At 40.0% G+C, this 287,550-nt stretch overlaps 13 protein-coding genes and 2 long non-coding RNA genes across 57 annotated transcripts; 4 read left to right on the top strand and 11 right to left on the bottom strand.

The window, feature by feature from the left end:
- Positions 1-3,844: 3,844 nt before the first annotated feature.
- TRIM33 (tripartite motif containing 33) lies at positions 3,845-35,526 on the bottom strand. 5 transcript variants are annotated; one of them, XM_084498296.1, is made up of 20 exons: positions 35,034-35,523; positions 25,347-25,465; positions 25,093-25,240; positions 22,801-22,933; positions 19,835-19,951; positions 19,464-19,578; positions 18,141-18,287; positions 17,514-17,631; positions 15,218-15,462; positions 14,826-14,990; positions 13,763-13,963; positions 11,810-11,942; positions 10,713-10,776; positions 10,264-10,423; positions 8,840-9,186; positions 8,194-8,317; positions 7,148-7,222; positions 6,425-6,577; positions 4,752-4,802; positions 3,845-4,669 (listed from the first exon to the last, which is right to left on the bottom strand). In XM_084498296.1, exons 1-20 carry the CDS (start codon positions 35,485-35,487, stop codon positions 4,457-4,459), a joined length of 3,282 nt encoding a protein of 1,093 aa, XP_084354422.1. In that variant the 5' UTR covers positions 35,488-35,523; the 3' UTR covers positions 3,845-4,456. The 5 variants fall into 5 exon arrangements, with proteins under 5 accessions (XP_084354422.1, XP_084354425.1, XP_084354423.1 ...); XM_084498299.1 differs by lacking the exon at positions 14,826-14,990 and having other exon boundaries at positions 35,034-35,526; XM_084498297.1 differs by lacking the exon at positions 4,752-4,802 and having other exon boundaries at positions 35,034-35,522.
- Positions 35,527-35,814: 288 nt separating this feature from the next.
- BCAS2 (BCAS2 pre-mRNA processing factor) lies at positions 35,815-39,485 on the bottom strand. Its single transcript, XM_084498152.1, has 7 exons — positions 39,378-39,485; positions 39,206-39,298; positions 39,059-39,129; positions 38,824-38,985; positions 37,723-37,773; positions 36,579-36,659; positions 35,815-36,016 (listed from the first exon to the last, which is right to left on the bottom strand). The coding sequence occupies exons 1-7, from the start codon at positions 39,468-39,470 to the stop codon at positions 35,890-35,892; spliced, it is 678 nt and encodes a 225-aa protein (XP_084354278.1). The 5' UTR covers positions 39,471-39,485; the 3' UTR covers positions 35,815-35,889.
- Positions 39,486-39,647: 162 nt separating this feature from the next.
- DENND2C (DENN domain containing 2C) lies at positions 39,648-56,120 on the bottom strand. Its single transcript, XM_084498138.1, has 18 exons — positions 55,300-56,120; positions 54,611-54,759; positions 53,930-54,042; positions 53,394-53,561; positions 50,631-50,724; positions 49,841-49,885; positions 48,343-48,530; positions 46,171-46,280; positions 45,663-45,732; positions 45,238-45,315; positions 44,416-44,556; positions 43,890-44,038; positions 43,317-43,494; positions 42,954-42,995; positions 41,868-41,973; positions 40,898-41,137; positions 40,280-40,366; positions 39,648-39,752 (listed from the first exon to the last, which is right to left on the bottom strand). The coding sequence occupies exons 1-18, from the start codon at positions 56,106-56,108 to the stop codon at positions 39,721-39,723; spliced, it is 2,799 nt and encodes a 932-aa protein (XP_084354264.1). The 5' UTR covers positions 56,109-56,120; the 3' UTR covers positions 39,648-39,720.
- Positions 56,121-56,122: 2 nt separating this feature from the next.
- On the bottom strand, positions 56,123-70,570 carry AMPD1 (adenosine monophosphate deaminase 1). Of its 2 annotated transcripts, XR_014685846.1 has the most exons (16): positions 66,130-70,570; positions 65,466-65,631; positions 64,180-64,342; positions 63,732-63,951; positions 63,087-63,216; positions 62,621-62,815; positions 62,255-62,386; positions 61,994-62,157; positions 61,739-61,865; positions 61,113-61,276; positions 60,646-60,766; positions 60,021-60,194; positions 59,738-59,848; positions 59,449-59,600; positions 56,974-57,069; positions 56,219-56,262 (listed from the first exon to the last, which is right to left on the bottom strand). XR_014685846.1 is itself a non-coding variant. In XM_084498142.1 (15 exons), exons 1-15 carry the CDS (start codon positions 66,381-66,383, stop codon positions 56,253-56,255), a joined length of 2,283 nt encoding a protein of 760 aa, XP_084354268.1. In that variant the 5' UTR covers positions 66,384-70,570; the 3' UTR covers positions 56,123-56,252. The 2 variants fall into 2 exon arrangements, 1 of the variants encoding a protein (XP_084354268.1); XM_084498142.1 differs by lacking the exon at positions 56,974-57,069 and having other exon boundaries at positions 56,123-56,262.
- A 3,013-nt stretch (positions 70,571-73,583) lies between these two features.
- NRAS (NRAS proto-oncogene, GTPase) lies at positions 73,584-81,481 on the bottom strand. 2 transcript variants are annotated; one of them, XM_084498143.1, is made up of 5 exons: positions 81,315-81,481; positions 80,268-80,446; positions 79,657-79,816; positions 77,985-78,108; positions 73,584-77,312 (listed from the first exon to the last, which is right to left on the bottom strand). In XM_084498143.1, the coding sequence occupies exons 1-4, from the start codon at positions 81,423-81,425 to the stop codon at positions 77,989-77,991; spliced, it is 570 nt and encodes a 189-aa protein (XP_084354269.1). In that variant the 5' UTR covers positions 81,426-81,481; the 3' UTR covers positions 73,584-77,312; positions 77,985-77,988. The 2 variants fall into 2 exon arrangements, with proteins under 2 accessions (XP_084354269.1, XP_084354270.1); XM_084498144.1 differs by lacking the exon at positions 81,315-81,481 and adding an exon at positions 80,650-81,244.
- Positions 81,482-81,679: 198 nt separating this feature from the next.
- CSDE1 (cold shock domain containing E1) lies at positions 81,680-101,791 on the bottom strand. 3 transcript variants are annotated; one of them, XM_084498141.1, is made up of 21 exons: positions 101,658-101,791; positions 97,542-97,937; positions 94,464-94,662; positions 93,707-93,816; positions 93,252-93,344; positions 92,612-92,709; positions 92,374-92,455; positions 91,907-92,035; positions 91,609-91,734; positions 90,379-90,591; positions 89,288-89,428; positions 89,041-89,199; positions 88,335-88,442; positions 87,298-87,473; positions 86,847-86,959; positions 86,212-86,331; positions 85,767-85,945; positions 84,530-84,693; positions 83,444-83,576; positions 82,903-82,971; positions 81,680-82,079 (listed from the first exon to the last, which is right to left on the bottom strand). In XM_084498141.1, the coding sequence occupies exons 3-20, from the start codon at positions 94,660-94,662 to the stop codon at positions 82,924-82,926; spliced, it is 2,391 nt and encodes a 796-aa protein (XP_084354267.1). In that variant the 5' UTR covers positions 97,542-97,937; positions 101,658-101,791; the 3' UTR covers positions 81,680-82,079; positions 82,903-82,923. The 3 variants fall into 3 exon arrangements, with proteins under 3 accessions (XP_084354267.1, XP_084354265.1, XP_084354266.1); XM_084498139.1 differs by having other exon boundaries at positions 81,680-82,971; XM_084498140.1 differs by lacking the exon at positions 101,658-101,791 and adding an exon at positions 100,239-100,318 and having other exon boundaries at positions 81,680-82,971.
- Positions 101,792-102,577: 786 nt separating this feature from the next.
- SIKE1 (suppressor of IKBKE 1) lies at positions 102,578-106,906 on the bottom strand. 2 transcript variants are annotated; one of them, XM_084497787.1, is made up of 4 exons: positions 106,488-106,903; positions 106,130-106,272; positions 104,385-104,498; positions 102,578-104,024 (listed from the first exon to the last, which is right to left on the bottom strand). In XM_084497787.1, exons 1-4 carry the CDS (start codon positions 106,795-106,797, stop codon positions 103,935-103,937), a joined length of 657 nt encoding a protein of 218 aa, XP_084353913.1. In that variant the 5' UTR covers positions 106,798-106,903; the 3' UTR covers positions 102,578-103,934. The 2 variants fall into 2 exon arrangements, with proteins under 2 accessions (XP_084353913.1, XP_084353914.1); XM_084497788.1 differs by having other exon boundaries at positions 103,907-104,044; positions 106,488-106,906.
- A 7,548-nt stretch (positions 106,907-114,454) lies between these two features.
- LOC311423727 (bile acid receptor-like) lies at positions 114,455-124,724 on the top strand. Its single transcript, XM_084498098.1, has 12 exons — positions 114,455-114,587; positions 117,464-117,566; positions 118,760-118,886; positions 119,226-119,585; positions 120,166-120,306; positions 121,162-121,301; positions 121,401-121,505; positions 121,603-121,702; positions 122,874-123,002; positions 123,545-123,661; positions 123,993-124,106; positions 124,250-124,724. Exons 3-12 carry the CDS (start codon positions 118,823-118,825, stop codon positions 124,486-124,488), a joined length of 1,509 nt encoding a protein of 502 aa, XP_084354224.1. The 5' UTR covers positions 114,455-114,587; positions 117,464-117,566; positions 118,760-118,822; the 3' UTR covers positions 124,489-124,724.
- LOC311423728 lies at positions 123,172-123,977 on the bottom strand. Its single transcript, XR_014685834.1, has 2 exons — positions 123,687-123,977; positions 123,172-123,591 (listed from the first exon to the last, which is right to left on the bottom strand). It is a non-coding gene; the product is annotated as an uncharacterized lncRNA (long non-coding RNA).
- A 26-nt stretch (positions 124,725-124,750) lies between the features above and the next one.
- Positions 124,751-151,883, top strand: SYCP1 (synaptonemal complex protein 1). Its single transcript, XM_084498097.1, has 30 exons — positions 124,751-124,878; positions 125,800-125,884; positions 126,066-126,112; positions 127,386-127,550; positions 128,380-128,447; positions 128,641-128,714; positions 129,984-130,042; positions 131,055-131,124; positions 132,141-132,214; positions 133,153-133,261; positions 134,658-134,752; positions 134,883-135,067; positions 136,153-136,220; positions 137,397-137,458; positions 138,445-138,549; positions 139,523-139,626; positions 140,222-140,339; positions 140,564-140,634; positions 141,327-141,417; positions 142,097-142,159; positions 142,502-142,564; positions 143,417-143,479; positions 144,690-144,806; positions 145,444-145,554; positions 146,304-146,396; positions 147,315-147,389; positions 149,601-149,774; positions 150,238-150,375; positions 150,733-150,819; positions 150,906-151,883. The coding sequence occupies exons 1-30, from the start codon at positions 124,771-124,773 to the stop codon at positions 151,047-151,049; spliced, it is 2,886 nt and encodes a 961-aa protein (XP_084354223.1). The 5' UTR covers positions 124,751-124,770; the 3' UTR covers positions 151,050-151,883.
- A 5,217-nt stretch (positions 151,884-157,100) lies between these two features.
- On the top strand, positions 157,101-158,277 carry TSHB (thyroid stimulating hormone subunit beta; the record flags this gene model as incomplete). The annotated part of the gene is made up of 2 exons (XM_084498307.1): positions 157,101-157,262; positions 158,034-158,277. The coding sequence occupies 2 exons, from the start codon at positions 157,101-157,103 to the stop codon at positions 158,274-158,276; spliced, it is 405 nt and encodes a 134-aa protein (XP_084354433.1). The 3' UTR covers position 158,277.
- A 2,419-nt stretch (positions 158,278-160,696) lies between these two features.
- Positions 160,697-287,071, top strand: LOC311423725 (uncharacterized protein). 30 transcript variants are annotated; one of them, XR_014685822.1, is made up of 9 exons: positions 161,234-161,633; positions 161,947-162,124; positions 168,562-168,659; positions 186,904-188,423; positions 190,799-190,849; positions 228,550-228,737; positions 283,170-284,069; positions 285,936-286,037; positions 286,156-287,071. XR_014685822.1 is itself a non-coding variant. In XM_084498096.1 (2 exons), the coding sequence occupies exons 1-2, from the start codon at positions 161,246-161,248 to the stop codon at positions 161,994-161,996; spliced, it is 438 nt and encodes a 145-aa protein (XP_084354222.1). In that variant the 5' UTR covers positions 161,234-161,245; the 3' UTR covers positions 161,997-164,411. The 30 variants fall into 30 exon arrangements, 1 of the variants encoding a protein (XP_084354222.1); XR_014685827.1 differs by lacking the exons at positions 186,904-188,423; positions 190,799-190,849 and adding exons at positions 168,382-168,444; positions 185,340-185,453; XR_014685805.1 differs by lacking the exons at positions 161,234-161,633; positions 190,799-190,849 and adding an exon at positions 160,700-160,795.
- Positions 161,800-186,905, bottom strand: TSPAN2 (tetraspanin 2). 2 transcript variants are annotated; one of them, XM_084498095.1, is made up of 8 exons: positions 186,202-186,898; positions 182,542-182,644; positions 171,047-171,144; positions 170,525-170,599; positions 169,879-169,977; positions 168,631-168,705; positions 167,793-167,876; positions 161,800-166,149 (listed from the first exon to the last, which is right to left on the bottom strand). In XM_084498095.1, exons 1-8 carry the CDS (start codon positions 186,268-186,270, stop codon positions 166,084-166,086), a joined length of 669 nt encoding a protein of 222 aa, XP_084354221.1. In that variant the 5' UTR covers positions 186,271-186,898; the 3' UTR covers positions 161,800-166,083. The 2 variants fall into 2 exon arrangements, with proteins under 2 accessions (XP_084354221.1, XP_084354220.1); XM_084498094.1 differs by lacking the exon at positions 161,800-166,149 and adding an exon at positions 167,429-167,715 and having other exon boundaries at positions 186,202-186,905.
- LOC311423775 lies at positions 207,197-209,001 on the bottom strand. The gene is made up of 2 exons (XR_014685853.1): positions 208,039-209,001; positions 207,197-207,924 (listed from the first exon to the last, which is right to left on the bottom strand). It is a non-coding gene; the product is annotated as an uncharacterized lncRNA (long non-coding RNA).
- On the bottom strand, positions 215,997-245,106 carry NGF (nerve growth factor). 4 transcript variants are annotated; one of them, XM_084498093.1, is made up of 4 exons: positions 244,859-245,106; positions 220,124-220,263; positions 217,431-217,619; positions 215,997-216,813 (listed from the first exon to the last, which is right to left on the bottom strand). In XM_084498093.1, exons 3-4 carry the CDS (start codon positions 217,443-217,445, stop codon positions 216,145-216,147), a joined length of 684 nt encoding a protein of 227 aa, XP_084354219.1. In that variant the 5' UTR covers positions 217,446-217,619; positions 220,124-220,263; positions 244,859-245,106; the 3' UTR covers positions 215,997-216,144. The 4 variants fall into 4 exon arrangements, with proteins under 4 accessions (XP_084354219.1, XP_084354216.1, XP_084354217.1 ...); XM_084498090.1 differs by having other exon boundaries at positions 215,997-216,876; positions 244,859-245,101; XM_084498091.1 differs by lacking the exon at positions 217,431-217,619 and having other exon boundaries at positions 215,997-216,876; positions 244,859-245,101.
- Positions 287,072-287,550: the final 479 nt, after the last annotated feature.

Below are 287,550 nucleotides of genomic sequence, written 5' to 3'. Positions count from 1 at the left end.
AGGCTTTCAGCTGCACAAATCTTCATAGATTTATATACATATATGGTGTTCCGAACTGAAGAAATTCCCCCATTTGCAGGCCATTAGCAGACATGCACTTTTTTATTTTTTAATGTTGCACTCACTCTAGAGTGAATGCTTCAACAGGTCAAACTTACAAAATTATTTTAGTACCTTCCCTTATACAAATTCAATAAATTCTAAAGAAAGCAGCCTTGAGCTGCTTAGATCACTCAATAGAAAAGGCCAAAACTGCATTTCAGACATTTAATAATTCACTTATAATAAAGATATCCAAATTAACTGCAATTTTTGAAAACTAATTCAATTCAATTATATTAGAAAGCGTATAAAGTTGAATCCCTGTAAACTAACACAGGAACTAGATGGAAGAGTTACTGTACATGTGTTTTGAGAAAATAAAAGAAATTGCCATATCTGAAGATACAATGCATATGTTCGATCTGAAATATGTCTATGTAAACTGTGGCATATACATTTTTTTATTATTTTTAAAAAAGTACCTTCATTATTTACTCAAACACCTACTTTTTAAAAAAATATGTAACTTTCCCCAATTTTTAAAATAAAATGCCACACTATATTGTCAATAACTCCTGCACACTTTGTTTTTAAAAGCTAGGCTTGGTGATATGCATACAAACTTTCCTATAAAATCACTATCCAAAGGAAAGGATTCCTGTCATGCTAATAGGCAACAGATAAAGCAGTTTTATTGCTTTTTCCAAGGAAGAGTAGGAAAAACAAGAAAAAGCCTACTTCAGTACATCATACACACAGCTTTAAAACACTGTTGCCATTACCTAAACTTACAGAAGTCAGCCAATAAACTAGGTTATATAATAGAATGATAAATTTAAGCTAATTTTAAAGACTTCTGTTCCAGTGGTTTGCAGAAATGTTTATAAAACATTTCACTGATCCAGTGTTGAGTATGCTGACACGGTCAAATGTCACAAGTAATAGCAATAGCGACATTCAAAAAAAAAAAAAAAAAAAAAAAAAAAAAAAAAAAAAAAGCTATGTACATATAACAGAGCATTTCCATTTTTGAAAGTTTGGGGAATATCCTTTTTTTGGATAGTAACTCAGCCTTGGTATACTATAGGCCACTTAAGACCTTAACCTATTTAGCTGGTTAAGATAGCACTAATCACTAGTAATTACATGGCAGGATACCTGCTGAGGTAATAGAGAAATCCACAAGTAGCATACTGTACACTTTTCATTCCTATTTCAAAAGCAAGTTGCCTTTTACTTCTTTGGATTAACTTAAACTTCAGGGTCATTTGCAACAAAAATTAAGACACAAATGGTCTTTTTGCAGAAATGCCTTAAATGAGAGCATACAGTTACATCATATGCCAGACTACCTTCTTGCTATCATGTTAAAACACTACAACCAAGCAGATAAAGCAGCTGGCAAGGACAGTGCACCCACCATATCTTTTATCTGCAATAAGTTATGGAAGTTACGCTAATTCCCAGAGTAACACTGTCACTTGCACGTATTGCACTCACATCATCTGGCATAAAAAAGATGCTCAGAGTAACACAGTGGCCTGTTAATACAAAACTCACTAATTTGCTCTTGAACAAGTTACATACAACGTGGCACCAAAACATTGCTTTGACTGAGCAAACCCTGATCAGTTATGTGATGACCATTTATAGACCATTTATAGGATCAGGAGATGTACTAGCAGAGCTTATTTATATTTTTGAGTATTTATGAGTGGAACGTAGCTAATTTCAAAACAACCTTGAATTACTGTGTTTGGGGTTCAGAATGTTGTTTTGTTCCTTCATATAAAAGAAATGCTTAAAGTTTCTTGCACACAGGTCAAAATTCCATGTAACATACCGAAGGCTAATGAGCAGAATGGAAGGACCAGTTCTGGAAGTTCACTGGGTTATGTGCAAGAGTATAGCATCAACTCTCATCAAAGTCAAAGCTTAATATCACATGTGGTTTTGCAGGACTTCTGCAAGATTACAAAGTTTGTTTCACCCCCAATGAGAAGGCAGAAGAATTACTGGAGAGGGTATCTTAAAAACATTTAAACAACTGGTCTGGGGTCTGGTACTTCGGGAAAAAAACATATGCTACCATCCTTGCAGCAGCCAAGGTGCACATGCTTCCCCTGAACAAGTTTTGTGCTGTGGACCTTCTCCCACTCTGTGACCGAGTCTAGGATGCCATCATGCTTGTCCTATGCTTCAGTTCAGGCAGTAGGTATCTGCAGTCCGTGACTGGTGCCTCACAAAGTGAACAGTTAAGAAGCTGATGCCTGAAGGTACAGAACCTGGAGTGCATAAACACCATAAAAATAGTAACCCCAACTGAAGAAAATTCACAAGTATCTTATTTTCATTTCAATTTTAATAATATTCTTTTCCAAAATGAAAATGAGAAACTAGAAATGCGTAAGTAGGCAATAGACAGCTATTAAATGATCCCTTGTTACGATTAGTATCCTATCCACACATCCTTTTCTATGGGCTGTATGTTCATATAATACATGTTTAAGTAGGATAACTTCCTTTTGCATCCAACTAGTAAAAACTAAAATTAAGCTGACACTATATTAATGTCTTAGAAATGAAAAAAAATAATAATAATAATAATTAGTTTGTCTCCACTGTATTGTTTATATTATTTAAAGAAGTGAGATTGAAGTTTCAAATACCTTCAGTCCCCTTATTTATTGTAAGGGAGGTATAGTCACAATGTACATCTACTTTGTTACTATAAAAAGAAATCAATCTCAAGAGGTTTGCATAAACATTGCTGAGAGCATATCTCAGTTTGATACATTGTGCTAAAAATACTGATCTTTACCATTATTATAGTAAAATACAGACAATGAACAGTCACAGGAATTGCCCATGCTTCATACAAAATCTTAATGGCAAATTCTGTTTTGTTTTGTTTTACTTTTAACAAGGTCTATATGAAGGCCAGAAATTACATTTTAGTTCTAGTATTGATTTCTGTCAGCAAAGAAGGAAATAACTGTTAAAAGCGTAATTACTTTGTAATGACCTAATTTCCAACCAGAAATGCTAGAATGAACACAGGACAGGGCGCAGTGGGAAGGCACAGCAGAGATGCCTGCCACAGGGTTTAGAGGAATAGGGAAACTGACCTGTTTTCAGTATTTGACCAGAAACCACTCAACATCAAATCCTGGCCTGTGCAAGTGCTTTGTTCCATAGAAAGATAAATTACCCAATCTCAACAGGTTTATTCCAATCTTTCTAGACATTTTGCTCACAAGTTGGTTCTGAAGAAAGTTCTGAGTAGTACTCTAATAAAAAGTAAGATAGAGCCTCAAAATTAATGCAATGTTAGAAACAGCATATATTACAAATCTTTTCTTATTAGGAACAATTAATAAGAATACATATTAGCTTAAAAACAGTTCAGCAAATGTTGCTGATCTGTAAGAAATCTCAGTTCACTATTTACAAATAAGACAAAGTGAATACAGGAAATTTTACACATTTGGTAGTTACTAGGTTATTGTTTGCCAAGTGGTCTATTAGAAACTGATATTTAGGAAGACTGGAAAAACACCCCAAACAGTTATTTATTACCTCTTCAGGTACAGAACATTCGGTAACAAATACTGAAGATAATAACATTCTGCCTTATTAGGGAGATCACGGACAGATGATATAACATGAGGACTTGTGCTACGAATGCTATTAAAATGTTCTGTGTACAGGATTTGTAATAAATACACCTAGGCCTACTGAAAATCAATTGTTGCAACAGCCAGTTTAGTCTTGCACCTGTCAAGAACTCACACTCCTGCACTTGCCAATTCAGAACAGTTTAATGATTTTTTTTCTTTTGCTATACATAAAATGTAGTAAAGAAAGTCAAATTTAGGTAACTGGATCAACACAGAAGATCAGTTATTCACAATACCGCTTAAATGAGATGATAAAAGCAATGACCCAACACACACTTAGGTTCACACAAAGAGGGGATTTCAGGAACGTTGCTTACAGTTTACACTGTAGTTCAGCATCAAGATAAGATACAGTAACTGTATTGGTCCAGTCCTGCAGAACATTTTACTAAGCAGTCTCATCTGTACATGGAAAATCTCTTTATCAAATCTGCTTCTCTTCAACATTCATTCACCTCTATCTGAGACCAGGACGAGCATGTCCCCTCCATCAGGGAAAAAAAAGGAAACAGAAAATAATCAAGGAAAAAAAAAAAAGACACCAAAAATTCACGATACAGTTTTTCCCCTTTTGATGCCTTTCTGTACAAGTGTGGTTTATTTTTTATTTTTTTTTGTAGTCTAATACTGTTTAAAAAGCTACCAGCTTCTTCAAGATGGCCACTGTAGGCATAGTAATATTCCAGGAACACTTAAGTAACAGTTTTTACAATAAATTTAAGGTCCACTTTAGATTACTTTATATGCACTGGTCTCTCATCTGATTTTAGGCGTTTTCTACGTGGTTGTATAAAATCTTCATCGGAGTCCTCAGTTATTTCACCATCATCCTCTTCCTGCTCAAATTCAGGCAAAGGCTGGAAGGTCCTGTCTGGGTAGATCTCTGTAAGTTTATCTTCAAAGTATAATGCAACTGCCTTCCCTGCCTGTGCTACTTCTGAATCAGCCTGTAAATAAAAGAAGACAGGAATATTCACCTGTTGGAAATGCACATCCCTTCACCAAGTGTGCATGGTCTGAAACGCTTACCTTCAAATTAATCTCTTGTGTTTCTGCATAAACTTGAACAACTTTCATCATCTAAAAAGGATACCAGAGTCAAAAAAAATGAAATTATAATCCTTTCTAAAGTTATGAGATTGCATAGGCTTGGATGACTAAAGTCAGCCATAACAAGAAAACAGTTTGTTATGGACTACACCTCTTTAGTTCTCAAACTTAGTTGAAGCAGGTATAAAACAGTCTTAAGAGGGCGACATGAGGTAAACAAACCTTTGACAAAACACATAACTTCCGTACAAATAAGTGGCTCCCAGTCATTTTAAAAATTGCACTCTACTCATGACTGTTTTCTCCATCACAAAGTTGCCCATACATTATTGTGGAAAAGCCTCACTTCAATTTTAACATTTAAGTGTTTCACGAGACTACCTTCCTGGGGGGCATACCACTTTGATTTCTGTTTTTTAAGTGAATATGGCTTAGAGGCACTAGACCCAATATTGTTATGAGAGGTCAAGGTGACTCATCTTTTGCCATTAGCCAGCATTTCAAACAGCAAGACAAGTCTGAAACACCTTTTTTAAACACATCCATCAGTCCTTGCTCCCTTGTTTTACTCTTGTCCCTAAGAGCTGCAGCATGTTTTCCTCTACAGTAGATGCTTCATTAATTCCCTTGATTGAGAAGTTCACATAATTGCAACTTCTTCCACAGTGCTCAATAACCTCCACCTAATACAGAGACATAAGGGAGTCGGGGTGTCAAAGTCCCAAACACTTGTGAACAATTACAGCGTACAGCATCACAGTTCTAAGTATGTAACCTCGATCTTTACTAGTGTACTCAGGAAGCAGTTGAGATTTTATATGTATACTTGCATACCTCAATTTACCACTTCACAGAGCCAGAAACATATTCCCAAACATTGTAAAACTCAGATAACATTTTACAGAAAAATACTGGCCATGCCATTCCTTAAAATGTCTTCTCTGCAGGGCTTTTTGTGGCCTTACTTTAAGGCATCTCAGAAATGCCTATCTTACCTCAGTGACTACTGTTTCAGCACACCACCATAAATGTTTCTGATATTCAGAGTATCTTTCCTTTGCTCCACCTAATAATAACACCTACATAGTGCACCTCTAAAATTCACATTCTACAGGTGAGGTCCAAATATTTCTGTATCAGATGAGTTCATTGCAAAATAAGTCAACTTTTCACATTCATCAGAAATATGACTCCATACAGAAGTTATCTACTGAAAACTAATTTTTATGAGAGCCCAACTACCCCTGAGCTAAAGCACTACGCTTAACACTAGGAATAATGAAAAAATGCTTTTCTGGATTCAGCCTACATGAGACATTAGAACCAGTAGAATATTTGTCAAAAAAGTTAGTTTTCCTCAGTAAGGGAAATTTCCTTAATAAATAAGATCTACTGTATTTCATGAGTTTAAGAACAATAACCTATATAGTTTGAGACAGTTTTAAGGATTCAATCTCTCCATCTAGCTGAAAAGGAGAGTTAGTTCTGTAACTATATTGTATTATATTTTTTAAGTGTCTGATTCAGCATCTGCTCTATAAGCAGAAATTTTCAACTGGAAGTACAGCTTCTACTTGGAGAAGCTGCAGAACTGCGCTGAAATAAATCTTAATCTAAAGAAAAAAATGTATACAGATTGGAAGTTAACGTACTTCATTAAACCTTTCACAGTTCTTGAAGATCAACCGGACATCTGCCACAAAATCCTCAGGAGTCTGGTAATGTTGGGAATGCTTCTTTTGTAGTTTCTTTTTAACTGTAGATAAATCCATTGGTTTCTTTATAATTTTATAGTAGTTTGGTATCTGTAAAAAATGAACAATGACTTGTCACTAAAATGACTGCATAGTTCAGAGAAGCAATTAATTTCTTTTCTTCTCAAAATATCAACCAGCTAGTATTTTCACACACAGTATGCACATTCAGTAAGTGGGAACAATTTCCTTTCCTCGTACTTTTTAAGAACTTCCTCCCAAATTTCACTGTCATAGCATAACAACGCTTTTCAGTACACTTATTTCTCTTACAGCTAAAAACAGAAGAGCCAAAAGTTTCTTACATCCTTTCATTTAAAAGACTGTAAAAAAAAAAAAAAAAAAAGTCCTCCAAAAGCCTCTTATGACATTTTAAATTTCATTGCTATCCTGACTCATCCTTTTTCAATTCAATAATTGCTAACTGAAAGTTTTCAATATATAGGCTTAAGACTGAGACTAGAACTTCTGTGTGATCAGCTTCTGCATATTTCAGCATCATGAAATTCTGAATGACCTGCTTCAATTAAAAGCAGCCAGTTCCTTCCCAAACTCTATTCTAGCATTTATAGAGATGTTATACAAAAAAAGAAATCACAAACTATTTTTCAGTGGACTCACCGAGGCTGGGACTGGCTCTTGAAATTCAATGCTCAGCTCATGACAATACAGGTAAAGCAGGAGACGTTCACATTTCTTACAAAGAAATAAACAGCTTCATGTTAACATCCTAAATTCATCTTCAGCCCATAGGTCTATATTTTCACATTATAAATGCTTTTGTACTTTGTACTAGAAAATTTCAACAGTCTTCAAAAGTTTATAAATAAATATGTGAAAGTCCTTAGGAGGGCATTGAGGGGTAGGGCACGAAGGAGTGGAACAACACCTTACTGTTCACATAGCAGAAATATACTCCCTTTTTGCTTTCTTCTTCCAGACAAACAAACAAAAGTCTTGGGCTAAAAAAAACATGTGGAGGCACACTAATAAACAGTCAATTTTATTTTATTTATTTAAAAAAAAAAAAAACAGAACAACCCACAATTGCATTTGTCCAAGCATAACTGGAAGTTACAAGAAGGGACTAAGTTGCAGAATTATTATTTTCCCCACAAGATAAAATTTAATAATTTGAAACCAACTACAGTGTTCCTATGAATTCCCTGTTCAAATGCTTGTCTTTCCGTTGCTTATAATTCCTTTGGATTAATTTGATTTGTTAATGCCCTTAACGCTTTATGCACAGGCTCGTTGATAAATCTAAAAATAATTCTGTCAAAGTCATTATACCTTCCACAAGAACGTACCTCTCACAGTATAAATTTAACATATCAAACTTACATAGCTATTTGTACGGAGGCTGTATCAATGTTAAATGCAAAGTCTACTTAAGAACATCATAGAGATTAATGCACGTTAAAGGATGCATTTAAATACAGAATGTATGTTTACATGCAAACTTTAGCAGTTCCAACGTAATGGAGCACTTCCACACAGTCACCAAGGCCTAATCACATGGCCACAGCAAGACACTCTCATTACTCTTTTTTTTTTTTTTTTTTTTCTCTCTAAACCCACAGCTCTAATTAATTTGCTGCAGCCAAAGCAAAAAACATCTTCAAGAAACAGTGGGGGACTGGTCGTGTCAGAATGCACTTACATACCCTTTGGTCCACAGGACTCAGGCCTTGTGCTGTTTTCCCTTTCTTGCTGTGTTGCGAATTGTCACAGTCATATTCTACTTCTGGTTTGCTTAGATCTCTGCAGAATGTACATATCCACTCTCCACTAAAAAGAAAAAAAAAGAAAAAAAACAACACACAAAACAGTATTACTCCAGGCATCCAGGGACAAGGTCTCATCAGTGCCAGCTACAAAGATTTTTTTCATTAGCTCTTACAAATTCACATTGTACAATATCAAAGACTTAGATATATTTAAAGATAAGGGTTAACCCATAGTGCTCAAGGTAAATCTAACAGTCAACGCCATTTTGCCTGCCCTCGTATTCCTCTCCCAAATATGCTCAGATACTTCACAATACCTTCCTCACCATAACTTTAAAAATCAACTTTACATAACAGAACACTTTGAGAGACTGTATGTTTATCAAACAAACATTAATCAGTCACTTGCAAAACGATCCAGGCATATCTTTAAAATGCAAGGTTTTTTTACTGACAAAAAGTCTCGCAGAATTAACAGATCTTGAGGAATACCAAAATATCAGTTGATGTTCTGATGTTGAAATCTACCATTTGAATGAGACCACAGAGGTGTTCTCAGGAACCAATACACTGTTTCTGGTACCTTGGAAAGCTGAGGAGTGTTGGTACATGACAAGTTAGATGAAACACTTTTGGGCACTTTTCACAACATAATAGATCCCCTCCATTTTGGCATACTGCACACCAGTCTTCATTTGGATCATCATCTTTATTATTGCCTTCTCCTCCAATTCTAGCTGATCGATGCATTAGACTCCGCACTGGGGATTTTCCATTTAGAAGGCTATGTCCAGACTGCTTGCAACTTTCACTTAAATCTCCTGGTTCAGTTTTTACATGGTTTTCGAAACTTCCTAATGCTTCCAATTCACTCTCCAGATGCAAGTTAGTGGATAGTGGTGGTGTCAAGCTGCTCTCAGGACTGCTAAGCTGAAATGAAAGTAGCACATGAAAATCTAAGAGTCAGTTTAACAAGGGAATCTTTCTTCTTATATTGCAAGCTAAACATCAGTCACCATTTAAAAAGTACTATATGCATTTCCCAAAATAAGTGGCAAATCATTCTGAAGAGCAGAGTTGCATACAGTATTGAAAACTAATTTTTCTTAAGTCCATCCTTTCAAGGACAAGACTTATTTCTACTAAAATATGGCATAATAGACTTTCAATCCTAACATACCAATAAATTGTTAAAAATATATATCTCCACTTTCATTAGGAAAAATCCTCAAATCCTTCACCCTGCTGCCACTACACAATCTTATTAAAAGGAAGCGTAGCTGGGAAACATTGAAATATTCATTTGTGGAAATGTTTTATTTATTTTGACATAAGAACTCTTGACTGATTGGAAGACTTCTCTATAATTACATACATATGAATGCCCAGGAACTTGTACTAACAATGGCTTACTTGCTGATTTTATTAAAGATTAAAAGCAGCAAACACCCTACACACTTGCTGGGGGTATTTCATTTCAATAGCTAAAGATAAATCTTATGTGGCACTCTATCCCATGTCTGGCAGTGCATGGTATCAGTGGATAAAAAAAAAAAACACATAAACAAACGCCAAACCTATTAAGTCCTAACTTTTCTACTGAAGTACTTTCAATGAGAACTACCTACCAAACTACATGAAACTTGGAAGGACTGCTTCTTTTGCATCCACATCACTAGGTCCAGTCCTGTCCAAATCATCTGCCATTATTTAATGTTTTTCTGTTCAACATAAGCCAGCAAGCAATTATGCAAGTCCTGATGCCAGCTTATTGGTACTTAAGTCAAAAATCCCTAATAAAGAGCCTTAGTAGTGCTACAAAAACAGCTCACCACTTAAGCTTGCCCACACTTAAAGTTCAGACATACTGCCAGAGAGCAAAATACCTCTCAGTCTTCTGGGCTGTTAACAGAATACGATGCTTAAGAGTAAAATTGCTTTATGATTTCAGAATTCTACATGTTTGTTAGGAATACCATAAAATACCATTTCAAAAACTAACTTTACCATGCAAGCACTCCTTCTGCCATCCTCTGTTTTCTCCTGTTTTACTGTTCCTGAGAAACTGCATATCTCTTCCTCTGTCCCTGGTTCTTGCTTGACTTTCACTTGGTCAGACTTGAAGTTAACACTAGTTTTCTCAGCTGTTCTGCCCGAGGAGCCACAGCTAGAAAGCACATAAATAAGAGGAAAATTCATTATAACAAAGACATTTAAGTTAACATTTCTTAAAAGATTTCAAAGGCAAAGCACATAGCAACTTTTACAAGAGTAAAAGCTCATGTTATGAGACAGCAGAGAATTGTATTAAAGGAAAAAAATAAAACACTCCTTCCTTTAAGCATTCTTCAATTACTGGATCACAAATCCCTATTTGACTTCTTGCCGATTTCTTTTTTTTTTTTTTTAATTCTTCATGTCTGATTTTTCAGCCTCACAGCACTGACATGACATACCTTCCTCTGCTACCTGTGCTGGAGGTACTAGGTGGCCTCACAGGAGTGTGGGAGTTGGATAAGCCTGAAAAGAAAAAATGTAGAACTTAACTTAGTACAAAATTACATTCTGCGATAAAAAAAAATAATTGGTATTCATTAATGCCAGAAGTGCTGCTGGAATATCCTAATAATTCAAACGACTCAGCTGCCCTCTCAGTCATTTGATCAAAACAAAGGTCTGTGCTTATATTTAATGCAGTGTGCTAGACAACACACTGTTAATGTTGTCCTAATTATTTCACCTATTCCAAGCAGTGCTATAGGCCACAGATGATTAAGTTCTCAAATTTTATCCATTGACACCCACCAATAATATCAAGAAATGCAGACAAAAAAAACAGAAAAACTCAAAAAACAGAGAGTTTTGCATGCAGGCGTTGAGAAATACAAGTTCCATTGCTGCAACCAATCATTCATAAAATCTTCCAATAATCTTGAAGAGGGAAGATTAATGGAAACATGCCTATCAAATGACTGAAAACTGCCTCTTAACTCATGGGAATGGACATTTGCAATGTTTCTGTAACTCAGCATTATGTATTGGTGACTTAACTTGTTCATGTGCATAACAAGAGTTCTATTCTCAACTGAGCTGTACTTACAATGACCTTGTTTAGATGACTGTTAAGTATAGGTACTTCTGTGACTAATAAAGCTATTTGCTGATATTCAGCAAACTTATTTAAATGGTCTGAGTAGTCATCACTTGGAGGCAATAACTGAACTACATCCATAATATCCATAACTGAACTACATGCACAAAAAATGGATTGCAGTAATGTAATACAAAAAATATAGCACAGATAGATCAGTCTGTACGCATACCTGGAATACTGCCTTCATATGCTGGCAGTTTGTTACTAGAAAGATATTTCTGAAGGAGCATAAAATTTAAGTTTCCAGGACTTATTTCTGAGCAAAATATTTTTTAAACTAACAAAATATCACTTTTTTTTTTGTGGCATGAAGTAGTAGGTTGTTTTCATATTTATTTTCTTAAATTCTGGAAATACCCATTGCTTTCTAGAATCACTAGAAATACCTATCGCATTTACCTGATGACCCTGGAGATAGAGCTGAAGGCCCTGGGGAGGGATTCATTGTACTTGTAGGTTGCGGGGGTAGGTGGCTGCCTGTGATATATCTACTTAAAAGGTTATCCAAACTACTTGAACCAGCATCTTCAAGCTAGAAAACAAAAACAAGAGTCTGAGTCAGAGAAGCCTAATTAAAGTTTGTTAATAGTTTCACATCTTTACACTGTGATCATTATCTTCAACAGAATTATTCAGTATTTCCTCAAGGACTCAGGGCATCAACACTTTTTTTTTTTTTTTTTAATCATTTCTATACAGAGATCAATCTTTCAAAAAATATAGAACCCCCCAGTCAGAAGCTTAACGTAAGATTTTGAAAAGCTTATGATTGTTTGAATTATTCCAGCATGGTCATAGGCTGCACTTACTTTGGGCTATTCCAGACTTGTTTGGTTCCCAGATGTTCAGTGCATTAGTCACACAAACTAACAGATTACTAATTTTGCAAGAGTTATTCCATAATTAAGATATTAAGGGAAACCATAAACTTGTTTTTCTTCCTTAGCATTATGTGTAATCTCTCCCCACCATTCCCTTTTTACATCAATTTTAGTATCTACTGGAAACAAGGAAACAGGTACCCTGTTACTTTGACTACGTAAAAACACCAGATAGATGACAGCATAATTCTGAATAATGTCTTCATATGAATTGGTCATAACCAGTCGTGTTATAACCATAACCAGTTATAGCTGTGTTTTATTCTAATGACTAAAGAGAGCTTCAGGACTATAGATCAATCACATTCAGAGATGTGATCCTTTCTGTTTGCTCTTCTTACGTTAGCAAATTACCTGCAGCTTCATCAAAAAAAGAATAACCCTTGAACACAACTCTTTTAGATTAAGTTACAAAATTGTTGTTGGTATTACAGAAGACCAGCTGCTTTGATAAAATTTTAGTTTTGTTTCTAAGGTGATTGTGCCCCGTAATGTGATCAAGCATCCTGTGTTTTATGTGGGCACGACAGTGTTGGAACTTGGAATTTCAATATAAACATCACATTCCCGAAATTAAGCCATCTTCCTCTCACCTGGCCTACAAAACACTCCTGCAGAAAACTTACTGCTTTTACTTTCTGACTCCACCTGTAGATAACATTATGCTTCTGACATCTTCAAATTAACTTGACTTAATCAACATCTACCTCACCTTGGGTGCAGTACTACCCAGTATCTCTCTGTGAAAAGAGCATGAGGCACACTGCACTTCCAAGTCAGTGAGTACCAATCTACTGTGCTGGTAAAGTGAAAACTACAGAGGCAGCAGCTGTCACACACTGAATTTCCAGGCAGACACTACAACCACAGTTCAGGATCAATCACTGAGGCCAGTCTAAGTGTCCCACTGCATCTTCTAGCATACAAAGTTAATGCCAATGCTGGCCTCTTAAAAATACAAGGAACTAATTACAGCCACCCTAGTGGGGTACAGGGGAAACATGAAGAGAGAGCAGAGGAGTAGGACACCTATTTGCAGTACTTCCTGCATTTGATTGTAACATTCAGGAACTCTCCACATCACAAATCAGTGACAGGCAACTTTAATACTGAGTAAATCACCATTCAGAGCATTCAACATACAAAACTGTTCAACTATTCTAGTGGTATCTTCCCATATGACAGACCTGTGGAAGAAAGGGAGCAAACACAGTACTTGGAATTCACTAATCTAAGTAACAATTTTACTGTAAAAGAGCCATTAAATACTACCCATCACAGGCCAAGCAGGTCAGCCCTACATAATTAAGATAGATGCATGCCCATGGCCAGGGCTGGAGATTTTAATTCTTCTACTCTAAATGATAACTAAACAATTCCACAAATACTGATAAACAAATAAAAAAGATACAGAAAGTAAGGCAGGTCATTGCTTCACCTACAGCCTAATTGCCTGGTCTTCTCCACTGACCTGGATGGGTGGGATATCTGGCAGGGAAGGTAAATTCTCCGGATTTGTTACAGAAGGAATGAGTTCAATTGCTGTAACAGACGGACTTGTTGGACCACGGTTTGCAGTTGCCATTGTTGCAGTAGTGGGACTAGTTGGATTAATAGTGTTGTTGTGCACAGAAACAACTGGAAATGGCCCCGCATGTCCAGGGTTAGAATGCTGTAGGAAAAGAGAAGAGACCACCACTGCATTAAAGACAAATTGTATAGCCATTCCGCAAGTAAAATTGCAACATGTACATTATATGATAGTCCTCAACAAAAATGGTGGGTAGGGGAGGGATATAAATCCACATTCTATCAACATAACCCGATAGCACTGAATGCAAAGCAACTGCTGTATATATTTACTTGGAAAGGAAAAAAAAACAAAAAACACACACACAAAACTTTATACGGCTAGATATTTAAATACACAGTACAGATTTTTCGTGATCTTATATCAAATTATTTTCATATACAGTTATATTTTCTTAAAGCAATGACTTCATCCAAAGACAACTTTAGAGTCCACATGTCTATGTACAAAAGAGTATATGCTCCAAGTTTGAAAAAGTCATTTTGGTTTTCCAGTCATGTTAACATTGGCAATAATTTTTGTTTTTAATGATATGCAGAGCTTGGCATCGTGCTTCAGGTTTGAATTTAAAAACACTTTAGATATTGGTTTCATTAAAAAACTCTAAATTACATCACATTCAATTTCACTATTGCTGACTATTCTTTAAGAAACCCAGAAACTGAATGCCACTGAAAAGCGAAAAATGGAAATGTTTTGTTTCCCTGAACTAAAATGCAATACATTTTAGTGACAGAACGAAAATTCATTTACTTTTTCACGTTTACGTTTTCTTACATTCAGCAGCAAAAACATCACAGTACAGTATGCAACATGGCAAAGCATATAAATGTGTGTAGCTGTGAGTTGTGTTACAGATAAACACATTTAAAGCTGGAGGTATCATCTATTGTAATGAAAGTTTGGCACAATGGCACAAATGAAGCGTGTACACAGGATATACTTGTCTTTGAAGGTGAGGTTGCATCATGGAGTATTGTGGTCCATTGTGGCGTGGTATTCCTGGTATACGAGCAGCATTCTGAGCCATTCTCATCTGATGTGCTTGGAAAGCCCCACAGTTCATGTTACCCCTCTGCATGGTCTGCATGCTGATCAACCTGGGAGGCTGCAAGGGTTTTTGTTTTTTAAAATTTTTGCTTTTAACATGGAAAAAAGAAGCCAATCTCTTTCCACAGAAGTAGGTTTACTAGATACATAACACCAAGAAAAGCCAATAGCTCTCATATTTAAAGCATGTCAAATTTCAAAAGATTTTCATGTTTACAAACTGATTTGTTTCGAAAGTCTTGGTATTATGGTCTAACGTGAAATAACAGCATACAAGAAACTTGCCTGCTGCTGTAAGATTTGAGGACCTGTCTGTCTGGGAACTGACCCAGATGGCTGTCCCATCCTCATCTGCTGCAGTTGCTGATGTTTTTGTGCGTACACCTGTTGCTGCATATGCTGAAGTCGAAGCTGTGCTAGGTTAATTTGTCCTGGAGTTTTGTTGACATGATTTGTTCCTGGAGGAGCTTGTCCAACCACTACATTGGGAGTGTAACTAGGAGTTGGTTTATTTTCAATAACAAGGTTACCTAAGGAATAAAACAAAATAGAAGTAGTGAACAGTCCGATCTCCATTATCATTCAAAGGTCAATAAACGCAGAATAGTCAGAAGTTTCTAAATGATTTTTGACAGCTGCAGTAACAAGGCAGTTTAAGTTTGAATTTTCTTATTAAGTCTCCATAACCATACACGAGAGAGAAGCAAAAAGAAAACCCAGAGAACAAGTTACAGAAGTAAAAATATGACATGTGAGGAAAGACTGAAAGAACTGTAAGTGCAAAGCTTCATAAACAGACATGACTGTTCTTCATGTTCACCACAATCACACAAGACAAGAGACATAATCTTAAAAAACAAAAAACAGCAACACATTCAGCATAAAGTTTCCGTAAGTATGGAAGCAAAGACTGGGAAACGATATCAAGGGAGAAGAGTGTCCCGTCACTGCATGACTCTAAGAAGAGGATATACTACCAGCATAACACAAAATACTGCTAAAACCGGGTACTGCCTTGATACAGTTGGATGGACCATATTGCCTCTACATATGTCTAATCCCATTTTTAAAAGGCAAGGGCGAAATTATGATTTTTGACTTTGAACATATACTCATTGGAATCAGCATGTAGCTTTTTAACAAGGTAGGTAGTTTCTATATTACTTCCTATATAAGCTTTTTTTTTCTGTCTGGTTTCTAGCCAAACATTTGATGCTCTGTTCTTGAAAGCACTGCTTTTTCCTTCTTGATTAATCCCTAAGACTAACAACACTCAAAAATTGCTTGAGCAACTGGCCACAAAGGAACAGCATCAATTTTAAAACATTATTGACATGATGAAAAGTTTATTGTGAACATAAACCTCCTCGACTAAGGACAGAAACAGCAAATCTGGCTAGTGGACTTAGAGCAAAAAGTGAATACACACAAAAGCATCAGTAAAGTATCAAAAAGGTGATATTTTAATCAAATTTTCTACTAGAATACTAGGAACAGAAAACAGATGCCAATAAATACTTCTGTCTCACTGTACTCTCCCCACTCTAGTTCACCTTTTCTTTCATTCAAAACCCGTTCTCTGAAAAGTATAAATAATAGTGGGATTCATATGAAAAAAACAAACTGATATTAAATTGCTGCAGGGTAAGTGAATAATAAAGAGGCTAACATATTAAGTACCTTACATTGTCACAAGAGCACATGTATTACTGCATCTAACAGCAGTCAGCTATGTGCAGTAATCATAACTGCATGTTCAGTGATCCCAGCTGTCACTAAGCGCTCGTGCAGAACAATCCCTCCAAGCTCCTCCCTCTCATCAAAAATATTACACATTCCCAAGGCAGCTAATGCTTTAGGGAAAAGAAGGAATAAACAGGTATACTGAGAAAAACTACCAAATATACAAAAAGTTACAGCTATGGTGCTGTAACTTACTGCTGTGGGAACTGCAAGAAACAGCACTGCATGCACACATGAACAGAAGCCATTTCTCATTTTAAAGCTTTCTTTTTTTCTTTACCTTTATAATTGTGTCAGAAATCTTAGAACACAAAACTAATTAAATATTGCTTCTGAATTCACTTACCTTTCCAGCAATAACATGGACTGGCTTGGTACTCAAGACCCTATCAACTGTCCTTCTAATTATGTTTGTTCACACAACTTCCAACACATTTGTACATAACCCACATGCAGATAAATATGAAGCTCACATTGGCAAAACTGATTCTATTTACTTCCAAAAATGCTCCTTTCAGAAACTGAAGCACTCATTTAGCACAAGCGTATTGCACTGTAACCATTAGAACAACCTTAAAAAGAGGATGGAAAAGGGCCATTTCTAGAACCATTCCTATTGGGAACCAAAAATGCTGTAGAAGCAGCTTTGGTAATAGGAGAGAGCAAGACAAGGAGGGTAATCAGGACTATATGGATAATGATACGGATAACATCAAGAGAGTTTTGCTCTTCTGCATTAAGAGATGCATTGCACTCCAACTCATTCATATTTTATGAGCACCTCTAGCTCAATATAGTTTTTCAAGTAACAGAGATTAAACAGTCAGAATTTTCTCACCTAAATTGACAACATTCTTTGCCCAGAATGTAGGGTCACAATGGAACCGTATTGCTCCATTGGCAGCTGGGACAGGATCGCAACGTGCCTTTAAAATATGACGTAACTGGAACGTTATCTAATGGAAAGCAAAAACAAGACTGTTGATTACAACAAAATAAAGATTGAGAATGTTAAGAGTGCCCTTGCCCAGCAAGTTTAGACTTCTCAGTCACCAACAAGGACCAGTCATGTGTTTTGTTAGTAGCCTAAAAAAGACACTCAGTTTACCACAAAAACCATAAACCATACAACTAATTTTTTTTTTTTTTTAACAGTATCCAAAGGATTATGAAAAGTACTTTTACATAGTTTCTGCAATGACTCAAGTGAAACACTGAGGTGCCTTTACAGAGCTTTACCTCACTCCTACAATAAAACTGTTATGTCCTTAATTTACACATGAAACATGTTGTACAATTGGGGAAATATATTCCATTGTTATGGGAGTGTTCTTTTTGTTTTTTTTTTTAAATGATGTTCAAACAAGTCATTTTCTCTTCCTTGGATATAATCTAGTGAAGCTACATGATACTTCTTTTGAGTAAGCATTCTCTGTACCGTACAAGTTGAAGGATGTTTCCTTACCAGTCGTTTACTGTACAGTAAAGCAGTACTGCTGCCACTTGCAATAGCCCAATTAGTAAAGTTCATCACGTGCTTCACTTGTCGCGAAAGACCGGTGATGTCATTCTGTTGTTGTATTAACTTCATCTGCCTCTCCTTTGTTACATTCTATGAAGAGATAAAAACTTTATTACGATGAAGACTCCAGATTAAGATAAACCACTATTACAGTCCTCCCAGCATAACAGAAAAATGTCACAAGCAAATAAGCTTATACTAAAGCTTATATTCAGAGTAGCTAAAACCATCAGGTAATAATTCTCTATTATTTCAATCTATCATTCTTCCTATATGTATCAAAGTGCAGGGAAAAGAGTGGGCTCAAGTAAGAACCTCTGCTTTATCCCAAGAAAGTTTCAACTAATAAAATGAGATCAGTTCCCTCTTCCTCATATCGCCAGGGTCATGGCAGCATGACAGGGGAGTGACCCAGACTAGGACCCAGCAAGTGCCAGCTCAGTACTGGGTGATGCCCTGGCATTCCTGCAGTTGCCACCACAAGAGCTGCAGAAAGAGACAGCAACAGAGGTGGCCAGGCACTCTGAACACCAGGCCCCTATCCCAACCAGAAGAATGCCATTTAATACCTCCTCAACACAGCAGATAAACTTAGCAGCCTCACTTCTGAGAAATACTCAACCTTTGATAATCTGCCAGCTGCAAATCTCATGGAAAAAGTCTGGGTGGCAGCACCAAATCTTCAGATTTAACAGTACATGATCAAGCAGCTATTACAACCTCACAAAAAATAAAGTTCCCAAAGGTATTTTTCTAGGCTGTAACAAATATTAGGAAAACAAGAAAAGCAAAAATTCTCACATAATTACTTGTATAAATTATTTACTTCACTCCTGATCAAATCCTCTTTTATTCCAGGAAAACTCAATTTCATTGCCAAATAACAGTTCCTTAACCAAAATAAATCTATTCTCATTAATTTGATCTTAGATTTTTTCAGTCACATCATGGCAGACAAGCATTATGCTATAAACTAAATACTTATGATGTACATCCTCTCTTCAAAATTCATAGAAATATAATCATAAGTTAAATTTTCACAGATTTGAATAGGTCAGATAATACCATTATCTATTCAAAATACGCTAGCTGGGAATTTCACTTCCGTTCAACTTCCATAAACTTCCAAGAACACATCATTCACAGGCAATATTAGTATTGTAAAACCTGCGCTCACACCAAACAGTTTTCAAATATGGAATGAGAGTTCTCAACAGGGGATTGGGAACAATGAATCAACACTATTACTTTTATTATTGACTGTACCTCAAGGTGCTGTAAGAGAGATTTTCCCTTTTTATTGATTTCATTGATGAGCGTGAATATGGCCACCTTGATTTCCTGTTCTACTCGTTTGTTAGTTTCATTTACTTCTTTTATCCTAAAAAAGAGAAATGCATTGTCAGGCACTTTATACTATGCCTCCTGCTACTAACCACCACAGCCATCTTCCCACAATGTTTCAAAGAAAACTAGCATCTCACCTGCACTTGGCTCAGCAGATAATCATAACCTTTATATAATCCAATCATATTCTGCAGAAATTCACTGAATTCTCAGTGAAACCAGAAAATCTTCGCCATAGGCAGAAAACATTACAATGTAATAGTTACAGTTAATCATTTTGGATTACTTACCTGTTCTGAACTTGGGCAGCTGCAAAATTTACATAATTCTTCTTCTCAAGAAGTTTGGCCAACAGGTTCTCGATTGCACCCTTCTGGTTCTGGAAAGCTTCTTCTAGAAACTGATACCTTTTCACATGCAAAAGAAGATCTCAGTTACCAAGGAGCAATGTGCTGAAGACAAGGATTCCTAATTTAGATGTAAAGCTATTAGCTCCCATGCAAATTTTGAAAAAAATATGACTGAAATTAGAAAAAAAGCAAATTGCATGTATCCAGATCAATTTGCAAAATGTTTCAGTACCGATAAAATATTCTGTTAATGTCCAGAAGACTGGATCTCTGTGGGTCACTTCTTAATTTCATCTACACATGGAGGCAACACACCGCATCATTTCCACAAGATATCAAGCTATGGAAGACCAGCTAAGAGAGGTATCAGAATCTTTAGAGTCTGACAAATGATTTTGGAAACAGTAGATGAGGAAAATGCAGTAATAGCTTTAAAGTTATATTCTTTCATTAAACAAAAACAGCCAAAAAATAAGCGTACATTTATACAAAAAAAAAATCCGATCCCAAGAAAGGTTTTTCACTTGAGATTATACTGCTCAAATTTGACTAAAGTAGTTTAATTTGAAAAAAATAATAAAATCCTATTAAAATCTTTTTTTTGTAAAAGGTACTTCCAAGTGAGGAACATTTTGTTCACTTCCATGCACAACCAAACAGCTACTGATTCCAGGGTGCTTCTTTAAGGTATTATTTTACCTTAAAACAGTGCAAGTAGCTACAATATGAGAAATTCATGAAAACATGTTTTCCTAACACACATCACAAGATGAATTAACAGTGCAACAGAAACAAAATGGCTAGGTTGAAAATGACAGGGGGGAATTAAGCAGCTCCAAGAGTTTCAATTCTTTCTTGTCAACTGTGTAACTATCAAGATTCCCCCCAGTAGCCAGGATTCCTACCAGTTATTTGCCAATTCTTGTCTGTACAGTAAACTTAATGTTCAAGTATAATTTAGTAACAGACAGATGTCTTCCCTTCTTCACTATAGTAAATCTCAACATTTAAATGGGCAGAAAACTCCTACAATAAAAGTGAAGCATCTCATACGTTGCGCAGAAGTAACCTGTGCTTTCTTTGCAACAACCATTGAAAGGAAAGTTGCAATTTTATTTTAAATCAAAATTTATTAAAAAGTAGTATCAAAATCTATAACATTACAATCTAATATAATGGGAAAAGACTGAATATATGATCAAATTTCTAGTAACACTGTTTCTCAGTTCCAAACAGCTCACAGTTATGATAACAGAGCCTTAAGCAGAGGAAACTTTAGAGAAGTCTTGTGACTTCTCTTTAGAGAAGACACAGCTGTGCTCCTGTTCATTTTGTTTGTAGCAGCAAGGGACAGGGTTGAACAATGAGTTTACATTCCTCAGTTTCAATGTTAGAAGCTTACATCTAAGCTTCCAAAGTATGCAAACTGAAAACTACCTACACTAGAGATGAATCCCACTCCATTAGGCTGCTGAAAGCTTGTCAGCTTTCTGCATCACCAGCAATTCTTTCGCTTGAAATTCTGATCACTGTGCCATGTTGCTACTGAAACAGTGATTCAACATCCTCATTTGTTGCAAACTAGTAGGATGTCAAATAAGAAGTAAATAGAAGATTAAAATCAATCATTGTTTCCACTTGGCATGGTTTTCCCTCAGTGATTTGGTGAACTTTATAAAAAGCAGTTTTACTTCAAGACAGAAGCAGCCACCCTAATTACCTGTAATTCAGATAAAAGTTTTTAAAATAATATTCTTCTACAACAAAGCATGTTAATAGCAAAGCATTATCTTCTCTTATTGAAAGAATTAATAAGTACAAAAAAATTAAAATCCATTTATGGATTATTAATCAGTTAGCATCAAGCACAAGGCAGGGTTGCAAAGAAACTAGAAAATGTTAGTTAACAAATCCTAGGAGACCGCACTTTCTAGACAGGAGTGCCTTCAGAATATTTATGATGAAGCCTACGAAAGAACATAGTAGGAATATTTGAATTTAATATTCTAAATGGTACTAATTTTAAAGGTGAAAATTCTCCATTAGGCTGCTCTAGCAGCCTACGAGATTAATCACTGCTCCAGTAAAAAAAAAAAATAAAAATGGTAAATTCTGTACTGCATCATAATGTCAAGCACCTTTAGAGAAGTGTTACTTGTAGAGCACCTATATAAAGCAGTGCTGCAAGTTGCTGATATGTACTTCCTCCCCTGGTTTTCTATTATATCACTGCCAAGTGCTTTTTCAAACATATGAGTTGCTAAAGAGAAGTAAATTGTAAAGCATCATAAGAGAGGTTCAAACTTTTTTCTAGCAGCAAGAAAAAAGCAAGCTCCTGAGACAAAACCCATACTTTCTTTTTTGTTGGAATGAGGCAACTTTAAACCAACTAAAGCCATTTTTCTTCCATTTTCCCCCCTCTGTATTAGAAAAATACATTAATCTATGCTGCAAAATGTATTCCTTCCCTTTACAAAACTCACCCTAAATTGAATGACTACCACATAATAAAATACAGCCTTTCAAAAAATTACCACATCTGTGACTCACTGTATCATTTTTGCTTTTTTATAGCACCAGGTGTTCAGGGCTCTAACACCTATTTAAGTGTTTTACTTGCGTCCTGAACATAGTGACTGGTGAATGGCAGGCTAGGTAACAGCTTAATCACACCAAATCACCTCAGAGGATGTTGTTTCGAGTCCAGTCCTAAGACACCTGACATAGCTCAGCTAATCGATCACTTAAAAGTTTTCAGCACTGCACACAGGTTCTCCTCTGCACGGGATCATTTCAATCTGACAGAGAGTACATACAACAGTATTTAGAGACACTGTTTGAAACCAATGTCATTTCTTCCTCTAAGAAAGCACACCACAGGAAACAAGACATGGTAATGTGAGTACCTGTGTTCTTTGTGTTCCAGTAACTGACAGTCTCTGCATGTCAGCCTGTCACATGTTTCACAGAAAAGTTTTAACTGCTCTTGTTTGTGGACAGGACAGAAAACAGGACGTTGACCAGATGCTCCCACAGCCTCTGTTTTTAGAAACAAACCATTTTTGCATTTTAAAACAAAACTTAAAACAATATGAAGTGCAAAACTACTAACTTCCAAGCTAAGTAAGTAACAACCAAGAATTCAAAGACAACGACAGACCTGTTCTAAAGTTCCTGTGAATGTTTTCACTAAAATATTTACAGTGCCAGTGTTTTATAGCTGTTCTCACTTCTGTTGTACTGAGATGGAAGAAGGAATTTCTTTCCCTACCAAAAATATTCAAAAAGACACTGCCACCTGTAAGCACACAAGGCCTGTTTGTACACAATCATTTGGCTTGCGTACACATTTAAAGATTAAATTGCATGCAATATCCACTTTGACACTCTAAAGGATGGACCAAACCTCTCAAACTTTTATACTATCAAACACCCATAGGTCTTCTATATTATCACTTCAAAATCTTTATAAAGCTCATTAAGTCATATGCAACTGAAGTGATAAATGCAAGGCGACATTATTAACCAGTCTTAGAGTTACTTAAACTCCAACTAAACTGAGTAACTTATCTACTTAATCACATAGAACTTATTGTCCAAAAAACAGTCATGAATTTACTAAAATACATGGTTTTCTATAGCTTTTTTGAGCTTGACCCAGATGAAAGCAGCTTTTGGAAGATAGATCAGGTAAGGTTTAAAACAAGTAAACACAAATGTCTTCCTTGTAGTCTCAAACATTTTTGAAGCTTGTTATATCACGCAAATTACTGTAAAGGAAGAAAGCTCATGAATCTAAAGCTGACGCTCCTTAACTGAATTTTGAAGTCCCCAAGGCATACCATACAGTCTGACAAGCAAGGGAAAAAGCTTTGCTGAGCAAGTAATGAATAGCCTTTCCCCACAACCAACAGTTTCTAGGGATGGCTGTATGCTAAAGGAAGGTTACATTTTTGCCACATTCCATCTCCATAAACATCAACACGAATTTCTAGTAGGAAGCTTACTACATTGGAACAGTTATTTTGGGGCACCTCCTCACTCAGGTTACAGAAGCATAAAAGGGGCTATATTATCACCTTGACAGTCACAATATGACAACCCTAATGAAAGAAGTCAGTAATCTTTTGTAGCGCCCTGTCATTTGATTTTATGTTAATTGGTTATTGCTTATTAGGGTTAATACATTTAAATGTAATATGAAACAATACCCAGCAAGACATACAGAGAAGCCTCTCCAAAAATTAAGTTTATTTGAGAGAGCGAGTGAAACAAGGTTGTCATCCACAGGAACTAAGCTCAGGAACTAAAAATTTCTAACTAATAATACAATTTTCCCAAAAGCAGTGACAGAAAGCAATGCAGTATTACTCCTTTGAAATGGCCCAATCATGAAGAACAATCATGAAGAACAATCATGAAGATCGTATTTATTTTAGCTGAAGAGAGAGAATAAATCTGAACCTATCCCCTTTACAAAAAGGGGGAGCAACCTTTCATCTGTTTTGAGAATGTTTTCCACAGTATTTCAGTTAGTTGCAAATTATATAGTCAAATGATAATTTAGGAATTAAAATCTCCTAATAAAGTTGCATGCTTAAACAAGCAGCCTACCCACTATGTCTGTTAATTTCTGCTAACCAAGAGATAAAACCTAAAAATGAATTAAAGTTCCACATTTACACAGCAATATCAATGTAACCGTACCATTATACTGAATACGAATGTAAGCTTATCTGTATATACTTTTCCGCTGGGTGAATTAAAATAGCTCCTTATAACAAAGTACAGCAAAATGGATAATTTCATTTCCTTGGCCAGTGGATATGACTAGCATGATGTCAGTGCTCTCCAGATTCCAACCACTCTGTTTAGTTATTTATTCTATTAAGTAAAAGGATCATTAAGACCTGATCAAAATCCTTTCTAAATATGACAGTCTTATTACATTTCTTCTGTGCTTAGCATAGTTTCTATAAAGAACATCAAACGGTACAAAGTATTAGCAAATAAGCCATTTCAGTTTAAAATTTATTTTTCCTTTACTTTTAGAACTACTAGTTTTGCACTGGCAGCTTTTTTTCCCGAGTCTTTCAGGAAAGCCAGGCAGCTGGTGGGTATCTAAATAATCCTCCCTCTCTTTCTTCACATGTGCCAAAGAAAAAATGTTTTTCCTACAGTGATACCAAAACACTCACCTGAAGATACATCCTCTTTTTTTCTGATCATATGATCTTTAGTAAATTTTACTCGCTGATGAGCTTCTATGCAGGTCTTGCACAACCATTCCCCACATTCCACACAAAATCCTACAGCACTAGCATTATCTTCACAGCTTGTGCACACCTACAAGGGGAATTAAAGTCAGTTACCATAATTTTCTTATAAAGCATTAACGTAACACAGGAACAAAAATAGCACGTGAATTCTGGCAAGCAGGAAAGTGTTATACCTGTTCTGATTTCTCATCAGAGCTGCTTGGTGTTTCTGATGTGTCTTTTACAAAGTAGTTATCCACCAGATCTATCTGTCTGCATTCTTGGCGGCATATCGGACATCTGATTACACCAACTGCAACACAGAAAATATTTCCTAGTTTTAAGAAAATGAATGGGAAAACCATCAAGCCCAAATTTAAAAGACGGCGAGAATGAACACAACACCCTCAGACTGCTTCTTTCACTTGGGTAAACACAGATTCCAAAATTGATTTTACCCTTAAAAAACATGTTGTTACTCATGTATAACAGATTTCACAAACAAATCAAAACAAAATGAAACATCTCAAAACTAAAACAAACAAGAAAACCCTAGCACCACACACACACCTGTTAAGAAGAAACTAAGTTTTGATAATTTATACATCATGCAACAGATTTTCCCAAACAAACAAGACCAAAAAAATAAAACCAAGAAAATCACCACACCTTGCTTCTGGGAAAACAATTTGTTTTTCCTAACCTTTTTTTTTTTTTCCTGTGATACTCAAGACATCCCTTTGTTACTTTTTGTAACCATCTATTGTCCAATTTGTCTCAAAATAAGCACTAAGAGAAGTGTGCCCACATCATGAGGTATGACTTCAGTGACATTCAAGAAAACATCTACAAAGTACTACAGTGTCACAATAGTCTCCCTGATACACCAGAGGATATTTTCTAACAGCCCATTTCCACCAGGCTGGGGAGGCAGATATGGCATTATGCCCTATATGAAAGTTTCAGGATTTTTTCAAGCAACATTCTGCAGGGAAGGCAGAAATAATAGCAAATAAACGTGTAAGTTTCTACCAAAAAGTTTTCTTGGGCCAACTGCACCTGCCTTTTGGCAACACCCAACCAATTTGCATATATCCATACAAATGTACACACACACACAGTTTGAACACTAGGTATCAAGACAACTAGTTCCTTTCTGGTACTCTTCAAAAGGTCTACTTTGTTTTCCTCCATACTTGTTAAATCACAGTTCTAAATCCTCAGCTGAACTTCAAAGAAGTTACTGCAGGAACCAAGTTAACATTTAGAGGTGTTCTAGGTACCACCTCCATTTAATGTTTGAACACTTACGTAGCACTAAGGTGGCAGTTATCTCTTCCTTCCCAGAAACGTCATCCAGTCTCAAACCAAGTTCCTACACGTTCATTGGGAATACCTTTTTCAAGGAGATGCTTTCAAAGTGTTTGAGGATTTTTGTACAATGGGACATGTGATGCTTTGAAAAGTAAGTGTAATTAAATGATGTAAAACTCCTTTGTGGATATGCAGTTATAACATTGGATCTTATTTCAGGAAGATTAATTATATTAGTAGTTAATTATTATTTTTCCAAGTGTTAAAATTAACAATGATCTCTTCAGAACACAAATGATTTCTTGCAGAGCAACAATCCAACTAAGAATTCCCTATCTCATCAAACCACACACTCTTCAAGAGCGAGATGTGAAAACCAGCATCAGTCCCTCCACGTACAAGAGCTTCCACATACACAATGAAGTTTCACCCACATGCAGAATCTTGAGATTTTCTTACTCCTGAAAGAAGATTATTTCAGTGAACACTGTATGAAAGCCACTTATCAGATTGTACGCAGATGTACTTACAGAACAAAACTTTCAAACATTTACCATTAAAACCATTCCATCTAAACCAGACCACAGCTAAAGCTGACTTTTAGTGTTCTTGTGGTTTAATCACGGGAAATACTGCAGAAAAAAAAATGAAGCCCAAGATCTCTAGTCTCTACGATGCATAAGTCAAGTTCTACAGATGCAAAGCACTTCCCTAAGGTGGGCTTTGTTTTCTTTTTTGAACTAGACAATCACTGCAGGCTTTCATTGCCAGAAGTGAGAGATCCATCTGACAACTCACTGGCTGGATTCTGACCATGGTACTTCCACCCTGTCCACTGCTTCTGTCCCAAAGGACAGGGGGAAGAGCTGTTTGCACACGCTGTACTCACAGCCACACCCCTGCTTTTTGCCCCCATACATTCAAACCCGTTGATTCAAGGTGCTGCCAGCGCTTTGCACCTGGCAGAGGGAGACAAAGAGGTTTGGAGGCAAATCCACAAGACCCCTGCTTGCTGAGGTTGGAGCACGCAGATCTGAGTCCTAAATAGAAGCCGCGTGCAAGGTTCTATTGAAATACGATTAGAGAAGTGTATTTCAAGAAGATGCTTGCTTTCCCACAGTGACATTTATTTTCACCTTAACTACAATAATCCCTAGACACAAGAGACTGCTTAGTAAATAGAATCCTATTTGGGTAAAGGCATACTTGCATGTGAGGAGCTCACGGCAGCCTTGCAGCAATAGGATGCCTGTAATGCACATCGTTCATTTGATGATTGTGTTCCTTATTCAGCATTAACCATCTCTCAAAGGAGATGAAAATCACAATCCTCCGAAAAGGCCTCACCATTCTCATTCAGCATATGACTTCATTTTCACATCTCAATTACTATTATGTCATTATATTAATTATTATATTGATAGCTTTCTAATATTACACTAGCTTTTGTACAACTCATACTCACTTGACGTATCCCAATCTTTTAATCTAATATAAACCAAATTAATGCATCATTAGTACTAGAAACCAAACTGCACCGCTGAAAAAATACAGACAACTCTAATTTTGAGGGAAGAAGGAAAAACAGGGAAAATAACGATGAAACAGCATTTACAGAAAAGAGAAATGGGGAGAAATTCTTATCTATGTCAAAACATAAGATAATTTGTGAGCTAACAAAGTTAATGATAAAAATGTTATGAGAATATATTTTGGGACAAGCTAAGGCTCAAATATTTATGTAAACAAGTAGATAGACCAGGCTACAACCCACGAAAATTCTTATGTTAAAAAAAAATAATAACAACATATCTTCCTAGTTATACTATAGGAGAACTTACTACTTGATTTTTCTGTGTCAATTTAAATTAGGAATTTAATATTGAAAAACATTTTTAGTCCTAATACACACATTTTCACAGAGATGGAGGTGAAAAGGCTTGATTCCCTGTGCTTCCTATCTCGTAGGAGCAAACTAGAAAAAACTTTTTCTAGTGAAAGGTTATGTCAAGCCTTTGGATGTTATGCCCACTCCAGCCTGATGATGTGGAATTCTTACTCTGAGCACTTCTAACACGCTGAAATCGGCTGATCCGTCCCCAGCACAGCTTTGCTAGGCCTGTTCTGCCCACTAACAGTACGTGCTCTACTGCTTTTGCACAAGAAGGAATAAAAGATGGAATTTTCTAAATCACGTTTGCTCCTAACCCCACACCTCCAGAAATTCCCTCCTGGGTGTTCCTTAGGTGCTTCAGAGACCACGTGCAGACAAGGCAAGGCTCTCTGAGCTGGCAGCATCAGCTCAGGACTCCTGGCCAGACCTGCGCCCTGCGCTCCCCTCGCCCGTTCCCCTTGCCCCCTCCCCAGGTCTCTTTACAAAGGCCGGAGGGACGCCAGCCGGCAGCCTCCAGCACCACGGGGCTGGCAGGCAGCAAAGGGGAAGCCGGGAGGGGGGACACAGCCACAGCTAGCCACGACCACTTGTCTGCTCTCTGAAAACCTGATCCTGGCTACAGCAACGGAGCTTACTGTTACCAGAGGCTTCCGAACTCAAGGATCCGTATGCACTGTGATCAACTTAAAGCGAACACACAACAGCTTAACCAAATGCCTTGTAAACCTTACAGAAAAGAAGCAACAATGGGAAGCAAAACCCCTCGAGTTGTAATTCCACGACAGCCTTCGGGCAACAGGACAAAGGGCACTGCTGGCGGCAAGGAGATCACCGCTCGCACCGTGCAGCGCAGGGCCACCAGGTTATTTTCAACAGAATGCCATTGTTTCTTTTAAGCATGTTCCTGAGGAGATTTCCCACCTTTTCTCCTCCAAACAGAAGAGGATGCAGCTTAGTCACTTTGTACATGAACACGTGAAGCCAAACAGCAGCAAATCACAACAGGTAAGACTGGAAGAACGCACGCAATACCAAGTAAATCATGTAAGAGTAATCCAACACCAAGCCATCAGACACCTACTTAGGCAGACATTTACAGGTCTCTTTTTCCTCGTTGATTAAGGGTACTTAATTGTCATTTTTTGAAAGATAAGTAAATGATAGCAGTTTTTACCCATCAGCGAAGGTGTGATAACCCCATGCACTCGTACCTGTGCCACCAGCACACGCTTCTGAACAGAGCACTGGCACGCAGGACGTCTCACCGAGTGTTTAAGACCGTCCGAAACAAGAAGGGGGACGGTTTCAGGAGCCAAGAACTTTGACCAAGGGAGCAGCTGATGAGCAAGAGACAAATATTAGAGCATAAGTCAGGAGTCTGAGACGCACTTCAGCAACAGCATGTGATGCAACTGCTTCCCCTCAGGTCAACCCAGGTATGGGTGAAACTGGGGGCTTTTATCACAAAAAGCAGCACTCACATGTGATCACCACAGTGACCCCATGGCACAGCCAACAAAGTGTATTCATTTAGGAATAACACTGATGCTGAAGAAACACAAATGGCATATTCACATAAAATGCCTCCTATCTTTGCTTTTAATGAGTCAGCATTTGTGAAGATACTCACAGAACAAATGCAACCAGACGTAACGTAACTCCCAAGTGAAAACATCCACAATCAAAGGATAAGGTGCTACAGAAGTACTTTGCACTTCAGTTGCACCATTCATTGCTGGATCCCTTCCATGGGTGTGCTAACCTGCAGAGTCTTTCCAGCAGTTCAAAATCAAATTCAAAGTATCTCTCTTCCTGATTATCCAGAAATTGAGCCTAAACACTTGCATTCCTAAACATCCCTACTTACATACTAAAATTCATATCTTTAATTAACATCCAGCTCCTTCCGCATAAGTTCTGGTCTGTAAGATGAAAATCTTTTTCAATCCTTTAGTACTTTCACAATATTCAAACAAATCCATAGCCTAAATATAAAAATTATGTTTGATTTTACTCTAATACACAAAAATATAATGTTTTAAGTACCTGTGGACAACAAGTTGACTGAAGTGAACAGCACGTCCTTGCAAGAAAAGAGGCCAAGAGCATCATGGGCTGCATCAGCCATACAGCCAACAGGCCCAGGCAGTGATCCTTTCCCCTGCTGAGCGCTTTGGGAGACCACAACTGGTACTGGGTCCAGTTTGTGACTTCCCAGTACAGCACACACACTCACAGACCAGGGTCAAGCCCAGCAGCGGCAGCCAAGGTGATCAAGGCTGGAACCCAGCACGTACAGGTTACGGCTGGAGCAAACGGCTTTGCTCACACCGTGCCAGGGACCTCGCCGCTGCCTGCAGCTTCCTGACTTCAGGGAGTGGGGCTCACAGGGGCAGAGCCAAGCTCCTCCCGGAGGCGTGCAGTGGAAGGAGTAACAGGTGCAAGTGAGGAAAGGGAGAACGTGTGTCACCTTAATGTTTGACGTATTTACAACAAGGATGGCCATAACGCATCAGAGAAGCCATAAAATCACCGTCCTCGTAGACGGTCACAGTTCACGTGGACAAGGCCCTAACCAACCCTCCTCTAACTGTGCCTGTGCTTGGCAAGAGGCTGAGCAAGACACCTGCAGATCCCTGACCACCTGCTCTGATTCCCTGTTCCTTCAAGAACGTCAATTTTAAAGAAACAAACAGATTAGGTTTCCTGTTGATAGTAACTGCATCGGTTAGAGCTAACCTAAGGCTTTATCAAAACATCCACAGACAGCCAAGTCACCAATCTTCCACAACCCTTATTATTATTTGAGAGAACAGCATCATTCCAGACACCTGCTTTTAAACACAGTTTTTATTTTGGTTGACAGGTATCAGGCTGGTTCCCAACACAAAAGCATTAAGTAACTATAAGTAACTCCCAAATCCTTTCAGATATTTACCTTGTTATAGCGATGTTAAAACTTCACAGTTCAGGAAATATTTGCAAGCACTTGTGCAATCTAACAACTCAAACTTCCGTTTTAAGCTCAAACTTGGCATGTGCGCGGTCCTCTGAGGAATGAATTGCTGCCAGGTTTCATTTATTGGCTGACAGCATCAATAGTGGTTACTGCACATGCAAAATACTCACTTCTGCCAGAAATTTAAATGTTCAAATACACGTTCTGGAATAGCCACACATCAAAGCCCCTGTTCTAGTTTCACAGATTTGACACACAAAATAACCGCACAGGTAAAGCGAAAGACACCATCAGACTGCCATTTGTCTGAATATAAAAAGTTTAACTGCTTTCAAGTTCCACTTCTAACTCCCTTTTTATTTTTTTTCTTAATGCAAACAATGCTTGCTTATATCATTACTACACATGCATGGAACTAACACATAATATTTAATAAGGAATATAAATTTATAAGAGTTGCAGACAACTATAATATTATAAAAACAAATCAAAACAAAAACCACCCTAGAATTTCCTCAAACAACAGATTTTATTTTAAAATACTTTACTAATTGAGATTGGAATTTAATTCATACCAAGATTTTCAGGACATGAATAGAAATTCTTTCAGGATTCAGCCTTCGCTGGGCTCCAGAACACACTGATGGCTCTCGCTCATAAGCACAGGAAAGCTGAAGAGCCCTGAGAGGTCAGGCGATGAGTACTGACAGTCCCTGAAGCCAAGATGACCCATGTTTGCATAGTTTAAGCAGTCTATTTCAGGTCCTGATTTTCAACTTTCCTTACTGAGAACAAGATTACTACCAAACTTAAGTGATATTCGTGTGGATGTAGCATCATTTTTATCTTCTCCTTCTAAAGGCAAAAAATAGTTATTTCATAATTTAAGGTGTCATTTAATACACTGTTTCTAAATACACAAACCCTGGGTACGGGAGTTGAATTCATCATCTCAGAACAATTTGTGCTATGTATTCCACAGCACAATTAAATGTATTGTTCCTCAAACTATACATACGTTCACATTACCCATTTTCTATGTTTTCCTAGGGTCTCTGAAAGCATCTTGTAGCTCCATTTCAGGTTTTCAGCCTAACACAGGCTTGCCAGATTGCGATATTCACAAGGAACTGGGAGAAACACACATTCCCTGTAGTGAGATAATCTTCTTAAGAAAGACTGTAAATACCTCAGTAAAAACTCTAAACAACCTATATTCCCACGAAAAGCAGCAGCTGCGGGTGCATAAACTGTTTTGCAGTACCTTTAACCCTCTGAAATCTTTATCTTAAAAATAAGCATATTTCAGAATACTGTAACACAAAGACAAGGCATTTTATTGTAGGCTTCTATTCAACCTGAAAGAAGAGTACAGTTGGACAGCTGAAACACCAGGCATTGAGAAATCATCTACTCACCAAACAAAATGCACGTTGACAACTTACAAAGTAACTGACTACAAGACACAATTTTGTGTGTTAAATACCTAACATAAAAATACATAAACACAAAGCCTTCTGATTTCTTTCAACATAAACAGCACAGATTCTCCTTTACCAGTGCAAGAGACACGAACCTACCAGTTACATCTTTATTAACGCAGCAAGGCACAACTCTGGATAGTTGTTTTTATGTTTGGTCAGCGTTTCTAAACTTTCAGGAACTAAGACCATTCTTCTGTATTCGCTAGCGAATAGGAGTGACTCAAAGGAGTGACAACAGGGTAGAGGAGGTGCCAATACAGACCACCAGCAACCACTGCCTCCAAGCACTCGTACGATTTTCTCTCAGAGCAGTGCCATGCTGTTGTCAGAGAACTACTCTGTGGGTACCCAACTTGCACTCAACTCCCAGTAAGCAGCTCCCTCAGTTACTAACCAATAATACACATATTTACTATTTGAAGCGCTTGACAATTCTTAGGGAGCAAAATCTGAAACTAAGAAAACCACGAGAAAAATATCAAAAGCAAAATGCAGTACTTTTCCATTGCATTTATAGCTCTCTTAACTAGGTGTAGACACGCTGAAAAAAAAAAGAGCAGGAAAGTGTAGATGCACGTACAGCATATAATCCAGCAGGGATAGCCTGCAGTTACATGCAACCTACTCCAGGTACAGCTACGGGCACTACCTTCCATTAATTCTTCCTCCATGAAAAAACATCTGCTCACAGTTAAGGAGACTACAGAAGTGGAAGTAACACCAGGATTCATGACTAACACAATCTATGCCAACAGGGAATGAACCTGCATGACTAAGCAGCACGGTACTTCTCCGTACGTTGAGAATACCTTTTTTTTTTTTTTAACCTGATTTACTGATGAGCATTTTGTGTGCCATTCAGTTGAGCCCATTTACAATATGTGGAGAGAGACGTTGACAGAACCGCACCTCAGCAGTTCTGGTTAATCAGCGTTTCGTTCTCTAGTGACCTGCTGCACTAATAGGTATGTCCATGCGCTCACGTACCACAACAGACGGCACATACACATCTCTGCTGGCACGGATCCTACGCACACCTCGCTCTCGTCATCTGTAAGTTTTTGACCAAGACATTAAGCCTTATTTCACCAAAGCATTGCAATCAAGCATTCTTAAAATACACAATGAGAACTGACATCCTACGTCATGCATACTTCATGTTCTTCCTGCACTTGTACCCTAACAGATGTACTCCAATCATCCTCCTAATTACTAGTATAATAAACCTAAATTGACAAGTTCTATACCTCTCGTTAATGCATGTCACACAGAATATAAACTCTGGAATTTAACAAGAAGGATCGCAAGACCAACTGAGTGCTTTAGTTACCGTATTTATAAACTACACTTAAAGCCTTATAAAAGAGAAAGCACAGGACCTTCTCAGACCCATATCCTAGATGAACTGCTTCTGAACAGGTTGGAGGAAAGAGTCACTAGAAAGCCAGGTTTATTACTTGAGAGCCTCCCGTGAACAGATCACTGCGCAACACAGGAAAGACTCCAGTCCTTGCTAAAAGCAGGAAGCTGTCACCAAACAAGGTCCTAGTGACCACAGGGCCCAGTTAAGAGCTGAAAAGCCATTCGCCAGAGCTCTGGCATGGTCTGTAGGCCACAGCACACAAGTCACTCCACTAAAAGCTCCAGAAGCTTTTCCATTGCATTCCTGAACATGTGAACTAGAACGATACAAGATTCAAGCTACGATTTCAACAAAAGCACCTGGAAGGTGCAATCCACACTTCTTCCACCGCGCCAAAGTTACTCACGGCTGGACAGCACACACACGGCGAGCCCACCGGCACAGGAAACCGGGCACGCAGGCAGGACAGCAGCACACGTAATACCGTGACAACGCCGAACTGGAGCTCACTCCGACGGATTTTTTCTAGCGCTGCAGCCCCGAACACTTGAGCACCTCCTCAAAGACGCGCCTCTGCGGCAGCAGCCCCGAAAGCCGCAGCCAGGCGCACGAACACGCGCCGCGATTCGCGTTACGCTGCCGGGGCGGGCAGGCCGGCTCCCAAGTCTCAGCCGCCACCCGCGACGAGCGCCGCGGGACGGCCCCCGGGCGTCACGGCCCCAGCCCCGCCGCCTCCCGGCACGGCCCCCGGGACGCCGCGGGCCCCAGCCCCCGGAGCCGCAGCCGCGGCGAAGGCGCCCTCCGCGCGGGGCCGGGGCCGCGAGCGGCTCCCCTGGGAGGGGGGCGGGGGGGAGGCCCCGCGCTCACCTTGCTGGATGTCGCCGTTGGCGCCGCCGGGCGCGGGCACGCTGAGCTGGCGCTCGGGCTCGGGCAGGCAGCGGCGGCAGAAGGAGTGCAGGCAGGGCAGCAGCTTGGGCTCGGCCTCGCGCCGGCTCTGCAGGCTCTGCGCGCACACGGCGCAGGTGTCCAGCAGCGAGAAGGGCCCGGGCGCCGCCGGCGTCAGCGGGGGCACGGGGCTGGGGCCGGGCCCCGGGACCGCACCGGGCCCCGCCGCCGCCTCGGCCTCGGCCTCCCCGAGAGCGCGCTCCGCCGCCGCCGCCGCCGCGCCCGGGCTGTCCCGCTCCTCGGGGGGCGCGGCGGCGGGCGCGGGCGGGGCGGCGCCGGAGGGGGACGCGGCCACGGGCTCCGGGCCGCCGCCGCCGCCCGGCCCGGCCTCGGCAGCCCCGTCGCCGCCGCCGCCGCCTCCTTTGTTTTCCGCCATGTTTCCTCCTTTGAACCCAGCTCCCCGCTCCGCGCACGCGCGGCGTCACCACGCGCCGTGCGCGCTCCCCGGCGGGGAGGCGGGGCCGAGGCTGGCGCAGGCGCGGCCGAGACGGCTCCGCGGGGGGGGGGGTGAGGGGGAGGCGGGCCGTGACGCGGGGCCGGCCGGGGCGGCGCGCGCACCTGTCATCGCGCCGCCGAGCGAGCCGCCATTGGCCCGCAGCGGCGGGAGCTCAGCCAATCGCCGGCAGGACGGGGCGGAGCCCGGCGGAGCCCAGCGGAGCCTCCCCCCCCCCCCCCCCGGGGCCGCAGGGAACGGAACGGAACGGAACAGAAGGAGGTTTATTGGGGGCAGAAGGGGAAATACAGAAAGAGGAAGCGGCCCCGGGAGCGGGCTGCGCCCTCAGAAGTCCTGCTGGATGTTCTCCTTGTTGGCTTCCCCCTGTTGCTGCTTGATCTGCGAGATCTCGTTTTCCAGCTGCACAATCGTCCGTTCGATCTCGTAGTTTTTGCTGACGAGAGACACCCACCTGGAAGGGAGCAGAGGAGAAAAAGGCTTTCAGTGCTACGTGGAGTGTAACGGTCCTGTCTGAAAACCAAAGGAACAGGACGGGAAGTGCTCGGGACGACACCAAATACCGCAGCGTTTTGCTCAGCACGTGAGAAATCAACGGCCATTGGAACAAACACAGTGACAAAAGGCGGGATTTCAACCCCATTGAGCCTTACTATAAAATATTTCATTTACTAGATTATAAGAAAAAAAGGCTCAAAACCAGATTTTCCATATTTAGATATGGAAAAGTTTAAGAAAAACGTTTTACACAATTTCAAGCAGCCAATAAGCTCTCCTTGCATCTGCCACAGTTTCACCCAGCCACAGTAACTGTAATCAGTAACTGAATTAGGCACCTTTTAAAACCCTGTGCAAAGCAACACCGTTCACATGATAGCTTCTTACGAAAAGCAACACTGTTCACATGATAGCTTCTTAGGACAGTACTGAAAGATAACTGATGCTCTGCATGAAGGAATTTCACACAGGAGATATAATCCATGGAAGATTTAACAGAAAAAAATCGAGATACTCACGTAGATTCCATTTCTCGTAGCTTAGCCCCAGCTGTGAGCTGCATGTTCTTTCGCTGCCAATTCAGATCTTGGATGTTTTTCCTGGAAGAAAAAATACATTTTTTTGTTTTGGTTAGTTGTTGGTTTTTTTTGCCTCATTTCTTTAAAATTTGTAATATCTGCTGCTTGAAATACAGTGCTCTAGAAGTACTACCAGAAAGCACTTGTGCAGTCAACGTCCTAACCACCATACAGTACCAGCATCCAGAACCCTGATGTAAGTTAAAAAACAACAAAAAAAAATACACAAAAGAAATCCATCCCACTACAACCAAAACTTCAAACATTCAAGTCTACCACTATTGGCACAATGCAGGGAACAGAAAATCAGTTTTGTTCTGAAAGAAGTCAGAAAAGCGGATCTGCTAACCATTAAAAAAATTTAGTTGTTCCGTGAATCGATGGGGAAGTACAGAAAGAATACTTGGAACTACCTAGAGACCAAGTTACTTTTGCTGTTAGCCTCCTTACACAACACCACGGTGCTCCTTTAACTTTCCCAACTTGAGCTCCTTTTCCATGATGATTCTAAGACACTAATCACAGATAACCCAAACACCAATAAAAAATAAGACTTGGCTATACAACCCCACCTTCTACCGGTATACAGCCCTATCTTCAGGTTGCAAATGATGGTAATTTACGCATATCTGAAAGCTTTACTTACTAAGTCCATCGCATCCTGTCCAGACAAAGTTATGAAGGTACATCACTTCAATATACAACCACCATCTTTGACTATTTCACCTCTGTAAACTTGTTAAAGCATTCACTTTAAAAATGACAGGACTAACTCAATATCAGCCAGCATGCCCTGAGACAACCACGCATTAAAAGCATATCAGCAACGAAAACACAACTGCATTTCTAAGAGGATCCTACCAGAATTCATTTTCTTCAGAGCACATGTTCAGACAGAATCAAATCAAACCATACCTACTTTGAGTGCAACAGGTATTATAAATGTCATAGTCTGGGGAAGGGGTGGATCTTTTTTCCCTTGACCATTGTAGCAGCTGATACACAAGTACACGAGGGGGGGGGGGGAATATCGTTCCACATTCCTTCCAACCTCAGTATGAGACTATGAAAACCAATGACTCACCTCAACTTCTGAAGCTCTTTCTGGGCTTGTTCTATCATATGAACCAGATGCCTAATAGCAGAATGCAAGCAAAGCATTAGCAAAACATGTAATTGTTAGATCAGCCCCATTTACCCAACCTGCCATTTAACTCTTTAAACAGGCAGCACGTCACTAAAGGCAAGTATAAGACTTGGCCTCACCAGTCTGTGCTCTTCACTCCTGAAGGGAACGATACAAAGACATTCATATCATAATACGTGCAGTTTTAAGATGTAAACCTTCACTAATCACTACTTTCAACCCTTGCCATCAGACAATATCATAAAACTACATCCATTAGTCAATCACTTTTTATTTTCATGTTTTTCACTGTTCGTTTGCACTATTATCGGCAGAATTGTATGGAAACATCTCGTTAACTTATTGTCTGTCTTTTAATTCTCATTGTAAACTTACCAGTAACCAGCTTTCCGCCCCCCCCATATCAAACTGTTAGAACAGAAGCAGTTCCTTTCTCTTCCTGATACGTAACTTAAAAGATTCTCTACCTAATGCCCTTCTCCTAAGGTAAACAACCCTTTGCCTTCTCACAAAAGGTAAGCTTCACATTCCTTTTGTCTATACCATTACTTAAAAGTGAAGCTAACCCTTCTTAAAAGCAGACATTTACGTTCTCTGCCTGAAACAGCTCTGGAGATTCCTGCAACCACACTTTCTAGAACTCTTCATAGCTTTTACAACTTTATTACTAAATGGCTGCAGGGTGAGGAAGATCAGCAGCACATCACTTTTATTTTCAGCTGCTGAATTACCATTTCATGGGGACTCGTTATTCCCATTAGTTATCCGTAGTTAAAGCCCATTACCAACTGTCTGCCACCAAAACTGTAACTTGAAAAAAATCAGGATTGAGATTTATGGAATCACAGGGTACTTCTTGGCCACAGAGAAAACTCCTTTTCTTTCAGATTAGCATTCCTTTCTTCCACACGCAGCTCTCTCAGAGGGACTCCGTTATTCCAGGATGCATCCTAAAGATTCCCACCGGCCTTGTACAGAAAACACGACAACTGAGAGCCAGCCCTTCGGCCAGGCTCAGCAGGTCGGGGAGTGCCTTACTCGTTGTACACCTTCCAAGCGTTGCAGCCGTGCTGAGACATCAACTCCAGGTTCTCGATGCGGACGGCCTGGTGCTCCAGCTGTGCCATGGAGTTGTTGACGCACTCCTGCCAGGCCGTGATGTCGTTCTTCTGGCCGGAGGACGGGGCCGGCAGCTCGTACCTGGAACACAGCGCCCGCCCGCTCAGCCCCGGCCGCCAGCCGCCCCCCGCGGCCCCCCCCCCCAGCCCCTCACCTCTTCATGCTGAGCAGCTCCAGGGGCTGCCGGGCCGCCAGGCGCTCGAACTCGTTCCTCATGATCTCGGTCTGCGGGGAGAGCGGCGGTGAGGGGCGCGGGGCGGCGCCGCGGGCCGGGGCCGGGGCCGGGGCCGGGGCCGCTCACCTCGAAGGCGCTGTAGTCCTGCGCCGGCAGGTAGCTGAGGTAGTTCTTGGTGGGCCGGTACCGCCGCGTCTCCTCCTCCACCAGCGCCGCAGCCTAGCGCACGCGGGGCGTCAGGCAGGAGCGCGGCCCCGGCCCCGGCCCCGGCCCCGTCCCCGTCCCGGCCCGCACTCACCGCCTCGCGGACGCCCGGCGCCTCGTAGCCCTGGTCGAAGTACGGCAGCGCGTCCACCACCACCTCGCCCGCCACCAGCCCCGGCCCCGCCATCGCCCGCCCGCCCGCCCGGCCCGGCCCGGCCCCGCCCCGCGCCTGCGCCAACCCCGCGCCTCCGCCCCGCGGCGCCTGCGCGCCGGGCCCGCCCCGCCCCGCCCCCGGACGGCGCCCGCCCCGCCCCTTCCCGCCCCTTCCCGCCCCTTCCCGCAGAGAGGCTCGGACACTGCGGGCTGGCGGCACGGCTGCTATTAGAGCCAAACGCGAGGAGTCCGGCCCCGCTCTGCTGTCCCGCAGCAGCGCGAGGTCATTTCTTCTGGAGAAACTTCATTTTGCTGCCTGCAGAGGGGACACAAAGAGAACGAAGCCGCTGTTAGGGCTGCAGGCGCGTCGGGGGCCGCCTGAGGCACGAACTCCGCGAGGCCGCCGCTGCCGGCAGGAACGCGCCCGCCTAAAGCACGCTCCGAGGGGAGCCCCAGGCAAGGCCAGGCTGCGCGGTCAGACAGCCCCGAGGGCTGAGGATGTCCGCACACCTCACCTAGGGCTGCCGAAGCTTAGAAATAAAAGCCTTACAACGGTGTTTTGTGGCCCCTGCAGAGGCAATTAAAGACAGGAGGAACGCAAGGACAGGAGGTAACCAACGCGTCCAGCCGACCTGCGTAGGGTTACAGCAGGTGACAGAACACGGCACGGGCTGCCCAGCGGGTGGGCACCTCCCAAACCCGCCTGGACGTGTTCTTGCTCCGGCAGGGGGACTGCACTAGATGATCTTCCAAGGTCCCTTCCAATCCCTAACGTTCTGTGACTTGTTCAATAGCTACACTTATTTAAAAGAACAAGGACAAAAAACAAAGCTATGTCTTTACCAAGACTGCGAAGGATTTTGTTCATTCCAGTTGGTTCAGTCTCCGTAACACTCTCCAAATACTCTAAGGCACGGACCTCAAAAAGGCCTGAAGAAAAATAGCGTGCAGCCAGTCAGTGTATTCCGTCTCTCAGCACGTGGCATCTCGTATCATCAATGACAATATTACAAAACGGAAATCATGCATGTAATGTAAGTTACAGGATCAAGACCACAGAAGAGAGGCAGAAAAAAATTCTTTGCTTAAGAAGATGAACTCTGAGTAATTAGAAGGGCATGGAGCTATTGGAATCATAATCATTAAGGTTGGAAAAGTCCTCCAAGGCTATCTGGTCCAACTGTCCCTCTACCACCACCATTAGCCACTAAATTGGCTTTTATTACATATGCCAATGGGAAAACCTGCCAGGACAAAAGGCTTTTTTAAGAGTAAAAGTTATAAAATCATAGAATGGCTTGGATTGGAAGGGACCTTAAAGCCCATCACATTCCAACCCCCCTGGCACAGGCAGGGGTGAATGCCACTTAACAGATTAGGTTGCCCAAGGCCTCGTCCTGTTACATGACGTTATACTTTGAAAGTGAGTTTGTAAAACAAGAAGTTAAAATCAAACCTCACCTTTGACCACATTCTTACTTAGTTCTCGATCCTGTATGAACCCTGCAAACATCTGCGTTTCCATGAAGAAGTGCAGGAAATGACGCACACTGCGTGACACGTGGGATTTACGGAACAGTTCCCGCTGGAACACCCGCTCCCCTTTTTCTGTGATGTTCATGTGCAGGGAGTAGTGACCAACAATCTCCACAAAGAACTGCACAAAAGCTTCAGAGACCAAGGAGTTAAGAGGCATGTCACCTGTGAATAGGACAAAAGAGTTCAGCAGAGGAGAAATTTCACTCTGCATTCACCACTTTGGACAATCCTCTTTAAAAGAAGGGCAGCAGTTGCTTTTTCGGCTGGCTGTCTCAGACTATGAAATTTCATATGAGTGTTCAATATCAGAGCAGCCCTTGGCTCAAATATTAAGATTTCTCTCCCATGTCAACTGTCTGCTGGCACAGGTTCCATTTTGAAACTTTATCAGTAGAGTGAAAGCATTCATAGTTTCTTTTCCCCTGTTAAGTATCTAGTATCTAATAAGCAGTAAACTCGTAACAATCTAATTATTTTACAAATTAGATAGATTTACAGATTTTACACATTAATTTATTTGAAGCATTATAAGAAAGATCAACTTTGAAAATAATGTCACATTATCCTCTAAAGTACAGAAACCTGCTACGAGTTCAAGAAACACTTGCTCTCTGCCACTTCAGGAAAATTACAGAAAACTTTGCGTGGGAAATGATGCACTTGGCCTAAGCAAAACAAGAGCTCTACATATACTGATCATAAAAAGAGGAACAATTAGGACAGCAGACTTCTTTCTAACACATACAAAATAAAGATGTTCTCAGCAAGGTCACAGGAAAATAGCTTTATAAAATGGGTTTCCTAATGATTATTTCCACTTGCACACTTTTATGGCAACAACATGGAAGCTGAAGAGAATTGAAGATGTGAAAACATTTTTCCATAAACCTACCTTGTATGCAGCTCTGCTCATGTGACAAGATTTCATTTTGTTCCTCCAGGATTTGTACAAGTGCAGCCTGCAGTTTATGAGGCAGGATCTCATCTTCATCTGATACCTAAACAGAAAAGTGGCCATTAAAGCTTTTCTGTTATATCTGTTCGACAGAAACCTCTCTTCATGAACTGGTAAGAAATACTCATAACATGCCTAAAACAATTAGAGGGAAGTTGCCCTATGATATATGCTATGATAGATCTCTGTGGAGACAATACATTTGTCTTGTTGTCAGAGACACGAAAAACATTTGCTCGGTGCCTTCTGACTATGTAGAATCAATACATAAATGACCAATACAGAACAATGTATACCATACCATCTACATGGAGTCATGCTCATTAGACCAGCGATAAAACAAACTGTGATAGAACAACAAAAGTTTGTTGAAAAATATGACAAGTTTCAACATTCTAGTGAGAAAACAATCCTTTAATACCTTTCTCCAGTTGCAGGCTGCAATGCAAAACAGAACAGTAAGGCAAAGGAAAGGAGATGCAAATATCCTCCTGAACTAGTAATACTCCAGTAAGTTTATAGTGACTTGTCTAGTGATGTAGAAGGCACCTCCAGCACATTAGGTAAAGTTTGGGGCCAGCAGAGAATCGCAAGTGAACTGTAATTATTTGTCTCAGACTATCACTCCTGGAGAACAAAGAAAACAAATACCCCAACTAGAGGAGAGAGGAGAAAGCCCTGTAGAGAACAAGTCCACAGAAAGACAGACAGAAAGCAGAAAAGAATCCTGGTGGTCCTCTTCACTTAATGAACCAACTAAGTATCTGTTTCTAAATCCAGCTCAGGTAAGCTGCACCTTTGGCTTCCATGCTCTCTCTGTATCTCATGAAACCTCAATCTTACAACAAAGATGTTGTAAGTTTGTTTCCTTCTCTAGTGATCAAAAGGGAACATGAGATTTCTTCAACCACTGGAGTCTACATATGAAAACCAGCTTTTGTTGATGTCTTGCTAACACCTCCTTTCGTTGGTGCCTTTTCTTGGCGCATAACCATTAGTGATTAGTGCGGTTATTTCACTCACCTCTTGCAAAAACCTGTCAGTGCAAAGATCAACAATCAGAACCTGGGAAAAGATGTACAAAACACATTAACTTTTTTAACTTCATATGCTGCCATTTCTTCCTTTATTTTTTGTCTCCAGTGGTAGGGGATGTCACACACAAACCACAAGTTTCACATAACTCCAGCCTGCCTATAAGAATAGTCAATATTTTTGTATCTTTAATAGCAATGGAACACCCTGACATGTATCTCACAAGTCACAAACTGTCTCAGAAAGGTTTAAGACTTATATATTAAAGACAGAATCCACAGAGATTCCTCCAGGGAGGTCAGCCTAATACCACTGAAATTGTCCCTCCACTGTGCTTCAACCAGTTCTCACCTCTTCTACAGGCAGGTCCTGGAGCTGTGGTAACGAGCAGGAGAGAATGCCGATTAAGAATGGGGTCGGAGAGCACACAATATCAATCATAGAAGTTGGTAGGACTGGTATGTACGTGTGTTGCCAAGTGAAGGGATAAAGTATTGCAACTGCAGCATGGCCACATTTAGACAGGGTGCTAAAAAAAAAAAAAGTAAGAGAAGCACAGAGTGTATTGTCAATGTGTCTTTCAGTGCTCAGCTACAGACATAGGTTAGAAATGCTCAGAAAAAATGTAATTTAGATATATTGTTTATGCATCAACAGAAACCCCATGCATCCACTTCTGAAATCAGTCGTGGGGAGCTAGGAATAGCATCAACCCAGACCTAAGAGGTAAAGGACACGTTCACTTATTTCCTCGTGCATTCTCTAAATTTTAAGCAAACATTTTGTGGAGACTCTACAAAAAAAAAAGCTTTAAAATGAAATTATTTACAGTAAGTCAGACAACCTTGCACATGAAACAGACCTAAACAGAAGAAAAAGCAGTATCTCTCAGGAAGAACTAGTTACTCAGTCTCATTATTTTACCTTAAATTGTCAGCAACAAAGATCACCCTCCTTTCCAGCAGGAGAGAGGCAAAGACCCGTATCACGTGAGAGACGCTTAGGCATTTAAACAGGCATTCAAAATCAACATGTTCAAGTCGAGAATCTGAAGGACGGCAGAGTTCCATAACCTGGGAGAACAGCAGAGATGCAGAGTGCTGGGTGTGAGAGCCACAGCACAGAGTTCAAATGCATGAGGGGGGACCTGACCAGAAAGTAGAAGTGATGGATTCTCACAGGTTGAACCCATGTCACCTCAACAGCCAAGTCAGAGTATTACAAAGGACTCTCAATCAGTTCTTCCTTTAAAAAAAAGCAGTGAATCACTTCTATTGCAGTGTGGTTCAACAGGAAGCTAGTTTCTGTGACAAGCTCCAGTCAGATTTTAGGAAATTATCATCAGAATGAAGATTTGCAGACAGCGTCACTCTACAGTGCAAACTGCAAAACTCCACAATGGCCCCAAGACACCAGACAACACATGAAAGGCAGTCCTGAATGCAGTTACCTCGTTTCCTGCTCCTGGCAGGAAGCTCTTTACAGCAATGGTGCGCCCGGGAGCAGGGAAAGGTGCCTCCATTACACTACGCATAAATGGGTGTACTAGAGCTGGGGACATCTCCCGCCTCTTCTCCACTTCATCTAAAATCTGCAATAAAATAAATCAGACAGTTTCAATGCCTGCTTGTGAACCAGCGGAGATACAGGCCTATGTTCAAGTATGCCAATCCACTGCTACACCTGAAGGGTTCAACACACTAACAGCCCTCTTTCCCCCTTGCGTATGATTCTCATGTAAGCTCCTCTCAAATGTTTGAACAATCAAATAGTAACAGATACCTCCAATCTCAATCTCAAGTGCTCCAATTATTAGAAATCAGCTTTCATCATCAACTTGCCCCTGTACACTCCTGCAATAGCTGCTCTTTACTTGCAAGAGCTTTCTCTAGGGTTTACCTCCTTTATCTACTCTCCTTTTTGTGCTATGAAAAACAAGCTGAGCTTTCCGCCCCACCCCCAAACTGATTTTACATTTCCAAGGCATGGAAGAGGATGAAGGGAGCACCATCAGTAATACCAGGTATTAGAAACCACTTCATGACAATAATTTGCTGAAGAAGTTGTTGTCAGTATATCAGCTGACAAGTCCCAGCCCCAGTATGATTTTATTTGCCCCGTCAAAGTACAAAAACGGCAAGGAAGCACCACACTGCTGGGATTTACTGCAATTACTGAACAATTCTAGACTGGACAGAAGCATCCAGTTACTTCTTGGTGCTTGCAGGTTGTCAGAGACTCTTGTCTGACATGAAGTAAGTCCCCATCTCACCTTGGAGAAGAGGTTGAAGCAGCCTAGGCGGCTGACAATGCAGTACACCTCAGGAAGGCGCTTCCCCTTCCCTTCTGGCTGAAAGGCAATAAGAATGGCTATGTTGATAACATGGATACAATAAAGAACCTAACACCTACAATCTATTTGATTCACAGTATTCTTTCTGCTATAATTCCCTCTACAATTCTGACTCGGAATTCCTGAGCAATTACTAGTTCTAGGAGCTTTCACACCCGGAACCCACTTCACTGTATTACCAGGCATCATCATGGTCCATCCCTTATGCAATTAAATGACTAGTAACCTCAGCAGCACAGGAGCCACAGAACCTACGTGGGAAATTACTGCCAATTCACAATCTGCCCTTGACTGTGCATTTATCAGTGCATTCTTTACACTACATCCAATACACAAATGCTTACCAGGAGCTTCTTGCAGTACCCAAACCAGCGGCTGCCATCCTCACCCGTCAACACAAAAGAAAACGTTTCACTGGGGAAATGAAGAACAGTCACAGTTAAATTGACTATGCAGTTCAGACAAAAGACGGACAAACAAACTCATATGTGCACCACACAAACTATATGCCATCCCTCCTTCTAGTCATGTCAAAGACCCCCCTGCTGCAGGTAGCCAAGCTACACCAGGCTCTCTTCAGCTGTAAAAGCACCTGCAGAGTGTGGACTCATCAAGCTAGGCCTTAAACAGATATTACAAACTTCCTTCTTATAATAAAAAGATGATGCTCAGGCAGACATGGCACTTCTGAGTCCACTTCTGTATCTCACTTTTCCCCTTCACTGGACTTAGGGACTCAGCCTTTCCCATTTTAGCTGGCTTTGTCTGCAGTTATTCTGGTCCTGGGAACTTGCAAATATCTGAGCTTTCAGCATTATCCACTTCAGACATCAGTATGCAACAAGTCTTTACCTTGTAAGTTGTGATGCAGGAAACCAGTCTTTAGGATCTGGAAAGCAGAATTTGGGAATGACCTTTAGCCTCTCTTCAGTATCCTTTGACTGTCTGAAGGGATGTTCAGGCTGGAGGGGTAACATACATTTAAAGTAACTGAAGTGCGGTACACAGCTGCAGCATTTAAAACAACGGGGGACAGCATCTTCCTGACACTTCCAAATGCTGAACCATCAGATAGCTAATCCACAAGTATAGGAGAACACATCCTGACTATAACACGTACCTACTTCCCTCTTGCAACTTAACTGCTAATTGGACTTTTTAAAAATTATCCAGCTGGATGTGGTAAGAACTGAGTAAGATTTAGAGCCATGACCAAGGTTACAGAAGACGTATCTGTAAATGAAAATACCTCCATAATCACTGCTGCATAACTATGGGATAACACGTCCTGCAAAATCCCAACACAATAAACTGTCCCAATGAAGTCACCTACCAAAATTTGAGCAGCAGATACATAAACCCTAATTTTTATCATTATTATTATTTTCAGTGAATATATAAAAGCCATTAAACAGCCACATAGTACAGTTGGGTCTGATTGTCTGCTAAGACAACAGGGAAAGAACAATGTAGTGCCCTTCCCAGAAGTGTTGAATAGTCTGAGAGGTTGCACCAGGGAAAAGCCAAATCTGGTTGCATTCCTTTCTTCCTTCTAACACCCTGAAGTTCGCACTTTCGGCAGATGTTTATGGGCATTCAGTTTTACCCATCAATTAAGACTGTGTACTCTCTTTCTGGCCATGGTCCCTTACTAATTTTGTGAATTTAAAACATTTTCACATCTGACACTCAAGTTATTTGCATACAAAACACTTATGCTGTTGGACAACATAACATGAATGAGGTTTGGATAACATTCAGATTTCTTAATAATCACTGGATTACTCCTGGCAGCACAGCTAGAATTACTAGTTCTGATCTCTTTTCAGTGGAAGGCCAGCAGATACAAGCCTAGATTCTGACAACTGAACATTCAGTTCCAGCTGGAACCACAGAAGAAAACATCAACATATCATCCTCTTCACTTCACGCTAATGTGTACACTGAGTCATAATTCAGAATCACACACGCCGACTTCGTCTCCCATTTGGTTAAGCCCAAATGACAGACAGAAGGAAACTTTGTTTCAAAAGTTCTAGTTCACAATAGTTTAATTTCCATAATTCACCTCCAGTTTTGGAGGTTACTAGACATGTCCTTGTAATGTTTGTTTGTTTTTGTTTTGTTTTATTTTGTTTTCCAAAACAGTGTAAGCAAGCATAAAAACCCTGGGCTTCTAGCCCTGCACATCATCAGTCCAACTGCTTTACTCGTTGTTTATAAATCACAAACTACCTGGATGAGGTCATGCCAGCTTTGGGAACAAAGCACAGCACTCCCTTTTCTCTCCTGCAGGCTGCCTTGGCAGTGTAGCACAATATAGTATGGCTTTATGGTATTTCCAGACAAAAACAGTATGAACCTTCCTAGTTCCAACAAAAGACAAACCTGTAACACCCAATGGGAATTAAGCATGCAGGTAAAAGCACACTGGCTAGCCGGAACAGATTTATTTTCATTAACTGCCTCAGAGGCAATTATTTTCAGTTTAAAAAGACCTCTCAACAGTCTTCCAGCTCTCGGGTTTTATATTCTCTCAGCTCTGAGCTCTTCAAACAGATTTGCCATATGCCCCAACTTCCAGACAGTTCTACCCACTATACTGTAGCTAATCATAGTATAGTGCCTAAAAGCTGATCTTTACATAGTCGGACAGTCAAGAAGCAGTTGTATCTGTATTAGTTGTCAAAGTTTGTTAAAGAGATATAAGGCACATCAAGGTCCCACAGACAAGGAAACAAAGCAATCTGCCACGATAGTGGTATCCATACCAGAATAAAGGCCAGTGTTTTTGTAAGCACCCCATCGATAGAGAATTGAGAAAGATACTCAAATGAATGTCCAGCAATAACCAATACATTTGCAACAAAGCAAGGTGCTTCATATCCCAAACCTGTACCCTGTACCCTAACCATCGGCCCAGCTTCACTGGTATAGAGTTTAGGAACGGACACACACTGGGAGGAAAGATAAACAGCTGCTGGGTGTGTGTGTTTCAAGAGGAGGTCTCCCCTCGGCTCTTACCTTGTTGGGAAACTGCTGTATGATTTGTGGTGTGTATTTTATCTCAGATGCCTTCTTGTGCAGTGACACCACTACAAACAGCTCAAACAGCTGCTGCTCCTGAAACTCTATCAAATCTCTCTCCAGTGTCTGGTAGTGTGGGTTCCTCTTGGAGGCTGATTGCACCAGTAGCTGGCCCCTGTGTCGACCTGAAGAAGGGAACAAATCCAAAACAATTCTGTGACCATTACTGCCAGACACCTACAGTTCACAGAATAGGAATCACCATCACCTTTAGAAAAAGGAAAATAAATGGGTGCATTCGCCTAATGTCACAGAACTGCTACACGCTATTGGCCTTGGACTCCTGTGTCAACTTGTCAAGTGCACAGCTGTTCCAGCTACAGGACCAATGGCATTGCAGCAACTCTGCAAATCTCTTCTGCCTGATAACAAACATTCTCCACCTGTCCTGTCTTTGGTTTTTTTTTTTTTTTTTTTTTTTGGCTATGCATCTCAGAACATCACACGGTAGTAACAACAAGAAAAGGCCATGAAAAGCTCAGCACCATCAATTCGGTAGTTGCCAAGCTTCAGGCAGCTAGCCCATAAAGCAGCACGGCCATTTGAGAGAGACAGACCAAGCTTCCAGGCTGAGATGTCTCGACTGACTCACATGCACAGGTAACACTCTGATGTAAGAAATTCCTGTGGCCCTGGCACCCTAGCACATTATGGACACTTAAAGCAATTCCTGTATCAGATAGTGACAGACACTGTATTTCTGCAGACAGTTTTCACTCTCTATTACTCTCCTCAACATAAAAAGGTGAAACTTCATTATCAGCTCCACATTAAGGCCTTTTCAATGCTTTCTGCTAAGTAAATGAAACACCCCAAACAATTACACTGGCCCTTTTCACTAGATGTGACAAAGTCCCTTATCATGGCTGCTGGCAAACCATTACCACTTCACATTCAAACCTTACAGGCAATAGAAACCAGTAACCAGAAAACCAGTTTGGTTCCTCACACACCAGTAGTTATTTCAAGTCTGCAGTTTAGGCCTATGATCAAACTTGGGAATAAGGTACCAGACAAACAACCAAGTGACTTCTTCCCACAGAAAAGTGCATTTCACAATACTTTAAATATAAAATAGAGCCAAGGGAAGGAAATAGTGGGAAAATAAACTCAAGTGTTATCAATAACGGTGATCTGTAGACAATTTACTGCAACAGATATTTTAATAAGTGTGATTCTACCAACCCCAAAAAATAAATCTACTGCTAGCCATTAGCAGATTAACGGCATTAAACCTGAAAGGCTCAGGAGAAGTGGAAGAAATAGAAGTTGATTTATCAAGGCAACAGCTCCCAGCCTTGGCCACACTACCTCTCAGATGTGCCCTTTCTCTGTCTTGGCAGAAGCCACGATAAGTCAGTGTGCCTATCTCATTAGAAGCTTAGCCAAATGTGTAGAGCTATGGGGACAGGACCAGCCCCTGTGATTCACTCACTTTTTGGCTGATTTTCCGTATCACTTTCATTCCCACTGGTTTCACCTGAAACACAAATAGTTTTCGCTTATTAGCCATGGAGAAGGAAGATGGGCAACACCCTAACCTGGGAAAGAGAAAACTTTAGACTCATCAGATCAACATCACTCAGGTCTGCTCATCTATCCTGCTCAAGGCATCAGCAAAGAACAACTGCTACTTACAAACATGCTAAAACAGTAAATTTCAGGAAGTAGAGTTGATTGAAGTCACTGTTTCCAGTAAGCTGTATGTAGATCAGCCAAACACCGGCAAAGAACAGAAACCAAGTGGTGATTTGATGCTGCTATAAAAGTTACCAGAGTTGCTGAACAGAACATACGATAAATAAAAATCATACCACTGCTAGTAATTCAGAAGGCAACAATAATACCAATTTAGAGGCACAAAAGAGAAGAGTGGAGCTCTCAGAGAGTTCTTGGGCCGAGCAGTTTTGCAGGGACTTTTTGTTTTCCCTGTTTCTTTGAAGAAGTACTTTTAACCACTACTCCAGCTCTTCAGGCACAGACTACATGAAAATCTTCCACTCCTAAGTGTTAAACTTATGTTAGTAAAGTGTTCCCAGTCCTAATGGTGCTGAAAGTCCAGGAATTTCAGTTGGAAGACACAGGGTCCAGCACTGTTGAGTCAGTCCAGCACGAGCTGCAGGAGGTGGTGATGCCGGGCCTGTTAAGAGTACCCCAGGACCTACAAGAATTGTGCCACTCAACAAGTTTGTAGCAAAGAGAATGGTGCTGGAGACCTCCCATACCTTTTGTTGGAGTCACTCTCCCAGCAGGACTGAGCAACTTCACCCTCTTCTTTCCACGCTTAGAATCAAAGATCTCCTGTATTCTTAGTACCAACTGAAATCCAAAGCAGAAGCAGAGGTTAATATCGGGGTCCAGAAAAGGGTCCAGGTGCCAACAGGACTGAAGACCAATAGAGCTATCATGAAGCGCCACAATACTTAGGAAAGGCTGCTGAAGTCCTGCCAGGAACCCTGGCTCAGAGATCATTTGCTAGAGTACTTTTAGCACAACTTACTGGATAATGAACAAGCACAGTTTCTGCTGCAAGAGAGAGATTACTGTTAGCGCGACTCAAAGTTGACACGGAACTGTACATCCAATCTGGAAATTGTCATATTTTGCTTACTAAACAGACATGAGAAGTGGCAAATTGTCTGGCATCAGACCTCAGTTTCTTTTGCAGAGGTACTTGCAAATGTATCTTAAAAAACCCCCATCATGAAGGACTCTGAACTTCACATGCTCTCAAGCACCCCAGTTCTTTCCAAGACCAGGGAAAAGCAAAGCTCTCCCAGTGCAGCTTTTTTAAATGTCTGTTTGTTTTGTTTATTTGCTGCTGTAGTTGTATGTTAGGGTAGGTTACTAAAATGAATGGATTATGTACTTTCATTTTGCACAGGTGAACAAAGACAGTAGGACTGAACAATGGGCCTATGCCACAAACCTAATCCACTGGAAGAAAAATTTGGGGAAACAAACACACTCCAAAAGAGACTAAGCTACAGAAACTGAGGAAGTGTCAGCATTTGTCACTCCAGGTCAGTGCTACTAACCCTCGTTTCATTAGTCACAAAGGCCTTAAAACCAAAGTCCTAATGTTTTCTGTAACATGGGTTCCTCTGGACTCCTATCCTCACCTGCTAGTTATGCAGTGCTGAATTTGGCTCATCAATTCTGAACGTCAAAGACTGCTATCACTTCATTGTGAAGGAATTACTTAAAATGTAGACTGCAAGTCAAGTTCATTCTTGTCCCAAATGAAGGATTCATTAAATGTTCCTACTGAACATAACAGGGTGTGGTACAGTCATTTGTCACCACAAATACTGCATAAAAAATGGAAGATGTTCAGCAAGGAACCTGTTTTTCAGCTCTAGCCTTTATCCCCAGTTCAGCAAGCTATACTTAGGTTCTTTCTTTCAGATCTATGTTCTAGTGCAGTGTTCTGCACTAGACAGACATGAGGCTGAAAGGAAGAAAACAGCACACAGCGGGAGGCAGTGCTTCTCTTCCAAAATCTGCCTCCTCTAAATTACACTGGGTGGTAAAGGGGGGTAAAGATTTTCAATTTCTCTTCTGATTTTTGTACAATTGAGTCATCAGAGAAAGATACTGGGTGTGTTTGAGGCACCTATACATTTCTTAAGCAATAAGAAAGTTCTTTTTAGACTCGAATCCTTTTCTCGATCTCTTGAGCAATCTTGGCTCAATTTCCTGACAGCAAAGTATGCTTCCTGCATGTAAATTGTTACCAGATTTTTGAAGTAGGTTTGCTTTAGCGAATGTTATATTTTCCCCCTCCAAAGGAAAGATACTGTTCATCACAGCATTTTTATAATCTTGCCAATGCCAACTCCTTCCTGACTTTCCAAGCCTACTGTTTGTTTACAAAACACATGCAAAAAAGTTCCTTGCTATTCTAAAACACTTAACATTTGACAAGTACTTTGCACCTGTCCAACTCTACCTCACAGTCTTGTGCAAATTGGGTGTATATGCTCAAGAAATAATGATTTGCAGAAGTTAAATGATTTTCCCATGACATAAGTAAGTTTTTGCCATTACCACAACTGGAATTTGAGTCCTGTGCACCAAGTGCCACACATATAGCACACAGCAGTAGCTGCAGCTGTCCTTCTATAGCACGTTCTACACGCTGGTAACTAATACCAGAATCTTGAAAGATTACCAGCATATCAAATAAGAATTACAACCAATCCTAATCCTCTAGTGCAAAAATGGATTACAGGCTTTTTTCACTCTGGCCTCAGAAGCATATCCATCTCTGGCACGCAGGCAGAAGGGAGCAACCAGAATCAGCAGAGGGGAGAACTGTTGGAAGGCTTTGTGAAATGGGCTTATCCCTAATAAGCTGCTCTTCACCTTTAGAATATGAAAAGGCTACAAAAGTATGTTCCCAGTGGAAATCAAGAACCACAAGCCAGTATGACAAATAACCAAGGACCCAGCCATCTCCCTACAGCAGCACCTCACTGCCAGCTGCCTAATAACTCAGTTCCTTCAGGGAGAACACTGGGGGTCAGTCTGCAAAGTCACGGGGAGCAAAGTACACTCAAACAGAATTGTACAGGGCTGGCCCTTTAGCTCAGTTTCCCTGCATTCCTGCACCACAAAACCAGCATCATCACACTTCATGGAAGCATTGGGAACAAGGCTTAAAGGACAAAGCACTACGGACAGCTGACATTCACATACAGCACCGATCTCGTTGACTCATTATCCCATTTGCAAATTATTGGCCAACAAAACTACCACTGGCCTAGCTAGAACCTCTGTTTTTTGATCTCCCAGTATCTGCCCTACTACTTGGATGGGAAATGGTTCAAGGGGGTCATTTGTGCACACATACAGCAGTACTAATCAACATTCACCTGACTGACACACAGCTCCATGACTGCTTACGAAGCATGTAGAGGTGCTAGACAAAGCAGCAAGAGTTTCAAATGCAATGCAAGAAGTAATGTTTCAAGTTTAAATCTTACCCAGGGCAAGTTCTTTCTCCTGCTAGCAGCCTCTGCTGCTCGGAACAGCTTCCACTCAGTCAATGTGACAGGCAATGTTGTGTCCTTCACCGTTTTTCCTTGCAAATTTGTTAGGGAGGGCTGCAGCTCAAGAGTTTTGCGACTCAAGAAGGAAGGTTTTGGGGGAAGCTAGAAAATAATATCGTAAGTGATGGTTAAGCATGGTATTAAGCTTTGGTCCAAGTTCAGAGTCAAATAAGAGATTACAAATTATAAATTTTCTGCAATGTCCTGCTCTACCAAGCTCTCCCTCCCACCCCCATCCTGTACACTGAAATATCTCCTAAACACCCTCTTGTTCCTATTCTTTTGCTCCTTAACAGCTTTATCAATTGTTACTGCCATGACTATTCATTACCATTTACATTAAAAACAAAAATAAATGGATAGGAAAAACAGTTACATATCACTGGGGAATTAGAGCAGGGGAGGAGCACAAAATGGGCCCCTTGTGAGGACGGCTCTCCAAACATGACAGTTTAATCCCCTCACCCTACCTTGGGAGCCCTCCTAGTGCTTCGGGAGGGTGGTAACTTCCAGACAGATGGGATCTTCCACAGGGGTAAAGGCATCACTCTGGTATCTTCGTAGGGGTTCTCTTTTGTAGGACCTGGGACAGAGGATTTATGGAGGAAGACAAAGTTCTGATTTCTTGCAAGGGAAATGATTAGGACAAGTCTGTGCAGTTGTCTGCCAAGTTTGAACAGGGTTTGAAGAGAGATGTGTTTTGAGATGGATTAGGTTTCTAACACACAAAGATCCTTCTAACCCATTACCATCAACTTGGCAAGCTGTACATAGACTCAACAAAATGGAACACTTCCAACACTGCAGAGAAAGTAGCTCTGTCGCAAAGAAGCTAATTTTGCCAGTGTTCACACAGATCTCTATGCAGCACTCAAGCAGGGGGTGTGAAGAGCTAATAAAGAAATCTGTTTAACACAGGCCATTTCTAGCAACCTTCCATGACATCTGAAACCAGACACAGACAGTTACTCTGCACAGTTATTCACAGGCAGATAGCTATTAACATCAACAAGGAATCCAGATGGGGAAGATTATAAAAGTCACAGAGCTAGACAGGTCCTCAATGCATTCTCCTCTTAATTCCTCCCTCCTCAGCTGCTTAGCTACCCCCAAATAAGGTGAGCGAATCCCCCAGAAGCACGGGCACATACAGATAATGTCCTCATAGATATTGTCTTCTGACTGTGTGTAGATGAGCCTGGATCCTGCAGTGCCATTTGTCTCTTCTCGAAGTTTGTGGGAGCTGGTGGCTGCCGTCCAGTTGCGGAAGCCGTGGATATCCTCAAACTCAAAGGATTTCCTAGAGGAAAACCAGCAAAACATCTTCTAAAGACAAATGCATGTACCCGTGAGTTGTAGTCTCCAGTCTGCACAGATTGATCCTCCTTGGGGACATCAAGCACATGGATGCTCCACTCTGGACTCAGCAATAAAAGGTAGGAAAGGGGAAGGAGTAGGAGGGGGGCTCTCGTAGTGGAAGCATCTGTCCTCAGGAACAACAATGACGCGTATTGAGGCCCTGCTTCCCAGGACGTGGCCGAACATTGCCCATTGATGGGAAGTAGAGAGTAACTGCTTTTTTTTTTTTCTTCTCTCTGTGCTTCCACACAGCCTTTGCTTTTTTTTTTTTTCCCTCTCCCTTTTCCCTTTAATTAAATCATCCTTATCTCAAACCTTGAGCTCTTTATGTTGTATTTTCTCCCCCTTCCTCTTTGAGGAGGGGGAGTGAGAGAAACCGGCCGTGATAGAACTCGGCTGCCCACCTGAGTAAAACCACCACACCCATCTAGAAACTGATTTAAGGAAACGTGTTTCATACAGAAGAGATGAATCAACGTACCTCTGGCTTCTTCCTCTGATACTCCTGCTGGCTGTTGTCTTCTCAAGATTGTTGGAAGATGACACTGAGTCTCCTCCATGCTTCTTTTGCAGTGAAGCTTCCTTGGTAGCACTAGCATTGCTGTAGCCACTTGCACTCTTTTCTGCAAGATAGCGGAAAGTCCTACGGGGCTTAGGTGGTGGGACAGCAGCTGGCTCCTCTTCTTGCCCCACAGCCGCTGAATAAATGTCCTTCATGCTCCTCTCTGCTCTACAGAACAAGTCCACTTCTTCAGCTCTAAGTTCTCTTCCTGTGGAGCCACAGCTCCCTTGCTTCCTCTCCAGGTCCAAGGGAACTGGTGGGGCTTTGCCAGGCAGAAAGGCATCTGTTCTCCTCCACAGCCCCTGCAAGGCGTAGAAGCTGCCTGGGGAAGGCACTGCCCCCGGGTCCAGGAAGCCTGCTTGCCACTCTCCATTCTCCTGGGCTTGGGAAGCTAGGCTGCATGCAGAGGACTTGAGGTCATCACGGTCATCAGTCTGCAAGCAGCTCCCCGCATTTTCCCTGAAGTCCAAGCCCAAGTTCTTTGGATCTTTAGACCCAGCCTTTCTGCCCTTCTCTGTATGTTCTGGCTTCACTTTGGATAGAACATCACAGCCTGGATCGTATTTTACTCCAAAGTCCTTCAGGTGCTCTTTCTCTTTGCTGGAGCACCCTCGTGTCCTCCCTTCCCACTGGGAGATCTTCTGTTTGATGTTGCGGCAGTGGCTCCGGGAGAGGGTCTGCACAGCAGAGCGGGAGAAGCTACCGTCAGCAGTCCCTGTCGGGTGCATGGTAAGTGCTGACCTGCTTACAAACACCCCATCTCCAGCCTTGCTCGGGTTCACCTGTGCCCTGCATGTACCAAGCTGGCATGAGACTCCAAAGCACCCAGTGGTCTCCAGGAACCCCGATATCAGAGCTGCAGGGACTGCCTGTTATAACAACCTGAGGACAAAAAGAAGAAAACCACCATCAGCTACGCTCCAGCCACACACATCACCAGAAGCTCTCAGCTGCACTCTGGCCAATTGCTGATAAACATTCCTCCCCAAAACACACGTTCAAGACAGACTTTCACAGCACACATCCCACAAAGCCTGCTTCTGTAGCACACATCAGGGAGGGCTAACAGAAGGAACTAGAGGTCTCAGTGGCTTAAAAATCAAACAGAACATTGCAACAGGAACAAAACACAGCTGGGGATGCCCAGGGACCAAACTCAAGGAAATTAAATGATTTCATGTCCCTTCGCCACGGACGAAGGGACATGAAATCATTTCTAAACAAAACACGCCAGAAGTATCACACATTTCTCCCCAAGAGTCCCTCTCAGATCCATGCTGTCTGAAGATAGCTTCCACCTCTTTATCCAAAGCGGAGGAATAAAGGCACATTCACACCACGTGATAGGCAGCCCTTACTCTTTTTCCAACTCAGAAAGCCAGAGAGGGTGCTACACATTTTCCACACAGTCTCAAGACAATCCAGTTTCCTGAAACCAAACGTTCAAGGAAAGAATGGTGCCAGCACTGTCCAAGAATAAATGCCAAAGTCAAGCCCACCAGCTGCTGGTGCTACTGGTTCCCTGCAAACCCCCTCGCTATAATTATGCTGGCAGGTAATTAGCTAAACAAAGACACTAACACACCACCTTACCTTATCCTGCTGTACAACAGGCGCGAGAACAAGCAAATCACTGATTTGGCAAGTTCTGAAGCAATCTTCTGCACCTTTTATGCAGTTCTAAACCACCTAAGAGACAACAGATCGCCTTGCCACTAAGTTTCTGGTGTTGGTAGCCAAGTACAAGACAGCTTCTGCTCTTCAAAAGGCTACAGCTGTCCTGGGGGGATGAGGGGGCAGTCAGCATGGCAGCAAGGATCCCTTCCAGAGTTCTCAGCTACTCTCATTCTGTTCAGCTCCAGAACAAACCCGAAGCGTTTCTGAACAAAACTGTCACGCTGATGCCTGAACGATGTGGGCAGTACCAAACAAGCCGATTTCATATCAAAATAAGTAATGCTTCAGGAATGTGGCATGCTTAGTCATTTCCACCTCCATTCAAAGCAACTTAAGTTATTAACTTATTTGAAGCTTCTGCATATCGTGCCATGGAATGGAGTCCCATCTTATCAAATACCTGGCAATGTACAGCACAGATGCCAAACACAGCAAGTGTGATGCTAATCTTAACTATGTGGCCAAAGGAGATTAAGTCTGACCACTGTCATGGGTCCTAAGACTTTTATATAGGCAAGAAAGACACGCCTGACTCTCAGTTTCCACTGTTTTTCTGAACAGACGAAATTCCAGTTCTTTAAAGTAAGTTTCTACCCATGCTAAAAAAAAAAAAAAAAAAAAAAAAAAAAAAAAAAAAGTTTAAACATATAAGCTGTGAAGGCTTCCGCAGCAGAGGAAGAGGACATACAGGCAACCCGCACTACTTTTTTAAAGGCTTGCTTTTTTTTTTTTAACCTGACTTATGGTAGCTAAACACTCAGGTTTGCAATACTGGAAACTGGAGTTGTCTGGGACACGACACCACAGACTGCCTATGTGCCCCAGAAACAGTGCAGCTTCATGTAAGAACTCAGAACCAAGGGGGGACAGAGAGAAAATTAAACCCAAACACGAGTGATCCTGCTGCAATGTCTCGGTGCAGCTCTCAGAAGTGAGATTCTGTCGGCAGAGTGACTCCCTCCGGCTCTCAGGTCCGAGTACCTATCTCCCCCCAGCTGATACCACCCTAAAGCCACAAACACCTTCGCCTTACAAAGGCCACCGCAGGTGAGCTGCCCGGGGCCGGGGCCGCCGCTCATCGCTTTGGGAACATCCCAGCGGCACGGCAGCAGCTGCGCTGCGACGCTCGGAGGGCGCGGGCTGAGGACAGCGCGGGGAAACCTCCCGGACACGCGGCCGGGCACCGCGTCCCCAGGGCACCAGAGCCACGGAGCCTCGGGAGCCGCGTCCGAGCGGGGACGGAGACCCGCGCACAGCACCAGGGCTCCGCGCTCCGGGGCAGCTCCTCCAGCCGCCCCAGGCAGCAGCGCTGTGTGAGGCGCAGCCCCGATCAATGCCCCCCAGCACACGCCCGGCTCCCCCGCACGTTCTCTGCGTTTACCCCCCCGTGACAAACCGGGACACGCAGCCAGGGACGTATTTTTTAGGACGGGCCGCCCAGGAGCCTTTTTGGGCCCCTTTCTTCTCTCACCACAGGATTATCGCTGCGGGAATTTTTATTTTCTAAAGGCTCAGACGGCGGGCAATTCCCCCGACGGGACGGCCGCTCGGCCGCTGCAGAGAAGCGCGGGGACGCGGCGGGGCTGCGGGCCCCGCGCCTCCATCGGCCCGGCCCCCCGGGGCCCTCCCTTCCCGGCCCCCCCCGAACACGGCCCCGGCTCGCCCGGCGGCTGCTCCCCGCCCCCCGCCTGTTCCGGGCAGGGCCCGGGCGCTCCGCGAGCTCCCCCCCGGGCGCTCCCCCCGGCGCAGCCGCGCTCACGGCGCCGGCTCGGGCGGCGCTCGGCCGGGGTGTGGGGGGGGGGGGGGGGGCGGCCCGGCAGCGGGCGGAGCCCGGCGCTGCGCGGACGGCGCGGCCGAGAGGGGCCCCGACGGCCGCTGGGGTCCCTCGGCGAGGCGGAGGAGCGGGGGCGCCGGCGCCGCCCGACCGCTTCGGGCCGCGGCCGAGCCCCGCAGGGACGCTCTGTGAGGGCCGGGGCAGGCCCGGCCGCCTCCCCGCCGGGCTCGGCTCCCGCTCGTTCGCTGCCCCCCCCCGCCCCCGCCCCGCGCAGCGCGGCGAGGCCCCGGCCGGGCACCACGGCCCCTGCCCGCCTCCGCGGCCGGGTCCCCGCGCGGTGCGGGGCGAGCCCCGTCCAGCCCCGCGCCGCCCGCCGGCCCCGCACGCACCCGCCCGTCCGGAGCCCGCAGCCCCGCGCTGAGGGGCGCGGCAGCCCCGGCCCGCCCCGCTCCCCGCCCCTCTCCCCGCCCCGCTCCCCTGAGGCCGTTGCAGCTCTGGCTGACGCCGTTTAATGCCCGGCGGCTGCCGCTGAGCCCCCCCCGCCCCAGGTCCCGCCGCAGTCCGCAGGGGCCCGGCCCCGAGGCCCCGCCGCCGCCGCCGCCCGTCCGTGCTCCTACTCGGCCTTGAGGCCCTCGGCGATGAGGTTGAGCTCGTAGCACCAGGTCTCGTAGCGGTAGGCCATGCGGATCTGAGCCACGTTTGTCTTCCGGATGTCGTTGCCTTGCGGCCCCTCCTCCTGGTAGCTCTCCCCCAGGAACTTGGCCTTCTCCTGCCGGGCACGACGCCGGGCACCGCTGGCGGCGGCCCCCGCTCGCAGACCCCGGGGGAAGCCCCGGCAGCCGCCGCGGGGCCCGGCCCCCAGCGCCCTGCGGCCCAGCCCGCCCCCCCCCCCCCGGGGGCACCCACCTGGTGGGACAGCCCGCACTGCAGGACGCTGTTCCTGGCGATCTCGCACATGTCGCAGGTGCTGAGCTTGAAGACCTGGGCAGCGATGGCGTACTCCTCCATCAAGGGCTCCTGCAGCCAGAGGCGGTGTTAGAGGCCAGCTGCCTCTGCCTGCGCGGCCCGGCCGGCCCAGAGAGCCCCTGAGGCCAGGCCCTCCGCAAACATCGCTGGCTCCACTGACAAGCTGGGCCCCTGCACTCCTGCCCCTGTTCAGACAGGGAGAGGTGCTGAGCTGACACAGTACCTTGGTAAAATGAAACTGCATGGGGTCATCTGTAGAAAGGGACACCATGAGGCCCTTCTGGTGGAAGTCAGGCAGTGGATTCTTAGCGTATTCCAGGAAGAGGCTGTTGTTGCTGAGCGGGGACATAGCAATGGGAATTTGGGCAAGGAAGTATAGATACTGCAACACTGGGCTCTGCAAAGGAGAGCAGAGTTGTCAGGTTATGGATAAAGCTGCTGTGACCTCCACCTCTTCAGGCTCACACCTCAGATCAACCCAGCTCCTCAGCCAAGGGTTGGATGCACGGTGCTTGAGTCGCGCAAAAGGACATGTAGGCAAGCTAGCAGCCCTCCAGGGCTCACAGGGAGCATGAGAGACCAATAGAGTTGAAATCTGGATGATTTTAGACCTCAACTGATTCCAAAGATACAGATTTATCCAATTATAGGTCTGTAATGCTGAATCCTTGGGAAATGTAAATACATTTCACAACCGCACCCCCAAACACGCCTGGGAAAACCCAGGGAATCGTGCAATATCTGCCTGGAGCCAGGCTGTCTTCTGTCAGTTGAAAGCAGAGGATCAGCTGTGAACACGTTCTCCTCTGCCACTCCTGGGCTGTTCTGTGGCAGCCTATTCCACTCACCTTCTTGAGGTTGAGACCATGGGAGATGTTGTCTGCTGTCATGAAGGCTGCAAGCAGATGTGTGATGGCCCCAGCTTCCCCACAGTGTGGACGGAAGAGGAACGTGTTCATACCACGCTGCCTAAGCACACGGAAGGAGGACTCAGAGCAGGTAAACAGGGTTAGGTGGCATGTGCTGCAATATCCCTTGACTTCAGGTCCAGCTCAGCCCCTGCCAGTGTGTCCCACAATAACCCAACTTGACCTAACAGCACATTACTTGTTCTTTCTTTGCTGTGCATGCAATGAACACATCTCTGCAATCCTAATGTTTTTACACCCTAGTCCATCACATTTGCTACTGAGGAGTGTTTGGAAATTGCTCTGAGACATGAAGCTCCAAACTACGCTGGTGGCAGAGCAAGGAGGGCCTCTGCCACCTTCTGCCAGTCCATCGGGTAGGTCTCTTAGCAGATCCTGGGCCTCACCTGCGTAGGTTGTTAAGCACCAGGATGTTGGCATACATATAGTATATATAGTAGGTATAGGATGGGTTCTTCTCAGAAGTCCACTGCTCTGGTTTTGGACTTTTAGTGGAGAACATATGTCCGCTGTGCTTGGATTCATCATCCACGCTGTCAAATCCAGTGATCTGCTTGGCAAAGTAACAAAAAAAAGCTGTATCTCAAAGCTCCCTACTTCATCATGCCCAGGTAGGCTGCCTCAACCTGCCCCACTGCAGTTTACCATAGCTTGGCTGTAACCCACACCCCTGCCCTACCCAGGAGCAGAACTGAGGAGTGAGGTTGCAGACCTTACTCCTCATAAACCCCTTAGCTCTATCAAGGGGTAGAAAGAAAGCTCACATTAAACCACTTCTCCAGGAGGTAAGTGGACAGCATTTCTTACAGTCCCCCAGCAGCCCAGCCCAGGGAGCCTGACCTCTTCCTTCCAGCACTTCTGGGCATACATCCTTTCCCAGAATGTGGCAGAAGAGCTGCAAACCCACTGATGACATGTTTCATGTCAGGCAAAGCCAATGCCCTATTTCTTGTGCACAAACAGGAACATCACAGCTCACCACACCCTGACAACATCATCAGGTAACACTCACATGGCGTAGAAAGACACTCAGCTCCTTGTGGGTTTGAGGATTGACAGTTGCCTCAAACACAGGAACAAAGATATTTTCCAACATCTTCCCAAAGTGTGGGAGGAATTTCTGAGATCTGAACACATCACTGTGGACAGAGACAGGGATTAACCACTAGCAGAGGAACATGGCCCGCTCTTCCCATAATCCCTTCAAGTAAAAGAGTAAGTTACAGCACACTATAAGGCACAGTGCTCTCAGAACCACAGCACATACTAAATCCTAGGTACTTGGATCATCCATTTCATATTGGGGGAATAGACCCGATGCCTGTTGAACCAGCTGGCTAGCTTGTGCCACTCCTCAGCGGATCGCCCATAGATTGAGAGGCGAGGCTCTGCATACTGGTACTTGGCATCCTCCAGGTCAGAGCCAACCTCCTGAGAACCAAGAGAAGAGACAGTGCATGGGGATCTTCCATCCCCTAGGCACAGCAGCCCTACAGATGAAGTGCTTTCTCCTCCCCTATATTCCTACCTTGATGATGGTAGCAAAGTACTCGCCATTGATAGCATTTTCCGTCTTCAGATAGAGATCACGCAGCTCGCTGGCACCCACAGGGTTGTACTTGGCATTGAACTTGTCAAAGCGCTGAAATGTCTGCCGCCCCTGAAGTAGAGGTGATTAGGGCTGCATCCTGCAAACACATGCTGGGTCCAAGCATACCAGCTGGGCAGGGACTGATCTAAAGAACCCAGAAAGCTAGGAGCTGCTAAACCCTACCACAAACACCAATGTGTGCAGTGTGCCATGGGAGTACACGTAGAGAGGGAAAAGCTATGCCTGTGGGGGTGGATGAGAATGATGTAAGAATAGTTCTACAATAAGTGCCCAACCACTTACTGCATGGACGTCCAGGGAATCCACTGTCAGGTCATACGGGTGCAGATTGAGCTGCTGGAAAAGCTGTTGCAGGGTGAGCTGTTTGCCCTTGGAATCATAAACTACGCGGTCAGCATCCACACGGTAAGATTTCTTGATAAAACGCAGAAGGTGTTTCTGGTTCATGCAGGCTGCAGCATGGATGTGCGTGTCCACCTGAGAAGGTAGAGGGACAGCTATCCAGCTTCAGGATGGGATTCTTGGGTACAACCACGGGGAGACTAACAAACCCCTTAAGTGAGACCAAATTGTGTGGCTCAGCCCAGCCATGGCACAGGCCAAAAGCAGCCGTGTCAGTCCCATCCCATTAGCAGGAGCAATGCAGGTGTCCCAAACCTTGACTCTAATATCTGCATGTCTCAGGGAGGGGCAGGTACGACGACAGCTCAGCTGCAGGGTCACTAGGGCTGTGAGCCTTGCCATTTACCTTCCGGCAGTTGTAGAAATCACGGTGGGGGTTGTTCTTCAGCTCTTTCATCTCCTCCATCTCATTTAGCATTTCGTGCACCTGGAACTTGGATGAGAGGAATTTCAGGCGCCGATGAGCATAGGTCTTCCTGGTAAAACCAAAGGGCAGAACAGTGACTGGGCACAGCCAGACAAACGCACTGGGACGGAGCTTTCGCCTGACGTGGATGAACTCATGTTGCTCTAGCCTGCCTCCCTGCGGTGCTTCTGGCCGTACCACAGAGCTCTGCAGGAAGGTCTTGCCAGGTATGAACACACCCGCAGTGGGTATCTCCAAGCCCTGAATACTGACTTTGCTCAAGACCCCAGCCAACATTGCTGACAAGGACCAAAGATGCTTTGGTAGCCAGCAGGCTGCGCATGTGGCCCGGTGGGATCCTGAGGCCGGCCATCCCTCAACTGCTCCCCTGGGGCCTCTGCCATAGAGGTCTAGGTCTGGCAGAAGTTTCCTGTTCAGGCTTCCAGCCACTGGGCTGGCATCAGTGGGTTCCTCCCTCCTTTCAGGGAGAGGAAGGGGCAACTCTAGCTTTTCCCTGGTTCTCCTTCTGTCTGATGGAGCAGTAGCTGTTTGGCTGCATGCAGCTGCACTAGGCTAGGCACTTACACAGGCCCCTGTGCGATCAGAGCCAAGAGGAAGTTCATGTCATCAACAAAGTGCTCCAGGCAGGGGTAGGGCAGGTCCTTTGGCTCCTTTCTTCCAACTGCCGCCTTGTCGCCATAGATGTAAACTACCCCATCCTTCATCTCGACATGGTATCCCAGGTCCTCACCGAGATTTCCAGTTTCAAAGGGATCTTGTCCATCCTTCACTGGCGGGGTGAACACTGGACCGAGGGGAGAATACCATAGGACGCAGGCTGCTGGCCAAAACCCCACAATCCTGCCACGCTCCTCCACCCCCAGCATGGGGCAGGAATAGCCCCAGTACTGTGACACAGAATCAGCAGCCTGGGTAAGCAATCTCCCCATGGAGCACTTCACAACCCTTTTCTGACATCCGTCTGTCCCAAGCTGAAGCAAGAGAGCAAAACCCTGCAGGTGCCTAAACGTACCTGGGCCCGTGTCAGTTGCCCTCCAGACATCACCTTCAATAGCACGCAGGTACTGAGATGGGGTCCTGGGGAATCTCTGCACAGACTTCTGCATGTATTTCTCCCGAATGCACAAGGCACGGTACAGGCCTTTGCAGACAACTTCAAAATCTTCAACTGTCACCTGCAAGAGAGCTTTTGTTGAATGCAACCACACAACAGGAACCCAGCTGCTTGTGAGAGACCCTGGAGCATCAAAATGCAATGAGCACAGCTACATTTACAGCAAGTTACAATCATCCCCTCCCCCCCACTGCTCTGCCTGTGCAGGACAAAGAAGGGATGATGGGCGAAGTTTTGGACATGGCAAAGAGAAGTTCCTCATGCCAGAACAAATGAGTTTCAGCTGTCATCTCCGCTTACATTCCTCAGCTCAAGCTCTAGCTGGCACTGAAACAGAAGCCAGGCCTGGGCAGAACGCTGGAAGCTATTCTTGGAGCCCCGGCTGAAAACTGAAGCATGACCAACAACTTACACTCAGCCAATATGCCAAGAATTTGTGATTTACTGCACAGACAAGTGTTCTGGACATTTAAGATTGGTCAGACTGGAGCAGCAAGACAGAATACCAAGCAGCAGTTGCAGCTAGGCACAGTCATGGCAGAAGGAATGTGCCTCTGCATGGATGGAGTTTCAGCTTCCCCTAATGGCTTCTGTGCCATCAACTCCAAGCTGAGCACCCTGCCCCAGCCCAAGAGGGGGCAATCTGCCATCAGCACCTCTTAAGCAGCACAAACACAATAGGAGGCTGTGGAAGAAAGGAGGAGGAGAAGGGGGAATTAGGCCAAGCTGTGCTAACAGTGCTGTCCAACAAGTTCCAGGTGACCCTGCTTGAGCAGGAGGGTTGGACAAGATGACCTCTGGAGATCCTTTGCAACTTCAACCGGTCTGTGATTCTGCCCTATGTGCACAGGTCTCAGAGAGGCGTAGCTGTGTGCAAGCTGGAGCAGGCTGCAGCAGAATGAGCATCTCCTACCCTTCTGTGCCCTCCCCCACTGTACAGAGGAACTCATGGGCAGCACGCAGCATCCCCAGAGACTCCTTAGGAAGTTCAGCTCAGGATCCTCCAGGGATGCAGCAGGACACCATTAGATGCTTATGAGACACAAATAGAGCTGGAAGACACAGACTGTCCCCACTGCACCTAGTGAAGGCTCCTGTGACAATTGGCACTCACGAGGGCCAGGCAAGGACTAGGTGAGGTGATAACCAGCATGGGGAAGTTGAATAGCCATGCAAGTACCTACCCCAGAGGCATAATCCCCTGTGATCTGTACCCTCTGGAAGTCAGGCACCGTCTGGTACAGGGGGGAGGTGGAGATGACCTCATCAATAGTGGACAGCCTGGTTATAGACTTCTGAGCAACAGGGAGTGCCAGTGCAATCGTCTTCAGGCGGAGCATGCGCTTCCTCCTGCCAGGGAAGAAAGCCTCAGGCAATCAGCCCTGACTGGTCACACACAGGTCAGGGGCACTTACCAGTCATGTTCCAGCTGTGCACATCAACCATCTCACTGGTGCTTTCTGAGCACCTTAGACAGACACTGCCAAGATTAGAAGCCACCGCACTCTAAGTGGCCACAGACTTTCAAAAGCACACGCGGTCTTTGGAGGTTGCGCCTTTCCGGAGAATGGTCTCCCAGCTCTCCAGCAGAGCTGTGGCCATTGCGGTGCTAGTGCTGAGGTAACAGGCCAAGGGTGTCTTTCTGTCCATCAGTGGGAACACTTGGAAAGGAAACCCTGAAGCACCTGACAGACGCTCTGGGATTACCGAGGAAGTAACCCATTTTGGGTGTGGTGAACTGTTTTCACAGACCTTGATTTATGATCCCCCTGCTTTCTTCCAGTTCTGGCTGGGGATGAGCAGACACTGCTCCTCTCCCTCTCCCATACTACCCTGGTTGTCTCTCACCGTTTTTCTGGCGCGGAGGAACTCTCCTGAAGCATCATGTGTGTTCTCATCTCCTGGCGCGAGATGGGGCAGATCTCTTCCACATCAAAAGGAGAGATCTCTTGCCTGATCGCCTCATCTTTCACCTCAGAGGCAAAGACCTTCTCTGCAAAGGAGCGCATTGCCTCATCCATCTCTGAAAGGAGAAAGCAGGACACAGGGTCACACGGGCACCTGGCTCCCAGCCACCCGAACAGGAGGGTGCTCCTTGCCATCAGCTTAGAGCTCGGTTCTCATCTCCCTAACACACCTCCACCCCACCTGGAAGACCCTGAGCACCCTCCAGACTTTTCAACAAGCTTACAGGGCCTGTCCCACACATTGTGGACCAGAGACACACCTAGACATCCGCAGCACACCGGAAAAGCTAAACACAACCCACAGTCTGAGAGTAGCACAAAAAGGCTGAGAAAGAAGCAAACCCTTGGGAAGGCCACTTAGGAGACTATGCACTGGGGGAAGAGGGAAGGGCTGGCAGAGCCCTTATAACTCCAGGAAGGCCTACTTGTTCCACAAGGCATCCAGGCAGGATGAAGACAGAGGTGGACATGGAGATGGACAAAGCTAGCAGCCAAAATAGTTTCTACCATCACAAGGCAGCTGAATAGCTCCTAGCTAGGGTACCAACGTGTGGCCTAGGCCCCTCTCAACCCATCACATTCAGCATCCTGCAAAGGTGCCAGATAACATGGCTCTATGAAAAGTCCCCATGGACACCAGGTTGGTTGGAGTTTTAGGGAGCTGAAGAGGGTTGTTAAAAGCCTTTCTACTGCCAGCAAAATACCGTAAAACAAGAACCCAAGGGCTCTTCTGGGAACATCTCAAAGCGCACACTTGCACAGCAGCATGTGGACACTGCTGAGCAGGTTTCACTGGCAGTTCAGCATGAAGCACAGTGAAGATCGATGCTGAAAGAAGGGCACACGGGACCACACCACTGACATGTCCAACAAGACATCATGGTCAGCAGGTGAGGACCAAAGCAGAAAGGGCTGACATGCACGACAGAAATACGCTACACCTGAAAGAGATTTTCAGCATTGAACCTATCCAACTTCTGCTCCCACAGGGTCTTGTGGGGGAACACAACAGCATACTCCTGAGTTTACAGGTCCAAAGTCCTAGCAGTAGGTTAGTTGGGAAATGTAACAGTGGCTTCCTTTCCTGCTACTATATGTTAAGGCAAAGGGGTTTGTGCTGAGCTGTAAACACGTGGGCAAATTTTGGCACTAGGTCCATTTCTCAGCAGTGCAACATCACAAAACCAAGATTTCAGTAATAAATGGTTGGTGTTGACACATATGGCCTTAGCAAACAAAGTAGGAAGACAAGGGTAGGGACATCATGCTCTGGGATTCATCCTGAGTAAAGGAGGTGAAACACTGAATCTGTTCCCTTATGGATCAAATCCACTAGGAGCAGGATGCATTCAAAAAAAGTTAATTTAGGCTGGATCTCTGTTTAGGAAAAAAAAAAAAAAAAAAGTGTGAATAGGCGCAAGGGAAGTCGCAGAGCGTTTCTCCTCCTGCCACAGAGGAAAGCAGTCCTCTAAACAGGAGCTTGGGGGTGCTAGGACAGTATTTACCAAAAAGCAGCTTCATGTACCAAGGGACCAGAAGTTCCAAACTATTCCATGAAACAGTGAAGGGCACAACAGGCACTGCTGAGAAATAGCATCTTCTTGAACTGCTAAAAGTTCACCATGATCATGTAACTTCTGTTTGTTTCCAGTGATCATGTCTAGACAGTAACACAGCAGTGCATTTACATGTAAAAAAGAAAACCAGCAATACTCACCTTTCTCTTCTGCTGTTTGAGACGAAACAAAAACAAAACAAAAACAGATGTGATCAGCCCTTAAAAATTTAAACCTTTTTGCCTAATCATCAAATCAGTGATTTAAAAGGGAATGGTGAAGTGCAAGTTTAGGCAAAGGCTTCCACTTACAAAAGAAAGAACAGTACTTGTCACTTTTTACACTACAAGGATGTAATTTCAGCATTCACTGTGCTGTGATAACAGCTTCAGCACTTTGTGCATAGATGAACCACACTGCGAATGCCATCCAGCTGAGGCTCCTTTACAGAGTTCAGATCTGGCTTCTGCCTTACAGGAAGCTCTGGGTTTCCCTGCAGCTGTCCAAGGGGAAGAATATTTTCTAGAACGTAAATCATCTCAGTCAACATTACAAGCAACTACCAGATATCTAGCCATCCAATAGGACCCAGCTGCCCTGGAAGGTCTACCCCACACCTCTGTTCAGGGACAGGGATGCAGAAGAGCATAGAAACAACTTAAGAGGGCAAAACAGCATTCTCCTACCTGAACAAAAGAGCAAATGTTTTAGTGACTCAGTGCCAGGGTTGCTTTGCTATCTACTTTTTTTTTTTGGCAGTGACCCACCACCCTTTATGAAGATCAGGATGGATAATGATTTCAAACATGTTTCTCTTTCATTCTGCTGTCACTTAGAGTCACACCTCCACTTATTCACCAACAGGATCAGACAGCTGAGACACTGCAGCTCCATAGATTTTTCACTCCTGGTCTTACAGGGTGGCATTGACATTTTGAGGGTGCTGCTCATGCCCTTTCCATATGACCCAGAAAATTCAGACCTGGGTTCTGGCATCACTGCCTCCAGCTGCTGACTTTCCAAAGTCCAGCCTGCATTTGCAGTTCAAATGCATCCAGTCCTGGTATTTGAACTCCATGTATTCGTTTGCAAAGTAAGTATCCCAGAAATGCCTAGTTTGACCTTTCATTTCTTTAGTGGATGAAAAATACACTCATGAAGGTCAACAAACTCCCACTGATGTTTCAGGGCACGGCTTTAATACCAGCTTCACTTACCAGGACATATCTGTCACACAACAGAGCACTGCAATTCTAAACATGCTCTTTCTTATCGGACGTACTAGATGCTTATGTTCTTCAGGGCTCTGTAATGGCAGTCACATGCCCTTGTGTGCTGCTCTGCAAGGCCTGACCAGCTGTACTCCTGATACCCAGGAGGTTTCCCACTCCCTGGAGACTGCAGCACCCCACATCTTCTGAGCTTAGCCAGGTTGACTGGAGACTCCTGAAACCCCTTTGACCCCTTCTACAATGATTTGATATCAGGCTGCTGCAGGGTGGACAATGTTATTCTTCAGTATGAGCAGGGCAAGATTTAAACAATACCACCGATATTTTGCTGCACTATCCGAAAATGCCTCCATGCAGGAAGAAAGTGCTCAATGACCCCATCTCCGTCCCCTGAACCAGAAAGACAACACACTACCAAAATCTCAGAGGCTGTAGGCTAACGAGCCTGCCCTGGTGCTCCCTGTCTCACTGCTTGCCTTCAGACCTACCTGGAATTTTCACCCGTGACATCTTTGCAGCAAGTTTGCAGAACCCCAAGTAACACCTTGCTGTAACACAGCACAAGCAGCTGACTGAGTGCACAGCAGCCTAACTTACTTTACTGCTTTCCCTTCCCTGTAATTAGACTCTCCTCCTTTAAAAGGAGAAGGGAGGTGAACTGCAGGACTATTTAAAGTGCAGCCACAAGCACTTCCACTGAAACAGGTGAAACCAGGGCTCAAATTTAAGTTAGGCTTTCATTTCACATCTAGTAGAGTTTTGCCTGTTTGGCCAGACTGCCACCTCCCATGAAAATATGAGAATATAGAAGTCAGTCTTTTAAGAGAGACTAAAACTGACATCTTCTATGCTAAACCAATGATTTAGAGAAAATCCCTAAGGCACAGGGCTGATATTTTCATCATAACAGGAGCTGTGGACCAAAAAGATAGGTACACATGATGCAGTCTAACCAACTACTGTCCCATTCATAGAAGATTTTCCCTGAGAGAAAGATCCACTCAAAAGTCTGGATTTTAGCTGCTGGAGTTGTACAAGTGTCCTCACATCTTCTCAGGTATATGAAACGTGAAGAAAGAAAGAAAAATGTAGGGAGCTATAAGGTATGATTTTGTTCCTGATTTTTTTCAGGAACTACATTTATATAACTTTGTATTATAGCGGGGTGGTTTTCAGTCAGCTGGCAAGCCTATGTGTCACCTATCTCTGTAAGTAATGAACCATAACCAAGGCTTACCTTGCAGTGACCACTACTTCGCACAATCCAAGGTGTACCAAAAAACTCCCCTAAACTACACAAGGTTGCTTGGATTTGAAAGAGCAGGGTATCAATTTGTGAAGTGCCTCCTAACAGCTAGCTTTAAGCAGATTCCTTCTAGCATACTGGCAGCCAGGACTGTACCCAGTCCTTTAGGAATGAAGTTGGAAAACAGCTCCTGCCTGAAGAAAATGGCCAGAATTTGTACTGCATATTGCCAAGGTAGCTCTGAGCTTCTGTCTCAGCCTCCTGGTGGGCAGCGGTAAGCCTAAACAGATCAGGTTTTGATTTGAAAAACCGTTGAATACAACGGTTTTGATTTGAAACAGGGCCTTTTCTTGTTTGTTTATACTTCAGTTCTTGATGGAGATGATAAACTGTATTAGGATCAGGACAAATCAAGCAAAGCATTCAGGCCATATGTTATCACAGTCCTGCTGATGGTTTAAAATATCACTTTGGTCCCAACAGAGAAGGGAACAAATAATCAGCACCCCTGGAAAAGACAATATTGTCTGGAATTGCATACATGTAAGTGCTTCCTGTGCTATATTTTGTAGTAATGGCTAAGAAAAGCTCTTGTCTCAGAATAAGGCTGGTATAAGTGAAAGAATTGCTTGTCTAAGATGTAGAGTAAGAAATAAAGCAGAAGTCATAGATTTTGTTCATGGGATGCACGAGAAACTTGTGGCACAACCAGTCAGTGAAGTAAGATGAGCTGGGACTTTGCTCTGCATCTCCAGCTGAGATGATTTCCAAAACATCCAGAAATTCTCTCTGGATGAACACTTCTTGACATGCATAATTTTAAGACATGCTGGGTTACAATTAGGAAATTCTCCATAACTCAGGGAGTTTTAGCCCCATTTCCCAGATATTCCCCAAGAATATCAGTTGATTTTCCTCACAGCAAGTAGAGGTGCAGCCAACAGGGCAAAGCTGGGATGCTGTTAGTCTTGATCTGTAATAATACCCAGTCTCGTTTCTCAGACTGACAAGAGTCTTCACTTTCTGAATTATTCTTGTTACTCATTTACCAGTTTGCCCCAAACTACGTTATTGTTCGACTATTCCATTTAAGATCAATAAAAGCTATGTCCTGGTTGTTTGCTCTGCTACAAGGATTAGACCTGCCTCCAACCTTTTTTAGGCATATCAAGATCTTCAGATTCACATCTGAAACCAAAAATAACCTTTAGGGTGCAGAGGTTACCTTCTTCAAGAGGTCTCTTGATCCCCTGGCTGTTTAAATCACAGGGTCAAATTAGTTGGGTTCATGGTAGAAATATGAGTAAAGGTTGGGTATGCTGTGCTAAAGTTAGAACTAAAGCCTCTTTAAACTGAGGTATTGAATGCAAGGCAGGGCATCTCCCCAGTTGTTTTTATCTGGAAAGTGATTCACACCCAGAGGCTTTAGAGGTGTTCTGAAAAACAAAACAAAACCTCATACTTTATCTCTGAAATGTCTTCATTCTGCCTAGACTCACTCAAAGGAAAATAGCCAACCATGCCAGGAATTTGGCAGCTCAGGGTATTTAGCAAGTTCTTCCTCCAATCTGCCTAGCAGAGCAGCTGTATCAGAGGGGCTGCTGTCCAAAAAGTCTACAGGCAAGTTTTGCTAGCAAATGGTTTCAATTCCTGAAAAGTATTAAGAGAGGAATGGAACGTGGAAACTCACAAGTGCACTTCTTGATGTGCTTGCATTAAGGAGCCTCAAAAGTTTCTTCTCACGTTGCTCTTGTTCATCCCCTGCACGGATTCCTCTAGGGCTGCTGAAATCAGCCTCTGCTCCAACATGGAACAAAAGTCAGAGTCCTTTGATAAGATGGGAAATAGTTTCTAGTAACAGAGTTACTAGTGGGAGAAAAACTTCCCTAATTAGCCAAGAAAAGCCTCTCTATAAGCATCCATCTGTACTATGATTCCAAATCTCTCACGGAACAGGCAACAACTAATGCAGCTACACAACACAAGGAGTTTTATACCTAGCACAGAACAACAATCTGCATCAAGGGAAGGGGATCTTTTGGGCAATGGGAGAAGTGCTTTTCAAAGGTAAATTTCAAAGGTAAACTTCACCAGCGCTTCTTCAGCTCCATATCCTTAGCACACGGTAACTTTAATCAACGCAGGGCAGCACCTGCTGCTTTACTGTACGTTATTGCCAGGATGTGCAACAACTTGTCCACAGAAACTACTACCCACTGGGGCCAGTCTCATCATGACTGGCTACCTACAGCTGCTCAGGGAAGGAAGAAAAAAAAGGAAACAAGGTTACTGTTTTAATAGCATTAACTTTTATTTATGGAAATACCAAATAACTCACAGCTAAGCTGGAATTTCTGTGATACTGCGGATAGTAAAAATGGCTGGAATACTCAGCAATAACAGTTGGGGATTCACTGCTAAGGAAACATCAGGTCCAGCAGACTCTAATCTGAACATCCACAATTCACAGCTCTGGATTGTGACACGGAGGCTAAAAGTGGAAGAAGGCAGCGTCTCTGTCCAACCTTGCAGCGTCTCTAGACTCCCAACACTCCTGCGTGTGTGGAAACCAGCCAACACACACAAAGGGAGCTGAAAAACCCAAGCTCACATGTATGAGTCTTCATTTATTTATTTTAAAGTGCTTTACGATAGCTGCACTGTGATTTTGTGAAGTCTTCTGTTATTAACAGTCTATTTTTCAGTTCCTTATATAGACAACAGATTGGATTCTGGGTTCCAGAGGCATGCCACCATGTCTTAGTAGCACATTTACTGTGTGCTCTGATGCAGTTTGCCTTATGCAGCAGAAAAGCCAATACGGAACTATTTCAGAAGAGTGAGTTAAGCAATGTAAAAGCCTAACAAAGAGCACGATCTGGACACAGCAGTAACTTTATAGCTGATTTCAGTCAAAGAACGTGAAGTGAATAAATCTTCTTTCACATTTTGTTGCTCTTAGGAAGCATCTTTTTCAAGGACAAAGTCAACAAAGAAGTTATGATGGACCACACTGCAAACAAAGACAAAACTAAATCAAGAAGTACGACAGTAGACTAGTGAAGTCATTAAAACTGGGCTCTAGATCAAGCCTATAGTATGTCTCAAGGCCTGCCTCACCCCTTACTGGTGTGATAGTGGACATACATAACACAGCTGTTCATGCTGCATTACAGAATCAACGACCTGAGTAAATCCAAACCCTGTGAAGAAAGCAGATAGCACCGATAACACTGATAAGCTTTCTGTCAGTCGGTTATGTGATCCCGCCCCCAGATCACTACCACAAAAGAAACAACCAAAGAATTCACAAAGTTTATTCTTTAAAAAAGTTATTTAAGAAGCGAAATAATTTACTCCAAACCAACAGAGATGCATTACTGAAAGCAGGTAATTATACAAGGTAACAACAAATTAGCCCTTAGATTAAAGAAAAAAAAAAAAAAAAGTCCACATCCCACCAGTATCCAGCCGTCCCGGAGGCTGCACACAGTCACTAACGAAGGACTAAGTACAGGATTAGAACACAATAGAAACCTTGTTCAATCTCCCTCCCCACACAGGCCTGAAGTTGCTTGAAATCCAATTATTTCTAAATCACTTAACTGTGCTAAAAAACATGTCTCCTTCAGCATCACGGTTACCATCCAAAGTGTTTCTGATGTCAATGAAAGCAAAATCTGAGCAATGCTTTTTGAACACGACCACAGAGCAGGGCACTAACATCGACCAGCCACGGCGTTGCACTGTCTTGTTAAATGACTGTTCTCAGTCAACAGTAACATTTTTTTTAAATAAACATTTTGTTTAAGTAAATGTTTAAGTAAACATTTTTTTTTTTTTTACAATTGGTTGCATTGGTCATCTTTGAACCAGAACTTTTCCCATTTTTTAAAAAAATTTAAAATTATAGCAGTAGGTTGTGCTAGACATAAGAACCTTACACTGAATGTTTGCATTCATCTATGTGGCAAAATTAAAGGTAGCACTTGACATTGCCTCGGCCCAGAGCTTCAGGAAGTGTTTCAGCTGTTCTGTTTAAAAATACTGACTCCCAGACCCAAACCCATGAGAAGATGGCTCCTCAGACTTGACTCGCCCTAACGCACCATGTGATGCCTACCACTACGTGGTGCCAGGGACCTTCACTGACTGCATATGTGTATATATACACAGCTGGAAACCAGGTACAGTCATTTACTTCGTGCTCATGACTGGTACAAAACCAGATTTTTTTAAAACCACTTGCTAGATTTGAACCAAAAGTATCATAGATCGGAGTACCACCCATGTAAGTTAGCTCTACAGCATCCTGAAAGCTAATGCATGATCCCTCTGTGGTTCCAACAGTAAAATACTTGCTGACCAAGTACTTGCTTTGCAGGCCTCCTTCCCTTTTAAAAATTTTATACAGCCCAAGAGAAAGAGAACACCTAAGAGAAAGTAGATTCAATTGCCAGCTCCCGTATGATTTTGAGAATTCACAACTTCTGAAGTTCCAGGTAGCACACTTCTAATGACAAGCAGAACATGCCAAACAATATAGAAAGTTATTATGATGAATCCATATCAAAAGGAGTGCTTAATTTTCACACCTGACTACACAGCCTTCAAACACCAGCTGCCAGTTGCAAAACACTTCCCATGGCAGCAGGCAGCCATGCTCTGAACTATGCAGTCAAGCCTGCCAGAGAAGCAGCTCCAAATTTTTCCAAGTAGTGCAAAAGCATAATGGACCTACCATAAACTCACCATTCAACACAGCACAAGCTCCGCACTGCTGTCTTTCCAAAATGCTGAATCTGTGCAACCAGAGGTGTATCCCCAAAGCTATCTTTTTCTGTAATTTTATTAAGTGGGCAAACAGTATGTCACAGAACTCCAGGGACAGTCAGCTCCTGCTTCAGGGCTCAAAGAATGCTTTCACAAACAACTTGCACCAAGAAAAAAAAAAAAAAAAAAAAAAAGAAAAAACACCAAAAGAAAGAACACCAAAAACAACAAAACTGCTTGGTGATTACAGACAGCTTACAATGATCATGATTCTGTCACGTTTAACTTGCAAGCATGATATCACCTTCAAATGAACTGAAGTCACAGCCAGTGTTATCCATAATGCTACCCTCTACCAAGTATGTCACTGGAAAATCATGTAAAAATAATGTATTTTAAATTCTCATCAGTGTCACATCTGTCAAGAATAAAATAAATTGCTAAAAAACTTATCTGGAGTATCAAGGATAAAGAAAACATGATACAGACTGATCCTCTGCATTCCAAGAAGAAAATTAAGAATGTAATTAGTGGATGAAAAAGTATTGAAGTTTTTTCTCTATTTACTGATTTCAATTTGGAATTTTCAACTTCAAATGAAGATGTAGGAATCTGACACCAACAAACTGAAATTAAGCCTTTTGCAGTTCGACACTCACAGTAGCTCTGCAGACTGAATACTCCCTCCGTAGGCTGAGGACTCATTACTCTTCCATCAGACAGTAGTAACTGGGTATTCAACTTTGCTGTGAGAAATGCTGTCTGATCACACACAACAGAATCAGTAGCACAAGAACTAAGGAAGGACATGGTATTCCAAGGAGCGCTAGCAGGCTTCACAACAGGGACCACATTTGTACATCCCATTTACATAAAGTGACAATGTCGTGTTCTAGGAAGAAATCACACAGCGTATGCAGCAGTTCTGTGGTACTTTGAGGCTGTTACAACAAACCCAGAATTCCCATCAGTATATCATGCACCTTCTGCGTAGACATCACTGAATCCCTTCCTCATTTTGCAAGGATGCTGCAATCAGAAGTTAGCTCAGCTTTCTTGTTAGAGCTCGTTGCTTTCTCCCATCAGCCTGGACATCTGTGACAACCACTGCACCAATTCCAGTCAACTTCAAATCCCAGACTCCTTGTAAGACAAGGAGGCTCTCCACCTACGTTTTACAGAGCCATTTGGAGGAGACTACATTTATGGTCCAGCAGTAAGAAAATAATTCAGAATAAAATAATTTGCAAGTTACAGACAGAGCTGAGTAACAACTGCCCACACTAACCTCCAGTTATTAGATTAACTATCTGTCCATAAATATTGGCAGTTAATGTTAAAGTGAACAGCTGACTAATTTGGTCCAACCTGGAAAAGGAAGATCCAAATGCTCTAGAAAACCAATACAGAATATGCACAGTTCCACCTAAAAAGAGGTGGATAGATCCATTTTGATGGATCAAAAATGGATGCAGTATGCTCCCCTCCCTAGTTCAAGGGTTTTACAAGCACCTGCTGAATCTTTCAGCCTACAAATTCCTGTTTTAGTAATCTACCATGCAAACAGATCCTCCACACAAGACTTGCCTACTTAAGACAACAAGCTAAGATATTCCAGTCCTTGTGACTTTCCTCAGCCCAAGGGAACAGGTTACAACTCCAGATCTTCTCAGCAAACAGGCACTTAAATTAGCAAAGGTATCTCCTTTTTATTACAGAAAAATAAAAGATCAGTTGACCAGTTAAGTGGTACTCCTGGTACAATGCAGATGTTGCAAATATGCTGTGTGGGTGCACAGACAGCAGATACCAATCTGATAAGTGACAGGAGCTTCAAAGGTGGCAAAACCATTTCTGCCACTCCTCTGACAACACTGCAAATCTGCATCTGATACAAAGGGAACAAACACTACTTCTAGCTTTTACTCTAGAGGTAAAGTGAGATCTTTTTCACAGCATTTAGTCTCTGTAATTCACTTTTCTTGTGACTGGTTTTCTTCTTGAACAAGCCCAGACAACACAGTGAGAAAAGAATCCCAGTACACCAAGAGATGTGACTGCTCTGTTAGCTGAGCAAGGAGGTAGACACCAGAGATGTTTTCTTCAGATGGAGCACAGAAAAGGACCCTGTGCTAATTAACTGGTACCAAGATTCTGGTCACTGGCACCAAAATACTGCAGGGTATCAGCATGAGACGCAATACAGTAGCATCGAGACTTGTCCAGCAGCTACGTCTGCACCATGTACTCCTGGCATCTGGAACAGAAAGGCATCTCTAATTAGCTGCTGTACAAATCTGTGGTACATGTGCAATGCGACAATGCAGTACAAGTCCTGGACTGGTCTACCTGTTTTTACAGTGATGAGCAGCATCTTTTAGGCAACCATTGTAAACAATCTCACTCAGCTGGGGCACTCCTAAGTCTCATTTCTTGCATTACATATTGCAGAGGAACATAGCTCAAGATAAATTCTGCAGAAATCAATCATCAGCAAATGGTGACTACAGAATTGCACGTTTCCCTTTTTAGTTCAGGTATTACTTGTGCACAAGACAGAAATTATACATTCTCCAAACAGTCATAGAAAAACAACGAATGTTTCCCAAAGGAAGGAGACTGACAAGAGTGATATAAAAAAAAAATCACACAATTATCATTTCAGTGGAAATCTACAGGCTGCAGCCAAAAGGTTGCTATGAAAAGAATTTTCCCTAACTTTAACTATTGACAAAAAAAAAAAAAAAAAAAAAAAAAAAAAAAAAGGAACTAACTAACTGAAGGATCAAAATCTCTGGGTATCAATGGTCATATAATAGGGGGAAAAAAAACACACACCTATAGCAGCTATTATTTCTAAGCTGTGCTTATCAACAACTGAAAGACATACAGACAAGAAGCCTTAAGAAGAACTTCAAGTACAGCTCACCTTATCACATCACAATGCAGGACAATCCCATGCAGCCTTGATTCCCATCTTCACTGCTGTTGAGCTTTTTCATCCGGTACTGCCGGATCTCTCTCACCAGCGTGTAAAAAGCATCTTCAACACCCTGAAATGTAAACGATCCAGGTAAAGTACTTTTTTTCTTGAATCTTTTGAGATCACTGTTCTTTCCATCACAGGATCCCGTGATGTATTTGAAACACATACTTCTACAGGAATAGTAGTTGCCAGCTTATCCCACAGTTCATTAGAGGAGGGAACCAATTATCTAAAATGCTTCAGTTGCATTCTTAACTCTTCCTCTGAGGCAAACATCCAAAGTAACAGCCATTAAAAGAAACGAGGCAAATTGTAACCATAGAGAGGTCCCATGCAGGCAACAAGCTACTTCTTGTCTCATCATACCCATTTTAAAATTCTTCAAATTTCTGGCTATTATTTCATGGAGGCAGAGCCACAGATTCATTGCAACTCTGAAGAAATGCATTAAACCAATGCGGGAGATTCTTTCTGTAAAATAACCTTATAATTGGCCTTCATTAAGATGAGAAAACTAGACAGGCCTGGGATGACTACCTGAACAATCTACGCGCTTCTCAGCTAGAGCAGATGAGCTCTCTTCTCATTAACATCACCCACTGAGATAAAAACAGAACTCTTTCAAAGTAAGAGTCAGTAATGAAACCAAAAACTGAAATTTGCAAATTACACGGAATCACAGAATCGTCTAGGTTGCAAGAGACCTCCAAGATCACCCAGTCCAACCACTGACCTAGCACTAACAAGGCCTCGACTAAACCATATCACTGAGCTCTACATCTAAGCATCTTTTAAAGACCTCCAGGGATGGTGACTCCAACACTCCCCTGGGCAGCCCATCCCAATGCCTAACAACCTTTTCAGTAAAAAAAGTTTCTCCTAACATCCAACCTAAACCTCCCCTTGTACAGCTTTAGCCCATTGCCCCTTGTCCTGTCCCCAGGCACGTGGGAGAACAGACCAACCCCCACCTCGCTACAGCCTCCTTTAAAGTACCTGTAGAGTGTGGTAAGGTCACCTCTGAGCCTCCCCTTCCCCAAGCTGAACAATCCCAGCTCCCTCAGCCGCTCCTCGTAGGACTTGTTCTCCAGACCCCTCACCAGCTTCGTCGCCCTTCCCTGGACTCACTCAAGCACCTCGATGTCCTTCTTATAGCGAGGGGCCCAAAACTGAACACAGTACTCGAGGTACAGCCTCACCAGAGCCGAGTACAGGGGGACAATCACTTCCCTAGCCCTGCTGGCCACACTGCTTCTGATACAAGCCAGGATGCCATTGGCCTTCTTGGCCACCTGAGCACACTGCTGGCTCATATTCAGCTGACTATCAACCAATACTCCCAGGTCCTCTGCCAGGCAGCTTTCCAACTGCTCATCTCCCAGCCTGTAGCTCTGCTTTGGGTTGTTGCGCCCCACGTGCAGGACCTGGCACTTGGCCTTGTTGAACCTCATGCAGTTGGCCTCAGCCCATCGGTCCAGGCTATCTAGATTGATAAAATCAATTTGATTTTAAAGTACACCCTCCAATAGATAAGAAAAAAGTACAAGTGAAAGAGTTAGACCATTCTTCAGTTAGCGTACAAGTAGAAGTCTGACCAAGAATGGAAGCACCTTACCTGTCTTGTTTTAGCAGATGTCTCTATAAAGGGGATTCCATAGCTTTTTGCTAATTCTTGAGCCTGTTTTGTGTCTACTGTTCTTGTGGGCAGATCACACTTATTCCCAACCAGAACCATTGGCACATCATCTGAATCTTTCACTCTCTTGATTTGCTCTCTTAGAAAATAAAATAAAATAAAATTATGATCTATTTTCTACATGTAAATGGTGTTACAGTTCAGTATCCAAACAACGTTGTGCTACAACAATATATACTGAAGCTAGATAGGATGTCAGGGGTTCTAACCTACAGCAGTACTTCCAACAACTTCCTATAATCCATCCTCTAGTCCTTGTATAACTCTGCTCTAATGTGCTTTCGCCTTCTTACCCATTTCTTCTTACCCAGAACATTTTGTATGTTCTGAATGTCAGCTGATTAACACAACCGAGATAGCTGCCCCACTCATTGACTAATAATATATAGACACAGAATGCACATAAGCTTAAACTTTCTGAAAGAAGGCAGAATTAGTATTTTTCTATTTAGTCTTCACTAGGTCTAATGACAAAAACACTTGAAATCTCTTCCAATCTTTTCTCCTTGTGGCAAAGACCCAGATCATACCTGTACAGGTTAATATCAGCAAACGATTTACTGTTGTTAATGGCAAACACACAGAGGAATCCTTCCCCAGTTCTCATGTACTGATCACGCATAGCACTATATTCTTCCTGTCCTGCAGTGTCCAGAATATCTAACAAGCATGTCTCTCCATCAATAACAACCTGCTTTCTGTATGAGTCCTGCAGAAAACACAAGCAAAGTATAGATTATAAAAACACATAGAACTACCACTTTTCCATACCAGACAGCATTAGGAGCAAAAATAAATTTTAAAAAATAATATGCATAGAATTAAGAAGAGCTTTTTTTTTTTTATGCACATACACACAGTGAAAAAACACCAGTACATATAATGCACAGCACATTATCTTAATCCTCCCACCTTTCTAACCAAAAAGAAAAGTTGCATTCTCCCTAAGAAATTCCTTATTTTGAACATAGAAGAACAATAATACTCTTGATACAACATTGTGGTCAGCATCCATGGTCCGTGCAGGTCAATGGTGATGTTTTTGTTGCCATTGTTGGCTGCCTATGTTCTGCTTTAGAAAGCAATAAATGGAACAGACACGGGGCTATTCCAGGATTCCTTATCACGTGCACACCGATCTCACGTTTTCATCTCACATTTGGTTTTCAAGCAAAACACCCACAGCAGCATCTGGGCTCCTTACGAATGTACATTGTTTGACCAAGGACAGACGGATGCGGATTTCTCGTACCACCTGTTCAAAACTCTCAAAAGGTTCATTTTTTTAAATATCATTCTTGAACGGGATTCAGACGCTGCCTCACAAAAATCGCCGGTCTCTTTAAAGCGGATACACTGAAAGCACGCACACACCAAGAGCCGCAGCAAAGGTTTGAAGGGGGGAGAAAGAAGGAAGGACGAGGTTTGCACCCCCTCTCCGATACAGACGGCTCCCACCAACCCGCAGGACGCGCCCTAGCCCCGGTTTCCCTCTCGGCGGTTCGCTCGCTCGCATTTTCTCCAGCCACGCGCCCTCCGGTTGCCACCAAACCTCCCCCCCCGCCCCGCGGCCTCACCTCGATGGTGGGGTCGTACTCGTCCACGAAGTGGTTCTGGATGAGCTGGATGGTCAGCGCGCTCTTGCCGACGCCGCCGGCCCCCACCACCACCAGCTTGTACTCGGTCATCGCCCCCCCGGCGGCCCCGCGGGGAGCAGCGCAGCGCGGCCCGGCCCGGCCCGGCCGCCGCCCCCCGCCCCAGGCCCCACGGCGGCCGCGGCCCCTCCCGCGCGCCTTCCGCCTTCCGGCCCCGCCGCGTCGTCAGCAGCCGGCGCCGGAAGAGCGCCCGCCGCGCCCCGCCCCGCCACGTGACCCCGGGGGCCGGCGGGCGGCCCCGAGGGCGCGGCCCGCGCCGGGACAGAGAGGGCGGAGGCGGGGGGGGCTTGTCTCAAAATCAGTAAAACTTTATTCTATTTCCATTCTTTGCCATTAACAGAAAAAAATTGGAGAAAGCAATGTTTGTTTTACAAAGATAATGCATCTCCCAGAGAAGAAAACCCTAAATCGAGAATAGAGGTAACATGAAAAAACAAACAAACAAAAAAAAAAACAACACAGTACTGCCCTCTATTCAAAGAAAGGAACTCCTGATCTTTTTGGTAAAGTAATACTTAGACCAATCATTCAGTTTTCTTGCTTGATAACGTGTGACTGGGAAAACGGGGGAAGGGGCGGGGGGGCGGGGGGAAGCACACAGACATCAACTATTTCACCTTGATGAAAGTCTCAGTACAGCTATGGAAAGCCTAAGTATTTATTCTTTTACAGTACACTGGGTGCCGGCTGCAAAGAAGAAAAAAAAAAGTATTCACTTCAGGCACAACTTCTTTCTTTGTAAATTTAAATCAGTAAAAGAAACTGGGTTTAGAAGCTGCAGTGTTCTAAGCAGCAGCAAATTTGTGCATTGTTTTAAATATATTTAAATTACCACACTGATGGCACACCTCAGCCTTATGAAATTCTGCACTGCATGTGTTTCAGAACACTACAAAAATAAGTCTATCCCAGAAAGAGACTTTCACTGAGCTCTAACACAACTTTGCTGTCTAAAGAACTCAAGTTAAATGAAATATGAAAACATGGTAACATCTGGCCATCAACTTAAGTTATCTGAATGCTCATACAGATTTTCTGTAAAGTTGAACTTACTCCACCCTCATGGTCCTCATAGTTTGAGCAGAGCGAGCAGAAGTGAGCCTTCCACTTCCACTTGGAAGGAAAGATACAATGCAATCGAGTACTAAGGCATAGTAAAATATCTTGGCCAAAATAACAAAGAAAGCATAGATAACTGTAGTGCAGAATTCCATAAGGTCTACCAGAGTAGAGCTGTCTATAATGTTTACTCACATAGGCAATGTAGATTTGCAGTTACCAGTTGCGTTAAATGCACCATTCAAAACAAGCTTCTAAAATGTGATACTATAAGGCGCCACCTTAAGTTCTCCAGAATGCAACTGTGCATAATTTTAAAATGGTTTCATAAATTTATTTTAAACATAACATGAGAAGGTGTTAAAACTGGTGTAATAGCTTCTTAAAATTTGGAAGGGATGAATAGGGAGATATTCAGTACCCTTCACCAGCCCCCACCACTCAGTCGTACTTCAGGTATTGGCTTTGTTGATCAGTCTATAACACCAGCTTGACGGATCTTTCTCTCTGCACCAAATCCCTGCAAGAAAAAACAAAAGCTTTTTAAGGTCCAGCACCACGCTGTAAGGCAAACTTGTTTTGTTCCAACCATGTACAGCATTGGAACATTTCTAATTCACCACATTTGTCTTCAGAAACAGAGACAGTAACAAAACAGGGTTGTGTGGGTTACTCCTTACAAATTAAAACCAGAACACTCATAAGTCCTAGCTTCATAGATTCCAGACACTTTATTCCTTCTGTAAATCAAGTGTTGACAAGACTTCTCATGCTCTACTGAAACCACAGCATACATTATCAACAGAGAGTATAGTGTCCCCAACTTCTGACCAAAATAGGCTCATCTCAACAGCAGGAGACTCATTTGTGATGGAATTGAAGTGGACACCACATTTCAAACAGTTTAGATTTCCAGTAGCAAAGACAATGCTATCCAAGTTAAAACGTAAACTGAAGTTATCCTGCAAGCAGCAGCTTTATATTTCACTTACCTTTGAGTTATCCGGTCCCCTGGGCTGACGAAGAACTGTTAGACGAGGAGCATTGGCATCATCCAGATTAATGTTCTTTAAACGATTAACAAGTCTATCAGGTCGTGGAGCAGCAACAGCCTTAGCGCCTTCACTGTAACAAAGTCAACCACATGGAGTACTGATGAATTCCCAGAGGTGGTGTAAACTACTAAATTCAGTCACTTTCCATGTTAAGTCATTACCATGATCTGTCTTGTTTGAAAGCAGACCTGGATGACACCGTAGATGTCTGCCTCAAAACCATTACTTTAACACACCACTAGACTGCAACAGCAGTAGATCAAAACAGTATTCTCATTCTCAAAGGGGGTATTTCTCCAGTAAGGGTGATGTAGTTACTATTAATGCATGCATGACAGTATTCCCTACTTTTCCGTTGCCTTTCACTACACCAATAAAAGGCTTGTGAGTTGCTAGCACACAGCAGCAGGATATAGTTATCCCTGAAGACAATGAGAACAGACTTTGGAAAGAAAAATTAAATATTATCACTTCCATGGCAACAGGAAGATTTCTCAGACTTAAGCAAAATACATATTTAAAATAAGATGGTACGATTTAGAAGTTGTTCAAAAGCACAAAAATAAAAAAAAAAAAATCAAACACGTATCTCCCCTAGAAATGATGCCCCTACCTCCCAGTCAAAAAAGACTGAAAAACACCTGCTCCTTAGGGAACAACTGGAAGTGTTATGCATAAAGCATGAATTGCCATAGTCCAGGAACTTCATACAGAATTCCATCTGTTTTCTTATCATTCGTTAATTTCTGCATAGAAGACCATCCTTGCTATGGGGGAGCTTCTTAAAAAGAGAATAAAAGCAGAACAAGCTATCTGCAATTAAGTAAAGCTGAATTCTGATGCTGCAAAGTACTGTATGTCTTACAAGCGCTGGTATTTCTCAGATGAGAAGCTCCCACTGAAGCCAGCTGAAATTCAGAGCTCCAGTTCTAGGAACAGCTAGCTCAGTTTACACGTAGCATGCACACTCTACTACTGATGCAGGCAGTCTGCTAGATTAAAACAGTGATTTTAAATCCTCACCAGACACGCCACACGTTACAGGCACTGCATTTCCCTGTGCGCTGGTTCAGGATTACTGAGAACTCCACTTCATCCCCAGCCTGTAGTTCCACACCATCCTGAACTTCTTTGACATGGAAGAAGAGCTTTTTGCTGTCACCCACTTCATAGTTAATGAAACCAAACTGAAAACCAACACATCATATGGTTATGTCTTTCCCCTTGATCCAAACAGATGCAACAACACACAGTATTGCACAATTTAACAACTTATAGGAAAAAAAAAAAAAAAAAAAAAAAAAAACAGGACTCCAAGGAGCCTAATGGAAGTGGAAATGCAACTTCTACACTGAACAGAACTCTACTTCTGGAAGTCTAGCCACACTTCTGGAGTTTCTAAAGGCACATTTAAACCCCAAAGCCTATAAGCAAGTTCTGAAAAATGCCTAAGTCCTGACATTTGAATTAAACAGAAAAAAAATCAAAATACATTGCTGCATATTCTTTTCTAAGACACCACCTTCAAAACTACGTAATAGAAACAATTTTTTTTTTTTATAGCAGTGACAGACAAAAAAAGTTTGTTTGTTTTTTTTTTTTGGGTGGTCCTGTACAGAGCCAGGAGTTGGACTTGATGATCCATGTGGATGCCTTCCATCTCATGATATTCTATGATAAAGCAATATCCAGCAAAACCCATCTGGCCTCTCCATAAGTAACTAGAGGTTAATGCTGCGGAATAACTATAGAAATGGACAGCATTCACAACACTTAGTTCTCTAACTATTCTGAGATGCAAATAACTAGGACAAAGGTCAAACTTCACATTTCAGGTAGACCACAATCATCAACTGCTTAATGCTGTGAACAAGCTTCTTCTAGAAGCAGATTAGGCTTTTTTTAAGAAACAAAACAAAAACAACTTTTTAATGCCTTCTTCAGCACAAACTAGTCAGATCAGTTTCTAAGACATCTCAATGAACACGACAGAGCAGCTCCTCAGAATCAGCCACAGTAAGAACTGCTGCTCCCTAGCACTGAAGCATCAGCTGATGTACTAGTTCACCTTTCCTGAAACCATGTTACACCCTGCACAAATCAGTAACTGGGTTTTATAAGCCTAGGTCCCTAGAACACAGTATAAAGCAATCCATTTGTGCACAACAAACTTCCTGCGTTCAAGTGCTGAAGCAGGTTTTCATCTACTGTATGCTAGCTCAAACACATGCATCTTGCCTTCAGAGCAGTATTCACTCACCTGATCTTTCACACATTCCACTGTGGCCCTGCGGAATGGTGTGATGTTGACAGCCATTGTCTGCCCATTTTGGCCAAGCACACAAAGCTGGAACTTAACTGTCTCCCCCTTTTGCAGACAGTCACCTTTGTTTGCCATTCCAACAATTCCAAATGGATAGAACTCCCCTTTCATCTCACCTTGAGGAAGAAAACATACATGACATAATTAAGAGTCTTTTTTCCTACCTGAGGGCATTTAGAACTTATTTCTGGTATTAGAAATAGTGTTTTTACTGTCATCTTAGTAGTGTGAATATAATCCTCAACACTTCCTTTTACATGTAATTTATTAAATTCCTACGTTTCACGTGTATCCAGGAAGAAAATAGTTATAATTTACCTTAGCTGAAGGACTATGTTTACTATACTTAAAGCAAGCCTCAGGTAAAAGCAGTAAGTCTTACCATCTTCCATGACTTCAATCATGCCCTGGTATTCAGTTTGTGTGGGATCTACACTGCGCAAAGGACGAATTACTTTACCAGAGTAAACGGTTGGATCGGCTTCTTCAGTGATACCATTCACTGAAAAGAAACAGACAGTGCAAGAATCAGGAAATTCTAGGTATACTTCTTTTTAAAAATAAAAAGTGACTGATTCATATTGACCACAAGCCTATAGTTTGCACCAGAACAAACTTACAACAGTACACGATCGCCCAGTAAAACCAGAACAGCTCTAATTCAGCAATATGTAGCGATAGCTTTTGTAATCAAGTCCACGCAGACAGTTCAAGAGCAGAAATTGAAGGGTATTAGCTTCTCATGAAACTACAGACCATAGAACCTGAAAAAGCACGCTGAAGGATTTTACTTCTCCTACCATTGCACTCCCAGCTCCCTTTGATCCGTCAATGTTGGTTAAGCATGCATTTTGCACCCCAAAATCCTTAATACCCACACCTGCAATTTTTCTTTGAGGAACAGCACAACTAGAATTACTAATTTTGCCACTAGGTTTCTCCTCATAGAATTGCAAACTTTAACTATCAGCACATCTCAAGGGCCTTTTAAGCAGAAATTACCAGGTAGAGTCTTACCTGCATGTGTTTTGTTCACCTTTTCTGCACTGACTTTGTTTCCTTTGCCTTTTGACAAACTGTATTCAACTGTGTCTCCAAGTTCCAGGCTATCAATATCACCACAGTACTCACTACAGGAATAAAATTATATGCAATTTTCCTTTAGTTACGTGACAACAGCGATGCTCATCCAACATTTACATAGGTTGATTAGAATCCTTTTAATTGACTCAGCATCTCACATTTTCAAGAAATACTCATTCAAGAAAGTGAAACTTCAAATACACTATTCAGTAACTGTATTTCTTGGCCTGGTATTCAGAGGCCTAGATCACAAAGAACATTGACTAACAGAAAAGCCTGAACCAGTCCAGCAGAGATAATCAATGGAACTTGAGAAATCTAAGCATATAACCACGTGAGGTCCAAGAGTTAAACAGTCATTTGTACAAAAAGGATCGTCATTCACCTGTAGTGGAAGAAGATCTCCTTATCATGATTAGCTGTTTCAATAAATCCAAAGTTATCTTTCAGGGCTGCCACATATCCCAAAAGCCTCTTGGAACTATAATTGCGTCCAAGCATTCTGACAGAAACAGCTGTTTGCAGACCAGTTCTCTTCACTTCACAAACGCTGAACTCAACCTGTTTAAGAGGTACATATCAATACTACAGACAAAACTCATCAACAACAAAAGCAATAAAAATACCCTACAACCCAGACAACTCATTTCAAGGCTGTGTAGCTGGAATCAACATCTAGGTTCTGCAGGAAAGCCATCTCCTAGCCACTATTCTCCCAGAAACATCTGTCAGTCACTGACATTTATTACATTCCAGAGAAGGGCAGAGTCAGTGTAACACCTAGAAAAGTGAGCCAGCCTCTACTACTCTGCTTCTTTTGACCACTACATATAAAGTTTCTTACCTTTATGTGGTTTGCCTCTTTGCACCACACATCATCAGTGACCCACAGTGAGCATGTACGTAGTTTGGCTCACTCCTTTTATAATTTTAAAAGCAGTAATCATTGCCTTTCTGCAGTACTCCTGCATGGCTCCTGAACATTAAGTTTTCAGGCTGCTCTTCCAGATCTATCAGCTTTTTCCCCAGTCACTATTTCCCTGGCCATTTTGCTGCTAAGGAAACATCCTGCTTTTTCAACATCCATCTCATTGTCTTTATGCTAACCTCCTCTTGATTATTCACAAGTGGAGTCAGTGTCTTTATAAGCAAGGCTAAGAATTTTTTTACTTATAAAATGTATAATTTACATAGCAAGACAGTATTTTTATATATGTGTCACCAGGTTTTAGAATATACTTTCTTAGCCATAGAGAAGATTAAGCCACTCAAACCCAGGCCAGAATAAAAGAAAAAGTTGACTCCTCAGGTGCCTTGTCCTTCATTTAAGGAAGGCAACAAATTCAGTAACAAGGCAAAGAGAAGCTCTCATCTTGAAGTGCACGAAAAAGTATTCCCCAATGGTATACTTAATTATATTGCCTTATCTCCAATCTGTGGATTAGCAGATCCTTCCACATCCTTGGCCTGGTAAGGAATGGTCAGTTTTACTCCACAGTCATCATAAACAATTATTCCATCCTCGGCTTCCTAAAGACAAGATATCGAGATTCAGCAATTAGTGTCTTATTTATTATCAAACAAGCTTACTACATATAATTTAAGCACTGCTCTTTGCATTTGTATTGCAGCAACTGGTAAGAAATGCAGAACAACGAACTCTGAATAAGATCAAAAAACACAGGCTTCAAATGACATAACCCTGTCTAGTAAGAGCCAGAATTTACTTTTTTTTTTTTATTCTCTAAAGATACTATTCCTGTGAAGTATTTATGGAAAGTTTAATTATTCTATCATAGTTTAAAGCAGCAGAACAAATAGAAGAGGCACTTCTCCAACCCTAGAACTTTAATTTCAACCATTTCTAGCATCTTCTGCAGTATGAGGTAGAAAGAGGATCTTCTCATCAAGTTCTTGTAAATTACCCTCAACTGCAGCATCATTAACCGTGCTCTTAGTATCTCATTTCACAGAAATTGGTTTTCATTGAGTGCTGTCATTAGCAATTCAATGCAGTCCATATTTATGTAGGATAACCAGTGCTTCAGAATGTTCAGTTACAGATTTAAAAGCAGCAGCCTTAGTCTGCAAAGCCAGAAACACAGCACAGCTGCTTCTTGCATACTACCTTCTCTTTGCCTTTATTAGGGCTAGTGGCTTTAGCTGGAGTGGCTTCTTTGTCTATAGTGCCCACAAAACGGTGATCTGATTGGGTGTGGAAAGAAACCGTGCCCTTCGGAAGTTTTTTAATCCTAATAGCATGATTTCTTTGGGCAGACAGCATATCCTGAAAAACAAGATCAATAAGATCTTAGACAGGCTGCATGTTAATGCTTTTGTGAAATCTTAGTTTTCAAAGAAATTGTACTACTCACAGGAACCACAGTAAACTCTACTTCATCAGAAATATGGAGTTGGTTTCCATCCATAATTTCACTGAAGTGAAAGAACATACGAGCATCCCTGTCAACACATTTAATGAAGCCAAAGCCATCTCTCATCGCTGCGATCACACCCTGAAAATAACCAGAGGGACAATTAGTTTTGCTACACATACATAACATTTGTCTGTAATAAGATAAAACTGTGGAGTACATAATAATCTGAACGTAAAGCTCCAATCCTACAAAAACGCTTCTTAATATATGCACTTCTCTGTGAACTGTAGTGCTCATGGTTACAGCCAGCCTGAAATTCAAGCAAACCCCACTTACCTAGATTCCTCAGCTCACTCTCTTATTCATATGAAGTAGAAAGTGAAGCAGAAAAGATGAGTTTAAGCCAATAACAAGGACTACAGCCAAAGAACCTGATATTACTGCTACCCATACACAGGTTAGTTTTGTCCAGCACTTTTTACAGGAATGAGATATTCTTTAATACTGACCTGCACATCTATCTCAATCACCTTCACCCATCAAGAGCTGTTCTGCATATGACAGAACTTAGCTCTTTAGCATCCTTCTGTTTGAATCTCAGGCAGAGATTGTACAAAGAACAGTAAGACCAAAATTCAGAAGCCGAACACATTATCTCCCCCGATTCTTAAGACTTTTCACTGCCTGTACCAGAGAATTCTCAAGTTCTTCCAGCTTTCCTAAGGAACTGGAATTACCTACTTAGACTCAAGACCATTAAAACTTTTAAGTGTTCGAGACTGTGTTACTGATGTGTCTGCTATAACCAGCTAGCAATCCACTCCAAGAAGGCCAATTAACCTTTACTTTTCTTATATAATTTCATTTACTGAGTAGTTAACTTTTTATTTTCATAAAGGAGAAGTGTACAGAATTAATTCTGGATTTTCTACTATTTAAGCACAGTCTCGGAAGAGTGTCTGACTTCAGAAAAGGCAATGAAAGAAAAGACATTAGTGATTTTCACATTATGTTATTGAGACAACTACCCCAGTTTTCACCTTCATTCCTTCCCCTCAAGAAATAAAGACTTAAAAATAGATACTTGCCATTTCCCTAGTTTCATTAGTAAACTGGAAAGTATTTGGGAGAACCTCTATATTGGTGGCTCGTTCCAGTTTGTCACGCCTGTCTGTTGAAATATTGAATCGAACGTGGTCACTTTCCAGCAAAGTCACCTTGGATTTTGTATCTTTGTCTCCAAATGGAAGTTCTTTAGGAATCACAAAGTCAACTTTGATGCGGCCAGGTAACGGATCATTCTAGTGGACAGAAAAACGTAACACAAAAGTTTAGTTCACCTACGAAGCTCAGCATTCAAAACTTTATATAAGCACTTGGGAAAACACTTATTAAGCAGCACAGTTTCATTCCCACGTTTGAGGTTGGAAGGCATCACATCTGAGTGACTGCTCCTAAGATTACAGTGGCATTACTAGAATTTAATTTAGTTTCTCTCTTACCTATTAAATCAGCAGTTCCACAGACTTCAGCTTCACTGCAAACAGAATAGTTTGCAGAAACACTACTACTAACAGGTGTACTGGACAACACCAAATGCCTGCTTGATTCTATCCACAAGGCTTCATTTATAGCATTTCTAATTTGCAATTTTACTGCGCACACCAAAATACAAGTTTTTTTGTTTGTTTGTTTGGTTGTTTTTTTTAAGTACTAAACAAGTATTGCCAAATAAATAAAGAATCTATTTTGAGAATTAAGTTCAGGCTTTCCTGTTAAGTGTTCAAGAACACCTGCTCCACACACACATGCACAAAAAAAAAATCCACCAAACACAAAACAAAACCCAGAACTGGCCTAAACACTTAAGATAAGTGGTTTCATGTACACCCTTCCCTAAAAGCCAAACATTAAAGGTCAAGTCATCTCTGTCAAAAAAAAAACAAAAAAAACCACTTCATTAACTGATCACAGGAATCCATAAAACACATTTTCTTCCCTTTTCACTATGCTTTTGCCTTTAACATACAGCCTTAGGGGAAAAAAAAAAAAAAGTCCCTATTTTTCAGTTGGAAGTATTTGAAAGATTAAAAGACAACACACATTGCACAAGATACACTATCATTTATTACCCTAATCCCTGGTCCTTACAAACTTTAGAAAAATTTCTTACTGTGACTGCTGTCAATGGTTTTTACAAGTTAAGCAGTCTTCTACTCTGACATGATGCTCACATAGTAGACTGTTACAGAAAAAGGGGAGCTTTCTCTGCTTGAAATCCAATACATTATTTCACAAACTTAAATACTGAAATGCACCTGATTTTTGCTGGGTACTTTTGGAATTACTTTGGTTACAGTTCCTTCAAAGTGTTCAATGCTGATATCTTCAAAAATAACAGTTCCTTGTGGCAGCAGTCTTACATCTGTTGCAACTTCTTTACCCTGAAAGTACAAAGCCAGTTAAATATCCATATTGAAGTGGTAAGGCAACAGATTATTTTCCTATGAACTTCCTCCCCTCCCCCTTCTTTTTACAAGCAAATTTGAAAAAACAGAGAGATGTCCAGTTGCACCCTAGGATCTCATCTTCAGTTTTTACTGGATTTCGTCTTACATTTCTGTCTTTGATTGTAAACTCCACATCATCACCAGGCTGTAAGGCTTCTAGGTCACCTTTAAATTCACTATAGTGAAAGAATATCTCCTTCACGACATCACCCCTCTCAATAAATCCAAAGGCTTCCTAAGAACAGAACAAAGTGTTTAATAAATTGCCAAATCAATATACCATCTTACAAGTTCTAGCAAACACAATACAAGATTATGCCATCCCAGTACAGCAATCTCATTAGTGCATACACCTTAGACTACCACAACAAATATATTAAGGGAAACAGGAGTTCCTTTGTTTTCAAGGAGGTTATTAGTATCAAAGATTAGATATTTAAACCATTTCACCCAGTTGACCTTCACACCTCCAAACTCTTAATAACTCTTAATGCACTGAATTTACTTAGACTACCACTTTTCAGAGAAGCATTTAATCTTCAAGTAATATTTTGAAGCTAAAGCATCACTTACTTTCATGGCACAGACTACTCCTTGACAGCGGGCTTGTTTCTTTTTTAATAGCATAATGTTACGAGCACTTACAGCACCAGTACTAGAGGGAAGAAGTAAACATAATAAACCTGAAACACTTAAACTGGAGAAAAAATAAAATCTTATTTCATAATGACATTTCAGCTCTTAGAACAGGCATGAAGCTGCCTGACTACTAAAAGAGAAGTATGAGATCAGAATTGTAATACCAACTTACTGTTTATTTGTATCAATTACAAAGTTTATTTTATCTCCTGTTTCCAGCTGAATATTTCCTTCAACATCCTCTGGGGTGTAAGTCAGGTAAAACACTTCCTGTAAATTAACGTTGACTAATATTACTCTACTTGCAAAATAGTCAATTCGAAGAATTATTAACACTTTTCAGTGACAGTAACTGCTATTAAAGAAATTAATTTACTAAGAAAATTGAAAATGATCAAACACTGCATGCAAAAACATACTTTCTTCCAGTGTTGTTTTCCTAAGTCCATAACAACCAAGTTAAATTGAAAGGTATGTACATGGCTAACTTTAAATGTTGATTTCTAAACTTTCAAAGTTCAAACTAAGAATACACGAATGTTACGTAATCAAGCTTTGTTCAGTTTTAAAACTGAAGAACAACTGAACTATTTGGTTCCATATTAAATTCTCCATAGATACAGGTGGGCAAGCAAGCTGTACAATTAATGTATTTGCTTGTAGCAATTACCAAAGTATGCTTTTTATTTTTTTCCCCCTTCTAATAACTACAGTTCTTAGGACTATCAATTGTCTCCATTGCGTCAGATTTTTTGCTCATAGACCATAGTGACGGATCAGTCAAGAGTTCAAATAAAATACATAAGCTTTACCCCATTACGTTCGTAGCATACACTCCCTGTTGGACTCTGACCCGGGGCAGCTGGAGATTTACTCTCTAAATTGTGAGGAACAGCACACACAACCTACCAGTCAAAAAAAAAAAAAATCCATTGCTAGTCATTTCAGGAGCAGCATTGTTGAAAACAGAATGAATCTCAGTAGCCTCTATTATACATTCAAGGATGCAGTTCTAGTTTTAACTCAACAGGGAATGCCTTGCTGTAACGTTTCAACCTTATAGAACACCTGTTGACTTGAAGAACTGTTTGGAGCAAAGCAACAGGTCATGCCAAACCTCTGAATTTCTAACAGAGTAACAAAAATAGATTTTGCTATAACTGAATACTGTATGCAGTTAATGTGCACACTAAATGAATCTGTCATTCCTGAAGTAAAGGATGGAAATTGTGTGAATTGAAAATAGACATTTATCACAGGCACTAACTTGTCCATTTATTCGCTCTTCAGGTAATATTTCTGGTTTGATCTTCACCAATTTAACAGCAATGGGTTTTCCAGTTCGGCGATCAGAAGACACCTCAAATTCAACATCGTCTACAAAATAATCAAACACAGTAATGGCATTATATACATTTTTTTACTCCCTAATGGTTACATCTGATAATTCACTGCTTGTACCTCAACACAACAAAATAAAACTCAGGTACTTTTGTTACCTAGGAAGGATATGCTGTTTGCAGAACTTCTCTGCTTATTCCCGCCTTTTGCTAAAGAACCATTCCACTGTAAAGGCTTGCCCAGCAATACTTCCTCTCCCCTTCCCTCCTGCTCACCATATAACAGACCTCACACTGAAGGAGTTCAGACTACGTAACATTGTTATTGAACAGTTTATAACCTTAATTGCCACATAGATCAGTGGCAACCTCCCCGTTCTGCAAAATGGTCAGCAATCTTAAAATGAATTATTAAAAAAGTAGTGAGGCACAGTCTTACACAGTCTAAGCACTTGTTTCTTAGTCGTGTAACTTTGACTTAACACTGCACCTTTTTCCAGAACAGCCACATTTGTATTAATACAAGCTGTAGTAAAGATCTTTCACCAGGAGTGTGAGATTAATTCAATCATCTTTTTAGCCCATCAGGAGCAACAGAACACATCTGTTAATGCCACAAGATAAAAAGGTTTTCTACCACAAGTAAAGACTGGTCTTCACTTGGTCAAAAAGCTGCCTAATTACCTCCTACTTTGAGCTCCTGTAAGTTGCCATTATATTGTGAACAGTGGAAGAACAGTCTAGCTTGCCGTTCTGAACACTGAATGAATCCGTAAGAGGTCAGCAGTTTTTCTATAACCCCAGTCTCACGCAGTGCTGCCGAAGTACCATTGGGGTACCCGTTGTGTCCATTGTTGTGGAGAAGGTTTGGATCAAAGCTCATCTGTACAAAAGAAAACATAGCAAGAACAAAAAAAAACAAAACAAAACAAAAAAAAAAAGCATGCTACTTAAGTCTCTCCATAAACGCATAACAGAATAAGACACACAACAGCTTGTGGAATTTACTGTAACAGGCAAACTCTAACCATTTTTAAAATACAGTAAGAATTCCAAAACTGTCTAGCTCTTGTAAAACAGCAATTCTTAAATTCAGACAGGCAACAGAACATAGCCAGAAATAAAACACTGAAATAAAGCCTGCTTAGACCAAAACAAGCTTATGACTTTCCTAAGTACATCTCAGACAAAGCACTCCTACATTCACCATTTCATATCAGACAAGCCTGAAAACACCTAAAACACCTGTTCTTCCAAAAGAAAAAGGAAAATACCAGTCCTCATGCCACTGTACACAGCAACTTCTCAGCAGAAGTCAGCTTTCAACCATGGTTCCCACATGGTTCTAAAAAACTACTGGTAATAATCTAATGGTAAAACTATTAAGAATAACCCATGCGGTTTTATTTTTCCATGAACATTTCCACTTTCATACTACTGTTTACATGTTATTTAAAGTTCCACTTGAAAATGATGTTATACCAAAACCTAAGAGGTATTTTCACTCATTTTGTTTTGCAGGAGTGTCATTCTGACGTGAAAATGTCTATAAAGCTTCCAAAAGAAAAAGAGATACTTCATAACTGTCAAAACCTCAAGGGAATGAGGGTATTCTATTGCAGCGTAGAACCACAGCACCAGCGCAAGGCAACAGTACAACCTGGCAGTTTACAAATACCAAACAAAATATGTACCTGCTACATGAACAGCTGCTTCGCAAGCAAATTACCAATGGATTTTATTGCCCCAGCACTCATACTGTTTGGGAGTTTAGTAATGCACTGTGTTACATAAGGTATTGTAGAACAAGACAAAAAAATGCAGTACTGTCTGTTAAGAGTGGTGTGATAAGCTACAGTGTAACAGCCAAGCAGTTACCCAATCAATTTTAATCAATACTGCATTCCTATTCTACAATTATGAGAAGTCAAGGTTTGGGGGGTATCCTGAAACTGTGATAACGGGCATAAATACTATTATATGCTCAATTAGGTGTAAAATACCAACGTATCTGAAAATACATTGAATCAAAGACATGACCCCCGTAGAGAACCACTGGAAACTCCAGTCTACCTTCCTCCCCAAAGGCCTCATGCCAACGAGAAATGAGGGCAGCCAGCCTGTTGTCTAGCTCAGTCTTGAAAACCTCCAGTGACCTAGGTTCCACCATCTTTCTGGGTAACCTTGTGTCAATGTTGTTATTTGCTCCCAGCAAAGAAGTATTTCCCTTATGTCCAGACTAAATTGTTTAATGGACAAAGACCACAGGAACTGCACCTTTTTCATGCAGTAGATCATGTTTACAGGACACATTTTCTCATAATATCTAATTTAAAAGAACACTATACCAAGCTGCTAAGAGCTGCACATTACTCCCTGCCAGCATTACATATGAACCCTCATCTTTTGAATAAGGCAACCCCTAGGACATCCGATTAAAAAGGAAGATGCCCCTGTGGAAGACAACAGCTGATGCGTTTCATTTTAAGCCACCCTAGAGTTTGAAATACTTTTCCAAATTAAATTAGTACTGCAAAATGGCTGTGGGAAGGGAACAAGATGTATTATTAAACCTTTTCACAAAAGAGTGGGTTAATGGTCTTGCCTATTATGAAAGCTCAAATCAGTGTGACAAATGCTTTTTGTCAGTCATGGATAAAATGGTCTTTTCACACCTCCAGTGCTGGCTGAGTACACAAACATCCCCTGCTACAATGGCAAAGAAATTAAGTAATAGGTTACGACTAAAGGTACATCAGTTACAGGAAATAACAAAAATCTACCTAAGAAACAAGTTCAGAATAGCATAGCTTAGTGTTAGAACAATACTATTATCTCTTGCTCAAAGATCATCATTGCACGATGCCATCTGAACACCCTGGGTTTAAAGGAGAATTTATCATTTTAGCACAAAGCAACATAGTGGGTCTTCGATCAACTAAAGCCTGACAACTTAAGTTCAAGGAGAGAGATACTCCTCAGGGTGGCACTAAGATTTGCTGCAGAGGGCAAGGCATGGCATAACGTATCAGCAGTCTTTCCAGACGCTTGTCATATTGCCACAACTGTTCAATGCTGTAACAGAGCACAAAATAGCAACAAAAAACCTACACGCACCAATTCTGGTAAGTGAATAAAAACATAAAAACAGATAGAATTATTGTCACAAAACTGTTCTCTAAGAAACATCTACCAGGAGTACTGTCACAAAATTGTTAAGAAACTTCTAGGAATAGCCTACAAGATAGGTATTAACGTACAAACAAGACTTGTTCAGACTTGAAATATAATGGTTATATACTGGACCACAACCACCTGGCTGTGCTGTTCACTCACAACAGCTCACTCCCATTTTTAACACAGCTCATTAGTCAATTAACAAGAGTAAGAGCTATGAATATAGTTCAGCAATACAAGTACTTAGAAGAAGAGAAAAAAACTGTGCAGTAAGATGGAAAGGAAGCTAAACAGAGATTACACAAACTGAGGAAACCAGTAGTTTTGGGAAAAAAAGAGATTGAAATCACACCACTTTTACTAGAATAGAGAAACATTAATAACCAGCTAAGGTTATAAAACAAGTACTGTTACATAGAACTATAACACGAGTAATATTAATTCATCATACTACAACCAAATCAACATTGTGACAGAACTGTTAAAAAAAAAAAAAAAAAAAAACCAAAAAATAGCCTTCTGCTAATAACCTGTTTCCAATTAAGTTTGAAAGAATGTAACTCTTTAAATAGCACATGCACCAACCTCGCAGTGATATTCAAATATTGCACTTTCAGTAGTATTAGCTGATTCTTCTGTTTCAGCACGAAGTTTCAAAGGATGAAGACTGCTATTTGACAGAGAGAGAGAGCACGCAAGAGAAAGTGATCTATCAAGCTAATAAAGAATACAAGTGCTGCTGCCCTGGGCAGTTTCAACACAGCACTGGAGAAAACAAAGACTACTAGCAGCGTTGGGACGTGCTTTTTTGAAGCTGTTGAGTAGGCACAAACTTCTGGTTTCAGATCAAGCCTTGTATCTTCAGTGTAAGTTTCCTCTTCTTTGGTCTTGAGTTGTTGTTACGATGTGGTATATTCTTTTCCTGATCTGAACTTGAAGCAGCAGTTTCAGGTGGTAAATTCTGTTCTGTTCCACTTCATACTGGAAAGAGAAAAAAGACACACACTAAGAATAACTTTAACAGAAACTATACAGCCCTAGCTGTTCCTATGAATAGGCACATAATATCCTCTACCTTAATGCTACAGGTTTGATCCACACTAGGAAAAGCCGTCTTACAGATGTATTTGGCGTTCCCATTTTCAATTTTGGTTTCCCAAGAAACTCTACCTCCAGCCAGTGATATGCTATTTCTAATTTTAAACTCTTCAGATGCAGTTACACATTCCAGGAAAGGCCCCAGTTTGTACAACTAAAACAGCAACCTTTTTTCTTTTTGATGAATATCAGCATCATTTAATACACGATGTAGTCCTATTATTGCTACCAATAGCTTTATATGGGTACAGCCCCATAATTAATCAACAAGAACTTGCACACACTTTCAAAATAGCCGCATGATACAAAGAGGAGATGAACTAGGATTTCCTGATGATTTTTGTTCTGAAAGGTAAGTCAAAGACCAGCAAAACCCTTAAAGCACCTTTAGCTTTGTATGAAAATAAACAAGCTTCTGAATTATTCCTACAGATGCTATATTCCTATTCTACACAGACCATATGCATGCCAGCACAGCTTGTAAAATAACCACAGAGTCAATCTCTGGCCTTCTTAAACCCCTGTTTACAAACCGTTGATGAAATATAGAAAATGTTTGTACAGATAACATAACACAGAAGCCTCTCCCCAACAGCAACTAGATTAACACTTATCTCCTAGTGTTCTGTGGTACCACTTTGTGTTTTCACGGGAAAGCAGCTTAGACAGAATGCCACCTACCACATGAAATAGAAAGCTTATGAAGACAACTACTTTTAAAATAATATTTAAAAAAAATCAAGCTTTATTTTGAGTTTGTTACTTATTTAGTAAATAAATAAGAAAACAGGGGGAGTGGAGATTTTTGCACATAAATCCTGTTAAGAAGCAACATAGCTGTGAATCTATGGATAAATTAGCATGTTACAAAGCAATCTAAAAGCACGAATCCCCTGAGCATATAACTCTTCCTGAAGTCATTCCACAAGCTCCGCAATGAATGAATAAAAATATGGACAAAGCCTATTTCCCCACTGTAGTTAGAAACACAATTTTTCATTTTACAATGAGCTTTGAATTTCCTTTAGTGAACTGTGAAGCTGGAACAGTCCACTTAAAAAACAAAAACCATGAATTTAAATGAACACAAAGACATTTTAACACTTAGCACAGTGAATGCTGACTGCAGTCAGCCACTCCAGATAAACACTCTGAACCTTCAAAAGCATACAAAGGACGCATGCAAATTCACCAGCTGGTTTTCACAGAAATTTATATTTCAGCTATCTCCCCTCCATATAAAACATCTTCCTTTAGCCATCAATCAGAACTACTTTGGTCTGCATTAAGCTTTCTTGTCACACCACACATACACAAGAGACTAAATGTGAAACTGAACTAGGGCAGAAATCCAACTGCAGGTACAAAGAAGTATGTGGCGTAAAAGGTTTGCAGTGAAGGACTAAACTATATTAATAAAGTGAAATAAGAAGACTTACAGCTAATACAAAAATAATAGAATCGCTAGGTTTTTCACACACCTCTTTACAAGATTCAAACAACCTTTATCACTATCTCTTTCACGATAAAACAAACATTCCCCCAAGTTCAACAGAAACGAAGCAGGCACACACCACACCATGGGAACTGCAGAGAAACGTATCACCTTATTATTAAAACACTTCTCTCTCACTTAGTTAGACTAATATTGTTAGAGCTCTACAAGAGCTACTAGTTAGATCAAACTACATTTCACACTTCTGGGGCATGGAATGTATTATGTTTTCAGAGAACAATCAAAACACCTGTCTGCCCAAAGATGACTAAAACAAATGTTGCCAGGTAATGGCATAAAGATTAAGATTTTCCCTTAAAAGCAGGTTTGACTCATTTACTACATTCACTATGTTTAATCATTCCAAAAAAAAAAAAAAAAAAAAAAGGAAAAAAAAAGGGCAGAAGAATGAAGCAAGCTAAAGTCAAGAAAAAACTGGAAAATGGGTGTGTGCATCTGCTCAAGTTTTTTACTTTCTAATTCAGCTACTATAAATACTCCTCCAAATGGTAAACACCCTGAGCAACTGCCCAGCCCCTGGGTCACAGCGGACAGTGCATTTCTGTATTTACAGCTGAACAAATTAGTGCAAAGGCAACGAAGAGACAGAGCTGGATTAGTCCTGTTCTTGGAGTCTTTCTGACGTGGATTTTGCTAGATGACAGTAAGTCACACGCAGTTGTTCATACCTTGAAATCTATACAGCCTAGCAGTAAAGACTGCCAGATTAGACGCTTTGATTCTCATTTTCTTCACACAGACAGGTATGTATCTGTGAGAACACGTATTTCACAGAATTAATGCAAGGGCTTCTAGATGTAATCCCCTCTTATGTATGATTAAATTTAACAGAGATAAAACTTTGCATTTTTATTATGAATTCACAGCTCAGCTGCTTGATGACACTGGGAGGTAACGCCATTGCACATCTGAGGCGGTTATCAGATGGAAGTACCGAGTATCATCTCTTGAACACTCCAACCAAAATACGACAGCAGCGGTATCGGCTACCTGGTATTTACTAGATTACTGAACACATCTACTTAAAAAAAAAAAAAAAAAAAAAAAAAAAAAAAAGAGCTACAGCGAAAAAAATCCAACGCCAATTTAATGCTTTTGGTATCATCGATTGAAAAGAAAAAAAAAATTAAAAAAAGTATCAAAAGCAGAGCTCGGGGAAGGGCCCCACGCCCGCTTTAACCCCGCCGAGCAGCACCGAGCCCGCCCCGCACCGCCGGCCTCGGGGCGCCGCCAGCCGCAGGAGGCGCGCACCAAGATGGAGGCCGCGAGCTCCGCCGAGGGGCGGCGCCAGGAGCCCCGGGCAGCGGCGCGCCGGGCGGGGGCAGCGGGCAGCACATCGCCGCGGGGGCTGCCGAGGGGCCGCGCCGGGCTCGGCCGCAGCGCTGGGAGGGGCCGGGGCCGCCCTCCCCGCACACAAAGGGGGCGATGGCGGCCGCTCCCCGCACACAAAGGGACAGGGCCGGGGCCCGGCTCTGCGGCGGGCGGGGCCGCGCGCGGGGCACGCCGGGAGCTGCCGGCCACCGCCATCGCCCCCCCCTCCTCGCGGCCGCCCCTCCCCCCAGGAGGCCCAGCGCCGAGGCCTCGCCCGGGGCCTGCCGGGACCCGTAGTCTCCCCCCCGCGGCGCCCCGGCCGAGCCGGCGCCTGTCGCCCTGCAGCCCCCAGCAGCCCCCGCGGCGCGGCACGCCGCGCGGCACGCCGGGAAAGCGAGTTCCGGAGCCGCCGTCGCCGCCCCGCCCCCGCGGCCGGGCGGGACTCCGGCCCCCCGGGGCCCCCGCGGCGGGGCCTCCGCCCGCGGGACGCCGGGAAACGTAGTGCGCGCGCCGCCAAGGCCCGGCGGCCCCCGGCCCCCCGTCGCCGCGGGCCGCGGCCCAGCGGGCGGCCCGCCCCCGCCCCGCGCTCTCCCCGCTCGGCGCGGCCGACGAGCGGCGCGGGGCAGCCTCCCCCCGCCGGGCCCGCGGCGGCAGGCGGGGCGCGAGGCCGGAGGCGCCTCCCGTCTCGCTCGCCGCCACCCAGAGGCCCCCGGTCCCCCCTCGCTCGCGCCAGCGCCGTCTCCGCCGCGCCGGGAGCCGCCGCCCGCCGCACTCACCCCCCCAGCTCAGCGCCCCCGCTCCAGCGCCGCCATGAGCAGCACGGCCCAGCACGTAGGAACAAATCCCGGCCTCTCGCGAGAACGCGGGGCGGAGCCGCGCCTGCGCCCGCAGCGGCCCCCAGCGGTCGCATGGTGCGCATGCGCGCCGGGCACCAGGCCAACGGCGCAGCCCCGCGCGGCGGCTTCTGCGCAGGCGAGCGCCCGGCGGGCCCCGCCCCCCCCCTCCTTCCGAGCGAAGGGGGCGGGGCCGGGCGGGGGCCGGTCCCGGCCTCGGTCCCGCTGCAGCGCGGGGCACGGAGCTGCGGGGCCCAGGGGAACGCGGCGCTACCGGGGGCAGGCCCGGTGCCGGGGAACAGCCCCGCCTGCAGCGGAACCCTCGCCTCGGGGCCCGGCGCGGGGCCCGTCCGCCCCTGCCGCCCGCCCGGGCACACGACTCGGCAGCGCTGCCCTGGGGGCTCCTGCCTGCAGCCTCCAGCCGGAGCCCAGCCCTTTCGCACCGAAATCCCCGGTAGCCCTACCGCCTGCAGGCACGCCGGCACGGGCTGCGTTCTCACACAGCCAAAGTAGGACAGCAGCAAGTGAACAAATTTCAGCCTCCTGCTAACGCAGCTACTGCTAATTAGCAATGACCTCGTTAGTCAGAGCAACGGCTGTTTAGTTTCCAATTCTTCAGGCTGCATGACAATGAGCCTATGAAAAGAACTTCAAACCACACGAGTGTATCTAAGGTAAAAAAGCACTGTCACACACTTCAGATTACATTAATTTAAAAAAGATCAAATGCAGTATTTTTGGTCTTTGTAGTATTTCTTTTGAGCATCAAGGTAAAATGAGAATGGGGATGCAAAAGATTTCAGTAGAGGCAGAAGAGACAGAAATATTGCCAGGACTCACAGAACAGAATACACTTCAGAAAACACTGCCCACAGTTACTTTTATTCCCTCTTAAATAATTTCTAATAACAAAGAACTGTACACAAGAACACTCCTGTACAAGAATCCCTTGTATCTTCTGAACAATTTTTCTGGATATTCCAAAGGACCGCAAGGAAATGCCTCTTATTAAAAAAAAAAAAAAAAAAAAAAAAAAAAAAAAAAAAAAAACACCTTCTGCATCTATCGAAGTTTTCATTTGGAAAAAAAAAAGTGGCATAAAACTTTAATATTGGAAATAAGATGTTTACTGTTCTTAAAGGATTCTTTTGATCACCAATAGAACAAAAATATTTATATTAAAATGCCTTTAAAAATATCACAATATTGAAAAAGTCCTGCAACACTGCAACTCTAATTTCACCCAGTATAGCATTTTTGCAATAAATACATAACACATCTGTCACTAGACTTACCTGCGATATAACATTAAAATCTGTCTGTGTGGTTGCTTTTGGTTTATTCTATTTGAGGCAGGCCACAGTTCGCTCTTCCTGAAGTCCAAAGTGGTGTAAGGCCAAACAGCTTTGATGTGAAAATGATGTGTTCTCTGCTGTGTGTACTAGACTGGCTCGACTGCACTGCCTTTGGATCAGAGCTAGCCAGTATTCACATACCTTGGAGCACAGCTAAGGACAGAACAGGTCTACCCACAAAAAAGTGTCACATGCAACATCCTTCAAAAATGCAGAGGTGTGAGGAAGGGTCATTAACTCCAGTCTTCCCCTCTAAATCAAGGCAAAGTATACTCCTTATATGAGTTACTAATTAAAGTGCTCAATTGACTATCTGTTATTCTCTCAATCTGCCTCTAAGCAGTTGTTCAAGAATGTTAATCCGGCCAAATACTGAGTGCTAGCTCTTCAAAGCAAAGCAAAAGCTGTGTGCCTGCTTTGTGCAGGCAAAGCAAAATGCGTACCTACTATTTACGATGTAGTTTGCAAAGAATTTCTTATTCCTTCTATCAAATAAAACCACCATAATCTGCGTTATGTTCTCTAGCTACTGACAAAGTAGATTTATGTTCCATCTGCACCACTGGAATTATTAACTAAAGCTCATCAAAAATAACACTCATGAGAAGAAATAAACTATCACAAGGGAGTACACACCATGAATACTTCATTGTTGCAATTAATAAGACAGAGCAGCAGTGCAAGCTTCTGCCATCAAGAGTATGCAATTTGAGACAAATGCAGGGAAAACAGGCCACACACTTTGAAAGATAAAACAATCACAAAAGGAAACACCTGAAAGAACAAATTACAAACCATCCTTCCGTGTTGGTGGTTTCATAGTAGTCTCTGAAGTCAAGATTTGGAGGTAACATTATTTTGTAACCTAAGCTTCAGTGTCAGGCAGATCTTCTCTCCCCACCTCAAAAGATTCTTTGCTGATTGACAATAGTTCACGCAGCTCTTTGTTTTCAAGCTGCAAAATCAATATTTTTGCTGAAATAGAAATGAGCTAATTCACAATTAAAGGTCTATAATCTTTAAGTAGCCCCACTCCACCACCACTAAATAAAACTCATTTTGTAACACACGCGCTAATGCGGTACTGGCAAGAGGGAAACCACATCATTTGAAGCATATCTTTAACTTCTCTCTTTAAGATGCTTGAAACATCAAGAATTGAAAATAAACAGAACCCATTCCTTATTTCCCAACCCCACCCACCCTTGTCCCAATTTGATTGTGTCAAGGATTTATAACATAAAAAGAAACCCCAGAGCAAATCTAGAGGCTCCAAAACTTTGATATATCCCTTAGCAATTATATTGGTTCTTACCTCCAGCTGAGCCAGCTTCTCCCGAACTTTAAAGAACTGATCATCATCGACTTGTATAGCTTTTCTCATCACTTCTCCCATCTCACATATTCTATCTATCTGACTTTCAATTTCCTGAAATACATGAAAAATAATACATTCAATACCTTCAGGCAAAAGCAGTAGCAATTTATTCCCTGCAAGTAAGCTAGTTCTTTGTTTTGGACTATTTTCAATTTTAATTCTTTCCTTCCAGGAACCTGCAATCCTTTCTAACCTATACAACATTTCAAGACATGTACCGCATCGTCCACTACTATCAGTCATCAATGAAAGCAGTGCATAGAGTAACATCAGTCAGCAAGACAGAAGGCACCCTTACGTGTCAACATGGAAGTCTGAAGTGTGAGAAGGACAGAGACAACAGATTCAGGTGAATAGAATTAGTGTGCAGCAAGTTTCACATTGTTGCATTAGGAAAGCCTGACTGAATTTTTAAGAACATCTAATATAAAAGCAAGTAAGACTTCAAGACTAAATTAAAAAATGAAGTAAACAGTCTCATCTTAGAAGGAATTAAAAAAAAAGGAAGCCAAGCAAAAGACCAGAGTCTACTGGGATGGTTTTTAACAGAATCAGTCTGGAAATAGTTCTAATCCTTTGGAAGATGCATTTTGTTCAAGGTCAGAAATGCATATTAATGAACACAGAAAAATTCCAGTGTGTAATACAGTATTAGTTCCTATCCAAGGGACATTCAATTTCAACATATCACATGTAAAGAGGAACTCAAATATGTAAACACAAAAATATCTGATATTTTAATTCACAAGAAGTGAAGATTTTGCTTAGATGTTGAAATAATCTTGGGATATTCCATCGTAGTGTAAGAGATTACTCCAATCTTTTCATCTTGGTATCACTGTGGCACTACAATGATGCAAAAGCAGTATCTGAGAACAGTGATAGAAGCTTTGCTCAAATAGTAAGTCTTGATGGACAGAGCAATTGGTGTACCTAACCAAGCAATGGAAACAAGACCTACTATACTACTTAACTTCAGAAGACCTAAGCAACACAAAACAGAGAAGAAATTAATTGCCAGATATCACTACAAAGAATTTAACTGAATCCTACTGCAATTAAAAAAAAGAAAGAAATCTTAGCTTGCTTATTCTCTAACCACGTAAACATGCATTTAACAAATCCCTAAATTAATAAGCTTTAATCAGATATCTAACGTACTGTATTATTATTTGGCACCTAAATGTACACCAACCCGCAGTTATCAGTAGCCACAACTTGCACCGCTGAAGTCAAGACATGGACAAAGGTACACTTGCACTGAGTAAAAAGCAAGTGGAAGTGATGATTTCTTAAGACCTAAACATGTGGCAGCTAACAGATTTTGGAGGTTCTTCTTCCTTCGTTACAACTACTGAACAATAACAAGAACAACTCTGATGCATGAGCTTCTCTAAAGTGACAACAAAGCCGTTACGGCTTAATGCACGGAATGCGCCATCAAGTGTGCAGACAACGAGCTTCTGAGCGGGCCACAAAAGGCTTACGCTTTTCAGTGTCCTTTGTGACATGTCACAACTTTTATGCTGTGAAAAGAATAGAGAAGAAAATACCAAAGAGACGAGAGTTTCAGAAAATGTATTTCGGAGCAGAGACATTCCACGCAAGGAGAAGGTGGTTTCCTGAAAGCAAGCAAGAAAAATCGAACAAGTTCCTCTTGCCCTCTTCCATCCCCACCTTACCACAGAATTCGCCTGATGAACTTTTAAGACCGGTTCTGCATCTTCGCCTTTTCTGCCTTGCATTATCTGTAACATCTGCTTTCTGTACTTGCTCATGATGAGCTCTAGCGCGTCCTGGTGCTCCTCCAGCGAGATCCACAGCGCTGCGAAACACAGAACACGGCGCGGCGTTGCCACGAGCTGGCGGCGACTCACACGGCGCAGCCGGCCGACGCCCGGGGTCCCCAGCGCCCCCCTCTCCCCCTCCCCCTCCCCCGGCGCCGCGCTCCCGGGGCCCCCCCGCCTGCCCCCCGGGCCCCCCGCCCGCCGCCCCGCGGCTCCCCCCCCCCCCGCCCCCCGTCGCGGCGGGCAGGCTCACCGCGGTTCTCCCGGCGCAGGTCGCGGATCTGCGTGTTCTCCTGGGACAGGAGCGCGTGTGGCCGCAACCGGGCCGCGTCCGCCCGCTCCGCCGGAGCGCCCCGGCCCGGCCGAGTCGCCGCGGGCCCCGCCGTCCCGCCGGCCGCGCTCACCTTCTCGGCCGGCGCCGCGCCCGCCTCCCTCATGGCGGCCACGCGCTGGTGCAGCACGGCCGACTGCTCGATCAGCGACTCGGCCGCGGTGTCGTGCTCCTTCAGCCGCTCCAGCAGCGTCCTGGCGTCCGTCAGGATCTTCTCGATGCTGCAGCTCATGGCGCGCGCCGCCGCCAGCCGCGCCCCTCCCCTCAGCCCCGCGGCGGCGGCCCCATGCCCGCCGCCGGCAGCGGCCACGCGCGAGCCCGGCCGCCGCGCGCCGCCCGCGGGCCCCGCCGCCGCCGCCGCCGCTTCCGGGCCCGCCCCGCCCGCCCCGCGCCGCCGAGGCGCAGGCGCGGCCCCGCCCCGCCCGGTGTCGCCGCCTGGCGGCCGCTGAGAGCGACGCTCGGGGAAGCGGCGGGGGGGGGAGCGGCGCGCGGCTCGCAGGCGGCCGGGCCTTGTGGGGGGGGGGGAGCAGAGAGCGGGGGTGGGGGGAGCGGGGAGCGGGGTCGGGCGCAGCGGGAGCCGCGTCGGGAGCGGCCGAGGCCTCGCAGCGGCTCAGCGTGCGGAGCCCCGTGGCGGAGCGCTGCGGGCGGGCTCGGGCCCTCGGCCGCGGTGAGCCGAGGCTCGCGACGCTGCGTTCCGGCGGCGGGGGAGCCCGGGTGGGAAACGTCGGGCCGGGGCCTTGTGTGAAACGGAGCAGCTCTGCAGCAGGGCGCCCGGCCCTGACCCGAGGGCGGCCCCGGTTATCTGCCCCAGCGCTCCCTTCAGCGCTGTGTGATAAATTCCGAGCTGAGGTCTGCCGAGCTGTCTCCTTATCTAAGACTCGTGTTTGTCCCTTTTAACAGTAAACATCCTCTACTCGAGTTAAAATAACAAGCTTTGAAATGCTGACTCGGTTCTCGGTTATTTATTTGCTAACTAAAACTACTGTTAGCGATCTGTGATGTCCTTGATGCAAAACGTAACCTTGTGCAGCTTTTTTTTTTTTTAATTAACTTGTTTAATATTACCAACTTCATTGTCAGTGTTTCCAACAATAATGTTCTAGCGGGACTCCTGCTACCTTGAGTCATCTTTCAAGTGTACATCCTCTTTGAGACAGACCCAAGAGAAGTGTTTACGATGCTTCAGCAAATAAAGTGTTGGGACTACTTTATCAGACTGATTAATTAATAATGTACAAGAGATGTATTTTGTAAATTTGGGTGATGTAATGCTGCTTTATAGTAATTACTGCAGAAGTAAATGTCCAGACCATGCTTTATAGTGTACTTTCCCTTCTAGGACTTCCAGTTTTTCTTCCTATTAAAGACTAGTTAAAAGTTTAGTTGGTATCAGAGTTTCTTTTTCACAATGGGTGATTTGTGAACATTTGGAAAACTTAAACTATTTTCTTTATAATTCTGGTTATGGAACCAATGGGCAAAAGCTGGATCTGGCCTAAGATGGACATGACATCCCTAAGCTGTAGCCAATGCTCATTGCTGGTTCCACTGTCCCTGCAATTACATCCTCAAGTGACCCCACCCATGCAGCTCAGCACCTGCTGTTGCTTTGCTCTGCGTGTTCCAGCTTCATGGCTGCCTTTAAAGCTTCTGCCAGTACATCAACTCTCTCAGTGCCTATGTGCAGCCACACAGGAATAGCTGTTACACTTACATGGAATGATATAGATGTACCAGTTGAGTATCTTCCCTGCCTTTCAACATATTCAACATGGCACCAAATATGCAATCTCTAAGGTTCTAATTCTGTTTTACAGGAGGCAGGCCCTCAGCACACTGTTCAGAAATGTAGCACTAGAGATTCCAATTCACATCTACTAGGAAATCAGCTAAAGAAACCTGTCTTATGCTGCATGAATGGTTGTTGCACCTCAGCAGAAGCTGCACCTATATTGTGTGTCTCAATATCTGCTTTTGGCCTCTTCTGTTACTTGCATTTCTACTTGCCTTTGGGCACTGTCTTATGATTTAAAAACTCAGTTTTCCTTGGCTTCAGAGATAACATCCTGGCCTTTCGTGCAGAGTGGAGACAAGCACAGGAGATGAAAGCGTCAGCACTGATGCATCAGACTTACACTTCAGGATTGGTGCAGTCCCTCTGTGGGATTCTGGCTGCTTGGAATAAAATTGAAGAATGGGAAGAAGATGGAGTCTACTACACCACCACCACAGAGCATGTAGTCATGTGTTCTCACTCAAGGATGCGGTTCATTCCCTCTCCAGCAAATCTTTTAACACAGAATCATTTGTTCAGCTTCCAAAGGACGGTAGAATGAGCTAGTGTGGCGCCAGGACGCAGATCAGATCTCAGTAGGACAAAGCTCCTTGATTTAAATGCTGGGAATGCTTGTCACCAGAACTTCTAGTATGTAGCAACAGCGCTTAAACAAATCAACGGATGAGCATTTTCAGAGTAGTGGTGTCTTTTAATTTCTTTGGCTTATCACATCAGTTCTGTATAAACTGAAGAGAATGTATAAATTTGGCCTCTCAAACATTTTAGTGTTTAACTTTAATTCGATTAAACACTTATGTATGTGTACAAAGTGAAAAATGAGGTTACTAGAGGTTAATGCTTTAATGCTTTTAATAACTCTTAACCACATGGCTGTATTTTGTCAAACAGAACATGGATTTGTTCTAGCAGGAAAAGTATATGCTAGATAGGAGATACTAAAACCCTCCAAAACAGCAAAGCTGCTACATAACCAAAAACATTTCTAGGCCATCTTGGAAAAATCATAACTAGTATTTCTGTGATAAAATAGATAACATTTCTGAGTATAGTTCATTAGGAGACTCCTGCTCACAGTAGGAGAATCAAAAAGGGAAAGACTCTAGACAGACAAGAAGCACAGAAAGAGTGATTAAAGGGACTGATATTAGACAGCACAGAATCCTCAACACAACATAATGTCTAAATCTGGGGTGAGTTCAGGCATTGGTCCTGAGGATGTTAAAACAATTTGCACTAGGTAATGCCCTTAAGTTACCCAGAAGCTGGCAATGGAGTAAATGATAGATAGATAAAAATGCACAGAGGAAGTGACCAGTAGGAAAAGGCAACATCTGTGACAGAGATTCAGGGGCATCTAAATGCTGGAAAATATATAAATAAAATACATTTTTTTTTTAGGAGAATTCTTGAGTTTGGGGTAAAATCATGTTAGTCATGACTGTGACCAGCACGGTTCAACAAATGTTGGCCAAGTCTCTGAAAGCACAAGTCACGTAGTAATGCAGCAGAGACTGGCTTTTCCAAAGCTAAAAGTGATATTCCTCATGTCCTTCTTTGACAAATTTGGTGTCTAACTGTCACATAATTCAGCAGTTACAGCTTGCTTAAAAAGCAAAGCAGACTTGTCTCACACACTCCAACACTTTCATTGTTTGCTTTTAAACTTTTTTTTTGTTTGTTTGCTTTTGCTTTTTTTAACATATTAATCATCATCTACTGTCACAGCTTCACCAGTATTGCTCTCAACAAAATCTGTAGGACAGCGACTCATAGACCAGGAGGCCAAGTTAATCCTCTTTTTGTACTTCCTAGCTTATACTTCAAGGTGGATTACTGTTGCGTAAAGCGGACATTCTGTGGTGAGATATTACTACGAAGCTCGGTCTCGTAGTTCATCTTTATTTTCCTGCTTTGATAAATCTGAAGAGTCACCCATTGCACCACAGTATTTATGTTTATGAGTCTAATATTCTTTTTACTATTAAAACAAATGTCCATCAGATGGAATGCAGCTTGGAAGAAAGGGAAAATAATATCATCGATAAACTGATATAACCACCTATTTTACTCTCTCAGACGCAAGACTCCTCCGCTGACTAATGGATTCCACAATAATTATGTTGTAATGCTGAGTGGCAAGATACTGTCCTTTATGCAAATCAGGTCCAGGACTTGGCTTCTCTTTGCTGACCTACAAAGATTTGCAATGACTTAAGAATCTCAGTGTGTAAAGTTAAATTTGCAAGTGTTCTCTTTGAACTATAAATTCTGAGATCATTGCAGGACACTGTAATTGACTTTTGGTTGTTATATTTATTTTATTTCACATCGTGCCTTACTGAATACTGTTGCACTAAAGTTTTGCATACAAAATATTCATGAATGTGCTGAATACAAAAAAGGACAAATTCTTACTACTGTAGCTTCTGGACCTGATTTTATCTTGAAATGTGTGATCCCACAATCAGAACTACCACATACAACAGATACATATCCTATTCAAATTAAATCTTTCCCTCTGTTGAGAGCCAGGGTAAGATAACACTGACATCCAAAAAAGGTTAATCATGAGGCTTTGCACTGTTTTACAGCCAGGACTGAGGTTCATTCATGCCATGCAGAAAACTGTAACAGTGCCAGAACCACTGCACATTTCAAATAATAATAAATAATCCAGAACAGAGGGCAAACAGAAAGCTTGCAGGTTTTTCATTAATTTTTCAATAAATTCTAAATGAAAGTAGCTCTTAGAACACTAATACCATTATTGGTATTAGTCTGCCAGTGTATTTTTTACCTCTAAATGATTTTATTTGTAAAGTAAACTCAAACTTTTGTAAATTCAAGTAAAGCTTGAGTTTGAGCATTTTAGTACATAAGCTTTTTGTTCATATTCTTCTTGATATCATTCAGAACAATTTACAAGCAGGTGAGACTTAATCCTATAATGAAAATAATCTACATTTCAACATAACCTTTAATTCACATATAACAACAAATACTGTAATTAGCAATTAGTTTTCCAAAGTATCTCAGTTGTTTAGTATTTGACTCTTGCTTTCATCAGTTAATGATTTACAGTAACGAACTGGAACATCAGTGTTTTGCACTGAAATGGCCAAAATAGTTGTCCAGGCATCATTGCCCTCGTGTGACAGACTTCAGATGTTTTTGTGAGAAGTTAGCCAAAAGCAATAGACAATGCCATCACTTCTGTTTAATTTTTACTGAAAAACAGCAACAAAGTGACCATAATGACTTGTAGTCAGAGTCCCAGTAGCTTTTGAAGGACTGTTATTTTGTTGAGATTTTGCCCTTTGTTTAAGTTTTGTTTGACAAATGCTTAATAAATGAGCAGAAGAGGCGGTTTATGTTTCATTAATGAGGTTGATAGTGGTTAATTACTGAAGTTACGTAAACAATCCAATACCAGATCAAGCTGAATTGGTCAGTTATGTAGAGAAGACCCAGCTGGAGTAGATACAATTTCCTTTAACTATTCAAACACTGAGCAAGTTACAGGGATTGAGAATCTCTAGTCCTGATGAATACAGAATTCTGCATGTCCTGAAAATGAAATCTCTCAACAGGCACTGATGCAAGCAAGATTTCTTTGGATCTGCAGTTTCAGCACTCAAAAAAATCTTAGACCTAACTGCATTAAGGCAGACATTCTGTGTAGATTAGGCTATGCATAAATTCACAGCTTATACTAGTGAAGGAAATGAGACACCAAGAGCAGTGCAACGTAAGGTCTCAGGCCAGACTGATGATGTGTGCACCTTTTACTCCACCTCAGTGGCACTTCTGGATTTCCACTTAGGATAGGAGCTTGTTCAGATAATATTTTCAGTCTGTATCTGTAAGTTACATTTTTTTACTCATCTCTAGTAAAGCATGTTTGAAGTATCCTATTTAAAAGGCATTAGGCACATTACTGATCAGAGACTTAGAAGACATATCAAAAGTGCTTTCTCCTCTTTACAGATCAAAGTAACTCTGAGAGAACAATTCTTAATTTGTGATGTAGCCCAACTTGATTTTTTAAAGTCTCCAGTGATTAAGATTGTACAGGCAACTTATACTGCTTATACTTTTTATACTTTTTATTTCTTGCTGTATTCTTTAAAAGCATGGAAAAAAACCATTCATTTTTCTCTTCTTTGCAGCAGTTCTTTATGTGGTCAAGTGGGCTCTCAGGTCTTCCATTTTTATGGTCATTACAAGCTTTAAATAGAACTGATCTCTTAAAATAATTTAAAATATATGTACTTAATATGGACTAGTTCTCTGGTCTGAATCACTGTATGACTGTGCAAAATAGTTTTATTACCACAGTTACAAAGATGGCATGTGGGTTGAAGTAAATGGCTATGTGCTATTACTTAATGTGGCACTCTAGTTAATTTCTACTCCACCTAAGTTTTAGGTTCTTGTATACATATTTTAGCAACTTAATTTACTCCCAATCCACTAGATTTTATAGCACTGAGAAGAATCAGGATTAGATATCTTCTAAAAACCTGTTTTCCAGACTTAAGTCTCTTGAAGTCATTAGGTTTTAAATACCCACATCCCACTGGTGTATTTCAATAGCTTACAAGTAAACTATCTTCTATCACAAAATAAAAACAAGCGAGCAAACAAAAAACTTTAAAAGTCAGTAGTACGGAAAAGCTAAAGATAACATTTGATAAAAGCTTCCTTGTTTTTCAGCTTTCACTGGGAAGGCTGAAAAGATGGATGAAAAAGCCAATGGCATTTGTGAAAGAAATGCTATGAAAAATATCCATTTTAACAACTGTAAGCTCTTCATTTTTACTATTAAAGGTGGGTTTGTTTGTTATTGTTGTTGTTTTTGACATCTTAGCTGCTGAGTAAGTTTGCTTTTACTGGGAAGATAAATGCTGACAAATTACATTTGCAAGATTGTTATCTTTGTCCCTACTTCATAATCTATGTGTTCCAAGCCCATTACCACATGTGATCAGTACAAAGCTTCTGAAAGCTCAAAAAAAACCCAAACTGTAAGATGATCAATATAGCATTTGTGAGTCAATCTTTTTTGTTCTTGCAAGCCACGTTCAACAATTCCACCTCCAAAGACTCAGTCACAGATTCCCAAATGGTGCCAGAATACACAGAAACAAGTAACATGCACTTTTTGGGAGCCTATGGAGTATGAACACGGCTCCCTTTTGAAAGGTAATGCCAGTTTGCTGTGTGTTATGCCACAGATCTATAAAAACCTGTTGTCTCCAGAAGGCTATCGTAAGTGACTGCAGTAAGAAAACCAACAGGACTTGATTTTTTCCCTTTGCCATGTAAATTGTGAAGTATACAACAAAAACATTTTTTCTGGGGTTAATCGAGAATTGCTCCTATACAGAAGAAAGGTGACCTCCTCCTGGTCTTATTAGCTAAACATTTGCAACTTGCTGTGCATCATGTTAGGCAGCAAGTTTAATGATAGTGTGATAAAAAAGGGCATGCCCTAACCAAAAGACCATATCTTACATCTAGGACGTGATGAAAACCCCAACCCCAAATCGTAATGATTAAATGATGAGAAATTATTCATAATGGAAATACTTCTATTATTTTTTTTTTTAAGAACTAAGTTTTGCAAAATTAGTGGCCACAACATTTGCTAACAAGTCATTGCCTGTTATAGAGTCATGTAGGAATCCATCTGCACAGGTATGTCAGAATTAGAAAACGTAGAACAAGGTGAGTGTTTTGTGTTTCAAAGAACTGACTTAATCAACTGTTTCCTAACTCAATTACTATGTCATGTAGATATATCAAAATAATGTTATTGCAATATTTTCCCTGCCAAAGCAATGAACATCATCCATTAACACTCGGGCATGTCAACGTTAGGCAATCAAAATGGGAGAATTTTAAATTCTACCAAGAAAGCAAAATACTTTGTAATCAGACAGGGAGAACCCTGGGAAACAGTGACGTGAAGGTCCCCATGGCCCCTGTCCCTGATGACCCAGTTATTATTTGATTTATGTGGTCTTGCAGCTGCCCTTGCTTCGACCCCAGGAAAGGCTGTGTGGGAAGTTCGTGTCTCAGAGCTGCAGCATTGCTCTGCAGAGCGTCTGGAGCCAGTGTATGCACAGAAACTGATAAATAGGGAAAAGGCCCAGTTTGCTCCAGCTGGACTCAGAGCTAGGATCATTGCTACAGCCACACGGACTTGCTCTTGAACTACCGTAAGTATTTAATTTACTTCTCATGATGCTCTGGGATTATAAACTATTGCTACAGCCATGAATCAATTTGCCAGGTAAAAATATTTCAGGCATTGTAGATTTTTGATTTTCTTTTTAAAATACTGACTAAATTAATTTATAAAACATGCACTTTTAAATTAAGTATCCTAGCTGTCAAGAACTTGTTCCAGCAGTAATTCATTTAACATACAGAATGCAATAACTTTTTAATTCAGTCGTTTCCCTTCTCCAAAGTACTAGCAAAGCAATAGGTTTCAAAAATCTCTCATCTCTTACTTTACAATATTTATGTATACAAAATACACCTTTGCAACAAATATTCATGAGGTAATAATTAAAAAAAAAAAATCAAGAACATTGAAACATAGTCAATTAGTGAAATAAACCATATCTATTACAGAACGTATCCAGAAGGTTATTTCATGACAAGAAAGGAACATATTTAATGGAAAGAAAAATGGATTTTCTTCAGACAGAAGCTTTGGGGAGCATCGTAGCACTTTAAATCTGGGAGAAACAGATGAAATTTTAATAATGTGTATTAGCTGCATATGGCATCAATCAAGTGATCCTAGAACTTTCCCTGCAAAACCACTCTTTAATTACAGATGTTATCAGTGAATTGCTTGAGTGAAATTGAATCTATCACCTGGCATTGCACATGGTAGCCATTGATTGTGCTCAATTTTTTTTTTCAGTTTTATGTTTAAATTTCACAAATTAAAAAATAAAAATAGGAAATTAAGCGATGCTTTCCAGAAGCAAAAAAGTACTGTGATTACAACAGAGATTGAAATGTACTGCCTAGTTACACTACGTGTTCATTAACATGCCACACAGCATGTTAAATAAATATTGTAGACCTTCAGCTTGAGTTCCTAAAATTCCCTGCAAACAAGAAATTTCCCTATGACTCAACTGTCAAAATATTTATGATAGCAGTTAAAGTACTGTCAATACATACCTCTTAAAGAGCTCCTCAGAGCCTCTTATAAAAGCAGTATGTTTTGCATCCTAATAAATTTGATAATAGAGGTTGATAAAGTTACTTTGTAATGGTATTTTATAGAAAAAAAAGTATAAAAGTCATTTTTTCCCCCATAAATAGTAATAAACAGTAATTGTTTTGAAATTCTGTTCTACTTTAATCAATTTACTTGTTTGGTTTTTTTTGTTTGTTTGTTTGTTTTTTTTTGTTTTGTTTTGTTTTTTTTTTTTTTTCTTTTTCTTTAATGGCTTCCATAAAGAAGCCTAACTGAAAAGTCTTTCAGTTAGGACTATTAACAATCTTGATGAATTTCTATATTAGATGGATAACTAACCCTTTGAATCAATTCACATTACAGTTTATATTGAACACTATCAGTTGAGAAGACTGATCAGTGTCAGAACTAAACCCGTAAAAGTGCAACATTTTCAAAAATACTTCAGCAACTTATACTCTAGGTTATGTCTTCAGAAGAAGGAAAAAGAATCTCTCAGCTTGTAAAGTCTTTTAAAATGATAATAATTAAAAAGTAATCCTCAAATGATCTGGATTTCACAAATTAAAATATAGCAACTCGGAAGTAATTGTGAAGAAGGAAAAGCAGGGCACAGCACGTGTTTATGCAGATGAAATTTACTTTCAAGTCGGTATGTCTGATAGAGGACTCAGAACTGTATTACTACTTGTGATTCTATGAAACAAGTTATTAAAAATGCAGCTTCTTTTGTTTTCAGTTATTGCCACCTTTCCACAAAATTTTAAGCTAAAGACCTTTCTGCATCATACCTGGGGACGTATTTTTTTTTCTTTCCCTTTTTAAAGCACACATACACAAAAAGTATGGCTATATTTTGAGTAAATATAAAAGACAAAAACAAACATAAGATATTTTGGTTTGGGAATGGCATGACTGTAATTGACAGAACACCCAAGGCTCTTCCCCTAATATGATTTCAATTTTGTCCAAGTTTTATGTTTTGAAAATTACAACTGGGCACGTATACTACATCCTGCCGAGCATTCCACAACTTCACAGTGCAGAGCTCATCTGTGTGCGCATGGAGAATTTACTTGCTTGCATGGCAAAGGGTTACTGAACGCATATGTGGGCTGAAAAAGTGTCCTTGAGGTCATGGTTCATTTCTAGTGAGGTGTTAGGGATTAGGGATGGCTACTGAACTTCTGAGAGATCAGTACATAAAAATCACAACAGTTAAGCAATGTCTGAAGTTTGGAGGAGGCTTCCATACTGCTGACTGACTCAAATATAAAGGAGAGAATAATTCAGTAAGGCAGAAAGTGTAACATGCGATTTTGACAGCCAATCCTACAAATCACCAAAGCTTTCCTGTCCTATCTTGCTTTCTATACCTTTTGTTTTAAAAGGATCCATGCAATTTTATATCAGAGGAACAAGCTTGTTAACACTAAATTCTCAAATGTCAGAAAATGGAACAGTTAACATTTATACACATAGGTACTATGATCATTGCATCTCATTTCAAGGTGGTGTAGCATTCCTCAAATAACCACTGGATTTAATATTAATACTGCTATAACATTCTCTTAGTTTAAGTTTCAATTTACAAAATTTCATTCTAAACTGGGAATTCTGTGGTTGCAGCTGCTACTATTAGTCATAAAAATCAGTAAGAAGGGCTAACTCCTCAAATCCATTATCAGTCAATCTCCTAAATTGAGGAAACCTTGCCTAACGAAAGTTCGATTGCAAGATTTAGGGTACTTAATTAACTGAACAACTTGCATTTGGTAATATGTCCTTCATACTCCCCATGTGACATTTGTGTTAGACTGGATCAGTGTCATTTTACTGTAGCTTCTATTCTTTTATTACTTTTATTTAAAGGAACCACTGGAATCCAGAAACACATCTCTCCACACATTTCTGAAGAAAAATGCAGACTTTGCCCAGGCCAAATGGATCTGACTGATAAGGACCTCATGATTCAGTGAGTCATTTCTCTTTCAAACAAATATTTACTAGCAGAGATAACAAAAAAAAAAAAAAAAAAAAAAAAAAGCATTCCATCCTCACTGTATCTTTTCACCTTCTGCTGGCAGCACAAAGCGAAGTGTTTAGTTCCAAAGATATGTCCCGTTTTGGGGAAAGGGACATATGTTTTTAAGGAAACAACTTCAGTTCAGACTCCCTGAAATGATGTTCATTTTCTCAGCTGTAGCTAGGTATAGGTATTGCATAAAATCTAATATGTGAGTCTTTCAAGGAAGATCTTTAAACACAGTTTGCTGTAAATTCTGCAAGGGGCAGATGTAGAGAGCCCTAGTGCGTATGTAAGGATTTGATTTGCCTACTCACTTCCAAATACTTACTTGCCTTTTTCATCTTTATTGTCCTTCCCATCTGCTCATGGAAAGCTTGTGAATAGTTCATAGGCAAAGTGCCTTGAAAAGTCCATAGTGGGCAGCAGATACAATATATTTTTAACCACTGATGCTTGAACACATTCCCCACATACAGAGGGAAAAGGGGGCAAGGAAAATAGTTCCTATTTAATACCTTAACAGCTACTCCAGTATCACTTGATTGCTAAAGTAATACCAGAGATTGCCTTTACTCTTATATAAGCTCAAACACAGCTTGTACTAGTGTCTATATAGACCTCCCCCCTCAAAAAAAAAAAAAAAAAAAAAAAAAAAAGATTTTTTAAAACACATTTTTAGAACCTTTCTATAAAGAGAAGTTACTGAAAAACAAGATAGTTTTGAATTCAAAGCAAAATTGCTATTCTGCACCAACTGCCACTATGACCTCTTAGTACACTTTGTCATGGTGAATGTCAAAGCATCTAACCAGGAGCTCAGGCTTCTGCAGTGATGATGGGACAGAGAAAAGCAACTTCTAGCGGACAATACACTTTGTTGGTTTCACGTAAAGTTGGAAGCAAAAGTTCTAAATATACCTTACCTTGGAGATTTGTGAACAGGTTCTATACCAAATCCCTACTATTAAGACAGTAAGCAACCTCGTTGCAAATATTATGTGACTTTACACATACCTCTGATTTTCTTATGATCTGCAAATGGTTTCATATCCTGGAGCTTCCTGCTTTTAGTTCTGTGGCTAAGCCTACCCAGCAATTCTTTGTCATGTGATGTTTCTCATATGTTTGCATTTTTCCAGGTCTCTTTCTTAAAAGTCCATCACATGGAAAAGTGAATGAAACAGTGAAACTGGGAGCAGACCATGGCAAATACATTTGTCACTGTGCCTGATGGGTATTGTCTTGCTGAGCCCATACAGTATTATGGTGAGTAAAGCCAACTTTTAACATCATGAGAAAACAGTGCAGTAAAAGGAACGTTTGTGGGAATTTACATTAATTTCTTCATTTTAATTGTATCTTTACAATTAAAGAATACATCTTAGATGTATTCTTTACATCTAAGATGTATTCAAAGAATACATCTTAGATGTAGTTACAGGTAGCACCTCTTAAAAGAATATGTCAGACTGCCCTTAGGAAAATATGTTCCTCTAGTATTTGTGCTTAAATGTTTAATCTGTGAAACATTTTAAAACTTTAAAGTTGCTGATGTCAAGATACTCCCTAGGCTTTTATTTCATTTTCATTTTTTTCTTTATCTAGATGTTTTACCAGAGCACATCAATTATCAGCTGCAGGACACTGATTTTCAGACTGCACCTTACTGCCAATACTCAACAGTTCAAATTCCCTCTCCAGTATTGCAGTCACAGCCGTCCCAATCCCAGTACAGCACATACACCCTGGACTCCCAGTACAACGATGGGCAGTACAGTAACTGCGAATTAAGTAAGCCCCCTTTCATGACTTCCCACCTTGATGATAGTGGGTATCCAGGACTTAAAAGGGCCAGACTAAACCACTCTTCTTTGAGATTAAAGGGACAGGAAGAGCTTTGTGTTGTCTGCGGTGATAAAGCCTCCGGGTATCACTACAACGCACTTACTTGTGAAGGTTGTAAAGGTAAGAGGCACATAGATTTAATAGTATCTTGCCCTGCAGTGCACAGTGTAATGTTTCACATCTGTCATTTAAACAAATAAATGTCATTAATTTTTAAGGTGACACTTCTATGGAGGATTATAATTTATCTAAGGAATCTTTATCTAACTATTTATCATCTTTATCTAACATGTTTACTTAAGGTTCACATTGTTATAACATTTTTTGAAAGAAACATTTTCACAGTATATATTTAATAAAATCATTTCATACAACTAATTTTTCAATGAAGTATTCACTGGAATAGTGCCTGTTTAAGCAGTTGCTGATTTTTTCATGACCTTTTATTAGAGACCTTTATTTATAATTCACTAATTATTGTTCTTAATAGTCATTAGTAAGCTATTAATTCACTGTTATTAATGCTATATGGGAGCTGTCCTGCTCAGGTAAGGAAAACTGCGATCAATACTAGTCAGAAAGAACAAGTCATGTTACATGTTAATTGAAGGTATTGCTTTCATGATAAAGAAAATAACCTTTATTTAAATGATGAGATAGAACTCCTTAGTTTCCTTCATAAGCTGATTCTTTTCTGTAGGCTTCTTTCGACGCAGCATAACCAAAAACGCAGTGTATCGATGTAAGAACGGTGGCCATTGTGAAATGGACATGTACATGCGGAGGAAGTGTCAGGAATGTCGCTTAAAGAAGTGTAAAGCTGTGGGAATGCTAGCGGAATGTAAGTGCTCCCTGTATGCTGGCTGTTTTAATACTCATCACCAATAAAATCTTTTCCAAAGTCAATCCCTTATTCTCAGTAGAGCTAAGTGATAGAACACAAGGCAATGGCCTCAGGTTGCTCCAGGGGAGGTTTAGATTTAAGTCAGGAAGCATTTCTTCATGGAAAGGATGGTTCTGCACTGGAACAGGCTGCCCAGAGAGGTAGCAGGGTCACCATCCCTGGAGGTATGTAAGAGATATGTGGATGTGGTGCTTAGGGGCATGCTTTAGTGGACTTAAAATGTTAGGCAGATTGTTGGACTTGATCATCTTAAAGGTTTTTTCCAACCTCAGCGATTCAACGATTCTAAGTGGTACTGGTCTAAGCTTTATTTCGCTGTAGGAAAACTTAACTTTGGAGTCTGGCACCTGTAGCATCATCATCTGCGGAAACCAGCAGTACTCAGAAGTATCTCCTGAACTTAAGAGAACTGCTTTTAAAAGACATTACAAAATAAAAAGAATCTAAATATCCTGCACCTCTACAGGACAGCCATAAGCATATCAGATGTGCTTTCGTATTTGGAAAGAAAAACAAAACATTTAAAAAAATGCACAAAATTTTTGTGAAAAATTCTCATGTTATCTTGCTTATGGCTCTGTGACGTGAGCATAAGACAGCAAACGCTCAGGCCTTTGGTGGATATTAAACAGTAACTGACCAAATCAGCAGTACATTGTCATGTTCTTTATACATAGTTCCTTACAGGTGACAGCTCCTGACATCCTCGTGTTATCCATAACAACAGCGATGATTTCAAGTTGTAATCTGTTTGAAAATATATGCACTGATACATAATTCTGTGCCTCACAGGTTTGCTGACTGAAGTACAGTGTAAGTCAAAGCGACTCAGGAAGAATTTCAAACAAAAGAGCAGTTTTGTTTGCAACATAAAACTTGAAGATGAGAGACTGAATAGTAAGCATGTATCATCTACAACAAGATCTGGAAAAGTGGGATATATTTCCATCTAAAATATATATATATATATTTTAATAATTTATGTTTGCCTTAACTCATTGTCATTTTTAATTTTTTTTTTTTTAAAACAGATTCCAGAGAGGATGGAACTTACTCCAGGGGAACATCAACTTCTTGACCACATTGTAGCAGCACACCAAAAATATATGATTCCCCTTGAGGAAGCAAAAAAGTTTGTACGTACACAGAACGATCAGCCCACATTACTGAGTTAGCATTTTCCTAAGCAATTTATCTTGATTATATCAACTATATAAATGCTCTTTCATGCAGCTGCAAGAAACTGCAAGTCCTGAGGAAAGTTTTCTCCGTCTCTCTGAGACGGCAGTTGTCCACGTACAAGTGCTAGTGGATTTCACAAAAAGACTCCCAGGTAAGTTTCTTCCTTTGGGAAATGTTACAATCACCTGACTTATTTATTTATTTATATTTTATTTTTTAAATGCATTAGAAGCCATACTGGTGGCATGAATCTGAGAAAAATACAGGCTTTAAGAAAACTCTCATTTAACTGACTGACTGATCTTCCAACACTAACAGTCAGGATTTTATTCATTATGAGGAAAAGTTAGAAGCATTTTCTTCAAAAGCTTATTAGATTTCTTTTCCCTTCCTGACATAGGACGCATTTTTCTGATAGCACTGTGCCTTCAAAATGCTATCTTGAGTGAGTTACTGTTTTAACACACTGCCTGAAATCCAATTCAGTTTGCAATTTATTGGAATCAAAGATAAAATAGATGTTCCTTCAAAGGCAAAGTCAGAACAGAAGGGACAAACCAGGTGCTCCTATTCATATTTTCCAAAAATACAAGAACAAGAGAACATGCAATTAAATTCACTGCATTTCAATGTAAAGTTGACAAAATAACTTTGACGGGGGATGATAACTTATTACTCTTTAAGTTGCAAAACTCATTGACAAAATTCAATCAACATGTAAAGCAAGTATTTGATAGAATTTATTTAGTATCAGTTATAGCACTACTATAGAACATGGCTGAAAGAATGGATGACTTGTTTGTTTTCTTATGTTACATTTCTCCTCTGATCAAGATTAAGAAAAGAACCAAAGAAGATCCTTTGTTCTTGAATTACATGTGCAGATAACTAATTCATGAAAAGATGAACATAATTTTAAAAAGATCAACTATCATCAGACGGGGAATATCCACAGTCACTAAGCAATGTAACATATTGCATTAGGGCATATGACATAGATCAGATGTTAAAAAGAGATTTTTTTATAAAGCTGTGCTTATTCCTCAAATTGTTACTTGTACCTTCCTGTGATTCCTCTATACACTGTACACTGACAACAGCATTTTTTTTTCTAACATGCAAACTAGCAAGATTGCAAGAGCACTAGCGTTTCATACAAATGTCTTAACTGTGACTCCTCCTTTCTTAACTGTGACTCCTCCTTTAACTGTGACTCCTCCTTTTCAGTAAGTGCACTAATTAATAAATAATTTGTGTCAGCCCATCTTTTGGGCTTAATGGCAGACACAGCACAGATTCTTAACAAGTCTCTCTCTTTGCAGGATTTGAAAGTTTAGCTAGTGAAGATCAGATTGCACTGCTAAAAGGGTCAACAGTTGAGGCAATGTTTTTGCGTTCAGCCCAGATATATAACCAAAGAATTAGTGAGTGCCAATCATCAACAAGTGAAAGTAAGTTGGACTAATAAGCTTTCTGCAAACACCAAAAGGGGTTTGGCCATTTTGAAATAACTTCCATTCATTTAAATCCAGTGAATCTAAAGTAATTCCCTATTAAAGCACAGCAGTACTTGCAAAATAGTGTCAGTAGCACAGCAGTATTGTAAAATAGTGTCAGTAATGCATATATACCTTCTAGAGGCATTTTTTTTCCACAGAGCATAAAAAATAATAATTAATTGTATCTCTGCTTCCCTCCCATTAGTTCCAAACAAAAACAAACATTCTGAGCGTTTCAACAAACGTTGGGGTGGATGGATAACATGAGCTATATTAACAACATATGATTTATTGTGTCAAGTTTGACACGAGATTTTGACCAACAGGAATGTAACAAGTGAACTTAGTGCTGGATGCAAAAAAGACCAATTCTTTATTCCTACATGGGTCTGATAAAAATACCGCATGTTTTAGGTGTCTATCCACAAAGCAGATGTAGATGAACATTTAGTCATACTAAGCTTGGCTGTGAATTGTCATCTCTCATGTTCCAGGTCATATAAGGCTTCCTGATCACGCGACGTGTTGTCATGTTCAAAACCTTGATAAAAACATTTATTCTATTGAAATATCACACAACGAAGAGAGTCCAACGTCCACTACTACCACAGGTACTGGAGGCCTGACTTAAGATACCTGGCAATCCGTTGCACTGCAGACTGCGTTCCTAGGCCCCGCTGCACTGCCTGCAGCTCCCAGGATCCAGCCAGGCCCAACACAGTGCTCGCGGGTACCTAGTCCCGAGCTAGAGCAGAAGCTCCACGGTAGAACTGCAATACAACTTTTTAATTACTACTTCAGTAATTAGAATTGTTGCTACTAAGTCTGATAACTATGCTGCGCAACAGAACTGCCTGAAATTCTAGGTTAGAACAAATACGCGTAATAGCAGTGCCTATCTTTCATGCAATAGCATTCTGATTATTTTATTTCATTTTCAAGGTATAACCGAGGAGTTTATTACCGCACTGTTTTACTTCTACAGAAGCATGGGGGAGCTGAAAGTTACTGAGACCGAATACGCCCTGCTTGTAGCAACAACCGTGTTTTTCTCAGGTAAGCACTGAGGCCACCAGCTCAGGCGGCCTTCGCAGCCACGTCCCGCCGCCCGCCGCCCCCCCCCTCGCCGGGCCCTCGGGCGCGGCGGCGCCTCCGCGCGCTGCGTGCCAGTAACCGCGCTGTGCCCCGGTGCTCCGCAGACCGCCCGCTCCTGAGGAACAAGCGGCACGTCGAGGAGCTGCAGGAGCCGCTCCTGGGCATCCTCTACAAGTACTCGAAGATCCACCACCCGGAGGACCCCCAGCACTTCGCCCGCCTCATCGGGCGCCTCACGGAACTGCGCACCCTCAACCACACCCACGCGGAGGTGCTAGTGACGTGGCGGACAAAGGACCCCAGGCTGACTTCGCTGCTCTGCGAGATCTGGGACCTGCAGTAGCACGCGCCGACGCCGCGCGACGCAGCGCCACAAGCGCCTTGCGCCTTCCTCAGCGCCGTTCCCGCCTCGCGTCGCCTCGCCTCGCCTCGCCCCGCCCCGCCCCGCCCCGCGCAGCCCGGCGCGCGCCGCTCCCGCCGCCTCCCGTCCCGCTTTGAGCGCGCGCCGTCGCCTCCCGCCCTTGCGTCCTCTCCGTCGGCGGCCGGCTGAGGGGGAGCCGGTGGGGTGGCGGGGGGCGTCCGTCACGAGGCGTCGGCTCCGAGCCCTACCCTCTCCCCTGAGGCCATGGAGAAAGGAAAGCCATTTAAACTGTTCGTTCCGCCGCGCCTGAGCAGCGGTCAGGTGTCTGCGGTCAAACCCCAGAGCAGCGCTCGGGCCGCGGGGCTGTGTCAGGTAAATGGCGCTGCTCTGGGGGCTGCGGGCGGGCGGTGGGGCAGGAGGAGCGGCGCTCCCGGGCAGCTCCCAGCCGAGCGCTCAGCCCCCGTGTGCCTGAAAGCGTCTGCGCCGAGATAGCTTTACCGGAAACCAGCGTTGACGATTTCAAATTAATTTCGAAGGCTTTTTTACTCGTTTTCTGTCAAAAACGGAAAGAACCGTCTTTTCCGGCATCTGCAATGTGTTTTAACTCCACACCACCGATGACAAATAAACGTACATGTTTGATGTGGTTAATTCTGAACTGTCAGTGGCAAATACACCGCTCATACCTTTACTTGCTTTGAATTATTGACCCCACCAGATCCAAGTGCGCATTGAAAATGAACTGTTGCTGTGCACTGTTACGTGAATTTTACAAGATACCTTTTCGAGTTGAGGCTTCTTATTAAATATGTTTAGATTCAGATACGATGCTGACAGGAAATGAGTTACAGTATTTACAAGATAAATTTCCGTGACTTTCAAAACACCTTGTAAAGTCAAATGTTTATGCTAAAGCTTAATCTGATGTGTTTTAGAAGTACTATTGGCAATAAAGCAAAAATAAATATGAAAAAAATACTTTGCTTTAACGAGTTCTTTACCGTACAGCTGGGAACAAACATGCCGTAGCTAGTAAGTTCATAGCTGTAATCAGAAGCATCCGCTTCTTTAGCCTCAGTATAGTCTATAACATAGCTACAGACCAACAGTTTGAAAAGCCACTGTGAACTATGAAGCAAGTAAAGTTCCAAAGCCGTTACTAATACTTGGGGCTTTCAAAATAGTAGGTAGTTGCTTTATTAATGGGAAATCCCATTTTCACATCAGCTGTATTTGTTTTATAGTTCCTCTTTACAAATCTACCCATAAGAAATTATTCTTAAATTTATGCAGGGTTTTAACAAATGCCCAGATGATGATTTTAATTCACCTTTTGTAATGACGAGTACACTGAACCATGGTGAAATCACTGATTCAGGTAAGAAAGACTAGATTAAGCATCTATCTTGCAAAATTTTAAAAAAGTTTTTAATGTCTTGAACGTTTGTCCTTAGTAGTTATATAAATTCATAGTGTAACTGTAACATAATTGTAGCATTGCTACAGTTGCACTTTTTTTTTTTTTTTTTGAAATTGACCAGAATTTCTTAATATTTCAGATGCAATTTCACAGCAAGTAAAACTTTGCCCTGAGATAGATGAAGAGGTCAGCTAAGTATAAAAGTTGCATTTAAATATAAACTTTGCATAACTAATTTCTTAGGGCCTCTTAATTTGTTCCTGAAACAGTGTCTAAAGCACTATTCAATACTAGAGGAAGTAGTCAGAGGGTAGTAATCGTTTTCTGTGTCTCCAGTTTAAAGCAGTGTCAGTTTGAGGAGGTATTTAATATTCAATGAACATACCTATAGATAAATCTTCAGATATTAAGGTGATTTCCATGTTAATAGAGCCTGTGAAGTGTGTAAGTTTTAATCACAGTAAGATTTAGGCACTCAACATTGTGAACATGTTTCTGAATAGTCTGATAGAAGGCACAAGGGTTGAAGTCAGAATATTCTTTGGAGAATCAAAGTAGGTTATTACAATTACCTTGTCTTTATTTATTTTATCTGTAAAGCAGTGAATTTACTGGAGTGGATTCCTCAAGCACTTGATTCTTCTCATTACCTCTTTGCCCATGTTCTGCTTTAGTGTAACTCAGTAAAGCTAATTTTTTGCAGTAGCTTCCTGTGCTTCCTAGATATGAAATGCTGGTTTCCACAAGAAAATGGAACATATTTCTTGCAGCCCATTTAATGATTTTCATATCCTTGAGGACTGAACATCTTTTAGCCCTAGCAGATATTAAAGTACAGTAAGAATTGTAAAGAAAATAATCATGATGCCACCAAAACAAGGATAGCATTAGGTGACATGAAACCTACCTGTAGAACTGCCTTGTAACCCATTGTTCTACCTGCCTAAACCACTGATCAAGCATGGCTTGTATAGTGGTTTAAAGATATTCTAAGAGTACAATGTTGGTTGTATTTTTTCTTGCTTTGTGTATGAGTTAGCTAAAAATAAACATCGCAGATCAAGATCTCTGTAGCTTGTTTTACTTAACCCAGCAGTGTCTATTGTTACAAGAGAGGGAATGTTCAGTGAAGAGCCTAAGAGAAGGAATCTTGGCTCTACTGATAATTCTAGCAAAACTTTATTGACTTTAGGTGAAGTGCAGTTAAATATATATCTATCCATTTAGCAGTATCACTGTATTTGAGGGCATTAAGTTATTTTTCACTTGCGTTTATGTCCCTTTCGTGTTCCCTAATGTCTGTTAATACATACAAGTACACAGATACATGAACCTTGTTTCCTGTATACAGAAGTTTGTGTCACCATCTGTGAGGAAAAAAAGAAAAAAGACTTATGATGTTATTAATTAAATAGCACTTGAGATTTAAATTGTGATTTAAATTTATATGTTTTAATAGAATATAGAAACAATGAATGAATTGTATTCAAAACTCTACAAAGAGGCTGAGAAGATCAAGCGATGGAAACTGACTGTAGAATCAGAACTAAATCAAAAGGAAAGAAAATTGCAAGAAAATAGAAAGATTATTGAAGCACAGCGTAAAGCCATTCAAGAATTGCAGGCCAGTATTGTACAAAATATGTTGAATATGTAAATTAAAGAGAAAACTCTTCCTGGTTTAGTATGAAAGTATTATTCATACAATTAAATACTAAAGGTTGTTACAGAGGTTGAAGAAATCATTTTGACCAATTCATTTGATGACTTTAAATAAGCTATTTGACTAGTTATTAATGACATATGGTTCTACTTTTTCAAAAGGAAAAAGTATATTTTTTTGTTTTAAAAAGTTGTTTACCATATTTTAACAATGCACATTCCATTATTGTATTATTTACATGCACATCATACTGTGGGGATGCAGAAACCTCCTCAAGATTGAATAAGCTTTCATCCTCCTGGTATGTGTAAACTATGCCCACACATATTTCTATACTCAGCACGTACAGGAAATGGTGCAGTCTTGCTTCATCCACATTTTTTCTCTTGCTGGTAGTGATAGAGAACTTTGTGATTAAAAAATATGTTTTAAACAACTTATTTGTCCTTTTTTGTTGTTTGCTTGCATCAACCTGCATAACCTAAGTCATCTTTGATTGTTTAACTTTTGCCTTGAGAAAATGGTTATTCTGAGAAAACATGCATATCCATAGTGTGCAAATGTATGTATGGATAACATGTCTTTAAGTGCTTAAGATCATGGTAAATTATTTTTTATTATATTTTCATGCAAACTAATAAAAGTTGTGTCGGCATGTAACATCAGATAAAGCAGATTTCAGTCTTTGGATGCATAGGAACAGGTTTTCATGTGTGTTTTGAATTGAAAGTATAATTGCAGTATATTTTTCAGTAACAATATATTTTGTATTTGTCTCCCATGAAATTAGTTTGAAAATGAAAAATTAAGCTTAAAACTGGAAGATGAGATATGTGAAAATAAAGACCTTTTAAAAGAGTAAGTAGTACAGTTAAATATAGATTTGCAAAAATAATGGGGTTTCTTGCTTAGAACTGCTTTGGTATGGAAAGTTAGATTTAGTTACTGAATTGTAAAACTCATGAAAGCGTTCACATTGTTACTAAATAAATGTACAAAGTACCATGCGTCCTTGTGACAACATATTATAGTATTTTTTGCCTTCTTTTAGAAACAGCACTTCAAGGCATCTGTGTAACCTACTCAAGGAAACCTGTACTCACTTCACAGAGAAGTCCACGAAATGTAAATGCTCTTTATATTGATTTATGAAAGTAAATTTACTTCTAGCTTTCTCTAAATTCCTGAAGGAAAAATCTTTTGTTTGGTTCTGAATTAGTTTTCGAGTTGAGATAAACTATATGTGGCTCAATGCATCAGAGTAAAGAGGAGAAGTGAAGCCAGAAGTCTAATACATGTATACTTTGTAATGCTATATTCTGAGGTTTTCTGAAGTTAATGATTGTTTGCTAAAATGTTACATGCCTGGGACCTACTTAGTTGTCTGATCCGGGTATGACAAGTGTTAGGTACTGTAAGCAATACTGATTAGCCACTAGCAAACGCTCCAGAGGAGTACACATCTCCTGAAATCTTGTCACACTTGTCAGTCACATCCATATACCTTGAATATATTAAGATATATCAGGTGGCACTTCTTGACTGTTTTTAAGCAGTAGAATCTGCTTTAGTTACCATTCTTTAAAAATAATTCTGGAGTTGGTATTCTTTTTGGAGCAGTTATAGATTCCTGGGGGAAAATAAAAACTCCAAAACTCAGGACACTATGAGTAACTAGCTGACACAAAATTTACGTTCTTGAGGTTTTTAAATATGTTATTGACTTGGGATTTTAATCTATATGACATTCAAAATTGTGAATAGTCTTTAAAATTTGCCTGACTTGATCCTGGGTACTTAAGAAGTATCTGACTCTTTTTAGCCTTGCTTCTACAAAGTCCTACATACACATTTACTGTACTCCCTTGATAGCTGTGTTTCTTATTGTTATCTTCCATAATTGTTTTCTTAAGGAAAAAAAAATAATACCAGTTTGGAAACTGGAATTGTTAAAAGATGGAGATACGGAGTATTGTGACAGTTCTCTAATGACAGTTCTGTGGTCATGGACATCTCTGCTGATGGAAGGAAATTCATTGTTAAACTTTATCTTACAGTTTTTCAGATGCTAACATTTTTGATACAGTAATATTAAACTACATTAATACTGTCAAAATTAATATAGCTATATAAATTGATTGAGAATTATGTTCTTTGTGGAAAAAAATGAGATTGGGAAGGTAATTTGAAAAGACGAGCTTGCTTGGTATTTTGATGGAACATGTATTTTCTTCAAGTTGTATAACTTTTGGTGTACTATACTTCACAATGATTTTTTTTAATAAGAGCCTGTAATTTCTTTTAAAATTCATTATGCTGCTTAAGCATAATGGCTTGGACAGCTGGCATTATTTTACAAAAGGAAAACCTTATGGTACATTCTTGCTTTGATAGATGAACACGAAAGAGAAGATACGAGACAACTACATGTGGAACTTAATAACAACGTTGAAGTAAGTGACTTAGTGTGCTAAAAACCTCACATGTGATCCAAGTTACACGCACATCTTGAGATATCTGAGTTGCATGTATACGTTGACATACTATTCATACAAAGAACATTCTCTGATAAAGTGATTAGAAGGTTCATGTGGGATGTAGGAAGTCTGATTTTCAGTTGCTTTTCAACAGTTAATTTTGTACTGTATATAATATATTCATTGTCTAAAATGCAACACTGCTTGGGAGCACAGATCTGTATAGTGTTTTCTGACTGCCATAATTGCTGTCTTTGTACCCTGTTTAACTTACCTGGTGATTTCAAAGAATGACTGAGATTGAAAGGATACTCTGGAGAAGTAAGTTCTGGTCCAACTTCCCCTGCTAAAAGCAGGATCAACTAAAGTATAAAAAGTGCTTCATTAAAGATTGCATAGGAGTGTGTTCAGTTAGGTTTTGAGTATGACCAAAGATGGAGATGTGGAATGGGGTCAGGTATGTTAGGATTATTTTAGTAGGTGTTTTTGTTTAATATAAAATGCAATATACTTACATAAAGATAAACATTTTAATGCTTTTTAATTTATAAAGCAACTGTGGTCTTGTCAAAGTCATATTTTTATTAATAATTACTCCAGTGTGGAATATAAGACCCTAATATATTTATAATAGAGAAATGTGAGGCATCATTTTTTGGGATTGATGAACTTGTTATTAAGCAGAGTCAGGGAGCACATGTTATAACTGTTAAATATTAATTATCAATTGTTGTAGCAACTCAGGAATATACGATGCCTTCTCCATTATAGTAGGGATCTACAATCATGGACCAGTAAAAATATCTCATTCTTGAAATTATTTATATCTCCAGTAGCATTCTGTTAACTCTGACTTTAGATTTTAATGATTTTATCTACAGATATGAATGAGTTTATAATATTGCTTGTTTACAAACCACAAATATTGTTTTTCAGTACTGGAAGCACATAGCTTTATATGAATGTACATTTCAAATTTTATTTTTAGAGAATGATAGTGGCATTTGAAGAGCTTCGTGTGCAAGCAGAGAATACCAGATTGGAAATGTGTTTCAAATGTGAGAACTATGCTTACTGCATTTATGTTGCCGGCTTAACCATTTTGTACTTCTCAGATTTTATTGCTTGCAGTTTCATGCCAGAAAGATAGGATGTGCGAGAATGGTGAACTGTTAACACTGATATTTGTTCTAAGACTATGTCCTGGAATCTCTCATTTCATAGTAGTAGAGTAGTAAATGCCTTTTACTTTAAAGGAACAGTTGTTGAAGACAGTCAGCTAAATTCAGTCACTTTGATAAGGCAATTTCTTGTCAATTATTTCTTATCCAAGTCTTATTCCTATAAAATAAGTTACATACTTCCTTGTGCTATGGTCTGCTTCTTTGCAGCAGGCTTAATGCTACCTCAGTTTCTCTTAGTTTGGGATAGGTCTTTTTCAAATTTCCTAGAAAAGCTAAATTCACTGCAACATCTTAGGTTTCCTCACAGACACAGTTTTTTACTTCTGGTTTAAATTTTACCTCTGATGAATTGTTCCATCAGCACCATAAATATTTTAGCAAAGGTGTGGACCCTGCCTTTACTCATACTGCCTGGACTCTTTATTGTTTTGTTTGTTTGTTCTAATAAATCAGATTTGAAATCTTTTTTTTTCTAGTAGTCACTAAACTTTTAGTTTTGTCCGTGAAGTACAGTCTATAGATGACTACATATTTTACGTAGCTGGTTTATTTAAATGATAGTATTCGAATATATAGCTACATAAATTTTAATTAAATATTGCTTTATTTATACCACTAATTGCTTGTCTTATTCTTACATGTGCATTTCTGCTAGTTTCATATAGCAGTCTATCAATTCATATATGCAGTAATGAACTAATTCTATGGAAAGTTGGCAGAACAGGTATTTTGTGTGATTAGAAATTTACTTCAAAAATTACCTGAACAATTCCTTTTAAGGAAAAAAAATGTATAACTGTACAATTATAAAGCAATCTTAAAATAAAAATTGCATTTAACTTGGAGAATGTTTTAGTTTATTAACTATTAATACTATTGTTTCTCAAAAGTAAAAGAAGAAGCAGAAAAAGTGGACAAGTTTGAAAAAGAATGCAAACTGGAAGTCAGTATGAAGGAGAAGCAGGTTTGCTTATTATTAAAATCTAATATGTAGGACTTTATTTTTGAAACAAATATTGTTTCTTTAATATTTAAAGTCTGCTTTAATGAATTGCTGATATATCAAATGAAATAATTGTTTTAAAAGTGCTTGGTTGTTTGTGAAATATTTGTATTTTTGAAGGATGGAAATTGTTATTGCAAATTACCTTTTGGCGGATTGTTCATTCTGTGTTATTTGGAATAAAATTTAAATTAGTCTGCTCTATCATAATAAGGGACATGTCTGTGACAGGATATAAAAGCACCACGTGAACACTAAATACTTATTCTGTTTTCTGTACGTAAGTTTGTCTGTATAAAGGTGACTCATGCAGAAGCATAAAATTAACAGAACAGTCATCACTCCATATAGGTAAGAAAGATATAGTTCATACCTGGTAAGAAGGAGAGTGGAAAGAACACTTAAATGCATATCAGACCATGGGCTGGTAGAAGAGGTTAGGAATCTGAGACTCGAGTAGGTTTTTTGTAGCGATGTTGAGGTATCCGTGATGGAAGACTAAATTGAAAAAAATAATTGTGACAGAAGTTTTTAGTCTGTAAGCAGAAGATTGAAAAGCAGGGTGTCTACATGCCTTTCTAGAGAGGTAAGGAGTATTTTGGGGAATCAGCAATGAATGAAAAATGAAAAAGGTAACACCTGAGTCTGCATTTCCATCAGATTCTGTTAACTTTTGCAATGTTCTTGTATCTTTAGTCTGTTGGTATTCATGTTCCGATTTTGAACTGAAGAGCTTTTTCATCCAGAGCAGTATGACTTGATCAATGTTTGACTAAGACATGACCACCTTATTTAACTTGAATGACAGCAGTATGTGTACTAAACATACATGATGTACAAAATGAAGTTGAAAATCTTCTTTTTTAGATTTCATTGTGATACTATTTTAATTTTGTTAGATTTCAGTTCTTACCACACAGAATGGTGAAAAAGATGATGCAATAAAAGACCTTAAGACTCAGCTGCAGGAATCAAAAAATAAGATTGCAGACTTAGAGGAAGCAAAAAGTAAGAGTCCTTTCTACTATATTAAAATGGTGTTGCTTAGGGACATGGTTTAGTGGGTGATACTGGTGGTAAGGGGATGGTTGGACCAAATGATCTTTGACGTCTTTTCCAACTTTAATGATTCTATGATTGTATGGAAATACATTTGTCTGTAGAAGTATGGGAAACAGAATGATGATAATTTCATCCTATTAGTCAGCAGTAGAACCTTTGGACCTTGCAGGTCATATTCAGGCCAGTTTGGAAATGAGCAAGATGCTGCTGATGTGGGAACTGGACTTGTAGAAACTCTCCTTATGTAAAATACAGGCCCTTATTTCATAATAAAGGTTTTCTTTTTAGGTTTAGGCTACACTTAGTTTTTGCATTGACAGGAGAGTTCCATTGCAAGGAACTTTTCTTCTCTTAATTTTCCATAAACTCTTGTGTGAAAATTGTTATGCTACTGAAAAGGTGTCATATACCCTGTCATTTCTTTTCTATAACAGAAGTATAGAAAGATATACCAGGACAAGGTAAAACCCTGTCCATATTCTGAAGATTGTTCCATTTCAGTTGGTCCTCAATAGTAAACATGGCAAGAGAGTAGTGTTTTTCATGGTTACTGAGTTGATCTATTTTCAATCAAGTTAGTAAAATTTTCCACATCTAATCTTTGCTCAGTAGTCCACAAATAGTAGTATTCTCTGTTCAACAAGACATGTTTCCACATCTTAGCTAAATAACCCCACCAGAATGTTACAGCTTTCAAATGGAATTTCATATTTGCAAATAGGCAAAAGTAAAAATATTTTCAAAGAGTTCTTCTATTTTAAGGGTGAGTCAAGCAATGAAAGCTTTTGAAGATTACAAGGAGAAAATATATTCAGTTTTGCAGACTTAGAGTCAGGTGCAGCTGAGGAAACTTAGAGCTTTAGAACTAGGTTTTCAGTATTTTAAAAGCCATTTATATTACAGAGTATTTATAGTATGTGATGCAAGTAGCTTTGTTCTTTAGAACTGAGACAATTTTCAGCCTCTCCTTCCGTGGGGAGTGGAAAGGCATGCTTTATCATAGAATTATAAAGTGGCTTGGGTTGGAAAGGAAATTGAAGATCATCCAACTTCAACCCCCCCCGCCATAGACAGGGATGCATTTAGTAACATTTTTATTCAAGATACATATGAGTGACTGCATTTTGTTAAATTTTATAAATACAAGCAATTTTGCATTTTAGGTAGTTACTTAATAAGTTGAATAATCATCTTGGAGGATTTTTTCCTTAACGATTATATGAGTACATTATGTAATTAACTGATTAAATTGTAGGAATATATTTACCCGTAAAACACAAATGCAAGCATATTTTAGTAAATGTTGTTTTTCTTAAATGTAAGTTTTTATCTTTTTGCTTAGGACTGGAAGAGGAAATGTTAAAAGAATCCCAGCTCAATCAAGAGTATTTGAGGGCAGAACTGGAAGAAGCCAAAGTTTCATTGCAAAAAAATGAGGTACAGTTTGTTTATAGTTTTCTGATATAAATATATGAGTAATTGCATAATTAACTGCTGATACTTTTTAGATATGGAACAGTTGTAGCTGTTTGTTACAACACGTTTAGAAATGTCAATTGTTTTGTAGGCTACTCAAAAGAGCTTAGAAACTGAACTGCAGACTGCAGTGAAAACATTAATTCAGGTCACTCAGGAGAAAGAAGCACAGATGGAAGAATGTAAAGAAACTAAGGCTTTGCATACATCCATGATAGAAGAGTTCAAGACTTCTACTTCCAATTTAAAAACCTTGCTGCAAAAAGAACAAAATAGGTAATTTAAACAGTTTACAATCAATGAATAATTTTATGGATAAAATACTGGATTGCTGAGCTGCTAGGAATAAAACCTAAATGTCTTGTGTGATCTGGTGTAATAACTTTTTGTTTTGAATCAGTAGTAACTCATTCAGTCATCATCAATGAGTTTAGCTGTAACCACTTTGGTTTTTATTTTTTTTACGTCCTTTGTCCGTCTAGACCTTGAAGACGGTTATAGAATCATAGAATGGTTTGGGCTGGAAGGGTCCTTAAAGATCATCTAATTCCAACCCTCCTCCCATGGGCAGGGATAGGGCAGGGATACTTTCCACTAGATAATCCTGCTCATGGTTGCACTGTTTGATTTTGTGTGGATGCAGTTCTTAACTAATAGAGCTGTCATCTCATTTGGAACTTTAAAGTTCTTTAATAATGAAACATTTAGTGAGGAAGATATTCTTCCTTACATGATAACAGTACTATTTAATACCAATCTTTATTATTCCTGTATTTCAGGCCTTCTGTAGTTTTAAAAAATATGTATATGTCAAAGAACCTAATAGCAACTAAAATCAACCTTTCTAAAAATGGGAATAGAACTGTAGATGTGTATTTTAAAACATTATCACAACAGAATTTTTTAATAAACAGTGATTTGGAGTACCTACCATCAAGGTATCTGCTAAGTAGTTGAAGGGTATGATAAACCCAAGAACAAAGGGAGACAAAACTGAAATTCTTATTTTGACACACCAGTTTAAATGCAAAGAATTTAATGTATTTTTTTTAATTATGCTGATTGATACTGGTCTATGAGAAAGTAAATCTTTGCCCTCTTGATTTTCATAAAGAAGTACAGACATTGGTATGCATATATTTGTTTACTTTTGTCTGCTGTTCAGAAGCTGTAAAAGTGGAATTTGATACATTTGATATATCATACGGATCATATTTCACATATCTTTGATATATCATCTACCTGTGGAAAAGCAATATACTTCAAATGCTTGTGGTAAGACTTTGTCTTACTGTCCTTAGACTTTCAAAAGCAGTGCTGTATACTGAACAACAACAACAAAATAATTAAAATTTTCTTAGATTGAAGAAATATGAAGAAGAGTCAAAACTGCTTACCTTGGAGCTCACAAATAAGTCTGCTGAGCTGGGTAAGATTTATAGAAAGAAGGAAGATGAGCTACATAGTAATAAGTATGTTTTCTTCTGTTTCTTGAAAAGAGACTATCCCTGTGTTGTAGCTGTTGCTTGAAAAAATAAATTTACCATAGTCTATACCTGCCAGGACTGCTTAAGTTTATTTTTACTCATCCTACTCCCACTTCTTTGGTAGTCATTGTATCTGGCAATAGTCAAACAGCAATGCTGAACAGACTCAATAGCGAGACCATACATGCATGGATGCTCCTAGAACTCATTTTGATTTCTCTGCATTATCCCAGTTAAGACTAATAGCAGGCCAGACTAGTTTCAGAGGTAGCGTTGGACTGCTGACTAATAGATTCCAAAAATTACTTCTGTAGCTTGTAGTAGAGTCGAATCACCTGCATTAAGCTTTCCTGCAGACTACTGTCCCTATGTTGGATGTAGAACAACACCTACAGTGGTTCACTATAAATATTGTTTTGATACCCTGTGAATTTTACATATGCACTCCTTAGCACCCAAACCTTTCATTGTTTTCCCACTGTGCAGTGTATGTCTATAGCCCTGATATGATAGATGAGAAATATAGTTTGATATATGTATTGAGGGAATCTAACAATAAAGTTGTTAAAAATTGCTGATAATGTTTCTCTGGAATAAGGTGAGATGTGACCTGTGATGATAACAAAGCAAAAATGAGTTTGGTGTTTAGTACTTGCAAAAAATATCAATAATGTTAATGTGCACCTAGAAAACACATTTCGAAGTTACTAATGAGTGGTTTCCTTTTTCAGCATATTCAGATTTTTTTCCAGAAAAACGCAGATGCATCAATACCTTGAGACTACTGCTTTGTAAACATTCTTACAGTACACACTCTAAGACTCGAAGCCACGGTTGTAGAAAATATAATAGGCTCTTAATTTTATTTAAGATGAATGATTAGATTAGCTTTTCTTCAGATGTATATTCATTAATATCTTTCTGAATCCCTTTTTTATTTTTTTTTAACTCTATATTCAGATTAAGTGATAATTTGGGTTATAGTTTATCTTTAAAATATCTGAACTTAATACAACAAGTTTTGAAAACTGGGCACTGTGAAAGGATAAATGCTTTATGTTGTCTTCTATGTATGTAATTTTTTCTGTTCAATTAATTTTACATTGTATATGCTGTAGAAGAGATGACTAAACTAAAATGTGACAAAGAAATGCAACTTGAAGAGCTGTCAGAAACACTGGTAAATGTTTACTTTCTTAGTTTCATGGCATTAACTTTTCATATGTAATCTCTCTTGCCTTCTAAGTACCTTATATGCCATATAAACACTGTCTAATCTGCCCTAATGTTGCTTTCTTAACTACCTTTTTAACTATTTTGATGTTTTCTTTGAAGCACTTACTTCCTTCCATTGTCTTGCTTGTTTGATTTTTCCATGTCAAGATTTCTGGTTATTTCCTCCTTCATTCACACCTAATCAAGTGCCACTCTCTATGAAAAGGATTTCCTATTTTTAGTTATGCCTAATATTCACTCCTTCCTCATCCTGAACCTTTCTGAAAAAATAATTTTGTGTGTGGGCATGATAAACATTAGCTCACATCTTGTGAACACAGCATATGATATTTAAGCCTGAAGGATTAATTGACACCACTTGGAAAAGGCAGTAGAATTTGTGAAAAGGTTATGCGTGATAAAATGAGGGATCTAATAAGCAATTTCCTAGATTTCCTAGGTTTCTTACTTCACAAGTCTGTTGCAATTATTTTACTGTTTGAGAGGTGTTAATTATGATGAGGTTTCCTCCATACTGCAGTGTTTAGTATCTATAAGGCATTGCCTAGTGTGATAATACATGTTACTTTTCAGAGAAAACAATTAGGAGTTTCAATCTGGAGAATGGTTTTATAACACCATTTTCCATGTATTCCCATTAGACTGGATGTTCTTATCTCCTTATAGGGATGTTTCTTGAGGTAATCAGCTCTGTTCTGTGTGAACTCTACTAAACCTCAGCACAGGCCCATTTTCTGTTATGGAAGTCTGAGTTATATGAAATACACTTCTAATACAGAATGACTTTAGTTATGATCTTGTATTTACTAGTCTAACAGGTAACTCCATCCATTCAAGTAAGATGGTAAACGCAAACCTCGTTTTACGTCAAGTGTATTTGTTCCTTATTCATTTAATTTTCTAAACATTTTCATTAATGTTCTTAAACAGGGTAAAGTTGAGGAACTTCTTGGGAAAAAGAAGGATCTTGAGGCTACTGTTGAAAATTTGCAGGAGAGAGGAAAAGAAATGAAAAATATTCTTCAAATTAGAGAGGTCAGAATAAAGGGTGATCCTAACATTTTTCTATAACTAGTTGTTACAGTTTTATCGCTTGTATATATATAACAAGAAACTTGATGTAGTTGGGCCAGTAGTCCATCCAGTGTAGTATTCTGCTTCTGAAAATGGTTCTATGCAGTAGAGTAGCCTCTGGTCCATCCCCCTTACATTCCTGCAGTAACTGTATTAAGGATGTTTGAGGACACATCCTTGTCAGTTCTCTTTGTTACCTGTTTATAGACTTACCCATGTCCAATAGTTTCATCAGTTTTTGAACATCTTCATACTATTAGCATCCATAGCCTTCTGTGATAAGAAATTCCAGAAATTCATTATATGCTGTGCTTAAAAAACTAAGTGTACATTGACACACATGCACCGTCTTTCTCCCTGGTTTAAATCAACTCCATGCCAGTGTATACACTGTATCAGTAGTTATTCAGAGAAAATAGTATTCAAAGCATTTATGTATTATAAACTACATCACATTACAAAGCTTGCCTTGTCTTGTAATGACAACCAATTTCTGAGCAGTTCAGAAAGCTTGTAGAAAGTAGTATCTCCGTAGTTCAGAATGCATTCAAAATGTGTGCTTATACTATCACATAGGACTGGAATTGTGATTTTTTTGTTTGTTTGTTTTTTTAGTATTTAGGTGAATTCAAAAGCTTATGATGTCTGAGGCAACACCATCTTTATTTAAATGCCCATGGAAAAGTAGTTTTGTCAGTACTTTTGCAGAGAATAGTTAGACTATAAAATAGGGGACATGTTCAACATTCATATCAGATTTCAAGATTTCACACTACCACATTACACCAGTGTTATGTAAAGATAAAGTCTAGCTAATTTATGGATTGTCTGTAGCTTTGTTTAATCTTAAAGCTTTGTGTCACCAGTTCTTTTCTGATAGCTTGCACGATCTGTAATTTACATATGTATACTCACAACATTTCTTCTTCTGCAGAAAGAAATGCATGATTTGCAAATACAGCTGACTACTAAAGTTGAAAAGGAACAGAGTTATATAGAACAACTTACGACACTGAATGCAGATCTTGAACGAGAGGCGTATGATGATTTTTGAAAATATAGTATTAGTTTAATTATTTTTAGTGTTACATAGAAGTTACTATACAACAGAATGATCTATGATTGTTCTCTAATGAAAATTTTGAATTTATATACACAGCATGACATCCTCTATATATTTATATTATTAATATATTGCAATATATTACAATATGTACAATTATATTATTACATGTTATAATACATATTACATATTATAGTACAATTACATATTATATGTACTATATTATATTATAATATGTAATTGTCCCATATTTCTGTGAGTTAGTTGTCTTAATATGAAGAGAAAATGTTTCTGAAATCATTGTTAACCCTGCTTTAATATAGATGTTGAACTACATTCTTGCCAACAGCCATTATATTTATACAACAGTCGACTCATTTTTGCTCCTCCACCTATTGCCTTTTCACATCACTATGACTCTATATTAAATTTGTTGCAAAGATTGCATTTGCAGGTACAGGCCTGGGCTTTTTTCAGTGTGAAGTAACATTTTATAACAGATAAATCTAATTTAAAAGGAAATTTCAAAGTGCACATTCTTATTTCTCTTGACCATTTATTTTAAATTAGACTAAAGAATGAGCAACTAACAGTGCATATCAACACGCTCTTATTAGAAAAAGAGCAAATGGACCAAGAGAAAAGTAATATAGCTGCAGAACTCAGGAAACTACAAGAAATTCATGAGGTAAGTTGTGAACTTCCAGCTGTTCTTAAAGGATAACATTCTGTTTAAAATATAAATCATATGGTAAACTTCAATCTCACATAGTTTTGTAGAGTATCTGAACTCTTTGTTGTCTTTAAAATACAGTATATGTGCAGTTATCCTTGTGAATGTAGCATTTCAAGATATTGCTTAAGATGTCACCTTGAATTTTACTTATTTTATTTATATGTTTATTTATGTAGGGTGATAGAAAAAAAGAAGAAAATACAAAGCTGTTAGTAGATAATCTGGAAGAAACAAATGGCCAGCTAAGGCAAGTAAAAATAAATATTGATGTAAAAAAGGTTGTTAAAAGAAGTAGGTTTGCTTCTTTCACAGTTAGTCTAAATGTTGTGTTCATATGTTGCTTTCTGCTATTTTAGATGATTTTTAAGCATTTTAAGCATTGTCGTTAAATTATGGGCCTTTTTCTATACAAAAGCAATTTAGTATTGGTGTTGGCCATGTAGAAGTTTCTACAAGTTAGTACTACCAATTGCTATGATTTTTTTTTTGCCATTTCTTCAGGTTACATTTAGAAGCCTCTCCTGTTCTGTGTTAACCTCTTAGCTGTGAATAAAATGAAAATTTAGGTTACGGGTTATGAATTAAATGTAAAAAAGTAAAATTGATTATGTTACATTTGAAGTTAGTCTTAGTACCCTGACAGGCAGCCTTCCAAATTTCATAGAAGCATTATGCTATTACAGATCAGAATATAATGGGAACATTTTTTCATACTTACAAAAACTATGTACAGATCAGATATTACCTTCAGTCACTTTGCAAAATTTAAAGAATAATCCCATTGAACAGCTTATGAAATTCTTATCAGTAGTAGTTGTAGATAACAAACCAGTTCTTTTTAGAAAATAAAGAATGGATAAATACTAAATAAAGCTGTATTGAAAATAAGTTAATATTCTTAAATAAATATTTACTAATATTTGGTAATTTGGCATTTAGAAATGAATTAGAGTCTTTGAAGGAGAAGATGGCAAAGAAAGGTGAAGAGATTAAAAGCAAACTGGATGAAAATGAAGAAAATGTATGCCATGTAATATGCTTTATCATTTGAAATAAATAACATATGTAACATTACCTGTAGGACATAATCTAAATGTAAAATGTATTTTATTTTATTTTATTTTTTTTATGCAAAGGGATATTTTCTCTTAAAACGGTTTTCTTCTTTCAGTGTTTCTATGAATTGAGTCACCATATATACATATTTTGAGCTCTTCCTGTTTAAAAGATAAGGACATTCACTGGGATGTTTACTCTTTATATGGAAGCTTAAGAGTCCAAATTTGTTATATTTTAGACAAACGTAGAACCTCATTTTTTTTTATTATTTTGATTTACCCATTTAGTGATGAACAGCATCCAGATTAGCTTTCAATATGAGTTTCAGTTTGAATATGTTTAAATATTTTTACTTTCTTATTGTATTGTCAAAGCACACCTGCTTTTTTAACATAACAGTGGATTTCAAAATTTTATCATGAAATTCAAAGAAGATATAGAGGGCACAAGATAGTTGCTTAATTTAATTAATTATATATATTTTTAACAAACAAATACAAAATGGGAATAAATCTAATTCTTTTTGACAGAACTGCTTTGAAATTGTAACGTAGTAGTTAGTAGTAATTCTATGATTATGCATTTTTCTTCTTTAAGATAGTACAAAAGTTCTGATAATGGTTTGACTAGATTTACAATTATAATTCCAGACTAAGAGTATTGAAAATGAAATTTCAAGAAAGGAAAGGCAGTTGAAGATTCTAGACAATAAGGTAAGAAATTTAAAATTTTCATGGACTGTAGGTAATTTCATACAAGCTAATTTTTTAAATCATTAAGCTACTTTTTTTTTTTTTTTTTTTTTCTCCATAAGCGCAATAACCACTGAAGATCTGGGTAGCTGCTGTTAAACTTGATGTTTGTTACTAGGCTAGCAGAATTCTTGTATTGCATGGTCAAAACTTGAGTTGTTGTAATGTGTTGGCATGTGTTTCAGTCCCACTGGAATTAACTGGACCCGTGCAAATGCATATTTAAGAACTTTGACAGTAATGTCTAACACACTGAGTCATTTTTAAGAGTTTATAAATTAATGTTTGAAGTATCTCTTTTAGTTGAATAATTTGAAGAAACAGGTGGAAAATAAAACAAAGTATATTGAAGAGCTGCAACAGGAGGTAAATACATCTTTTAGAATACTCAAATACACAAAACATGGTATTTTGAGGTTACTGTTACTATTCAAACATTTTAGTCTGGTGTGATTTCTTTAGATATAGCTATGTAAGTTAGAATGTTTCCTTTCTTACCTTAACTCTAAGCAAACCAAGGAATTACCTTTAGAATTACTTGATTTATGAAATTATTCTTACTTTTGTAAAATGCAATTATAGTAAACTCTTTAAAGAGTCTTTAGTAAACTGTTATTATTTTCATTTAGAACATGGTATCATCAATCCATGGTATCACATTTGGCATAATGATCTATTTCAGTTACCGATAATAAAAAAGACTTGTACATAAGGACAAATTGTCAGTAACTGTATTGTAAAAACTTACTTTTTTTTTTTTTTTTCTTGACATCTGTACGTTTTCAGTTGACAGCATTTGCCCAGAATAAAATCCCTGAATCATCTGCTTAGAATCAATTGATTATTGTATCTGTTCTTTCATTATAGCGCAACACAGGAGTAAATTTATTTATATACGAGCTCTGTAGAACAAAAGCAAGAGGAATGATGCATCTTAGTTTTTCTTCCTATTCTGCACCCTCTTTCCTTATTTTCTGTTGTTGCCCGTTAGGAGTCTTTCATAAAGTCATGAAGAGTAAGGAGCAATATTATTAAAACAGTTGAACACTTCCGTTTGGAAAACCGTTCTAGAACCTGAACTGTACTACAGTGAGAATACAGTTATTTATTTGCTTGCTGAAAGCTAGAATTCTGAGGATTCTGACCTACTATGTGAGGCTAAATTGTTGCATAATACTGTTAACTTGTTATGGTGATTGTTTTACTTAATTTTAACAGAACAAGGTGCTGAAAAAGAAAATGACTGCAGAAAGCAAGAAAACAAGTATTTATGAAGGGAAGGTAGGTTTAATTCATGTCACATGTAAGATAAGGGTAAAGCACAAAGACTGAATTTCTAAGTCCCTATGTAATTCATTATAAAACTTGTTCAACACATTCTTCATTGCGTGATGGATCTGGGATACAGATTTTAGAGAGAAACGTACATGAATTTTGGAAGATGCTTCATTTTCTAATAATTAGATATGGGGTTATCAGACTTGTAGAGAGAGACTTCATATATCAAGGAGTTATCAAGGAGTTAAGTCCCTTTGTTTTTTGGTTGATAGTATACCGAACATTATTCAGCGATGTCACTCCATTGAAAGAGAAAAACATTAAAAGAAATGCATGTATTATTTACTTTAGGCAGCTCCTTTATTGTGTTCTGCTATGGTAAGTCCTTTATTTGAATATTAGAATATAGTGCCCACTTTAGGGTACTTCAGGAAAGATGGGGACTGTTTTGAGGGTATTCACATGAGAAACTTAAAGGGCAAACTAATCAAAATAAATACTTGGTAGGAAAACGTATCATAAAAATGTTAAAATCTAAAATGGATTTGCAAGGCAGGAAATAAAATCTTCATCTCAATATTTTTTAAGAATATACAACATTTAGGGTGGCTGCTTAGGAACAGGCTTTTCCTATTTTTTTCTTAATAAATTATCATTAATATCAGCAGCTAAAAGGAGTTTCTCCTTTTTTTTAGAATTAAATAAAATTCTGAAAATAAGTTATTTATTAATAATCTGTTTATTCATTTCACAATTTGAAAGATTTAATCATAAACATAATACAGCCCTACTCCCAGATCTTAGAAGACTATTAATTATGCTTCATTTTTCTTACCTTGCATTCCATGCCAGCAATACTAAAGGGCTCTTTGTACAAAAGGCAGAATACTGGCAGATTGTTAACAGGCTATTCCTTTATATCTTAATGTTTCTTTGTGATTCACTAGCTCTAGTTTTAGGACTGCTTTATTGACAGTGATGCACAGAACTGTTATTATGGGCTGCCTTCCCTCTTCTGGTGTTGCTGTAGTTTCTAACTACCTTCAGACCAAAGTTCAACTCTATGATAAAAAAATGAACATTAAATAGGAAACAGTACAGTCACATACCTGAAAAGTACAGAGTGGCTCAACTTGAAAATAAGATGAAAAATAAAGTCATTGGCATATTTATTTTTGAACAAGTAACAGCAATAATTCTCCATTCACAAAAGGTGAATAAACTACAGCTAGAGATGGAAAATATGAAAAATCAACATAAGGAAACAGTTGACATGTATAAAAGAGAAATTGAAGCAAAAAGAGTAACTGAAAATAAATTACTTGAAGAGGTGAGAGTTGTTAATTTTTATGCAACTTTTAGTTAGTTTTTGATGTAAGATAATTTATCAATTCTTGATATATTTTATGAAGCTTTACCAGTGAGATTCCTTGCACTTACATAGCAGTCTTATAAACATAGATGGAACTTCTTGTGTATGCCTGTGAGCAAAGCTTTAGAATACTAGATTCTTTAGGTTGAAGCATTTTTATATGTCTTTAAAATAATAACCTAGCTAAAAAATCTTTTTGTCAGGATATTGTCCCTAGAAATTCTATTCTTGGTATAAGTACAGAATAAGAAAAAAATATATATAATTTTTCTCGTATTAGTGTTTTCCTGCCCACACTTTCTTGATGATAATATCAAAAAATGGTAGGGCAGAGTGCTTGAAATGGCCTTGTGGTTCAAAATGACACTTATTTGCCATGGAAGAATGGAGGTACTTTTAATCTAGATATTAGTTACCCATTTTAACAAAGTATATAAAGATGTAGGATTTGAAAAGCATCTTGAAAGCAAATGAAGACTACACTAAATAAAACTATACAGATTGTACACACGGAGGTGGGAAGAAATGTAACTAAGATTTTTATAATATGTTATTCTTAGTTGTTCATGAATTAAAGGAAAGTTGATACTAACAGGTAGAAAAGATGAAGTTACTTGCTGATGAAGCAACAATAACACAGAGAGAAATGGACATCAGATGTCAACACAAGATAACTGAAATGATGGCACTTATGGAAAAGCACAAAGTAAGATTTCTAATGTGTGATACTATGATAAATAAAAACCTTTCAAAACCAGAATTTACAGATTAGAAAGTGAGTCTAGGATAATGAGGTTTAACACACTTGACTTTTCATCATCTAAAAGTAAATTCACCTTCATATTTTGAAAGCATGTTTACTGGCAGATAAATTCCATTTATATAAATTTCTGGAAATCTTAACATGATGTGAATTAGTAGCACCTTAGAATTTCCAGTAATCTTTAAGGTAAGATGTGCTGGTGGCACTGGCCTTTTGACAATGTCTTGTAGGCTGCATTCTTTTTCATAGTATTATATTCAGAGACTGAAAAAAGAGGAGCGTGTATGTTTTTGTGCTTTGCAGGATTTATTTATTTATATAATATTCTAACTTCATTTGATACTGTCCTAATGTAATGCTTCTCAATATCAGTTTGGGCCTCTTTTTATGAGGAGATTATTTATTGAACTTCAGCAGTATAACTTATTTTTGTCATTTTCTACTGTGCAGATAACATGCATAACACTGCCTAGAAATAAAACACTATTGCCCCACAAAATAACACTGCTTGTGTATTTTCTGTTGTGCAGTTTCTGCAGAAGTGTCCATGTTTGTTCCTAGTGCTTTCTGAAGCTCCAGAAGAGCTTTATTACCAAAAAAAAAAAAAAAAAAAAAGTATTGTTTTGAGACTAGATAGATCTATAACTGTAACATTTAGTCAAATAACTTTTTTTTTATTATTTTTAACACAGCATGAATATGATAAAATGGTTGAAGAAAAGGATACAGAGTTAAAACTATGTAAGATAAAAGAGCAAGAGCAGTTGTCATTGAAAAGAACTTTGGTAAGGCATACTCTTGAGCACTGAATAATTAAATGGAGGAGTTGCTGTCCTAAAAGGGTAATATAAATGTAATATTAGATTTTTTTCCCTATTTATTGTTCCTTGTTTTTTAAGAGTCTGATTTAGTGCGAGTGAACAGTAAGGAACAACTCACCAATTTCTGTGTACTATATTTTCTTACAGATTTTAATATGTACATTAAAATACTAATTTTCTAGAGCTTATTTAAAGTAGCTGTGCTTTTCTGTCTACTGTTTCTAATAGTGCATTATGTTCTAACATCACTGTCTGGTTACAAAATTTTAGTATTAAACATTTTGATTTTTTTATCCCCTTCTCAAAAGTATTTTTATTTCTTGCTTTGAACAGTAGTACTTCAGTTTTCTTTTTAAAAGAAACAAAACTTCAACTCTAGAGTTGTATCACTTTTTTTTTTTTTTTTTTTTTTTTTTTTCCTTTCTGGTAACCTTAGCTTTGAGAAATGTTCCGAGAGTCAACAACCCCTCAAGTCTTTTATGAAAGACTTGAAAACTTAAGTTATGAAACTTAAAATGTAGTATTTTTCTAACTTTTCCCTTCACAGGATAATTCTTTACAGCATGTTTTTATTAGACTTTTTTTTTATAGAAGGTGTGACACATCAAGCCAATATTTTTTTTTTATTCTTTTGAATTTATTTTTATATAATGAAAAATCAACTTTTTGATCATGTGTTATTTTAGTGATTGAATTTTCTCTAAAAGTGAATTGTAAATGCTACTCAGCATAGTAACTTTATGGTTAAATTAGCTCTATTGAACAAGTGGAATTTTCTTTTGTTTATAATGAATATGAAATAATGTCTCATTTGGACCATTTTCTTTTTTCCAGGTTAAGCATAGCTAACCCTTTCCATTGATTTCTTCTAATTGGTTTTAGGAAAGCGAACTGTCATGTTTGAAAAGTGAACTGTCATCCCTTAAGGAGCAGCTTAAAGTAGAAATTGAACAGAAGGTATATTTATATATTTAAGGTAGCAGCCTGGGTGACATGCTTGGCCTGGTCATATGCACTGTAACAATGATAACTGTGAAATGGGTTTCTGATTCTAAGTCTTGCTGTCTTGAAATGAGAGCTTGATGATCCCTGAAGTCATGATGTATAATTTCTGGTGTTTGTGAATGTTTTACATTACTCCTGAGTAGATAAGTGGGAGCAAGGAGAGATTAAAACCACAAGAAGAGCTGTTAATGCTTGCAGGGAAAACGCTAAGAAAGCCAAAGCCAATCTTGACTTAAAACTGACAATAGACATGAAGGGCAGAAAGAAAGGCTTCTACAGGACCTGCTGCTGAATGTGGCAGGAACTTTGGTAACAAACAACATGGAAAAAAGGCTGTGGTACTCAGTGGGACCTGGAAAATCAGGAACAAGGTAGACTTACCCTTGGTGGAGGAGGATCAGGTTAGGGAATCTTTAAACAAACTAGCCAAATGGAAGTCCATGGGACCTGGTGGGATACATCCATAGGTGCTGAGGGAGCTGGCCAGTATCATTTTGTAATGGCCACTCTCAATTATCTTTCAAATGTCATGGTGACTAGGGGTGGGTCCTGAGGAGATGAAAAAAAAACAAATTTCATTCTTATCTTCAAGAAGGGCAAGATAGAGGATCTGGTGAACTATAGGCTGGTCAATGCTACCTCAACCCCTGGGAAGGTGATTGAACAAATAATCCTGAAAACTATTTCCAAACATATGAAGGACAAGGTGATTGGGAGTAGTCAGGACAGATTTATGTGAAGGAGGAATCTTGCTTAACCAACCTGGTTGCCTTCTGTGGTGAGATGACTGACTTGGAAGATGAGAACACTGGGAGTTCTTTATCTCAAGCTTAGTAAGGCTTTGACACTGTCTCCTACAACATCTCCACAGGCAAACTGATAAAGTTTAGGCTGGATAAGTGGACAGTAAGGTAGACTGAAAACTGGCTTAACTGCTGGGCTCAAGGGATTACAATCAGTATGGTACAAAGTCCAACTGGAGGCCAGTCACTAATGATGTACCACAGGGTTTGATACTGGGTCCAATGCTGTTTAATATCTTAATTAATGACATAGATGATGGGACAGAATTCATCCCCAGTTAGTTTGCAGACGATGCAAAATTGGAAGGTCTGATACAGCAGATGATTTCAGAGGGATCTGGATAAATGGTTGAACAGGAATCTGATAAAGTTTTTAACAAAGGGAAATCTGAAATCTTGCATGAAGTATACAATAACTCTTAGAACCAGTACAGACTGGGGGCTGACCAACTGGAAAGCAGCTTTGCAGGAAAAGCCCTGGGGTTCTGGTGGACAGGTTGAACATGAGACAGGATGTGCCCTTGTGGTAAAGAAAGTCAACAGCATTTCAGGCTGTGTTAATCATGAAAATGATTAACAGATCGCAGCATCTGACATAGAAAAAAGGACTGAGAGAGCTGGGATTGTTTAACCTCAAGAAGACAAATTTCAGGGGCCTATTATCAGTGCGTGTAAGTACCTGGGGTTGGGGGTGGGGGAGGAGGCAAAGAACACAGAGCCAGATGTTTCTCAGTGATATATAGTGAAATGACAAGAAATAATAGAAACAAAATGAAGTACAAAAAATTCCATTCAAACACAAGAAAAAAGAACTTTAACGGTAATAGAATATAGGAGGAGGTTGCCCAGAGAGGCTGTGGAGTCGTGGAGATGTTCAAAACCCAGCTGGACGCTGTTGTGAGCATCCTACTGTAGTACACTCTGCTGTGTGCAAGGATGATAAACCAGAGGATCTCTGGGTCCATTCCAACCTTAACTATTCTGTGACTCTGTGATTTCGTGACTGCTACACAGTATTCTTCAGCTAGCAAAGAAATGTGAAATAGAATTAAAAGTCAGTGAAGTAACACTAACTTCAATAAACAAAAATGTTTCTGTTTACTTGAGTGAAATAATAACTAGAAAATAAAACATTTACTACCTATCCCACAACTCTTTTTGAGAATTTTGCAAAAGAAACGCCCCCAAATATGATTCCTGAAAATGAAAAGAAGCACAAGGTAGTTTTAATGTTATCATTAAATAATTAAAAAAATTGGTAATATGTACCTAAGCAATCTAGATTAAGTTCCATGATAAATAATACATGCTGGCCAAAAGACATTGAAATGCTTTTAATTTAAACCTTTTTTAATTTTAGAAAACACAAACTTACTTTACTGAGACACCTAAACCTCATTTAGATCTGGACTGTACATCTATTAATGTAAAAAAAATATTGTCTCAAAATATTCCTGTAAAAGTCAACATGATGGAAAGTAAAAAAACATCTCCAGCACCTGCAAAAAGTCCCTTGGGTAGTCGATTATTAAAGGTTTGTAACTCATGATAGTGAATTGTTCTTGTTTTATTTTTTCTGACTATTTATTTCTCTATTTAACTTCTACTGAGAAAAACTATTTAAGCAAAAACAATCTTATTCTTGATGTCACTCATTATCAGTGTCTTTCTGAAAACTTCCCTGCAAGCTTTTTTGTTTGCATTTTCATAAATGTTGGTTACAGTATGTACATAGTGACTACAGGTCAAAATAACAGATGAATTTCTTTAGATGAGCTTAAAGAGATTAGATAGTGTGTGCCATAAAACTCAGTTCTTCCACAGAACTTTTTTTTTTTTAATTGATTTGTTTGGATCTTTGTTTCATGCTTTGAATTGAAAGATAATTGTTACACAGTATCTCTCTGTTGTCTGCCTGGATGTTCTGTCTGTTTAGTTCTAAATTCCATAATTACCATTGAAAATGTAATTTTAAATGCCATCTTTTTCTTTCGCAGACATATATTGTAAAGACTCCCCCAGTACATAAAATGCAAAGTGAAAGCACAAATCTGCTTTCAGAACAGAGGAAAAAGCAAAAAGTGCTTCTGCAGCTGGATGCTCAGTCAGATAGCTCTGAGCATAGTGATCTCTTGGTAAAAATCTGAGAACAAATAGCATGATTAATAATTCTTTATGCACACTGATGTATCTAAGAATGTAAATAAGGCATGTGGGCTTCTGTATACAAATCTATTTATGAGTGATTTTTTATTTCATTGGTTCTTTCTGGAAATGTATTTATATGTACATAATTAGTAACTTTATGACAGAATACTGCAATATAAAATTATATATTCAGTTTTATAATGAATTTTACATTGTTTTTATTGGAACTGCTGAGGTTTCATAGTGATATCTTAACTTTCTTTTTCATACTACAGTATTCCTATTGGGAAAGAAAAGAGATTTCTGAATATAATATAATTAATTTTTTTTTCTTTTAATTTAAGAGCATAGTTTCAGAGGAAGAAATGTTTAAAAAATTATACAAAGATTATCCACAAGCTTCACAATTATATGCCATGACACCAAAAAAGGTATGCTACCTTTTCTTCACATCAAAATGAACAGTAGATCAAATTTGTTTTAGAAACTAATGAATGGCTTTATTTTTTCATCTTAGAAACCGACTACATCAAACCTGAAAGCTCCAGGCTCTGCACTGAAGCTTACAACTATGAGAAAAATGAGAGAGGCTGGGTGGACTGCAGTTTCCAAAATGGACAGGAAAAGAAAAATTAAAGAAGCTGAAAAACTCTTTACTTAAAATACAAAAAAGACTAGTGCCCAGCATTATTTGATTAGTACAAGCACAGTATTATTATTCTTTGAGAGTTAGTACATTGTTGCATTTTTCTGTCTTGTTCAGTGTGTTTAATACTACATTAATTTTATTTTTACAAATAGTCCTTATAGCACTACTGCAATCTGTGGAGCATTTTAAACATTTCATTCACTATACTATAAAAAGTCTTTTTTGAAATTAGTCCAACTATGAATAAAGTTGTTTCAAAAAAATAAATCTGGCATTAGAAATACTGGCTGTAATAAATTTCAGTTCTGTTATGTAAAATTTGCTCTCTTTTTCGTAACCTATAATTAACAAAACGATATTTAGTAAATGAAACGCTGAAATGCATGCATTTTTATGTGAAATTGTCTTGCTTTTTCTTTCATTGTAAATGTCAGAACTGTCTTTTTAGACTGTTTTGTTTGCAATAGCTATTACTTTGGTATGTTAGAACAGTTTTGGAACTTTTAAAATTGGATTTTCAATAGTATTATGTAGGTATAAGAAGATTTCAGCTTCATTAGGAACAAAATATGTACACATATTTTAAGATTGTAAACACAGTAGTAAGATGTCATTAAATTGTTAATTTGAAGCATAAACTGTGGAACCATATGTCGTTGCTATATTTATTAGAACACAGATATAAATCACCTGACAGCTTTCCTAAGAATTATACATGCATGTTGCCAAGTTTCCATACAGGACCTTCATCAGTGAAGAGTCTGTCTAATTACCTACTGCCTGCCTATCAAATTGGCAGTCAAATTGATAGCATTACAACCATAATAAAATGAAAATTGTTTGTGACTTTTACCACTTAGTGTTATTATGATATTGTGGGGTATTGTCATTCATTCATGATAATCCTGTAGAAGACTTGTGGCTTGTCTTTGGTGGTGGCAGTGGTTTTGTTGTTGTCATTTTTTTTTCTTTTAATTTTGTCCCACATGTAGACATTTCATATCTTAGAATAACAGGAACTGACATCTAGCACTCTTCAGTTAAATGTAACCAAATATAAAGTGGTCCACCATAGAAGCAACAACAACAAATAGGACTATGAAGTACTTTCAGAGCATAAGTGGAAATTGTTGGCATATCACATGCAACAGAGAGAATTGCCCTTTTAATCTGTGCTTGACAGGATATGCTACAGCTAATCCTAGGGAAGAAAGAGAAGAGCAGTCATCTGTGAATCTACAGATTTAAAAGGTAAGAGCTCTGTTTCAAGCTATTACAGAGAGACTCGCAATAGAGAAATTAGCTTTGAAAATTCAGCAGCCACAGTCTGTTTAAATGCAAAACCTGATGGCAAAAAAAACTTGTTCCTATGGCAGCATATTAGGATCTGATTTCCTTTTATCAGTGTAGGTTTATAATAAGATGGGCTTGGAAATTCCTCTGTCAGAACACAAATCTTGTAGAAATCTGATTTTGTCTATGGTTGTTGTTGTTGTTTCTGACTTTTTGTTTTTAATCAGCATAGCTTCTGATTTTCAGCTGGACACGTTTCAGTTTTAAGATCCACAATAGTATATGCCTACATGTATATCACAGAATCACTGAATGTTAGGGATTGGAAAGGACCTTGAAAGATCATCTAGTCCAATCCCCCTGCTGGAGCAGGAACACCTAGATCAGGTCACACAGGAACGCGTCCAGGTGGGTTTTGAAATTCTCCAGAGAAGGAGACTCCACAAGTCCCATGGACAGCCTGTTCCAGTGTTCTGTCACCCTCACCGTAAAAAAGTTTTGTCTCATTTAAGCAGAACCTCCTGTGTTCCAGCTTGCACCCACTGCCCCTTGTTCTGTCATTGTGTGTCACCAAGAAGAGCCTGGCTCCATCCTCCTGACACTCACCCTTTACATATTTATAAACATTGAGGTCACCCCTCAGTCTCCTCCAAGCTAAAGAGACCCAGCTCCCTCAGCCTTTTCTCGTGAGGGAGATGCTCCACTCCCTTGATCATCCTTGTGGCTCTGCACTCTCAAGCAGTTCCCCATCCTTCTTGAACTGAGGGGCCTGAACTGGACACAATATTTGAACAGAATTTGTGGTATCTTATCTTCATTGTTCCTACTTTTATTTTAGGCATTGATCAGTGATGGAAAATCATACTGTTATTTCTAGATGTAAACTTTGGGCATGCACTGAATTTCTGTAGCCCATTTCAGAGATTCCTGGGTAACAAACCCAAGAATTCTATGTTTTCTAAATTCTGTTCACAGAGAACACTTAAACCACTTCTTACAGAACATCAGTATACTATCTTTCACTTAGTGAAAGTGTAAAATAACTGATGTGACTGAATGGAGTGGTTTAGTTAACAGAAAGGTTAAAGATAAATAATTAAAAGCCTAACTGGTTGTTCCAGAACACAGCTACAAAGCTGCTGGCTGTAAAAGCGCATTAAAACTTTCTATCACTGAATAGTCTGAAGGTCAGCAAAGGGGCAATGAAAGAAAGAAATCCATAAGCATCAGATATTGAACTATGGATTTTAGCAAACTGTAGGAAAGAAGCTTTTTATGCACTCTTAGGTTGTCACACTGTATTGCTGTTCCCAAAAGGTACTGGGATCTCAATCCCATCAAATATTTAGAGAGGTCTGTACTGAGGAAGCCTACAGTCATATCCAGGATGCTCATGGAAGAGTTCTTCTACCAGCTTAATAGTTTGTGTAAATTACTGAAGAAATAGGAATATGTTTATCACTCCAGTGATACTCAGAGCTTCTCTGACAAATGGCCAGGTTAACGTGATGCCAGGAAAGAAAAGGTAATAGGAAGGATTTTCTCTCTGTATTAGTATGATCATAACTTGAGTACAAGGGACAATAGTTACATTAGTCTGAAGGTCTATTCAGACTCATTTATTATGTTTCCAGATGAAATATTTTTCATTCTTAATGCTTGGTCAGATATTTCTGTAATGCGCTGCAGTACATTCAGAAGCTGGGTAACAAAGTTTCAATGAACAAATGCACTGCTCAAATTATACTGCCTGCTGCAGTTACGGAGAATTCCTAGCATTCAGCATACTCTGCCTAACAGCTCTAACTTTTCATGACAGTAGGGCTCTGGACAGATGGAACTAAGGACATTACATCTATGTAGTTGCCTTAACAACCAAATTCATAATCACCTCAAAGAATGAAATCAGGTTTGTGTGACATGACCTATTTTATGTAACACCATCCTGACTGGCATTAATTATGTTCTCATCCTTTAATTCTTTATTGCTCAAATCCTGTATCAACTTTCTGTTATTTTACCTGATTTATCAGTGATAGATGTCAGGCTAGCTGGTTGAGCATTACCTGGGTCAACATTCTCTCTTTAAATATTGGCATAATATAAGCACTTTTCTAAATGTTTTGAAATTTCCCCAGTATTCTAAAACTTGTTGAAATTAGTAGCAGCAAGCAAAAGATCCTTAGCTTTGAGGTGATAACTTTTAAATATTTGTTTTACATCTTATTTAACAACTGTTATTGCAAATGTGCATGTTGGTTTGTCAGCCACCACATTTTCAAATGCAATGTAGTTACTGATGACTTTGCACTTACTCTGCATCAACAGTTTGTCTTCAGCTAGTAACATCCCTTGATATTACTCTTGGCCTCTGTCCTGGTAGAAGTTTATCTTCTGGTGTCCAGATTTCTGTACCAGTTTTCTACATTTTTCCAACTTCTAATACTGATAGCATCTCCTCTCCTCTCCTCTCCTCTCCTCTCCTCTCCTCTCCTCTCCTCTCCTCTCCTCTCCTCTCCTCTCCTCTCCTCTCCTCTCCTCTCCTCTCCTCTCCTCTCCTCTCCTCTCCTCTCCTCTCCTCTCCTCTCCGATTTTTAATTCTTATTTTGGGCACTTTTTGTCCGCTCCAGGATTTAGTTCTATGAAGTGTTTCCTTTTCCTTTCAGGATCATTATCTGCTTTGAAATATTCCTAAGGTTTTCCAGGAAAGAACATTCTTTTCCATGACTAAAGTTTTAAACAAACAAACCCACACATATATATGTCATGTATATGTGTATTATATATCATTATCTACATGTGTTTTTATGTCTATACTTATATAGCCTGTATGTTTAACTGCATTTAAAATAGCTCAGAAAAATATAAAACTAAGCATCATATTGGAGTAGTACCAAAATAAGTGTTTTACTTCTGTTGCTAAGTCTAGCTGAACAGATGTTACTGAGTGTAAAATTACTATTTTGTTCATGTCTATAAGACAGAAAGAGTTATATTTAATTCCCAAGAAGTTATATGCTAAAAATGTCATTTCCAACTGAATAAGACATGTACACTAACTTGATCTTTTCTCACTTTTTTTCCTTCCAGGTGTTTCACAAACCCTAAACAAAAAGTGTTTCTCCCTTTTCAGTAGACATCTCAGTTTCACTGAAGTTGGTGCAGTATTTTGCTTTTCATTGTGCTGCAAAAAGTGGTTTCTCACAGTGAAACTAGATTATACCCTTGTTAATTAGTATTTCAGAGTGAATTGTTGTTGCTTTAGTATTTGCTCAGTAGGTTCAAGGCCAGATGATTTGTCTGCATGTTTTGTTTGAGTAGATAAAGTCAGGCTTTACCTAACCATGCTGTAGAGCAATTGCTTTGGTTTGAGTTTTATTATTTTATGTGTATAGCACTGCATCTCTCATTTGTGCCTGCCTGGTAATGAGCAAGCAGTGAACCAGACTGTATTAAATTTTCCAAAAACATAAGGGTAGAATTAGTCATATGTGATTCAGGATGACTCCATTTCCATGCTAGCTTCCGTCATGACGTTGCTGTCCTATGTAGCAATTAAATTAATCAATAACAAGTTTTTAAAAGCAGTGGTTAGTTTAAAAGCCAATGAGAGAGAATGACTGTTAAAATAATTAGATTTCCAGCTCCAGTTTCCAGGTTAGGATATTATGGACACATTTGTTCCTATCACATTTACTTTGCAGTTCAGTATGAATTTTCAATAGATGACTCTGCGATAAGAAAGCAGCAATTCAGATGCAATTATATAAACAGTAAGATCAGCCTGGAATTAGCCTGGAGAGTATAAAGCGCACACAGAGCTTGTGCTGGGTCACTGCCTCTCCCAGCTCAAGGCAGAATCAGGTTCCTGTAATAGGGAAGAATTCAGCTGACAAGAGGTTGGTCTTTCCAGACTTGCATTGTTGCAGCTACAGGGTAAACCAGACTGCATAATGACTTTTGCTATGGGAAAATGACAGCTGGAAGAGACTAGAGGGTGATGTCCATGTGTTTGTAGACACTGTCATTTAAAACTTGTAGTTTAGAAGATATAGAGTAGACCCTGGAATTGTCTTGGAGCTAATCAAATCTTTGTTCTTGGGATCTCCCAGCAGGTCTGGGAAATGAGGTCAGCACAACAGACAGATGAAGCGCGGATTCATTGATTTGATCTCTTTGCTGACAATCTTTATTGTAATTTACTTGAATCTATTGTTTAATTCTTGGCAGTGTTCCCATTTCACCATGCCTCTAAGCCAACTGGAAAGTAAAAAATACAGTGGTATGTCTGATATGCACAACTGTTTCTTTTTTTCTCTTGAGCATTTTATAAGATGCTTTCTTTAGAAAAGTATTTTAAACCACTAAGATTATTTCTGCATCTCTGGTTAATTCTAGAGCTCATGTTCTCTCATGTCACATTTTCAAATCCTTTAGCAGGGAAGGATAGGAAAACCTCCTGTTATTTTTCTGTGTTGGTATTTTATCACTCATTGGTGAAAAGTGCCATGTAATATGATTTAGTGGGGAAAAATTATCATATATGTTGTTAGTGGCTTATTTACCCTTCTTTTCTGTTCAGTGGTTAGTACTATTTCAAATATATGTCTTGTATTGAAAATAATTTGTGAAGCCTTAGCTGAAAAAGTTGCAATTACTTCTACTTGGTGACTATCATAATTGTTCTTGTCGAATACTGAGAAAAGGACTGCAAGGCATGTCTGATTTTACTTAGGGTTTCTTTTTTTTTTTCCCCCCCTCCCATCTAGCATGAGTCCCTTCTTTGTGATGTCTCTCCTCTTTGGCCTGACTTTTGGTCAAACAGCATCACTTTGTGCTCCTTCAGAGTACACAATCCACGTGGAGAAAAGGGAATGTGCCTACTGCCTGGCCATCAACACCACCATCTGCGCTGGATTTTGCATGACTCGGGTACAGGAAGTTACTCTCTTTTAGGCAGTTGTTCCCGTAAAGGCCATCACTATAAAAGATGTGCCTATTCTTGCTGAAAAAAAATGTGTGAAAGTTACTCAGGCTAAAAATGTCTGTCATAGACAGAAAAATCATATTATTGTCACAGTATCCAGTTAGCTTGTTGTGAAGGTAGAGATGAGAAATGCCAAGGCTCCCGAATTCTGTGGAGTTTATAATAACAGTGGCATAACAGTGAACTGACTGCTGCTGTTGCTGCAGAGCCTCTCTAGTCTGTGGGTTCAGGATGGAACAAGTGAGAAACAGATTGTATTTGGTCACTCTTTTAGTGATGACTTGATTAATTTCAAGTCCAACAAATTTGCCAGGGGGTGAAGGCAATTAACTACTATTGTGACAGCTGTTGAGAATATCTCACGTGCAGGCATGCCAAATGCTATGCTTGAGCTTCGCTATTCAACATAGCATTTTAATTTCCACCCTGGTCAGTAGGTAGTCAATACAGAATACAAGGTCCTGACAGTACTTTGGGCCAAACAGGACATTAGTAGTTAAAACCACAAAAGCAAGGCGAACATTTCTAGAGGTGTAGAGATTCCCAGTCACATGCAGATTCAAAGTGAAAGGTCTAAGCAGAAGTACACCAAAAATATCAGAATTAGTCTAAGTGTAAAGGGGTTGGCTTTCTGCACATATGAGAAAATACCAAAGGAAGTTTTTCAACACTCATGTATGCTTCTGTGAAACAATGCATTTCTTTTTTCTTTGTAGGACAGCAATGGCAAGAAGCTGCTGCTCAAAAGTGCTCTGTCCCAAAACGTGTGCACATACAAAGAGATGTTGTATCAAACAGCACTGATTCCGGGCTGTCCTCATCACACCATCCCTTACTATTCCTACCCTGTGGCCATAAGCTGCAAGTGTGGTAAATGTAACACTGATTATAGCGACTGTGTTCATGAGAAGGTTAGGCCAAACTACTGCACTAAACCACAGAAGCTCTGTAACATGTAATCTTCCAACAGAATGTGGTAGAAATGTACCTTTCTGCTCACAATTAAACATAAATAAAATTGTATTTCATAACAGGTTTGCAAACTGGTGTGCACAAAGTCTTATTCTAAAGAGGTATCACTAGAATTAATTTGATGAATTGGATGTTGTGAAATGCACAAAAGTAGAATCATAGGACTGCAGATTTATATTTAGGCCAAAATCTAATTTAGGGAAGAAGGAGAAGTAACTGTGTATGTATGAACCCTTGCTCCTAAATTCCAGGTATTGTGCGAAGAGATGCTCAGAGACAAACCATTTACTATATCTAAGAATTAAAAACTGGACAACACATACTCTCAGTATTAAACAGTTCAGTAGACTGACATATCCTTGCAGCCTTCATATTAGCAACTGTATTTTTCCATGTACGTAATACATTTTTTTAGAGGACCCTAGCTTTATAGCATAGTCAGCTGGAATTAAGCACATGCAGTTATGTATCTACACTATGGTTCTGCTTTATCGCTAGCGTTGTCCAGACCTGTGTTCATTAGCATTGCTAAGCATACTTTTTCATGTCCTTGCACTAGCAGAGTAAGCCTCTCTTTTCTGTTACAGTGCATGGAAGAAGTTGTAACTCTTTCTTAGCATTGAAGAAACAGTGAAGCTTTAAATCTTGCTGCTCTGTTCTCTGCAATAATACTACCATAAGTTGGTATTATTATTATTGTTATATATGTTATTATATTATGGTGTAATACCATCAAACTTAAAATGAAACTCAGAAAAGAACCCTCTCTTTCCCCACACAGGTCAACTGTCCCCTTTGAGTTTCAAAGTGATCTGAGCCCCATCATATTTGCTGAACATGCACAGGTGAGAAATGCAGACCCAGGAATTTGGAAATAAATGTAAAATAATAAATGTTTCCTTTTCTTTAGCTCTGATGATTCAGTGGCAAGTTTTGATTCTACTAGACCAACCACTGGGAATGAGAGCTAGTTTCCACCTGATTTAACTGATCCAAACAACAAAGTAGAACATACAGAATTCAGTGGTAACTTTGCCCCTCACCTCTATTACCTACAACAGGAGTGATGAAAACACAATTTGATCTGTATCTGCTCAAGTAAATGTGTTGCCAGCTGATTCAAGATCACTATAGATAGAGAGCAGGACTACACTGAAGACATGAATAGGGCTGACCAAAAAGAAAAATAAAACCTTAGTTATTAACTCGATTACCAAAGTTTTTGTACTTTGCATTTCTGAGTAATTGTAGACAAGAAATTATCAATGTGTGGCAAACTATCACTAACTTCCTACTATTACTAGGATATATAGTATTAACACTATATAGTGTTGTAAATTCATTACATTTCTTTTTAATTATACTAACATCCATTTTTTGAAGTTAAATATTGCATTCAGAAAAGCTATTAGGGTGAATCAAAGTGATTATAAACCAATTTAATTAAGATGAAAACCAAAAAGTTTGACACATACAGAACGTGAATGATTTGCAATATTAGAAAAGGAATGATCCCAATCCCTGGCTAAAAGTGTCTGAAATGGTCATTTCCTGTCAGTTTGACTGTACTCTCGTAAGTTACAAGAGTCAAATTTACTGTAGCACCTGGAAATACTACTGTAGTAGCATTTAGTATTTAGTATTAGTAGCGAGGTGGGGGTTGGTCTATTCTCCCACATGCCTAGGGACAGGACAAGGGGCAATGGGCTAAAGTTGCACCAGGGTGAGAAATGCAGCAGGGGAGGTTTAGGTTGGACGTTAGGAAGAACTTCTTTACTGAAAGGGTTGTTAGGCATTGGGATGGGCTGCCCAGGGAAGTGGTGGAGTCACCATCCCTGGAGGTCTTTAAAAGACGCTTAGATGTAGAGCTCAGTGATATGGTTTAGTCGAGGCCTTGTTAGTGCTAAGTCAGCGGTTGGACTGGGTGATCTTGGAGGTCTCTTCCAACCTAGACGATTCTGTGATTGACATTAGCAAAACCAAAAGGGTAACTACACCTATTTATAGTAATAAGCAGCACTGCAAAATTATTGTAATGATCCCTCTATCTGATAGACTTGTCTTCAGTCTGAAGATATGCATGCAAAAAAAATAACAGTCTACTTGCATGGTTGATGCCTATGCAAACTCACTGAGAGGAAAATGACTGGAATGACTTCTTTTATAGTAAAAAAAAAAAAAAAAAAAAAAAAAAAAAAAGACATTTCTGTGAGTGTTACTTGTTAAATATCCTTTCACATGCTCTCTCAAACCACTTTTTCCCTTTGGCCTTTCAGCAGTATTTGTTTTCTACTTTAAGTCCAGGTCCAGCAGGACTTTTTCACGTAACACCTTTTCACGTAACTAACCAACAGATTTGCAGACAGCACGAAGATGTTGGGAGGAAGCAAAGATCTTAATTTTGGACAGGAAGTAACAGAAAAGCATGGGAGCACACAACACGAAGGAGGCCTGCAGGAGCTGCAGTCAGCTGGAGCCCACACCGAGGCAGGTTTGTCCTCTGAAGGTAACTGGCCTCCTCCTCCATACCGACATCGCCGTCGCATTAAACGCGAGGCCTCTCGTGTCTAGAAAAGGCTTGGAAACCGGGCCGTGCTCCAGCTCCGGTTGCTCTGACGCCCACCGGCTTACAGCGAGGCGCCCGCCCGTTCCCTGGCCGCCGCCGCCCCCGCGACCTGCCGCGAGCAGGAGCGCAGCGCAGCGCCACGAGGCGCCCCCCGCCTGCTGAGGCGCGGTCGGCAGGGCGGGCCCGCGAGCGCCCCGGAGGAGGGGACCGAGGGGGCGAGGCGGCGCCGGGCCCGCGCTGCGCGGAGGCGCCCGCGGACGGAGCCGCGCCTCGCCCGTCCTCGGCGCCCAGCCCCGCCGCCACAGCTGGGGGAGCAAGGGGCCCCGTCATCGTCGCCGCCTCAGCCGCTGCGGGAGCGGAGCGCGGGCCGCGTGAGTGCTGCCGGCCGCCATGGCGGAGCTGATCCCGGCCGCGCTCCGCCCCGCCCCGCCGCGCGGCTCCCTGCGGGCTGGCGGCCGCCGCTCCGCTCCGCTCCGCGCGGCGCTCCCGGCGGTGCCGCGGCCGCGCGCTCTGGCCGGGGCCGGCTCCGGCTCCTTCTGCAGCCCGCCTGCGGCTCGGCTCCGGGGCGGCCGTGGCACCGCCGAAGGCGGCGGGCGCTCTCCTCCGGGGCCCGGCCCGGGGAACCCCCCGCCGGGCCGTCAGCCGCCCGCCTCGCGGGCCTGTGGCGGCGCGGCCGGTTGTGGGCTCCCCGGCTCGCGCCGTCGCCGCCCGGTCGCGCGTTCGCAGGCCGGTGGCCGGCCCCGGCGTCCTGGGCGTGCTGCGCTTCGGGACCCGACAGGTGAGGCGAAGGCGGCTGTGGCCCGGCGGGGGGGGTCTCCCTCAGGCGCCGCCGGCCGTGCGGGGGGCGGTGCGGGGCCGTCCCCGGCCTGAGGCCGGGACCTTGCGGGAGACGGCTGCGGACAGCGCGCGCCGCACGGCACAAAGACAAGTTCTCCCCGCTAGGCTTTTATTTCAGGTTATCTTTATTAGAGCGTTGCTTCAAATTCATGGCAAAACCGGTAAAACACCACTTCAGAACACGTTACGCTACAGGGAAGTGGAAGCTAATTTCAGCAACAGAAGGAACATCAGCCCTTTTTTTTTCTTTACAGAAAGCTGCTATAGAGGTAATGCTGCTACAGACTTTGCAGTCATACACTGATGATACCCCAGTTCTATCCAAAATCAGAATTTGCGCTATAGAAACAAACACATTGCACTGGAAGTGGTTTGTGTTTTGGAGAACCTAGTAGAGGCAGAAGCACCAACAGAGAGGAAGACGTGATATCGGTAAGCTTTATTTATGTACATTTCTATGAACGTCATCTGATGCTGTTAATCAGTAGCCTCCAAAGGCTGTAAAAGATAGTATTTGAAGGCTTAAGATAACTCAATTTAATTTTCAATAAATATGAAATACATTTTGCTATAAAACTATCACTTTCAGTATAAAGTGAAATATGAATCTTCATTGTAGGGATATTACAGGGCTGTGCTTCATCAGCTCCTGTTCAGTCTCTGGAAGATACCAAAATTGGCTGAGTTTAACTGTAACAAGTGAAGCTCCCACTCAAGTCAGTTACTCAGAAAAAAATAGACATGGTAAATGTGAATAATGATGTTAAAAGAAATTAGGGAATCAACTACTTACATTTTTATAGGTTAGAACAAACTGGTTGACTGGATCAGACTGGAAGAAAATGTGTGTGCTCTCAAAATTATCCCCTGGCAGGTTTTAGTCTTTTGTCACTTTCTTACAGCTTTGACAGAACATCTGTATTTTCTGTCCTTGAATGAATTAAAAAAGGCCTTCAGTTACTAAGTTGCAGAGAAATCTGCTGAACAGTACTGCAGATATATTATGTACCTCACAGCAGCAGGAAACAACGAAAGAGGCTCTATCTCTGGATTCCGCTAAAAGCACTAGTAGATAGTAATACGTCGATTTCCATATACCAGTAACTTAAGAGAATTAAATCAGTGACTGGTATCATTCTATTCCTGATATGCAGTGCAGATGTCTTATATACCCAGACAGCAGTAAAACCTAGAATATAAGCAGTCATTATGCTCAGAAAAACAAATACACTGTACTGTTCAGAGGAGAAAAAAACAAAACACTGCAAGATAACACAAGACAACAACTTTGGCAGAAAGTTAGGTTGTTCGAGTCTGAATTTATAGCATATTTCTTTGTACCACTCTTTCCTGTTTTCATAAGGCACTTTTTGTCCTTCTGGGTGAGTGAGGGCCTTGGGAAGCAATAGAAGTCTCTGCAAACTGCCTTTTATTCAGTGCATCTGAAAAGCAGGATTCATTATCTTTCAATTTAAACAAACAGTAAGCAAATAAAGAAGCTACCTCTGGCCATATCATTACATTTTGATGCTACAAGTTTGAGAAATTAAAACCAAGTGGTATACGTAGATGTGTTTTAGAAAAAGTAGTCATTACATGGGTGGAAGGTAAGAGAGGGAGACAGGAATTTACTGTAAATAAGTGGTCCGTGTAGGGAAAATATTTGGGAACCCAAAACACTGTTTTGCCTTTTGTGGTGTTCTTACCAATTGTCAAAAAAAATTACCAGTTGTAAAATGTTTTTACGGGAAAGCTCTCCTGCTCTGAATGGCCAAAAATGACACTATACATAAGTTTCTTCTTTCTGCCAGTCTTACCTTGGGAGAAAATGCCCCAGTTGTACACTATCTCTTTTTCTCTTCAGGACAGAATCAGTTGTAGGGATGGTCTCAAGGATATTTGGGATCCAGGAAATGGCTTTGTTATCAGCTATGAGAAACTTATTTTCTTAGTGTCAACTTGAGACCCTCATGGATTTGCTGCCAGTGTCATTCTCCCAGCTGAGACTTTCTTAAGAGCAGAAAGCTGATCAGGGACAGATTTCTTGGTCTGATACCTGCGGAGTAAGGTCCCAGGACCTAATTTTACATGGCATCCATAGTTAATAAGCTATGGACAGTGATACAAGCCTAACTCTTCTTTGGTATATGATACAACATCTCCTATCATCAGGGGACCTGAAGCTGAGCATAGAAACTACACAGTTGTCAGTGCCTGTTGCATACTCAGCTGATACTGCCTTTAGTGCACAGCTGTCTCAGTGCCACTGGATAGTCACAGTTGGTGGCTGAAAAATTTGAAAAGAGAGATCTATGTAAAAACTATCAAGATGTGTCAATTAAATGGGAAATATGGAACAGCAGCATTGTTTCCAGTGCTGAAGTAATAAAAAAGTGATAGGAGTTTGAGTTTCTTTGGGAAATGAGACATAAATTTCATGAGGGATGTATATTCCATGCACATGTGCACTGGACTGCACACATTTCCTGAAGTCCCATCATATTCTAGTGTAATAAATTACTTATAAATACCAAGTCCTGTTAGACATTATGGACCATTTCACTGAGATACGTAATTTAGCTGAATTCTTCCCTGTCATACCCACTCTCTTAAAATGGAACAACTGCATCAGAAATCTGAACTAATACTAATCAGATGGACTGAGCTGCTATGTGGACATTGCTAACAGAAAGTTATTCCCTGAAATACTGAATTACCTGGAGGTAAGCCAAAAATCAAAAGATTCTGAGCCCTTACTGTGATTTATTACCTCCTTTTGGGGATAAGCTTTGTCCCTTCTAGGCTGCTTTAAAAGGAACACATTCTTATAAATAAATATGAAAAATAGACAAAAATATGGAAACAAACTATGTAAACGCAAGCCCTGAGGTATTTCAAGAACACTAATTTTTATACCTGACACACAATCTACAACTGCCAGTAAGAAAGTTTTCTTTATGGCTCTGTAAAAATGTCCCATTTTTCTTCTCTGTCTTACACCCACAAGAAAGGGTGAGAGGTTGAGGTAAGAGCCCCATGAAAGCTGTGATCGTCACCGAAGCAAGACCAGAGGATATTAAAGTGCTACATGTCTTTCCCTGACCATTTTCTGTCTTCAGTTCCACGGACCAGTTAGGTTCTACAGGGTATCTGGCAAAGCTGATGCTTTTTTTGATACAGTTTCTACTTCTGCACCATCATTTTAGACCATATAGTATCTTGCAGAATAAAGGGACTTCTGAATAAAGATTTTAGTGGTCCCTTAACTCATATTTTTATTAAATTTATTTATTTATTTCCGTGTCTCAGGCTACCTTTGGAAGCTTAACCACACTGCACTGCAATCGCTCCCAAATGACTGTGTATCTTGCCAGCTTCCTACCTCTCTCCCTCTCTTTGTTTAGCCTGAATCTCCTTGGACATGTTTCCTCTTACAGAGCTTTCTGTATGCATGAAAATACAACTGGACATCAAAAAAAAAAGAATATATATATATATATAATAATTATAATCCAGTCTGTGCATGACAGTGAAGTCACAGAATCACAGAATGGTTGAGGTTGGAAGGGACCTCTGGAGGTCATCTGGTCCAACTCTCCTGCTCCAGCTGGGCCACCCATAGCAGGTTGCCCAGGACAACATCCAGGCAGCTTTTGAAGAGCTCCAAGGAAGGAGACGTCACAATCTCTGAGTAAACTGTGCCAGTGCTTGTCGGGTCTATTCACGTGAAGTTCTTCGGAGCAGATTGTTAGGCCTCCCCCCCCACCCCCATTTTTTTTTTTTTTAATCAAGTCCAATTTTATTATTTTTTTCTCTTTGGGCTTTAGAAAGAATAGTTACAAAATGGATCATAGGTCTTAGTTTTTAAAATGGCATTTAGTTCTCCGCCAATTCTTGGCAAATTGGCTCAGTATAAAAGGGTTTCAAGGAACCTGTGGGTGTGTGTACACTCTTGCATAGTGACGACTCTGGAAGAATATGCATGCAAATGTGCACACACAACATATTTCATTTGCACATATGTACCTAAACAAGGTACTGCATATACAGATACCTGTTAAATATGTGTACATATATGTAATGAGAGATATGCATGTGCTGATATGATGTCTGTAGATATGTGAACTCTTAATTGCACATACACAAACATTAAACAAATTAGTCTTAGATACCATCTTTGCTTTTTTCATTAGAAAGGACATTTTAAAACCCTTTTTGTTCACTTCAGTTTTACTGTAACTAATACAGTTCGTCTCCTCACCTAATGGGATATTTTCCTCTAAGTATGTTAAAACTAATTAAAATGTATTACAGTTATTAAGTTGGGTAGAAGAGTACTTCTTGTAAAGCTTAGTCTTGAACTTCTGGGACATGGTTGTGCAGTGTAAGTTTTAGATCATTTCTCTTGTGTTACGGATTGCACAGCAGAGAACCATGCTGAATATCATGCCAAAGATCTAGAAGAGAAGGAATGCAATTTAGGGATCCACTTTAAAAAAATAAATTATAAAAATAGAACGCGTATCTCAACAATTTGAAGGTTCTTATTGCAGGGTAGCAAGTGACTGCTTCTATCTACAAACCTTAAGATATCAGACAACTAATGTCAATCAGATATTTCACTGATACTTAAAGCCAGGATTTTACATGTCCACATTGGTTTCACTGTTCTTTGTTCTGAATGGCCAGCATAACAGCCCCCAAATGTTAATTTTAACATAAACTGCACTAACATGAGTAATTGTGACTGTTGGTGTTATGCCTAGCATTGCATCAAAAGCTTCTGATTTTTGGAATGCTTATATGTGGAATATTGTATACACATTTGATTAAGAGAAGAGAATGATTCCAGAGGAATCTCTGGTACTGGTGTTAAGCGTTGTGGTTTTACAGAGAAAGCTAAGCTCTAACAGTTGCTACTCAGGACCGAGACTATACATTAGATACAAAACTCTATTCATGTTGGGGAACTAGTTTACTAGAATGTTAAAAACAGAGAACAGTGGGTCTCCAGAGCCTCCAGAAATTTCTTTTTGCCACAGTTTTATGTTCCAAAGCAATGTTAGCAGCTACTGCCTGAGGCTTTGCTGCAAATGATGGGAGATGTCAGTACTATTGGGCAGTTAAATCACTGAGTTCACATCCCCTTCCTGCACACCTTAAGGAAAAAGGAGACAGCTGATGAGTCACACACCATGAAGTGTCAGAAACAAGCACGGAAAAATGTACTGAGGTGCTTCTCTGCTGAAGAGATTATTGCTTCACAATTTCTACTATATCAGAGGTGGGAAGCCACTAGCGTATTTCTAGTGTATATATGTAGAGCATTGTGGTTATTGGAACTGTCCTGCCAACACTGATGTGCTGCACTTTTGAGTACACCTTCACATTTTATGCAACTTACAGCTCAAGTGATCTAGGATTGTTTACCCACTCCAGTTACCCTTTACCCACCCCACAGTTTCCATTACATACATAGATCCTCCATCTGCTTTGAATGTCCACATAACTCCATGAACCTCCTACTCTTCAGAGCAGCTAGAAGCATATTTCTTATAAATTTTCCATTTATAGGAGGTCATGGCACATGCGTGCTGGAAAATGCTTTCTGTTAAAGCTGTGTTTGATATAGACTCCTGCCATATCCTTGCAGCAGGGTGACATCTACTGGTCACAGCTCTGCCACGAAGGAGCACACCTTGGGAAAACAGCAATACATACTTGTGGGAGAAGGTGGAGTGTAAGGAAAGTTTTAATGATGCTTTAATGATATAATTCACTGAATCGCTACCTAGGTGCTGTATGTTTAGGAGAGAGATACTATTCTGAAAACTGTGCAGTTTAAATCCTGCTCCTTTAACACAGCACATAGTGATCACTGGATCTATGACCTAGAAAATCTTTATGTAAACTATCCTTCACATTGAACCAATGTTACAGACAGCATTTTCCTGAAAAGCCATATCAGAGGACACACAGAAGGTGCTAAGAATTGTTGCATCTTTGAGGCATATCACCAGCAGCTGCAAAACAAACCTATTAATAAGGGATGGGGAACTGGACTCAAATACTGATAGAGGGGGAGCATGGGTTTACTCACTGTGATGCCAGCAATTGCAATTCCAACAATTCCAAGTAAATGCAGATTAGCATCAAGTACATTCTGGATTTCAACCAGGCAGTTCTGTTGAAAACAAAATTAAAAGATTTTCACTCCTACAAAAGTACTCTTCAAACAACTATTAATTCTGCTCACTAAACAACAGATGAATATTAAAAAGATTATTGCAGTCTCTGCCCTAACCCTTGTGTCTATACTTTGTGTTTTGTTTGACAGCTTTCACAGCATATTCCCTTTTTAGTGAGACATCAGTATTTGAATGTGCTATTATTTACTTCTTGCCTGTACAGGCTGACACATACAAGTCATCTTCTTACAATCAGTTTACCCTCAAACTCTTTCTGTGATCTGCCATGCTCAATAAAGACGTCTGGCCCTTCAGATTGATAGAGTACTGATAAGCAGATTGATCAAGTGATAGAAATAACAGTAGCATTCTTAAAAACAACAAAATATCTATTCAAGAGTCTCTGCAATACTAAGACAGGCACTTGCCAAAATTCAGCTTTCACAGGGTCTTCCATTTGTGACTCCTGTTCTGCTACATCCTTCTCATCTTGCTTTTCAGATGGTGTAATATTATCATAGCTACAATGGGATGCTGCAAGCAGGCTTCAGAAATCAGGGCAGGGTACGTTCCATATGACCTCCAATTTAGTTCCACCTCTACTTTGTTCCATTTCATACAGAATTTCCTTGCTGGAATTCATGAGGTAAAAAGGAAGTTCTTTCTTTCTTTTACTTTTAGAATGTCTCCAATTTTACTGAATGATTGACATGAAAAATAGTTAAAACAACCAGAACAGAGGACACTTGCCTTTGGCATCTGGATATTCTCTGGACAAGGTAATCCCGTTTGTTGTTCCATATTATCTTTACCACAGCATTGGAGCTAAGTGAGAAAGAGTGTCAAAAGAAGGGGAAATCATAGACTGTTTCCTGCTGATAGTGAGTCAATTGATAACAAAAAGTAAGAGAAAAAAATATACAGATCAAGTCATAAATTTATTCCATGTACTGACTGATACCTCTGGTAGAATTCCAACTGCATGGGTTCTCTAAAATCAATTTCAATTGTCTGTAGCCATAATAGACAAATTCCTACTGAAAAAAAACCTTCCAGAAGTATCTCATAGCAAATCAAACAAGTAGATTTTGGAAAACTGGAACCCCAAATTCCAAGGAAATAGGCATGGAGAAAGTAGAAAGTCCAAGCAGCACATACATAATTATGGGCAATGCACAAAAGCTACAACAGAGAATACGAGAATCTCTATTTCTGACAGATTATTGTGCTGGGTTTGGAGACCATAATAAATCAGTTTTTCAGAGGGTTTGTTTTTACTGTTCGCATGTCTCCCACAAAATGCTTAGAATTCCTCTTTGGGTCAGAAATAACAGCCATGGGAGAAGGACAAAAGGGTCTGAGATTGTAAAATGTCTGCTCTAAGGAACGTGGGAATGCTGTGAGGAGCAACAACGCCAGGGCTTGATCTCTGTGGGAGGCAGAGTAGATAAAGTGGCAAGTAGCATTCAGGAAGTCACAGGTTCTAATGCTGATTCAGATGCTAACTCTGGGTGGCCTGAATTGAGTCACAAATTATGTTCTTTTGTGTTTTGTCTACTTGGTTCAGTCTGTGACAGTCAGTTCAGCCAGTTACTTCCTGTTGGTAACACTGTAGTTCCTGGGACATTGGTCACAGGTTTTTCTCTGGCAAAATAGAGACTCGTCCATGTACTTCTCGCTGCATTTTTGTGTATTTATTCTTGGACTTTAAAATCTAAAAGATCCATAATAGTCATATCTACTGCACAACAAAGACCAGAAGCTTTAGGTCAAATTTAAAAGCTTGGCCATTTTAAGTTTCAAAAGTAGAATAACTTGCAATCTAAAATCCAGAATTTTGACCTGGCCATCAGGAAACGGTTGTGAGCCTCTGACTCCATTTTAAGCAACATTCAGTTCTGTTCTTCCCTACCTCAGTGGGAGGCATTCTGAATTTTAAATGATAATGTGATAGTAGAATAGTAGTACAAAGCATTTAAGCTCAGGAGAGCTACTCACAGCCAAGTGGTAGTGATAGATAGTCCTGTTGACCTTCCCCGGGTTTTTCATATATTCATCATAAATGTCTTCATATATTTTCTGGACTTCTTGTATTGCCTGCAGAAATCAGACTTTCCAAGTAAGAGGCAAATAAGTCTTACCCTCAGTCCAGTGCAGACTTCCAGCTTGTGCCATCAACCTCTGGTGCAGAAAATTATTCTTGGTAAACTGAGGTAGACATGATAGTAAATATGGGAGGTTTTATAGCCTGATGACTATCAGAAGTACTCTGTATGGGTCAGAATCTGCTGTTTTCTGTGTTTTGATTAGATGCTTTTTAGTTGGATAAGTTCAATGCTTGAATTTTACAACACCCTTCTCCCAAGAAATACACCCTTATCATACAGTTCCACTTGATGTTCCTCATGGATGTGACATTCGACCACACAGATAGTCTTTCTTGAGGGAGCAAAAACTGCATCCCATTCTGAAACTGGACTTGTGATAAAACAAGCTGTCATTTACTCCAGATAAGAATGTTAGAGAGTCTTGCTTGCAAAAGTCTCCTGGATACTTTTCCCTTGTATGAGCCAGCCTTCAGGTCCGTCAGCCACAGTAATCTAGAACTGTCCCATTATTACCTTAGAAGAAGCTTGCTACTCACCACTTTCTTGCCTATGAAAGCAAATACTCCAGCAGTGACCTCAGCTGCAAATATCACCAACAAGCAAGCAAAGAACTGCAGAGGGAGAAGAGAACGTTATGTCAGTTTACTCTGCACAATGCGCTTTACAGGCACTGCCACTCAGCCCCTTATTCTTGTCCAGATCTCAACAGCCTCAACAATAACTGACAGAGAAAAATGGCAAACAGAATCAGTGACAAGGGCATCAAGTCAGGCTTCTTGTAATGTGAAAACAAAGGTAGAAATGGCAAAGATATGGCTCTAATGGCGGTTTCAAGAAAGATGGGGTAATTCTAGGAAATACATTACAGGAGGCAAGCAATGGAACTTCATGTATGGAAGCGATGCAGTAGCATAATGGATAGAGATGCTAGATTAACCAATAAAAGGACATAAGACATTTCAGATCTTGGACAGCAAAGATCCTTCCACTAATGACACAAGACGTATGTTTTTGAATGATTTTCCAGCACTTCCAGGCCCTTGAAACCTTTTACTTACTGCTCCAAGTAAGAACTGAGACTCGCGCGCTGCTCCACAGCACCCAAAAAATCCAACCATGGTCATGAGAGCACCTGCTCCCACCAATACATAGAGTCCTGTGGAAAATCAGAATCAGACAAGAATGTAAGGAAGTTTTTCTTTCCAAAGTCTGCTACCTAGTTTGTCAAAACCACACATTTGTAAATAACAGCCATCTCTGTCTCTCACAAAGAACATCTGTTACACAAAAAAAATGTTTTTGCCACAAAAGGAAACTAAAGATTTCTGTAGAACTCTTGGAGAATCATGGAGACAAATGAAAAGACTCCCGCCTTCCAAATTTCCTGTTCCCAGGGCAGCTCAGTCCAGGAAGAACATACGTTCTACCATCCCAAATGACTTTACCTGGCAATCTATGTGCTACCAGTTGCCTGGCAGTACTTAAAAGAGGACATCTGAAGATTGTCAGGAAAGGTACGGGCATTACAATATGATGTCTCTCTGAAATCAGTACTTTGGCTTGGGAAAAAGGTGAATGCTATTGGAAAGAAGAGGAAGATTGGAAGAACACCTTGAAAGCTGTTAGAGGAAGTGAATGAAACACTAAATTTGTCAGCTATAGTTCTGAGCTTGGCCACTGCCCAGAACAGAAGCTTGCCTACAATTCAGTGATTGGTAGTATGGCACCTTCCTTTTACAATAACTAGCTATGTTACTGCCTGCTGGGAAGCAACATTCCAGCATCACTAATGTACATTTTTCCCCTCCAGTGTATAGATGAAAGCATCAAAAAATGAGACAGCAATAGCTTTTGAAGGCTAATAGTATCACTGCATTATGACCAGAAGACTTGGGAAAGTGTTGCCTGAAAATGGATAGAATCACAGGACTATACAAATCACATCAGATATTAAAAAAAAAAAACCAACAAACAAACACAAAAACAAAACCAAAACAACAAACAAACACAGGTGATTCTGTGTTAAAGTAGTAGAGTACCTAAAACTTACAGGCCAAGAACCTTGCATGCTTGGCCTACAAACTCTATCTCATGATGCATGCTGCCTACATCTGAACTGCAGGATACCCTCCTAAAGCCCTTATTTCAGTAGGCAGCATCAGAATGGCTTTGCAGCAGCCAGTGGCAATACTGCATTGCTTTCATGTTCTGGACATTCACTGCTAAATGTTGTGCAGTTGTTGACCAAAAGATATCTGCATGTGGACAAATGTAATGACATAAAGAAAAAAAACAAGTGGATCATCAGATCAAATGCATTAAGAGGATAATGAAGCAATCTGTGTATGAAACTGCCTGACACAAGTACAGAATATGGCACATGGCAGTATAGCCCCATTGGTAGAACAACAGATGTAGGATCCCAGCTATGTTCAGAACTTGGCAGGACAAAAACTCTCCTCTCCTCTTTCTTTTTCATACGGGCTTTATCTAGGACAAAGGGAAACCAGAGTACAGAATTTTTCTTTCCTCACTTGTAAACATGAACTGCTTGACCTGTGCTAAGGCAACACATCCGTTGTGTGTGGTGTCGTTCCCATCAGACGACAGCTGTGTTTGGGCCTTGTCTCTGGGTGCCATGCCAGACAAAGTACCAAAGACTGCGCAGCGTCATATAATTCTAGTCTTGGTCTTGTGTGGGCAACATGGAGGACACAGAGATCTGCTGTGCTGATCTACTGCTTGAAAGAACAGCTTAATTTCCTTCACCAAGCTGTATGAGGGGACGGTGGAGCTCTAGACTGTGCACACTAGATGGCACAGTGAGCCTTGCTCTCAGCTTTGGTTACTCAAACTTTTCATCAGAATGTTTAGTATTCTCAATTACAAATCTAAATATTTTAAAATGTGACCCATATCTTCAGGGTTAACAGAGCTGCCAGGACTTACTATTAGCAGACCTTGTGTGACCTAGACTAGAAAGCCCTACAAATGACAGTTTACAATGATTGCTTGGAAAATGAAAAAAACAAACTGACAATATACAAGTGCAGAGGATATAGTCATACTGCCATGCAGGTGCAGCCTTTTTGAAGAAGGCAGACTCCAACCTGCTGCCTGTTCATTAGCTGTCCAGCCACTGTATATTAGCCAGATATCCAACTCAGCTATTGTGATTCTTCTCCTCCTCCTCCATCTTTTGTGCGCTGCTTCCTTTCAGGGATTGCTGCTGAGGAAAACATTCTGCTAAATAGTAATAAAACAATTATAATTAATATGTTTTTGCCAGATCTGTGACACCAGATATGTACAATTTTCTGCTGACTCTGTTGGCAGTCCACATTATGTGTTTCCTAGATTTTTAATATTCAGCATCTTGGGGCTTAGTAGGAGGGAGCATTCTTTAAGCTAATCACATTCACAATGCAGTGGCTTTCACTGAGGGAGGGATATACAAAAATATATGTCACTCAGGAGTAGGGGTCAGCCCCTTGTTGGAGGAGAGTTGGAAAAAGCACTAGTCTTAACTTCAGTTGCAGAACCTGCTGCTCAACTGCCAAGCACTAAAACTGCCATTTTCTGAGATCTCCATGGTAACAAATGGAGTATAATTACAGAGATGTTTCCTGGGCCCTTTTCCGCATGTCACTTTCTACTAAAGTCCCTGTAATTACTTATTAGGAAACTTAGGAGACAGACTTTTTGATTAGGAAAACTCAAGAAATGTCTTCCCATTTCTTTTTGTTGCTCAGTGCTAGCAAAGACAAAGCTCTCTGAGGCTCAGGGATGAGACCACTTTCAAGAATCTTGGTTTCCTCATGTCTGAGAAACAGGCTTAGCATTTCACTTGCATGACTCACAGCTAAACCGCTACCTCCGTTTAGAACTTCCCTTTTAAGGCATGCTACAGGAAGAACTTCTCACACTACTCACTAAACAAAGCTCAGTGTGCTGTATGTCCCAGTCCCATAGTTTTGTCAGCCAGAAGTTTAAAACCACTTGCTTCCATCTTTTGTTCAGGAGAGTTAATTCCAGAGTTTGTCCTTGCTCAGCCTGGGACTAGTAATTGCTGACACTTAGAGAGTTATTTCTAGCTGAAAAATACTGAGGACGTGTAAAAAAAAATCCACATAACTAAATATGCTTTTAAATGTCTACTATATATACACACACATGTAACCTTTCAAACAGGAATAAGACACTTGAATTGTAGAATGAATTGGAAGGGACCTCAAAGATCACCCAGTTCCAACCCCCCAGCCATAGGCAGGGACACCCACCACCAGACCAGGCTGCCCAAAGCCTCATCCAACCTGGCCTCGAACACTTCCAGGGATGGAGCATCCACAGCTTCTCTGGGCAACCTGTTCCAGTGCCTCACCACCCTCATAGTTTCTTCGTAATACCTAATCTAAATCTACCCTCTTTTATTTTAAGGCCATTAGTCCTTATCACTACACCCCCTGACAAAGAGTCCCTCTCCAGCTTTCCTGTAGGCTGCCTTTAAATTGGCCTAGGTCAAGCTTTTCATCTACCAGTACCCCCAAGTCCTTCTCTGCAGGGCTGCTCTCTATTCACTCATTGTCCAGCCTGTATTCATGTTTGGGATTGCCCTGACCCACGTACCTTGAAGAATACCTTGTAAAAAATTCAGAGTGACCATGTTACTTCTCAACGTGCACTGAGGTTTCCTAGCACCCAGAGGCAGGTATGATTTTAAGAAAGGATACCAGAGCAACAATTTCAGAAACATCCTAGATGATGTCAGTATCTGAGACAGGGAGCTACATTTTTTTTTTTTTCCTGTGGCCTGTAACAGCAATGTAGGCACAATCACCTCAAATTCTGTAATGGGAATAGACCTAAACTAAAAAGTGAGTCTCTCTAGAAGGGAAAGAGAAAAAAAAGAGGGTGACAATGATGCATTGTATGGCATCCTTTAGAATCATGGCCTGACCTTGTGACATTGTCCACTGATGGCTGACAAACTTGGCTACATAGGATCAACAAAGAAGCAGACAAATCCAGAAATTTGGTGGTATTAATGCCATACATTGCTGTGGAGGTAGTATCACATGTCAGAAGTAACTAAGCTTCACTAAACCCTGTTCCTTTTAAAAAAAAAAGTAGGACGGAAAGCAAAGCTTTAATCAGCTTCTATTCATAAGTGCTTCCATTGTAAAATACAAAGCCTTGACATGGCCTTCAGCTTGGCATCCGCAGCTCAGCAGAGAAAAAAAAAAAACAAACACAGTTTATAGTCACAAAATGGAACACATTTGATAGCTAGAAAATCTGACACAAAGAACTTCTCCACAAAGCATGGCAAAATAAAATGTGCAAGTCAGGTCAAGGCAGAGATTTGAGAATAGGCTAGCTGCAGCTTTTTGTGCAACAAAAGTAGAAAAGTACAAGGCAGAAAGGAAGCAAATGTTTTTGGCCTGTACAATGATTTTTTTTTTATTACCTTATTTTGCCTCTGTTCATTTCCTGATTCCTAATTTGGTATCTTTTTTGATCTCTGTCTTCCAATGGAGAGGAGAGTTTGACAACTTACTAGTCACTGAGTTCATTATCGTAGTGTTTGGCACCACACATCCCATACAAAAGCAGACATTAGATGGAGAGAGAATACTGAAAACAGGCATATTGCTATCACATTAAGGAGGGCAAACATCAGACCTATAATGACAGAAACCTGCCAACTGTTTGGCTACCTGCAACTCAAGAATATTTATTGCATACGTTCATGTAGGACCTAAAAAGCAAGTCACTCTCAGCCCCTGAATGCCAAAGGTATGCATTTGGACAGAGTAACAACTGTCCCTAGAACCAGAGTCCCTCTATGCTCCCATTGCAAAGAATCATGTGGTAGGCAGAAGTGTGTACTGCCAATGTTTTATGAGGCAGAAAGGAAACACTGCAATACAAACCAGGCAGATAGGAACCTACTAATGTGGAAATTAAAGCCATTCTTATTTCATACAATGCATGAACTGTTATCACCACCATCAGATATAGTCTGCCAGCCTCCTAGACTGGTAGAGAGAGATCTAATTTCATAGTCTGAAGTAGATCACATTCACAAAGTCGGTTTTCTTCAAAATCTTACTGACAGTTATGAGACACAAATCTGTGCCTAGAGCATACTGCAAAGAGTCAGAGGAGACAATTGTATGCTGTCTGTCTGGCTTTATTTCACATGGGTTTCATGTTTACCTGGCTGCTATGGTCACTTTCCATTTTAAATAGTTCTACTCTTTCTTTTTTGGGCTGAGTAACTAACACTGAACAAAATGCCAACTGTTCATACTCTACTGAGAACACAAGCAGCTCTGTTCTTGGCATAAGTGATCCAGAGGCAGTGATGACAGGAGTCCTAGAACCCAGACACGACCTGAAGAGAGTTTCTTGCAGTTATATGTAAATTACAGTCTTGGAGGCAGATGTGCTTCTCCCTAGATAGACTGAGGCTGTCAGACCCTCAGCAGAGCACCAAGGAGCCTGTAGTGCAAGTGCACTGTTGGAAAAAATGAGTTGGAGTTGGAAATAACAGGCCAGACAGGAACGATTGTATATGTTACATTCAGTGGCAGAGTCAGTTTTTGAAACGAGCTTGTTACTGAACATTACTATTTTTGTGTTAAAAGATTTTTAGTATAAATTTATCTGTTAAATACATTTTCAAAACTAGAGAAGAGAGGCAGAGTTCTCTGAAGGAAGATGAATTTCTGGAGAACTGGAGCATACCCTTAATTTGAGCATAGTGCACATAATTATGTGTTGTGTGAATACAACATGGTTAATCGTCCTGGAACCACAAAAGCATTGCAGATAGTGGCCAGTTTGTAGGCTTCTGCTGGTACACAATTCCTGAATTTCAGTTTAAAAGCAACCACACTGTAATGTAACATCCTGGTTTAATGCCTCCCTCTTCACACCGAATACCAGCATTTGTCACATATCTTGGTCATGGGCATCTCACAACTCTGAATAATTATGTCCCAAATTCACATAAGCCCAAATGTATCACATATCACCTTGTCAGTAGTCTCCAATGGCTCTGTCAATGTCTACTTCACCCTGTACTAAGGTTCACTGAAGTCAGAGGTATGAGATCAGTATTAGGTTCTTAAACCCAACAGGCAATTTTCAGTGGGCTTCATTGATGCCAGCAGAATTGCAGATTGCATGCAGCTTGACTTGTGAAAGAAGAGCCGATATTAAATCATCTTTGGAGCTGTGTGTGTTTTTTAGCATCCCTGCAAAGATGCTACAAGCTGGCTTGCTGCCTCCCAGCACCTTTGCTTACAGGAAACATCTAGTTTCTTAGTGTCTGATTGCCAATGTAATGAAAGCACTTGGCAACATAGGTACATAGTTCTGCACAGAACCATATTCTTTTCTTCAAGCATTGCTAGACTGAGGATAAAAGATTAATAAGTTGACGTACACTCAAAGTTGACAAACACAATCAGCTGTATGTAGTGCCGTACAGCCTGCTACAACTATTCACTCATGCAAGAACATTACTGCCTTTTTTGCTTTGAAGCTTTTCCCACATAATTAAAAGTGTTGAACCTGTGGTGCTGGACCCTGGCCTGCACAACACTGTGCTGCCTCTGCACAGGCAGTCTGACCAGAAGGTACAGCTGCTTGATCACTCACTGAGGTAGGCCATGAAATACCCTACATACTCAGTGAATCGTATTGTAAGAGTTCAGCATTTGCAATAATGAGACCAGCGTGCAGACACTTAAGGTGACTTGCAGCAGCCCAGGTAAAAGAGAACAGGGTGCATCAAAGAAAGAGATGGTGTAACTGTCAGTTCAACTGTTGCTGCTGTGTGGACCGAGCTAGCTTTTTGATAGCTGTGCAAAGGGGGAGTAGGGTGGGAGAAAGATGAGGATAATTTACCAGGCAAAAAACATGAAGTGCATTATCATGCTTAAGTGATTAATTTAAAAAACGACCCTTCTGGATTTCAGCACATGACGCATATAAAACAATTAATCTGAGCTAGATGGACAGATTATTTTTAGTTAATTGGCTTGTTTTGTTAGAATTCTGACTTTGTGGTGGCTTTTTCTTCTAGGTAAGAACTCTCTCTGGTGTGATACTGGCTCATAGGTACTGACTGCTAGGTTTTATGATCCAGCATAGAGACTGAAGACTTTTGAACCACTTTCACTTTGAGATAGTGTTTTTTGGTGGTGGTGGTGTAGTTTATTTTTTTTTTCTGGTAGGTTGTTGATTATCATATATCAAGATGATTTCTAATGCAGTAGCTTTCATTTTCCACTGAGGATCACTATCAGCCTTTTCTAAACAAACTTTATTCACTGCAGAAAAAAACTTGCACACAAGATGATAGGAAACAAGACAAACACTGCTTACATTTTAGGTACAGACTAAAAGCCTCTGCAAGGTCTAATGCTCATGATAGCAAGAACACTCAATCCTCTTCTCGTGGTATTGCATCGCTTTACAGAGGCTACTTTGTCAATAGTTCTCATGTTAGGGCTGATAGAATTTGATAGGCTATGGATTTTGGAGAGAAAATACTGCTGACCAAAGGTACAGTGTTTGACTCCAAAAGACCTGAATAGAATATAACAGAATGAAGCACAGAAGCAGAGAACTGTCGTTAACTGCTAGCCAGCTCCTGTTTGCGTGGGCACCCATTCCTATGGAGAAAAAATACTAATATCCTTCAACTCCAGACATGACTTAATATCCTAAGGCATGCACCATCTAATTGTACCTTTCAAAGCCAGAATGATCACTCATGCTCTCATAGACCCCAAGAAAAAGCCACAGCCACCCTGAAACTTCCATCCACAGCTGGTCTGGTTCTGGACTGTAGCATGGACCATGGAACATGGGCATAGAGAGCATAATATATCAGAAAGTTTGCGATCTCTGGCTGTGCAGGAGAAGCAATGACTCAGTGCTGCCCATTAAGAGAAGAATCATCCAGGTCAATCCATTCACGTTCATCATTATTAGCCTTATTAACAGGGCTTCATTTTTAGTGCTGCTGGCAGTGATGTGACCCTCTCACTTCTTTTATTAGAGGTACACAGAGTTTGTTCTCCGTGTCGTCCATGAAGCTAAAACAGATTTTCCTCTTCATCCACCAAATGCAAAGAGAGGAGAGCAAATGTCTTGAACTGTCCTTCAAAAAGCCCCTTTGCTGGTTTTTACTTAAATGCTCAACTTGCACTCAACAGGCGCTTTGTCTTCTTGTCTGTGGTTTAGGTATTTTTCAATTTAAGAACAGCACTGCTACAAAGAACTAATGAAGGACCAATCAATTGTGAGACAGCAGAAGGTTCATGTCAGGTTCACACAGGCGTACTTCTTACCCTTCTGACTGTTGCAGACTTTCCTGCTCAGTAAAAAACTCACGAGAATCTTGGCACTGCAGTCTCAGAAAGGAGGAGTGAAAGATCTTTTTTCCATTTGGTCAGTACAGTGTCACACGCAACTCAGATAAAAGAGGTGACTGCCCAGCTATTGACCTTTGCTTAAATTATTATTATTATTTACTGGAATACAGCTAAGAGAGGAATATATGATACCTACCAGAGCTGAACTGCAGTAAGAAGAGGAAAGGTATGTTTTTGCCTAACTGCCCTGAAGCACATGCACAGAAAGCATACTATGAGATGGAGTAACATGAAAATATTTTCATGCCTACCACTACAGTGAGAACTCCAAAAGCTGGAACTGGAATGAGAAGATGTCCAATTTTAGGAAGCTACTCCTTGTATATAGTTGAAACTATCTTTCACTCCAGTGTGCGATTCATTCAGTAGATTAGATGGAGACTGCATGGATCAAAGAGTTCCAGTTTCATCCCCTTATGTTGTAGGTTAAAAAACTGCAAGCTGCAGTGGGGAAGATGGATTACTGAACACAAAACCGCAAGCAACAGAAAAGTAACACCACATATGTGCTTGACCTCAGCACTGCTGCCTGCAAGTTGTTCTGAAACCAACAAAAACATTTCAGTGGCTGGAAAAGATGAAGAGGCCTGGTTGCCAAGTCATGGCCCAAACTATTCCAAGGGGTAGAAGAGACAGCTGGACTGCTGCTAAAGAACAAGGCTATTTAGAGAAACTAATTCTGGCCTATTGGAAAATGCAAGGATATAATTACCAATTATTTTAAAATAAAACAAAATTTCAGATCCAGGAAAAAAAAACAAAACAAAAACAAAACACAACACTTTATAAGGAAGCAACAGAGAGAAACTGGTTAGATTCAGCTGGCAGCTCAGTACAGGTACAAAAAGAGCAGAATGTGCTGCTCTTTGGAAGCAAGAAAATGAGATGTTATCCACAAGATGGTGATTCTAGACAGCGCCTCAACCTACAAAGCAGTGCTTCAACCCACAGACATCTAAATGCAGCTGCAGTGTCCTTCCAAGCGCTGATGCTGAGCTTATCTGATCACAGGGACTTGGGTTATCACAAGGCAGCCACAACAGCGGTCAGTGGAACAAAGTTAAAGAAATTGTTTTTAAATATATGGCCATGTGTTTGTATCTCCAAGTCATGTTGGTGATCTGCTTTGTCTTTCAGCCCTTTGGGCAGCTGCATGTAGTGTACTGCACAATATTTCATATTAAGAGTTGCTATGCAGAATTCTGGCTGTCACCCAAAATGCATGTTGCTGTGCAAACACACAAAACCAAATAAACAACACTCGTAGAAACTGTGAGATGGGTTAAATGCACAAATGTCAAGGGGGACTTGAAGTCTCCTACAGAGCTAAAGCGCTTGAGACCATCAAGTGCAGCCTTGTCTGCTGCTTCTGTTGAAAAACAAAATCAACCAACCAACCAACCAAACAAACAAAAAACAAACACAAAAACACACTGGTACTTAACTTATCACTGATCTTTTACTATTGCCTTAGTGATTGTTGGCCTCTTCAGGTTTCTGACTGACTGCCCCATTGGCTGTTAAAAATTCATAACAGCATTTAATGTAACTTGTAAGGAGGGAGGGGAGCGTATATATATGTAAGAGAGATGCTCCATTCAGAGCACACTGCCTATTATAAAAAAGGGCCAAAACCTTGTCTTAGAGTTCAGCCAAAAGTACAATTTACAAGAATTCTCAACATATTTGTCCTGTTCCTTAGCACTTCCTCTGCTAGCAGTTACATGTTACAGCATTCAGCACCATAAATATATGTAATAATCAGCCCAATAGTTGAATGTCACAATATATGACTAAACTTGTATAAGAACATTCCTCAGGACTTCCCAAAATGAACAACTCTGAATAGCTTTTGTAATTCTTATTCAGGACTGAAGCATATTAAATCTTTCAAAGATTTAAATACACATGCACCAAAGAATATCTTGTTTATACAGTGTTACAGTCTGCACTGCAAAGCTGTGAAATGACTATAGTACTTATTCACATGACAGGATTTACTACTTTCTGGCTTCTAACAGACCAACAGTAATTGAATTTGAAGGCCAGAACATCCCTCAGTCTTGTTGAATATCCTGTGTCAAACCTAAGTAGATGAGGCAGGGAAGAGTTTCAGCACAGATAATTCAGCAGGTATAAGCTGGATATGGAAATAAAGGTGGTCCCATGTGCTGCCAACGTAGCAGCTCAGATGTAAGAGGAAAAGTAAATCATATTTCCTTGTCTCTCTGCATCAGAGAAGATGCTACAGGGCATTTTGCAGCATCCCTCAGGACCCAGTCAGATTTACATCTGAATGGTCTTATTCAGTCTCTTAAGCTCCCAGAGAAACATTGCTGGACATAACACTTGACCCATCTATTCCCTCAGTACTACAGTCAGATCTGTGCCTCTGGCCCTGTTGCATATGTCAAAGAAGCTTTGGTTTAGGACTTTGGTGTAACAGAGTCAAGGTCTCCATTAAGACAATGGGGGTATTTAAAGTAACTGCACAGCCCAGTCAATATTCCTGTGATGGGTAACTGACTGCTAGGACATTCTGAGTCAAATTCCATTCTTGTACGCCCTGCCAGGGTGGCTTGATGGCCAAGACAGGACTGGGTATTCATTCACACATGGCATTTATAGATGGCAAAAATGATTGTACCGATTGGATTTTATTGGCTGAGTCTATATCAAGGAGTGAAATATTAAAAGAGGGAAAAAAATCTGACCCTTCTTGCATAAAGACAAGTTGCAACTACCAATAGATGGAGAAATACAGTTGCTGGCAGTCCTAGACAGCTGCTATTTCAGGACTTCTATAGACAGATACCAGGCTGTTTCCCAAAACCCAACTGCAAATCCCACAATTCACTTAGGATATGTAGGAATTGAATCAAGCGTGAAAGAAGAGTTCAGTTAGGCCTAAAGAAATTGATGCCAAGCAGAGAAAGGATGAAAGCCACCACCCACGTGGCACACGGCACCAGAATACCCATTTTGTGCAGTTCAGCTCAGGTATTGTTGGCCTTCATATAATTCAATGCATGAGGTGTGTCATGTGCCCTGGGATGAAACCAAGGCTAATGGCTACTGCCATCACAGGCACTTAAACTTACCAATGAAGAAATACTCTGGAGGCTTTTTGTCTGAAGCAAACTCTGCCATAACCCCACCAAACCGCAGCCATAGACCAAAGGCAATGACAGCCAATCCTGCCAGCTGAAAAATACATAGAATAGTCAATACTTTAATAACAAATGTCTGGAGAACATCAAAGAAGTGTTGTCAAAGAAGTGTCAATAGCAAATCCCACAGCTCAGAGTTGCACTGTCAGAAAATTCAGGAAGCTCATGGTAGTATTTGATAACCATGAATTCGGTACAATGTACTTCTTTCATTCTTTTGGCTTCTCAGTATAGTGGTGCTTATGAATTTACTAGTGACTTTAAAACCTTTTTGAGTAAGCTCTTTTAGTTATCAAAATGTGGCCTGAATCACAATGGGCAAAGGATTGGGGCAGGGAGGGGCGAGGGTGGTGAGGGAGTCAGTGCCCATGAGAACAGACAGGATGCAAATCCAATGGCAACACTGCCCTCCTTCCTACCAGAAGACCCAGAACTGCACTGTAGCCCTACCATATGCAGGAGGCTACTCAGAGACTCTGCCTGGAGTCAAGATGCTGTTACTGTAGGAAAAACACTATCCAGAGGGGTGCTGCCAGACCAGGAGTTGAGTAGCACTGGCATGACTCAAACCAAACTTATAGATGGAAATAACTTCATTTGTTTTTTTCAGCCCTCTAATCTGTTTTAGGGCTAAGTAACAGCCTGTTGAGCTAAGGAGGTGCCCTCTTCCCCTGTATGAATCTCAGGTCCAGCTCCAGAGTCACAAGGTACGTGATGGTATGAAGAGACCAGCTGGACGTCAGTCATACCAGACTACAGAAGATCTTTAGGCCATTTCAGAATTGCTGCTGCTGCTGAATTGTGAGAATGGTTCTGTTTAGAGGCTTACCAGAAATAAAGGCTTATATTGTTCTTAGGGATGTGCAGAAGTGAAGTGTCTTTGGACTGATTCTGACAGGGCATTTTTCCTATATAGAATCATAGAATCATAGAATATCCTGAGTTGGAAGGGACCCTTAAGGATCATCAAGTCCAACTCTTGACACCGCACAGGTCTACCCAAAAGTTCAGACCATGTGACTAAGTGCACAGTCCAATCTCTTCTTAAATTCAGACAGGCTCGGTGCAGTGACCACTTCCCTGGGGAGCCTGTTCCAGTGTGCGACCACCCTCTCTGTGAAGAACCCCCTCCTGACGTCAAGCCTAAATTTCCCCTGCCTCAGCTTAACCCCGTTCCCGCGGGTCCTGTCACTGGTGTTAATGGAGAAGAGGTCTCCTGCCTCTCGACACCCCCTTACGAGGAAGTTGTAGACTGTTGTAGTTGTAGACTATATTGGACTCCCTGTCAGAACTAGGAAATGAAATGATTATTATGGTGCACAATATCTTTAATCACAGAAATGATTAACAAAGAAGCATTGGGTACTGTCAAATTCAAGGAAAAAATCCTTCTAATGCAAATGGCTAGATAAAAATGACATGTCAGATGAGGGAAAACAGCTATAGACAGTGGTCCCAAACCAACAGCATGCTGGACATTTATAAACCTGCCAGCCAACGGCGAGCGTGCTGGCAGTTTTAGCATCCTTCAGGACCAAGCACAACGCTGTGCAGAGAGTGTCCAAAGGAGGGCAACAAAGATGGTGAAAGGTCTGGAAGGGAAGATGTATGCAGAGTGGTCAGGGTTGCTTGGTTTGTTCAGCTTACAGAAGAGAAGACTGAGTGGTGCCAGGTCACAAGGGAGAGCAGAGGGCAGGCACTGATCTCTTCCTTCCAGTGACAGCAACAGGTCCCAAGAGAACAGCATGGAGCTGCCACAAGGGAAGGTCTGGCTGGGTGTTAGGAAAAGGTTCTTCACTGAGAGGGTGGTCGGGCACTGGAACAGGCTGCCCAGGACAGCGGTCACAGCACTGAGCCTGCCAGAGTTCAAGAAGCATTTGGACAGTGCTCTCAGACATAGGGTTTGAGTTTTGGGTGGTCCTGTGTGGAGTCAGGAGCTGAACTCCATGATGGGTCCCTTCCAGCTTGGGATATTCTTTGATTCTATGAATGCTCCCTTACTCTACTGATGGAGGCCCAGAGCCCAGGTCTGCAGCAACCACCCAACCTGAATGAGGTTTATAAAACACGTATTGCTTACCATATCCTTGGTAACTTGGTAGGGTGCTTTTTGAGCCTGTCCTGCATTGCCAGGCACTTGATTCAACTAGCATAGCTACAGCAAGCAAAAAAGGCAGGCAAGCATATGGCTGAAGAGCTTGGGATCACAATTTCCTTCACAGAAGGTAAAGAACAAGATGTGCTGCATCATTGAGTGTGAGAATTCCCTGCCCCTCTGGTCATGGCATTTGTACCTGCCCTGCTTGCAGGCTTGGGCTCAGGCTGTGGACTGCTAGGCAGCAGCATGAGCCCCCTCTTTCTAAGTGATTCTGGTACTTTGGATGTGTTTGAAAGGAATGCCCCCAGTCCAGCTGAGAAAATGGTTTCTGCCATTTCAGTGAAAAGACCTAACAAAACACAAGTAGTTGTCACTCCTGTGAAACAACATAAGACAAAGCTTTGTCCTTCTTACTGACTTGCAGCTGCAGCTGAGCAACATCATTCTGCTCCCAGAGCTTGAGCACAGCAGCACTGTGTACCCGGAGCATGCAGCGCTGTCACCAAGAGGGAAGAGCATTTGGTTTAACCGTGTTTAAAGCATAAAGGAGACAAAAGCCCCAAACCGGTTGCCCTAGAGAAGCTGAACAGGATTATTTTGTGACTTTTTTTTTTTTTTTTTTTTTTAACAGAAAGCAAGAAAAAGACATTTAAAAGGCCACATTTCTAATTATTTTCTAATGAGAAACTGAAAAATTACTGGAAGAGAGTACACAGCATATGGGAAAGTGAAATTAAAATGAAAGGTAACAAATTAAATCGTGCTGTGGAACTGCGAGCCTATTGAAAAGGTGTTACGGTTGGAGAGTGGGCATAGCGTGCTCTGATCTCTTGGGGGTGTTGCAATAAACACTGTTCTTTACTGCATTATGGTCGTACACAGCAAAGTAAGTGCAATACGATGCAAGGACTTTGTCTTTCAGGATGAACTTGTAAAAGTAGCAGCTGTTGGCTCACCATTTGAAATGTTATTATTAAGAAGCATCACAACGCTGCGGAGAAGCATTGCACCGCGTATGCTGCATGGGATGCCGGGAGAGCCACTGCGGCCTCCTGCTTGAACAGTTAGGCTTGCTGGGGAGACGGTCGCTACTTTAAATTGTCATTAAGGGAGGATGCTGTCTCTTCTCAGAAGTGCCTTCACACATCGCGTATGCGTCTTTCCAGGAAGAGATGCATCTTCACGAAAAAGTCGAGAGCGCCGGCAGGGTGCTGCTGCAGCGTAGCAGCCCGGCTCGCAGCGCTCCTCTGGGGGACTCGCGGACTTCCTCCGGCGCGGGGCAGCCCCGCGGGGCTCTGCGGTGACCCCGACACCGCGGCAGCCCGGCCGGCCGCTGCCCGCTGCCCGCTGCCCGCGCTCCGGGCGCCCGGCCGAGCGCGCCGGGCTGCAGCCTCTCGAGGCGCCGCGATCCGCGCCCCGCCGCCGCCTGCGCCCGGCAGGTGCCACCGCCCCGCCCCGGCCCGCCCCGGCCCGCCCCGCCGGCCGGCGCTCACCCAGAAGCTCAGGTTGAAGACGAAGAGCAGCACCTTGACGCGGCCCATCTCCTCGCGCGCCGTGCCCATAGCGGGCGCGGCTCCGCTGGCAGCTCCCGCGGCGGCTCGGCCCGGCTGGGCGGTGGCGCCGCGCGGGGCGGGGCGGGGCCGGGGGCAGGTGCCGGGCCGGGGCCGGGGCTGGGGCTGGGGCTGGGGCGGTCGAGGGCGGGGCCGGGGCCGGGGCCGGGGCCGGGGCCGGAGGAGCGCTCGGGGTGGCGGCGGCCTCGGCGGACGGCGGAAGCTCGAGGGCGGCTCTCCGGGCCCGCTGCCGGCAGAGCCGGTGCGAGGGGGCCGGGCGCGGGGCGTGCGGCGGGGCCCGGCCGGCGCGGTGTGGGGCGCGCCGGGGCAGCAGGAGGGCTGGCCGGGGGGGCCCCCCTCCGCCTTCCCCTCCGCATGCGCGCGGTTCAATCCCTCTGCCGCCTGGGCGTAGCGCGGACCGCGTGCTCCCGGTGCTGAGAGGCTGATGTGTGAAGTCCACGGACAGCGGGGAAATGGCCGAGCTCCTCTCGATAGTTTTCCATTTTTCCCTCACGCTCTTCAGCTAAGGTCCCCTAAAGTTCATCTTCCAATCACTAATACTTCCGCTTCTCTTCTCAAAACTTCACCAGAAATGCTGTCTCTGTTGTCAAAATCTTAGATTTTTTTTTTTTCTTTTTTTCTCAGCTGCTATTTTCGCTCGAAGTAAGATAGAGTCCCTTGAGAGGTGGGGTTTCCGTGCTGAGCGTTTCCTCTCGGTGTTTAACGAACAGAGCGGCCGTTTCCTGTGCTGTGTAACCGGAGTTTTACCTATCCAGTTTTGTGTTTTGGAATTAGTTTTGCTCAAGATGTGTATGGAAACTTCCTAAGCCTTTTTGCACAGATGCTTAGGTTTTGTTATTGTGAATGCAATTGCACTCATCTAGCGGTTCAGTAATACTGGAAGATGTTGAAGATGGTTTCTGTTTTCCCTCACTTTGCTGTTTATATTTGGCTGCTTTAAAGACTGCCAGGTTTTTTGGAAAACCATCCCAAATAGTTCATTTTCATTGCAACTGCTAAGTTTCATTAGGAATCTCTTGTTCCATTAGCAATGAAATATACTTTTTTGTTGTTTTTAAAGAAATATTCAAGCTACTTTAAGCAAACTTCTGCCATTTTCCTTCTTTTATTTGGAGTGATGCTGTGCTACATGGTACTGACTTACCAGGTCCATTATATTCCTCCTAAGTTACCGAAATCAGGAGTCCATTTGAAGAGACAAAATAACTTGATGGCAATTCATTATCCCCTGATATTTGAAGCAACAAAAAAATCTAAAAGGAGGAACAATTTTGCATTGTCTCATGAGGGCAAAATAGATAGCTTTTGAAAAATTTCTCAACTAATTTTCATGCTTGCTCTCCCGAATGGTTTAGGAGCAAGGCATTCAGCCTTCATAAATAGTAGATCTCCATGCTGCATAAATCTTGCAGTGAATGAAATCCACTGAAAGATCCATCCATCCAGTTGAACTGATGATAAATATATCTTCTCATGATGATGAATATGCTTATGCCAGCAGTTTCAATGATGCCCTGAGTAGTGACTTCAATTTGATATTTATTCTATGCGGCTGGGTTTTTATCGTCATTTATTGTTGCAGATACATTTATTTTAACATTTCATTGCTTCTGGAAGAAAAGTCATTTGCAGTGCAAAGAACGTATTCTCTTGTTATCTAGCTTTTTTGGCTTGGACAAAATGTGGGACAGAAAACAACAGTCTCTTTGCAGCCTTTTCTTCAGAACTGATGCTAATAACAAAACAGAAATCATTATTCAGGACTCACTAGGTCCACCTACCTCTCCTTATTCCATCCTCACGCAGCTGTCATTTTAGATGACTTGATGATGTCGGTCAGATTTGCACGTCTGTGCTGCCCTTTAATTTTACAATGCGACAGCACCCTCTTCTGGCTGTTGCCTGTTGGTTCGAAACAGCCGATCGGGCAGCAAAATCAATGTCAGGCAGCAGCACCAGCCAGCTCTTTGTCACAGGATCCTCAGCGCTTTGCAAAGGAAAGAATAAAAGCGAGGGCAGGAGAAGTTAGCAGACCTGCCAAAAGGGAGAATAAAAGGGTATCTGATGTGCAATACCGCCGTCCTGGTGTACCTGCAATAAGTATTAATACTGTAACAACGACTGGGAAAGCTGCCTCACTTCAGGTATGTAGGTTTCTATCTCAAATCCAATGTATTTCTTGCTCTAAAATTAACAATATCTGTCATTCCACTTCATTTTCTCTGTTTTTTTTTTTTTTTTTTTTTTTTTTTCCTTTTGATAATCAGCGACTATGCAACCTTTATTATTATCAAATTTGTGGCTTCTAAGATTTCTGTCCATGAAGCGATATTCAAGAAAAACTGCAAAGGTGATTAATATTTTCATTTCATGGGTTATTATGGAACAAATCAACATAATTTTAGGTAAGGACTGACTCATGATATTTTTTGTGAATAGGATTATCAAACTGTGAAGTAAATATTTAATCAGTACACAATCCACAATGTTATTCCATGAGTTGCACTACTCAGTTATGTTTGGTGTGGAGACTGACATTTTGTTTCCATCTTGAACCATGCATTGTATTTCACTCAGCTTTTGCTTTATATATTAAAGAATCCTCTATTATGAAGTGTCTTCTGCCTTATAGGTTTTTACATAGTATTTCTTGGATGAAACAAGCAAATGGATATTTGCAACAACTTTCTAACCTGGAAATTTGTTTGCAGTTAGATTTGAAATTATGTAGATCCCAGGACAAAGACTATTTCTTTCTGGTTGTTTTCTCATTGCAGAGTATGCTGGGAAACTTTTGAAAGAAATGTTATCCAACTGTAGCACTAGATATTTAAATACTACTAAACATGTATTTTTACTTTTATTTGCAATGAGAGATGGATAAGAAACCATTCTTGCTTTAGCAAGTGCTGTTTAATTTAATTTATTAAAAGAAAGTGTGAGATTGTAATCTCATAAAGATCATTTCTAAACTGACTTTAGAATTAAAACAGTTTAAATGTTTGCCTCCAGACGTGGAAGAAGAAGAAAATTCAGGTCTGATCTACTCTTAGTCTGCTTTTTGTTGTCGTTGAAAGTGTTATTTGCTAAGCTATAAACCTTTGAGAGATTAAGATGTCACACTACTGTTTTTTTTTCCTTTTTTCCCTTTTTTCTTTTTTTTTTTTCTTTTTTTTTTTTTCTTTTTCTTTCTTTCTGGTGTTGAAATCATTCCTGTGTTTTACAAGCATGAGTCTGTAATTACTCCAACTTTATGATTTACGAACAGAAAAACTTTCACGCTCTTGCATCTTAGCTGTGCACACAATTGTTCAGATTTCCTCTTTTTGAGCTTTCTGTGTATGCTAGGTTCAAAGTCTCCATGCAAGGTCCAAAATAGCCCTTCAGATATGCATATGCCAAGGAATGAGGAGGAGTTCCCTTAAATTTTATTTTTCTTTCATTGCTTAAATGTGTGATATAAGTGGAACTAAAGCTGACTTTTAACTGCGAGCAAACAGCCAAGGAATTATACTGGACTCCCATTCTGACAGTGACACTGAAACTTGCATCATGCCATTGGCATCTGTGTTGCTGTTTCCATTTCCACTGAGTAATTGCTGGAATGCTAGGCCTGGCAACGCAGCATCTGTCTCACAATGAGGCTCAAGCATTGCTCGCTGGGGTACAAAGGAGGTCAGAAGGCATGGTACATCTCCAACTGAGCAAATAGCTTGCTCCTTTCTTTCCTTCCATACTTTTTAATTTATTATTTTTAATATTTTACTTGCTTTGCACTGGGAGTTCCATGACACGCCAATCTGCAAAGTTTGTATGAAACTGTTGAGAACTATGGCTAGATTCTCTGAAAACTGTACTGTGCCAGTTTTCTCTACTTATGAGTGTCCAAAATTCCATGTGACTCAAAGCCTGGCCTACCTCAAAGAGCTGCTTTTCAGACAAAAACACTAAGTTTTTAAAATCACAGAATCCTGTAAACTACATCATTTCTACAGCAAGTGTCATCTAGATGTTATTTGTAGCATTATTTTTCCCCTTAATAGCAAAAATGGGAATGAGGATCGAAGACTATACAATTTTTGTTTTCTATTCTTTCTGAATAAGCAGAAAAACAGACACAAGGTTCTGTATTATAGCTGAATTCCCTGCTGTCATCTGTAACTCAAAGAATGTGCTCCCCTCCAGAAAGTCAAAGTAGACAAACAGATATTTAGTAGAGGCTGGAGCTGGCTTGGGGGCTGCTTGCTATCACTTTTGCCATAGAAACATCCAGTTCTTGAAAGCAGAGTGTTTCCTTGTCTTGGGATGAAGCAAAGCACTGCCCAGAAATGAAATGTCTCTGATTAATGTTGCCCCTGGACAAGAAGTGACTGTTAAAAAAACAAGTTTAGTTGGTTTTGCTACCCATTAAATGCTAGTATGTTGTAGGCAGTTAACACTGATAGGTCTGTGAAACAGCTATAATAAAATCTAATGAACACCCACAAAATGTTTTAATTTGGCTTAATTTCCTTTGAAGGATTAGAAGAATAAGAAGATGCTTTGTTTCCCAGGAAACCTGGATTAAAGGGTAATAACATTATACGCCAAATTGAAAAATACTAAGAAAAAACAGCTTATCGAAATTATTGCTCAAGATTTATTTAGAAGGAATTTTTCTGCTATGTGTGATGTCTGAGATAATTTTGAGATAATCTAGTTTACTGAGTCAGCTAGAAGTGAGATGCTCTCCCTGAAGTTCAATGTATTTTGTTACTGCCCATTTGCTCTTTCATACATGACCCTTAGCGTCTCCCTCTGTGTTGTCTTTTTGTTGAAGCAGTAAATATTTTTCACTGACTTGGAAGTGGACAATCTGAACATGTTTTTTTTTTTTTCTTCTAATTATTATTATTATTATTATTTTTATTTTGTTCTTTTGTTTTCCTGTTATCCTTACTTCTATGTGGCATGTTGAAAAAATAATTGTGCCTAAGGTTCCTTCCACCGCTAATAAGAATGCCCTGTTCAGCCTGAACCCTATCACTCCATAAGCAAGAAGTGTGCTGCTTTTCACTTTGAAACTAAAAATATGTAGAAATAAGTGACCTTACTGTATGCATTGCTGGGAGAAAAAAAAAAACAAACCTCACCTGTACACCGCGTTATTATGGTAATAACATTGCTGTAATATAGTGTCCTAAAATACATTCTCATAGTATCCAAATCAGCTAATACTTTGGAATTGCAGAGAATATGGCCCAAACATCAAGGATAAAAAATAATTTTATTCTTCGGATATGTTCCATTAGCCACAGTGTAGAATGTGATAAAAGTACAAATAAAAATATAGTAGGAAAGGATAGCACAGGATACAACACAGTCTTATCTTTTACAGACTTTCCCAATTCTTCCTGGACTGCATATACCAAGAAGTAAATGCACACTTGTATATACTTTTCCCTGATGTTTATAGCCTTCTCAGTGTGAAGGACTGAAATTACAATTCTCATTCTTGCAGACTGAATACGTTCAGGTACTGCCAGTGCTTCTTTGTCTTAATGCCCAGTGACCCATGAAAAGGCTGTTTTTCCAGAGCTTTCAGCTTTTATTTGTTCACTTATTCTGGGCTCAGGATGGTTTCTCAAATCTATAAGGCATGTATCACAGTCAGTGAGGCCCATGAAATAGGAGATGTTCTGGAGAGACTGGGCTACTGGAGTGTTCCCACAATTGTGAGTTCATGAGAACTTTTCCTAGCTCAGCCTTGAGGTTTATTCTGATGTAAATCTGTTCCAATCTTTAGGGAATTAAAGTCTAATACAAAAGATGAGTGACTTATTTCATGATGGCCTGGGAATGTCTATTAGAGAAAGCCTATAAAAAGCTTTGCTAATCTCTGTGCTGCATGCCATTATCTAGAGGAGGGTGCACAGTTCTGCTTGTTGCCTGGATGACAACAGGGTTCCTTTACTGTCTCAGGAGAAGAAATCTGTGGTAATGTAAGGTACTGCACGCATTTCCAGCCACTCCAGGAATATGCCTGGGGCAATTTCTTGGGGGCCCTTGTAATTTCATGCAATGAGCACAGAGGTCCCGAAGGCCCCAGCTCACAAGCTGTGCCACAGGATGGGATGTGCTGTTGCTGCTGTCTTGATTTGAAAATTGTTTGAGCCCAATAGGAAAGTGAAACTGGTCCAAAGGGAATGGAAAGTGTGTGCCTCAGGATCAAGGATGCTTACTAGACAGGTTTGAAACTACACATTTCTGTGGTACTTCAAAAATGTGTCATGACTGGAATGTGAAACAGTAGAACTGACTGGCGGAATTGGCCACATGTTTTCTGCATTTCACTTTATTGACACAAAGGACAGTGGTGATTTGTAACATGATGAGAAATAAAATTTCCACCAGTGAGTTCTGTAAGTTGTATCAGCTCCTGGGGAGTGAACAAGCAATGTATTGTCTCGCATACTCCCACCAACAGACTCTGGCTTCAGTTCAGACTTACTTCCAACTGGCATAATTATTCTAGCAATGGAAGACGAAGACCATAAGCAGCAGGGATTGAGTAACACTTGTAGGGCTTGCACCTCATTATAATGGTGGATGAGGTTGCCCAGTAAGCATCAGAAATCCTTAGAGAGAAGTGTCTGCATCCACAGAACTACTTTGAGGTAGCAATTGATGGAGGTATAGACATTTATTTTGATTTCACTGGATAATTACAGCAGCACAAGGTAATGTATGAACTGTAGAAGGTGCTCAGTATCACTGAGAAAAGCTCAATAAAACCCAGGGCAGATGGATATCTGAACATGAATTGTTTCTTGTCTTAATGTAAAATTATTAAACAGAATAAATAAAAGGAACTGAAAAAGTCTAGTAAGCCTTTATATATGTGTATATAAATATTTCAACGGTGCTTGACAGCTTTCATTCTTTATTAACCTCTAAATCACATAGACAATATTTTGGAGTTAAAAAGCTGCAACATTAGTAGCATTTTGTTATTGTCATATCTGGGGGACCACCAAGCTGCATGCTGTACCCTCATTACAGAAATGTGATTTTTCTCTTGGCAGAGAAAAGCTCTACCTATGTTGTATCAGAAAAATGTTTGGACATAGAGTTATCTAAGAGAAGTTTTGTTTTCTTTTATAAGGAATCTTCAGTCCATCAGGATGATGGTAAATGACTTTGTTTTTGGAGAGATTTCTCTGTTCTACAGGCTGGATAATGGTAATGGCTCCACTTCCAATAGCTTGGCTATAGTTAGCCATGTGAAGGACAGGCAAGAGCAGAATCCTTCTCCTCGCTCATAGAGTAGATTTCTCTGCTTGGCTGCATGTTGACTTCAATGGTTTCTACACATAAGATGCCTAAATATACGATACTTTATTGGGTTTTATAGCCCTCCTCCCCATCCACAATTCTTATAAGCCCTGTAAGGAACACTCATCAGGGACTGTTAAATTAAGATGTTTATAGGCTGGAAAAGGAAAATCATGGACATACTGGGACATACTTTACTGTGTTGGTCCTATTTCTTAAGGGTCTTTATTCCAAACATGATAGTATCTGATTTGCTTTTCCCTTCACATGCCTTTGTGAGAACAGCTCTTCTGCTCTGGCTTGAAAATTTCACAACTCATGCCAATTTTAGTCATGAGAATGAGAAGATACTAGAGAAAGCCATTATGAACAACAGTCATGCAAACAAACTGATGCAAGGGCTTACCACTGGAGACAAGAAAAAAATAGATTTGAATAGTTACAAAAATGATAAGCAAGGTATGCTGGGGACTCCTTGGGTATGAAGCTAGAAACTAACAGGGGAACTTTAGTCTGGTACCTGGTTTGCTCATAATTTTTAAAAAAGTTAATTTTGATGAAAGAAATGTTTTGAAAGAGGGAAAAAAAACAACAACAACAAAAAAAAACAACAGCATGTTTTTATGAAAGCTTTTAAGTTATTCAGCAGTAATGGATTTCTCCCATCAACAGCTGTGGGATAGCTGGGCTCTTCCTCAAAAGGCCTCTAGTTATCAGAACACATATTTTGCAGAGTCATGATGTCTAAATAGTTTTCTTCAGACTTAGTCACTAGATGACCTTTAATGTTAGTTAAAATTCTTGTGTTAAGGAGATTCACTTACTTCTGAGCTTGAAGGGGCTATAGCATGAGCAAAAATGTGTGCATAGAGATAGGTAATGATGTGAGGGGAAAATATTGCTGCAGAGGACATATTAGCACATGGACACACATACAATGTGAAAGTGGAGTTTATGCAGGACTTCAGGGGAAAGTACAAGAGGATAAGGAATTAAGACATGAAACAGAGGAATTATAGGAAATATATTGATGCAATTATCCTGTGATACTGTATGTTTACAACAAGACAAAAATTCTGTCAGAGAGAGCTGCTGATCCTAGCTGCAGCTGCTACTTCTGATTGGAAAGTTGCCATACTTCTAAATAGATTTCAACATTTTCCCAGGTCTTAGAAGTGATAGAAAAGGCCATTAAGAGTGGAATAGGATAATGAAGTTAGCAAAAATTGAGAAAAAGCTATTTGAATATCATTGTCTTTTGAACTGGAGGGCAGAATTTGAGATGCAGTTCTAGCATTTAAATTTGTATGTGTAAAGATGAGCCAAATGACAGGATTTTTCTTTTGAAATCATTCAACAGCTGGATAGGTCAGGCTGTCCTTTATTTCCACTATTCTCAGTTTTTTTTTTTTTTTTTTTTTTTTTTTCCTGTTCACTTTTTAAAACGAACATCACTGACTTCCAAAAGGCTAGTACTAGCGAAGTACTCCCCCTGTCCTATTATTGGCATTCTTATGCTGTTTCTTTAAGCATTTACTGTCAGATACTAAAAAAGTTGATGGGCCATTGGTATGACTAGAATATATGTTTGTATATCTGGCGTTTCTTTCAAGTCAGTTCTGAGAATTTTCACAACTCTGCAAGATGTCTGAAACAATATTAGTCCACAGCCTGTACTCTTCCCATTTCAACCTTTAGTCTGGAAAAAATGAATCCATTTGGTGCCTGAGTTTATCATCTTTTCATGGTCACACTACTAAATAAGTGTATTAGCTTAATAAGAAGCCTGTTTCAGAAGGGCTGTGCACCTGCACCAGGAAAGCTTCCAGAAACATATATTATGAGGTGATCTAAGCATGCTCATTATTCAGACTGAATAGCTCTAAAAGCGAAATTAACTCAGGTAGGGAAGTAATTTGAATAGAAAAGTAAGATTTACTTTACCATTTAAGAAAATTTTAATTAAAAAATAAAATTTACTTTGGTATATGTATATTAAAAGTTTGGAAGGAAAAGAAACTGAAAAAGGAAGTAGAATGACTATACCTTTTTTTTCCAGAATGGTAATGCTCTAAAGCCATCTATTTTAAGAAAATAATTCCAGCAACAGCATTACTTCATAAACAGATGGAATGGTCAAGAAAAATTCAGAGCATATAGTAAATGTTGCTATTTTGCATTTTGGGAATAAAACAGGTAATTGCCTGTGGAACTAGTGATAGCTATTGTTCAGCAACTTTACAAAAAAAAAATAAAAATCACAATGACCATCAGTTTTTCAGTCAAAGCAGTTGCTCAGAGTAGCTTATGTCATAAAATTATACAGACCTGTGGAAAAAATGTTTCAAGTCAAATGCAAAACCTCTTATTTAGTCCCACAAAAAGTGAGAAAAGCACAGACTAGATATTCTGAAGTCACACTAGAGGGCACTTGAGCTGTTTCTTCTAAAGTAATTAGAGGTCAGAATAGCAGGATGCTTACACAGGGGCAACAGTGGACAGAACTGAGCACTAGAATTAGTAGGATTTATAAGTATCATGTTGGGAGAGTAGTTTTTGATCTTTCCCCATTGCCTACTGTGGGCAAGTTGGTATAAATTTCCAGGTGTAAATTTTTTTTGTTGGTAATATAAGCAATTAGGAAAAAAAATAAAGATTGCTGATAGATTGCAATAGTATTTTGTGCTTGTACATGGATAAATCACAGAAATATGGAGTATTTTAGGAGTTCAAAATGAAACCTAGTCTGAATTAGAACCAGTTGTCCAAAGAGTTCACAAAATCACAGAATCATTTAGTGTGGAACAGACCTCCAAGATCACTTTGTCTGACCTATAACCTAACACTAACAAGTCCTCCACTAAACCATATCACTAAGCTCTACATCTAAACATCTTTTAAGTACTTAAAAAAAAAAAAAAGTTAAAAAAAAAAAAAGAATTATAGAAGGTTGAGCTGACCTATGGAGTCTGCTCCTGTAGTATTGCTCTTGCTCCAGTTCTGTCCTTTCCCTGTATAGTATGATGCCCTTAAAACTATTGCTATTGTAGAAATGGAACAAATAGTTTTTAACAGCATTTCTATAAAGTGTCTGTAATGAACATAAAATGCTTTGGTTTGGAAGGGACATAAAAATCACCTAGTTCCACAACCCCCGGCCATGGGCAGGGACACCCACCACTTTTTGCTCAAAGCCCCATCCAACCTGTCCTCAAACACTTCCCAGGATGGAGCATCCATAGCTTCTCTGGGCAACCTGCTCTGTTGCCTCACCACCCTCATAGTAAATAATTTCTTCCTACTATCAATCTAAACCTACCCTCTTTCAGTTTAAAGCCGTTACCCCTTGTTCTATCACTATACCCCCTGACAGGCTCCCTCCCCAGCTTTCCTGTAGGCCCCCCTTAGGTATTGGAAGGCTGAACAAGGTCTCCATGGAGCCTTCTTTTCTCCACACTGAACAACCCCAGCTCCCTCAGCCTGTCTTCATAGGAGAGGTGCTCCAATCCTCTGATCATCCTTTTGGGTCTCCTCTGGACTTGCTCCAACAGGTCCATATCCTTCTTGTACTGGGGTATTCCAGGTGGGGTCTCACAAGAGTGAAGTAGAGAGGGAGAATCACCTCCCTCACCCTGCTAGCCATGCTTCTTTTGATGCAGCCCAGGCTACAGCTGGCTTTCTGAGCTGCAAGTGCACTTTGCTTGCTCATGTTGAGCTTCTTACCAGCCAATACCCCCAGGTTCTTCTCACGGATGCTCAATCCATTCTCTGCCTAGACTGTTGTGCACCCAGATGCAGGACCTTGCACTTGGCCTTTTTGAAACTCATGAGGTTTGCACAGGCCCACATCTCAGGCCTGTCAAGGCTGTTCTGGATGGCATCCCTTCCCATCGGTGTGTCAGCTGTACCGCACAGCTTTTTGTCAATGGCAAACTTGCTGAGGGTGCACTTGATCCCACTGCCTAGGTTACCAACAAAAATGTTAAATAGCACAGTCCCAATACCAACCTCTAAGGAACCCCTTTAAGGTTTATTTTGTAATAAATGAATTAAAAAATAATTTTATAAAAAATAAATTTGAAGACTAAAAAGATAGTATAGGCCATCCAGTAGACCCCATGCTTTGTAACTCATTACAGAATTTCAGAGGTTTGGGTAAAAAGTAAATAGATATCTATCTTCTGCCAAGTTTGGAAAGCATATATAAATTTATTTGGGTAAGGATTTAAGCTTCCATTTCTCTCATTCCTCAAATATTCGTTGTTCTTCAGAAATTAGTGGAATATAGTGGACAGGGGCATATATCTACTCTTTACTACAGGCATTTTGATCTAATTTATGTATCTAATACATACCGCTGTCAATAGAGTACACCAGTAGAAACCCTGATCACCTGAATCCTCCATGTTTTTATTAGCTTTTGGAAAGCTTCTCTCTTGCAGTTTTTTTTTTTTTTTTTTGCTGTTCAGTTGGAATCAGAACTTAGAGCATATGGGTAATAAAAAATGTCACATTGTAGTAACCCCATAAATGGCTACGGAGCTATATGCAGGAGAACCTGTCTGGCTGCATGCTTAATCTTTTGGGTGCCAGGAGTTACCCCAAGGCCACAGGTAGGCCAATGCTGCTGCAGTTTGATTGCTCTGAGATAAAAATCCCTGTACTTCATTCAAAGCAGTGGTTAAAAAAAAAAAAAAAAAAAAAGACTCAAAGTGAATTGGACTTGTAAATGGGAATAAGGTTTAGTAACATTTTAGACAGATAATTGGATAAACAAAGAGGAAGGATTTACTTTTATTGCCTTCTTGTTTCTTTTTTTAAAACCAGCAAAATATTTTTACCAACCTGAAATAATTAATGTAGTCCCACAAATGCCACGAGACAGAACAATAATTACTGTAATTTCACAAGATGTTTCCCTATATATCTTTCCTTGACTGTTTTGCTCTCTAATTTTATATAACCAGGTATAAAATTTCTTGTTCCAGAAGACTGTGATCAACTCTTGGCACACTTGTATCACACTGATTAATTTCTAGAATTTATAATTGAATATGATTGTCCTATTCATTTGTGGTTGTCCTGGTTTCAGTTAGGACAGAGTTAATTTTCTTCCTAGTAGCTGGCAGAATGCTATGTTTTGGCTTAGGATGAGAAGAGTGCTGATAAGACGCTGATGTTTTAATTGTTGCAGAGCAGTGCTTACACCAAGCCAAGGACGTTTCAGCTTCTCACTCTGTCCTGCCAAAGGGCAGGCTGGGGGTACAGCAGGAGCTGGGAGGAGACAGACCCAGGACAGCTGACCCAAACTAGCCACAGGGGTATTCCATACCATCTGGGGTCATGCTGAACAATATATAGGGGTGGCTAGCCAGGGTGGGGGGGCCAGACTGCTTGGGGTTAGGCTGGGCATCAGTCAGTGGGTGGTGAGCAAATGCATTGTGCATCACTTGTTTCATACACATTATTATTATTAGTAGTATTATCATCATTATTGTTATTATTATTACTGTTATTATTATTTTCCTGTCTTAATAAACTGTCTTTATCTCAACTCACAGGCTTCACTTTCCCATTTCTCTCCCCCATCCCAGAGAGGGAGGGGGGAGGATGAGCGAATGGCTGTGTGGTGTTTAGCTACTGGTCAGTTAGGAACCAGATATCAGAGCTATGTAATCACGTTCCTCAAATGTACAACCTACAGAATACCCAGCCACAGGAGTCAGATATTTTCATTAACTCATCTCAACATATCAAGTACTAGTTAATATTCACTGTTACTGTATTATTATATTGTGTTGATTTATTATATTACTGGACAACTCATGCCATCTGCATGGGAAAGAGAACTTACCTTTTAGGATATAATAGTGTTTACCTCTCTAGTGGGAGTTTTCTTTGTCTCTTATGTATGGTACTGCTTCCCTAAGCTGTGTAGCTGAGGAAAACAAGGTAAATCTAAACAAAGATCCATGATAAGTTATTAGAAGGTCTTTTTCCTTGATTTTTTTTTTTTTTTTTTTCAGTAAAATAAGCTGCATCAGTTATTAGTACCTCTTACTGCATACAGGGAAGAATCAAATGAAGTAAATTAAATGGCAATAAATCTTGTGTTAGCCAGTGTTTTCTTTGACAGATGGGTAATGTCATGGAGTCTCTGTAATAAATGTATTGATGACATCAAGGTGCAAAAAGCTGCCAGGATAGTGGAAGACAGAAGTAGAATTGCTGGCAGATGAGGGGAAACCTCTAAAAGAATAGTTGTAACTTTAAAATGACATGAGGGAACTATTTATTTATTTATTTATTTATTTATTTATTTTGGAATAAGCATCATAGCATCATCACACACTCAGGATTGGAAATAAATGTCTGGGTAAAATATGTATTGAAGAATCAGGGAGAAACTGCAATTTGAGCAGAAAATCTTGTAGGGAAGGAGGCATATGTACCGCTTGTTATGGACAGATCACAGTTTGTAAGATGAGCATGATCATTAATACTCATATAGCCTTTTCTGCTCCTCAGGAAAGATGGGGTCTACTCAGGAACAGTCCAGACCCAGTTTAATCTCTCTTATTCCTCTTCTGAATTGTAAATACAAGATAACTCCATAACATTTCCTTTATATATCCAACGTATGTATCAAATTCAGAAATCCTTTGAGAACATGACTTTGCTTGTGGTGGTGTTTGAATGATGTTTGAAATCACAGGATTTCTCTTGCTGCTGATGTTGGTTCATATCTGGTTTTCTTTTTAACTTTCACAGGTCCTTGAGAATTAAGCATTTCTGGCTATTGCCATGGAATTTGAGATGTTGTGGGAGAGTCACTGTTCCCAGATCACCACCAGTTTATCTTTCTACTCACATTTATGTTGAGTGTTTATGTGCCTGTCTTCTGTATACTTTACAGATGTGCCTTGTTGCAAACATTTCAGTAGATACAGATCAGTCTTTTGTCTGACTCAATATGGTGTTTTAATGCTTTTAAGGTAAAGATGTTTTTTAGTGCTGAAATTGTGAACATCTATCATCCTTTCCTGACCTGACTACACAACTGATGACTGCCTGCTTCTCTTGATCATGTACAGGGAAGGACATAGATAACCCATCTGAACTGTGCTTGTTACTGAACATTTTGAGTTCTTTTTTTCTGAGCAGTAACTTGGTGTTGTTGTTTATTTATTTATTTATTTTTTAGTGATGCCCCTGAATTCTAGATTGAGCTCTGCTATATCTCGGTGGAACCTCCAAGTTTTATGGTTGGACTAGATGATTTTGTAGATCCTTTCCAGCCTTGTGTTTCTATGATTCCATGAAAGGTGTTCTTTGGTGAAACTGTTGATCATCGTTTAAGTGTGTATTGTATCCTGCTCAAGAAGCAGCTTTCATATAATGACACCTTGTATAGCAAATGTTTTTAAAACAGTATCCTCTATTTTGTAGGGTTTGTTTCTTTCAGGATAACAGGGCCCTCCTATATTTGCAGGGGTTAGGGATTTTTGCTCTTTACAAGAGTTGCAAAGTGTTTACTAAGACTTTAGCTTCCAGTTTAGGTAGAGATACAGTAAAAAGAACCTTGCAACTGAATTTAAGATCCTCCATGGAGAAAAAAATGTCTGAAAGCAGCTTAGTTCTTTGCATTGAACTGTTCAAGTTGAACTTCCAAGTTTCTAATCAAATTCTGAAACCAGATGGAAGGAAAATGTGAGGAGTAATACAAAAAGTATGTTGCAGAGAAGATCAAATGGAAGAAAGAAGATGAAAATGTTCTCAATTGACTGCAGAGTTCCTTCACGAACAGCTTTATAGGAGAATAACCCTGTTCATACTGCACCTTTATTCCTTTATTTTGTCTGGAGGTGTACACATGAAACAAAATAGCCTTGTGCAGTTGGAGGGAATGCATTGCAATGTTGCTCATGTCAGCATTGAACAGCTTTAATTTTTTTTTATTATTATTTTTTTTATTTTGTGTGTGTATGTGTTACTGATTTCGATATAGTTAATTAACAGGCTTTCTGTGATCTCTAAAGGCTTTGTTTACTGTATCCTTATCTGAGAAAAACAAGAATCGAAAACAAGTGTCTTCTCTACTGGTAAAATTTTGTTGTGATTTCTTTTACTTTGAAGCAGTAGAATGACTTCTGTGCTCTTGTATGGAAGAGCAAGAGTTAGGAGATCCAACAGCTCAAGAAAGAGAAGGAAAAAAAAAAGAAATCACTCTAACGAACAAGATGTGTCCTTATTCAGAGAACGGGAATACCATTCTTTCCTTCTTTGGGGAATATATGAGCAGAAAAATGAACTGAGAGACAATAACATGAGTGTCGTCAAAGTATTCCAAAAAATAGCTGAGACTTGTGCAGATGCCAAGTCTAACTTTGGCTGATTCTCTTTTAGGAATTTTGTAGAGCAATTTTCAGAATTCTATTAATACAACATGCAAATATACTTCAGACACTCTGGGTCTGCGCTGTGGGAGTAAAGTGTTTTTTGGTGATTTTCAGAGGCCAAGAACGTGTATGTTTTTTGAAACACAAACTTTAATCATATATGTGAATTGAAGATGTTTAAATGTTACAGCACAGGGAAAGAATCACACAGAATCACAGAATGTTAGGGGTTGGAAGGGACCTTGAAAGATCATCTAGTCCAATCCCCAAAGGGGATTGTGAAAGGGGAGTGAAAAGAATATATAGCATAAGTAGAACCAAATGTCAGACGTAAGAAAAATAAAATGATGAATATTGGTACTTTTTTGGACTACATGCCACAGTCATGGACAGTAGCAAGTACCTTTGCTGCCTCTGTATCCAGGATTCAGAGTTTTATATAAACTAGTGTTCTGCCATTCTTTGTATCATAACAGCATGCCCCATGGTCTGTGCTGCCAGCAAGGTGAATGCTGGCATTCACCATTTAAAATAGCAAAAAGTTGCCCCATCAAACACTATCATTTGTTGATAACATATTATGTTATCATTCTTAACATACCAACTGATCTGGTTTAAGGTGGTTAACAGCATATATATCAAAGATATGGCAGGATGTAAGACCTGTGATACATGCTAATTATGATATATAACATATATAATAATGGATGATTGTAATGATACATGCCATGACAGGAAACATCATGAGAGGTGAAATGTCTGTGTCTTGTGGTTGATTACTTTCTGCAGCATTTTACTTCCTGTTATGGTAGGTATGTGTTATGGAAGTGAATGTACATTGCTGGGTTCTTCTTTGTAATCCCTAATGACCTCTTTCCAGTGTTGAGGTGAGTTTGTCTTCCCAAAGATGAATTTGGGAATATATCCTCAAGCTTCAGTTCAGTTATGAAAACATGGTGTTTTTGGTCATGCAATGAATAATATTGTATTCTAATTGCTTTCATTCTAAGCCTGTTCCAGAAGACAAAGATTTGTCTGAATATCTTTGATCTATGTGTTCCAGAGGCTAATCAAATCTGTTATTGTGGGATTATGCCCATAACTTAATAAATGGTAAATTGCAGTTGACTCTTGGTGACCTCAAAGATGTCTTGATTAGCATAATTTAATATTTCAGTTGTTGGTTAGAATATTGTTTCCTGCTGTATTCTTCATTTTTCATAGATTTTGAGATTTGATGGTAATTTTTTCTGCCCCTTCTCCCCCCTCCCCCCCCCCCCCCTTTTCTGTAAAAACATAAGAATTATTTCTTTATTGAGTGACAAAATACATGCTGTTGATTAGGTTCTTCAGATCTCATAGATCTGAGACCCATAGGTGTTTTACTGTGTTCTTTTGTTTCGGGCTTAAATTGTATCCAGAGCTTTACCAGCTATTAAACAAGAATGTATACTAGCTTTTTTCCTTTTGTAAGTATCTGGTTTTGGTCAGAGTTGGAAACGGGACTAGTGAATCCTTTGTTCTGAGTACAACAGTGTTGTTCTTTTTAATGGTCTAAACATTCTAGTAACAAACCCAAAACTTAAATTGCATTGGCACTATGGGCAGCATGGAAGTATCACAGAGGATTCTTCTGTCAGTTAAATCAGAATTATATTTCTATTTTCTTTCTGCTACGGATATTACCTAACTTCAAGCAATTGCATTTTTCTCAGGAAAAGATATTGTTTTTGAGTACATCAAATGTGTAGACATGGTGCATATGCATCTCATGGTGCCCAGTTTATATAAAATGGGGTCCTCAGTTGTGCTGGAATATGTTTGAGTGGATGAATAAAACCACCTCTTGGTATTATCATGAGTGGATATTTGTTTTCAAGAGTGTAATGAAGAAAAAAACACCTTTAAGGTGGTGAGTATATTAAAAATGTACGTTTCTTTGAAAAAGGAGAAAAAATATGTAATGCTCTGGAAGTTGATTTATATTCATGGTCCTTTCATCCAATGTAGAATAAGTGAGATGTATTAGTGGAACTAACTGCCTGAGTTAATTCTTTTAAGTAGCCATTGAGCTTTTACAGTTTTTACATGTTACTTATCTAGGGGTATAAAAATAGCCCATAAGGATATTGCCAAGTCATACTAACCAGCCTCAAGACCTCGGTGTAAAAATCCTCTCACGTTCACTTGTACTCTTTGACAGTGAGAATATTGTTGGCTATGCAGAGACATTCTCTGTGTGGTCAGAGCTGGCACAGTATGCTGAGGGCATTTTTTCTCCTCCAGTATAGCTCATTTTAGAGCTGGCAGTTTGGATAGTGTGGTCCAATACAAGATGCTGAAATGTTTATTTGATTCCTTGTTCATTCTTTTCTTGTGAAAGAGCATAACTTCCTCTCTTAAATTTATGCAAAAGGAAGAGGCTAAACAGAGGCTTAGATACTTTAATAGTAATACCGAAATCCTTTTTAGGGTCTAAAAGGGGAATAAATTGTTTTTGGCAAGCTTAACAAGATTATTGGTTTCGCTGCTATTTGCTCAAATGTCCTCTATTTTTTGTCTTGGTTTTCTTTTAACTCCTTCTCCCACAGCCATAAAATCAACCATTGTTCCCATGGATCTTTAAGTTCAGCACCTCTTTCTAGGGCTGGATTGTGTACAAAGGCACCATCATCATCAGCTTCCTAGTTCTTGAGAAAAGTGGTCTCAGCTGTATACTGTTACTGTTTCAAAATACACCTCAGATAAAGTCTACACCATTGTTTGTAACATAAGTTAACATGATTTATCATGGAGAAATGCCATGCCATTCTGCTTATTCTATCACACTGAGAAAATAAATATGAGACGTTTCAGTTTGACCTCTGATTTAGAAACAAAGTGAATTTAAACACTGAGAATAAACATAAAATGAAGGACATACATTTTGAGAACTAATAACTCATTCCTACATACTCTGGCTTTTTATCTTTCACTATTGAATAGCTTCTGGCTTATGAAGAACATTTTGTTCATTCATGGCAAAAATAGGAATGAAAATAGCAGTTAGCACTGCATCTAACAATAATTTAACAAAAATACTGAATTAGGATTATCCGTGGTCAGTGGCAGATAAGGAGGTTTCTCCAGATTATTTCATATTTCAGTTTCTCATGTTTTATGGTTTCTAAAGGGCTTTTGGTAACATTCCAGTAAACAGAGTATGAGGAAAAGCTCAATAATGGTGTCTTCTGAGGCAGAAAGGATATTCATAAACATACTATCACAAGGGGACTATAAGAATATATTTTTAATGAACTTCTAACCACGTGTGTGTCAAGCTTTCAGACATAAATTATTATTTCTGTGTTATGTGAATGTGTGCATATAGCAACTTTGCTGTTCAGAGCAATTTGGAACAGGAAGACTGAAAATTGATAAAACTGATGAAGGGGCTACAACACCTGTGGTAGGTACACCAAGGTTCAACACTATGCAACTGGCAAAGTAGTCTTTGGGCAAACTGAAGGCAAAGGCAAAAATGCCTTTGAGGGTAGAAATGTTCTGAGGGAGAAGTGTTACAGAGGTATGTTCACTGAAGTGTCATCTATGCACGTAGGATGATTCCAAACCACTCTGTGGCAATAAGAAAGAGAAAACCAAAAGGGGGCAGGAAAAAAAAAAAACAATGTTTGGAAGTGTTGTTCTAGACTAGTTGGTGAGAAGAAATGCAGCAGGCTAGGTTTAAGTACTGGAAATTAGGAAGGCAAAGTCTCTAAGGAGCTGAATTGTAGCTAAGGAAGTTGTGTTCTGCATTTGCTGTCTCATTGGTTCTTGTTGGCAGACATACTTCAGTAAAAGCATTTTACCATTTTGTTTTCTGTCTGTTCACAGTGGAACAACTTGTGGCCTAAGCTGGGTATCAGACCTAAGTCTTTCTGATGTACCTGAGAAGACACCAAGGGAGCCTATTAGTATCACTACAGATTTTTAAGTTGGGATGGAAATAAATTCTCTTCTCCCCAGCCTATATGCTGTGTGATTCCTGAGAATGCGAAAAAGGGATGTAGCTGTACAGTAGCTGTTCCAGCATAACTCTGCAGTGAACAGAAAGCAAATCTCAATCTGGAAGTGAAATGTGAGCACAGATGGAAATGTTTGTGGTTATGAAAGTATTTGGATGACAGAATGGGTATGCCTGGCATCCAAATCAATTCACTCACTGAGTTCCCTTTTACCTAGTAATAGTGGCCCTGTACTCTTGGTACTTCCTTGTGGTGGTCTTGACCACAACAGCTTGTCTCTTCATCTTTTTTTCTTCGCTGTAGAAACCATTGTATATTGGGCAACAGTCACTTCCCTCAGCCTGCTGGTGATGCTCTGTCTAGTGCAGCACAGCAGAGATGCTTCCAATCTCATGCTGTATTTGCTCTTTCCGACTTCCAGTCCCTACATGCTTACATCTCCTGTTTGAGCACTGAATGAGGAGTACAATCTTTTTAGCTAAGTATTTCCTAAGGGCTCTTGAAAGTCAAAATCTAAAGGGTCAGGAGGAAGAATGTTCTGAGAAGCAGGTTAAGTGAAAGCTTCCTGTTCTAGTGTCCACATGTACCTCCTTATTCTTTGTTTTCTGTTTCAGGACTGTCATGATATTTGGGTTAAACAGAGCTGAACCAAATGGCTAGTGTTAGAGATCGTGATCATGACTGCATGTTTGCATGATGCTCAGTTCTTGCTGAAGTCCCTTTGGAGCGTTACTTCCAGTGAATAGACCATTCACTCTGCAAAATGCAGTCATAGCACGATGTATTTTTTTTAATGTCTTCTTGTAAACTTTCTGTTACAGGCATACCACAGGCACACACCTCAGGAGTGTTGATTAGTGCAGTACTTTGTCTAAACATTTTCCCACTGGATCCAATCCAGTCTGGGATTGCAACTGTTGTGAGAAGGCAACAAATCATTCTGAGAAGTATCTAAATTTGCACCCATTGGTCAGAGCAATGTTTATGAACAGACAGAGTCACATGACAGAGGAGAGGGTACTCTTGAACCCTGCTAGTAATATGTTCTAAAAAAGTACCAGAGCTCCCTTTTTTTTTTTTTTTTTTTTTTTTTTTTGGTATGAGTAAACCACAGAACTACGTTTTTCTTGTTTGAACAACCCCTGGTAGAATGTCATGGGAAAAAATGCCAGGAAAGCAACTGGAGTCAGCCCAGAAACATTTTCGATGCTCATAATTACTTTATTTCTTATAACAAACAACAACACAAACAAATCAACAAACAGCCTTTTCAGAAATTTGCATATTCTTTGAAAAAGTATTTCAGGGCATTACAGTGATTGAGACATAGTACCTATGTGAAAAATGCAGATAGGAAACCGTAAAGAGTAAAATAAATGCCATGTGTATACATCTTTTTCCCTCATTTTCAGTCCTATCTCAAAATAAACAACAACAACAAAAAACCACCCCACAATGTAAATCATTGTTTACTTTTTATACAGTCACCTTTGTATCTAGTATCTTGTATCTACAAGATACTTGAAAAGGATCGGTCTTGCAAAGAGTTGTATTTAGCATTTTTTTTTTTCTCTCAAACGACCAGAGAAAATGAACAAGGAGGTCTCATAACTCCTTGGGCCCCTTTGAACACTCTGGAGTGTTGCTTCTGTCCTCCGTTTCTAGGTTGATTATAATTTAATGTTGTTGGTGACACAATCTTCTAATTTCAGGAAGATGTATCTTAATTAGATTGAAATTTGTGCATTTGTCAGTAGCCCTGAGCTTATACAGCAGTCTGCTACTCCTGGAATGGCTGGCCTTAATTTTTATAGTGCCATTCTCCTTGTGCTGACTCTGGAAATTGTAATCAGAATAACTGATCCAACTTACAACATAGCAGAAAGCCTTTAAGATTTTTCAGAACTTTCTTCACATGGTTTTCCTTCCTGTGCAGAAAACAAGGAGGAAGCATGAAGACTTCAGCAGAATTGTGCCAAGTTTACTTGCAAGTAAATGAAACATTTTTTTTTCTTCGTGTGTCAGTAATTAGTCATACTTACCTGGCAAGTAAGAAGATGATATTATCTGTTATAGATGGCTTTCCTGCATCAGCTGGTAGCTAGCAGTCTTGTGGCAAAATCTTGCTGCTTTTTTTCTGTTTTCTTGAACAGCTTTTGCAGTTCAGTGATACATTAGCATGTAGTAATTTGAGTACTGCTGTTGGCAAATTGGGTGGCAAGAGATGCATATTAGATAACTGTTGAAAATGGTGTTAGTGTGCAAATGTTCTAAGTGTAGCTTATCTATTAACTTGCTTCAGACATATGAAAAATGTTTTTTCATAATGTTTTTTCAGGATAACAATAGCCCTTGCAAAATTTTCTGTATTTTGCTTCAGTAATCTGCTTTGGGAGCACACTTTGAAAGAGAACTTGACTTTCTAGGTTGAGTGAACTGGACTTCCATCATTAGTCAATAAAGAGTCCCAGTTTAGAAGAGCATTTTCCCATTAAATACTGCCTTTCCTATGTTATTCATTACCAAAATTTATTACTAACATACTAAAATCTCCTCTTTGCTCTTTTCTGTGTGTTTTTATTTTTATTTTTATTTTATTATTTTATTTTTTTGTTTTATAAGCTAGGAACTAGTGGAGGACAATAGACTGACACATTTTTCACATTCTTGTCACCATCAATTCTTCATCTGACCTAATTACTTATAGCTGTTCTGGTTCATAATGTTTTTTAATCTAAGCCTCTAGTTTTACTGTTTTAACTTTGTTAATTATATTTATGGCTAACATTTCTTATAATCAGTGTCAGTTAACAAAAAAGCTGTTGATAAATTCCTATAATTTTTTTCCTGGTCAGTTTTTGATTGTCTTAATAGGAAGTTGTTTTTCACAACTTCCTGAAAAGTATTGCTAACTTGGTGTGGGAAAATTGAATAACAACTTGGGTCTTACAGTTCTAGGTTTGGAGTAATGAACATTGTCTAGTGACTTGAAGACACTTTTTCATTGTTTACCTATTCAACTGGTCATTCCTACCCCACCCCCACCCCCCCTTAGAGTTTAGTGCAGTCTATTCTCCTGTAAAATACCATCCCATGCTGTCTAAAGACTCACAGTGTGCATGTTTTCAGAAGCTTGAATTCCAGTCTGCGTGAAGAACCTTTAACTAAAGCAGTCATACATGGATGATACACTGACATGAACACTTTCTGCCACCTAATTTTTTCCTGTGCATCGTAGACTCATTTAAGTTGGAAAAGACATCTAAGATCATCTAGTCCAACCTTTAATCTAGTACTGCCAAGTCCACCGTTAAACCATGTCACTAAGCTCTACATCTGCATGTTTTTTGAATACCTCCAGAGATGGTGACTCAACCACTTCCCTGTGCAGCCTGTTCCAATGCTTCACAACCCTTTCAGTGAAGAAATCTTTCCTAATAACCAACCTAAACCTCCCCTGGCACAACTTGAGGCCATTTCCTCTTTGACCTATCATTGTTGCTTGGGAGAAGAAACCAATCCCCACCTTGCTATAGGCTCCTTTAAGTTAATTGTAGAGTGCATTAAGGTCTCTTCTGAGCCTCCTTTTCTCCAGGGTAAACAACCATAGCTCCCTCAGCTGTTCTTCATAATGCTTATTCTTCGGACCCTTACTAGCTTTGTTGCCCTCCTTTGGACATGCTCCTGCACCTCGATGTCTCTTTTGTAGTGATGGGCCCCAAACTGAGCACTGTTTGTGAGGTGCAGCATCACCAGAGCTAAGTACAGGGGGACGATCACTTCTCTAGTCCTGCTGGCCACGCTATTTCTGATACAAAGCAGGATGCTGCTGGCCTTTTTGTGAATCAACACTAGGTGAGTGATAAGTTTGAAAAAGAAATATGGTGGATTTTGTGCTCTGATTCTGGCAGGTAGTATATTATTTAAAAGTAATTCTTTAAAAGAAAAATCTATATGCATTTGTAGTAGTAATCCATTTAACTGTTTTAGGTGTGGACGTTTTTGAGGGGATTTTTTCTTCTTTTGGTGTAAAGCAAGAGAATTGTTTTCTAGAACAGTTCAGTACAAACATAGCAAAAGAACCTCGTGCCCCATCCTGGTGACTGTAATTGTATTGAGAATGTAGCGTCCCCATCACATGAACAACAGGTAGCAAAATGATGACTTTCCTGATCAAAGGTTGTAGTGGTTTTACCCAGCTGGGCAGCTGAGCTCCAGCACAACTGCTTTCTCACTCCCCCTCCTAAAAGGGAAAGGGGGAGAAAATACAAGGGTTGAAATAGGGACAGGGAGATCACTCAATAATTATCATCATGGGCAAAACAGACTCAGCATAGGTAGATTACTATAATTTATTACCTATTGCTAACAAGCTAGAGCAGTGAGAAACTAACAGCAAACTAAAGGCACTTTCCCCCCATTTGCCTTCTTCTGTGTTCTCCCCCTGAGCAGCATAGGGGAATGGGGGCTGTGGTCAGTCACAGAATCACAGAATCACAGAATTTTCTAGGTTGGAAGAGACCTCAAGGTCATCGAGTCCAACCTCCAACCTAACGCTAACAGCCCTCCACTAAACCATATCCCTAAGCTCTACATCTAAGCGTCTTTTGAAGACTTCCAGGGATGGTGACTCCACCACTTCCCTGGGCAGCCTGTTCCAATGCCTCACAACCCTTTCAGTGAAGAAGTTCTTCCTAACATCTAGCCTAAAACTCCCCTGGCTCAACTTAAGCCCATTCCCCCTCGTCCTGTCACCAGGCACGTGGGAGAACAGGCCAACCCCCACCTCGCTACAGCCTCCCTTGAGGTACCTAAAAAGAGCGATAAGGTCGCCCCTGAGCCTCCTCTTCTCCAGGCTGAACAAGCCCAGCTCCCTCAGCCGCTCCTCGTAGGACTTGTTCTTCAGGCCCCTCACCAGCTTTGTCGCCCTTCTCTGCACCCGCTCAAGCACCTCCATGTCCTTCTTGTAGCGAGGGGCCCAAAACTGAACACAGTACTCGAGGTGCGGCCTCACCAGAGCTGAGTACAGGGGGACGATCACCTCCCTAGCCCTGCTGGTCACACTGTTCCTGATACAAGCCAGGATGCCGTTGGCCTTCTTGGCCACCTGAGCACACTGCTGGCTCATATTCAGCCGACTATCAACCATCACTCCCAGGTCCTTCTCTGCCTGGCAGCTTTCCAACCATTCCTCTCCCAGCCTGTAGCTCTGCTTGGGGTTATTGCGCCCCAGGTGCAGGACCCGGCACTTGGCCTTGTTAAACTTCATGCACTTGACCTCAGCCCATCGGTGCAGCCTATCCAGATCCTCCTGCAGAGCTTTCCTACCCTCAAGCAGATCGACACACGCACCTAACTTGGTGTCATCTGCGAACTTACTGAGGGTGCACTCGATGCCCTCGTCCAGATCATCGATGAAGATATTAAAGAGGACCGGCCCCAGCACCGAGCCCTGGGGGACGCCACTAGTGACTGGCCTCCAACTGGACTTGGCTCCATTCACCACGACTCTTTGGGCCCGGCTATCCAGCCAGTTTCTAACCCAACGAAGCGTGCGCCAGTCCAAGCCAAGAGCAGCCAGTTTCTTGAGGAGAATGCTGTGGGAGACGGTGTCAAAAGCCTTGCTGAAGTCAAGGTAGACCACATCCACAGCCTTTCCCTCATCCACCCAGCGCGTCACTCTGTCATAGAAGGAGATCAGGTTCGTCAGGCATGACCTGCCTTTCATAAAGCCATGCTGACTGGGCCTGATCGCCTGCTTCCCCTGCAAGTGCTGCATGATGACTCTCAGGAGGATCTGCTCCATGAGCTTTCCTGGCACTGAGGTCAAACTGACAGGCCTGTAGTTTCCCGGGTCTGCCCTCCGGCCCTTCTTGTAGATGGGCGTCACGTTTGCTAGCCACCAGTCGATTGGGACCTCCCCCGATAGCCAGGACTGTTGATAAATGATGGACAGTGGCTTGGCCAGCTCCTCTGCCAGTTCCCTCAGTACCCTTGGGTGGATCCCATCCGGCCCCATCGACTTGTGCACATCTAAGTGCCGTAGCAGGTCACTAGTCCCTAGTGCTTTGTCTCTGCTGCTCCTTCATGGTCCCTCTCTGCCACTGCTCCAGTGTGGGGTCCCTCCCACAGGATGCCATCCTTCAGAAACTGGTCCTGCTTGGGCTTCCCACAGGCAGCAGCTCTTCAAGAACTGCTCCACTATAGGTCTGTACCATGTGGACTCTCTCTATGGGCTGCAGCCTCCTTCAGGCCAGATCTGCCTGCTCCAACGTAGGCTCCTCCACAGGCTGTGGCATGGAGATCTGCTCTGCTGCGTTACCCTATGCACTGCAGGGGGAAAGCTTGCTTCACCATGGTCCAGGGGAACTTCTGCTCTGGCACCTGGAGCCCCCTCCTACACTGCCCTTGGTGCCTGCAGGGCTGTTTCTCGCTCCTTGTTCTCCCAGATGTTGTGGTGCAGCAGGCCTTTTCCCTCCTTAACATTAAGGATGTGCAGCTAAGGTCACCACTGTTTTCAACCATTATGAAGTTGTTTTGCTCTTTAACACCAATCTAAGCAGAGGCGCATCCATTCTTCCAATGAGATGTTGGTCCTCTTATAATTCTCTTACGCTTTGAAAAACCACTGAGTACTGTCTCCTGGCCAGATTGGAAGTGGGATAATTCTGTCTTGTATTTTCTTAATTTCAAGTCCCTCTACTGACTGCTGCTTCCAGGTGTTCTGCTGGATAGCTTTCTTTAAACTGCTTTATAATAGTTCTTCTATATTTTCTTCCACTGTGGGCAGTGACATCGAATCTTCTTTAGTTCTTGCTAGTTTCGTTTTATATAGAAGTTTGGATGAAGGGTCCTACTGAAATGTTAATGTGCAATCTTCAGTGGTTATACAGATCGAGTGCTGGAATTCAAGACTGTGTGTCAGGTCCAATGATTGTTATAATGCTGGAGTTGCCTTGCCAGAATAGCCTATTTGTAGGAATATAGAAACTGATTTTTCTAGAGCTAAGAATACATAGTAATTTCGTCACAGAATCATCATAGAATGGCTTAGGTTGGAAGGGACCTTAAAGATCATCTCATTCCAACCCTCCTGCTACGGGCAGGGGTGCTACCTAATAGATCAGGTTGCCAAGGGCTTCATTCAATCTAGCCTTGAACACCTCCAGGGATGGGGCATCCACAGTTTCTCCAGTCAACCTGCTCCAGTGCCTCACCACCTTCTGAGTGAAGAATTTCCTCCTAACCTCTAATCTGTCTCCCCTCTTTTAGTTTAAAGCCACTCTCTCAATTTCAAGCCCTACAAGCAAGCTCCCTGACAGTGGTGTTAGTTGCTCTAATGAAAGATGTTGCTTATTAAAGAAAGGCTTGTAAGGGTGCAGCATCTATTGTGCTTCCCTTTAATCACATTTGAACACTTGATTAGATAATCAAGAAGCATTGTTATGTAAGGGATGAAAGGAACTATTTAGAGAAAGCGTGACTATTTTGTAACTAGGCTCTTCCTCTGTCAATGTCAAAACTTCCTATCTGTATTGCAATTGAAATGAAAGCAATCAGGGCAAGGCCTAACAACGAATAACTTGCTTGCAGGACTGAGCATTACAATGAGCTTTTGGTATTCCAGGTCTTTGGCATCAGCTCAGCAGTGGGAATGATTGCATACCCAGTAAGACTTCAGACACATCAAAACAAAACTGAAAATCACCACCAAAACAAAACTGTAATAACAGTGGTGATGAGAGGATGAGTTCCATGTTACGGGATGGAAACTGATTGTGGTTTTTGTAGCTCTAAGTCTGGAATACTAGATTCTGCAATTAATGCTGGGATCAAGATCCAAGTGTGAATGCACCAAACTGTCCTTTTCATGCTTTTTCTATCCTCCCTTTTGGGACCTTTTTAATTATTAGGCAATAAATGTTAGTAACAACATATTTCACTGTCACGTATTATGAACCAATAGTCTAATTTCAGTCTTGGAAGTACAAAATTAAAATCAGCTGAAGTGGTAAATGTGGAATAAATCACATCAATATCTGTCAGACTATAAAATATTCTCCCCATCAATGAACAGAATAAAAGTCCAGATTTATAATAGTAATTAATAGGTCTTCCAATGGCATCTGTTTGTCTGTTATCAGATTGGGTGTTAGAGGCAGGAATATACTTTAAGGTGTAGCAGAGGAACTCTAAGTGGTCTGGCTTATGGAAGGTATGCCAGCACTCAAGATTGCTTTAAGAAGAAAGTTTCAGGGCTCTGTGAAGAAATGCCAAGTTTTGCACATTTGGAATTACCAAATGCAATCCTGAGACACTGCTTCAGTTGCAGTTCTGTTATGTCAATGGTACAATAATGGCATTCACCAGAAACCTAGAAATCCAGGATAACTATTGGCTTCCTTTTTTTCCCTAGTCACACTGCGTCATGTATGGTAAAGAACAGATTTGTTACCTTTGTACATTGCTTTCAGGCTCCCAAAGAACGTAGGCATGACTCTGCTCCAATTCTAAATTCCTCTCTGCTTCACAGTGCCGTGCTTTTCACACACTGAGCTTTTCCTCCATCTCTCCTGTGTTGAGTGGGAGGTGGTTGCCACTTTTACTGTGTTCTGCTACTGTGTTAGAGCATCTGATACCTGTGTGGCCACAGGACAATCAAGATCCTGTCCTCTCCTAGACCTTTCAGCTAACTGTCTATTCATGCATATATAGCAAAAAATAATGTTCTGAAGGGGGTAAAACATTCTTATTGGAATATTGATGTCCCACACCATAACCGCCTACTAGAGGGGGCTGAAAAGTGACATATGAGTGATTATCAGGAATCGTCTTTGAACTATTGCCTTCTATGTCACAGACTGGCAATGTCTTACTAGAAAGCATATCTTACCTAGATTTTATTATTTTCCATTGGCAGTATTTTATGACAATACATTTTCTCTAGAGATTTACTCTCCTTTGCTGTTTAGCCTGGGGAAGCAAATGTCAGGCCTGTTTTTCTCATTAAAAAAATAAGTGTGTGAGTAAAGGCAGGGGCAAAAGTGTGCCCTCTAGAATTTGGAAGAAACCTGGCTAAAAATCCTTAATGGTATTTGTTTTGAAATGGTTTCTGCAGTGGATAGCAGCTCTTCTTCCAAAGGAAACAGTGAGAGAAAGTACAGTTTTATCCAGTGTGCAGTGACTTAAACACCCAGCACGAGTCCCAGTCTCCACTATGTACTTCTAGAAATCAGTATTCTCCAAAGCACAGGAATTATGAGCCCATGGTTATTTTGGGGCTTCTTGTTGAGATACAGGCTTAGTGTTTTTTTCTATCACGCATGAGAAGATTTGCCCCTATGTCAATGCCTCCTTGTCAAAATACCACCTCAAGAGAATTTTTACTTCTTAATTACAAGGCTTGTGAAGATTTTTTATTTTTATACGTATATTTACATTTACAACCCCATCACTTTAATATAGCTCTTAAGCAATGAGCTGTAAAATGCCATTCCAATTCAAAAATACATGCATCTAGACTCTGCTCTTGTATAGACAAATGTTCTTATTGGAATATTGATGGAATTGGAATATTAAACACAAAAGTGTTTAATGAAAATATTTTGGCAATTTTAAATTAGAAATTTATCTAGCAACATTAGAAATTTATCTAGCAACACGCAGAACTAGTGTTCTCTACCTGGAATTCACTGAGGTGATTAATGATAGAAGACTAATACCTTTATGTATACTTAGTAAAACTGGAAGCAAGTTTTGAAGGGTCTTTTTCAGTCTTTTCGTAATTGTTGGAAATATTTAAATTGAAAATAAACCTACAAGGTTTTCACAGTAAACTGGCAGGCTATGTGATGAAAAACTAGAAAAATGTGGTCTTTTTATAAGATAGTGGACAAAGATTGTTCAATGGTCCTGTGAACATTTCAGAGTTGTAGGGCTGAACTGAGACTAAGGTGGACATCTTCTGAGGGGTTCTGCTGGTAAGTAAATTGCAAGCACAAAAGGTTTCCAAGAGAGTTTAATAAATAATGAAGTTCTTTCTGTACTGTATAAACTATAAATACACCATGCAGTCATTTATAACTTAAAATAATTTACAAGCTGAGGTAGGGGGGTAGGAGGATGTTGTCATGGGGTTTAGCTCCATTTCAGGGTCTCCCCGACTTCCTGCTGAGCACACACACGCAGGCTGTGTCAATTCGAATAAACCGCCAGGCTGCTTGCTTGCCCTCCATTGTCAGTGCTTTGACAAAGGTGTGTGTTGTGGTGCAGTAAGAGTTCCAGTGCTTCGCATCAATCCCTCGGCACCCACTGGAGACTGGCTTAGGGTCCCTGCACTTGGTCTCAAAAAAGTACTGTTTAAAAATGTTGTTGTTAATGTTGACCTCTCCCAACACTGTCACCTCTTTGCCTTTGATGTCAGTGGCTGTGGTTTTGTCCCCAACCCACATGCTGACACTGTCACACACTGAGAACTCTCCCCGGTGCAATACAGGATGCGCTGTCCTCTTGGTCCTGGCAGTCCTGTTGAGAGAGACTGCACTGCTGAGCTGTCCCATATTCTGTCCTTTCCCTGATACTGGAGGGGGCCGTGTACTGAACAGAACCCGAGGAGACCGGAAACGCTTCTTCTTAAATAAACTTGGGTCCATGGTAATGTTTATATCTTCTCTTCTACCTATCGTCCAAGTAGAGTGGCTGTGGGTTGTCTGTGGAGCTGCCTTGGAAATGTGGTGTCCGTTACTCTGGTGGGATTTGGGTAGGGAGTGTTCTGCAGGATACTCCAGTGGAGCATTGTCTTCTGACTTTGGAGCTGCCTGTGTGCCGATGAAAAAAGCTATAATCAGAGTGTAGTACAGCATGGACATTACGCTATGCACCTAGAATGAAAAAAAAATGTAGTATTACTGTAAGCCATGTTGGCAGAAACAGATGCTGTTGCTGACAATAAATTTGTAAGATACCCAGGATCATATAGATTTCATCAGGTATTCATGTGGGTGCCAGATGTTGTTCTTCTGGGATAGCTCATTCAGACGGTATAGAAGTTCTTAATAAAGTGAGAACATTAGAAAATAATAGCTAAATTGTTATTAATTCCTCTGGTATTTGTTATTAGAACACTGTTTATGAAGGACTTGTTTGGTATTATTAATGTGGAGACCATATGGTGACAGCATGTTCCCAGGAGTAAAATCTCTAGTGATTTTTGGCAATAACCTTGTTGGTCAGGGCTGGTCTCTTGGCTGCATATACCCTCTAGAGTAGTGAGAACAGAAGCAGGACTTTGGCTAAAGTAGCTTGTCCATTTAGTTCATTTGTCTACAGGTGTGTCCTTTGGGCTAGGGTGGGGACCACCACCAAGCCATTATTTGTATAAGTGGGGGAACCCCAGTGAATCCTGCCATTATCGCACACTCACGGCCACACTTACCTGCCATGTGGACATGCCCCAGCACTCTGGCTGGCTCAGCAGCCTCCAGCAGCCTCCATCTATCCCATCTGCCCTTTCAGGACGCACCACATTGCTGATTTTGGGCAGATAAAGCCCAGGCTCCTTCCCAGAAGAGCTCAGACATCACATGTCACAAGGGCAGATGGGATTTGTCCAAGTTCAGGCTGCCTATTAGGACAAATATGGGTATTACATAGGAGCACCATGGATGATAGGCTATTTTTGGTTGGTTTCTTAGGTACAGCATAGCTAAAACCATTGGGGTCATAGTTCTGGTTATATAGAGAAACACCATCCTTTTTTTTTTTTCCAAAGTTCTGTGAATAAGAAGTTGCACAAATGTCTCTGTATAGTATATCTAAAGCCAGTGCTATTCTTCCTTTGGGGTGGAGAATATGCATGTTTTTATGGGTGTGGAAAAATGTTAAGACAAATATCTAAAACATCTTGAAGAACAGTATAATGCTGGAAGACCAGTAGCAGTAATACCTTGTTAGGTTAATTACCATGCGCTGGCTAATTCAGCTATGTGCTAGGTGACAAACGGGTGGCAGGCATACTGGGAATAAGAGAGACTCAAAAAGGATCTGAAATTGCAGCTAAAAGCAGACATTATATTTCCTCTGTGAAGAAATAGTAAGTAGACACAGTATAAACAGAAAAAAAAAAAAAAAGAAAAAAAAAAGAAAAAAAAAAAGAAAAAAACCCTTCAAGCCAGGCTTCTCCCCTGGCTCAGTGCTTTGTTTTGCCTGACATGTCTCAGCTGGCCCTGAATTACACTGTGTCCAGCCAGCAGGCAGGCAGCTGCACATAAACTGGACAAACAGGGTTTTTCAAAAGAGGAATTAGACTCCGCAATTTCACTGTGATTTCCCAGCATGTTTTAATGTTTTTCCTGGGTGTGGGTCAATGACAATTGAAGTTCCCCCTTTCTGTTCATCTTTCTCAGACTAGAATTCAAAGCATCACTAAAGCACTCACTAGGACTTTAGCTTTGCAAGAACACAATCTTGTAGAAAATGCAGAACCCTTAGATGTCCCATAGGATCTCATGTGGATACTTTTTATCTTGGACAAGAGCTGAAATGAAATAAACAGCTGTGTTTGTGCAGGGCTGGACAAGCATTTAAGAAATCAGCAAGAGATGCCAAACAGAGGTAGTGACTGAACAGTATAAAGATGTTACAGTCCCTCCATCAGGGGGACAAAAGGAGACAAAGTCCAAAAGCCATATTAGCAGATCTCTCTGCAACCATTAAGCTGGAAGATCTGGGAACAGTATGATGATAAGGAGAGTCAAATCTCTCCCACAGAGAAAACCTTTACTTATCCAGCTATTTTAATTTACTTAAAACAAGTCTGAGGGTTGCTGCTTACCCACATGCTGCTCATGCTTGAGCAGTCATCATTATCTGTATAAGGAAATAAAGCTGGGTGTAGCTCAATAACTTGGCTATGCACAATTCAAAGTGTAACCCCTTGTTCAACAACCAAATTAAAATCAGATGGTTCATTACATCTCTAAAAAGTTAGCTTTTCCAACAGAAATGTTAATGGAAAAGGTTTGCAGAACATACTCCAGAAACAATTTAGGCATGCCAATAGCAGCCTCAACCTATTGTGTTTACATATAAAACCTGTTTTTATTATTTCCTTCTATAGGATAGAGGCATAGCAATGCCAGCAAAAAGCTCATTTCTGGTTTTGTGCCATACCTTTGTTCTCTGAGCTTCTTTCTTAGGTTGCATATGCTAACATTATTGTTCTAAGGCCATTAACACAAAACCAGAAAGAGACAGACAAAATGTAGTTGGAATACCTGGTAGTTTTCTTGAAGATTCAAAATCGAGTCTTTTCATCAATTATTACATTAGTGGAAAATGAAAACCAAACATATTTAAAAAGTGGATTAGTCTTGATGACAACACAAGCAAAAATAAAAAATAAAAAAAAATATGTGTGTCTTAAGACTGTTGGGATTGTGACTGTTTTTCTGACATGTACGTATATTTTAGGGGCTGTTTTGGGGGATTATTTCTAAACTTTATCTTGTGCATAACTACTGAATCCTTTAATGGTGCTTTCTGAGTGTGTTCAGAATGTGCAGCCACCTGAGCTTCCAGGAGATGCATAGCTGCCATTTTTAGTGCTGGTAGTAAAATGTTTGTCACATTGGCCACAAAGGTTACCACGAGTCTTTTAATACCAAAAATGCAAGAACTGTACTAAAACAGAGGATGTTTAGTGAGCACTGTGCCATCTAAGCAGACCATCTCTCATTATACATAAACATTCCCCGCAAAAGGTGCGTATGGAAGCACAATAAGAGAAGAAAGAGTAAATGGAAACTCCCATTTTAGCCAGATAATAGCTAGCTAGCAGATATCAGTGAAGCAACTCATTTAATATTTCAAAGAACTAAGCATTTCCCAAAATAATAAAATTTCTAAAAATAATGCAAATTCTCTCATCTTCACTCTTCAGAAGACAGATCCATATTTTTTTTTTTTTTAAGTTCAGAATGACAATTCTCATTCTCATTTATATGTTAGTTAAGTGTCTTGCTACCTATATTTATGTAAACATTTCTGATATAGGCATTTGGGCTACTGTGTGATACTGATAATATCTTATTTCAGTCTGCTCTGAGAAAGTGCATGTGTTGTGCTTACCTCTGAGTATACTGCACAAAAAACTGCTCCCCAGAAAGGTCTTTATTTCATCCAGATGCTGAGCTGGGCTTGGCTGCAACATGCCATCAGGCCAGTTTGGCAGCGTAGCTGAGTCTGGGAGTTGCTTACTCTGCGTTCCACTAGAAGTAGAAGTATTTGTTTCAGTAATTAGCCAGCAAATACGTGTTTTCAGTACCCTTCCCCACTTGATAGCAGGAGTTCAGGGACAAATTCACTCGCTTGGCTTTCTGAACTGTGCTTTTTTGATTTTCATGGTGTAACAATTGTCTAAGTGCAGTTCTTGACTTTCAAAAGCACCATGTTTGTAAGACAGAGGTACCTTTTTTTTTTTTTTTTTTTTTTTTTTTTTTTTACCTAAAGTAGGTTGCCCAGACCTTTATGGTACCTGCAGGAGATGAACCTATCTGCGTCCTATCCATTCCTGTGCTCTGCACACATCTTAATTATGGCCCATGCCTTCTATCCTTACGACGATGCCCTGAATCCTGGAAGTCCTTTAGGGATCCTGAAGGAGGGTTGCCAATGTGCAACCTACTATACATTCTGAACAGTCAGTTGCAAGTAATTTCAGTTTATCCTTTAAGTTTTTGTTAAGACATACAGTGAATGCATGTAACATTTCATACAAAATACTATCTACCAACAGGAGAATTCCAGCTTCCCCACCCACCCCATCACTGTTTGAGTTGTGTATGAAGAAATGCTGTTGCAAAGTTCACTGGGCTGTTTTGTTATAGCATTGCTTTTAGTGAAAGTGAGTGGAGAAATAAAGTACGCAGATCAGAGGGATGAAACATCTCACAAGTTATCCAGTGATAGTGATGGGACTCTGCTGATTGTTTGGAATCAGCACTGTTTCAGTGAAGAGATGATGCCTAAAGTCTTTCATTCAGACATGGAAAAAAGAAATTCTAATGCTCTTATTCTGCCAGACCAAAAAAACACTCTGTGCTAAGAGCTAGTGAATTGGTCAACCTCAGTGCTGGGTGTCTGCAATTTTAGGAAAAAACAGAAAATCAGTGTTCTGCCAAAAATAAAACTTGGAGACCAGCTTGGGATGGTGTTATTGGGTGAGAAATAAGCACGTCCTTTACTTGATGAAACCTCTTAATCAAGACATTTGGCAAACTAGCATTAGTGAGGTAAAAAGACAGGAACCATGTTTAATTTCTGGCTGCAAGAAAATGAGTTATAATCTTTCTGTTCTATGCTGGCTTCCTTTTTTTCAAGAGTATTCATGCAGGAATCAGGTGAGAGGTGAAGACGTACCTGAGTCTCCCTGGCTTAGGAGAGAATCTGAAGACCTTTCACAGGACAAATGCCTTAGAATTGATGTGTTTTGTTTTTTTTTTTTGGTATGTGATTCAAAGTGAGACCAAATTACCCATTTGCCTGGGATACTCTTTTCATTGAGGCAACAGTTCTATTTAATGTTTTCATAACTGATGTAGACGATGGACTTGTATGTATACTAAATAAGTTTTCAGACAAAAGTAGGAGGAGCTATCAGCTCCCTCAAGGGGAGAGAGGCTTTGCAGAAGATCTTGACAAATTAGAGGGCTATGCAATCACCACCTGTATGAAATTTAACAAGAGCAAGTACTGGATTCTGCACCTGGGATGGGGCAACCTTGGCTGTACATAGAGACTGGGGATGAGAGGCTGGAGAGCCCTGTGGAAAGGGATCTGGGGTACTGGTTGACAAAAAACTGAATCTGAGCCACCAGTGTGCCCTGGCAGCCAATAGGGCCACATGTGCCCAGGGTGCCTCAGGCACTGCACTGCCAGCGGGTAAGGGAAGGGATTGTCCTGCTGTGCTCTGCTCTGGTATGGCACCAGTGCAGAGTAGAGCAGGTCAATCACCTCCCTCAACTGGATAGTAGTGCTTTGCTTGATGCACCCCAGGATATGGTTGGCCCTCCTGGCTGCCAGGGCACACTGCTGGCTCATATTCAGCTTGCTGTAAACCACAACCCCCAGGTCCCTCTCTGCGGGGCTGCTCTCCATCGCCCGGTCTGTATGTATAGCCAGGGTTGTCACACCGCAGATGCAGGACCCAGTAAGGCTCAATTCTTCCAATTAGCTTTTGGTAACTGTGTGATCTGAATGTTGATTGCCACACAGTTTAGCTGAATGTGAGTGTTGTGATGGGGTGGAGAGCACAAAGTGGAAAAAGACAGTGGAAAACCCTTTTCTTCATTATTCATTTGTTAGAGGCTAAAGCTTTGTCAAAGCTTTTGATGGGAGACTTGAAAGACCAGGAAAATAAACGAAAACCTGGTGAGGCAGTCAGTAATTAATTCCATACTGCTGTGTTACAGTTCTACCAGCATGAAAGTGAAAACTGAGACTGAGCCTTGGGTTTATAACAGGACAATTCAGACACCTCACATAGGTATTGATATATATTATATATATATATATATATATATATATATAATACTGAGCAGGTGGGAGCATCCCCACCATTGAAGCTCCAATTATGTATCAGTTTTATCCTAGGCACTTACTACTTGGTGCACACATTTTTGATCACAGGCACATTGGAAATACAGTTTTCTGAGCTAAAATGATCTGTTTTCTTTATTCCCCCAATTACACAGAAATACCTAATTACTTGTTTCTTATTCCATGTGCAATTCACACTTTATAGAGAGACAGAATCAATGTAGCGATATTAGAGTTCAGAAATGGCAATCCTACCTACACATTAATTCTCTGAAGATTTCCATTATATGGAGTGGGACCAATATTATTTGCTTTACATTTATATGTGTTGTTGTGTCCACAAAAAAATCTTCTGCTGATGTAGCCAATCTACAGCTGTGTATCTATACAAGAGACTATGGGATTTGTTTAAATCAGAATTAAGTTAGGTAAAAATGGCTAAAGCTCAATTTTTGGAATTGTGTTGTGCTGATTTACCATCTTTATGTATTAAATTCAATTTAAGAAATGAAGCGTTAAGGTTTGAAATGTCTTTTAATACTCATATGTTTTCAAACCCACTGAATTAAATTTTTTTTACATAGGCTTTTTACACACATTGGAGTCCTCAAGATACAGACAGTTTGTTTAGATGTGGCTAGGAGAGAAAAACAAAAAACGGGACTCTTGAGATGAATACTATCAGCTTATACTGCAGTATTCTTAAATGAAAAATGCAAGCCCTACAATGATTTCCAATCCATGCCATTTCAGCAAAAATGACTTGCGGAACATCCAAATATACATTTGGTAGCCAAGAGTAATTAGGCTGTTAAATCACAGGAACCAATGATAATGTGTGAGACTTACCTGTCTCATAAGTCTTGAGGTTCTTTTTTTTTTTCCTGACAAGGTAAAGTGAAGCACTAGAATTGAATTGGTCTATTAATGTAATATTACTATCCATAAAAATTAGTAAGAATGAAGTATATTTGTCTGTAATACAGAATATTTTTGGTACCTTATGTTGATGGAGGAAACTGTACAGCTTTCTAATTGCACAGTCACCAGATTCCATTAAAGGAGCTCCTGTGCTTGTAAGGGAAGAGATAAATTAATGCTCAGTTTGGCTCAAATACAGCAAACAGATACTTTTCTGAATAGAAATAACCATAGGCAATAAACATAGGCATAGAATGTTGTAGTCTAAAGGATGATACAATTTGGAATGTTGTTTTCTGTCGTTCTTAAAGTTGTTGGATTTCATGGTTGTGCAAAAAAATAAACAGAAAGCAGCACATTTGAATCTTTTTGTCTTCATGATTTCATGGTTGTGCAAAAAAATAAACAGAAAGCAGCACATTTGAATCTTTTTGTCTTCATGATTACAGAAATGCTTATGTATTTTGAACTTATGAAATGAAGCACATTTCAGAAGTGAGCTCCCTAGTGCAAATAAGATCAATACTTTCAACTCTCATGCAGTTCATGCAGAAAGTGTGGAAGAACAAGGGAGTATGCTTGTGAGAACAGAGTCCCCAAAGTATCTGATAATATTTCTCCATTTCAGAGCTGAGGAGTGGTTGCTTTATACAAGAATGGCAAAAGAAGAGGTTCATACTATATTGGGTTTGAAGTGAAGTTTGTGCAGTTCTCTGTAATTACACAGTATGGGGAATGTGTGTGGTGGTAGGGCTACTTTTAGCTGATGATTTGCAGCTGGTAAACTGCCACTTATTTTCTGATGTTATTTGCAGTGATGGATTATATGCTTGGCTGTCTATGCAACAAATAGGATTACAGAGGTCACCAAAACAAGCAACAAGTAGTGTATTACTTTTATATCACTGCTTCTGGTTAATGGAGAAATGAGGGAGGCAGTTGATGCTGAGGTTGCTGTTAAAGTGTCTACTGGCACACCCTCACTTTGAACCAGTAACCAAATTAAGATTTTGCAATAGCAATGGAGGGGAAAAAAAATTCTGAGACCTGGAAGGCACTGAAGGGAATCCTTAAGCCATTATGACTAAGAACAGTGTCAGAGACACTGCATTTCAACTTTCTCTTGATCTTAGCTATGAGCAAGAAAATAAGAATTTCTAATGGACTCAAGATTTAATTCCTCTATTACATCTACTGTGACTCATGCTGTCAATTAGAGATTTATGTATACTGAAGAGCCATTTGGAACTACCTGTGTCTCATGAACTTCCTTTTGTTCTAAAGGCCTCTAGTACCAAAATGCTCTGAGTATTTATAGGGAGAGCAGTACACTGAGAAAAATGCTGCCCTGCAGCAATTATCATACATCGTGTCACCATGATCATCACCATCATCACAGGATGTTCTACAAACATGGACCTATCTGCTTCTAGATTTCTGATTCAAGTTTAGTCTAGGCAATGATAATAACAAGAATGCTTGATAGCCTGTGATGCTTGTGTCCATTTTGGATAGTTAAAGGAAAAGAGCGCTATGAATGATGATGTGCAGGGTGATGTGGAGACACCAAATTGGAAACTGATAAGGATTTGGAAAACTTTTGTACTTAAGCTTTATTTCATGCTTATTGGGGCATAAGTAATGGGAATGGCTCATCTGCAGGAGTCTAATTTTGTCACCGCTATCCTCTGGAACCAGTACATAAATATTTCAATTGCTAAGGCCTCTGCAGGGAAGCTGCCTTCAGATAATACTATCACTGTGATAGTCTTCCCAGGGCTCACTTCAAAGGATGAATGCGCAGCAACAGAGAGCTCTCCTAAAACCCCATTTTTCTTGTCCTGAAACCTCAGCCATAAGTAATGAAACGCAGGAGTACAATTCCTTTGTTTTCTGAACATGTTTTGAGCCAAAAAAAATGCTTTGGGATTTTATTGTCCATCACCTTTCTAGTTTCATTGATGAGACAATTATTCTGTGCAGGGCGCTGAATGAAACTGTTTGGTGGGAGAGATCCAGGCTGCAGAAACAGGTGCTGGATTCTAGCAGTAGAGGATGGAGACTGACAGAAGAGCACAACAATGAGAAGATTCTTGCACAGGACACACAGAGCTCTAGTTCTAAAAGGCTCATTTTGTAAATACTGAATTGTAAAACACAATAGAGACTTCTGATATTTGGAATCATGGTACTCTGACATGTAGAATATGCTTATGGTAATTTAGTCTTCAGCAGTCATTTCAAATGTGTCTTTCTTTAGAACATATTACATGATGTGAAGGAGAGCATAACAGTAAAAACTTGCAGTGGGATACAGCTCTTTTTGTGGCAGGCTGACTTGTTACACAATGATAAACATGCACATAGCTGCCCTGACAGAAGAGGAAATTCTATCATATTTAAGATAACAAACTGACGTTCAGCAAATAAAAGATACCAGATCCTGATCTCTTTCAGGATAAAAATCTCTTTAAATACAGTGAAGGAAAAATGAAATAATGGTCATTTGAGAGAAATCTCTCTGAAAATAAACAGCAGAAACCAACCTTAGAAGGATCATGTGAACCTGATTGGCCTGAAGTCAGTGGCCTCAGTGGAATAAAACTGGTAAAAGTAAGTGAGAAAGAAATAAAAATGATGGGTATCTGAGCATACTACAGTTGCATATAATCTATGTATTATCATCTATTTAAGCAAATCCTAAAATTAAGAAATTACATATGAGGATTGGTTTGGTACTTTCAATATGGACTACAAACTATATATATATATTTTGTAGAATTCTAGGGTTTCATAAATCCTAATTCATTGGTATGAAGCAGTGACTGAAATCTCAGGTGCTAAATGACAGGAAAACTATTGCAGCATAAATGGGATAAATCTGTCTGACTCATATTAAGTTGGATGCATTTGAGATCTATGATGACAGATACCTCAATCCTGCCCACCTACCTGGCAGCATGCAAGGTTGCTGCTCACCTATGCTCACCTGTCCAAACACAAGAAGGTGTGTCATTCCCTTTTTGCTACAGAAGATAGGGAATCCTCAAGAACTGCTTGAGGGTGGGTGTAAGAATTACACCTGCTTTTTTTTCCCTTCTCTGTTTCTACAAATAATTTCTACAAATGGTTCTTGAGCTTGTTCTGCCAGGTGTCTAGCCAGGCTTTTAGCCTGATATATTTGGTCCGGAGGCTTCCGATACAAAATGACTAGAAATGGAGAGGAAACCCAGAGAACTAAAAAGATGTTTTATACTACATGAAAGGACTGGAATTTCAGATTCATTTTTATGAAACTATCAAAATCAAACGGGAATTAATCTGAGAAGAGAAAGTACAAGGGTAATCATAATACAATGTAAGCATCCCATCTTGCAGCCAAAAGTAGTTAAGGCAGAAAAATACGTCTGTGAGGGCCAGTAAGCTTTTCCAGCTAATGACCTTATTCCAGCTATTGAGAAAGGAATATAAATCTTGATTCTTGTCCAAACCCGGGTTAATAAGAACCAGCTGAATCCTAAGAGCAATAGTTGCATTTTATTTTTATTCAAGCTCATAATTTTTTGTTTTGTTATCATTTTCCATTTTTCTGCCAGGATGCAAAGCAATAGGAAACCAATGAGATTTTTAGAGATTTGACAGATCTTGTAGTGTAACACATAAAATGCAGTAACTCCAAAAAAGGTGAAAATAAAAATTAGCTGATATATCACGAACAGATTCTCAAGTATAGATTTCATCATGTCTAATGTTTCTCTAGATCCCGAACTTGGAAAATAACATTATGTAAGTACAAATAACATGCAGAAATGATGGCTAGGATCCGCATGACTTTTAATAACTGATGTTTGTGTTTTAGGCTTTCCTGTTCCATTCATTCTTTAGCTCAAAAAGGAATTTTATTATCTACAAATTTTCCAATGTCTTTATACTGATAAAAAGCATCAAAGATATTTTAATGGGGCAGGAATTCTGGAAATGCAGAAGGGAAATGGAAGCATGTCTGTATTTGGCAAGTCAAAATACATGAAGGAGGCAGCAAAAAAGGCTAGAGTTGAGAGAAACTTAAAATGTATGTTGTACCACAGCTCAGGAGCTGGTTGTAGTTCATAAACCTTTTGTAGCCAGAGCGGTTCACAGTGATAGGTGGGATTTTTTCCATTAAAAAATAACGTGAAGATATAGACAAAGGATTGCAAAATAAAACTCCCATCTTACAAAATGGGTATGCTTCTGTGTTCCTTCAGGGATTTCTGAGATAGTAGAGAAATAATCCATACTGAAACGAAATATTACTTTGCTGTGTAGCATCTTCCATCAAAAAATGGTAAGCCATTTTAAATGAGCCTCAACACTAGCTTTTGGTCTATCAGTAGAAATTACTTTTGGAGCAAGTGAAGAATCTGAAGTGTAGCATTGGATTCTTACTGAGCAGTTTCCTTCTCTAACAACTAGCTATGTCCCTTTTCTCCCTTGTCCCCCACCACTACCCCCTCCTTGCTTAAAAACAAACAAACAAAAACTTCTCTGATATTCATTCTTATTTCTAAATCAGGTCTTTTACCTTCATGAGACCTATGGAGACTTCTCAATGATTGAATTTCTTCTCTAATGATTTATTTTACTTGACAGTGTGGAAATTGCTACTAGAAAACTCAAATTATAGCTTTAGAAATTGACTTCTTTACTTTGCCCATGTACTTTAATGCTTTGTAGGTTTGTACTTGGTACTTACTTGACATTAAAGTATGGTTTCTCTGTAAATGTGTTAACATTATGCAAAATGCTCCATACCTGCTTTTTTTTTTTTTTTTTTTTTTTTTTCCCCTGTATGTTTTCTGTTCTGAACAGTTACCAGGCTAGAAGATTGCCTTTGTTAACTGTAAACCATTGCAAACTTGATTTCAGTACCTGTTCAGGATGTGTGGAAACAGATGCTATTTCTTCACACTGGTAACATTTTGTATTCTCTGGAATAGAGTCCCGCTCCAGGTCATACCAATGTCTTAACATACTCTTTTTTGTTTGCTTTCCAGCTCCAAGCATTTTGTCTGCTGCACGTGGCTTCTGAATGTGTTCCCTCCTCTATCTGCAAGTCTTCCTACCTTCTCCTTTCAAATACTGAGTTAAGCTGCCTCATGGAACGCTGCTTCTCTACCCAGTCCTCGCTGCAGTAATGCACATCTGTTGTCATATGCATCTCAGCTTTCATCTTTTGTGGAAGGTATTTACCCATTACTGTATTAATCCATTGCACAGTGATATGCACTGCTGCAAGGCTATGCTGGCAACCATAAAGACAGGTTGTAACAAAACAATGGATTCTCAGCAACAAAATATATATTCAGAAAAAATAATTCAAACTGCTTTTCCATGAACTGAATAAGAAAGCACAGTGCCTTCATTTAGGCTACCTCATTCGTATGCTCTGAGAATCTCAGCTCTGCTTTACATGAGACCCTGACACTAAAGGTATGAGGCCAGAAAAATACAGTTCAAACTTCTTTACTGTGCAAAGCTCCCAGTGTCCTTAGTGTGTCAGGCAGCTGTTACACAAAACATCTGATTAATGCTCCCAGAGAGCAAAGATGGTTTGAATTGAGTCAGTATATTAGCTGTATGGTGTGGTCTCCTGGGTGCAAACCCAATGAGCAGAGGGTGAGTAGGAGTTTTCTGTCTTTATATTATGTCTGAGTTTGAGAGGAGGCAGCTGCTGTGAATGTTTTAAGACAGGAGGCTTTTCTTCTCCACACAGACATTTAGGGTGAAATTAAATTTAAGGTAGAACCAGTGGACCTTTGGATTTTGACCCCACTCTGACCACCCTGCAACATCATCACCTTGTGCAATGCTTGACTGAGGATCTGTGCAATATGCAGAGAGAAGTGAATGATGATACAGTGTGCAAGACGTCTTCCTTTGCTGGCAGTCTGCAGCTGTCCCTGAAATGCCTGTGTCCTTGAGCAGTTCTCAGGTTATTCTATGTATGAGGACAGTTAAACAGAAAAGTGTAAAGAAAAGAGGTGATCCTTTTTAATATTGCTGTCCATGAAAGTAGTGAAGTCCCCATTGCTGGAGGTATTTAAGGAATGTATGGGCGTAGCATTAAGGAATATGGTTTAGTGATGGGACTTAGTAAGTCAGGTTGATGGTTGGACTTAATGATCTAAAAAGTATTTTCCAACCTAGATGATTCAACGATTCTATGATTGTAAGAACCCTAAGATGTTCCTATGACAAGTGTATTGTGAAGCTCAGATTTATAAGAATTGTTGAGGTTGACAGGTGAATTCAAATCCCTGTTTCCGGTTCTCAAGCAGAGGTTGCTAAAGCCTGTACTTCATTTAAACTAAGACTTTTTTGCACTTTGTTCTCTCTGTAAAGGACTCTCAAGTAGGACAATCACCTCCCTAGTCCTTCTTGCCTTGCTGTTTCAGATGCAGGCAGAATGCCATTGGCCTTCTGGGCCACATGGGCACACTGCTGGCTCATGTTCAGCTGGCTGTTGACTGGCACCCTCAGGTCCTTTTCTGCTGGGCAACTTTCTAGCCACTCTTCCCCAAGCCTATACTGCTGTATCACATTGTTATGGCCCAAGTGCAGGACCTAGCACTTATCCTTGTGAAATGAATATTCTTATGTGTTGATTTCCTGTATTCCAACATCATCTGGTTACTGAATGCATTTTTTACTACAGTCAAAAAGTATAATGGGGAAGATCCATCTCTTTCCTTTTAGTTGTGCTCTTGCATGTTTCTGTGCTTTTTCTAGAATTCTGTTTGGCCTTGTTCTTAGTCTGAACAAATTTGAATGCTTAAATTGCAAAGTGATGCTAATCACTAATGTTGCTGCACTATTCACACTTAAACTACCTGTGTGGTTCATTGACTTTCCCTGTATGCAGCGTTTGAAGTGCAGTAGTTTTAATAAAAATAGGACAGGATTGGAAGATTATTGTCACTGTGCTTACCAGTGTGTAACTGTTCCCAGGATCTTTTATTACATTAAGGATGAATCTTTTTCCATTTACAGAGTTAGAACTATCAACAGATAGAATGTGTAAATTCTTAGAACTGGGATGACCAAACTGCTGCTGCTGCAAAAAAAAAAATTCTCACTGTACATTCTTCAAAATAGTCTTGCAGAAACTGAAAAAAACTTATTTTAGTACTGTTTCACATACCATACAAAAGATATAGAGGAAGGAGACAAAGTGGAAGGAGGCACTTTTGAAAAGCCTGTGGTAGTAACTTGTTATAGGAATGAGAAGCTACAGAATTAATAACTGGTAAACAGTATTTAAAGGCTACAGCTGGTAACTGCAATACAGCTTGAAATTTATGACATGTTTCTTACAGTTTAATAAGGGAAAAATGTTTCACACAAATGATCACATGTCCCAAGCAAGATGTGAAGAACCTTTGGTTACCTAAACTATTGAGAAGGATGGCAATTCCAAAACCAGTGAATTCATCAGCTTGAAGCAGCACTGCAGCTAAACTATAGTATGCAAATGCTGTTGATGCCTATACTACAAAATGAAACCTGCTACTCTAACCAGTGTGGATAATGAGCTATATATTCAGAGGTAACACAGTGCTTCGTCAGAAGTATATTCTCTGGCTTGCATGGATAAGTGCTAACTTTGTGCAAACTTTGATATTAAGAAGTGGTAACTTGAACTCCCAGATATACTGATAATACCTGATTACTTTGCTAGAAGAAGACTTGTAATCTCTTCCCAGAATTCTGGCATTTTAATTAGAAGAATGTGGGTAAAGTCTTAATCTTGTTAATAATGATAGACAGGGATAAGGCAGAAACAAAGTCCACAGCAACCTAGTCTAAACATGAACATCAACAGTTTGGAGGCTAGTATTAGCAGTGCTAGCTACAGCAACAGAACTGCTTCCTGCTCCTCTTTTACATACAAGGCCAGGCTTGACAGTGTATAACTCAGAAGAACTACATCTTCTGCCTTTTAACACTTAGCTACATCACACCCAGGTGTAATAGGGAAAGGTATTTAAAATATAAGAACTAAATCCACAGATCTGTGATTTTTTTTTTTTTTAAAGAAAAAGTAAATGTTCTAAAGACTTGTGGCAGTCAAAGATCAGTAAGATCTTGACTGTAGATGATTCTGACAGATGTTAATCTGTCCACAGGCTTTGCAGCCTGCTTGAAATAGTACTTGTTTCTTCATGTCAGGCCTCTGGCGATGCTTAGTGGAGTTAGAATTACAGTTGCCAATGAATCTCATTTTTAATGTCATTAATTTTCTAAACTCTTCCCCATAACTAGTAACCTTTCCATGCTGGGAGATCTATTTAGTTGGAAGCTGGGAGAGTGACAGTTTTTGTCTGTTTAGAATCATCATGCCTTTAGCTGATATTTGGTTAACTAGGTTCATTATGTCCATTTACCGTGTACATTTCATGTCAATGATCACATACTTTGTATGCTGGCTGGCTTTCTGTTGTTGTGATTTACCTATTTATGAAAGAAAAAGGAAGCTCCACGTTTAATTAAGATGAAATTTTTAAAAGTGGATTTTTTTTTCTTTATTTTAGTCAACTTGGTTCATAAATTCAGCAAATTTTTGGACTGAAGATTAGAGACACGGTTCATCTGTAGATTTCGTGCTATCTTGTTTAGGATTTGACTAGATTTACCTAGCAAAATTCATGTGGTCTGGTTTCCGTGGCAATTTGACAGCAGTATGAACTACTGTCAGAACCCATAAACCATGTGCTTAAGGTTGATTCCAAACTAGGGACAAATCTTGATTGGAAAGAAACAGGAAAGAAAAAAATTCTCTCTCAAATGACAAGGACTTTATGGCAAACAGAAAACACAGGATGCAGTATTATTATTTGTGTTTGTCAGTTATACAGCTGTGTAAGAGATCATAGACAAGTTTACTTTCCTTCTCTTAGAATGTGAGTCAGGGGTGACCAAAACTATGTGAGTTATAACATAGGCTTGACAATCATCACTTTAGCAGTTGGAGAAGGCAAACATTTGCTTCTTAATAAGAAAAAGGAAAGCTGATTAATCATCTGAGTCATCATGCTCTAATTCAGTGTTAGTATGAACGGCATTCCCGATGGATCAGCCTACACAGAAGGAAATGCCAAACTGTAATCAAGATCTAGTGACTAAGTTCAGTCAACTGTGTCAAAATATCACCTGTGAATATTAGATAAAATGAAAACTAGGATTTTTTTTTTTTCTCTCAGGCATGCAGTAATTCCATCTTGAAAACATCTATTGTCCTTTGCAATAATTTGAAGATTTTCAAGGCTCTCTTAAAATTGAAGAACTTTATTCCACTTTTACAGGTTTACATTAGATTATACTGTAATGTACAGAGTAACAATCTGGAACTGGAACATGGCATGTGCCCTCTCACATTCTTCTTTCTGGACAATGATGCAATGCTGCCTTTTTTCTGGGACAGATAAGTTGCAGAGACTCTATGAATTAGACTCATAGAATGAAGTAAGTTTTTAGAAACCTTTCGAAGATAAATAATACCGACCCACACAACTTCTTGCAGGTATTAGTACTAGCAGCAAAGACTCCACCTGGAAGGGAAGTGGGATATTTTGGAGTTAAGTCAGTAGCTTTTTCAGTTGTTATTTTATAGAGGAATTAATTCCCAAAGGTTCTATGGGTTTCTCTTATATCCAGCAAAAACTGTTTAAATAGGAGCTGAAGACAGGTTATGTCTTTTTTTTTTTTTTTTTTTTTTTTTTCTCCAAGATTCTGTCCAGTTGGAAATATGGTGGTTATTTGAATACTTGTTTGATTCCTGATGTGCCCCAGGTTGTGTGCAGTGATGAAGAATTTATCATCAGCACATCTGTAAATGAGTCATCTTTTTTCCTGCACCCACATGGTTGCACAATTTTACTGACTACTTGCATTGACGTAGAATATTGAATATTTGTCATGTGAAGCTATTTCATCACATTTATAATATTGGAAATTCCAAGCACAAATAACACCTTAACACGGTGTCACAGTTAATGTATTCATAATCATCTTGTGACCCTAAACAACATACCACTGTATTCTTCTTTGATTACCAATCATATAATCATAAAACTTACAACACAGATGTCTGGCTGCAAATTGTACACCTGGAATTAAACATTTTTTTCATCCAGCTGTACTATACTACATAGCAGAGACTGTGCAAAGAAGGTGGGAGAACCTTAGGTAAGATCTGTTATTAAAAATAAGCAATTATCTCTTATTTTTTTCACTGGATCAAAGTGATAAATTTATTACATGCCAATAAGGCTCATCCAACATAAATGCCAGAAATGGAGGATAAAGGGTTTTGTCAGAGCTCTTCACCAAACTTCAGTTGCGTTTCCTGGGTTTTGTGTCTTACCACAAATCCATGTGATATTACATCTTTAACTGCTAATTTGGAGTCCACCCTATATGAGTTTTGGGAAGGTGAAAAGGAATATAAATTATCATTACAAATTCACGTGTCTTTTACTAGCAATACACTATACACCAACAAGGTTTCAAGGTTTCATTCTGTGGTTCTGTGACCTTTAAGGTCCCTTCCAATCCAAGCCATTCTATGATTCCATGAAAATCATAAATGTTGTTGAAGGACCAGACTCCACAGATTGTAGTCATAATTGTGGCATTTATAATAGTTTTTTTCTTTGGCATTTGTCTGTTTTTTCCTACAATTTTCATCAGATTATGAATACCTTAATATTTTAGGTTGTCTAATACAAGAAAAATAAGCTGGAGGGAAATTTTATAAGGTATGCCTAGTAGGTTTCTGACTCGGAAATCTTTTTAAGGAAGCCTATTATGTTTGTATTTAGCATATTTTAGCTTTTCCTTGCTTTTTTCTCGCATGAATGCTAGGTTTAAAGTAGATAACCAAATTGTACATATTACAAGGTAATTTTCTGCCTGCTTAAAATCAAAAGCAGAAGGATTATTGATGATTAGGTATGATTAAGTGTGCACCTACTTTCCATGTACAATGTCAGACTTTAAATATATGACAGTGGGAAATAAGCTTTTTCAAATTTATTTTATTTCATAGGTAGAGAGATGAACTTTAAATGTGGCCAAGAATATTAGATCATTTTCTCGGTGGTGTTGAAAACATTCTTGTCTTAGAAAGTACTTTCTTTCACTTTCAAGTGATGGCAAGATCACAGGTCAAAGAGCTGAAAACTGAATTCAAATGACTTTTGAATTATTTAAAAAACTTGAAATATTGAACGAAGGTAAGGAATTCTTCAGTTCATTAAATAGTTTCTTAATTTCTTTGCTTTGAAATTAACAAAAAGGCATGGAGGAAATGAGAAGGAAGGACACCAGTGCTCTTCTCTCTCAAAACACAGACAAAAACACCAATAATAAGGAGAGGAACAGAAAGGCTTCCTGACATGAAAAATAAACATACATCTAGTTTCTGTGGCTTTCCATTTCTATAAATAAAAGATGAACTACTATACAAGTTCAATGCATAACTGAGTAGACAGTTCTTAGTTGTCAAACAGACTTTAAAACTAACTGGGTTGAACAAAAAGCATTGGCTGTTTTTAGTCTGAATACAGAACTGACTTGTGAAATGACACTGTCTGTCTTGTGGACATTGAGCTATTTAACATGTGTCTGTAACCTGCAGGAATTAATATGATTAGCAATTAATGCAAAAGTGAAAAATATGACAAACAAAGAAGAGGAGAAAGCTCAGTGATACAGGGGAAGATGTATGAGGAATGGCTAGGCCACTTCATTTATTTAGCTCAGAGAAGTCTGAGGGGTGACCTCCTCATGGCGTACAGCTTCCTGATGAGGGCAGCAGACAGACAGGCACTGATCTCTCTGAGGACAGTGACAGGACCCAAGAGAATAGCATGGAGCTGTGACAGGGGAGGTTCAGGGCGGATGTTAGGTACAGTTTCTTCACCAAGAGGGTGGTCGAGCATAGGAACATGCTCCCCAGGGCAGTGGTCACAGCACTGAGCCTGCCAGAGTTCAAGCAATTTGGACTCAAGCATTTCAGGCACATGGTTTGATTTTTAGGTAGGAGATGGACTTGACGAGCCTTGTGGGTCTCTTCCAACTCAAGATATTCTATGAGATCACTTGGTATATTGAGCATCAGCAAACACCACATGCTATCAAACAGCCAATGTATGGTAGTAACGTAGAGGAACGTCATCTATGTATGAATAAAGAATACCAGACGTATTTACAGGATTGGAGACTTTATTATAGGAAGAAGTGAATATAACACAATCTCAAATTAATATTAGGTAATTGACTGAAAAGTAGCTGATTCCATGCTGCACCCACAAAAGGAGTTAAAACAAGATAAAGAGGAAATTTTTGTCTCTGCTATCCCTTTTTACACAATTTGTGTACTTTTCCCTTCCATGTAAAAAAAAAGCAATTACTAAGAACTGTTTTGCTGAGCAAAATGAATAAAACTGCTAACAGTGTTATGAGAATAATCAGCTTGCTTCCCATTAAAGAGAACCCCTTTAAAATACTGTCAATACAAAAGAATGACCATGCTGGACCAGATGCAAGGCTCATTTTGTCCTTACTGTCTCTGACATAGAACAATGGAAGATGTTTAAGAGATCATATAAAAATAAGATAAGCATATAGTGGTACTTTTCCAATCACTTCCCTATCCTTTTGCAGTGTTTAGATGAGCAGCTTTATGTGCCAGAGAGGTTTTCTGTGTTCTTAAAATTTTGTGTATTTCCCTTCCATGTACCTGTCTAGCAATTCCTTGAATCTGCTTACATTTTTAGCAGCAAAATATCTTGTGATTAGGAGTTAACAGCTTAACTAAATGGTGTATGAACAAGTATTTTCTTTTGTTATTGAACCTGCCATCAGATTGTTCAACTATCTTTTATAGTGGAAGGGACACCAAGCATATGAGCCTTCTGAATCTACCCATGATTTTAAGTCCCTTCAGTCTTTTTACTATTTTGCATAGGTCCAAAAATATGTCAGTGGGGAGAGCAGAAGAATTGGGCCTAGTTCTCATCACAGGAGAAAAATAGTCAGGAAAAAATCTAGCCTGTGAAAGGATAATTTATCATAGTTGATGGAAGTACTTAATCTGGACTCTTTTCAGAGGAAAATAGGATAAAAAGAGAAAATACCAAATCTGATGACTGTGAGCTGTAGCTGGTTGGAAAGGCAAAGCAAAAAAGAAAATCCACGATGGTTTATTTCTAATATGGAACACCCTTGTAGGTGTCAAACCAGTAATAAATACAGGCCACTATCACTTGATCATCATACTTCATCAGTGGAGCCAATCTGAGTCTTACCTAAGAGACTGAATGCTGTTCTTTGGTTCTGAATTCCTTAAAAAGCTGGCTGCATGGCTGTACTCTGACCATCCCCAGGCTTCTGCATTGATCATCTCACTGCAGAAGTTTTCTTCTTGTTACTGACTACACAATACTAGTCTTCTATTAAATGATCCTTAGTCTTCTATTAGATGGACCCCACTTTTAGCAAGAATTTGGATCAGGTGACCTCCTAAAGTCCCTTGCAGCTCAATTTATTCTATGATGCTGCATTTCTTCTTAATACTTGCAGGCCTTCTTTCTCTCAGGGAACTCTGTACAACTCACTTTATACTTTTTTTTTTTTTTTCTCTCTCTGTCTCTCTGTCTCTCTCACTTTCTCTCTCCAAAAATTTGTGCCACTTTGAAGTATATTCTGTGTTGAAAGTCAACACGAAACTCAGCCTTTTTCTAGATGTGTGGAGATGACACCAATAAAAAAGTATACATTTCTTTTTTTTCCCTGATATTTACAAACTTTTAGGATAGAAGAAACAAACAAAAAAACATACAAATGTGACATTTTCTGGTAATCATAAATTATAAAAGGTCTGTACCTGAAAAAAAACTTCTCAAATATGATGTTGTAGGTGGTGTCCGTAATTCTACTTATGTTCATAAATTGCTAATACATGCACGCACAAAAAGACAGAAAGTCATAGAAAACCGAAGATATTCTCCACATTATATTTTTGGGTGTATGTAATTTCCTGCTGTTTTACTGGTACATAAAGAGCATATATCCCTTAACTACAAAAGACTATTAAGAGATTTTCTTAATTCAGACAGAAAGCTGTAACTTTTGCAATGCAAAGTTGTATCACTATCACTGGGCAAGGTAAAGAGTACGCCTTTATTCATGTGGGGCATGTGTGCAACATTGTTCAACAAGGCTCCTGGTAAAAAGTGAAAGTGAAATTAGCTGGAATTTGGAAGCATGATATAACATTACAAAACAGAAGGAAGTTGATGGCTACTTGGGAGTCCTTTGGCTTTCTAGAGAATCCAGAAATCACTCAAATGTAATGAAATGTAGCTGTATAAAGTATCAGCCACAATTCCTATATACACCTGCATATTTAATTAAAAAGACTTAGCATGTCAATATAATTCAGAATACTTATCCCCCCCATGATTACATTCATGTATGTTGGTCTCTTTAAGTTCTGAGCAATTCACACTATCAGTGTACTTGGTTCCTTGAGATCTGTAAACAGCCATAAAATGATAATTTGAATGGACTATGAAACTATACTAAATATGAATGATTAGAAAGATTTTTTTTTTTCTTCTAACTTCCTAAAAACCTTAGGACCAAATGGACAGAAATTTAAATGCCAACACCACATGGGCAGTTTGTTTCCCATGGACTTTCAGAAATGTAAGCAGAAGCTAATAGGGAATGGAATAGCATACTATACTATACTATACTATACTATGGAATAGCATACTATAGTTAGCATACTCCTTTTAGCAAGTGCCCTATAGAAAACATTATTTGTGTGTATCTTAGTTTTTAAGTGTCTGATTTTCCATTCCTGGGATCAAATTTCCAAAGCGGTTGTACTCTCAGGCTACATATTGATTCAGAACCTGCTAAGCAAGTCCTAAATACAAATATAGTGCAATTGTAAATTAGAAGCTACTTTTGAAAAATTTGCCCTTTCTTTCTTAGGTCTTCCTACCCTGAAACAAATTGTCCTGTGAAGTCACAAACCTCTGAGCATCAGCTGTCTGCAGACTATGCAATGTAGTGGTCCATATGTTGCATTTAGAAAGTATGCTTCATGGATCTCAATAAGATGAAAACTGTAAATTTTCAGAGACTGTTCTAGGCTCCCTTTCCAGTACGTATTGAAGGACAATGACATTGTGTGGCTGCTGTGTAGAAGTATTGGTTTTCAATCTGAAATATGAAAGCAACAGAGAATTAAGGATATGGACAGCTGCAGTCAAAAAACAGCTTGAGAGTTAACTCTTGCCTGCTGACCCACTGCAGCTGATGTGCCCAGCTGACTCTCCCTAAAGGGCACAATGTAATCTTTTTCATGATCAGTGGAAGTACAGTGCTACAGTAGAGATGAATTGCGAATTAGGTTCATCAGAACTGTGAGTTTTTCTTGAAATATATTAATGAATATTTCAACTGAGCTATTCATATGGCTGTGGTAAAGTATGCACCTAGACACCTTGCAGGTCTGGGGCTGCTACAGGGAGTGTCTGAAAAGGATCATGAAATAATGGGCAGGAAATGATGCATTTCAGAAAATACAGGCTGTGTCATTCACCAGTGGGCAAATCTCCTTATGAACAACCACAGCTGTTTTTTTTTTTTTTTTTTTTTTTTAAATACCTGAATCACCCAGCATATAAAGGCTTCCAAAAATAAAAGATATGGTTCAAAATAGAAAAACACATATTCAGTCACCCAGAGCTGTTAAATATGCCATAATCAAAGTAATATATAGCAATGAGGTACCTGGCAAATTTCCATCACAAAAAAATTCTGACGATACCTTATTTTTAGTAGTGTAGATTGCACATGGTAGTATAAATAATAAAGACAATCAAAGCCAATTGGTGAGCTAGATAACAACAACAACAACAACAACAAAAATCACAATACAGAGGGAAAAATATGAAATGATTGAGATTAGGAAAAGAATAGTAATTTTTAGACAAGCAAATCCACAATTAGCAAACAGAAAGTTGTCAAGGAAATAATCTGCTTTTGTGCTTGACTAACTTACTTATTGTAGGTCAGGACTGTCAGAAACAGTCTAATCTTCCATTAGTTTTCTGAACAGTTAACAGCTAACTGAGCTAAATCAATTTTGTGTCACAACTCAGAATCAGTTTAATTCTATCAGTTATTCATTTATTTCACTGATTTTATTCTTGGAAGGAGCTTTGTATTTGAATAACATACACGGTCATAATGTTTTTGTCAGTAATATATAAGCCAAGGCCCAAAACAAAGTCAAAGAAATTGTCTTACCTTTTGTTCATCTTTTTTTATTTATTGATTATAGATAGATATTATTATATCTTTTTTATTTATTATTATTTTTTAATTAGTGCTTGAATCTTTTTGCACTGACAATGGCAGTTTTAATATGTAACAACTCAATGGAAGCAGAATCTGATATTTTATTAGCACACTGTTACGTACCCTATGGGACCAGGAAATTTGATTTTGGAGTACATCAAGTGGTCTGGTTACTGCAGGTACAATTTCTGAAAGTGACCAGAGCTGTGTTCAACAAATATTTGGAGGGACTGTCAGACTGAGGGGTGACCATGTTAGTGTTTGGGTTCTAAAGCTCAGGCCACGACTTTTGCTATGTGTAGTGACCATGAAAGAGTTTATTCTAGGGGATACCACAATTAAATTTGGAAGCCATATTTATGTGATACAACCGTTCCCAGCAATAGAAGATGTGAATCTGATAAAGTATGAATATATCTTCTGATACTGTGAACTACTATGCCATAATATCTCAAAGCTTTACTTTAAATACAAGAGCCTAGGAAAAAAAAAGAAGAATGTCTCTTTACTGGGAAAAACATTGCCTCCAAGGATGAGTCAAAGGTGTTTCATTCATTTAGCAGTGGCACAGAAAATTCAAAAGCTATTACAGAAGCTTAGCAGTAAAACCTTCCTACATGTTATTTCAAAATACCTTGTTCAGTCATTTAAATTTTGGGTTTAGATACTATGCCATAGAAGTCTCATTCATGTATGTATGTATGTAGGTAGGGCCTGATGTCTACATATGTCTACATCATATATGATGTCTACATACATATATTGTATACATACATACATATATGATGTCTACATACATACTTACAGTACATTGTAACTTATTTGCGGGTCTTTATTAATCTCAGATAATCAATATTTGTGAGCACAAAATCTCACTTTATACATGCTGCAGACTGAAAAAACCATTTAATTCATCAACAGCAAGTCAGCTGTATTTCGGGACTGGTTAGCAATGTCAAGTTGACATCTCACATCTGTCTTTCAACTTTAGAATATGTGAGTGGTTCTTCTCATTCAGGTTTCAGTGTTTGCATGGCCATTCTCTGGACTGTTCCCTTTTGTGGGGTGACGCAGTTCTCAGAGTGAAAGGTATAGTGAAAGTGTAATTAATGGTGTGATATTTCCACACTGTTTACTTAACTGTATGTGTAATATTTTTAGTGAAAACAGTTAGTAAAGATGTGAGTTCAGTTAGAAGTCTCAAATAAAATGTCAGCTCTACAAATAAACAGGCCACAAGGAACTGAGATAAAATTATGTTTTCCCATTTGGAGTATACTTCACTGAATTTCACAAGATCAATCAGATGTACTTTCTTAGGCCTTTCACGAGTATCTCAGTCATAATCTGCTTAGGTTGATTTGCCTGAATAGTTGTACATCTCAGCATTAATCTTTTTCTCTGGTGGAAACTTACATGAATACATGCTTACACCTAATTGTTGAACACTTCAGTAAAAATAACGCTATATTTACTTTTTTTTTTTTTTTTTTTTTTAATTTACCAAAATCTCCATACTTTGATCAGTGAACCAGCATCCCATAGCAAATATGTAGTTACTGTTCTTCTTGTTAGGATAAGTCAAGTATTCAACAGGCTGAAACACTGAGGAGAAGGCTAATAATGCTTAGGGAGTGATGTAAGAATAAAGCAACCATATGGGGATCATCTCCTCAGTATACTCTTCCACTCTGCAGTCATTTTTGAATCACAGATTTTCTGAAGCAGAGGTAATGCATTTGCTTTTAGTTTGTCTGATCACTTGCTGAACCCATGCAAACTACAATACCCCGTGGAAAGGAATTCCTTAATTTTATCATGAATGGAGAGAAAAACTGCCTTCTCTTGTTTGCCTTGAATGTGTCAGATGCTATTTTCATTTCCCGCTCCTCAATTTTTGAACTGACAACAGCCACTTCCATTTAAACTTCGTCAGGACAGTTATTATTCTAAATATCTTGACTACATACCTTTTCAGCCATTTCTTTTCCAGACTTAGAAATGGTAATCTATGTAGTTTCTCTAAATATGCAAATTGTTCCAGGCCCTTTCATCATCCTTGTTGCCTTCTTCACCTTGTCTTGTTATACTTTATTCTATATTTTCTGAAATGTGGATAATGACCAGAGCTACAAGCAATATTCAGGACAAGGGCATAGTACAGGTTTATATCAAGGATCTGAGATTTTCTTTCTACCATTTATGTTACTTAAATATTTTTAGTGGTAGTGGGATCAGGCAAATAGGGTGCACACGAATCACATTAATAGATACTACTATCTCTTGGCAAAAGCAAAAATGATCTTGCTTTTCTTGGCCACATATTTTTGGGTATAAATACACATACATGCAAATGCTTCATGAATTCAGCATAGCTGCAAAAAGGGCGTTGTGTCAGGAAAACAAAACACACACATCCCATAGGACATCCATCCCAGGGTGGGAGATCCTTCTGTTGTAGAAATTGTCTTAAATACATTGGCCTGTGTGACCTACTGAGAAAGACAAGCAGTAGTAGTAGCACTGTTACATGGGCCTTTCACCCCTTTTACCATGAGGCAAGTTCTGAGAGAAGAGGTGGTATCTTACATTTCTCCAAATGTATCAGCTGATCTAAAAAATATTTTATTTCACAGTCACTTTCTGAACAAGCCTTTTAAACTTCTTTTGATGAGAGGGTAGTTGCCAGCAGAGGTCACCATTGCTGTAGCTGATTTGAAAGATACTGAGTTTCACTAGGTTTTATTGGACTAAGATTTAAAGGATAAATAAATATTTCTAAACCCACCAATACCATCATTTGACTTTTGGTGCTAGAATATTAAACCTTTCGGAATTAAAACATTAATTTTACTAACTCTTTGTTTTTAACGTCAAAATTTGTTCTTTAAAACTTAGGAAATGGTAGAATGTTATCTTCTCAAAATCATTAATATTTTTTCCTCATGCCTTCAATTTAATTCAATTAATGCACTTACTATGAATGCAATATTCTATCAGTTCCAAAAGCATATTGGAGAATCAGAAAAACAATGGAATTTGCACTTAAAGGACCATTTTTATGTCCAAAGTCATGGAGCAGTAAGTGAATTTATGGGACTGATTCTACTGATGGAAATAATCTAGCTTTTAAATGTATTCTATCTGGCCCTTGTTCTGGGTATCCCATTAAAGAATTTTTCACTTTAAAGTGCTAATCTTAATACATATTTTATGTATTTTTCTAATCTTATGTTTTGAATTAGCGTGTTACAGTGATTACATAAACTGCCTAATCATTCTATGTAATAACTGTTTACTTAGTATAAGGGTTAGAACGATCCTTTATGCTCATTGTAATTTTCCACTGAACTTAAATGAAGACATCTGATAAGATGATTTAAGCTTTTGATTTGAGAAAATGGACACTGCTTAGCTAAGAGAGTGAGAAGAAGAAAACCACAATTACTTTCTTTGCTACCCTTTTGTCAGACTGACAGATCCCTTTAGGGTGAGTGGCTGGGCTCAGTCCAGATATGAAAGTACTATTACTATACTGCACACATTTGTCAGAAAGAATTCCTCTCCAGACCTTGCTGAAATTTATTAAAATATTATTAATGTATAGATATATTAATATATTTGAGGGACAAATAATTCTTATTATACAATGTGAACACTTGAATTTATTTGGCTCTTCATTACACCATCTTTTTTGTGAAAGTGCAAAAAATATTATAACCTTCTGAGTTGCAGACAAACGTAGAATGGTAGCTGGCAGGATAATTTTCAGGCTTTCACAGAAGCCTGCTTTCCATAATATCTGAAGCATCTCAGAAGTGCAAAGAATATGAACTTACAGGCAAATCAGCTTCTTGCTTATCTTTTTGTAGGTAATTGTCACATTTTATTTTGGCTCAGCAAAAAAGTACTGAAAAAACTTTATTGTAATACACTAACACATGAAAGCACCCATAAATTATCTGTATTACTGTTACAATGCAACTTCGAAGTCGTGACAACTTGGAAAAACCAGCCTGACAAGCATGATAACTTTCACTGTTTCTCTAAAACTTCTTGAGCATATAAGGAAAATTTAAAGTGAGGAAAGCAACTGAAGCACAAACAGTTTTTGTTCTCAGCACACAAACTCTGCATCTCTGTGACTGGGATCCTCGTTTTTGTCTCTGACTAATGTATTAGGTAAGACAGCTTAATCACCCAGTATAAATCAATAAACATTGTCAGTGTCAGTCTGTCAAGGCAGCAGGGAATTTGTAAGCTTTTCCAACTAGACTTCCTGGAGGATAGACGTAGGGAAAACTACAGCTCTCCCTATAGCTAGAAGGATTCTGCTCATAAATCATGCTTTGATTTACCAGAATTCCTATTTATTTATATTAGAAAAGAAAGGAATTCTTATCTTAAAATTAAGTAGAATTATCTTAAAAAAAAAAAAGAAAAAAAAAAAAGGAAAGACTTAAATAAGCCTTAATACTCAGTACTGAGACAGTAAAGAATATTCATGTAGAAGTAACTACAGTATTATGCAAATAAAACTAAGTTTTGATTTACCTGGATAAAAACAATGAGAAGAATACTTACCTGTCTCTAAGGTTAAGCTGTTCTTACTAAAGATCTGTTTCAAGCTTTGAATTTAAGCACAAATGCTTTATGAATATGTTCCAGATGTGCATGCAGTTTAACCTGCATTAGTAAATGCAATTTTCAGTTTTATTAGACCAAGCTTTTCTGAGCAGATGTTATTTTTAAGCAATGAGGACTCCATATTTCAAAGACATCTGATCTGTACCTCTTCAAGAGAGTGAAAATCACAGTACAGCAAAAACGCATTGGCTGATTTTGAAGATACCAAACTTCCACAACTGGTGCAACAGCCACATTACTTGTTTTGAGAAAACTTACTATTGTGGGGTCACTCACCTTAGAGCTGTATCACTCGACACCGGGGGAACAGGGAATCTGGAGAGTTGTCCAAGCTGTTTTGTAGTCTGTAGCACCCCAGTCCGTGGACACTTTCCCAAGCCAAAAGAGCCATTCACATTCCCTCTGCCTTTCCAGCCTCATTCACTGCTCTCAGGGCTCAGCTAGCTGCACTGACTCACAGAAATGAAGCTCCCTCTGGGTCCTAGTGCTGTAAACGTGTGGGAGCTGCACGGACTCGTAGGAATTCAGCCGTTGGCTTGGTGCCTAGTCCATGCAGTGATGCACAGATGTGCAGTGAAAGTTTCAAAGCGTGCACTGGTTGTATGACTATGCATACATAATACAGAGAAAAGCCTCTAACTTCCTGGTTCCAATCCCTGAAACTCTTTCAGGGATCTTTTATCATTAGCGTTTCTACTTTACATCTTAATCCTTGCACTCAATTTAAAGAAACTTTGGGCTCCCTGATGAATAGGCTCTTTTCAAATTGATCTCTAAAGCCCTTTACTCCTGTCATCAGTCTATTCTGTTCCTAAAGGAACACTAATAGTTAACTGGTGTGTGTAGCAGTGGACTGGGTTGTCTGTAAAAATTGTGCAGTCCTGTTACCAGCAGCCTTTAACAGAGGTCACCAAACACTGATCAAGAGTAGCAGAGAAATGTTTGATCCTGACTTAGGGCAGAGGAAAAAGATGACAGAAAACCCCTTCCAGCCATAATGTTCTGTTTAACATGTTTACCTTAAGCAGCAAAGAAATATGGAGATGTTTTCCATTATTTTTGTGAAGGAGGATTAAGCACTTGTAACGAAACAACAGTGTATTTATTAAAATTAATTTATCGTTGATAAATAGATAGAAGAAATACAAAACTGAAAAAGTGCATGATACAAAAAAAAAAAAAAAAAAAAAAAAAAAAGCAATAGACAGTTGGCTAACTACATTGAGAAGCAACCACCTGGATTTCAGAGTTCTCATTCTAGCAAAGTGTAACCTTTGTAATTACACAGAAACGTAAGGAATAAGAAATAGATTGTCATCTTCAGAAACCCAGCCCTCTGCACTTTATCGATGTGGAAATAATCAAACATTTTCTCATTCTGACCAGTAGAGGGCAGCCATCTGGAGAGGCTTGCCCTTAAAATTCTTTGGGCAAGAAAAGGAATGCGGAATGTACTATGTAGAGGTGTAAAGGCAAAGTAGCTTTGAGATAATTTTTCTGTTTTGCCAAATGGATATGTCGTTTTTTGAACCTGAACCAAAAATATCTTCACATTTTATTAAAGCTAGTAGACAAATCTTGCATTCCTTCCTCATAGTGCCAAAGATAACAGTGGCTTCAGTGCTAGACTCCTTCTTAGAGGTGGTGTCCATTTAAAATCGCCTGAAATATCCATAAGGAAATTGCAGCACAAAAAGATTAATGCAAGTGCGAAAACAGTTTGCCAGAACTATGCAGTTCAGATTGCTTTATTTTTCTACAAGAAAAATGCTTTCCACACATGATATCAGTCACAGGCCAAAGTGTGATGTCTTCATTCACACAGCTGGCCATCAGAGTTTCTGAAAAAACTCTTGACCTCGGTATTTGGCCTTAGCTTCATATTTCATTGCAGAAATGCCAGGCTATTCTTGTGTTGAGTGAGCATTTGTCTTGCTTTGTTAGAATATCCTTCAATTAGGACTTTGTGCTAGAAAATTTGAAAGAGCATTGTTGCCCACTGTAACTGTAGCAAACAGCATCAAACCTGAGAAAAAGATATGCTTTATTGTTTTGTTTTTACTTAAAAGATACTACATGCATGTGTTCAGCATCTCTACAATTGATTTCTTGGCAAGAGCTGCCAATTTTTCTTATAGTATGATCACAAAAGCTCTTCTGGGCACAGTATACAATAATGTACTGTTTGTACTTTATCCAATAGCACTTATGTCTAAAGAAATCCTCCTCTTGTACCTTATTTTTGTACCTCTTGAGTTTATACCAAGAGGCTGATACGAATGAGCAAGAAAGCTGCAACAATCTCTGGGAAAAAGCACTGGCTTGTATTCTTTGCTTTTATCTTCCCATATACCCCAATCAAACAACTTTTCTAGCTTCTGGAGTAGGTGTGGTCCTACAGGCACACTAGCAATGCACAGAAGAATGCTTAATTCCAGCTGGAACACTATAGTCACAGCTGAGCAGCTGAAAGCATTGTACAGCAGTCGTGTCTTTTAGCAGTGGTCTGAACCACAGATTTAGAGAGAAAAGTTTTACTACATGTATGCTTCCTTAAATTTTATTAATTTTATTGATATACATGATACGAAATTTTATTCATATACATGAACTGAGGATTCTCTTGCTTTGGCAAGCCACTACGTACAAGGTATGGGACTGATAATGTTTGGCTGAGTAAGAAAACTGAAACTCTACTGCAATAGTTCCAGCTCCACCATGGTCTCTTGTATGAGCTTTATTATGCAGTATTTCTGTTTCCCCTGAAGATTAAATGAATTCAACCTGTTCCTGAGAAGTACTGTCATGTAGTGCACTAACAGCTTTCATTTCAAGGAAAAATAAGCACTCAGACCAAAATGGAGAATAGCCCTTTTTAGAATGCTGATTACAGGTAAAATGGTTTGTACTCTGCTGGCTCTAGAGCTGTCTGTTCTGATTACTAGACTGAGTTTAGTGTTGCCCTAAGCCTCACAATAGTAACAGTGGATTGCCACAGCCTCTTCCTCCTACATCAGCACCTTCCCAGAAAGTTAGAGGGTGAAGGACTCACAGGGTATGAAAAAAAAGTGTCTTGTGCTTATGTGTGCTTAGGATTGTAAGAGGGCCTGAAGACTGTAGGTGTATTTCTCCTGGAGTCAGTGTCTCTTGTACTGCTGAAAGCATGCCAGGAAAGGTATTTGAGAAGAAGTGGCTGGGTTTTTCCATTTAGAAGCAACGCTCTTCAAAGAAAAAAGCTGCCAAAAAAAATTATAAACAGTCTTAATTTATTTCTGAAATCTTTATGGATGTGGCAGTAACACAGGTGAGTAGAGCTGCTGTTCCTAAAATCTTGACACTTTGCAGAGGTGTTAGGATGCTGAGAAAGGGGCTTACAAGCTCATGCTTTTGAGAGATCCCATAAAAGTATAGGAGGATGGCATGAGGATAAGTAGACTTGTTTTCTTCTGACACACATATTAATGTGTGTGTGTGTGTGTGTGCATGCAGACAACTACATTCAATACTTCCTTGTAATATTAAGTCTCTACGTGAAAAATATGTATCAAAAATAACATCCTTCCCCTAGCTGTTTGGAGGTGCTTAGATGTAAGTGCAATAAAAGTCTTAAGCATCTCAAATGAGACATTCAGCATGTTAGATAGTGTCTGTTTTACCTAAAAGAAAATTTATCATTTCCAGTTTTTAAAATGTGCAGAAAATAGAACATAGTTATCTTGTGTAAACTTGTCTGATAGCTCTTGTCCTAAGGCTAAATTGAATGTGAAGTGATAGTAAACTTTTGCCTTAATAGTTACCTGGAGGAAGCTTGCCCATGTTGCAAGATACATGTTAATCAAGAGGCTGAGGGGAATCATCATGATGCAAATTCTCTTTTTGTGTTAGTTAAAAATGAAAAAACTGATACAGGAATTGAATGGTCTGTTGTCTTAGTTTATGTATCTTTATGTGTATGGCAGAAGTTACTAGAAAAAAGCAGGTCGCTTGTGGGTCATGAATAAATAGGTCAGACAAACAAGTTCATTACTGATTACTGTAAGACTCAATCTCCTGTAAATATTTTCTTAACTGTTTCTACAATATGGCTTCTCAGCTGAATCAATAACACAGCCAGAATGTAGCTTGGGCACATTGGAAAATTGATTTGTACATGATGCATTTCTGATACACTGCAATTCAAACCAAGTGGTGATTAGAAACATTCATTTACGGTGAATTATGGAAGTAATTTGCACTAGTCTTTTCTTTCTGTTTTGGTTGTTTATGTAAGGAAAACATCTGAAAAGCCCAAGCCTACTGAAAGCAAAATGTGTTGATTGTTCAAGTGCTGTTACATAGAATATAATTCTAATGGAAGTGATATGTAGACAACATCTTGAAGCTCCTTCAAAGAGAGGTTCAGGCTGTATATCAGGAAAAGTTTTCTGCTAAGAGGGATTTTTTTTTGGGGGGGGGAGGGGTGTCCTTTGTGGACCCAGGATTTGGACTTGATGATTCTTGTGGGTCCCTATGACAAAGCAGAGCTGTGAGAAAAACTTGACAGTACTCTTCAGACTTGGTAGAGGTTTTGCCTGATAGCTGTTTGGAAAGATGTAGTAACTACAAACATTTCTGCAATACACAATTCTGTTGGAATTAACACTCAACTATTGCTTTGCAATGAGGGTCAAAAAAGAGCATATGCACTACTTAAAAATGTTAAATAAACTATGAATTTTGAAAATTAGCACTCAGATGCTCAGATGGTTATTCCATGCTCCTCTTTAAGAATTAAAAATTTTGGTATACGTAGCTGCATAGTTTTTTTTTTTTTTTTTTTTTCCCCCACAGGATGTAGCTTTTTTCACTTGGCTGAACCAGAGCTGGGTTGAAGTCTGAAGTCTCTTTGGAAACCATAAAGAGTTTGTCAGACAGAGTTCATTATTTGTAAACTTTTGTATGAGGTCTCTCTTCATGGACAAAATCTCCCTTGATGCAATTTTATATGGAGTACACATGCTCTGGTGTACTGCTAATATTTGCCTTCATTACAGGAGCATTTCAAAAACTAGTCAAATGCATGCTTTTTTGATTTTATTTTGTTTGTTTGTTTTGAGTGGATATATGCTACAAACACTGAGCTAGTATTAATTTTTATAAGATCCACGGAGTCTGACAGGTATATCATTCTGGGGGGAAATTAGCACTGTCAGTAAAGCTTATAGTTGTTTAAAGATTCATTCATCCAATGCAAGCAAACAATGAGACCATTCGTCAGGAAGTTTGGACATACTACCTGTTCCTGGATAGCAAGGCTATCACATGTGGATTCCCTGACAAACCTTTGCTTCAAGCTCTGTTCCCCTGCTTGCTGCAGAGGAATTTGGTACAGAAAGGAGTATTGGCTGTGGCATAGAATGACTTCTGTCTCCTGTTTGATCTGTGAAATAGGCCTCATGTTTTCTCTTCTCACTCTACTGCTCTTATACCATTCTCTAATACAGATTATTTCTCTTTGTCAAATGATATACGCATAATGTGCTCTGAAATACTGAGAATAATTTGGCACTGCAGCCATACTTTGCTCATGACCTTTGGGAACTGGCAGATGCATAAGAGATTTTATATCTACAGGGAAAGAAATTTAGTGGGCAGATGACTTATGAACATATCAGAGTTTTCACTTCTTTCAGACTTGCAGTACTGAACCTTCCTATATGGTAGTAGGTCTCAGCAGAGGCACAAGTACGTTGAATACAGTGTGTAGCAGACTCCCATCTACAGTCAATCACCACAAAGCAGCATGTTATAATTGTCTTAAGGGTGGCTTGAAGGATGCTTCATAACAAGCAGTTTTGGAACATCGCAAGAACCGTGAGCACTGTGCCAAAGATTCTTCTGCAGAGATACCTTCCTTTTCCAGTGTGCTCCAAGGAAATTCAGGGTGCCACTTGGCATAAACCAGACCACCAAAAAAAAAAAAAACAAACCCACTCTGCTATCAGGGAAGATTGCCTTGTTGCTTAAATCTTGAGGAGGAGGTGGCACAAACTTCTTCATTTCAGTTGCTGGTATACATATATTTTTTTTTCAGTGTAAAATTAAGTGCACCCTCAGTAAGTTTGCAGACAAAACCAAGTTGAGGGGATGTGTCGATCTGTCGGAGGGTAGGAAGGCCCTGCAGAGGGATCAGGACAGGTTGGATCGATGGGCAGAGGCCAATGGGATGAGGTTCAGCATGGCTAAATGGTGGGTCCTGCACTTTGGTAACAACAAACCTGTGCAACGCTATAAGCTTGGGGCAGAGTGGCTGGAAAGCTGTGCAGAGGAAAAGGATTTGGGAGTGTTGATCAGTGCTCATCTGAACATGAACCAGCAGTGTGACCAAGAAGGCCAACAGCATCCTGGCTTGTATCAGGAATAGTGTAGCCAGAAGGACCAGGGTGATCATTCCCCTGTACCTGAAAAGAAGTTGTGGGGAGCTGGGGGTCATCCTCTTCTCACAGAAAACTAGTGATAGGACAAGAGATAACGGCCTCAGGTTGTGCCAGGGGAGGTTCTGGTTGGAAATTAGGAGACATTTCTCCTTAGATAGAGTAGTCAGGCATTGGAACGCGTTGCCCAGGGAGGTGGTGGAGTCACCGTCCCTAGGGGTGTTTAAGGAAAGGTTGGACATGGTATTTAGGGACATGGTTTACCAGGTAATATTGGTGGTAGAAGGATGGTTGGACCAGATGATCTTGGAGGTCTTTTCTAACCTTAATGATTCTACGATTCAGAGGACGTGTAGACTTTTATAAGCTGATAGAGTGAAACTCTTCAAACCTGGAGACCAGATTCACTACAATGAAGTGTAAAATGTTTCTCTTCTGCAGTGGCTTTTATTTATTTAAAAGAGTAGTGCTATCAGGTTGTCGTGCTGATTCCTAGTTTTTCTGTTGTTTCAAATTCTGCAGATACTCACCTGGCCTTTTTACTTTCACAGCAGTAAGATCAGACATTGCAATTTTCCTTCGGGCATGTAAATTATGTCTCAGATTGGAAACCAATCCACCGTGCTGGACACTGGTACATATTACTAAGAGTAGGTAGTTCAGTCTCTTTTGGAAGAAGCCTCTCCCAAATAGTTATTAAAGTAGTCATCACTTACATATATATGTATTTAAACTGCCTTTCTCTTATTAGATATCAGAATATGAATAGTATCTTAAAGCATGAGGGCTATCTCCTGCCTTTATATGTATTCTCTTACTATGCATATGTGTACACACACAAAGGAAATATGTCAATGTCCAGCTATGACTGACCCTAGTTTCTACATTCATCTGTAGTCCATTCCATGCTATCCATGGGAGGTACAAAGGATGTAGTAGGAAGTCCTGCTATAAAATTAGTTATAAAACTAATATATAAAAAATATAAAAATTAGTTAAAAAAATATGTATATATATATATAAAATATAAAACATAAAACTTGGAATGAGTTGCATTTGACTATTAAGGGTGGAAGCCTTAGCTAGTTGGACATTTCAAAATAGCTTAAAGAATGTGTTCTGTTGGAAGGATCATGTCCTGACACCAGCATACTAAAAGGACGGACTTGCTCTGCACCATTTCTGTGTCTGGTATCTTCTTGGCCTTACTGAGAAATCTTAAAGAGTCTTTGGAGAGAAGCTGAAATTAATGCAACTACATGCATTTAGAGCAACGATGTAGAAGCGTTTCATATTATATTTGTCTTCCAGGACCTGAGTTCTGTATTGTGTGACAAACAATAGAAATGGTGAAAGTGTAAAAAGCTGTGACTCCTTGCCAATGTTACAATTTGTCTTTACTACTAAAAAAGGCAGTAAACTGGGAGGGTATATCAAAGAATTAATTGCTCTTCACTTACTCTGTTTCTTGCACTTGTTTTCTACACATCATCTGTTCAGTGTTGGAGACAGAACTCCAGGCCAGAAGTACCTTTGGACTGAGGCAGGCTGGAAGTGCTTATGTATGTTAAGTTGTTCTGCAGTGAAAGGCATAGTTCTCTGTGCAAGAAACTGAATGAAGGCGCAGCTTTTCAGTTTTACTATGAGGAAAACCAGGCATGGAGTCAACTTCTAGGAGGATCGTAAAACTCAAGCACAGTGTTTTCCGTTCAGTAATACAGATGTTGTCTTCACTATGATTTTATCCACTGTATTTCCAGGTAAATCTCAGATTCTGCAAAATTAAAATCTCTCTGTCTTCATAAGCAGTCAGTTGAAGCTCTCAACTGATACCCTTTTAGGTGTCCTGCACTTTCTTGTATTGTTCTCTAATGTGGGACTGCAAGTATTAACAAGAAAGATAGGTGAGAAAGATTAGGGAATACAAAGCTTTAAGGAAAAACAGAAACAGTGGTAGAAAGGATGTGGGACACTGCAAGGGATGAGGTGAAGTAGAGGTGAGAGTGCAGGTGAGAGAGGGAGAGAGGCACTCAAAAGAAGCAAAATATTCAGAAAGAGTCTAGTAGCCACATGAGTCTGTGTTGGCAGAGGGAGAAGTTAAAAGTATGTATTGGTCTAATTATATTTTTGTGCTGCACAGATCTGCATGAGTAATTTTACTTTCCAAGGACTAGCAGGAAGAGAGAGAATCTGGGGAAAAACAAACAAACAAGCAAACTACCATTTTTTGACAAATCACAATAATGGATTTTGTCTTGAAATCGGGATCGGCTATGCTTTTCAGGGACACTTTCACACACTTACCCTCCCCTCATTAAGAGGCCCTGTCGTACTGTCAGTAGACTTGCAGTACTATAAACTGAAAGTACATCTGTGAAAGTCAACTGTACAAATCAAAATGCAGGTTTAAGACACATAGCATTAGCGTTATTTGAAAATGCTGTTTGCATGCACTGGAGGAATCCAAACCAATTTGGGTTAGAAGAAAGCAGAGTTTACTCCAGGACACAGTGTTCAGTGTTTGCAGATCATTGGACAGCTCAGTCTAGTACAGATCATGCCTTTTTATGGGGACATTCCAGCTCCAAAGAAAGCAAATTCTTCTCAAACACATTGTCTTAGTTAAACTTTTAATATGTTTTGATATTGCTAGCAGCAGCTTTATATAATGCAGTTATGTAGTGCTCAGCAAAAAAATCTACCCGTATTCTATGAACTGTTGAAGAATAGGAGACTTCAGATGATGTGGTTATATTACCACTGTGAGATTTGCACAGTATTTTATACCTGGAATCAATTAATTAATTGTGTCACAGGGGATAAATAGCAAACAAGAAATTGGACTTAATCTGCATAGTCTTGTAGTATACACATTATAAGTGTTGCAGTGAGTTCCTAGTCACTTACTGAAATTCCTTTAAAAATCACATAAAGCTAGCCTTCTGTCAAGTATTTATTAAAGAATTCTACTTGCATCTTTTATGGCTTTTTTTTTTTTTTTTTAAAGTATATACTACTTCAGAAGTCTGAAAATTATCTGTGGTACACCCAGGACAGGACAGGACACAACAGAACAGAATAGCATAGCATAGCATAACATAGCATAGTTTAGTTGGAAGGGACCTTCAAAGATCATCAAGTCCAACTGCCTGACCTCTTCAGAGCTAACCAAAAGTTAAAGCATATTATTGAGGGGATTGTCCACATGCCTCTTGTATACTGACAGGCGTGGACCATCAACCACTGCTCTAAGAAGCCTGCTCCAGTGTTTGACCACCCTCACAATAAATATTTTTTTTCCTAATGTTCAGTTTGGTCCTCCTTCGGCTGAGCTTTGTGACATTCCCATGAGTCCTGTCATCGGTTACCAGGGAGAAGAGACCAACACCTCCCTCTCCATTTCCCCTGCCCAAGAAGTTGTAGAGATTAATGGGGTTGCCTCTCAGCCTTCTTTTTTCCAGACTAGACAACCCAGATGTCCTCAGCCTCTCCTCATAGGACATGCCCACAAGCCTTTTCACAAGGGTTGTTGCCCTAGCATAGAGGGTTCTTATTTTCTCTAAGACAGAAATAGTACTCCTCTCTTCCATAGTGATTGCGGTTCAGTATTTGATACCTGCCTGAAGCAAAGCTTCTATCAACCCAAACCATATAAAATTGTGGGGGACTGATATAACTTACATATCTTTGCACATATGTGCCAGAAGAGACTATCTTTGACTAATTGAACCTTTGCTTAATGGTCTCTAGTTCAAAGACATGAGGGAGAAAATGCTTTTGGGCAAAGATCTGACATGGAAATTCTCTTTGTCTGAAGAAAGAGCCTGGAAACAATTAGGAGAATGCATGTAATGCCTAGTGATTATAAGAAAAACTACTGGTCTGCAAAATAAGATATACAGTTGGCACAATACATCATCTTTTCATTTGTAAGTACTGAGACAAGGAGTGATCTGAAGCAGGGTGCTGAACTAGCAGCCATGCTCTTCCTGTGCAAATGGAACAGCATGGGAAAGAGAAGAGAACTTCTTGTTTGTACTGCACAGAGGTGAACACTGCATCACAATCAATGATAAACAAGTGTCTGTTGGTATTCTGCATGAGGACAGCTGAGAGATAGTAGTCTGCATGAGGATAGGTCCTAAATGACCATGAAGAGATGGATTTTGTTTTATGTTTTGCTCATTGAAAAGAGGAATGGGAAGACAGTAAAAAGCTGCAAAGATATAGATTATATTGATACTATACCAAGAAAATTAACAGATATACTTTGTGGTAAGTCTCCACCCTGACTGACAATCACAGCAGTCTTTGCCCATGTTTTTAATGTGCTCCTTGTGCTTTTTCCCTGGGTGTGATACTAAGTAATGAGGCATTTCTGGACCTGTCTGTTACTTTCTGGATGGAGCTAGGTTAAGTATGAAAAAAAAAAAAGGATGGCTACAAACTGGAGGGTGGTTGGTGCCAAGCTGGGGAGTGTGCAGGAACGGCATTCCTTGAGAAAGCCTTTTTGCTCTTCTGACAGTAAACCATGAAAACAACAGGGCCTACAAACACACTTAGAAAACAAATTTAAATTGTTTCTGTGTGATTGCTTAGGATGTTTTTTTGGAAGGCTAGCTGGCACTGCCTCAGGTCTGGTGAATTACACAGTGTTTCAATGAGAATGTTGTTCTGGAAACAGAGGTAGAAAATGCATGTTTTGGCTAGCTCATCTTGAGCCTGGAGTATGAAACTCATGTGGGTTCCTTTCAAATGACAGAAGAAACCCCATGTGGACCAGATGACCCCAAAAGGAGAGACAGATACCAGTTCTAACCTTGGGTATCTATGTTGTTTCTCATCCAACGAGCATGTCATATGCCCCTTCCAAAAATGAAGAAGGTAAGGTTAGAGCAGTCATTAACATAAAAAGGTGTTTTGATTGTCCACACTATGATTCCTATTTAGAAAAATGTGCAGATAATCAATACTGCTGAAGGCTCTTGCCTCATTTTATTTCTTGTATCCTGATAGACTACACTGTTCTGTTGGTGACTAGACATGGAAGTGTAGCTGCCTTGTGGGTAGTGTTATCTGTGGCTTCTGCAAGAATAGCCAAGATGTGCAATGTTGAAGGCTTGGAACTGCATGAGTTCCTGCTGTTCTTCTGTGTGTCTTGGCACCATTGGCCTTACTATGCTGTGGTCCTTTTGAAATGCGGAACCACATCATGTCTTAAAAATATTTCTCGTTATGCAAGAAGGATAGGTTTTCCTCTTAATGTTTTCCTCACAACATTCAAATACAATTTTGTGTTGCATTTGTCATTCTATAACCCCTTCCAAAATTTGTATCATTCCAAATTCTTAGCTGTCAGATGGTAAAGTCATTCTGCTTTGAAATTAACCTAGGGATTGGAATTGTTACTGTATTAAGAGCAGATCTCAAACTTACAAATCTTTTGTTGTACATATGGTTAATATTTTTCCTCTAAATAACAGGTATGGTGCTAAGGAGTGCTGGAGGTCCAGGATACCTCACGGAATATTAAGAGTGCCTGCTTTATTCTTCAGCTTTAATCTTGGTTTTATGAGTGCAACTGTTTAATGAGCCCAAAGTCATTGTGCAAACTTTGTGGTCAACATGAAAAGTTGTGTATTTTCCTTTTTCTTTTCATTGTATATTTTCTGTTTACATAATGGCCTTTCACTTCCTTAGCTGCTTGAACTTTTGAAAAAGTATATATCACAGTTCTCACACTGTCATTTTGGAATGAATCTGCATCTTTATTACAGCATTTCTAAATAGGAAAGGGCATTAGTTACCTATAGTTTGCATAGAACACTGGAGAGTAGGGAGAAATTTGAATGGAATTTATCATCCATAGTCTGTGAGGATATTTGTAAATCTCAGCTGAATTCTCTTGTGAATTCTTAAAGACATTCTCCTGGTAAAGCAGGAGGAATGATACAGGACTGTGTCCTCGAGGTGCTGGAAAACACTATTACTTAACTGAAGCTTAAATAAAGCACGGGGAAAGAGTACACGTGAAGACTTCCCAATGCTGGAGTGGAAGTGAACTGTTAATACCTATTTTTAAATATTTCTTTTTCTCTTAGCGTTATATATTGTAATGCCTTTATATGTCCAGCAATTATTAGCAATTGCATAGTGCCTTGATGAGAGACTGAAAACCAAGCCAAAGAAAGTTTTTAAGAGGTGATTGACAGCAACTCAGTCCACTCTGGTATGTTTCTTCTGTGACTTCTGTGTCAAAGAGTGAGTTCTTCAAAACCTCCAGCTCCTTTAAAATTTTAACCTGCTTTCTGGGAACAAGAAAATTTCTCTTTCCCAGTATTCTCCTTTTCACATTGCCCTTATTGCAAGGAAGAGCTGCATGAAAAGAAGAAAAACACAAACCAGAGCAACAAACAAAACAAAACAAAACAAAACAAAACAAAAAAACACTACCACTACCACCAAAGATAAAAAACACACACACACACAAAAAACAAAACCCACCACCACCAAAAAACAAAACAAAACAACAACAACAGAACCCCACAACCTTAATTCCAGAGTCAAATTTGCAATGAGAATCTTTGAGTCTATTTTTGTCCAATACCATTTGGACAAAATTCAAGAATTTGATTTTTCCCATTGCTTTATTTTGTACTCCAGTTGACTCTGAAAGCACAGCCTGAAATGCTGAACCACAAAATTCAATTAAAATACTGGGAGTAAACAGGGAGAAGAAATCAATGGGTGGATTATTCTATCAGCTGCTGTTCCCATGATATTCTTATCTTATGATGCACTACTAGAAGGGATGTTGGAAGTGGAGTCATTGTAAAATCAGATCAAACTGCTGCATGCTCTCAGCACATAGCAGAAAATTGGATCAATAACATGAGCCTATTCTTTAATTTGCTTGTAAGCAGCTGGACTGCTCAATTCATCCATAGTGTGGAGGCTAATCTGTTTTTTAATCCTCTGCTCTCCCACTATGAAGTGAAACACCGGTGCCTGTAACAAACATAAATCAGTGCAGATGCCAGGCTTCATAGCTGTATATCTTACTGCTGCTAAATGGATCTAGCAACAAAGTCAGACATTTGGAAAATAAGTGTTTATCAATCATGAAATTACATCTGTGTCTATTGAAAAAGAACATCTCAGGCAGGAAGGAAATGTTCTAAAATCACCATATTTATCATTTGTTCCTACCTCTATCATCTGGCGTCACTTTTCCAGGTTAAGTATAATAGCAGCAGTTTTGACGTTTCTCATCAAGGCTCCTAGAGATTAGTGGAAGTCAACAGAAAGAAGAAAGCTTGATCAAGTATGAACTGTTACAATAATTGCCTGTTCTTATAGGGACTTTTATTAAAATAGATTAACAGTCTTCATTTTGAAAAGACAATAAGCAAAATGTACTTTTCTCTCTGTCTTATATCACTAATTATTTTAAGTTGGTTCATTACTGATGGAAAATAAATAATGTAAGCTTCTATGGATAGGCCTAACACATGGAATGGTCATAACACCACAGGAAAAAGGAATTGCTGTGGACCCCCTTCAAAAAACTCATAGTTATATGTACGAATTTTGATGAAGAGCCACAGACTTCATGTCTTTGGTGATAAACACACTGAGGCATTTCACTCTTGAAAATGCAGTTCAGCAAGTTGTATACCTTTAATAACTGTTACATCATAATACCTGTTTTCTAGTTATACAATGTTAGTTTCAGTCCTTCCTTTCCACTTCCCACTTGGTCTCTTTGAAAGTTATTTTTTTTTTTAACTGTATTCAAGTGATAGTTACCAATCTTTTACTGCTCAGGTGAAAACTGACAGGTATACACAATGCAAGTTGCAACATTATATAGTGATGTACGTCATCCATAGACTCTCATGTGTACTCAGAAATTATGGTAATGAGAGTAACATCAATATCTGTTTACAAAAACAGGCATAGTCAATATTACTCAAGATAGTTTCAATGTTTTCCTGATTGTTCATCATAGGACTAGGTCTCTTTTAGGCACCTACAAGCAACTATAAATATGTCTTCCTTTCTGCACTTCTTTCAAATATATTTACTTCTGTAGCTGAGAGGAAGACTTGGAAAATCCTCTGTGCAGTAGCCACAGGAGTTGATCTTCCACTGAGCAGGCACATGGCCAACTGAATGCATTGGCATATACGCAGACAGCTGAAAGGACAGATGTATCAAATCAGATTTATGAGGTCAGTTTTCCCGGCCAATGAAGTCCAGATTGCTGTCTGACCTGTTATAACCTTCCTGTGTTTAAATGGATGTGAAACAGATAATCCAGCCTTTGGCGGGAACAACATTGATAAAACACAAACATTATTTCTGTAGCCACATAAGATTATTTTTCTAATTCAGCAGAAAGTGTTGTCTTTAAGAGTTTTAAAGGGGTCACAGTATTTTATACTGCTTGTGTGTGAATAAAATTTTTCTCAGTCAAGGGGAAGGGAGAGAGTATATTTACTTAATTGTTAGCAGAAATGGAATTTATATCTTATTGTAATGCAGCAATGGCAGATACGACCTGAGCAGACATACGTAAATGATGTCTACTCTTCAAACACAGTAAATAAGCCCATGTTATTGTGAGCAATATGGGCAAAAAGCCGATTATAGTTTCATAAACAAAGAATAGTGGAAGAGTAAATGAAAGAACCATTTGTAGGCTGCTGCCATAATCTCAGGTGGGTCTGATTCCATCTTCCTGGGTGTTTTGAGGCTAGTATGTGTGAAATTCTAGACAGGACTGTGAGACCACTGGCCTTAAATGCCACTGGCGTAAAGAATGGTCCTGAACCCTAGAACTGGCTGGTGTTCCCTTCAGATGTGAGCCTGAAGGTTCCCAGTGCATCACCCTGTGGCTGTGACATCACAGGAAAGGGAGAATGTGACTTCCTACAAGCCTGTTGCTAAAACATTAAGGGTGGCATGGGTTTAGCCACCGCACCTAATGCTAGGCCAGGAAATGTCAGATTCATGGAAAAATGGCATGTGCACACAGACCCACATAGACTGTTTTGAAGGGCCAGTTGTAGTTGTTTAAGAGATTGTTCTATCGGATGAGACAATATTTTGTGGAGTTTCCATCCTACCATGTATGGTGATAACTGAACATGTTATCTTACCATACCTATAAAATTAAATGCAGATGTTTCATTGAGATGGTGTTGTATCAGTTTTCTCCTGTTTAGACAATTGAAACATAAAGTTTCATTGTTTCTTTTTTTTTTTTTTCTTTCAGTAGAGTAAAGCAGTTTTCCATTCTATATATTATTTTTCTCTCAGCAAATAAGCCTAAATTCTTTCAATATTGTTGTTTGAATCTTTATTTATTTATCCTATGGGAAAAAATGCAAATTGCAACATGAACATTATATGCAGGACACTACAAGAAGATACTGAAACTGAAAAGTAAAAATAACTTTCTGATGGGAATATATTAAATAACATTGAACATAAAGGCTCACTGGCAGTGTCAATTGCCAGCTGCAAAAACATACAGTATTAGGATGGGAAACATACTACGAAGAAGTAGGCACTTGGGAAGAATATATTAGTAAAAATGCTATTTTTATTTAAAGGTTTATACAGTCAAAGTTCATTTTCCAGTGTTTTTTTTTTTTTTTTTTTTTTAAAGATTAGGATTTCAGTGACATAGAAGCTTTAGGACCAAATGCATTCCTGGAGTCATTTTGTCCTCACCAGTATTGAATGAGAAGAAACCAATTCATTATATTGTCTTACACTTCCTGTGGGCTTCATATGCTACTTTGTTTTATTTTGTTTTTGTTTTGCATTGTAAAACTGCAGAAATAATAATTAGTGTCTGCAGAAAGAAGCAGGTTATGTTGATTGTTAAAGTCAGTAGGCCACAATGGAAACTATTAGAGAAGGCAAACAGCATAGACAAATACCCAGTTTTTGAATTTTACAAAGCTGACACTAAAGTGAAATGTTCACTGTGGCATCATCACACTCAAAATGCATCAATTCCCCAAGCTGGACCTTGCCTTTTTCTGTTGTAGCTCACTCAGTGTGAGGAATGGATTTAACTGACATTAAAAACACTTTCATTGCCCTCCTGCTGAGGGAAACCAGACTCTTAGACAAGTTGTCTCATGCCTTCCTTTATCTTGCTGGAGGCAGTGTCAGAGCTGTGACAGATTCCTCACCTAAACTTGTATTTTCCTTCACCTGCTGCAAAAACAGCTTCCAACACTTTACTTTGGGAGAGTTGTCAGGTGTGACTCGTTCCAGTTCCGCTGGGAAGGAGGGGCTCTGGTAATTTCTTCTGAGAGTTTTACAGTATTTATAAATCTTTTATACTGAGATAGAGATGTGTTAAACTGACGTATTTGTCTAAGCTTTCAGTTATAGATTTAGATGTGTGTTTGTATTATTGTAATTAGAGTTGTCTGCATGCATTTCTGAGGCTGTGCACTAAAGCAGGCACTTTCAGAAGACCATATTCTTTCCAGCTACCATCTCTGAGTAAATCAGTAGAATAGGAAGCTTTTTAAACTGATATGTTACTCTGCATGGTTTTTGCTCACAACAGGTGACACCTTGTAAGTGGTTGCACCATATTCCCTAACTGTCAATATTTCAAAAAAGTTGCAATGAACCTATATAAGAAAAGGGAGGTACTATTTACTCCTGCTCATTTCCTCATCTCTGAGGTTTCAAGAATGGTTCTCAATTTAGTACTGAGTGTATTACAGTGAGAATGTTTGCAAACTAAATTAGTACCTTCATGTTAGCTCCCAAGTAATGAAAAAGCAAGCAAGGTATTTCTTCTTATTTAAATTTAATCATGTCCCTAGAACATAAGCCTCAGCTTCTGTTGCCCTCCTGCCCTAGGCAACTGTAGGTGTTGATCTAAAGATGACACATGGATAATATTACATTTAATACCCTATTATATGTTTGATGTCTTTTTGAGCTACCACTGATAAGTTTTTGCATTATGTAGGGGGTTCTGTTCAGATTTATACACTTTTTTGTAATTTTTGTCAAAGTCGTAGAGGTCATTCAGTCTCCATAGTCTATGTTGACCACAATGAATCTTGTCATTTCTTTTTTTTGGAGGGTCTTCACAAAGCAGCATTGCTTATTCCTTAGAGTTTAACTTCCTTTTTAAGTCTGACCTTGTCCCTTCCCTTCCCTTCCTCTTCCTTCCCCTCCCCACTTGTTTTTTTAATTCTATACAATCATTTGCCACAATCTGAGGCTTACATATCAAAAACGCCATAAAAACCTACATATTTAAAATATATTTAAAATAACCACAAGTTTTCCAACCCCATCATGCTCTATTAAAGGCCTATGATACTCTGCTACAATTTTTGTGGATGCAAGTAACAAAATGAAGGGATCCAGATGCTTTATCTGCTTACATTAAAATGTCACTTACACACTGGTTGAAAGGTTCTAATTCTATTGTGGATTGTTTGATCTATGTAAAACATATGAAACTGAGCACCTATTCAACGATCTGATACTAAGTGAATTTTGGTAGCTGAAGATATTTTGTATGTAGGCAGGACTACACAAAATATTACAGTTTTCAGACTTCAGCGCAGAGTTTTACCTCCATGAATAAATAACATGACTGTCTTTGGACTTCATGACAGGCAGGTAAGCTCCTAATTCGCTACAAGGCAAACTCCAGTAAGTTACTGTAACTTGTACTTATTAATATTTCACACTCCCACTGACAACAGTGACATAAACGGACATAATCAGAAAGGAAATACCAACAGTTGGGCCTGTTAGTTTTAAGAAGATTTTGTTCTCTGAGTACCTCTGCCTCATCACCACTTTGCATTTAATTATATGTGGACTAACGCTGTGTTCTAATAAAGAATGGTTGAGAATTTTTCAGAGATGAGTTAGCAGACATAATACTATAAACTCCAGTTTATAGTATTATGCATCTCCAGTGCTCCACATACACTTCAGCATGCTGCTATTTTTGTGTGAACATTTCTTGTGGTGGAAAGAGCAAGTGTTTAGAATGCGGTGCAACAGATTCATCAAGAGAAGTCAAAAATAGTTGTCTTAGCAAACTTTAGCTAGAGGCTAAGTTTCTGGCATCTTGAAAGAGAATGGGAAATAAATCTTGTGCAGCTGGGAAAAGAATCAGTGCCAGAATCTGTGTGAGAAGGTGTTTTGAACCGTAACAGAAAAAGAGCTTCTGTCCTTTATCTTTTGTGCCTGTGGTTAGTTCTTTCATGAATTTTTTGATTTAAATGTTAAGCACATGGTGAAGATGACTTAAGAAGTCTGACCTTTCAATTTTCTTATTTCCCTTCCTTTAGCTGTATGGGGGTGGTAGTAATGGAATTGCCAACAAACCCTGTGAGGACCAGATAATAATAAGGTGACAGCACACAAATGTCAGACTTCAACAAATTAATCCCAGGACAATCACCCAGATGTGTTTATATCAGATAATCTAAACACAAACATGATGTTCTAATCTCTGCCATGGTGGCTCGGTAACAGATGCTGAATGCATCTATTTTAACCTTATGGCAAAGCATCAGCATCTGTTACATAGGTGTTTAGGACAACGTTTTGAAGGAAAAAAATATTTATTCTTTTATTTACAATTGCAATCACATTTCACAATATTCAGCAGTCTCTTGAAATATCTAAAAGGACAGAAGGTAGTGTAAAATGTGTAGCAATTACGTAAGTTAAGGATAGGATCTTTTTTTTTTTTTTTTCTTCTGTGTGTCAAACTGTTCTGTGGTCTGCAGCCTTCCAGACACAGCAACTCTGAAGTTATGCTTCTTATTTGCATACAGTGATTAATTAAAGGAACTCTGCAGTGCCTTCCACTTAAAAAAAAAACAACAACACAATGGATGATTGTCTCTGTTTAGACTATGCTCTTGTCCATACAGGCAAGAAAAAGCAAAGTACAGAGTGGCATTTCTGAGTAGTTAATATCCTGATGAATGGTGATTTTCCTTCTACAAAACTAAACTGCATTGTAGCAGATCATCAGGTTCAACTTTTGATAGAATGGTATATTTTACCCTTAGAATCATAGAATGGTTTATGTTGGAAGGGGACCTTAAAGTCATATAGCATTAGCAAATAATTTCCCATAGTCACTCCTCTGAAAAGAAAGGTAAGATTCACTAACTGCCACTATGAGATGAAAACAAATTCCATATGGCTCTTGAAACATTGGCAGCTAATCGACCTCTATAAAATTTATTTTCAAATAGTGTCATAGTTTCACCTTTATTGCTCATTTAATTGATTTCAAATTTTAGGCTTCAAATATGCAAGGAAGGTTAGTCTGTAGGCTCAGGGGATTACTGTCTGATAACAGATTCTTCAGACAGGGGAAGAAACCCAAACGTCAATTGTGTGTATGTGTGGGAGGAATGACTGAATGACACAAAAAAAGAAAATTCTAATTCAAATACCAAACAAAACCACGGCAGAAAGTTCTCAGACCGAGACTCCCAGAGGATATGGATACACAACTACCAAATAAATAGTAAGGAATTTTAGTCATAAAGAAGTTCTTTAAAAATTTAATGCTGCCAAAAATTTCACCTCCCATACAGCCCAAATATGTGTCATTTTAATATGGTCTTTCATATTCAAAAGACTATACTTGAGAGCCAGATTCAAAGTTCAGGAAAATCAGAGTGCAAATTTTGGATGCTTAATATTAAAACAGTAATGTGGATAAAATTCTCTGCATCTACTGCACTACCATCAGCTGTAATCTCAATCTTTTATTGTTAATGTTAAAGTTAATTGTAAAGTCTCTAGAGATGCAACAATTATTCTTAACAATGGTCGGTATGTTAGATGTCCTTATAAACTATGGTGTGGGCTTTGCTTTGCATTAGTGCCACTTCTCTTATCAGTTTGGCAGTGAGAAGACTTCCAGAAGATGGGAGATGTGGGTTATTATGAATATACAGAAAGGAAATTCAGCTTGACCCTTCTTACTGGACAGGTATAAGAGAAACTGAGACAGTACAGGACATAAATGCAGTATACTGCAGTTCCCCATGTGTTGCAGTACATTTACTCTTAGCAAATGGTTCTGAATTCCACAGTTGAGATGAAGAACCACACAAAACTTAGGTGTTTAAAGCATTGATTTAAAATTGTCTGGAGAGATTTGTGCAAAGCATTTGTCACTATCCCTCATTATATCCTTATGTCTAAATTGGAGAGACATGGATTTGATGGATGGACCACTCAGTGGGTAAGCAATTGGCTGGGTGGTCACGTTCAAAGAGTTGCGGTCAACAGCTCAGTGTCCAGGTGGATATCAATAACAGGGGGGTCAGTATTGGAACCAGCACAATTTAACAACTTTGTCAGTGACATGGACAGTGAAACGGAGTGCATCCTCAGCAAGTTTGCTGATGACACCAAGCTGTGTGGTACAGTCAACATGTTAGAGGATGCCATCCAGAGGCACCTGGACAGACTTGAGAGATGGGTCTGCGTGAACCTCATGAAGTTCAACAAGGCCAAGTGCAAGGTCCTGCACCTGTGCTGGGGCAATCCCAAGCACAAATACAGAATGGACGTAGAATGGATTGGAAGCAGTCCTGATGAGAAGGACCTGGGGGTATTTGTTGATGGAGAGCTTAACATGAGCTGGCAAGGTACACTTGCAGCCCAGAAAGCCAATTATATCCTGGGCTGCATCAAAAGAAGCAGGGCAAAGAAGGCATTTCTCCCCCTGTTCTCTGCTCTTGTGAGACCTCACCTGGATTATTGCGTTCAGATCTTATGCCCCCAGCAGAAGATGGACGGTCATGGACCTATTAGAACAAGTCCAGAGGAGGACCACAAAGTTGATCAAAGGGCTGGAGTACATCTCCTACGAAGACAGGCTTAAAGAATTGTGGTTGTTCAGCCTGGACAACCTTCCAACACCTGAAGGGGGCCCACAGGAAAGCTTGGGAGGGACTCTGTGTCAGGGGGTGTAGTGATAGGACAAGGCGTAATGGATTTAAACTAAAAGAGGGTAGGTTTAGATTAGATATAAGGAAGAAATTCTTCACTCAGAGCATAGTGAGGCATTGGAACAGGTTGCTGTCGCATTAAGGGGTGTAGCTGATTAACCGTTACGGGCCCGGTCAGATTCAGTTGCCCAGAGAAGCTGCGGATGCCCCATCCCTGGAAGTGTTCAAGACTAGGTTGGATGGGGCTTTGGGCAGCCTGGTCCAATGGTAGGTGCCTATGGAACCTATGTTCTCCCCCTCCTCTTTCTCTTCCCCTTTCCCCTTCTGCCATGGTGTATTAACCACAGCTGTATGTTATGGAGGAATTTATCTTTCTCTGAGCAGACAGTATTAGTTCCCACTGACTGACAAAGCATAATTCAGAGACTGTGCAATCTGCATATTTATGAATCATCTGTAAAATCAGTTATCTTAGTCTCCCTGACTATAAGCTGGAAATCAACTACTTGTTGTAGTAAGGGACAGAGGGAATTAACCTCCACACCATGTTTTTTCTTCTTGTTTCAGGGAACTTTCAAGTAATATTTCTCTTGTCCTTAGTGTGATGTCTCCATTAACTGAACTTACTCTGGTGACAGGTAGTTCATAAATACATATCTATAAATATTTAATGTTGCTATATAAACTATAATTATGTACAGTAGCATGTGTCAGTCTAATGCTAAGGCATTTAATTATGAAAGTTCTGTAAGTAATGTAGCTATATAAATTATAACTTCAGCTACTTTTGGTTGACTAAACACTCCCTAGTTACACTTATCTTCTGCACACTTGAATTATGGGATTCCAGTATATGGAGTTTGTCCTGCAATAGAAGCATTTAGCACTGAAGCTACAGAGCAGGAAAGAAACTATCTTGTTACCTTGCTTGCTTGGAGTAAAAGGCATATAGTTATTGCTGAACAGTCAATATGCAAAATCCTGTTAATTCTAAAGCCTGATAATGGGAAATGCACTTAAAATAAAGCAAATAAAAACACTATATTTTTTCTACTCTGAAGTTATATCAAAATCATAATGAGATATTTCAGAAAGCACAGTTGAGTACTGAAAGGACTAGGCTATGATGGTATATGAGAGTATAGGTCCTTATACATAAAAATTACTGGTTTAGAAAGTAGGCAACAAGGCATAATAAAATAGTCATCTTCCAGAAAGTCCTCCATGGGTCTAGAACCCAGGCTTATCAGCATTCAGAAGTGGATGGGAGTGGGAAAATAACAAGGAGATGGCATTTTCATGGTAGGCTCTTGTCTTCAGTCTCTCTGAAGAATTACAGGAAAACTTTGTTCCATTATGTGTCTGGGTTACAACAAATGGAATAGAAGATAAACTTATATGTAGGAAATGTGAAATGATGCATCAGGATTTAGAAACAAACAAACAAAACCACAAGCCTGCCTAGTTTTACATGTTCAGTAGTTGGCTCTGAGTTTACAATTAAAACCAGAAAAATAAAATAAAATACAATAGTTATAGACAGTTTAAGGTTTTTGTTTTTAAATTTTCAGTAATAGTCAAAAAAAGCAAGGTGATTGTTAAAAATTCAGAACAAATTCTTTTATCACTATAAAGTTGCTGCTGCATATATATGTAGTTCTCATTCTACTGCTTCAGAAGGAAGATAGGAGAACTGAGAGAGCTTGAGAAAGATAATGGAGAGTATGCAATTATTTTTAATGCAGAAACAGTTTAATAAAATTAAACACTTCAGTGTGAAAAGGAATACAATAATGGAGAAAAAGGGAGAGATTTGACAGGATTGTAGTAAGTCATGAGACACATTGCAAAGGTAATGCTTGTGTGCTTTCTACAACATGAAAAGTAGGGGGCAACAAAAGACACTCTTAGAGTAAAGAGAAAATTACTATTTTTCACATGACAGGCAGCTCAGCTGTGAACTCTTAGCTGCAGAATATCATGGGTATGGAAAGTTAGCACTAGTTCAAGGGATAATGAACCCATTCTTGGAAAAGAAATCCAGAGAGGACCAATGCTGTCTTCCAATCTAAGAAATTCCTAAAATGCAAGTTTCTAGAGGGTGAAAGAAGATTCTGGAGCTCTTTAATATATGTATGTCCTAATATTATGTACTTCCATGGTTATCCTTTAGTAATTATTGTAGAAAGCAAGATATTTAGCTAAACAGATGTTTGGTGTGATTCACTACTTAAGGCAGTTTGGGTTGGATGGAGATTAAATATTTGATATGTTTATTTGCCACAGTATAAACTGGAATTTATTGCAAAAGGAAGTCCAGATATGGATTTTGCAGTTTTTACATTGAATGGAACATTTGACAATGGGCATTTTCTTTGCATTCAAGTTTTTGCCTTATTCCTCCAAGGGTAGAGTAGAGGAGGAAAACCCTGCTTTTGTGTTGCTTATTTACAGAAGGTTTTTATAACATTCATTTCTGGACAAACAGGGCACATTAATAACATTCAGGTTCACTTAAAATCCAGGTTCACTGAAAGTTGTGAACAGAGCACAGTTGGGTACCTGGGATACCTATGACTGGCAGTGTAAGAACAAAAATGATTAAAAGTGTATTGAAAAATAGTGGATACTTACTGTAGTGCAAGGATTTATTAGAGTGTAAGAGTTTTTTTTTTTTTTTTTTTTTTTTTAAACATCCTGTTGTATTTCTGGTGATTATTTAAGGGAAAACACTGTGATCTGTATGCAATCCCAGCCCAAAGCAGATTTGCATTATGGCTTGTGGTTTACTTTCATAGGACATGGATGTGGCATAGGATGGAGTGACTTCATCAGTTGACATGGGAAGACTGACTAATGTCATCTATCTGGATTTCTAAAAGGCCTTTGACATGGTCCGTTACGATATCCTGGTCTCCAAATTGGAGAGAGATAGATTTGATGGGTGGACCATTCAGTGGATAAGAAGTTGGCTTGAAGTTTTGCACCCAGAGAGTGGTACCTCTATGTCCAAGTGGAGGCCAGAGATGAGTGGTATCCCTTAAGGGTCTGTCCTGGGATAGGTACTGTTTAGTATCTTTATCATACTCTGTCTTTGTGAAGCCCAAATTGGAGAGCTGCATCCAGGTCTGGGGCCCCCAGCACAAGAAGGATGTGGATTTGTTAGAGCGGGTCCAGAGGAAGGCCACAAAGTTGATTGGAGGTCTGGAGCACCTCTCCTATGAAGAAAGGCTGAGAGAGCCAGAGCCTAAAGAAGAGGAGGCTCCGGGGTGACCACATCGCATCTTTTCTAAAAGGGACTTTTACCTAATTTTACCTAAAAGGGACTTACAAAAAAGATGGAGAGCAACTCTTTGCTTGGTCAGATAATAACAGAAAAAGGGGAAGTGGTTTTAAATTAAAAAAAAAAAAAAAAAAAGGTGTTCAGGACCATGTTAGATAAGGCCCTGAGCAACCTGATCTAGTGGGTGGTGTCCCTGACTATGGCAGGTGGTTAGGAACTAGATGATCTTTAAGATCCTTTCCAACCTGAGTCATTCTAACATTCTATGACATTTTGAGACCAGGTTTTTCCCTTCTGTGGTTAAAGCACCAGCAGGAAGCAGTTCTAAAGCAAACAGAGGAGATGCTGATGGTATAGATGCTGGAACTGTGCTGCTGAATGAACATTAACATGCTTGTGTTTCTGGGGCAGCAGTTTCCAAACTTCCTGTGAATTCCATGATGAGAGGGCACTTTACCCATTCAAAATAATGTACCTGGAGCTCCATCCTAGTGTCTGCATCCCCTCTTGCTGACACAGGCATCAGCTGCTCACTAGGTGGTGCAAAATCTCTCTAAACCTCTGATCTTGCCTAATATTGGAACCTGTGACAGGAATTACAAGGTGTAATACAAATTGGAAGAGCACTGTTTCATAGGATTCATTTTAAAAGGCTCTTTGATGACTATCAGTGAATTGAACAAAAAAATAAGTGCAGTGCAGCAAGTTATTTTTAAAATCTGATTTTGAGTTTATTTGAAATCTCTCCACATTTATGAAATTTACCCTGATCTGTGGTGACTTAGGATAAAAATGAGACTATACTAACAGAGCTTTTTTTAACACAACTTTCCTTCAAAAAGCCTTACTTAACAGTCATAAGACCAAAAATTTTGGAGAAGGTATTCCATTAATGTACATTTGTATGAATGTTTTTACTAGTCATGGAGATCAGAGGGTCTCAACACTTTTTAAGTGCTGATGTTATGCAGTTCAGACATGCTTACACATATGATTTATAGATGCATGGATCACCAGCAGCGTGTTTGGCACTTTTTCTACACCAATACAGTGCACACTGAACACTGAAAGCCTAAACTAAAGGCTAGGGCTCTGCTGATAAAGTAGTGTTAGACTCTGTGGGCGTGTCTGGGCATTTACGCTTTGCTGTGGGAAATCCTTACTGAGCGACATATATTTTTTAACTTACTTTTTCTTTTTTGGTTTTGGTTTCTGTACATTATTGGAAGACACTGGTGAGTGGCTTGGTGGAAGAAAGATTGTCCCTAGAGAAGATTTCTAATTTTGCTCCCTGGGTGAGCAGAAACTTTTAAAGAGCAGGCTGCAGGCTGATGCTGGTGGAGGAGGGCTGGGAAAGGTCAGGGACCACTGGATCTTGGCTCTTTTTTCAGCAACTCTCTGGTAAAGCCCCACAGACATTCTTCAAGGCTTTCTGCTGAAGACAAGAGACAGATCATTTCCCTCTCTAGATTTATAAGACCGTTTAAGATTGTGGCATCCTTAGGACCCTTGAGGCAGCCAAGATCTATGGAAAGAGCTGGGAAAACTGCAAACATAGAAATTAAATATTTTTTTTATAAAAGCAATGCCAGTTTTCTCTCACCAAGCTTCTTGGACACTAGACACCTTCTTTGCTACAGGCATTAGCTTGAGCAGTCTATACTTGGAAGGCAAGATCCATGAAATTTTGTTTCTCTAAACTCCAAAACATTCATTTTTTACTATTTATCTTTAAAATAGTGTGGTTATTTCTAAGACACTCTTAAGTAAAGCGATGCTCTTTCTGTATCTCTTGTATATAATACTAACAAATTAGCTGCCAGATTACTTAAGCAAGTGTTATATGTAGCAGAAGATTTACTGTTGTCTTGTTTTGTAAATAAATTTAAAATGTTTATCTTGGAAATTGAAGTTTTCATGGCAACATATTTTTTTTATTAAATTGGGAAGATTAAACACATAATTTGAAAAAATATTCTGACAATTTTAGAAATTAATATAAACAAAGCATTTCATTTTAAAGCAGAAAATCTAAATTTTGTAAGTATTGTCATCAATTTGAATACTCAGTTCAGATAGTCTTTCAGGCTAACAAAATACATTTTCTGGAATGTTGAACTTTTTCAGTTTTCTTTTAAATCAGAGATAGATGAGGGAAAACATCAGATTTCTGCTAGGAAATAGAAAATTCTCATGCTTTTGTGCTGCACTCCCCTATGCACACTCAGGGAGGGCATCTGCAATGATGAGGGATCCAGGAACCCCAGGAAGGCCTTGTTTGCAATGCAAAGTTAAAACACACCACATTTAGCTTTATTTTCCAGTGTTTTTTGTGAAAAGTAGAAACAGATGGTAAAGACAAAGGGATAGTAGTCATTTGTTTAATGCTACCCAGAAAAAAAAAAACAACTTCGCACATTGGTGCTTCTTTTCTCTTCCTGAAGGGGTTCATTCTATACAATACATGTATATATTATTATTATTATTATTTTTAAAAAGATGATCATACTCATATCTCTTGTCTGCTGGCCTGACAAACAATTACTTATGGGTGCCATTACATAACGGTTATTATCATGTGCAGTAATGGTAATGACAGTAAAAGAAGCTTTCCTTGTCTATGCTTAGTCTTAGCTTAATGTATGAAAAGGAAAGACAAGTAGCTCACTATGGTGGGAGTGAGCACAAGTCTGGTTCATCAGAAAATGATATTGTCTATATTTTTTTCATGTTAGAGAGGAATGTTGGTAGTTTCCTTCTTGGTAAGTGAAAGGAAAATGTGACAAGTGGCAATGTTCTGTGCAAGCCTCTACTGACATTGAAATATGCAAAAAAGCCTATACCGCTCTCAGGAACAGTGATACCATTAAGTGTCTATAATCAAGAATCAGTGAATGTATTATAATAACATACAGATAATGTAACTGAATGACAAAAAAATCTAGTTTTTCTTCCTGAGATTTGAAAGAAATATTTTGGGCACATACATCATAAGGAAATGTTTTTGAAAAAATACATATTTAAATGTTATGTTATGCTGTTTTTCTTAACCCATCATATGGAATCACGCTATTCCTCATAATATTGTGGGTCTGCTAAAATCTAAGTTCAGATTTTGTTTCAAAGGATTTCTTTTTCTTTCCCTGCCTGCTTATACAGTTCAACATGTGAACAAAGTTTTTCCATAGCTATAATATTTCCTGGAAATAGTTGTTCCTTTGTATCATGTGAGTACTGGCACACCAATCAGACAGATGGATTTTATCTGTTCTCATCTTCAAGGAAATTAGTATTAAGAATTCTTCATCTAAACTACTTCAGCATGCAATGTAATTCTTTCATATTTGTATTGATTTATTAATCACTGAGATCAAAGTTATGAATTAACCAAGGCCAAGACTTCCATCCTTGCTTTGCTGTGTATTTTCAGTTTTGCTTGCATCTCAGTGTTTTTATATACTTGGACTTCATTTGACCAGAAGTACTTAGCTTTGCACTTGGAAGTCATTTGATTTGACAGATTCTGTATTTGCGACATCAAAATATGTTGCTATGGAAAAAGTTACAAGTTCTAATTAAAAATGCAGAGGTCACAAGTTTCCCAGAACCAGTAGGGCACAGATCCTAGGAGAAAAGTATCACAACATAAAAAATCCAGAGATATGTCAATCTGTAACTTTCCAGATCTGAAAGGAGTGCAGCAAGAATTCAGAACAAACCACGAGGCTGGAATTTTGATCAAGCTTCCTTGTACTCATTCAGATGCTGTATATCTCACTTTCCATTGGCACAAATTGCTTCTGGAAATCATGCAGAGCACTGATCTTTGAAATGTTCTCTTAATACACATTAGGGAGAGGTCAGAAACTTGATGGAAATTAGAAGAGTGAGAAATCAGACCTGCCTGGTCATCTTTTCAAATCGAATGCCAATATTGAAATATTCTCCATGTAGTATTGGAGTGCTTTGTCAGCTACATGCTTCCATTGCTTCCTTTGAAAGTCTGTCCATGTTCAGTTATGTCTCACTGATTTTCTTTCTCTTCAATACCTTTTTATTTGTTTAACTGTTTCTACATTTCACTTTACATTATTATTATTATTATTATTATTATTATTATTATTATTATTATTATTATTATTATTATTATTATTATTATTATAAACAAATCCTGTGGATTTCCATTTCGTTTGCTCCAGGTTAGCCAAAATAAAAGAATTGTTGGTACAAGTACAGGCTTGTGGTTGAGATGCCTGAGCTGGTGATGCTTGTGAGAAGATATGCCCACAAAATATACAAATCAGAACTTAAGAACTTAGCTATAACGGATTTATTCATGCTTAGTGCCACACTGATATGAACACACCTAGTTTGTGCCATGTTGGAGATCTCTGCATTAGTATGTTGTGTGACATAGTCAAGGCATATCCAGTTTCACTCAAAATGTATTTAGTGTTGGAGTTCTCAGTGCTTTGTTCCTTTATTATGATTGTTATTATCATTATTTTATGAATAGTGTGAAAGTATCTCCTAAGGTTGTGCATCTGCCTTGCAGTAGTTGGGGAGAGCAGTTTGTTTCTTTGAACTTCGTTCTGCAATTCAAAAGCAGTGATGTGCTGTTACTACAGCACAGAGCTAACTCATTTTCAATTTCCTCTCAGGATACCTGCTAAGCATCTTTCTGTCCTATGAAGATGGGAAGCTTGCAGTCTGATAGGTCCTGCCCACCAAAATGCTTTTCTAGATACAAAAAAATAAATATCATTTCACTGATGATTAAGTTTGCTGAAGTAAAAATGTCTATGAGCATAGCACTTCATTCTCCACTGAGAAGTAGCCATTTAGCAGCAGGTCTTGTTATGATACATGCACAGCTTCTTGCAATCAGCCAAGGCTCAGACTGAGATTCACATGGCTGATACAGAATCATTCTCTTGACTGAAGTACAATCAGAAATATTTATTGTAGGTAAGTAGACAATTGCTTTTATGTATGTCTTGATAAACCATATTATAGAATCCAAGTTGGAAGGGACCCACAAGTATCATCGGGTCCGACTCCTGGGTTCCCAAAGGACCACCAGAAAAGTCAGACCATATGTCTGAGAGCTTGTCCAAGCACTTCTTCAGCTCTGTCAGGCTTGGTGCAATGACCACTGCCCTGGGGAGCCTGTTCCAGTGCTCAACCACCCTCTCAGTGAAGAACCTTTACCTGATACCCAGTTTGAACCTGCCCTGTCGTAGCTTCAAGTCAGTCCCTTGGGTCATATCTCTGGTCACCAGAGAGAAGAGCTCAGCACCTGCATCTCCACTTTCCCTTGTGAGGAAGCTGTAGACGTGACGTCAGCTGCTCCTCATATGTCTTCCCTTCTAGACCCTTTGCCATGTTTGCTGCCCTCCTTCGGATACTCTCTAACAGCTTTGTGTCTTTCTTGTACTGTGGCACCCAGCATGCACACAGTACTCAAGGTAAGACCACACCAGCACAGAGAAGAGTGGAACAATCACTTCCCTTGACTGATTAGCAATGCCATTCTTGATGCACCCCAGGATACAGTTAGCCCTCCTGGCCACCAAGGCACACCGCTGGCTCATGCTCATCTCCCTTTCTGTGGGTCTACTCTCCAGCGTCTCATCCCCTAGTCTGCACATATAACCAGGGTTGCCCCCTATATGAACTTTTGCATAAGGTTTTAGTTATCTGCTGAAGATCGTATGAAAGGTACAGCATGAGACTCACGAGGTAGACTTACCATTCCAGTGTGTAGCATGTATGTATACAGGGTCTTTTTCATTATTATTTTGGAGTTAGTTCCTGTGAGAATCTGATACTTGGCTTATCGCCAATATTACATGTAGCTCACTAACATGACTGTGGCCTCAGGCTACATCCCTTAAACTGAGAAGATAGAAAGTGAACTAGAATACAAGACATAAAATGAACTTTGTTGTTAGCATAGGCCTTTTTTCATAACTACAGAAACTGGCATTAGGATTACATATTTCAAAGCCTATATGCATCGTATTAGTGTAATAGACAAAAATATAATGGATTAATTAACAATAGATTCCCCCCTACCACTACTTTTTAGACTTTAAACTACCATGGTTAATTAAGATGAGGACTATATGCTTTCATGACCTCGTACAAATGCTGATGTATAGTTTTATGAATGTAGAAAATGTCATTCATCTGTATTTAATGAAACTTGTTTATATTTTTTAAGTCTATGAACAGAACTAATTACCATGAAAAATTCTAGGCAGCTGCCCTGAAGCTGTTTCAATAGCTATTTCCTTCTTTCCTTCTTTGTTTTCTAATAAGGAAAGAAGTTTTCAGAGAGTTACAGAATAAATTTGGGATCAAGAGCCAAAATAAATGCCTTTTTACTGACTGAAGCAATGTTAGATCTTGGCTTCCTTACTCTAATTCTAAGTCACACTAGATGAAAGATTCTGTGAATTCAGATGGCAGTTTAGATGGCAACCATGCTTCTAACCTTATGCTTTACCCATTTCTACATTAGTCATTTACTTTATCCTTTTAAAAAGTGTACAAATTAAGATAATCATTTAAAATTCCTTCCTGCTTAACATGATATTAGAGACTTTAAATGATTTCCTACTTTTTGCGTGCAGATAATACAGATTTGTTTTCTTTCATAAAGCAATCAAAAGCACACTACTGTCATTTTACATCAGCATAGTATTTCCATTTTCTCATGTTAACTGTGGACTTATTTTTATTGCTGTCTGACTTTTATCTAAACTGATAATTTGAAAAATAAGCTACTCTAAAAGAGTGTGCTTAAGGGAAACTCTGGAGATATTCTTTCCTTGATTGGAGTCTCCTGAAAAATTTCTCAGCCCTGATTTCTAAAATGGCAAGAAGCTGAAGTAAAACTTTTGCAGAGAGCATGAAGTAACAGGTTAGGGTCTCTAAACTGACTTTGTACTAAAGAATCTGATTCACAGTGTTGAGTGTTACTAAATGCAAACAAGTATTTTTCTGTTAGTTGCCAAACAAGCAGAGAGCTTTTCATATCTATTTTCACTCTTTGGAACTCTAAAAAAAAGGAAGGGGAAAGAAAAATATCTCTCTAGCCTATCAGAGCCTGGTTCTCTTACCAGGCTTGGTTTAATCACATTTGTGTTTGTATAGAAAAGGTGTAAAACCAGAATCAGACCATTAGTCTTATGGTGGGAACCCATTTTATTAATGTACAAGAATAAAACACAAAACAGACTAGGATATGTACTGGAAATTAACATGTAATATAAAGTCATCTGGTAGTAATGCCATGTGAACATTTTCACAGCAAAGTTGAGCCAAAGATTATTTCCTGTGTGCGCTGATGATTTTGGTTAGTGAAGACAATTATGTGAAAATGTTTTTACATGATTGTAGTATGCAAAAAATCTGTGAAGTCATTAGAAGATCCATTGCTTTCAGAACAAACCGTATAAGGTGCACAGAATTGTACCACACTGCCATAAATGAAGCCATACAACACCTCAAAAAGAAGAAGTTCTCCCTCATTCCCATGCTTCTCTGGAAAGGAAGAATTCTGGAAGTGAAATTTTGACTTGGATTTAGTTGAAGTGCATTTGTGAAGCAGTGCTGCTGTTATCCCAGAGCCCTACTAGTTTTGGCTTAGAAAACTAGCCTAGTGGGAAATAGTTTGCCTTCCTGATGGAATGTGTCTGGAAGGTTAAATTGCAGAAAACAGTTCTAAGAGCTCAATCAATATTTAGAGGAGGTGGCAGGTGAATTAAGACCAAGAGATGTAGTAAGAAGACTTCTGGGCTTGGGAGAAAATGCTTGAGCACTAGCTGTTAATATAGCAAACATATTCATGCTAAAGGATGCCAAGAGCGAGTTTCTGTGGCACCATGCTCAAGTGAGAGGGCTGTTTGATGAAAAAAAAAAAAAAAAGAATACCTACAATGTCTGCCTGGTTTAAGGGGTTATATGATACATGTGTATCTGTGGGCATTCTTAATATTTCCATTTTACCGTTCAAGTCTAGTTCTATTTCCATGTTACTGTTCAAGGGAGTGCTTCTTAAGGGATAGAGTGAAATGTACCACAGAACTGGTATGCATTATGTTGTATCTTTGATCTTTGATTATAAAAGAAAAAAAAAAAGTCATCTAAGCATATTGAAGGTACAAATGCTATGAATTTTACTATGCTGATTCATTTTGTCTCTAATGCAAGACTACTGTATCTAGACTTCATGTTAAATCAAGCAATGGTATGATAATCTAAGACTGCTGCCTTTATTGGAAAAGAACTGAAAAGGAATAAAAGTTAGAGGATTGAAATTAAGTTCCATTTTTAGACTAGACTTGAACAGTAAAATGGAAATATAATTTGATAAGCATATTTATCACCATTTTTATTGTATTCAGGTCAAGGGACTCAAAAGGCAACAATCACAGGAAAACAGAGACGAGAGACTTCATAAAATCATAAAATTACTTCAAATCTCTCGTGTTTTATTTCAGTGCAGGATTAGTTTATGCCTGTGTCATTTCTGCATTAAAAATCAAAGCAACAACAAAACAAACAGACAAACAAACACCAAAACCCAACAACCCAGTACAGTATTCGATGATGAAAATAGAGCATGAAGAATTATTTAAAAGAATCAGAATGCATAGATGTCCTTTTTGACAAAAGAATGAAGGAAAAGACACTGTTAGTCACAGAGGATTTTTGGAAATATCTAATTAGTCAAAGTTGTTTTAATTGAATAGTTTGCACTGATGCTCTCTAAATAAAACAAGCAAAAAACAACTTACTCTTCTCCTTTGATCCATCCAGTCTTGTCTCCTCTCATCTTCAGTGCCTGGGAAGGTTATCTAGTAGATCATCTTGAGTGCCATCATGTGGCACATACAGGACAACCAAGTGATCAGGCCCAGTCAGCATGGGTTTATGAAAGGCAGGTCCTGCTTGATGAACTTGATCGCTTTCTATGACAAGATGATGCACTTAGTGGATGAGGGAAGGGCTGTGGATGTTGCCTCTCTAGACTTTAGTAAAACTTTTGACTCTGTTTCCCACAGCATTCTTCTGGAGAAATGGACTGCTCATAGCTTGGATGAGTGCATGCTTCACTGCATAAAAACTGGCTGGGTGGTCAGGCCCAAAATTGTGGTGAATGGAATTTAATCCAGTTGGAGGCTGGTCACTAGTGGTGTCCCCCAGGGCTCAGTACTGGGGACAGTTCTCTTTATATCAGTAATCTGGACGAGGATATCCAGGGCAGTAAGACACAAGTGTTGATCTGTTTGAAGGTAGGAGGGCTCTGCAGGGCAATCTGGATAGGCTGGATGGATAGGCTGAAGCCAACGGTATGAAGTTCAACAAGGCCAAGTGCCAGGCCCTGCACTTGGAGCACAACAACCCCATACAATGCTACAGGCTGAGGGAAGAGTGTCTGGAAAGCTGCCTGGTGGAAAGGGACCGGGGGATATTGGTAGACAGCTGACTGAATATGAGCCAGCAGGATGCTCAGGTGGCCAAGAAGGCCACTATGATGAAAAAACAGATGTCTTTTCCAACCTAAATGATACTGTGATTCTGTGATTCTTCTATAATTGGACACCTCTTTCTCACATTTCTTCTACACCTCCTATAAAAAGCACTTGAAATGAGCCGAAAGAATCTACTTTTTAATACAAAACTGACTTCTGACCAGTCAGTGCTGTATATTTAAGCCATGGATAGGGAATTTCATGATGAGGTGACTGAATGCACTGAATTTATTTCCTTCCTCTCTACTCTAATCCTGTAAGAAACTGTCTTTGCTGTCTGAATCTCATATATTTGAGGCATACTTATGTCACATTTCTTCACAAGAAAAAGTAAATCATAATGTAGCCTGAGCCAGTGTCAGTAGGAAACTGCCTCTGTGAAAAAAACAAACCCTTAATTCAAATTAGCGTGCTTAAGAAAAAGCACTTTTTGTTTGTTTGTTTGTTTGTTTTTCTTCTATTGTTTGGTCAGTAGTAAGAAACAGAAATATTTACCCATGAAGTTGCCTTGAATGTCTTCATGTTTTCTGATGACTCTCATTTTTCAGTGATGTTTTGCTTTGTAAGCAAAGAATGTGTTCCTAAAACTCAAACAATTTTATCATGTATACAGTTGATAAATGATGAAACAGTGGACGACAACAGAAACGCAGCATCTTCATCTTAAAAGAAAAGGTCAATTGCTGTGCATACAACTGAACATAAGTATTACACAGTTCAAGTAACATGCAATTTGACTGACTAACAGATTATTAAAGAGAGAAAAAAAAAAAAAACTCAGTTTAACAGATCCAGGGATGTTTAGAACATCAACTACTAAAACAACAGATCTCTAGCATAGGGATAAAAACAAATCTGAATAAAATTAGGATTTAGAAATACTGGGATGGTTACAATGACATCTACCAAAAAAAGCTGGCTTTGGTCTATAGAAGCTTTAGCAGTGTCGTGGTTTAACCCAGTCGGCAGCTAAGCTGTTCACTAATCCTCCCTCCTCCCTCTCTGGGATGAACCACTAACGGAGTACCAATCAGCTAGGAGAACTGCTATCTAGTTGAGTACCAAGCTCTCAAATAACATGAGCTTTGCTTGGAAAAAGTCCTCAGTGCAGAACAGTGCAATGAAGCTATCGATACTTGAGTATTTTTTGTTTGAGTGCTTTTGTATGATGGACACTTGAATACAGTCAGTGGTATCTGAGTGCATCACAAGTGTGTATTTACTTTTAAACTACTGATCAAATAGCTACTTTAGATTGGCAAAGGAAATACATCTGTGAATAGACTGTGTGCAGAAAAGTTACTAGAGATAATATTTCAGAAAAGTGCTCTTGCACTGCTATTCAATGAGAGTTGTATGCCTGCAAAATATTGTATTATCGTCCTGATTCCTTTTCTCCTTCTCTCATGAAAGAGGCACTCTTCCTATTAGCCTCAATGAAGGCTTTGTTTTTGTCTTCAACATTCATCACAAACCTTCTGGTGATCAGCATGAAAAATACTAACACAAAGAAGATTTTTCTTCTCAGACTGCAATAAGACTGGGAATGTTGCTTACTGGCAGATAGAGCTGAAAGTCTATTGAAAGAATTAGGATAAATTGACTAGCTTTTTCCACTACAGAGCTCATTGTGTATGTCACACCAATAATGCTTTTAAAAAAGGTTATTCTGGTACTATGTGCAAGATTTGAGGACTTGTCTCTTGGAAGCTTAGGTCTGTTGTATGGCATACTTTTTCTTCTCACCACACAGGAGAAACATAGAGGCAGGTTTGGTGTGTTTCCAAGGCCACACTGCATCAGTGATAGTGCTCAATAATATTGTTCTACTTTAAGAACAGTCCAAGAAGAGGAGAGGACCAGTTTAACGTTGTCATACAAACATATTACAATCTGTCACACCAATATTCAATTTGGGATTACATGTTCAGACATCAAGGGGACCTAATTTGGCAGTATTGCTAACTGCTAAACTCCCTGCCCCAGTAAGTCATAGAAACTTGGCAGAGAAACACACAATCACAGTTATCATATCGGGACTACCTGTAAATGTTTCTCAAAAGCAGTTTCTAATAGTAAGATAAATAATCACAGAATCACAGAATTTTCTAGGTTGGAAGAGACCTCAAGGTCATCGAGTCCAACCTCCAACCTAACGCTAACAGCCCTCCACTAAACCATATCCCTAAGCTCTACATCTAAGCGTCTTTTGAAGACTTCCAGGGATGGTGACTCCACCACTTCCCTGGGCAGCCTGTTCCAATGCCTCACAACCCTTTCTGTAAAGAAGTTCTTCCTAACATCTAGCCTAAAACTCCCCTGGCTCAACTTAAGCCCATTCCCCCTCGTCCTGTCACCAGGCACGTGGGAGAACAGGCCAACCCCCACCTCTCTACAGCCTCCTTTAAGGTATCTGTAAAGAGCAATAAGGTCACCCCTGAGCCTCCTCTTCTCCAGGCTGAACAAGCCCAGCTCCCTCAGCCGCTCCTCGTAGGACTTGTTCTCCAGGCCCCTCACCAGCTTCGTCGCCCTTCTCTGCACCCGCTCAAGCACCTCGATGTCCTTCTTGTAGCGAGGGGCCCAAAACTGAACACAGTACTCGAGGTATAATATGGGTGACTGTTACCAGAGTCTATACTCATGTGCTACGATGTTTAATTATGTGCAAATATAGGTCACACAGATAGTAAAGATATCAGACAATAATACGAGGTATTCTTTTTAAACTCTGGCACACTTGATTCAGTCTCAAAAACAATTATGCCTTTTGATGGTAAACAATTGGTCATGAAAATGTTGCCTGAAATGAACTTACAAACATGGTAAAACATGGTCAGTTTAGGAAAAAATAAGGGCTATCTAGGCAAGGGTTCCAAGTACATCTGATGCATCTGTTATAAAATGTAGAAACTGTTCATAGCAGAATATAATAATCCATTTTCCATGTGCATGCAGAGGTTGAAAGAGGATCAGTGTGACTGAAAACACTGGAGGAAGCAGATATGCCTTCAGTAAAGTGATTGAACCTCAAGAACAGTAAACAAGGAGAACATGGAAATAGGAAGAAAGTCAATATTCTGAAAGTCTTAGAAGCAGATGACTAGAAGCATATATTCAATGCAGTTGATCAGATGGCTGAAAAACAGGAGAAACATCTCAAAAGAGGAGCAGGGAAGACAGGAGCTTTTTTTGCCTGTGGATACTTCTCCTATTTCTATGTTCTTTCTAGACTAAATGCAGAATGAATAAGCTCTTCCAAACACTGCCTCTGCGGGTGGCACTGGCTATTTGGCAAAAAAAAGCCTGTAAACATTCACAGGGAATGTAACCATTTAGGCTCAACTTCCAGTGGCAGTTGTTGAAATCAAATTAAAGAAATGCTAATTTATTATTATTATTATTATTATTATTATTATTTATTTATTTATTTATTTATTTATTTTTGTGTGTATGTGTTTTCCCTGATACCTTCCCTCTCAACTAGAGTTCGGGACTCTCAGAAAGAAAAGCTGGGTTTACACCCATCATTGCAGATGCTTTTGGGTAATTTAGCAGGGAAGGCTAGGCATGTATTTTGTCAGAGATCCAGGAAATATTTTCTAAATTATATCACAGAAGAATGAAAACCTTCCTTGAGCAGTACAGTCTAAGAGAAAGGAGGTTATATAGGGCATAATTTTTCTGTTCTCTAATGGAAACTATTGTCTGACTTTGCTACAGCCATAGTTTTCTAACCATTAGAAGTAATTTGCCCAGATTAATGCTCTCTGTTCAATTCATTTAATGTGACGATTTCATAACACTGCTGTCTTTATCAGTAGTCAAAATAACCCCTGGTAAACCCCAGGAGGCAAAAATGCTTGTCGCGTTTAGCTGTTGAGGGTGGATGCTGCTGCTTCATGAAGAATAAAGTAATTGTTTTAAAGAAAAGAAACATCATAAAATTACTGGGTCTATCAGAATTCTTTGTCTTTCATCAGATGTATTATTCCGTCATAGCTTGGCTTTTATTTTTATTTTTATGTTTAATACAATGCCGTTTTTGTGTCTCTGATAATACGGGAGTGCTGTGAGACTTCCGTAAGAAGATGCTACAAAGTGTTTTTTTTTTTTTTTTTTTAGAAAGAAACTCACCTTTTTCTGTATGTGCAACGATGCACATACATTCATGGATATCTTCTCCTGCAACTTCCTGTTGAAAATGCCAACTTCTATAAGATTGTAATTTATTTATTCTTTTAAATTATTTTGCACGTTGTTCCCTGTATAGCCAGTACAGTTGTTCTTATTAGCTTTCTTTGTATTGCATGTGTAGAAAGTTTTAACACTTTAATATCTTTTCTCCCTTAGGTATAGTAACATATGCTCCCAATTCAGCCTTGGAACCCATTTAGACCATGAACAGCTATCATTCTCTAAGTCAATTCTCTAACTCAAGTCTGGACAATGCTCTCAGAAGTATGATATGATTTTTGAGTGGTCCTACGTGGAGCCAAGAGTAGGACTTAATGATCCTTGTGGGTGCCTTCTGACTGAGGATATTTTATGTGTCAACTCGGGTCCCCTGCAATGACTTTGAAGATGATGCTTCTTCTGGGGTCCCCCACAACTTCTTCTGCGGTGTCAACAGTACACGTAGTACTTGAAGGCACTGTCACCCACATATGCTTAGAATCCCTCTGGTAGATAACCACCACCCTGACCTCCTGCTTGTGAACTTTCTCAGAGCGGGGGCTCTGCAGATGCCCCTCAAACCAGCCCCCAAAGCCCCATGTCACTAGAACCTGCCCCAAGATCACCAACAACCTCTAAGGCCCCTGGACTGCAAAACCACCCCCAAACCTGAACCACTCCACTCTTCCAGCACCAGAACTACCCATGAAGCCTGCCCAACACCACAAATGCCTCTTACACCACCTGAAAGACCTGCTACAACCCCCACCCCCACCGCCCAAATCCTTGCATAAAATCTTTCAGCCCACTGCCATACAGTGCTCCGGTAGTCATAGCAACTACAAACCAGCCATGTTCCTATCCCCAAGCCTCCATGATGCCAGGTGTCTCTTTATCTCCCTTCACTGTCTGGAGTTGGTCTGGTGACTACATGGTACTGTGCGCCTTTGCTACCATGCCACAGGATAACAGGATGGATGACCAGACACTGCTGGGACTGGGGCACAAGCCATTCAGAGGCCAAGCAGAGGACAGATTACTCCCTGGGGATCATCAGCATTTCCTTCTCCTGTCACAGTAAGACAAGCAGAGGATAGCCCTTGCCTCCTCCTCCTCCTCCTCCTCCTCCTCCTCCTCCTCCTCCTCCTCCTCCTCCTCCTCCTCCTCCTCCTCCTCCTCCTCCTCCTCCTCCTCCTCCTCCTTCTCCTCCTCCTTCTCCTTCTCCTTCTTCTTCTCCTTCTTCTTCTTCTTCTTCTTCTTCTTCTTCTTCTTCTTCTTCTTCTTCTTCTTCTTCTTCTTCTTCTCCTTCTTCTTCTCCTTCTCCTTCTCCTTCTCCTTCTCCTTCTCCTTCTCCTTCTCCTTCTCCTTCTCCTTCTCCTTCTCCTTCTCCTTCTCCTTCTCCTTCTTCTCCTTCTTCTCCTTCTTCTCCTTCTTCTCCTTCTTCTCCTTCTTCTCCTTCTTCTCCTTCTTCTCCTTCTTCTCCTTCTTCTCCTTCTTCTCCTTCTTCTTCTTCTTCTTCTTCTTCTTCTTCTTCTTCTTCTTCTTCTTCTTCTTCTTCTTCTTCTTCTTCTTCTTCTTCTTCTTTATTCTTTTCTTCTTCTTCTTCTTCTTCTTCTTCTTCTTCTTCTTCTTCTTCTTCTTCTTCTTCTTCTTCTTCTTCTTCTTCTTCTTTATTCTTTTCTTCTTCTTCTTCTTCTTCTTCTTCTTCTTCTTCTTCTTCTTCTTCTTCTTCTTCTTCTTCTTCTTCTTCTTCTTCTTCTTCTTCTTCTTCTTCTTCTTCTTCTTCTTCTTCTTCTTCTTCTTCTTCTTCTTCTTCTTCTTCTTCTTCTTCTTCTTCTTCTATTTATTTATTTATTGTCAGTTAGTGCTGATGCAGTTACATTACATCAAGGTAAAAGGGGAGGCTCAGCCAGGTGACTCCTAACCTGTTAGGCTCCCACATCAGCCCCCCAGGAGGCTGATGCACCTCCCACCAGCTTCAAACTGTGCTGGGGTCCTCCTTGCTGCCTACAAGACTGGTTCCCTCCTTGCTGCCTACATAGCCATGGTTCCCGCAGTCCCTTTGCACCTTATTGAAAAGTGTTCTCCTAGCTATGTGGGTTGCTTCTGGGATGGGGTGAGGTGGATTCCAAGCTTACAAACACATAGGCAAAGATGCATGCAGGGACATGTTGTGTTCTGCTACTGGGTTTTTGAGTGGACATGTTGCCCCACTCACCCATTCAGGACCATTACAGTTTTCTCTTGACTCCTGCAAAACCCTTTATTGTGTCCCTCAGTACTCCCCTGGTTCTATAGCATCTTTTCACCGCTGTTGTATCTTGAGGACCTCTCCTGGTATTTTATTATAACAGGATTGCTCCACACCTAACTCAAGTGCTGCCATGATCGCTACTGCCTCCCCATGCCCAAAATGCAGAACTGCAGCACCCAGCTCTGCTCATGCACAGTAGCAGTGCTGTGCTCTCTGCAGCATGGCGGCAGTAAGAAAGCATTTCATTTCAGCATAAATGTTAGTGGCACCAGGCAAGTGTTGGGACCACCAGTGCAGCTAGCGAGACCTTTTGGTGGTGGTGGGCTCAGGGGTGTCTCCTGACTGCCCCAGGATGATGTGATGGAGAGGCTTGGTGCCGGGGGACTGCAGGGCACAGCCTGCTCGGTGTGGGCAGGGGTTGTGGGGCAGGGGCAGCCACTGCTGTGGTCTTTCCTATGGCTTTGTGCAGCCCTGGGTGGCCATGCACACAGAGAGCCAGGAGCCCCAGAGCAGGGTGGGTGTACAGTGGCTTGTGGGCTGGGTCTGCCAGGCACACTTGCCTGGGAGAACTATGAAAGGTTCCCTGTCAGTTGAAGTCGGGGCAGCCCCAGGGAATGAGTGGAGAACTGGCAGAGGGGAGGATGGTAAAAAGATATTAGTCTCATCCCCCCCCTCCCCTCCAATTACAGATGCTGGATGCCTTCCCACCTCCTCAGAGCTTCCATGGAGACTCCCCCAACACTGGTTGCCCTGCATGGCTGCGTCTAGCTCCAGGACCAACCTTGAAGCAGGTTTGAGTCAATTTGGGAAAGAGTGGTACAGAAATTCATACAGAAGGAAGGGTGCTAGCCTAAAATAGATTTGGATAATACCCGTTGATAACAGTTGTGTGTTCTCTTCCTCTTTCAGGGCTAGCAGTGAGTGCTAAGTTATACTCTCCTCTGCTGTGGATGTCACCGACTCCATCTGGCTTAGATTTGCAGGATTTTGCCTCACTGTTGTAGTGGCATGGGTGAAATGAGGAAGGTGGACTCATCACTCACTTTTGACAGGAACTGCTGTGGCTGAAGATAAGACCAGCAACAAATAAGACAGATGAAGACTGAAATGAAGTGGGTGTGGCTGGAAGCTGCCTGTACCTGCAGACAAGAAAGCTGTTGTCTGTGGGGGAAGAAGGATCCCTCTTAGCTGTCCTTAGCAGACCGGGTCACCAGCATCCATGGCATGATCTGTGTATGTCATTAAAAGTACTGTATGGTTACATACCGGGTATGTGCAAGACACTAGTTAGTTATGAATTCTAATGTTACCAGAGTTATAAGATGCCAGTGCATTCTCTTAGGTGGATGACAGACAAGCAATGGGATCTGCAAAGGAGGAAGCTGGCAGAGAGACCAAGCAAGAAGCTTCTTCAACGTCCACCATCTCCCACTGTACCTATCCATCCATGCCTCTGGCTCCCTACTCCCCTCTCTTTCCCTTTTTCTTCCTCTCTCACTGCTATCTGCATCTGTCTCATCTTCCCCTGCAAATCTCTGTCCTGCTGCCTGCCCCATTGTTCCTTGCTATACCCACCTGTCTAGATGGTGCTTCTCTTTTTTGCTCTTTACGCCTCTGTCCTGCTCCCTGGCCTTATTTTTCCTTCCTCCAGTCCTGCTCCATGGTAACAGAAAGCAACACATCAGCATGGGACAGATGAGTGCTGATCCAGTGCTGATTTCTGAGGTTAAATGGGGGAAAATGGGTGCATAGGGACCATCAACCATGCAACAGCCTCCCTCCAGGCACTGATGTGCATGAATAAACAGCTGCTTTGTTTACTGCACTCCTGTGTTTGCAGTCCCTTTGCACAGAGTAAGTGGCTGTCACTATGTTCAAGGAAGCAGGTTAAATAGTACATGTGTGTGTGGGGGAATGTATTAGGTGGTGGCCCAGCATTCCTGAAGGGTGGCAGCTGCTGGATGGGTCTGGAAGAGCCCCTGTTAGAGGCAGAAGGGGATGGCCCCGCTGTGTAAAGGGGCTTTGGAGCTGTTCTCTGACGAAGGACTAGTTGCCAGCTCTTGTGGACAGAGTCAGGTTGAGTGTGGTTGGGCTTTCATGAGACTATTGGGGGCTGTGGAGATGGCACAGGAGGTGCTGGGTCCACCTGGGGGACAGCTGTGGGACTGGTTGTCCTGAGGGAAGGCTGGGATAGGGGTCGAGAAGCTACGGGGAGGGTTGTGCCAAGATGGACACAGAGGCAAGAGGTGTCACACCAGGTTCTGGGTTGTGCCAAGATGGACACAGAGGCAAGAGGTGTCACAC

This window comes from Aythya ferina (assembly GCF_964211825.1).
Source record: "Aythya ferina genome assembly, chromosome: 25".
Classification (NCBI taxonomy): Eukaryota; Metazoa; Chordata; class Aves; order Anseriformes; family Anatidae; genus Aythya; species Aythya ferina.
This window is presented reverse-complemented; position numbering and strand designations above follow the sequence as displayed.

Bases quoted from the DNA above. Each gene is read 5' to 3' on its own strand.
- TRIM33 (XM_084498296.1), bottom strand. From the start codon at position 35,487: ATGGCGGAAAACAAAGGAGGCGGCGGCGGCGGCGACGGGGCTGCCGAG. The intron at 19,952-22,800 runs GTACTCACATTA...GCATGTGAAAAG, and splicing joins CTGGAACACAAAGAACACAG to GTATCAGTTTCTAGAAGAAG. The intron at 14,991-15,217 runs GCAAGTTTCTTG...AAACCCTTGCAG, and splicing joins CTCAAATCTTACAGCAGCAG to CCTCCCAGGTTGATCAGCAT.
- BCAS2 (XM_084498152.1), bottom strand. From the start codon at position 39,470: ATGGCGGGGCCGGGGCTGGTGGCGGGCGAGGTGGTGGTGGACGCGCTG. The intron at 37,774-38,823 runs GTAAGGCACTCC...TTCTGCTATTAG, and splicing joins GCTTGGAAGGTGTACAACGA to GCATCTGGTTCATATGATAG. The intron at 36,017-36,578 runs GTGAGTATCTCG...GCTCCCTTCCAG, and splicing joins CTACGAGAAATGGAATCTAC to GTGGGTGTCTCTCGTCAGCA.
- DENND2C (XM_084498138.1), bottom strand. From the start codon at position 56,108: ATGCACCCGACAGGGACTGCTGACGGTAGCTTCTCCCGCTCTGCTGTG. The intron at 54,760-55,299 runs GTACGTTGATTC...GTTTTCCTCTAG, and splicing joins ATCAGAGGAAGAAGCCAGAG to GAAATCCTTTGAGTTTGAGG. The intron at 54,043-54,610 runs GTATGTGCCCGT...CCTCTGTCCCAG, and splicing joins TATCTATGAGGACATTATCT to GTCCTACAAAAGAGAACCCC.
- AMPD1 (XM_084498142.1), bottom strand. From the start codon at position 66,383: ATGGCAAGGAGCACCCTCCTGTTCGGGTGGCTGGGAGCCAGGTGCCCG. The intron at 65,632-66,129 runs GTGAGAGACAAC...CTTCCCTGGCAG, and splicing joins TCCTCCGCGCCAGAAAAACG to GAGGAAGCGCATGCTCCGCC. The intron at 61,866-61,993 runs GTATGTGCTGTG...CTCTGTCCACAG, and splicing joins ATCCAAGTACCTAGGATTTA to TGATGTGTTCAGATCTCAGA.
- NRAS (XM_084498143.1), bottom strand. From the start codon at position 81,425: ATGACCGAGTACAAGCTGGTGGTGGTGGGGGCCGGCGGCGTCGGCAAG. The intron at 80,447-81,314 runs GTGAGGCCGCGG...TGTTTTCTGCAG, and splicing joins AGTACGACCCCACCATCGAG to GACTCATACAGAAAGCAGGT. The intron at 79,817-80,267 runs GTATGATCTGGG...TTATTTTCTAAG, and splicing joins GCTGATATTAACCTGTACAG to AGAGCAAATCAAGAGAGTGA.
- CSDE1 (XM_084498139.1), bottom strand. From the start codon at position 94,662: ATGAGCTTTGATCCAAACCTTCTCCACAACAATGGACACAACGGGTAC. The intron at 92,456-92,611 runs GTAAGTTGGTAT...TCTTCCCTCTAG, and splicing joins GTAATTGATACAAATAAACA to TACTGGTGCTGTAAGTGCTC. The intron at 89,429-90,378 runs GCAAGTATCTAT...GGTTATTTTCAG, and splicing joins CTAATGAAACTAGGGAAATG to GGTGTGATCGCAGCGATGAG.
- SIKE1 (XM_084497787.1), bottom strand. From the start codon at position 106,797: ATGAGCTGCAGCATCGAGAAGATCCTGACGGACGCCAGGACGCTGCTG. The intron at 104,499-106,129 runs GTAAGGTGGGGA...CATGTATTTCAG, and splicing joins TTCATCAGGCGAATTCTGTG to GAAATTGAAAGTCAGATAGA. The intron at 104,025-104,384 runs GTAAGAACCAAT...TTGATTTTGCAG, and splicing joins AGAAGCTGGCTCAGCTGGAG to CTTGAAAACAAAGAGCTGCG.
- LOC311423727 (XM_084498098.1), top strand. From the start codon at position 118,823: ATGGCAAATACATTTGTCACTGTGCCTGATGGGTATTGTCTTGCTGAG. The intron at 118,887-119,225 runs GTGAGTAAAGCC...TTCTTTATCTAG, and splicing joins TGAGCCCATACAGTATTATG to ATGTTTTACCAGAGCACATC. The intron at 123,003-123,544 runs GTAAGTTGGACT...CTCATGTTCCAG, and splicing joins CCAATCATCAACAAGTGAAA to GTCATATAAGGCTTCCTGAT.
- SYCP1 (XM_084498097.1), top strand. From the start codon at position 124,771: ATGGAGAAAGGAAAGCCATTTAAACTGTTCGTTCCGCCGCGCCTGAGC. The intron at 125,885-126,065 runs GTAAGAAAGACT...TTAATATTTCAG, and splicing joins TGGTGAAATCACTGATTCAG to ATGCAATTTCACAGCAAGTA. The intron at 142,160-142,501 runs GTAAGAAATTTA...TATCTCTTTTAG, and splicing joins TGAAGATTCTAGACAATAAG to TTGAATAATTTGAAGAAACA.
- LOC311423725 (XM_084498096.1), top strand. From the start codon at position 161,246: ATGGCGGAGCTGATCCCGGCCGCGCTCCGCCCCGCCCCGCCGCGCGGC. The intron at 161,634-161,946 runs GTGAGGCGAAGG...TTTTCTTTACAG, and splicing joins TGCGCTTCGGGACCCGACAG to AAAGCTGCTATAGAGGTAAT.
- TSPAN2 (XM_084498094.1), bottom strand. From the start codon at position 186,270: ATGGGCACGGCGCGCGAGGAGATGGGCCGCGTCAAGGTGCTGCTCTTC. The intron at 171,145-182,541 runs GTAAGTTTAAGT...GATTTTCCACAG, and splicing joins TCCAGAGTATTTCTTCATTG to GACTCTATGTATTGGTGGGA. The intron at 167,877-168,630 runs GCAAGTGTCCTC...TGTTTTCAACAG, and splicing joins AGAATATCCAGATGCCAAAG to AACTGCCTGGTTGAAATCCA.